Source organism: Leopardus geoffroyi, chromosome C2 (genome assembly GCF_018350155.1).
Source record: "Leopardus geoffroyi isolate Oge1 chromosome C2, O.geoffroyi_Oge1_pat1.0, whole genome shotgun sequence".
Classification (NCBI taxonomy): Eukaryota; Metazoa; Chordata; class Mammalia; order Carnivora; family Felidae; genus Leopardus; species Leopardus geoffroyi.
In genome coordinates, this window is record NC_059333.1 from 13,258,144 (window position 1) to 13,512,555 (window position 254,412).

A 254,412-nucleotide genomic window follows, 5' to 3' on the forward strand; every position below is an offset into this window, starting at 1 on the left:
GGTATGCTGATTGGGTTGTTCACCCACCAAATGTCTCCAGGAGCTGGCTTCCCAAATTCCCAAATCTGGCTCTAACGTTTTGGCCGTCGTTATTCTTATTATTCTGTTTGCTGTCATCTTTGCTCTTGTCAGCCCACTTGTCTTTCCAATTTGCTGTCTCCAGTTTGCTATGAACTAGGAACCAGACTGCTTGGTTAATTAGAAAGGTATTAAGTAGGATGCTAGAGTGCTGGTTGATCATTCTTGGGAGACCCTTGGTTGAATTCCCCTTTAAAGACCTGGCTTTAACCGTTCTCACCATTTCTAATTTTTCTCTCTCCTTGGGGCGGATGGTGAGATGGGGGTGGGAAACTAATTAAATTAATACCAGTAAGTGATGTATGCAAGAAATGAAAGCTAGGTATACTTTCTTCAGAAATGTAAATTTCACAGCATGGCAATAAATTTAACACATGCATGCTTGCAATGCCCTCGAGAGAACTCTGTTCCAAAACCGGAAAGAAGTGGGCCTCTTAAGCCTGTCCCAAACAGGTAATGGGAATGTGACTGGACCCTGTTGCCGTCAGACAAATTTCCCCCAAGATGCAGGTCTGGAAAGGTCAAGCACCTTTGTCCTCCTTCTGAGCAGACCCTAACTGCAGGCTCCTTACAAATTGGCAGCTTGGTCTGCTCAGACACACGCAGAAGTAAATCATCTCACCAACAGAACAGAAATCTGCATGATTATATCTAAAAAAAGGTATTACATTTTTTGGACAGAAAATAAGGAGAAGGCAAAATGACTCTGAGAATTCTAGGTTTCTAGATGTCCTGAAACATTTCCTTCATCACCAAGAATTAGAGTTGACCAAACGAGAGAATCCACTCCTGAGTTTGACCAACAAATACGGTCTCATGTAAAATGCTTTAAAGTTAAAGTAATACGGGGGCACCTGGGTGGCCCGGTCACTGTGTGTCCCATTCTGGCTGAGGTCGTGATCTCGTGATTAGTGAGATCGAGCCCCACATAGAGCTCTGCTGTCAGTGTGGAGCCTGCTTCAGATCTCTGTCCCACCCCCCTCTCTCTCTGCCCCTCCCCTGCTCTCCCTCTCTCTCTCTCAAAAATAAATAAACATTTAAATAAATAAAAAAATAAAGTAGAAGTAATACTTCTTTTTAAACTATTAAGGTCTAAAATGAGAATAAAGAAATTGTATGAGGGCCAGAGAAGCTTTCCTGTGAATACAGCTGGTAAACTTCAGGTCATGGATTTTATGACATTGAGGCTTATTGACTTGTAAACTTTCTGGCTTTCTTCTATGTTCCTGGGTGAATTCCAAATGACTGAGCTCACTGGGTAATAAGTTGTTTGCTCTTAAAAAAAAAATAAATAAATAAAAACCAACATAAATAATTTGCACTTAGAGCGTGTTGCTTTGTTCTGACACATTCTTTTGCCCCGATAAAAGAGAAACACGAGGTTTCACATACAGAATAGGAGATTTCCCTTCTCTGTCTTGCCACTAAGGAAGCCACAGGGAGCCTTTGCTTGCTCTGGTTGAGAAGGTTAATGTCCTGTCACCACTGTCTCACCTGGATGGCTCCAGATGGTGTCCCAGGCTCACTTCCTGAATATGGAAATGTTGGGGCCTCATTCTAACCCAGAGTTCTTCAATAATTTTAGGCTATAAATCTAGCGTAAGAATATGTGTGTACGTGTGTGTCTGCGTGTGTGTGTAATTGAAACCAAAAGTCCACAGCATAATACTTACCCCTTGTATTAATTTGCTAGAGGTGCCATAACCAAGTTCCCCAGACTGGGCAGTTTAAGCAACAGAAATCTATCTTCTCATAGTTCTAGAGGCTACAAGTTCAGATCAAGGTATAAGCAAGTTTGGTTTCTTCTGAAGCCTCACTTCGTGGTGGGTAGAACAGCTCTCTTTTCCTGTGTCCTCACACGGTCTTCCTTCTGTGTACGTCTGTGTCCTCATCCCTCCTTATAGGGACATCAGTCATCCTGGACTAGAGCCCACTCCAATGACGACACATGACCTTAATTACACCTTTCAAGACCCGATCTCCAAATATGAGGGGGCATATAAGTCAGCTCATAACACTCCCTTCATGCATCCAGTGCAGTCTGGTATTTTCTATTCTGTTCTATGTTGTTGTTGTTGTTGTTTATTTACATTCAAGTTAGATAACATATGATGTAGTCTTGGCTTCAGGAAGAGAACCCAGTGATTCATCTCTTACATATGACACCCAGGGCTCATCCCAGCAAGTGGCCTCCTTAATGCCCATCACCCATTTAACCCATCCCTCACCCACCTCCCCTCTAGCAACCTTGTTTGTTCTGTGTATTTAAGAGTCTCTTATGGTTTGCCTCCCTCTCTGTTTTTATCTTATTTTTCCTTCCCTGCCCCTATGTTCATCTGTTGAGTTTCTCAACTTCCACATATGAGTGAAATCATATGATATCTGTCTTTCTCAGACTGACTTGTTTCACTTAGCATAATACCCTCCAGTTCCATCCACATTGCTCTGTGTTTTAAAAATTCATATTGAGATACTCTAAACTTTGATTTCACGTTCTGAGAATGGGACACCACCCTGGTTTGACAAACCACATTTAGTACCTTGTCTTTACCCTTCTATCTGATGATTGGCCAAGATAACCTTGATAAGGTATCAGAAAGCACCTTTGTGCTTTCCTATTGAGATCCTGTTGAGATCCCTGCCTGTCCTCAGGGCTTCCTGGTGAAGCGAAGAGAGCAAAACACTATATAGGACACACCCAGATAGAAATCCCAGCTTTATCACTCACTCACTGTGTGTTTCTGATCTGAGGAGGCCCAGATCAGAGGGGCCAGTCAAGCATTCTGGCTCCTTTCCTTCCTGACTTTATAAGTCCAAGATGTTAAACCCTCAGGTCCTGATCCCAAAATTAAATGTGGGTCATGGTATGTCCTTTGGTCTCTCCAGAAACGATCACACAGTTTATCAGAAGAACTGGGCAGTCCTTTCTCAAGGGAAATTTTATGCCTCACTCACACAAATTCCCCCATAAATCAGACGCTGTTCTCTGAAAGTCGGCTTTACAAGCCAGCCCTCTCCCCCATGTCTCAGAGAACTGTGTTTCATGTTATATAAAGGAGTTCCTATAATTAGTGTTTCTAATTTGAATTATTTTTTAAAAAAGATTGTTAACATCCTTACCTTTTTTTCAAGTTAATTCCTAGTGAATTAATTCTAAGTGAATTTCTCTTATGCATAATTAGATTTTTTTCTTTTGAAAAAAAAAAGCCTTTAAGTATAAAAAAGGCAAGCTGGTTATTAAACATGAATTTCAATGCTCTCCTCCTACATCTCAATGTTCAGTGAAGTTTCTTGGGCCAAAGGCATCAAATGTTACTCTTCTCCAACGCAGGAAGAAAGTCCAAAGCTGATGCTAGTATATTCCCTCAGAGAAATTAAGTACCCAGAAGGAGAAAGAATAGATCTGCTGGTTGGAGACCTGACGGTTAAGAAAAAAAGGAAAATTCAGAGGCAAGTGCCCAGGAAAAGTTAAGTACACAAGAAAACCTAAAAGGATGCCCTCCTTTGGGTAGAAAAAGAACATGAGTCGGGTGGTGCCCTGAGCGCCTAGGACGGCAGGCACTCTTATCAGAACGGACATTGGGGCAGTTTCCACTTTCTGGCTAAGGAAATGAGGTGAAAGGTGCATTTGAGGAAGAAATGGGGCCAGCACCATTTTTAAGAACAGAAAGGCGACTCTCTGTTTTCCTGTGGCGACTGAGATGAAATGCATTTCTCTACCACTTTTTTTTTTTCTTTTTTGGCGGGGGAGAGGGGAGTAGAAGTGACCCAGGGTTGCATTAGTTTCAGGTGTACGTGGTGATTCATTAGGTGTTCACCACAAGCCTGGCTACCGTCTGCCCACAACAGCCCCCCCAACAGCGCTGTTACAACATCATCTCCACCATTCCCTGATCACACGTATGCCTTCCTCTCCGTCTTTCTCACTCACTTCTTTCCGCCTCTGTAATCTCGCTCTGTTCTCCCATCCCACCACCCCATTTCCAAAGTTCTCTTTTTACTTCTCTCTTTTGTTTTTCCTCCTCCCCCTTTAGAGGCATCATCAGGCATGTCCCAACACCATGCCTAAGTCCCTGCCCCCTTCCATACACCTCCAGCCCACAACGTGGAATCTAGGGCATAAAAGGTTATTGCCCTCGATTCTAGACTTTGTGGTGCACATATTACCGTGCTATGCTGTTCTTTGGTCCTTGCCAGCTGAGCACTTATATCCACAATAGACAATAGGTACTGGTCAGCTTTTGCTGGGTAACAAACAATCCCCAAAGCTCAGAGGCTTCCAGCATCAAAGCTTTATTATTTTTTTTTCTCCTGTTATATATGGGCTGCAGGTCAACTGCAGCTTTGCTCCAGGTGACAGGATGACTTCAGTTCTGCTCCCCCTGCAACCCTCCACTCTGGAACCCAGGATGAAGGAACAGCCCCTACGCATCATGCTGTTCTCTGCCAGAAAGCAAGAGCGCAAGTAGCCAAGGCAAACCACAGAGTAGCACTTAAAGCTTCTGCTCTGGGGATGCCTGGGTAGCTCAGCCAGTTAAGCATCCAACTTTGTCTCAGGTCACGATCTCACTGTTCGTGAGTTCAAGCCCCACGTCAGGCTCTCTGCTGAGGGTGCAGAGCCTGCTTTGGATTCTCTGTCTCCCTCTTTCTCTCTCTGTCCCTCTCCTGCTTGTGTTCTCTCTCTCTCTCTCAAAAATAAATAAATAAACATTAAAAAAAATTTAAACTCCTGCTTTGACATGCCCTCAATTATGCTTACTCACATTCCATTGCCCAAAGCAAATGGCATGACTGAGTCTGTCAATATACTCCACCTATAGGAAGGGAATAAATAGTTGTAACCAAAAATAAACCTACAACAAATAAATATGTGGGCATAAGCAGGACATGGGCAACACACAGGAGCAGACGTCCAGTAGCTGATGATTAATGCATCTATCTTTTCAGCAATCTGGGTAATACTTTGTCTTTAAAAAGATGTTATTTTTAGGGGCACCTAGGTGGCTCAGTTGGATAAGCTCTGACTTCAGCTCAGGTCATGATCTCACAGTTTGTGGGTTCAAGCCCCGTGTGGGGCTCTGTGCTGACAGCTCAGAGCTTGGAGCTGCTTTGGATTCTGTCTCCCTGTCTCTCTGCTCCACCCCTGCTCATGCTCTCTCTCTCTCTCTCTCTCTCTCTCAAAAAATAAATAAACATTAAAAAACTTAAAATTGACATTGCTGGGGAAAAGAGGGAGGGACCAACATGGCAGAGAAGTAGGGGGATCCAAACTTCCTGTATCTCTCAAACAAAGAGCAGAAGCCAAAGGACTCTGAACACCAGAGCCTGGGAGGAAAAGAGACTGAATCTACTAGGAAGAAAATGGGGAAGCTGGAAAAAAGTTTAGGTGGGTAACTGCGAACTGGGGGAGATAAAAAAGGCTGCGTGGGCATGGAGCGGAGGGACCTCCCCCTTTGCAGAGAGACAAAGGGAAGAAGAGAAACAGTGGCTGGGAAAGTGCAGGACCCTATCTGGCCAGGAGAGAGACCTCGGACTGAGGCTGAGAGGGATCCCATCTCTAACTGGGGGGCTTTCTTCGGCCTGGGGCCGGCTCCCTGTTTGCGCCCCTGGGGAGGAGGGGAGCTGGGCCTGAGTGCGGTGGTAGGTCAGGGGCTCGGTCCACAGCTGGAGAAAGCGGTTCCCTCCCTGGAGGGCTGCATAGCACAGAACTGCCTGCGTCTGCCACCCTGGGGGCTCACGGGGGCAGCGGCTCTGAGTCCGCAGTAGGAGAAGTCGGTCCTTCCAGAAGTGTGGCGGCACAGACAAAGCCAGCCGGGGCCACACATCGCGCACTTTCCCAGCGTCAGAGCGCACTGAGCGGGACTTTGAGTCCTAGCCAAGTGCGGGGTCAGGGGAGTTGGCCAAGCGAGAAGGACCGACCCGTCTGCGCCCGCCGCACAGTGAGGACGACTCAAACGGAGTCCACCGGGTGGGCTCCACGGAGAAGAGACTGGGGATCACCGTTCCATTCCCCACCCCCACCCCCCACCACGACCAAGGCGGGGCCTCAGGGATCACTCCCGGACCCACAGTAGAGGTGGGTTCAGAATACGCCAAACCACGCCCCCTTGCACTGGGTAACTGCTTACCCACCCGAGGGGCACCGACACTGCGGACACCTCCTCCCGACCAGACCAGCGACGCAGCATTGCCTGGATTAACTGTAGGTCAATTCTGGATGTACAGCTATATTCTCCCCCACCCACCCGCCCATTTCTCCTCCTTACCTCTTCCCTCGCCTAGGCTGGTTACTCAGGTTATTGGTCTGTCCAAACAGACATATTTAATCCGTCGTCTTGACACATGTTCTACACCTCCTTCTTTACGCGCCTTTCTCTCTGGAATAATCAAGCCTAGAGTTTCTCTGTCTGGGTAACTGTATCTTCGTTTCGTTTTCCCCGCCTCCTTCTTTATTTTCCTTTCTCTCTCTCTGGATTAAGCCTTTTAGTCTCTGTGCCTAGTCAATGTTTATTTTTTCTTTTCCCCCCGCTCCTGTCATTTCTCTCTTTGTATGTTGTCTTCCATCAGCACCGCCTCCACCCTCTTCTTTACTCCACCCTCTTCTTTGGGGGTTTTTTGTTTTTAGTCTTTAGGTTTTTGTTTTTGTTTATTTGTTTGTGTGTTTGCATGTTTTTGTCTCCTGTTTGTCTATCTGTTTTCCTTTACAAGGATACTCCAAGGAACAAATCAAAGCACATCCGGTGGAGGGTCCAAAATATCACTACGAGTAGGGTAATAAAATAACCAAAGTCACAACAGAGAGCAAGTAACAATCCCCGAGAAAACACCTCCTGAAGGGCCAGGCCCAGGACAGTATATGACCTTCCTTTGATATAGCAGTGCTCACAGGTGCAGAGCACACAACAAGCTTTTAAAACGTGTAAGGGACAGAAAACTAGCCAAAATGACAAAATGGAAGAATTCTCCTCAAAAGAAATTCCAGGAAGTAGCGACAGCTAATAAATTGATCAAAACCGATTTAAGCAATAGAACAGAACAAGAATTTAGAGTAATAGTCATAAAATTAATTGCTGGGCTTGAAAAAAGCATACAGGACTACCGAGAATTTATTGCTACAGAGATCAAGGGACTAAAAAATAGTCATGGTGAATTAAAAATGCTATCAATGAGGTACAAAATAAAATGGAGGCAGCCACAGGATGGATTGAAGAGGCAGAGGGGAGAATAGGTGAATTAGAAGATAAAATTATGGAAAAAGAGGAAGCTGAAAAAAAGAGAGATAAAAAAATCCAGGAGTATGAGAGGAGAATTTGAGAACTAAGTGATGCAATCAAATGGAACAATATCCATATCATAGGAATTCCAGAAGAAAAAGAAGAGAGAGAGAAAGGGGTTGAACGTGTACTTGAACAAATCATAGCTGAGAATTTCCCTGATCTGGGGGAGGAAACAGGCATTGAAATCCAAGAGGCACAGAGAACTCCCTTCAGATGTAACTTGAATCGATCTGCACAACATATCATAGTGAAACTGGCAAAATACGAGGATAAAGATAGAATTCTGAAAGCAGCTAGGAATAAACGGGTCTTAACATACAAAGGCAGACACATAAGGGTAGTAGCAGACCTACCTACTGAAACTTGGCAGGCCAGAAAGGAAAGGCAGGAAATCTTCGATGTGATGAACAGAGAAAAACATGCAGCCAAGAATCCTTTACCCAGCAAGTCTGTCATTCAGGATAGAAGGAGAGATAAAGGTTTTCCCAAACAAACAAAAACTGAAGGAATTCATCACCACTAAACCAGCCCTACAAGAGATCCTAAGGGGGACTCTGTGAGTGAAATGTTGCAAGGACCACAAAGGACCAGAGACATCTCTACAAGCATGAAACCTACAGACAACACAATGACTCTAAACCCATATCTTTCAATAATAACACTGAATGTAAATGGACTAAATGCTCCAACCAAAAGACATAGGTATCCAAATGGATAAAAGAAACACCAAGACCCATCTATTTGCTGTCTACAAAAGACTCATTTTAGACCTGAGGACACCTTCAGATTGAAAGTGAGGGGATGGAGAACTATCTATCATGCTGGTGAAAGTCAAAAGAAAGCTGGAGTAGCCATACTTATATCAGACAAACTAGACTTTAAATTAAAGACTGTAACAAGAGATGAAGAAGGGCATTATATAATAATTACAGGGTCTATCCATCAGGAAGTGCTAACAATTATAAAATGTCTATACACCAAATTCAGAAACACCCAAATATATAAAACAATTAATCATAAACATAAGCAACCTTATTGATAAGAATGTAGTAATTGCAGGGGACTTTAATATTCCACTTACAACAATCGATACAACATCTAGACAGAGAATAAATAAAGAAACAAGGGCCCTGAATGATACATTGAATCAGATAGACTTGACAGATATATTTAGAACGCTGCATCCCAAAACAACGGAATATACTTTCTTCTCGAGTGCACATGGAACATTCTCCAAGATAGATCATTTACTGGGTCACAAAACAGCCCTTCATAAGTATAAAAGAATTGAGATCATACCATGCACACTTTCAGATCACAATACTATGAAACTTGAAATCAACCACGGAAAAAGTCTGGAAAACCTCCAAAAGCAAGGAGATTAAAGAACATCCTACTAACGAATGAATGGGTCAACCAGGCAATTAGAGAAGAAATTTTCAAATATATGGAAACAAATGAAAATGAAAATACAACAATCCAAACACTTTGGGATGCAGCGAAGGCTGTCCTGAGAGGAAAATACATTGCAATCCAGCCTATCTCAAGAAACAAGAAAAATCCCAAATACAAAATCTAACAGCACACCTAAAGGAACTAAAAGCAGAACAGCAAAGACCCCAAACCCAGCAGAAGAAGAGAAATAATAAAGATCAGAGCAGAAATAAACAATATAGAATCTAAAAAAACTGTAGAGCAGATCAATGAAACCAAGAGTTGGTTTTTTGAAAAAATAAATGAAATTGATAAAACTCTAGCCAGGCTTCTCAAAAAGCAAGGGGGGATGACTCAAATAGATAAAATCATGAGAGAAAATGGAATTATTACAACCAATCCCTCAGAAATACAACCAATTATCAGGGAATGTTATGAAAAATTATATGCCAACAAACTGGACAACCTGGAAGAAATGGACAAATTCCTAAACACCCACACACTTCCAAAAATCAAACAGGAAGAAATAGAAAACTTGAACAGACCCATAACCAGCGAAGAAATTGAATTAGTTATCATCTCCCAACAAATAAGAGTCCAGGACCAGATGGCTTCCCTGGGGAATTCTACCAGACATTTAAAGCACAGATAATACCTATCCTTCTCAAGCTGTTCCAAAAAATAGAAAGGGAAGGAAAACTTCCAGACTCATTCAATGAAGCCAGCATTACTTTGCTTCCCAAACCAGACAGAGACCCAGAAAAAAAAAGAGAACTACAGGCCAATACCCCTGATGAATATGGATGCAAAAATTCTCAACAAGATACTAGCAAATCGAATTCAACAGCATATAAAAAAGAATTATTCACCATGATCAAGTGGGATTCATTCCCGGACTGCAGGGCTGGTTCAATATTCGCAAATCAATCCATGTGATACATCACATTAATAAAGGAAAAGAAACGAACCATATGATCCTGTCAATCGATGCAGAAAAAGCATTTGACAAAATAAAGCATCCTTTCTTAATAAAAAACCTCAAGAAAGTCGGGATAGAAGGAACATACTTAAACATCATAAAAGCCATTTATGAAAAGCCCACAGCTAATATCATCCTCAATGGGGAAAAACTGAGGGCTTTTTCCCTGAGATCAGGAAAACGACAGGGATGTCCACTCTCACTGCTGTTGTTTAACATAGTGTTGGAAGTTCTAGCATCAGCAATCAGACAACAAAAGGAAATCAAAGGCATCCAAATTGGCAAAGATGAAGTCAAGCTTTCACTTTTTGCAGATGACATGATACTCTACATGGAAAACCCGACAGACTCCACCAAAAGTCTACTAGAACTGATACATGAATTCAGCAAAGTGGCAGGATACAAAATTAATGGACAGAAATCAGTTGCATTTTTATACACCAATAATGAAGCAACAGAAAGACAAATAAAGAAACTGATCCCATTCACAATTTCATCAAGAATCATAAAATACCTCGGAATAAACCTAACCGAAGATGTAAAAGATCTGTATGCTGAAAACTATAGAAAGCTTACGAAGGAAATTGAAGAAGATACAAAGAAATGGAAAAACATTCCATGCTCATGGATTGCAAGAATAAATATTATTAAAATGTCAATACTACCAAAAGCTATCTACACATTCAATGCAATCAAAATTGCACCAGCATTCTTCTAGAAGCTAGAACAAGCAATCCTAAAATTTGTATGGAACCACAAAAGACCCCAAATAGCCAAAGTAATATTGAAGAAGAAAACCAGAGTGGGAGGCATCACAATCCCAGACTTTAGCCTCTACCACAAAGCTGTAATCATCAAGACAGTATGGTATTGGCACGAAAACAGATGCATAGACCAATGGAATAGAATAGAGACTCCAGAACTGGACCCACAAATGTATGGCCAACTAACCTTTGACAAAGCAGGGAAGAATATCCCATGGAAAAAAGACAGTCTCTTTAGCAAATGGTGCTGGGAGATCTGGGCAGCAACATGCAGAAGAATGAAACTAGACCACTTTCTTACACCATTCACAAAAATAAACTCAAAATGGATGAAGGACCTGAATGTGAGACAGGAAACCATCAAAACCCTAGAGGAGAAAGCAGGAAAAAACCTCTCAGATCTCAGCCGCAGCAATTTCTTACTTGACATATCTCCAAAGGCAAGGGAATTAAAAGCAAAAATGAACTATTGGGACCTCATGAAGATAAAAAGCTTCTCCACTACAAAGGAAACACTCAACAAAACTAAAAGGCAACCAATGGAATGGGAAAAGATATTTGCAAATGACATATTGGACAAAGGGCTAGTATCCAAAATCTATAAAGAGCTCACCAAACTCCACACCTGAAAAACAAATAATCCAGTGAAGAAATGGGCAGAAAACATGAATAGACACTTCTCTAAAGAAGACACCCAGATGGCCAACAGGCACATGAAAAGATGCTCAACGTCACTCCTCATCAGGGAAATACAAATCAAAACCACACTGAGATACCACCTCATGCCGGTCAGAGTGGCTAAACTGAACAACTCAGGAGACTATAGATGCTGGAGAGGATGTGGAGAAACGGGAACCCTCTTGCACTGTTGGTGGGAATGCAAACTGGTGCAGCCGCTCTGGAAAACGGTGTGGAGGTTCCTCAAACAAATTAAAACTAGATCTACCCTATGACCCAGCAATAGCATTGCTAGGAATTTACCCAAGGGATATAGGAGTACTGATGCATAGGGGCACTGGTACCCCAATGTTCATAGCAGCACTTTCAACAAAGCCTAATGATGGAAAGAGCCTAAATGTCCATCAACTGATGAATGGGTAAGGAAATTGTGGTTTTGGGGCACCTGGGTGGCTTAGTCGATTGAGCGTCCGACTTCGGCTCAGGTCATGATCTCACGGTTTGTGGGTTCAAGCTCCGCATCGGGCTCTGTGCTGACGGCTCAGAGCCTGGAGCCTGCTTCAGATTCTGTGTCTCCTTCTCTCTCTGTCCCTCCCCTGCTCGTGCTCTGTCTCTCTCTGTCTCCCTCACAAAAATAAATAAATATTAAAAATATTAAAGATTGAATTACCCTACAACCCAGCAATAGCACTACTAGGAATTTGTCCGCAGAATACGGGAGTACGGATTCATAGGGGCACACGTACCCCAATGTTTATAGAAGCACTATCAACAATAGCCAAATTATGGAAATATCCCAAATGTCCATCAACTGATGGATAAAGAAGATGTGATACACACAGACACACAATGGAATAGTACTCGGCAACAAAAAAGAATGAAATCTCACCATTTGCAACAACATGGATGGAACTAGAGGGTATTATGCTAAGTGAAATAAGCCAGGCAGAGAAAGACAGATGCCATATGTTTTCACTCATATGTGGATCCTGAGAAACTTAACAGAAGACCATGGGAGAGGGAATGAAAAAAATATATATTGTTACAAACAGAGAGGGAGGCAAACCATAGGAGACTTTTGAATACAGAGAACAAACTGAGGGTGGAAAGGAGTGGGGGGTGTGGGGGGCAAGGAAAATGGGTGATGGGCATTAAAGAGGGCCCTTGTTAGGATGAGCACTGGATGTTTTGTGCAAGTGACGAATCAAGGAAATTTGAAGCCAAGAGCACACAGTATACTCTGTATATTAGCTAACTTGACCATAAATTATATTTTTTAAAAGATGTTATTTTCTGGGTAAAAAAGTTGATTGTGGTTATTATAAAAAGTTTGGAAAATATGGAGGTAAAATAATAAATAAAAGGGAAAAAAACATCCATAATACCACCACTCAGATAATTTTAGTGCATCTCCTTCAGGAATGTTATCTCCTAGTGGGTGTGAGGGGGAGACGGTAGTTAAATTGTGATTATATTTCAAGATTTTGTATCCTGCTTTTCTTCAGTAACATACTGCGTGCCTTTCCTCATGTGAGTAAAATTCCATCACAAATCTCACATTATATAAATGTATAATACTTATTTTTATAATGTAAAAGAACAATTTACATCTTTCTATCACTGGGCTTTGAATCTACCTCTGAGTTTCTATGCTACTGTAAATATTTCTGCAATGAATATCCTTATAAATACATTTTTATGGTGATTATTTTTTAAAGATGATTTCCTAAATATCTGTGATTATTTCCTAAAGATAGAATTTACTGAGTTATAATTGTGGTATAGTAAGCTTTGTATAAAGTGTGCAACTTGGTTAGTGTTGACACATGTATACATGAATGATGCATATACGAACATATACGCCACCATGAGCAGCAATGGATAATGAACATATCCCTCGCCTCCAAATCTTTATATTCCTCCCTGTCACTTCTCCCCACCCTACTCAACCGAGTAGACAGTTTCTTGTCACTACAGATAAATTTGCTTTTCCAGGATTTTATAAAACTTAGAATGCTATAGTATGAACTTTTGGGGCTGGCTCCTATCATTCAGTGATTCACCTGTGTTGCCATTGGGATGAATATGTAGTGGTATCTCAGGGTGGTTTTAGTTTGGATTTCCCTAACGACGAATGATATTGAGCATCTTTTAATGTGTTTATTTGCCATCCCTATATCTTTGGGGGTAAAGTATCTGTTCACATTTTTCGCCCATTCAAACAATTAAGTTATAATTATTGAATTTTGATATTTGATATATAGTCTGTATATAAGACCTTTATTTGATATAAGACTTGAAAATATTGTATCCCTGTCTGTGGCTTGTCTTTTCATTCTCTTCTAGGGGCTTATAAGAGCAAAGGTTTATATATTTTTTAATTAATGTGGTAAGAACACCTAACATGAGACCTACCCTCTCAAAAAAATTTTAAGTGCATAATTCGTTATTGTTGACCGTAAGTACAAGGTGATACAGCAGATCTCTCAAAATTACTCATCTTGCTCGGCTGAAACTTTCTGCCCATTGATTAATAACTCCCAACTTCCCCTTTCCCCCAGCCCCTGGTAACCACCATTCTACTCTTTGATTTTATGAGTTTTACTATTTTAGATACCTCACACATTATTTACCTTTCTGTTTTTTCTGGCTTCTTTCACTTAGTATGATGTCCCCAAGTTTCACCCGGGGTTGTCACATCTTGCAGAATGTCCTTTAAGGCTGAGTAATATCCCATTGTATGTATACATCACATTTTCTCCATTCATTCATCTGTTGGTGAACTTTTCGGTAGTTCCCACATCTTGACTATTGTGAATAGTGCTGCAGAGGACAAAAGAGTGCCAATATCTCTTTAAGATCCTATTTCAATTCTTTTAGGAAAAAACCCAGAAGTGGGATTGTTGGATTATAAAGTACTTCTATTTTTAATTTTTTGAGGAACCTCCATACTGTTTTCCATAATCGTCGCCCTATTTTGCATTGCCTTGGCAGTGTGCAAGGATTCTAATTTCTCCACTTTCCTGACAGCTCTTGTTATCTTTCAGGTTTTGTTTGTTTATTTTTTTTTAACGTTTTATTTATTTTTGAGAGAGGGAGACAGAGTGTAAGCAGGGGGTGGGACAGAGAGAGAGGGAGACACAGAATCCAAAGCAGGCTCCAGGCTCTGAGCTGTCAGCACAGAGCCTGATGCGGGGCTCGAACCCACGAGCTGCGAGATCATGACCTGAGCCGAAGTCAGACGCTTAACTGACTGAGCCACCCAGGCGCCCCTGTTTATTTTTAATATAATGGCCACCCTGTTATACACCAACAGGTATGAGGTGATAGCCCCTGCAGTTTTGATTTATTTTTCCCTAATGATTAATGACATTGAGTTGTTTGGGGTTTTGTTTTTGTTGCTTTTTTTTTTTTTTTTTTTTTTTGACATTGAGTATTTTTTTCATACACCTGTTGGACATTGGTATGTTGTTTTGGAGAATCATCTATTCAAGTCCCCAGCCCATTTTTTTTTTTCAATCAAGTTATTAGTTGTCTTACTGTTGAGTTCTAGGAGCTCCTTAAACATTTGGGAGACCACTTATCAGATACATGGTTTACAAATATTTGCTCCTACTCCATAGTTTGCCTTTCCATTCTGTCGATTGCTCATTTTAATGTACAGAAACTCTTTAGTTTGATGTAGTCTCCCCTATTTTTGTTTTTATTGCCTGTGCTTTTGGTGTCATATCCATAACAATCAATGTCAAGACCTAGGTCCTGAAGGTTCTCCCCTATGTTTTTATCTGAGAGCTTTACAGTTTTGGATCTCACTGTTAATTCTTCAACCCATTTTGAGTTGATTTTTGTGTGTGATGTAAGAGTTCAGTTTCTTACATTTGCTCCTGGATATCCAGTTTTCCCAATACCATTCACTGAAGAGACTAAAAAGTGCTTAATTCTGATGAAGTGCAACTTAACAATTTTTTCTTTTATGGGTCATGCTTTTTGTGGTGTATCTAACAAATTGTCGTCTAACTCAGGGTCACAAAGATTTTTTTTTTTATATTTTATTCCAAAAGTTTTCTAATTTTACTTTCACATTTGGGTCTATGACCTACTTGGGGTTGTTTTTGTACATAGTATGAGGTACTGACGTTAATTTTTTTTTGCATCTGGATGTATAATTATCCCAGCACCACCTGTTGCAGAGACTAGAAAGCTTCACTAAATTGCCTTTGTAGGTTTGTCCCAAATAAGTTGTCTAAGTCTAGAGAGAGCATATATAAATGCTCTATTTATGAACTTTCCAGTCTATTCTCTGTCTATATTTGTCTATCTTTTAGCAAATAACACACTGCATCTTGGTTACTGGCACTTTATAACTAGTTTGAATGCAGGTAGTATTAAGTCCCCCCAACTTTGCATATATTTTTTGAAGCTGTTATTTTGGGCTTTTTGTATTTCCATGTGAATTTTTAGAAATAGTTTAATAAATCTCTACTCCCCAAATAGGCTTCTGGGATTTTGATTGTATTGCATTGAATCTTTAGATTACATTGGAGATCATTAACATTGTAACAATACTGAGTCTCCCAATTCATCAACATGTATATTTCCCATCTATTTAGGTCTTCTTTCATTTATTGCAACAATGTTACAGAGTTTTCAGTGACAGGTCTTTCACATCTGTCTTTTTTTTTAATTTAAAAAAATTTTTTAACTTTATTTTATTTTATTTTTGAGAGAGAGAATGTGAGCAAGTGGAGGAGGGGCAGAGAGAGAGGGATACACAGAATCCGAAGCAGGCTCCAGGCTCCGAGCTGTCAGCACAGAGCCCAATACAGGGCTTGAACTCACAAACCCTGAGATCATGACCTGACCCAACGTCGGACACTTAATTGACTGAGCCACCCAGGCGCCCCTCACATCTTTAGACTTCCAAGTATTTCATATCTGTTATGATTTTGTCAATGGCATACTTCAAAGTTTTCAATTTCTGATTTTCTTATCGCTAATGTACAGAAATACTATTGATTTTGTGTATTCATCTTGTATATTGATTCTGCAACCTTGCTAAACTCACTTATTAGTTCTGATTTCATACAACTCTACACAGAGATGACCATGTCATCTGTAAATAAAGCCAGGTTGACTTCTTTCTCAAAATATAAATGTTTATCTCTTTTTCTTGCTTTATTACACTGTATAGAAACCACAGTACAACCTTGGGTACCGTCGTAAGCATCTTTGTCTCACTCTTGATCTTAGGAGTGCAGCATTCTCTTTCCCGGCAAATATTATACTAGCTGTGGGTTTTCACAGATGTCTTTATCAGGTTGAAGAAAATTCCCTTTTGTTTCTAGTTGCTGGAGTTTTATCAGGAATAGATGTTGAATTTTGTCAAAAGCTTTTTCTGCATTGAGATGATCATATGGTTTTTCTTTTTTTGTTCTGTTAATGTGTATTAGTGCTCACTTTCTTCTGTTTATTGTTATTTTGTTAATACAGATTACATTGATTGACATTCAAATGTTAAATCAAGCTTTCCTTCCTGGGATAAACCTCATTTACTCGTGATGTATTATCCCTTTTACATATTGTTGAATTCAGTTTGCTAAAATTTTGCTCAGCATTTTTGCATGAAGTATAGTGGGGTATAGTTTTCTCATAATGTCTTATGCTGGTTTTGATATCAGGGTAACACTAGCCTTCTGGAATGAAGGCTAGAAGTGTGAGACTGGCCATAGTTTTACCTTAAATGTTTGATAGAATTTCTCAGTGAAACTAACTGAGCTGGAAGTTTTCTCTGTGGAAAAGTTTTAAACTAGATATTAAATTTCCTTAATAGCCCTGGGCTACTTAAGTTATCTACACTATCTTAAGTTTCTTCCTGGGTGACTTTAGTAGCTTGGGTCTTTAACAATTGTGTCCTTTTCGTCTAACTTACCAAATAAATTGGCATAAAGTTGTTCATAATATTATCCGTTTAATATCCTGTAGTGACTAGAATCTTTCTCATTCTTAATATTGGTAGCTCTCTTTTTTAAAATCAACTTTGAATTTTACAATAGTTTTGGGTTTATAGAAACTTGGTGAAGATAGCGCTGAGAATCCCTATCTACCTCCCCTGCTTTCCCCTATTATTAACATCTCATGTTAGTATGGTAAATTTGTCACAATTTGTGAACGAGGGCACCTGGTGGCTCAGTGGGTTAAGCATCTGACTTCAGCTCAGGCCATGATCTCACGGTTCGCGAGTTTGAGCCCCACATCGGGATCTGTACTGGACAGTGCAGAGCCTGCCTGAGATTCATTCCGTCTCCCTCTCTCTCCCCCTCCCCCACTCACACACACATGTGCTCTCTCTCTCTCTCTCTCTCTCAAAATAAATAAACTTTAAAAAATTTATAAACCAACGTTGATACATTATTATTAACTAAACTCCATACTTTACTCAAATTTCCTTTGTTTTTACCTCATATCCAGGATCCCTTCCAGGATCTCACATTCTGGTCAATCACCAAGTCTCCTTGAGCTTCTCTTGCTATGACAGTTCCTCAGATTGTCTTTGTTTTTGATGATTTCGAGAGCTTTGCGGAGTACCGAGTAAGAATTTTTTAGATCATACCTAAATTTGGGTTTGTCTGATGTTAGTCGCATGATTAGAAAGGGATTATGGGTCTGGGGAAGGAAAACCAGAGAGATAAAGTGCCATTCTTACCACATGATATCAGAGGTACACTCTATCAACATGACTTAACCCCTGTTGATGTTGACCTTGATCACCAGCTGAGGTCATATGTGTCAGGATTCTCTGCTGTGGAGTAACCCTTTTCTCCCCAGTTTCCATAGTTTACTCTTTAGAAGGAAGCGGTTCCTTCCAAAGGAATGCCACACTTAGGGAGGGGGCAGTCAGGCTCCACTTCTTTGAGGACATAATATCTACATGAATTATTTGGAATTTTTCTGCCCAGGCGATTCCTCCATTCTTCTTCATGTATTTATTCACTTTTGTATATTAGTATGGACTTGTGGATATTTATTTTATACTTCAGGTGATAATCCAGCACCTTTCAATTATTTTATTGCTCAAATGGTCCCAGTTTTGGCCATTGGAAGGTCTTTCAGCTGTGTCCCTTTGACATAGCCCCTTGAGGGTGGCAGTTTAGCACTTCCTTATTCTCTGACACTGCAAGAATCTGAAGATTCACCTTTACCCAGTCTTCTTTCTGATCAGCCAGTCTAATAATAAAACATCAAGTTCGAAAGGGGAATATTTCCAGAGTTGGTTAATATGGAGGTGAAACAAAACCAAAAACACAGACTCTTTTTCTTTTTACCATCCTTAGTATGCCGGCTTATCCTTTGGAGAGCTCCTCTAATGGTCCGCAAAAGGCTGTCATCGTTCCAGGCATCACCTCTTTACACATCCACACCAGAATCTGAAAAAACAACAACAACAACAAACATGCCCACCTCTTCTAAAAACAAAGGAAACTTCCCCATAAAATCCCTACCAGCTTTCCCCTCTGATCTCAATGGCCAAAACTGTGTCACAGGGCCATTCATAAACCAATCCCTGGGAAGGGAAAACAACTCCCTACCCTAGGTCTGAAGCCACTGCAAGGCCATCCTAATCTGAATAGCGCTGCCACACTTTGGAGGGTAATTAAAAATGGGACGCTGTTCACTTGGAATAAGGGAAGTTGGGGTAACAGCTGTATGCAAAGTAACTAACAGTGCTGTCGTGCAAGGCTATTAGAATTAGATATCTCAGAAATATGTCTCCTCTGATAGAAGAGACATCAGTCCACTGCTGGGATTTAAGCAGAAAGTGTGTGGTGGGTGGGGGTAGGGGGTCATGTAGGTTTTGCTGACGATAACTTGTGAGAGCATGAAAATGCCAGTGATTCAAAAGACTCCCTTGTATCTTTTCTTTCCCTTTCTTCCATTGTCTCTGTCATTTTATTTTTACAACTGCCCTTCCCTCCCCTCCAAATTCTTTTATGACATTTTTGGCTTGAGGCCTTTCCTCTTCTCAAAGGACCATGTAAGTTTCTAAATTACCAGCTTCCCTTCTGGGCATTAAAGAAAATAATAAGCGAAGCATCTGTAAAAGCTTTCATGAGTACAGTGAAAGAGTTTAGGTGTCTGCCCTATCTGGAAAATTTTTGATAACTTGACAAAGGTAGAGTGAGAATCAACAAAGGGGAAATTCCTTCATTCCAAACCAAGTCATGGTGCATGGGGGCTTGATGCGGGCGAAAGGGAAGGGGGAAGTTAGGCGAGTACAGAAGGGAAAAGATAAAAACAGAAAAGAAAAAGTGACCCTGTCTTCAAGATTTACAACACATAAAGTAATGAGAAAACAAAGCCACATTCCCAGTGGTGCCTTCACATCACCCTACACTCCAAATATGTTCTCTCCTTCCTGCCTTCTCCTCACCATGCTTATTATATCAGTTAGCACATGGTCAACTAGAGGTAATGGAAAAAATGTTAACTCCTAGGGATTTACTTTTTTCACATATTAGCAGTCTGGAGGGAAGCCCTTGCTGCCATTTGTTAGCTGCTCAAGTACATTAAGAACCCAGCTCTTTCTATCCTGCCACCTCGTTTACTGGCTTTTTGTCTTTGTGTCTGTTGCCTCATGGTCACAAGATGGCTACCACAGCTCCAGGAATCATGGCTGCATTCAAAGTCAGAATGCAGTAAGGCAGCCAGATAGACAGGGCTGATTTTCTTGCTTTCCATCAGGGCAATCAAAACCATTTTTTAAAAGCCCTCAACAGACTTCCCCGTTGTTTCATTGGCCAAAACTTGGTCACATGGCTGGCCCACCACTAGCTGCAAAGGGGGCAGAAAAGGTGAGTACCTAACAAACAGTATTAGCTTAGCCATGATTGGTTTCAAACCAATCACAAGTCTCTATAGAAACTAGATACACTGTGGTTCCCCCACACTTTGCTTTTCCCAGCATGCCCCACCCCCCAAATCAGAGTTCTGTTAGCAAGAAAGAAGGCAGAGAAATGGCAGGTAACCAGGTCTGCCAAACTCATTCACACATGTGCTTTTTATTCTATTCATCTCATATATAGTGGCCTCAGCAACCCCCTCATTTTACTGAAGGCCAATTCATACTTCAGGATCCCAGGTGACCTTGCCTTTAGGACTCACCCAGGACCTGCAGTCCTACCCTGAAAAGAGACCTCAGCAATGCCTCTGATCCAGTGGAAAACCCCAGGCGCTGGAGTCTGCTTTCCTGGATTTGAATTCTGGCCAAGCCTCTTTCTAGTTACAGCCTTGATTTGACCTAGGCTGTAGGTCAGTTAAGTGCCGGGCGGCTCAGTCAGTTAAGTGCCGACTTTGACTTAGGTCATGATCTACGATCTCGCAGATTGTGAGTTTGAGCCCCGCATCGGGCTCTGTTCTGTTCTGACAGCTCAGAGCCTGGAGCCTGCTTCAGATTCTGTGCTTCCCACTCTCTCCTCCCCTTCCCTGCTCGCTCTCTCTCTCTCTCTCTCAAAAATAAATAAACTAAAAAACAAAATTTTTTTAAAGAATTGATTTGAACTTCTAGGAGTGAGGACCCTTCAATTTCCTCATCTGTCCAAAGAACATGAGTACAGTGACTAGCACAAAGCTGTCTTCAATTTTTAAAAAATTGTTAGTTGGGTGGATGGATGAATGGATGGATGGGTGGATGGATGGATGATTAGATTGATGGAGGGAATGGAGGGATGGAGGGATGGAGGGATGGAGGGATGGAAGGATGGATAGTTGAGTGGGTGGATGGGTGGATGGATGGATGGATGGATCATATCCAGTCCCATAGAGCCACTAAAAAGATTAAATAAGATAGTGTAGATGAAAAGACTGAAGGATTCCTGGCACACAGTAAATGTTCATTAGCCACAAGTAGAAACCGATCATATCATTTCCCTACTTCAAAACCTTCAATAGCTTCAGTTACCCTTAGGGTAAATAGTCAGTCCAGTCTAACTGCTTGCACAGTTTGGCCCTTGGCTTGCTCTCGGGCCCCTCCCTGTCAGCTCCACTCACACTGTCTCTCGCTGGCACCTGCCCGCCTGCTCCTCCCACCTGGAACTGGATGAGCTTGTTCTTCCTTCAGGTCCTAGCCTTAGGAGTCTTTACCTCCTGGGGACCTTCATTTCTGCTCCTCTCACAAGCTATGCCAGATAAGGTTCCCAGAGCAGCAGGAACCTGGGGTAGCCAAGAACAATTTATTCAAGGAGAGTTTTCCAAAAAGCCTCTTCTCAAATCGGCACTCCCAAGGCCCCGGGCTAAACCAACGGGACTCATCTCGTTCTACATCTTGGAAAGTGGTGGGAGGCGGGGACTGCAGATCAGGCTGAGATACAGAGAGGGTTGGGACTACAAAAGACAGGCAGGTTCCTCAAAGAACCTGGCCCAAATAGAACTTGGAAAGATCCCATAATTATGTGGGAACCTACAATTTGCCAAGAGTTATAGTTGCAAGCTCCTGAGATCCCTCATTTTATAATATAGTAGTTTCTTATACTCCATACGTAGCCAAGGCTAAACTATTCATCTCTGCTTCCCTCCAGCCCCTCCTCCCTGACTCTCTATCTCTGCCCAACATGCTGTCATTCATTCTCCCAGGCATCCTTCATCCCTTACTCTTACATCACTGATTTCTGCACGGTGGTCCTCACACCATTCCCATGGCACCCCCTCCCCGACTGGCCCACTGCACATGCTCAGACCCTGTTCTCTCTCCCCTGGAACTTCTCCCCACCCAGGGCCACTCCCTGCTCCCATCCATCTTGCTCACAGAGCCTGGTTACCTTCCTAAACTACCTCTCCCATCCCCTTGCTGTCTCCTCAAGTACATTCAATGGCTCCCCATCGTCTCCCTCGTTAGGTCTCACCTTGTGCTCTGGACTCTTCCCCATGAGTGCCAGGGGACTTTTGGTCCTGTCTCTCATTTGTACTCCTCCTCTTTTGTCTTTATTTATTTTGAAACATGTCATACATTCAAAAGATTGTTCCTGAGGGATGTACAATTATTTTTATAAAGATCATGCCTGTGAAACCACCAGTCACAGTAAGACTCAGCTATGTCGGCTTTGTTAGATGGTCACTGACTTCTGTGCTCCCCATTTACCTGTTTCCCTCCTGCCTCCAAGAATGAATTTTGCCCTGACATTTGCAGGATTATTCCCTTTATTTCTTTTTTTTTTATTACTGAAGTATAACTGACCTACAATACCCTATAATATCCCCACAGTAAGTCTAGTTATCATCTGTCACTGTACAAAGTTATTAGAATATTATTGACTGTATTCCCCTGATTTCTTTATAGTTTTGCCACCTATTCTTAAATGACATGTTGTCTAGTGTTGCCAGATTCTGAATTCTCTACGGATTGTATCATCTATATTTATTGTGCTGTGACTGGATTCTTTTTTTAGGAGCTTTTTTGAGATATAATTCATATACCATGAAATTCACTCATTTGAAGTGTCTGATTCAATGGTTTCAGTATATTTAATGTATTTAAGGTAACCATCATCTCAATCAAATTTTCGGAAATTTCCTTTTCCCAACAAGAGCCCCTGTGCTCACTAGCAACCCCCTCAACCCTAGGCAATCACCAATCTGCTTCCCATCTCTGTAGATTTGCCTACTGTATTCTATTTCCTATAATAGACTCATACTCATTTGGCCTTTTGCACACTCTGTGCTGACACGACATTGGACCACTCCTCTCCCATGATGTGCCTGAACACTGGTCACTCCAGACATGGAGAGCCTTCTTGGCCATTGCTTCCCACCCAGGGCTGGCCACTTCTGCAGGACCCAACTCCGTCCTCTCTCTTCCAGGAAGCCTTTCCTCTTTTCTACTCCACTCCTGTGTGATTCTTCCCTCATCACATTCTCAAAACATGCTGCACGCGAGTTTGTTTCATAGGGTCTAGAGTCTCCCCAGCTGGACTGTCAGTTCTCTGAAGGGTCAAGGCCTTGCCTGGTTTTGTTCCCTGTTGTTCCCCAGAGTCAGCTGGGTCTGGCACAGAGGAGGAGTCCAATGGGTGTGCGCTGAGGCAACAAGAGACGGGTACGTTATTCTGCCTGAGATCATCATTATGTGTGCATAGAACCAGTACTGGAAAGAGGGAAAATCACCAAGTACAATCAGAACACAGTGTTTCCTTACCCTAAAAGGGTGGGTTCAACCCACTGGAGGGGCTGGCTCCTTCTCTGCCACCATATGAAATCTCAGGCAGGCCTCGCGGCTTCTTGCTTCTCTCAGATAATACGTTCACAATATCCAGTCCATATAATGGTCAAATTTCCATTTAACGTTAAAGTCCCTCCCTATCGGTTTGGGCCTCCTTCTGGTGGGCCCTTGGAACCATGTGGTTGGTTTCTTCTCTCTTTCACTCACCTTGCTGGCTGCACCTCTGTCCTTGCCAAAGTTAGAATCAGGGAGGGGGCAGAGGAAGCAGCCTTTGGTCACATGACTCCTGTGTGAAGCCAATTCTTTCTCTGAGCCTCCTTCCTGCCCCCCAAAACTGGGGCTATTTCCCACCTATCATGCCTGTGACTCAGGCAGAAGAGTCCCATCTAGCTGGTCACTTAAAAGCCCTCCTTTGGCCCATGGTCACATAGCAATTCCTCGAGCTTCTTTCTGCTCTGGGCCTTCTCTATGATAATCCCCCAGGGCTCTCTCTCTCACACACACACTCACCTCTGGTCCACAGTGAACATGCATCTTTGGCCTGCAGTCAGTTCAAGTGCAGGCACACAGCCCTTTTCTCTGTGGCCTCAGCCAACCTCTCACTCGTGAGAATCCACATACTCAGACTCTGGTCCCCTGAGTTACCCATTTTCCTGGGAATACCTGACAGCTGTCCAAAGGTGTTTTTGAAGTCACCCTCACAGATCGAGGAAAGAAGGTAGCAGCACCACCTCCCCCTCCATGGAGGGATAAAACTCAGTGCACACTGCCTATTTCTCTTCAAAGGAGTCCTCTAACCTCCAGCCTCTCTCTTGGCCTCTCCAGTGTTTTGTATAGGCTGCAGCTGGTGGTCAGCTGGGGCCTCAAAGCTGGCTTCCCAGTGACCTCCTTTGCAGTCCTGCCTGGGAAACCACATGCCTCGCTTTGCAATGTCATTGCTGTTGTTTCTATTGACTTGGTGCCTCAGCCAAAAAGAGAGACAAGAGTCCCATTTCAACATCCTGCGCTTCTTTTTTCTTTCAGGAGACTGTGTGCTCCTGGAGGCAGGAACTGTGCCATACACACCTTCACTGCCTTCTCCCCTCTTACCTGTGCTTAGTGGTGCCGTGCTCTAGGTATGAGGTGGTATTTTGGAGGAAGACAGAAGTGGCAGTGACCCAGCAGCATGAAGGAGTTCTGAAGAGGAAAAAGCAGGAGAGTTCAGTTCTGGGGCAATGACTCAAAGGAAGACTTTATTATTATTTTTTTGATGTCTTTTAATAGCATTACATCTAACCTTTGTTTTGTTTTTTTTTTTTAATATAATTTATTGTCAAATTGGCTAACATAGAGTGTATACAGTGCGCTCTTGGTTTTGGAGGTAGATTCCCATGGTTCATCACTTACATACAACACCCAGTGCTCATCCCAACTAGTGCCCTCCTCAATGCCCATCACCAATTCCCCCCACCCACACACACACCCCTCCACTCCCTTCCACCCTCAGTTTGTTCTCTGTATTCAAAAGTCTCTTATGGTTTGCCTCCCTCTGTTTGTAACAATATATATTTTTTTCATTCCCTCTGCCATGGTCTTCTGTTAAGTTTCTCAACTTCCACATATGAGTGAAAACATATATCTGTCTTTGTCTCACTGACTTATTTCACTTAGCATAATACCCTCCAGTTATATCCACGTTGTTGCAAATGGCAAGATTTCATTCTTTTTCATTGCCAAGTACTATTCCATTGTATGTATATATACACCACATCTTCTTTATCCATCAGTTGATGGACATTTGGCCTCTTTCCATAATTTGGCTATTGTTGATAGTGCTACTATAAACACTGGGGTACATGTGCCCCTATGAATCAGCACTCCTGTATCCCTTGGGTAAATTCCCAGTAATGCTATTGCTGGGTCATAGGGTAGTTCTCTTTTTAATTTTTTGAGGAACCTCCACTGTTTTCCAGAGCCTCTGCATCAGTTCGCATTCCCACCAACAGTGCAAGAGGGTTTCCATTTCTCCACATCCTTGCCAGCATCTGTTTCTTGAGTTGTTAATTTTAGCCACTTTGACCCGTGTGAGGTGGTATCTCAGTGTGGTTTTAATTTGGATTTCCCTGATGATGAGTGACATTGAGAATCTTTTCACGTGTCTGTTGGCCATCTGGATGTCTTCTTTGGAAAAGTGTCTATTCATGTCTTCTGCCCATTTCTTCACTGGATTATTTGTTTTTTGGGTGGTGAGTTTGGTAAATTCTTTATAGATTTTGGATACTAACCCTTTATTTGATATGTCATTTGCAAAGGTCTTTTCCCATTCCATCAGTTGCCTTTCAGCCTTGTCAATTGTTTCCTTTGTTGTGCAGAAGCTTTTTCTCTTGGTGAGGTCCCAGTAGTTCATTTTTGCTTTTAATTCCCTTGCCTTCGGAGATGTGTCAAGCAAGAAATTGCTGAGGCTGAGGTCAAAGAGGTTCTTGCCTGGTTTCTCCTCTAGGGTTTTGATGGTTTCTGGTCTCGCATTTAGGTCTTTCATTCATTTTGAGTTTATTTTGTGTATGGTGTAAGAAAGTGGTCTAGTTTCTTTTTTTTTTAATGTTTTTTATTTATTTTTGAGACAGGGGGAGACAGCATGAACAGGGGAGGGTCAGAGAGAGGGAGACACAGAATCTGAAGCAGGCTCCAGGCTCTGAGCTGTCAGCACAGAGCCTGATGCAGGGCTCGAACTCACGGACCACAAGATCATGACCTGAGCTGAAGTCGGCTGCTTAACGTTTTTTTTAACGTTTAAAAGTGGTCTAGTTTCATTCTTCTGCATGTTGCTGTCCAGTTCTCCCAGCACCATTTGTTAAAGAGATGGTCTTTTTTCCATTGGATACTCTTTCCTGCTTTGTCAAAGGTTAGTTGGCCATACATTTGTAGGTCCAATTCTGGGTTCTCTGTTCTATTCCATTGATCTATGTGTCTGTTTTTGTGCCAATATCATACTGTCTTGATGATTACAGCTTTGTGGTAGAGGCTAAAGTCTGGGATTGTGATGCCTCCTGGTTTGGTTTTCTTCGTCAATATTACTTTGGGGTCTTCTGTGGTTCCATACAAATTTTAGGATTGCTTGTTCTAGTCAAAGGGAAGACTTTAGAAATTCTATTTTTAAAAGTTGCTGAAACTTGGAAGCTGTTTTTCAGTGAAGTCAGGGACCTCTCTGGTCCAGGTGTTTCTGGCATTGAGTCAAAAACAAGTATATGACATAAGTAATGTGATAAAGCAATAGTCTCGGTAATGCTGAGAATATACAACATAGGCATGATGAGGTTTAATAGGGAGCAAAGGATCACTTTCACTGTACCTGAGTCCCTCCAATGATTTTTCTAGATAACTCTGCTCCCCTAAATCAGATCTGTCACCAACCACTTCTTCAGGACATTAGGAAATATACTAGTCCCTTTGTTTAGACCTGATGAAGGTGTATGCTCAAGCTCTTGTGCACATAGAGAAGCAGAATTTATTAGCAGACTTTCAACCATAGTTAAATTATGGAAAGAGCCTAAATTTCCATCAACTGATGAATGGATAAAGAAATTGTGTTTCATATACACCATGGAATACTACTTGGCAATGAGAAAGAATGAAATATGGCCTTTTGTAGCAACGTAGATGGAACTGGAGAGTATTATGCTGAGTGAAATAAGTCATACAGAGAAAGACAGATACCATATGTTTTCACGCTTATGTGGATCCTGAGAAACTTAACAGAAGACCATGGGGGAGGGGAAGGAGGAAAAATTTTTTAAAAGTTAGAGAGGGAGGGAGCCAAACCATAAGAGACTCTTAAAAACTGAGAATAAACTGAGGGTTGATGGGGGGTGGGAGGGAGGGGAGGGGAGGTGATGGGTATTGAGGAGGGCACCTGTTGGGATGAGCACTGGGTGTTGTATAGAAACCAATTTGACGATAAATTTCATATTAAAAAAAAGAATTTATTAGCAGGATGAAGAGCTCTCGGATAAGAAATTATGATAAAAAGTGTCACACTTCTACCTCAGCAGCGATCCTGGGTGTGACACTGAGGCTGGATCTCATCACCTTGCAGTCAGGGTATCTGTTATATCCTGAACTCACGGGCTTTCATCTGCACCCGTTTGTGTGTCAAGTATTTGTTGACATTAGGTAGGGATTCTGAGTTAAGGGGTACAAACTTCTCCCTTCTAGTAAATTCCTTGACTTAGTTTCAGCCATTAGCCTCCCAATGCCTCCCCAAACTACCAGCTCCTCTCTGTCCCCACCACAGCCCCCAATCAGGTCTTCACCATTACTCAACAAGTGAATTTGTACAAAAGAGCTTTAAAGTAGTTCATCACCTACCAGCCTTTGTTATCCAGCTTACCTTCAGTATGGGTGCCTGTGATGGGCTGAATTGTGCCCCCACCTCCCCAGCCCCCATCCATACTCGTGTGTTAAAGCCCTAACCTCCAGTACCTCAGAATGTAACTATATTTAGAGACGGGGCTTTTTCAAGAGGTTGCAAGCTAAATGAGGTTATCAGGGTAAGCCCTAATCCGATAGGACTTGTGTCCTCACAAAAAGAGGAAATTCGGACACAGACAGGCACACACCATAGAGGGAAGACCATGTGAAGACACAGGGAAAAGATAGCCATCTACAAATTAAGAAGAGAGGCTTCAGAGGAGACTGAACCTTCCAGCACCTTGATCTTGGACTTCCAGTCTCCAGGACTGTAAGAAAATAAATTTCTGTTGTTTCAGCCATCCAGTCCATAGTACTTTGTGATGGCAGCCCCAGCACATTAATGCAATGCCCACTAGCTTCCTACACGTAGGTCTGCACATTCTCCCATTTAAAACTTTGTTCTAGTTCTCAGCCTCCCCATTTCCTTTGAGAGCAGGTTCAAAGTCCTTAGCATGGCATATCTGGATCTTCCTCCAAGTCCAACCTGTCTCTCTAATGTCATCTCCTGCTGACCTATCCTAGCCCATGCCATCATTCGTAATCCCATGGCACAATAGATCATCCCAAATGTCAGAACACACTGTGCCTCGACCACCTTCCTGACTTGGCACATACTGTCACCTCTATCTGGGAATCACCCTCTCTGTACCTCCCTAGTTCTTCGAGAGATGCTTGTAATATATACAATCATTGAATTACTATGTTGTACGCCTGAACATCATGTGTTAAGTACACTTCAATAATAAAGATTTTAAAAAATAAACCTGAGGCAAAGAAATAATAATATGATAGACTGTGTAATAGTTTACCTAGTTGCTTATCATTTATTATCTTATTCCTCTAGAATATAATCACCAAAGGTCAAGTATTTTTGTCTGACTCATTGAGCGCCATGACCTTGGGCAGTAGAATAGGACTTTGTACTTGGTAGACACTTGATAAACTTTTTGATTGAATGAATGAGGTATGGAAGGAAGGAAGGAAGGAAGAGAGGAAGGAAGGAGAAGGGAAGGGAAGGGAAGAGAGAAGAGAAGAGAAGAGGTCGCTCAAATGTCACATAATCCTAATCCGTACACCCCCAAGCAGAGCCGGTCCCTCATCCTCTGTGCACCTTCCAGCACTTTCTCTATTAGTGCACTTAGGTCTTTGGGCTGTGATTGTTTGCATTGAGCTCCTTGAGACTGAGATAGTGTTTTACTCAATACAACTGTAGCACTTAGTAACTAGTGCTCAATAAATATTTGTTGAATGGCTGATGCTATATACTTATAATTTGTCTTCCCCTCCAAATTCACACACTGAAATGCTAATTCCCAGTGTGATGGTATTAGGAGATGGGGCCTTTGGGAGGCAATGAGGGTTAGATGTGCTCATGAGGGTGGGACTATGGTCTGATGGGATTAGGGCCCTTATAGGAAGAGATGACAGGCAGCTCTCTTCCTCCCTCCCTCCCTCCTTCCCCTCCTTTTCCCCTCCCTTCTCCCCTCCCCCTCTCCCACTCCATCTCTCTCTCTCTCTCCCTCCCCCTCCTTCCCTTACCCCACCTTGCCATGTGAGGACACAGCAAAAAGGTACAAACCAGAAGAGATCTGTCACTAGTAACCAAATCAGCCGGCTCCCAGCCTCCAGAACTGTGAGAAAAATAAATTGCTGGTGTGTAAGCCACCTAGTCTATAGTATCTTGTTACAGCAGCCTGAGCAGACCTAAACAGCCGGATGGCTGAATAAGTGAAGGAGACACTTTCTCCAGTTTTAAACAAGGACTCCTCCCCAGACCTGGTCATCATCCCCTTAACGTGGTGTCTGTGTGACACCCAATCACGGGCAGACCCCATCTGTCCTGTTCTTCTGACACCCATGAGCTGTCTTCAAGCCCCAGACCTTTTCCAGGTACACATTATCTGTGCTATATTCTCTTTCCACCCACTTTCTCCTTTCAGGGCTCAATAACTGCCTTCGACCTTCGCTAAAAAGTATGAAATTTATTTTTTCCACCCTGGAAACTCCTTGCTCCTTTCTTTTCCCAGGAGCCCGTTTGAGTAAATCCACCTTTCCCAACCATCTTCCTCGCCCGGGCTCTTTGCCAGTATCACCCGGGTCACACTCCGATGATTCTGTCCTGGGGAAGTGGGGCTTTGGTTGGAGGCTCAGCTCCCTCCTGAGCTGCTTTCCTTCGTGCAAACCCAGGACTCGTCAAATTCTTCTCTGGTTATGTAATCGCAATGCAATTTCCACAGGCTTTCTCCTAAAACATTTATAATGTCGTACCTTCAAGCATACATAACTCAAGGAACTTATATGAGTTTAAACACACATTAAACTGAAATAGAAACATCACCCACCTGAGACGTCGGGCATTCCATTTCGGGGTGAGCCGTTGCTCTCCTCACATGGACACAGAGAAAACCTGTCGTGTCGACAAAGGAAATGCCTGGTGGAGAACGGACGTTTTCTCACCATGTTACTGACATTTCAGTAAGCCTCTCCCAACCCCCCTCCCAGCCTCCACATGAAGGAGTCTGAGAGCTGCAGAAGTTGTAGGGCAACAAGCTGAGTGTTTGCTTACTTCCTCTCATGTTAAGGAGCCTAGAGAGGGATGCTGAAGCGTGCCAGCGCTTATAGTTAAAAAAACAAAAAAAGCGAACTTGGATTTGGAGGGAGCAGGGGAGGAGGAAAGCCTTGGAGACACATATATGCTCTGTAATAGCACTGTTCCCTAGGATAGCCTGTAGCCACATTGCAGCTATTTAAATTTAAATCATTTAAAGTTAAGTAAAGTTTTAAATGTGGTTCCTTTGTCACGTGAATCACATTTGAGGTGCTCAAGGGCCACCTGTAGTGGCTACTGTACTGGACAACGTGGATATAGATGATTTCCATCATTGCAGAAAGTTCTTTTGGGTAGCTCTGGTGTATATTGTAAGTAAAGGGTTTTTTCTTAAGTCTATTCACTTATTTTGAGAGAGAGAGAGCGCACAAGCACGGGGGAAGAGCAGAGAGACAGGAGAGAGAGAATCCCAAGCAGGCTCCTCGCTGTCAGCGCAGAGCCCCATGCAGGGCTTGATCTTGTGAACCGTGAGATCTCGACCTGAGCTGAAATCAAGAGTCAGACCGTTAATCGACTGAGCCACCCAGGCGTCCCTGTAAGTAACGTTTACATGGAATCCCAAAATGTGAAGTTCCTACAGCTGAAATGAGTGTGGGGAAAATATGGAGTGAACTTCAGTGACTGCCAGAAACATGATTTCTTTTTCATCCCTCATAGGTTCTCTGTCAACACGAGTGAAAGCAAAGAATGAAAGGCAGAGAGAAGAAAGGAAGAGCAGTCAGATGGTTATCGGTACGAAGGCGTCTCACTGCAGATCAAGAGAACCCATCGTTTTTAGAGCAAAAGAAAACCAGTGGCCAGAGGTCAGCTTGTCTGAAGTCTGGTCAGGAGGTGGCACGCACTTTCCTTTCCAACAAAAGTGGCTGCAAATGTCTCTGTGTGATCATGCAGACAAGGGTCATGGGTCATTCAGGTATTTGATGTGGCAATTTAAAAGACTTAATATGAAAGAGGAGTATGCTGTCACCTTTAAACAGCTCCTAACCCCTATTCACACAGCACTCCCTTTTCTTAAGGCCATGTCGATGACTGAGTTGTGCAATAACTTACGTGGGCGCCGTTGCTGGGGGGAAAACACACTCACGTGCCAGGGAACTGACGGCACTTGCCTAAGCCCGTCAGAAAGAAAGCCAAAGAGTCTAATCCCAAGGAATCCTTGGCATTCGGATTTCGGGGCTCATGACAGTGAATGGACACTCATGTTCTTGGCTTCACTGCTTCCCAGTCTGTCTCTCTGGGTTTTTAAACCGTTGATCTGCTTAGTAAGAGTTCACCTCTTCCTCCACGGTCACGTAGGAAGTGGCCAGTGTATTCCATCTACCACGTAGATTTTTCAAGACCTCTTAACAGCCATCCTGCGGGAATAGCCTCGACTTCTGGGCTTTACAAAACGTCTGAAGTGAGTCAGCTTTGCTGACTCCTCACTCCGTCCACCCTGTGTGGCTGGCTGGCCGAGGGGTGGGATCCTCCAAATAAATCTGGAAGCTGGAGGGCTCACGTGAAGGATTCGTATCTACTGCTTAGCAACGATGGCCTGGCAAACTGCTCCCAGTAGATGGGCAGATTGGCCCGGTGTCTGAGGCTGGTTATGGTTTGCGGTGAAACCCTCCTGTGATTCCCTCTGCCGTGAACTCCGACCGGGCGAGGGACGATGACAGGACGAGAGCCCAGCCTGGGTTCTGCATCGGTTGACTTCCCCCTCCCACGTCCCCGGCACTGTCACTCACCCTCTCACCAGAACGAGGAACAGGGAGATGTCTCGGCACCCACATCCAGGGGCTGGCAAGCCTGTTCACCAGCTGGGGCCCAGAGCATAACCACCAACTCTCCGGGATCCCTCAAGAAGGCTGTGTGCGTACCTGTGTGTGCACATACACACACGTGGACATACACACGCACACACCACATATACACACAACCTACACACACACATACACATACACATACAACATACACCATTCCCACACATGCGCACAGATACACCCATACACAGGTACACCCACTCACACACATACACACACACACACACACACACATATACACCCACTCGCCCTACACATGTACCACATGCAACATACACACTCTCATACATACATATATGTAGGTACATATATGTACACACATGCTTTTGAGAGCTCAGCCCTCACTAGAGCCCTTTGACCCGGACCCTGAGGCAGTTGGCCTGAGCTCAGGGTGGAGAGGGGGCCGTCCCTCAGTGCTTTCAGCTGCATTGCCACATTAGCAGCTCTCTCATTAAAAGATATGTGACCTCGGGGGCGCCTGGGTGGCTCAGTTAAGCGCCAGACTCTTGATTTCAGCTCAGGTCATGATCTCACGGTTTGTGGGTTCGAGCCCCGCATCCAGCTCTGTGCTGATAGCACAGAGCCTGCAGGGGATTCTCTCTCTCTCTCTCTCTCTCTCCCTCCCTCCCCCTTCCCCTGCTTGCACACTCTCTCTCAAAATAAATAAACATTTTTTAAAAGCTATGATGTCTATTGATATAGCATCTGGCCTGTGATGTCACAGGGATGGTTGATACAAGGTTATGATACATCTAGGAAGGAGATCTGTAAACACGCCAGCAACCAGCGAGGAGGCGGGACGAAGAATGCAAAGCCCCTAATAGGAGGTCGATGGCCTACTTCAGAAACTGGCCCCCCAGGCTGACCACCGGGCCCGGAACCGGTTTGAAGCTCATTCCCATGGGTGGCGTCAGACACCGTAGCCTCTTATTGTTCCCGCGAGACGCCCGGCTCGCCCTGAAACCTGCAGGCATCCGGCTACCTCAAAGGAATGGGGAAGAAATAAGGGATGATGGGACCGCTGAATTGTGGTTTTGTTAAGGTGGTGCTGACCGACTAATAACATCTGGGTTTCGGGACGGGCTGCACACGCTCGAAGCTGCTGCAGACACGAGCTAATTATCCTGAACTCAGAGATAGGTGCACACAGGCCCTGTCAGCAGTTGAGCCTGCAAAACCACTTACTCCGTCTCGCTTCTTGCAGCAACGTGGCAAGCAATCGCTAAGCGCACGCTCTGTCTAAAATACCCGGATTGAAACTACCAGCGCTGGGGATCCCTGAGGCCACCCGTGTATTTGTATTAGCATTCTCTCTCTCCCCGCCAAGCTCTGGGTCGCTGTACATTCTTCTAGATTCCAGCACCACTCCGCTTCTCTTCCTCCTCTGCAATGCCTTCCACACCGTGCTTGCCAGCAAAGCCATCCTTCTCTAGAGTGACCAACTCTCCCAGTTGGCTCCAGACTGTCTCCATTTTGGCGCTGAAACTTCCACATCTGAGGACACCTCCTAATCCTGGGCAGATGGGGACCATTGGTCATCCTGAGGCTCTCGCAGCCCTGCAGGATCAGTAGCATGTGATTCTGCTATTAATTAGACTGTATACTGTCTAGCAATATAACCTACTAACACAGGCGGAGTTTGTCCCAAGATCATAAACGGCCGGAGTCAAGGAGCTTTTATTGATCTCCTTGGTGTGCCTAAGAATTGCAAGTTGACTTCCATTTATTTTAACACCAGGTCTCTGCTTTGACACAGTTCAAAATGAGACCTCTATAAAAGTTTTGTCCTCTGAAGACAGGATGGAGCTTTCGCATGAAATGGTGTCTTGAGTCCTGATCTTCAAGGTTGAAGGTCCAGACCAAGAAGGACCTAGGGGTTTTGCCCTGATCAGCAGGAGAGCCCTCGTGGCCAGCCTTTCTCAGCCAGTTCCTAGAAGTTTTATTTAAATACAGACTCCAAGGGCTCATTCCCAGAACTTTGGATTCAGGACTGCAGTTCCCCTGGTGGTTTTTTATTCCACCGGTCCTTGAAAAACAGAGCAGAAACTCTTTAACCCAGGTGGGACTAGCTGTTGGTTACCAATCAAAAAAGGCCATGTACAGGGGCACCCGGGTAGCTCAGTTGACAGCAACTGACTCTTGACTTTGGCTCAGGTCATGATCTCTTGGTTGTGTGATCGAGGCCCGCATCAGGCTCAATGCTGACAGCATGGAGCCTGCTTGGGATTCTCTCTCTCTGCCCCTTGCACACGTGGGCATGCACTCTGACTCTCTCTCTAAAATAAATTTTAAAAACTTAAGGAAAAAAAAGACCACTTACAGTGCAAATCCATATTAAAAATGGAAAAGATACATACTTGCCTTAACCACTTCAGTTTAACTTAAAATATGTAAAGTAAGGAATCTTCACCTATTTTCTGATAAATGCCCAAAGCCTTTCTTGGGTATGGGTTTGCTGATTGGACAGCTTCATTATTTTTCTTCTATAAGTCACATCCATATATTTCTAATTTTGACTTCTTTAAAATAGAACAAGAATTTAAAAATACTTGTGAAGTGTTCTGAGTGTGGCCTCCTTCCAGATCCTTGCAATGTTTTTTCAAATCTTTTTACAGTTGTCGCAACCATACCAAATTAAGCAAAACTTTTGAGCAACTCACATTTGTTGAGTCTCATGGAAGCAGGCAACTCAGAGACACACTCTGTAAGGTAGGTTATATCCTTTTGTGTAGAACATAAGTTGGGGGGGGGGGGCGCCTGGGCGGCTCAATCTGTTAAGCGTCTGACTCTATTTCAGCTCTGGTCATGATCTCACAGTTTCGTGAGTTCGAGCCCCACATCGGGCTCTGCGCTGACGGTGTTGAGCCCGTTTGAGATTGTCCCTCTCTCTCTGCCCCTCCTCTGCTCACACTCTCTCTTTCTCAAAAAATACAAAAATTTAAAAATAAAGAAAAAAAAGCATACATTACATGAGAAAAAGAAATCTTTGTTGCTTTGTTCACCAGCTGATTCCAAGCATGAAGAACAAAGCCTGGCACATTGTAGGTGTTCGATTTGTTTCTAAAAAGATGGTTCCCATCATATTTAATTAAATTAATTATTTACTGTAATAGTACAACCAGCATAAAAATGTTTAGGTGCTAACACAATGGACTCAGTAAGCACAGCAGATAAATCAGCAGGTGGGTGAGAGAGTGGTCAACTAACTATGAGCATACAACATGCCATGGGCATTGATTAGCGTGCGTTTTGGAGGTGATGGGGAGTGACTATTAAACTGGGGAGTCCATTACGCGAACATTTGTAATGAGACTCTTCGCTCTCCTGGTAAGTAAGGTAAGAAGCCTCGGTCAACTGAGGGCTGAGAGAGTCAAAGGAAGGAGTCATTTTTGGTTGTCAAGAAACTCTTCTCCCTCCAAAAAAATCATACATCTTTCAACCTGTTCTAAATAACTAGGGGCTGCTGTAGTTCCCAACTGGGAGTAGACATCTTACCACCATTTTAAGAGCAAACTATCAACCTGCTTCTTAATGTTCTTTATTCATGCCCTTCTTTGCCATGAAGGCATTTGAATAAAATGACTTGAGACCACATCTAGAATGGTGTCACAGAGTCAGACTGCCTTGTGCAGATCCTGGTGTTATGTCAGCAATGTGAAACTTTGGACAAGTTCTTTACCTTCTCTCTGCCTTAGCGATGACTCCATAGGGTTATTGTAGAAACTCAGTGAGGTAACACGTGAAGCACTTAAAACTCAACACGTTGTTATCATGTTTTATCTGCGCTTCTTTACCAGGACTTAGTGAGTGTCAAAAACAAATAAGCAAACAAACAGAAAAAAAATTGGTTGATTGAAGTTCTGTTCCTACCACAGAAGAATTAGTGTTCAGGGCCCTGATCCATTGCACGTGATTAACTTTTGCTTCTTCAGACCACATTGATTTCTGGGGACAATCAAGACTTATATAAGGCAAGAGGCAAGTAGAAAATAGTGGAGTTTCAGATGGATTTGGAAAGGCTGCTGTAGAGTCAAGGAGTGACATGCGGCTGTCTCATTGTCCAATAGGCTCTCTCTCTCTCTCTCTCTCTGACCCCCACTCACTAGAAATGTGGTATTACATTCATTGAATGAAAACTTACCTTGCCATTAAAACTGATTGCATTAAAAAATTGTATTGATAATGGTAAATGATTTCAATATTAATTTAAGATTTAAAGGCAATCAAAGGCATTCATGTATTAAGGAGAAGCCATTGGCTAATAAAACAGATGATATCCTCGACCTCATGAAATACATGTTCTTGTAGGATGGCATAAGGTAAAGTGTTATATGATTCTTGGCCTGTGGGCTTTGGCTAATGTTTGGATGGCTAGTCATGAACTTGGAAGGAATAAGCTTGGATAATTAGTAAGAAGGAGGTTACTAATCGAGGAGGTATGTGAATGGCCTTCTAGGAAAGTGCCCTAAGTGCATACTCGCCAAAAGACTCTCTCTTGCAGTGGCAAAGGCGCTGAATAAACCAGTGGACAAAATACCTATCCCTGTTGCTATCGGTCAACCTCCTCCCCAGCCACCCCAGTCAGTGACTGTTCAATGAGTTCATGAGCAAAGTGGCCATGGAGGTGGGAAGGGAGCCTATTGATGAACTTAAAGACAAGGCTAGTCTGGCTGCTTCCAGTGCTGAGACCCAACTTAAAACAAGTATGAGCCATCCTTTATCTCCTAATACTGTCTTTCCTGGAGGGACCAGCCTGCCCCCTGAGGACAGATTGACTTATGTGACCCCTTCTATCATGGGGCATCAGCATTTGTCCTCACTGATATAAACATTCTTTCTGGATTTGAACTTGCCTTCTGTTACCTGCCATTCTTTGGTCAGCATTGCCATCCACCGTACGTATTGCTTCTGTCCAAGGAACACACATTACAGAAAAGAAATAAGACAATGGGCTGCTGCATGTGTATTTCACTGATCTTACATTATACATTTTCACTCAGAAATAAATTTGCAAACACACACACACACTCAAACCAAAAAAAAAAAAAAAAAAAAAAAGTGATGTTGGTTGGGATTGATTTCTCCTGACTCTCAGGGGAAAATAGAGCTTCTGCTACAAACTGAAAGCAACCTGAAGGTAGATGAACCCATGGATCCCTGGGCTATCTCCTGAAACCTCTGTGTCTAATGGTAAAAATCAACCAAGGGCTAAAGAAACCCTCTTCAGGCATGACCACCAAGATCTCAGAAGTCTTGAGAATGAAGGTGTGTATCATGTCCTCAGGTGCAGAACCCTGACCAGGTGAGGTGCTAGCTGACTTCATTTTTTTTTTTTTTTAATTTTTTTTTTTCAACGTTTATTTATTTTTGGGACAGAGAGAGACAGAGCATGAACGGGGGAGGGGCAGAGAGAGAGGGAGACACAGAATCGGAAACAGGCTCCAGGCTCCGAGCCATCAGCCCAGAGCCCGACGCGGGGCTCGAACTCACCGACCGCGAGATCGTGACCTGGCTGAAGTCGGACGCCCAACCGACTGCGCCACCCAGGCGCCCTGGTGCTAGCTGACTTCAAAAGAAATCTGGTGCTAGAGGAGGGAAGACAGATCTACCAACTTGACCACATACAGAAATGAGCAGCACTATTTGCTTCCCACTAAAAAATATATGTTGGTATTTTAACTAATTTTCTTCTCCTTTTGTCCCACTATTTGAAATAGGGTGGTGGTGGTTACTGATGCGGCTTTGGGGTCTTGGTGGGTGTTCAGTGATGACAGCCAAGAAAGAATTCTTGAAGGTGTCTTTGGTGCAAAAAAGGTGATTTTATAAAAGCACGGGGACAGGACCCATGGGCAGAAAGAGCTGCACGGGGCTTGTGCCAAGCGACTGCTTATCTATTGTGGAGTTGGGGGAGGTAAAGTCAAGAGAAAGTTTCTTAAAGGGATTTCCATTTACTAAAGAGGATTTACAGATTACTGGAGGCCTAGCTATTTCAAGCTAAGGTTGTTTTTCCCTCTAGCAAAACATTACATTAAGATCGTAGGGAGTTCCTGGGGCCCTGGGTGGCTCAGTCCATCGAGTGTCTGACTTTGACTCAGGTCATGATCTCGCGATTCACGAGTTAGAGCCCCACATCGGGCTCTGTGCTGACAGCTCAGAGCCTGGAACCTTCTTCAGATTCTGTGCCTCTCTCTCTGTGTGGTCCTCCCCAAGTAGTACTCTGTCTCTGTCTCTGTCTCTGTCTCTCTCCCTAAAACAAATTTTTTAAAAATTTTAATAAAATAGTATTTTTAAAAGATAGTAGTGAGTTCCTTGAGATTAGGCTATTGATAAGACATTTGTAAACTGATGGAGACCATCAGTTTAACTGTTTGTTTTCTGTCCTTTCCTTTGTTCTTGGGCAGCCAGAAGTGCCTGAGGAATATCACACATATCCCACCTGGGGGTGAGGGGGGTTGTGCTAGCTTGTGCTTGACCCTCAGTTTGCCTTATGGTCCCTCAGCAGTTACCCTTACAAATTTTCCCAGAGGTTACAAAATATCAAGATCATTATGAAATAGATGAGAAATGGTCAAGACCCAGAGATCCTGAAACTCCAAGCCTTCAAGGAGGGAAAAACATATTTTCATTCAATGGTATGAATGATGGTTGTCATGTTAAAAAAAATTTTTTTTAATGTTTATTTATTTTTGACAGAGAGAGAGAGAGAGAGAGATACAGAGCATGAGTTGGGGAAGGGCAGAGAGAGAGGGAGACACAGAATCTGAAGCAGGCTCCAGGCTCTGAACTGTCAGCACAGAGCCCTAGGCGGGACTCAAACTCACAGAGCGCAAGATCATGACCTGAGCCGAAGTCAGACGCTCAGCTGACTGAGCCGCCCAGGTGCCCCGATGGCTGTTATGTTAAATGCAAAGGGTAAGTACAGGAATAAGAGTATTTGTTGATATTAGGCCGCCAGCGGTGTGCACTAAAGGACAACTGTCCATCTTCCTGTCTGTCCAGCCTCTCATTTCACCCACACTCCGAGTCCCCAGGGATGCAAAGACAACCACCCCTGATAGAGGCCCGGAAATGGCAGACATCTTCCTCCCCAGCCTCCTCGGACCTAGATATCTTTGATCAGACACATCCACCTGGACTTCAAATGAGGAATAAGTGCTGCCATGAAGCCAGAACGGCAGCAAATTCTCCATGAGTGTGTCGCCCGGGGAAAGAAGATTGAGGTGGGGACAGCAGCAGCAGTGGAAATGCCAGGAGAGTGGTGACTGAAGGCCCTGAGGTCTTGGGTCAGCAATGGAGGCCACGCATCCGGGCGGGCTGTGGCATCACACTCCTCCCTGTGTGGTGTCGTTTTAGGCATTTCCCCCTTGCTCTCTGGCTCCAAGCCTGGTTCCTCAGCCCTTCAGAAGTTTCCATGAGATAGACACCTGCCATACTCGCAGCACATTCCTTTCCTGCTTAAATCAAGCAGCCATTTCATCTTGCATGCAACTAAGAATACTGACTGATGCAGCATGAGTGAGACTGGTAATTAAAAACTCATTCTGTAACCTGACCCACGCCTCAGCCCCGACTCCCATGACCTGATGGCCTGGAATTAATCATTCTCCCTTCTTTCTGTCTTCACATTTCACAGCAACCTGTCTCGATCCTGACCCTTGCCTCTGAAACCCACCTTTACCTAATCCTTCTAGGGACTCATCCAACTCCAGGGCACCAGGGCACGTGGAAGAACAGGGCTTTTAGACTCTGACAACTTGGGTAAAAATAGAGATTGTACTCGGTTTGAACAAAGCCTCACAAAGTCTTGCTACCATGCTTCTAAGTTTCCGCCAAATGTCTCCCCTTTCGGGAGGAACCTCGTGTTTTTTTTGCATCTGATGTTTTTGTTCTTGTTTTCATTCTTTTTTCCCCCATTATCTAACGGCCTACAGTTTTTGCCACTGAAAGGTGATTAGCCACCCTCCTACCACCAACGCTGGCACCCAAACACTTCCCATTACAGCTACCGCAGGGCCCTTGACACTGGCACTGTCCTCCCTCGGTGGTTCTACGTTTCCAGGCCCCCAAAAGGTAGCCTCAGTCTTTCTGACTAGTCCACAGTTTATTTGAGGGACACCAGCTAGTACTACCTCAAACACATCTCTCGCTGCACCTGAACAGGAACCCCAGGACCAGCTAGGCAAACTCACTCAGGCCATGTTCCCTACCTTCCTGAAACACCCAACTGCCCCTTGACTGCAGCCAAGGTGGTCAGGCTTAGCCTCTCTGATTCACTCAATTAGGTATTCTGAGGCTCAACCATGAGTCCCAGGGATCTCCTTCCCGTCTCTCCAAGGAGCCTTGGGGTCCTGATGCAAACAGGATTTCTGGTAACCTTCTGGAACCCCAGTGTCAGGAAGGCAGACAGGTGAGCCTAGATTATGCCTCTCCCATGCAGTAAGACCATCAGTATGGTCAGTAGGGAGCCCGCTTGTCCTCTTGGAAGCACCTGGGACTGTTCTGGTTTTTGCACTGACAGCCCAGCATCCCAGGAAAATCTTAGTCTCAGGAAAACCAGGGCCACTGCTGGTCACCCTAGCAATCCTCCAAAGTGAAATAAAGAATGTTCTACAAGCTGAGGTCGACCACAGGTTACGGCAAAATGAATTGACACCCTTAATGTTGGCACGAAGTAGTTTTCTTTCTTTGTATCCACACACGGGGCATCTTTTCAGACTTGCCCAAATGCTAAGGTAATTATGTTCCCTCTTTGTCAGAGCTTGAAAATATTCACAGAAGTCCTGGAGCCTGCTTTCTTCCAGCCGACTGACTACTTAGTGAAGCATTCCTCGCTTAGCTGCTGCAATCTTCCCCCTTTTCATCATTTTAGCTGATCTCTTCTGAACCTCTGCCAATTTATCTGCCTCTTCTTCATACCATGGCACTCGGATTGAATGCCAGGCACATTTATGTAGGCTTTCACCTCCTCGGCTCATTATGTGCCCCAGGCAGCAAATGCAGCAAAACCATGGAAGCATCTTATCCAATGACTTTGGAGAAGTCATTCCACCAGCCAGCTGGCTCTCCATTTCCTCATGATAAAAATGGACAGGTCATCACAAAAGTCCTTTCATCATTGTTATTTATGGAAAGATCAATATTGCTTCAGGATAATGCCTCGCCCAGGGGCTCTCCATGGGGGTGGGGCTGAATCCGAATCACCTGCTGCCCTTTCACAATGTACACCTGCTTTTCCAGCTGGCCACCTGCTGACCCTCCAGGGTATGCAGACACTTGGAGCAAGGGGAAAGAGGAATTTTCTGCTTTATGAAAGCTCTTCTAGTGACTATGATAGGCAGAAAAATGTTCCCCTTCTAATCCCTGGAGCCCGTGAATATGTTAGGTTACAGGGAAAAGAGGAATTGAGGTTGTTTTTAGAATTAAGATTGCTAATCAGCTGACCTTAAGATAAACGATACTGGATTATCAGGTGAATAATACAATGTAACCACAGGGATTCTTAAAAGTGGAAGGGGAGCGGGGGCCTGGGTGGCTCAGTCGGTTAAGCGGCCGACCTCAAATCAGGTCATGATCTCGTGGTTTGTGAGTTCCGGCCCGGCCCCGTGTTGGGCTCTGTGCTGACAGCTCAGAGCCTGAAGCCTGCTTCCGATTCTGTGTCTCCCTCTCTCTCTGCCCCTCCCCTGCCTGCACGCTCTCCTTCTCTCTCTCTCTCTCAAAAAGAAATAAACCTTAAAAAAATGTTTTAAAAAGCGGAAGGGGGTAGCAGAAGAGTAGGTCAGAGTATTTCACGTGAGGACTCCACGGGCAGCCTCGAGAAACTGGAAAAGGCAAGGAACAGAATCTCCCCTGGAGCCTCCAGAAGGAATACAGCCCTGTTGACCCCATGATTTTAACCCAACGAGACCCATTTTGAACCTCTGACCTCCAAAAATGTGATAATTTGCATTGTTTCAAGCCACTAGACGTGTGGAATTTTGCTACACCTGCAACAGGAAACAAATACAGTGACCTCTGGGGCTAATGTGGAACACGTACACTTGCTCTCGCATGCAAACACACTCTGTCACACACATCCTCGCATCCTCGTGTGGCCACACTCCCACACGTATCCCCACTCACCCGCGCTCTCTCCCACGCACACTCGGGGATGCTCCCAGACGCTCACGCACACTGACACACATTGTCACATAGTCACGTACACACAAGCACACTCACTACCCAGATATGCACACTCCCCCCAAACACACACTCAGTGCACTCACACGCGTTCACATACACTAACCCACACTGTCTCACGTGTTCACATACTCACATGCACACTCATCCCCCAAATACACACTCGCATGCTCTCTCACATACACACACTCACTCAGACCTACACACATAGTCACATGCCTTTAAGAACTAATCCACTCAACCGTCCTGGGTTTTAAGGAATAACATCTATGGACTTTTCAGTGTTCCCCAGGGAAAACTTTAACCCACTTCTAACCGTACCAAGAAATGATTCACAACAAAACAGGCTATGGAATGTGAGGGGGGGTTCTGACAACCCCAACTTCAGCCAAGCTCACCCACAGCCTCCCCGGCCGCAGTCCTGGGGTGACGCCACGTGGTCCTGGCCTCTCCGATGGGAGAATGTCTCCTCCCCAGGCCTTGCCAACCTCCCTCCCACTGGACATAGAGAACTCAGACCATGAGAATAACCCAGCCATAAAACCACTCTCCATGTTCGTTTCCTTTGAGTCAGTGCCTCTCTCCTCCCCAAGACACATTAGGGATGCTCTTCCTGATACCAAGACCTGACTTTGTCTTCTTGGCCTAAAACTCCTCTCAGCACTGAGGGTACAGTCTTGTACTCCAGGTGGTGGCACTCGTTCGGGTCAGTGGTGGCTTATCTGATGGGAAAAGTACTGGGCAGGCAGTCAAGAGGCTTAGGGGCAAGACTTGGCTTATCCTGTTATTTTGTGGTCACTTAATTACAAAATATGTCACTCTCCACAAAGTAAGTTAGGCTGCTGGCCTCGAAACCCCACGTGAAATGCTTCCTCACCATTGGTGTGTTTTCATTCATAGGGAATGTTCCGTGTCCCCCAGAAATGTAAAGCTCCTTCAAGGCATGAGTTGAGCCACTATTTATTTTTAAGTCACCTCCACACCTAGTAAAATGTGCCATGCCCTGTGGGCATCCAGTAAATGTGGGTTCGCTGGCCTCAAATGAAGAAAGCATGATTCAGTTCAAAAAACCCTTCAGGTCGTGAACCACCGGGGAAGGGAAATTACTACACAGGCCTGCGTTCGGGTCTTCTGCCTATCACCAGTGACCTTTGGGGAATCTGGGTCTAAATTTATAAAATAACTTCTGGCATGCTATAAGATGATTCTTGGCATCATCTTATCTTCATGCTGTAATTATAGGTTTTTTAAGTTTATTTATTTTGGGAGAGAGAGAGAGAGAGAGAGAGAGAAAGCACGCACACATGCATTGGGGAGGAGCAGAGAGAGGGAGAGAGAGAGAGAGAGAGAGAGAGAGAGAGAGAGAGAATCCGAAGCAGGCGCCACACATCAGCACAGATCCTGACGTGGGGCTCGAACCCACAAACCTTAAGATCATAACCTGAGCCGAAGCTGTATGTTTAACCGACCGAGCCACTTAGGCGCCCCTGTAATTACCTTGATACCTTGACCTTGGACTTCTAGCCTCTAGGACTGTGAGAAAATAAATGTCATTGCTTGAGCTGTCCAGTCCGTGCTACATTTTTATGGCAGCTGTTGCAAACTCATACAGCAAGTATATAGACTCATTTGGTCTATTCTAGATGTTTGTGGAAAGCACATTTATTTTGGAATTACATACTTAATGCACAATTGTTGTAAAAAAATTTTTTTGAAAACAGAAAGGAAAAAACTTGATGAAATTAAAATTTCCCCTTCCTTCACTGCTGATACATATCCTTCCCAAACTTTTTCCTAACAAAAATATATGCATATAAATAAAGTTTTGAATTACATAATACACTTACAGTCTATGATCAGCTTTTTTACTAAATATATGTCAGTTTTGTTCTTCCATTTTAATAAATACAAATTTAATTTAAAAAAATTTTTTTACACTCATTTATTTTTTGAGACACATAGAGAGACAGAGCACAAGTTGGAGAGGGGCAGAGAGAGAAGGAGACACAGAATCCGAAGCAGGCTCCAGGCTCTGAGCTGTCAGCACAGAGCCCGATGCGGGGCTTGAACTCATGAGCTGTGAGATCATGACCTGAGCTGAAGTCGGATGCTTAACCTACTGAGCCACCCAGGTGCCCCAATACAAATTTAATTTGAATGGCTAACTAGTTCTTCATTATGTACACGTATAAAACTTACTTCATTGGTCCTCTGTTGTTGAACAGCTAGACTTGTTTCTGGTTTTTACTTTCATCTGATAAACAAGGCACACTTGTTCATCCATCTTTGCCCATTTACCCAGTAACTTCCTTATGGTAAGTAACTAGGAGATTGCTGTATTGAAAATGAATGCACTTTAAGGGGTACTTGGGTGGCTCAGTGGGTGAAGCATCCAACTCTTTTTAATTTATTTTTTTAATGTTTATTTATTTTTGAGAGAGAGAGACAGAGACAGAGCCTGAGCAGGGGAGGGGCAGAGGGAGAGGGAGACACAGAATCCGAAGCAGGCTCCAGGCTCTGAGCTGTCAGCACAGAGCCCAACGCGGGGCTTGAACTCACAGACTGTGAGATCATGACCTGAGCTGAAGTCGGATGCTCAACCAACTGAGCCACCAAGGTGCCCCAAGCATCTGACTCTTGATTTGGGCTCAGGTCATGATCTCAAGGTCGTGAGATCTGGCCTTGCAGCGGCCCTGTAATGGGCTAGAGCCTGCTTAAGATTCTCTCTCTCCCTCTCTCCAAAAAAAAAAAAAAAAAAAAAATGGAGTTTAAATACCATTTTTAAGGGACTCGTTTTGTTCTCCACCACATCCCTCATACCTCAAACAAGGCGCAACGCAAAATACAGGCCAATTGATACTTGTTGAATTAATCAATATTGCCAGATGAGATAGATGTACTCATGACATGTGATTTCTAAATCTATTTTTAGATGCCATAAGATTAAAAATGATTTGAAGAGGGGTGTCTGGGTAGCTCAGTCGGTTAAGCATCAGACTCTTGATTTCAGCTCAGGTCGCGCTCTCACAGTTTGTGAGTTTGAGCCCCGCATCAGGCTCCGTGTTGACAGCATGGAGCCTGCTTGGATTCTCTCTCTCCCTCTCTCTCTGCCCCTCCCCTGTGCTCTCTCTCTCTCTCTCTCTCTCAAGATAAATAAATAAACTTTTTAAAAAAGTGATTTGAAGACCTAAAATCTCGGTTAGCCTGATAATGGTAAACATGAGGGCCCACTGATGGGTGCACGTGCGTCACCTACCTGGCACCTGAACCAGAGCAATGCCCCTTCCAGGTGACATTGTTCTCAAAAATCTGTGCTTGGGGCAATGTGTGCACTTGCAAAGAGTGGAAGTGGGTCAGACTGAGTCAGTTGCCACTGTTAGATAAAAAACTAAACACTAAACACATACACTCGCACCTACACACCGTACCTCAGCTCAACTTTTTACACACAGACCACGGCATGCTTCTGTCTCGGCCCATTCAGACTACTGTAACAAAATACCATAAACAGGGTGGCTTGTAAACAGCAGAAATTTCTTTCTCACAGTTCTGGAGGCTGGAAGTCCAAGATGAAAACGCAAGCCAATTTGGTGTCTGCTTACTAGACAGCTGTCTTTTTGTTATAGCCTCACATGGCTGAAAGAGGGAGAGAGCTCTCTTTTATAAGGGCACGAACCCCACTCATCCGGGCTCCATGGTTGTGACCTCATCACCTCCCAAAGGCCCCACATCCTCATGTCACCACGTGGGAGTCAGGTCTCAGCGTATGAATTTTGGGAGAATACAAACATTCAGTCTATGGCAGCCCCCAGCGTCGCTCTTCAACAGAGATAAGAAAAGCAATCCTTTGTCTACAGCAGTGGACTCTCTTTATAGCAAATACTTGGATCATCTATTTTACTGTTCTGAAATGAAATCCATCGAAAGCAGGGCCACCCCACATCTATGTAAATACTCATGCTCAAGTACAATAGAAGACATCGGTAGGTATGCAGGCACTTGCCTTCCCTGTAAAACTCTGAGAACAGGACCATTACCACTGCAGGCTGAAACAGGTGGGCTGCACCAGCGACTCAAATCCCATGAGGACTGTTGCCATTAGCAACGTTCTCACAAAACAGAATACAACGTTATGTCAATGCATATGGTTATTACCCAACTGGGTTCATTGTATAAAAACAGGGGCACCCGGGTGACTCAGTTGGTTACGCATCTGACTCTTGGTTTTTGGCTCAGTTCATGATCACATTGTTCTTGAGTTCAAGTCTGCTTCGGGATCCGCATTGACAGCATGAAGCCTGCTTGGGATTCTCTGTTTGCCTCTCTCTCTCTCTCCCTCTCCAGCTCTCTCAAAATAAATAATCATTTTTAGAAGATGCATGAAAACAATAAAATATAGAGCAGAATTCAACTCTAGGATTATGACATCACCATCGACAAATTTTTCACTTCCATGAAATCCAAACAAGACATTCAAAAAGTTAATGCAGGCTGGGGGACAATTCTTCCTTGTGGAAGTAAACTCCACACACTGTAGGATGGCTACCAATCCAGGCCCCGCCCTTCTTGGGACACTTGGAGCGTCCCCATTTATTGTGAGTACGAAAACTGTCCCACAAAGATTTAGAGAAACTGGAACGCTTGGGCACTACAGGTGGGAATGTAGAACAGTGCAGCCGTTATGGAAAGCAGTGAGGCGATTCCTTAAAAAAAGTAAACACAGAATCCCCGTATTTCCGGCAACTCTAATTCTGAGTATATACCCAAAAGAATTGCAAGGAGAGTCTCAAACAGATCCTTGTACAACCTTGTTTATAGCAGCATCATTAATAATAATGAAAAAGCAGAAACCATCCAAGTGTCCACCAACAGATGAAGGGAAAAACAAAATATGGCACATCCATACGACGGAGTATTATTGAGGCTTAACAAAGAAGGAAATTCTCTACATGCTGCAGCATGGGTGAGCTTTAAAGAGATCATGCTAAGGGAAATAAGCCATTCACAAAATGGCGACGACTGCATGATTCCATTTATATGAGCTAGCCAAAGTAGTCAAATTCGTTGAAACGTACAGCAGAACGTGATTACCAAGGGCTGTGAATGTAGACTGGGGAGTTAGCGTTTAACGGACATAGAGGTTCAGTGTGAAATGATGAAACAGTTCTGAGAAAAGTTCAACAATGAGAATGCCACTGAAATATCCACTTAAAAATGGTGAAAGTAGTACATTGTATGTTGTGTATATTTTAACACACACACACACACACACACACACACACACACAAACCTGGAGAGGTTGATAACAGAAAAAAATAAACAACACCAAGAAAATGTGCTTCACAGATTTCCAAAACACTCCAGTGGAACTGCCCGATTAAGTGTCACTGCATAAATATGTTTCTTAAAATAGAAAGCCCCAACCCTGTACTTAGAATGGGGAGTGATGGAAGAAGTGTGAAATAGAACATCTCAGGGATGCCACATTGGTTTTGTCTCAAGTGCCATTGACTGCAGGAAGGACAATTCATCAGCGGCACCTTCCACAGGCGAAAGATAACGGAAGGACGGTCCATGGGCAACACATGTGCAGCCCTAGAAATGTAAACCTTATTCTAGACGCCCTTCGCCTGGGACTGAAGCCTAAAATCAAAATAGCATTTTAGCAGTAAAAAAAAAAAAAAAAAAAAAAAAAAAACCTGCAACTGATATACCAAGCTCTATTTTCCCACATTTCACAGAACGTTTTGGATTTTAGAGCAAAAAGGAAAACATTGGGTTCAAATATTCAAAGACATATGTACTTCCCTGAACAAGAGAAACTCACTGTGACAAAGAAATAGGAAAAAATAGAACTACTTAGGAGATACTTAACGCATGGTTTAAGGAGCAGTCTGGAGGAATTTACACACAGGCAGCTCCCAAATTCAAGAATTAAATACAATTCTTACATTTATTAACTTTGGCCACATTTTCCTTCCATAGTCTGCCCCCTGGTGACATTAAAAGCAGCAACCTCATCTGAGATTGAATTTGCTGAGGGAAAATGAGAGAAGCTTCAGGTTGCTGCCCTGAGATCTTCCGACAATGGAGGAAAAACAACAATGCTGTGGCTGATATTGATGATGATGATGATGGTGGTGGTGGTGGTGGCAGTAATATCTAATACGTATGTAGTATTTCTCTATACCTGGCTCTACTGAAAATGCTTTATATGCATTTATTAATTTCATCCTCAGAATAATTCAAGATATATGATCGCCATTTAAATGTGAGGAAACTGAAGAACAGAGAGGTTATGTCACTTGTCCAAAGTCACACAGCCAAGAGAGAAATCGAGAGGCTGCTGACACCCTGTTCAAAAGTATTGATTAAACAAAGTTTCCCAAATAGGAACAAGAGTTCTATTTAGGGGCGCTTGGGTGGCTCAGTCGGTTGGCTGTCCGACTTCAGCTCAGGTCGTGATCTCGCGGTCCGAGAGTTTGAGCCCCACGTCGGGCTCTGTGCTGACAGCTCGGAGCCTGGAGCCTGCTTCGGATTCTGTGTCTCCCTCTCTCTCTGCCCCTCCCCACCTCATGCTCTGCCTCTGTCTCTCTCAAAAATAAATAAACATTAAAAAAAATTTTTTTGACGAGTTCTGTTTAGAGTTTCATTAAAGTTCTCTCTCAGAGGAAAATATAACCTGGTAAGTGGAGGCTATCGGTCATTCACACATATGAGTCAAACATTACTCAAAATACTTGGGAGTTTTCATCAAAGCTGGGAAGAGAGGGGTGGCATTGGAGAAGAGGTTTGGGGGAAAGGGGTGCTGTAGTTGGGGAGGCTTGTCTCCAGCAGCCAGAAGGTAGAAATGCTTGAGTCAGGAATAGGATGTCTGAAGGTGAGGGGGTTGCAGGCTTGAGGCTCATCTGCCTGTGAATTTTCCAAGACACCGTCAGTGGTATATATGGCTGTGGTTAATTTTTCTCAGACTATCTTGGATTCACTCCTTACATGCTGGTTATAGCACTTCCCAATGACCATGTATTGGTTAAAGTTGTCACTGGGGATCATTACCATGTTCATTTCAGTTGCCTAGTAATTGCGGCAGCCTCCCCAGAAAACCAAATCATGCGTTTAGGAACAGGCTTAGAGGATTTATGTTTTCACGTCCTGAGTTTTAACAAAAGAAAGAGGAGGCAGGGTTGGGAGGAGAGAGGAGCCGATGCAGGGAGACTGACCCTAACTTTACCTATCATGACTTCCTCGACATTTGGCATAGCTTAGATGCTCAATAAATGTTTGCTGATAAATAACTAAAGGGATGAATACATGAACGATCCCAGGGCTATTGCTAAAGAAGGAAGTCTGTTCAACATTGGTGACATCACTGTCAGTTCCCTAAGTAAGTCGTTTGTAGTCATATTTTGCACGGATTTCCCCCCAGATTCTGAAGTCACTGCATCTCTGAGTAGGGTGGAAATACTAAGGGGCTGTGGATGATACCTCCATTACAAACAACATATGCTTTTGCTCTGATACGGTTAATAGAATGATGTCAGTAGGTGGGATTTGTATATAAATGCTTTATTAAGGATGTACTGTTTTGTAGGTAATATCAAGCTAGTGGTGAGTATTTCACAGAGTTGAGGTAGGGTGAGTGAAAAAGAGTGATTGGCTCACTACTTTTGATTGGAGGATCAGGGAGGACTTCCTGGAGAAGACGGCATTTAAGCTGATGCATCAAAAGAGCCAGCCCTGAGAAGATAAGAAGCCCACGTGTGCAGTATCCACAGCACAGAAGGAAGGCAGAGGCATGGGGCGTGGGAAGGAGGAGTCTGCAGCCACAGGAAGGGTGCGACCAGGTGGGGCTTAAAAAGCCAGGGAAGGGTCTTGGCTTTTGTGTTAATTTTAGTGGAGAAGCCTGCAGGGAAAGTAGGGGATTAAGCAAGGGAGAGGCACGATGTGATTTGTTTTAAAGAATACTGGCTGTGTTTGAGGAATCCATTGAAAAGGACAAGACAGGGAGCAGGGAGACCATGAAGGAGGCTCCTGGAAGAAAGAAGCCCCGGCCAACGAGCCTGGTGGCTCCTACTAGACTCGAAGCAGAGAGGGCGGAGGGAGAAGGCTGGAGTCGCAGAAGGAGAGTAGGCAGGACCTTCTCTGGATCAGAGGACTAGGAAAAAGCAGAATCAAGGGCTTGATTTCTGGTCTGAGCAGCTGGGTGAATACTGGTGCCACTTACGAAAGTAAGGAAGACCAGGGATGGAGTGACTGACTTTTGTTTTCTTTTGTTTTGCTGGAAGGGAGGTAGGGAGCAGATCAATTAATTCTGCTTTAGCCCCATTAATTATGAAATGGCTGTTCCACGTTGGGGATGAATTCCAAGAAGGACGTTGGAGTTGCAGACCTGCTGAAATTCTAGAGAGAGGCCAGGCGTGGAGAAAGTGCCAAGCGCCCCATGCAAGGAATGCAGCATCTTAGAGCTCACCGGACACCTTCTGTGTGTCCTAACTCCTCAACCTCCCAGCAATCTGGTGAGGTAGTTATTACTCCTGTTTGACTGATTAATAAGATTATTTTTCATGTGTATCTCGCTTTAGAGTTGCTACAATATTTCTGCACAGGCGGTCTCTGTCCCATTTTGCTCCTTTCAACAACACTAGGGGACAGAAAGTCCTGGGGGATGGTGGCCACGAGCACAGTAATTACATCTGTTGAAACATATACCTGTGGAGGCACACAGCTGACAACATGGTTTGCACACCTGGGCTTATTACACTCTTTCAAACAGTTAAAATTTTTGTGATGTACATAAGAGCCCTCTGCTGTTCAGACTGGGTTTATCCATTAATCGAAAATTTTCAGCTGAGCTGTATAAAAGTACTGAATCAGAGTTCTCTGTGATTTTTGTAAAATACTCTTGGGATAGAAATCCCACTTGATGATGATCAGCAATTTTTAGAATGGCTTAATTTGCCATAACTGACAATAGCTCCTTATTAGAGAAGCCGATAGTTTATTGCTCGAGAAAGCAACATTCGATGAGAGACAAGGTCCTTTTTTGTTTGAGACCGATCTTCAATAACTGGATATTTCAAGAAATTGTTGGGAAACTGTCATATTTACCAGCGTGCCATACCCATTTGCGGGGAGAATAGCATCTGAACAGATCCCGAAGGGATGCAGATTCATAAAAGGGAAGGGAATGAATTGGTCCTCGATGATGAAGATGTGGCAGAAACAAGTGTGAAGAGTGTGCCAGACAGAAAATACCCCGAAACCAGGAGAATCCCAGACTATAGAACTGGGACATGATGCTGGAGGAATGTCTCAGTAGGGTTGGTCGACAGTCTTCAGGATCTGCCAACTTTGGCCTTCAGTGAGGACCCCAAGAGGCTCATTGACCGGCCAGTGACCTACATGAGCAGGTCTGAGATTTAAAGGAGGTTTTGGAAGGTATGTGTAGGGTGGTCAGGGGAAGGAAGGGGTAGAACGGAGAATGGTCATCTAGGCGGATCTTACAACCATCATGAAAGTCACCAGGTCCTAGGGTGGTGGTAAGGGAAAAGAGAAAACAGAATAAAATTGAGGGGAAGGAAGGAAAAAAGATGTCTGGGAGAAGGGAGGAGCCACTGTATAAACTATTACACAGAAGCCTTGGAAAATTAGTTCCATTTAAAAAAAAAAATTTTTTTAATGTTTATTTATTTTTCAGAGAGAGGGGGAGACACAGAATCCAGGCTCTGAGCTGTTAGCACGGAGCCCGACGTGGGGCTCCTACTCTAGAGTTGTGAGATCATGACCTAAGTCAAAGTCAGCCGCCCAACCAACTGAGCCACCTAGGTGCCCCGAAAATAAATTCCATGTTTGTCAATAACAAAACAGTAAAAATTTTGTACTCGTCAGGAGGCCCTCTATACACCCCATCTTCTTAACCCTGGCACTGACTGGCTTATAGCTGCAGGCTCATAGCAGCCCCTCGGCCTAGGACCCAGGATAACCTTAGAAGGGTGCTATCTGAGTAGCAACTGAGAACATTACCACACTCCAGGGGGATATTTGAAAATGCATGAGAGCCTTTTGGACTGGTACAACGACTGAGGGCGGGTACTGACATTTAGGGGCAGGAACCAGGGATACTAATTATCCTGCAATATTCAGGCAAGTCCCACACAGTGCAGAATTGAACCACCTGTGATGTGGTAGGTCCATCATCGAGGGACATCGCTGCAATCTGCCCCCAGGTCCCAGTTGGATAAACAGGCTTTTGCTGTGTTCTTTATGCCATCTCCAACAAGACTGGATGTATCCAGAGACCCCTGAACACAGGCCTTCGAGTGCCCACTTCCTGTAGTAAAGCCTTTGGTATTCTTGTCTAGATGCTCAGATCACTGCCTCCTGTCACCATGTTTTGAGAATGTACCAAGTGCCCAGCACTGTAGTCACAGCTGGTGGCCAAGACAGGCAGAGAAAGAACCCAAGATTTCATCCCTGCCTGCAAGGAATTTTAACACTCCACTGAGGAATACAAGGCTAGCCCACAAGAGAAATCCTTAAACCGGATTGGACTTATGTATATCAACATTTAAATCAGAACTAAGTGGTTCCATATAAACTAGAAGGACTATGGAGTTCCAGAGAAAGGAATAAATGAAGATGGGAAAAAAGGGGGGGAAGAATAGATAAATCATCGATAACTCCCAAAGTGGGTTCCTTGGAGAACTGGTTCATTGAAACAGTAAATATTGTTACTGGGGGGTGGAGAGGAAGGGTTTTGCCATCAAATAAGTTTGGGATTTGCTGGGTTGAGCAGAATTAATTGGGTTTCTTTACTCCAGGACATCTTATATTGTCTAATATCTGATAATCATTGCAATTCTGAGCGTGGCTTTTACTCTAAAAAATTTGCTTGGTTTACTTGACCATGGCACATTTTTTTTTTTTTTTTAACTGCAGATCTCATGGTCCTGGGGTTGTACAGCATACACTTGGGAAAGACCATTGTAATCAGAGTACCAGACAAGGGAAGGCAAGTGCATAAAAGGTGGGGACATGCATGAAATTGCGAGATGAAGACACAGCCAGAGGGGAAGAGAAAGCGAGGTAGGAAATAAGTAATATCAGAGCATTTAGGTTCAAGTAGTGCCTCTGCCATCTACTAACCACATGAACTTGAGCAGGACCTGTCTGTTCACACATAATATGTGGATAAGCTGTGGTTAGGATCAGGTATAGCAATACAGTATAAACCACTTAGGGCAGTCCCTGGCAGAAGGGGATGTTATTGTCAGCTAATACTACAGAGCTGGAGGCCAGATGGTGAAGGGTCTTTAAAGACCCTTCCAACTTAAGTTGGACAGAGCAATGTAGGTGCTTTAGGAAAGGCAGAGTCACATAGAAGTGTTTTATTTGTACAGCTGACCCTTGAACAACACAGGTTTGAACCGCATGGGTCTACTTACACGTAGACTTTTTGTTTCAATAAATACAAAGAAGAACGGTAAATGTGTTTTCCTTATGATTTTCTTAATGACATTTTCTTCTCTCTGTCCTGCTTTATTGGAGGAAAACAGTATATAATACATAGAACACACCAAGTATGTATTAATCAACTGTTTATGTTATTGATGAGTCTTCTGATCACCACAGGCTATTAGTAGTTATGTTTCAGGGAGTCAAAGTTATACCGGATTTTCAACTGTGCAGGGGATAGGGACCCCTAACCCCAGCATTGTTCAAGGGTTGACTGTATGTTTTTCTACTGCTAAATATTTCATACAAAATAAAGAATATATGTATATATACAGGTGTGTGTGTGTGTGTGTGTGTGTGTGTGTGTGTAGTAGATTCACCTAATGGACACATTACCCAGCCTAAGAAATTGAACATCACCAATATAGTACAAACCCTCAGTGACCCCTCCCAGGCTCTCTTCTTCCCTCCCCATCAGAGGGAACTATGGGTCTGATTTGGGCACTTCTGTTTCCCTCATTTATCTTCATAGTTTAACTACATTTGTGGATTTGTATGTTCCCCCAACATATACAATTCCGTTTGTTGCTTTCTGAACATTACATATAAATGCAATCATACTGTGCTTATGTGACACACATTGTTCCGTGACTTTTTTTTTTTTGGTTGAACTTCATGTTCCAGAGGTTCACCCATGGTGATTCACTGGCTCTAGTTCATTCATCTTCACTGATCTCTAGCGCCGTAGTCCCTTCAACACATCCCATAGTTTTCCATCCATTCTCTGGCTAGTGAACATTTGGAGTGATTCCCATTTTTTTTTTTTCTCTAACAAAAATGCTGCCAAAGGCATGTTTTTTGTTGCACCCATGCAAGAGATTCTAAATGGCAGCATAACTCCAGCTTTTCTAGGTCCTCCCAAACTGTTTTCTGAAATGATGAAATTCACTGTCCCCCCAATTACATATTCAAGTTCCTTTCTTCACATCACTTACCCTGGAAACTTTTGAGTGGAAAGTACTGACCAGGAAAAGGCTATATATTAAGGAAGATCTGTTTGCCAGTGACAGAGAAACCTTGTCAGATAAGAGAGCAGAGGACATCAACAGACACATCCCTGCAAAGACATGACTGTGGACCTAACAAGGAACAGGCTTCTTTGGGGGCAGAACTCCCATAGTTTCTCTTTTATATATGGATTGGTATTCACCAATAAGTTCATGACGCTTAAAATGGACCTAGAAATCTGCATGGCTTACAGAAAATCAAATACAGAGTTAAAAACGGAATTCCAACGTATGTCCCTGGCTCTGCTAAAAGAATCCGGCCCAAGGCAAAGTACTGTGCATCTTCAAACCTCCTCCTCCTCAATTATAAATCAGGCATCATTATCTGCACAATGGAATTATTATGTGGCATAATTAATTAATCGTAAAGGGCCCTTGGCACCTATAAAACCAGATGTAAATGTTTAGTAGTGCTCTGAAGCAAGAACAGGCTATTCACACATTTGGGTGGAAGCAGGTTGAACACGATTGGCTCAAATGATACGTCCCAGCTACAGCTTGAATCTCACCAAATTTTCAACTGGTTAGTTTTGTACCAACAGGACTTTTCCAAAAGCATTGATTTCCTTTGCCTCCTGCACCATCAAACAGGACAGTCCTGGAGAGGGAGGCAGGTTTCCTGAGAGGTCACACGCCTCAGTTCAAGCCTGGCCAGCTCACCCACTCAAAGGCCATGGCCTCATCTTCATCATTGGGATGATGCAAGCAGGTGTTCTCACACAGCCTAATAGATGCTTTGGGAGCAGCAGTGAGCCTCTCATTTGTGAACAACAGTGGGGCAAAAATGAGACTGAGGGGTGTGATTGCAGGACCCTCTTGCCCACAAGCATGAGGAGGGATAGACCAAGAGGTTCACTGGAGCAGTGTCTGTATATCCAAAAACACCCAGGACCAATCAAAACATCAGTAGAGGAATAGATAAATAAAATGTGATCTATCCATAGGACAGAATTCCCTACAGCAATAGAAGGACATTAATTGGATTGGGGATGGGGGGTGTCAGTTCTCAAAAATATAAAATGAGTGAAAAAAGTAAATTTCTAAATGAATTTTTAGTATAGTATCATCTATTTTATAAACACATAAGCTAATGTTATATTTTGTTCGTGGAAAATATACATAAAGTTAGATACACTTAAAGAGTGTAATGTATATATTTTAATGGGCCAGAGAATACTCATCAATCTATAGCAGAGATTGTCTTAAAAGAAGGAGAGGATATAGAGACTGAAGAAGGACAAATGGGACTTCCTTTTTTTGTTTTTTGTTTTCCTTTTTTTTCCACAGTGAAGCAAGGCTTTAATCAGTGTTCTTGCAAAAGCCGGTGTCTGATGGGGCCGTTACAGCAGACAATTTATCTCCTAGCATGCAAGTCCCTCCCCTGGTTCCTCATTGGCTGAGCACTACAGAGGTTACAGCCTTACCTGGAGGACACCTATGCCCATGTAAGGCAAAAAAGTACATTCCTCGAGACGACGCACAGACTTCAGATCTTTGGCACATGCTCATTGCAAAGCCACGAAAAATAAACCCGTGAAATGGAGTGTGGAAAAAGAACCAGGAAGTGAAGTGTCTAAGGGTTTGGGACTCCACTGTGTGTGTGTGGGGGGGGGGGGGGGTGGTGGTTCATATATATTTTCAATAAGTTGTAAACCTATTGTTAACTAGACAGCACTGCTTTTATTTGGTATTTCTGAAAATGAATCATCTCACTTCTCACAATCCCTCCTCTTCTTTTCTGAGTTGATTCCATTTTCATTTATAAGTTATTTTGGGCACAAAGCACAGACATTTGTTTCTTAAGAGGAATCTTATGCCCAAGAGGGTTTGCTGTGGTCAGATGCTCCCAACATTGTTCCAAAATACGTGTGTGTTCTCGGGGGGTTTTGTTTGTTTGTTTTTAGTTTTTTTTCCCACCCAGGGATTTCAGATCCTAACTTTTCCCTCTCTGCCTACTAAATCCCATCTTTTCCTATCATATTTCCCCCTTTGAACACATGACTCCTAACTGTCATTAGGAATTGGTACGACGACCGATCTTAACTGCTTCCTGCTGAAAGGGGGCGATGACAGGGGTACAGCTGTGAGAGCAGGTTCAGAGGTCAATCCAGAGGTCCAAAATAATGGAAGGGTATTTGGAACATCTGGGCTAGCAAAATTTTCTTATTTTTCTGGCATATGCAATGGCTTCTACAAGTGACATACAAAAAGAATATTAGACCAATAAGCATTAATATGCCAAATGCAATGCCTCCTAGGGAGGAGGTCACTCCATGGGAAGTAAAGATACATTGTAGACATCCAAAAAGTCCCTGAAGTATCTGGTCACTTAATTTAACTATAGCTTTTCCTCCCTCTTCCGTATTTATTTGGATCTTGTGATAGTGTTGCTTAGAATAATTAAGCATTTGAACTAGTTTTTGGTCCTCAATCCTCAAATCTTCCTTTGGTCATCCCGTTTCCATAGGAACAACTCCACGAGGCGTATTTAATTTTGCCTCAAGGAAAGACTGACCTTCGATATTCAGATTACTATAAGTGTAGGCAATTGTTTATCCGTCCTGGAGCTCGTAGCACTATGGGACTTCCTTTCTATCTGCAATGTTTTGTTTCTTATATCAAAAAAGGGGAGTGACGCAAAAAATTATGGTTAGCCATTATCCATCCTGATGGTAAGAGAAGAGGGCAGGAAAAGGAGAGACGAGAATAAGAGTTGCCTTTATTTGGTTGGCAGGGCTCTGTACTAATCCAGGAAGAGTCCCTCTCATCCTCCCTTGCCTTGTGAAGGGAGATGAATCTGTTCCCTGCACCCTGTATCCAGGTGGGATGCTTTAATGCAGCTCCCACCCCATTTCTGCAGATGCTGACAAGGATTCTCCCATCAGGCTGAAAGCCATGCTCTTCCCCTCTCCTTCTTCGAGGCCATGGACAACAACCTTGAGTCAGAAACACCTGTGATGTCAGCCCAGGGGTGACCTCTCAGGAAAGTGACAGAAGGGTCTTGTAGGCCAATGCATGCCCCTTCCTGGAAACATGTACAACAATAAAGCTGAAGTTTACCAACAGAAAAGAAAACAACAAGCATTGATCATCAGGCCAAGGGTAAATCACAGCCTTTGCATCACACGTGAGGGTCACTGTGGCTGTGTCTAGTCATCCCAGCTCAGAGACCAATCCCTCAGTTCAGCTTGGCCTTGCTCAAGAGCATGGTTTTCTTTCTGCTTCGCCCACCTCTTCACATAGAAAGAGCTCGAGTGTCCACAGCTGTCTACCATTATTAGACTTTGGGGAGCTCACAGGTAGATCCCAGGGAGCCCCCCTCTGTTCTAAGGACTGGGCTCCCTCCACACCTATCCCTCACATCCTCTTCCTGCCTGGTGCTCCTTCCCAGTCCCCAGCTGTATCTCTTCAATGGAGCAGAGTGTATCTCTGGGAATAAGCACCCAGATCTTTGTTTCATCAAGGTCAGTGATATCCATGAGTCTGTTGGTGCTCCCAGGTGACCTGGAGACACCCTCAGCAGAGAAGAAGGAAAATGCACAGAAAACCAATGGTTTCTCTGCTCTGATAGAACCCCCTGCTCCCTGTGCATTAGCTGGGTTGACGCTTCCACACTTTGGGAGGTGGGCTTTGCTAAGACTCCTACTTGACAGGTAAGGGAAGCAGGGCTTTGAGTCTACCCCATGCCTGTAATCACTAAAAAAAAACTTCCATCTCTTTCCTTCCTCCTGCCTGCAAAGACAATCTTTTGGGATAGAGAATTAGGAGAATGTAGGGAGAGGAGAAGAAAAATGAGAGGTGGGCAGGGGAGAGGCAGGGGTGGGCGGGGAGGCCTTTTGGGTGAGGTCTTTTGAGAACAGCGCCTGTGGTGTACGTTTCAAAGTGAATGGGAAAGAGGAAAACGGGATTTCAAGAGCTCCCGTTAGGTGATTACGGATTTCCAGGTGTTCAAGAAATAGATGGAAACAAATGTGAGTTCTCTTGAAACTATGGTGGGGTTGTTTCGATGGCCTTGTCAGAAGACAACAGTGTATTGCAGCTGATCCATAAGGGTGACACCTTTTTTTAAATGTTTCTTCATGTTTGTTTTTGAGAAAGAGACAGAGGGGAGGGGAAGGGCAGAGAGAGAGGGAGACACAGAATCCAAAGCAGGCTCCAGGCTCTGAGCTGTCAGTGCAGAGCCTGATGCGGGGCTCGAATGCACGAACTGCGAGGTCATGACCTGAGCTGAAGTCAGATGCTTAACCAACTGAGCCTTCCAGGTGCCCCGAGGGTTACACCTTTTTAAGCTTTGTCGTAAAAGGTGAGGGCCAGAACCCACCCCGCGGCCTCTTAGCTTTGGCACCTTTCCACTGGTCCCAGGTGCCTGTATCACTATGGGTGAGGCCTCAACCCAGTCCTGGGGCGGTTGGATTGTTGAAGAGTCTGTCAGTTAGTGCACAGCCTCTGATGTGCAGAACCATGCCACCTAGGCCCCTGCAGCACCCACTGGTGACTGGGTGCTCTCTCACAGGCGGCTGGCTTTTGCTACAGCATCTTCTCTGCTGGAAGAAATTCTGCCCCTGGGTCCTGAGCTTCTGTCTCTTCCTACACTGCTCTACGTCCCCTCAAGGCCTCTGCCTGACCAGCCAGGGGCCATGGAATCAGGATAGAGTGGGGACATGTGTCACTGAAACTGTGGGTAAGCCAAAACACACAAGAGAGTAGAACTTAGCAATGTGTGGAAATAGGGAGCCAAGGACCAGGATGACAGAAGGGAAGTCTGAAGAACTAGGAGCAGGTCCCAGATGGATGGTCATGCATCCATCTCTCCATTCATTCACTCGTTCCCTCATGCATTCACTTTTTCTACAATTATGTTAGGCGCTAAACTCTGTGCTAGGGGCGGGGGGGAGGGGCACCCAAGTGGCTCAGTCAGTTACGTGTCTGACTCTCGATTTCGGCTCCTGTCATGATCTCATGGTTCATGACTTTGAGCCCTGCATCAGGCTCTGCGCTGGTGGTTGGGAGCCTGCTTGGGATTCTCCGTCTCTCCCTCTCTCTCTCTCTGATCCTCCCCTGCTTGTTCTCTCTCTCTCAAAATAAATAAACTTAAAAAAAACACAACTATGCACTGGGGGCACTATGGGACAAAGAAAGCCTGGAGTGAGGCTGGCTCCTTCAGTTTGGGTGGTTAGAAAAGGTCTCTGAGAAGGTGATATGGCTGCTTGGATAAAGGGAGAGGGTGTTCCCGGCAGAGGAAACAGCAAGTGCAAAGACTCTGAGGCAGGACTCTGCTAATGGAGGCTAAGAAACTAGTGTTAGGGTCCACAGGGAGTAAGGAAATGAGTGGTAGAAACTGAGAAGAAAGAGCAAAGCTTAGACCACAGAGCCTTTATCAGCCAAAGAAAGGACTTTCAGATTCTTTTGTTTTTAAGCAAGATGGTAATCCATTGAACAGGGGTTTTTTTTTTTGGGGGGGGGTCATTATTTTTTTTTAATGTTTATTTAATTTAGAGAGAGAGAGAGAGGCAGACTGCAAGTGGGGGAGGGGCAGAGAGAGAGGGAGAGATGGAATCAGAAGCCGGCTCCAGGCTCTGAGCTGTCAGCACAGAGCCCGACGCAGGGAAGTGAGATCATGACCTGAGCCCAAGTCAGACGCCCAACCGACTGAGCCACCCAGGCGCCCCCCTCATTGAACAGCTTTAAGCAGGGGAGTGAGACGATCTGATTTTTCTTTTTAAATGTACTGCTAGCCTGCCACACTCAGGTCAGTTCTCTTTACTCTTGAGTCTCAAAGCCAGAAATCTCTGAAAGTAACCCATTTCACCGTCCTCCTCCTAAACTCCAGCTTTTTACTCCTGCTTTCCAGCTGTTTGCCCTGTTTGTCCTGGTGTGTTGACACACACTTTCTGCCCCCAAACCCTGCCATCTCCAGCTTCTACAACTGCTCTGTCTCCTGCCTGTCAATTTTGGGCCCAGGAGACACAGCAAAAGTCACAGAAGGCGCATTTGCATCTCACCTGCATCAATAGAGCAAAAAGGGGGGGTAGATGTAATAAACAAATAATTGGAGTAGGAAGCTGTCAAGCAAAAAAAGAAGGGGAAATTATCCAACCACGACCAAATATAGATTCTACCGCCAGCCATGTTGCTGAGGTGCAGACATTTACAGCAGGCATTTACTTTTGCTTAAGACCCTTTGCAATCCTCTTTAAGCCATATAGCAAAGGGAGCCTTAGGTTAAGAGCCCCACCCATCGCTTTGTCAATGGGCACCTTGAGAAGCAGGGAGGTGAAAAACTCACCCAAGGTCACATGAAAAACTCACCCAAGGTCACACGGCTGCCAAGCATCAGGGCTCAGCTCCAACCCGGGCTCCGAACAACCAACCAAGACTTCTCTCAACAACCCCCTGTTGTCTCTCGGCAAAGATTTATGAAAGGCTGGAAGATAATAAAATAAGCTTGTGCAACCCTACCCCCTAATGCAAATGAAGACATCGATTTGAGGAACAGAAACTCAGTTAAGATTTGCCCACCTACAAACAATGCTGAAGAGAAAAGTTGAATGTTTAAAATAGAAGGAAATACAAGAAGAAACTAGCCTCTCATGTGACTGAGAGCATATTTCGACTCTGAATAAATGACAGGGTGCCTGTGAGAAGTGTTATCCTCTAAACGAGAAAGTTCAAAGTCTGCTGCAAACTTCTCTGATTTACCATAAAATCACCAATATTTGTAGAGTTCAATAGTTTACAGAATGCTATCATCATCATCATCATCATCATCATTCTCCCATTTGCTTCACAATCACCCTGAGAGGAGCTGAAAATCAGTATCTTCATTATCCCCATGCTACAAAAGAGGAGGCTGAGGCTCAGTAAAATTAAATCACTTCCCAAAATCAATCAAAAGAGCCTTGAACCTCAGGCTGCTGAATTCTTTCTATGAGGTATAGTAGAAGGAAGGAAGGAAGGAAGGAAGGAAGGAAAATAGGAGGGAAGGATGGAGGGGGAGGGAGGGAGGGAGGGTGGAAATTAGGAAGCCAAGGATTGGAATTCTGACTTTGCTGCATACTTACCACACCAAGCCTCAGTTGACTCATCTGTAAAATAGGGAGACTAACACCTACATGACAGCTATTGTGTTTAAATGAGAACATGTCAGAAGTATCCAGCTCAGTGCCTGATATGATGTAGGTCCTTGCTGTTGTTAATATATACAACTTCTAATTTTTATTCTTTTTAATAATCTCATTTGGTAGATCTTCCAGCTACTAGCTGGATTACAGACACAGAGGGGAAACTCCTTTCCTGTGGTATCACTCCTTCATTCATTGGCTTGGTTGCTTATTGAGAAAGATGTTGGCCTAGTTGAAGCAGAGATTCATGTATCAAAAGAATCGGTCGAGGGGCGCCTGGGTGGCGCAGTCGGTTAGGCGTCCGACTTCAGCCAGGTCACGATCTCGCGGTCCGTGAGTTCGAGCCCCGCGTCGGGCTCTGGGCTGATGGCTCAGAGCCTGGAGCCTGTTTCCGATTCTGTGTCTCCCTCTCTCTCTGCCCCTCCCCCGTTCATGCTCTGTCTCTCTCTGTCCCAAAAATAAATAAACGTTGGAAAAAAAAAAATTAAAAAAAAAAAAAAAAAAAAAAAAAAAGAATCGGTCGAAGGGATCACCGGAAAGCAAATGTGCAGAAGAAGATGGCCAGAACTCCATTCATTCATACACCATTCATGTTAAAGAAGTGTTCACCAACACTGAGCTTGAGGGAGACCCTGGTATAACTAGGTGGGGGGTAGCCCTGGGCTACAGGGAAGTTAATTATAGAGATGACAAATATCAAAGCAGGTCATTTGCCTCACCAACGTGGCTGTCTTAGTCTGTATAAACTTCTATAACAAAATACAATAGACTGAGTGTCTCATAAACAATAGAAGTTTGTTTTTTACAGTTGTAGAGGCTGGGTGGTCCAAGATCAAGGTGTTGGCCGATTCAGTGTCTGGTGAAAACCCGCTTCCTGGTTCATTGACAGCTGTCTTCTTGCTGTGTCCTCACACGGTGGAAAGGGCGAGGGAGCTCTCTGAGGCCTCTTTAATAAGGGCAGTAATTCCATGATCTAATCTCCACCCAGCAGCCCCATTTCCTAATACCATCACCTTGAGAATTCCGACTTCAACATATGAATTTTAGGGGACACACCATTCAGACTATAGCCATGACTTAGATACATCTGGTCTCCCCTGGCTCTTTGAGGATTCTGAATTAATAAACAAACAGAGGCATCTTCCTGCCCTCTGTTTCCTCCACTTATGGAAAAAATCATCTCCCGTTAAGTAAGCATCCAACTGAAGCAGAGAAAATAATAATCCTTGGTGATTCCCATCTCTGCTGCTCACATTCCATTGCAGAGAACTAATCACATGACTATACCTTGGATGTTGTCCGGAGGGGAGGAGCATGAATTTTCGGTGGTCAGTTGGCCACTTTTGCTGCAGCCAGAAAGAAGGCTGAACGTACTAGTAATCATAATACCTAATGAAAATAACACAGGAAAGTCAAATATAAAGACTTGAAAAGAGATTGAAAAAGGTATGCCAGATACATAGTAACAACATTCATTTCACACAAAGTAAAATCCAAATTGAAAAGCACTAAAAGAAATATTTCATAATTATAAAAGTACAACCTACCAAATATGTCACAAACCTTTATGCACCTAACATCTTAGCCTCAAAATATATAAAACAAACCCTGATAGAAATGCAAGCAGACACCAACAAGGTCTCATAAAGGTGAATTCATTTTTTCCATTAAGATTTTATTTTAATTCCAGTGTAGTTAACATCCAGTGTTATATGAGTTTCAGGTGCACAGATATAGTGAATCAACACTTCCATATATCACCCAGTGCTCACGATGACAAGTGCACTCGTAAATCCCATCACCTATTTCACCCATCCACACACCCACCTCCCCTCTGGTAATCATCAGTTTGTTCTCTATAATTAAGAGTCTGTTTCTTGGTTTGCCTCTCTCTCTCTCTCTCTCTCTCTCTCTCTTTCTCTTGCTCTTTTTTTTACCTTTGCTCATTTGTTTTGTTTCTTAAATTCCACATATGAATGAAATCATAAGGTATTTGTCTTTCTCTGACTGACTTATTTCGTAGTCACTGTGGAAAACAATATGGAGAGAAACTAATATTACACTAGATGTTAACTAACTGGAATTTAAATAAAAACTTGAAACTACAAAAAATAAATAAATGTTTTAATTAAAAATTTTAAAAAACCCCACAGTATGGAGATTCCTCAAAAAGTTACACTACTGGGTAAAATTTACCTAAAGAATATGAAAACACTAATTTGAAAGGATATATACACCCCTATGTTTATAGCAACATTATTTATAATAGCCAAACTGTTGAAGCAGGCCAAGTGTCCATCGATAGATGAATGGATAAAAAAGATGGGTATATATATACAATGGAATGTTATTCCACTGAAATCTTGCCATTTTCAATGACATGGATGGAGCTAGAGAGTATAATGCTAAGTGAAATAAGTCATGATAAGTGTTGACTTTAAATATGTCTCTCAGGAATTGGCTGATCAACTATTACAGAAAGGAATAAGGCTCGAGAAGTCCTGGCTAATAAAATGAACAATTATGACCTAAAAGATATATGGAGAGAAATAACTTTTTCCCCAACAGAGATTATACATTCTTTTCAAACTCTCATAGGACATTCTCCTGGTGTATTAGGTCACAAAGGCACTCACAACAAATCCCCAGAAGGGAAACTCTGGCTCATACTCGTGAACTATAATGGACTAAAATTAGAAATTAATAACAGAAGGGTAACCAACAAAAATCTATTCTCATGAGTATTTACATTACTCATAAGCTATAGGCTTGAAAGAAAATAAAACTGGAAATGGCAAGCTATTTAGAATCACAGTAACAGCACTGCCTATGTATCAAAGCCCATGGGCTATGCTAAGGCAGCATTCAGAAGAAAAACACAGAGCCTTAAATGCTTAGGGGAGAAAAGCAGAAGGCTTGAAAATAAATGAATCAACCAAGCTTTCAATTCAAGAAGCTTGGAACAAATAGGGGGGGAGAGAGAAAGAAAATAAACCTAAAGGAAGTTGAAGAAAAAAATCAAGGAAGATAAAAGTAGAAATTAACAAAAATAGAACACAAAAAAACAATAGAATTTGACGAATTAAACTGGTTCTTTGGTTCTTTGGTTCTGGATCTGTGTCTGCCTCTCTCTCTCTCTCTCTCTCTCTCTGCCCTCCCCCACTTGCATTCTGTCCCTCCCTCTCAAAAATAAATAAACATTTATTCATTATGAGAGACAGAGAGTACAAGCAGGGTAGGGGCAGAGAGAGGGAGACACAGAATTGAAACAGGCTCCAGGCTCTGAGCTGTCAGCACAGAGCCTGACGCAGGGCTTGAACTCACAAGCTGTGAGATCATGACCTGAGCTGAAGTCGGAAGCTTAACCGACTGAGCCACCCAGGCGTCCCAAAAGAAATTTTTAAAAAGAAAGAACTGATAGACAAATCTTTGTCAGGCCTGTCAAAAGAAGAAAAGGGGCAAAATCATAAGTCAAACATTGTAAGAATGTAAAATATAGAATTGTAAAAATTATGAAACTTGGAAGCATTGGCAAGCATTTTGAAAATCACTAGATAAAGTCACTAATTTCCTAGGAAAATATTCATTATAAAGATTCATTCAAGGAAAAGGAGGAAACTTGAATAGAATGGGAGAAATTGAACAGATACTCAAAGATCCACCTCTGAAATAGGCATCAAGTCCAGAGGGCCTTTCAGAAGGTAGAATCTACCAGACTTTTCGGGAAGAACTAATTCTGTATAAACTGTCTCAGAGCCTAGGAAAAAACAGGAAGCCCACCTAAATAACTTTATAGTTTCGATATAATACAGATACCTGATATATATCTCTATCTCTCTATCCAAACACATATATGTATATACCGCATAACAACAAAGATGCAAAATTCTATATCCAGCAGTGTATTAAAGGAGTAACACAAAAGGTCATTCTAGGAATGTAAAGATGTTTCAGTAGTAAGAATCTACTGAAGAGATGAAAGTAGAAAAACAGTATGATTGTATTAACAGATGTTTTATTTATTTATTTATCTATCTATTATTTATTTATTTATTTATTTATTTATTTATTTATTTTGAGAGAGAGACAGTGTGAGCAGGGGAGGAGCAGAGAGAGAGAGAGAAAGAGAGAATATCCCAAGCAGGCTCCACACTGTCAGCTCAGAGTCCTATGTGAGACTCCATCCCATGAACTGTGAGATCATGACCTGAGCCAAAATCAAGAGTCCAACACTCAATGGACTGAGCCACCCAGGTGCTCCGTATTAATGGATGTTTTAAAGGCATTTGCTGAAATTCAACCAGGATAGCAGCCCAGGAAAAGAAACATCTTAAACCTGATAAAGTATGTTAGTAACCTAAGGAAGCACCATTTTATGTGTCAACTATAATAATCTCTCCCATAAAAGTTGGAGATAAGATGAGATTCCTATTCAGCATTGTGCTACAGTTATTAGATAATACATTAAGAGCAGGAAAAGCTAATACTATTCACCTTTTTTCTTTTCTTTGGATTAATGAAAACAATACTGTTTGCACTTTACAGTTTACAAAATTGTTCCACAAGTCCTATCTCCTGTGATCCTCACAGTGACCAGGGTCAAGGTCAAGTATTGAGATCAGTCAATGAGTCAGTCAATGAGATCAGGTCAAGTATTGTCATCCCAACTTTGAGAATGAGAAACCCAAGCATCATAGAATTTTTAGATTTCTCTAAAGACACATATAGCTGGTAAGCAGTGATGGGGAATAGACCCCATGTTTTCTTATTCTTAATCAAGCTTGATTAAGAATAAGTAATCAAACTTTAAAAACAATACAATTGACCCTTGAACAACATGGGTTCAAAGAACAACATGGGTTCAAACCACACAGGTCTACTTATACACAGATTTTTTTTTTTTCCGGTTAATATAGTACAGTACCTGAAAGGTATTTTTCTTAGGATTTTCTCCAGCTTACTTTATTGTAAGGATGCAGTACATAATAGATATAACATACAAAACATGTGTTACTCCCCTGTTTATGTTATTGGTAAGGCTTCTGATCAACAGTAGACTATTAGTAGTTAACTTTGGGGGGAGTCAAAAGTTACAGGTGGATTTTTGACTGTGTGGGGGTCAGTCCCCCTAACATCTACATTGTTCAAGGGTCAACTCTATATCTCATTGCTACCTGTGACTGACCCTGGCTGGGTCACTGTCTCTCTGAGCAGGCTAAGTTAGAGCCCCAGGAGCTAACTGGGGTAAGGATGGGGGGACTTGGCAGAGTGAGTAAGACAGAAGGAAGAAACAGAGCACTGAGGACAAACTTCTTGATGCCATGGCATATGTCCCTGGATGCCATTTGACAGATGGGGCTGGCCGACACTCGGGTTGTCCCTATGAGGCTCCTGGGACACTTCTGAATATCCATCTACATCAACTCATTTAATCCTCATAAAGCCTCTCATGAGGTTGGCACTGTTACTATTACCCTCATTTCACAGATGACGAAACTGAGTAATGCATCCCAGTTTGTAGATTTAATAAGTGGTAGTGCCAGGACTTGAACCCAGGCCGGATGGCTCCAGAGTCTTTGCTTAGAATCACTACCTTACAGTGTCTTGAAGCCAGTTCCCTGGTTCTGGGAGTGAGAGTAGAAACCAACCTTTCACTGGTGTGTTTTAGATATAAAAACAGTATCACTAAAAGAAAAAAGCCTCAATTTGCTCATTCAGTTGTTTTGATGTTGCATGAGACCAGGAGGAGACATGCACACACACACACACACACACACACACACACACACACACACACATACAATCTGCTTAGAAACATTCATTTTTATTATCTGTTTGGCTGCTTCCTAAAATTAGACTTAACCAAAAAAGAAAGGAAGGAATGTTCTTCTTGGCTTATTTCCTTCAGTCTGTAGACCTGTATGCTAAGAGTCCTACTCAATAGAACCATGAAAGAAAATCAGGAAAAAAAAAAAAATGATGCTTGCCCAGTTAAGAACCTAGATAAGAACCAGAAAGAAGTGTTATTTTAAAGAATCACTGACATAATTCTTTTTCGTTGCCCTAAACTTCTTTCATTTGCAGCTATACTCAGAGGCCCTTGTTCTTCTTGGCCCTGCAACCTGTTCTAGACCTTAAGACGCACTCCCAGGGAAGTCTGTTAACACTTGGTTTGGGCCAGCTTTTCCTGAAGCAGAGCCATTCATGAGTGTAGAGTTAGATAGTCTAAAGTTTATGACCCCGTGTACCTGCTGGTTACTCAGATTACTCAAACAGACATACTTTGCACAACGTGTTTTTTCATCGTGGAATACGTGTCCCAACCCAGCAACATCCTATTCTTCCTTTAGGACCTAGTTCACCTCTTCCAAGCCCTCCCTGATGATGTCAGCACTCGTGCTCCAGTAAAACCCATAGAACTCACTTGGAAGAGTAGCGCACATTTTTTTTGGTCTGTTTATTTATTTAGAGAGAGACAGAGAAAGCCCAATGAAGGAGGGACAGAGAGAGAGGGAGACAGAGAATCCCAAGCAGGTTCCATGCTGTCAGTGTGGAAGGGCTCAAACTCACAAACCATAAGATCATGACCTGAGCAGAAATCAAGAGTCGGATGCTTAACCGACTGAGCCACGCAGGCACCCCAGAATAGTAGCTTCTTTAGCACTTCCCATTTTGCAATTTTTTTTTTAAACTTGTCAGACTCTCAAGCCACCTGGGTGGCTCAGTTGGTTGAGCATTGGTCTTTGGCTCAAGTCATGATCTCACAGGTTCGTGAGTTCAAGCCCCTCATCGGGCCTGCTGCTGTTAGCACAGAGCCTGCTTCGGATCTTCTGTCCCCCCTCTCTTTGCCCCTCCCCACTAATGCTCTGTCTCTCTCAAAAATAAATAAACATTTAAAAAAAATTTTTTTAAATTAACTTGTCAGACTCTCACGTGAAATTGCAAACTCCATGAGGGTAGGGACTCTTCTCTTTTCAGGTCTGGATCTCCATTGCCTTTGGATTAAGAAATAAATTAGTATTTCAAGTTTAACAATTTGTCATGGAAATTGAAGATCAATGCTTTCAAGATATTAAAAATACATTATAGTCTTTTTTATAAATAGGCTTTGAAGTTTTAAGCTCCCATAAATATTAAACTTCAGATAGAGGCACTTTGGAAACAATTCATAATGCTTCTAATAGGGACACTATAAATAATGTTTATAAGGAAATAAAACAATGGTCCTTTATCATTAGCAATATATTTGGACACTTCCTTAAGAGTTTGGTATAAAAGCCCATAAACTATCTCAATAAATCACAAGGCAATACAGGAATTGGGACAGCTGTTGTCCTTGAGGTAATAATATTTCTTTACCAAAAAGTAGAGGTTAGAGAAAAATATCCAAGGAAATGGGTTAAGAAGAAAAATCTTTGAATTTATACTTTGCGTAGGGGGAGGGGGAAAAAGAGAGAGTTACGAATGATTCTGATAGATGAATGGCAGAAAGATCAGGTATTAAATCTTACCCAGGCTGGGATGGCAATAACGTCACTTTGCAAAAGAAGTCAATGAAAATGTCACAGATAATAAGTACAAAATCTGTCAATCTGAATAGTAACATACATTAAAGATGGATGAAGTGATGTCAATGCACTACAGAACGATAGGAACTATGTCTAGGGGAGACAGATTCTCAGAGTCGTAGGTTCAGCAGAACACCAAGATAATTTTAAGAAGCTTTAAAGACAAATTGCTGAAAATGATCTGTGAAAAGCAATTCAACTAAAAGAACTAGTGTGGGACAACTCCCCGCAGCCTCTGTCTAATAGATCTTTTTTTTTTTTTCCGATCGATCATTTTAAAACATGAAACATTAGAACATTAAAAATACACAATGATATAGCCGCATGCCAGACACTTAAAAGCGGGTCGTCTATGCAGGAGACGTGTATCATGTGCCCCAAACTATTTTCCCCAGGGAAAAAAATAGGAAGGGATTTCGCCTGATCCATCCCAATTCTTCTTGAAACTCGCATAAGCACAGATTTAGAAGACCAATACCCAAGAGGAAGGGGGTGATAATGCAATCATGAGAGAGTGGAAAGCTACCTGGTATAATGTAGGATCAAACTTGGGAACTGCTTTGCTCCAGGAAGTATCAGTGAGGTAAGGGGTGGGGAGGGCACAAGACCTAGGCCCCCACTCTGGCTTTGATCTGATCTCAGGGGGAGATGACTCACTCCTTTGATCTCAAGGGAGAGCCTCTGATCATAAGACATGTTTAAGGAGGGAAATGAGCCTCCTCAACACAGAAGAGCTGAACCCAGAAGCTTCTTGGCAGGCATGGGCTAGGCAACGGCAGTCTGTACTTGATATAATAACAGATTGATGATGGTAAAAATAACTGTCCCTTATCTGTGATATAGGAAAGGTGGGTGAAGTTTTGTGGGAATTGTTTATGTTTGTAGTGCAAGAGGAACAAAAAGGAAATATTTACTTTTTCCGAATTTAAAATGTGTGAGATGGGGCGCCTGGGTGGTTCAGTCGGTTAAGCGTCCGACTTCAGCTCAGGTCGTGATCTCAGTTCGTGAGTTTGAGCCCTGCATCAGGCTCTGTGCTGACAGCTCGGAGCCTGGAGCCTGCTTCGGATTCTGTGTCTCCCTCTCTCTCTCTGCCCCTTCCCTGCTCTCTCTCTCTCTCAAAAATAAATAAACATTTAAAAAAATTTTTTTTAAATGTGTGAGATGTCCTCTCTCCAAGACTTGAACGTTTCAAGTGTGTTTCTAAAAAATACGTTTCTAAAACAGGGGTCCGCAAATGTTTTAGGTAAAGGGTCAGATAATAAATATTTTAGGCTTTCTGAGCCATGCTGTCTCTGCTGTAAGTACACAACTCTGGCCCTGTAGCTTAAAAGCTGCCATAGGTGATATGCAAATGAATTGGCCTAGTTGTGTTCCAATAAAACTTTGTTTATAAAAACCTGCAGTGGGCCTGTTCCAGATAAGGAAACTAAGGCATGAAGAGGCTAAGTCACTTGCCTAAGGTCACAAAGCTAATCATCATAGAAATAGCATCAGAAGACACGATTAAAATCCTCCTTTCACCAATAACTGGCCAAACTGGTCTGCACACTTCTTGAAGTACCAGTTTTGTCCTCAGAAAGTTTTGATCATAATACTGCCCTCCCTCCCACCTGCACAGAGTTAACTGCATCTCTCAAATATGATGATGCATTTGAAAGTACTTCATTCCTTCTGTTTACCCTCAGAAAATGTTAGTTATTATCCACCCTCAGTCATCTAACAAAAATACAGAGAGAATATCAATTCTGAAGCACTGGACTATAAAGACACACACCAATAGATTTGCTTTCGTTTTCAAATATAAAAATCAGCAACCAAAGTAGGAAATGAAGCATGTATTCTAGAACAAATATTCATGAATGATCAGTGCAACCGTATCAACCCTCCAGGGTCTAGACTGACCTTTTCACCGCCCTGGGCTCTATATTTTCACATATATAAATTAATTTGATACTAACAATTGTTTTGCAGACTAGAAATCTAAGATTCAAAGAATGAAATTCACCTGCCTAAGGTCATATTACAAACCAGTTTCCTGGACCCTTTCCAACGACTCTTAATAATAAAATAGCTTAGAGGGAGAGAAAAGGTATGGCGAAGCTGAAGTAGGTCCCTTATTTGACTTTCATTAGTGTTTTCTGGTTGCTTAATAATGCTTCATTTATTTATATTACTTGGAATTGAATTGTCAATACACTTCAAATTTTTGGTAACTAAAGCCTATCTCTTTCATTATAAAAACTATACATCTGAACCTTTCTTCAATCAATATCTACTTCCTCTCTTATCAATATTCACATTTGTTATATTGCCCTCTCAGTCCAGATTCCAGCCATGCCATCTTGCAGGACAGTAGTGATTATTATAAGAGAACACCAATTCTGGAGCATGCCATTAGGAGATATAAACTCAGAAGTCTCTATATTAAATCAGTTTGGATATTTGCAATCACCAAGAGCAGAAAACCCAACTCAAACTGGCGTAAACAAAAAGGACATGCATTGGCTTTCATAACCCCAAGATCAGGAGCAGTGCAGGCTCCAGGGTTGGTTCGGTTTAGTAGACCCAGTTCAGTTTCTTTTTTTTTTTTTTTTTTCAACGTTTATTTATTTTTGGGACAGAGAGAGACAGAGCATGGATGGGGGAGGGGCAGAGAGAGAGGGAGACACAGAATCGGAAACAGGCTCCAGGCTCTGAGCCATCAGCCCAGAGCCTGACTCGAGGCTCGAACTCACGGACCGCGAGATCGTGACCTGGCTGAAGTCGGACGCTTAACCGACTGCGCCACCCAGGCGCCCCGACCCAGTTCAGTTTCTATCTAATTAGATCAAGATGTGTCAAATGCCTATACATAAACCAAACTTTGAGGTCAGAGGAATGCCCTGTGCTATCTGGCTTAGGTCTGAGTTTCTGAACAAGTCACCAGCAAGGAAGATTACGTTATTAAACTTGGCTTGAGGAAAGCATGGGCTACATTTGGAGCTGGGATTAATCCTCTAAGCCTCATTGTTGTTAAACAATAGAGGGGGGAAATAAATTAGGGAATGCATTTGTCGTTGTTTTTGGCTGAGCAACCTCTGAACCTCCTTCTTATGTTTGGGATAAAAATCTGGGTTTATTTCCCCAGATTATAAATCCTGGTGGAAAGTAGACTCTACTTCCCACAATTGAAACTGAAAAACAGATTTGCGATTCCCCAGTTGTTTTTGCAGCTGGGTGTGGGCAAGTGACCCAGGCTTGGCCAACTTAACGCATCCCCTGACCCAAAGCCACCCTTAGATACACAATCAGGTGCCAGGAGCAAGTAACTGAAAGAAGTAGGGCCAGAATAGAATCAGAATGGGCTGCCTCACAGGGATCTTTCACCATGGCTAACTGACCATAGGCTCTCTCAGACCAAAATCATAAGGAGCTCACTCAGGTCTGATAAAGAGAGGCGCAATCTGAGCACTGCAATAGAGATTCTCAAATCCTAGGCTTGAATTAGTTCACAGACCCAGAGCCTCTTGAACGAAGGAAAGGCCAGAAACTCTTGCTTAAGAGCACTACAGTAAGATCACACATACATCTTGTAAATCTTCGTCCTGATCTTCCACCAAAACAGATACCATCATTAATCGGGATTAATGTGTGCTATGGAAAAGGAAATACGTAGATCTTTGGAGGATTTACAGAATGCCACTTTTGTCCACCAGTCAGAGAGGAGATTTATGGGGAGTAAGGTAGCAAATTGAGTTTTGACTTCAGTTTGTCTTCACTGGGCTTAAAGAGCCCCCAAATCTGTGTTTATTTCCCCAGTTCGTACAAGTATAAGAAGAAGCGATACACAGAACCAACAGCAAATCCCCACGTTGGCTCTCTACCCCATGGAGTACGGGTCATTATAATAGGAATGGCCACATGTAAACGCATGGAGCTCTCTTTATGTAAAACAGCATATCACGCTGATATCACATCCCTAGTAGAATTCCAAACATTAAAAGACCTGAACGATCCGGAGGTGATGACTGCTGTCACATTCCCACTTAACTCTCCAGTTTAGCCAGTGAGGAAAACCAGATCAGCCTTGGAGAATGACAATGGATTATCATAAACTGAGTCAGTTACATCTGCTGTTCTAGCTGGCTTCACGGCACAAACGCAAATATACAAAGACCCTGGCGCTTGGTATGCATCCATGGATTTGCCAAAGGCATGTTCTTTCTGTCCCCACATGAAAACACCAAAAGCAAGTGTTTGTTTGTTTATCTGTTTGTTTGTTTTACTTGGCAAGGACAATAGTATGCCTTTATTGTCTTACCTCAGTATTGTTACCTGTCTGGTGCTATGCCACAGTTTGGTCTGTGGGAACCTCAGTCATCTCCCAGGACATCGAGCTGACAGAATCCAAGGAGCCTTAATAGCAGATACCCAGGATGCCTGGAAAAGAGAACCCCCATCAAAGGGTGGAAAAGAAGTTTCACAAAGCTACGGCAGATTTGAGGCAGTGGAATTGGGGCAGAAATAGGGGAAGGTTTCCAATAACCCAGGGCATGTAGGGCTCGTTCTTTCTCCAAAATTAACAGTAAGCTGCTATACCTTGCAAGTCCTCTCATTAGGAATCAGGTGCAAAGTTTGCGGAGCTCTATGGGACTTTAACTTGTTTTATTTTTTTATTTTTTTTAATTTACATCCAAATTAATTAGCATACAGTGCAACAATGATTTCAGGAGTAGATTCCTTAGTGCCCCTTACCCATTTAGCCCATCCCCCCTCCCACAACCCCTTCCATAACTCTCAGTTTGTTCTCCATATTTATGAGTCTCTTCTGTTTTGTCCCCCTCCCTGTTTTTATATTCTTTTTGTTTCCCTCCCCTTATGTTCATCTGTTTTATCTCTTAAAGTCCTCATATGAGTGAAGTCATATGATTTTTGTCTTTCTCTGACTAATTTCACTTAGCATAATCCCCTCCAGTTCCATCCACGTAGTTGCAAATGGCAAGATTTCATCCTTTTTGATTGCCGAGTAATACTCCATTGTATATATATACCACTTCTTCTTTATCCATTCATCCATCGATGGACATTCGAGCACTTTCCATACTTTGGCTATTGTTGATAGTGCTGCTGTAAACATGGGGGTGCATGTGTCCCTTCGAAACAGCACACCTGTATCCCTTGGATAAATGCCTAGTAGTATAATTGCTGGGTCGTAGGGTAGTTCTATTTTTAGTTTTTTGAGGAACCTCCACACTGTTTTCCAGAGTGGCTGCACCAGCTTGCATTCCCATCTCCGGGACTTTAGACCTGCATGATACATTTGGGTGTGTCGTCTGACTCCATGGGGGACTCAACTCATGCTCGGCTTTAAGAACAAGAAGGTCCAGAGCTGGTCCAGGCTTGTAGGGCAAGCAACTCTACCATTTAACACTTGTGATTCAGCCCATCCAATAAGGTCTGAGTGCCTCTGGCCCCCTGGGATATTAACACAGCTTGTGGCAGGTGCTGAGCAACCAAATAGAAGACTGTACGGTTCCAGGGAAAGTCAAGACCCCTCAGCAAATGGCAAAGCTTTAGAGAACCAGTTCTTGGGTTGCTGGGCTAAGCAACCTGACATGGCGACTGAGAGCCTGGCTGGCTCTGAACTGCCTGAATTTGAATCTCTTCTCTGCTCCTTACTGGCTGTGAGGTTATGGATCATAGCTCATCCTTCCTTTGTCTTGACTCCCCACCTGTAAAACTGGCTTAATACTAGAGACTTAATGGGAGGGTGAAACATGCTAATGCACGAAAAGTGCTTGGCATGGGGTCTGGCACATGTGAGTGCTCAATAAATATTAGTTATTGTACCCAGTGTGTCAAACAAGCAGGAATCGTGCCCCAAACAAGCCTCAGTTCAGTGTTTTTCTGCTAACCCTTCAAACTTTCTCCGGCAGAGGTAGCAGTCTTTTCGTGAGCCTGGATGAAGTTCTAGCAGGTCCCATAGCTTTTGAACTCATCCCTGGGCAATAAATGAGTCACATCAAGTCACAGACAACTTTGATTTAGTCATTAGAGTTTCAAAACACTGAACTTGACAGTGTTAAAACTTCCTTTCCTGACTCCTTGGCTGGGAGCTTGCAGGAGGGGAGAGGGGTGGCCCTCTGCCCCTTCTCTCCCCACGCTCACATTCTCCTCCACTTGCCAGTTGTTGGTGCAACCCCGCCAAGGTGAAGCATGAGTGTGGAAGAGGGAGATGGAAGGGTCGAGGCCAGCTCTAACTTGGCTAGTGACTTCATGCTGAGTCCTGGGGCTGGCAGATGGCACTCTCTCACAGACGCTTTGGTGGGCTCTTGGGTTTGTTTTTGTTTTTTTGTTTTTTTCTGGATCCTTTTCTCCCCCACTCCCTTTGACCACAAAGGACACACTGATTCTCTGTGGTCTCTTGCATTTCTTTCTCTAATCCCTAGACATGCGACCCCGGGCAGCTCCAGCCTCTTCCTACTGAGGTCTCCAGGTGGTCTATCCAATAAAACCCAAAATGAACCATATCCCTGCTCTTTGTCTCCCACTGAATCCTGAGTGGACCTCAGGAAACCCTCAGTCACTTCTCCTACTTATCCTGAATCCCAGTGTCCCAGCATCTGCCATGAAAGTAGGTATTCAGCCCACTGCTCCCCTCTGGGTTTCCTCAGAGTCAGACCCCAGCCTTAGCTGTCTTAGACCTGGTTTTAGTCTTCAGCCCTCTCTCTGTCTCTCACCACAAAGAACCCATTTCAAAACCCTCCTAGTGACACCTGAAGTCTGCCTCATGAGTCATGAGTTAGAATAGAAGTCGGAAAACTTTCTCTGAAGACAGCCAGGTTGTAAATATTTTAGTCTTTGTGGGCTGTTTCTGTCATAACTACTCAACTCTGCTTTGGAGCTTGAAAGCAGCCATAGACAACACATAAACTATTCAGCATGACTGTGTCTCAATAAAACTTTATGAAAATAGGCAGTGACCAGATTTGGCCTGCAGTCCAAAAGTTTGCCGACCCCTGGGTTAGAGGTAGGGTTCCTCCACTGCCTCATTTCATTTTCCAGAGAGCGGAGGGCTGGAAGCCTGAGACCCTCATACCAATTTTTCTCTCTCTGTGTTCTGACCATCTTTATGGTCTCAAAGTGGGGGAGGGTGTTTAAGAGGCGTGAAACACTTCTTCAGACATCTCCCTCGACAATCTTCATATATGGATTTCCCTCATAATCACTTTTGTAACTGATAACAAACTGGCACCTGAATTGAAAATGAGGCGGGTAGAATTTCAACCGTGTTGGGCTCGAGGTAGCTGTGGACCCAGGCGCTGGGGCATCCAGTAGACAGCTGGAATCTATGCCTTAAAAGTCACAAGGATGACCTGAGCATAGTTCTTTTCTCGAAAAGGGCAGAGCCATCTCCCTGCATTCTATCATATGCTGCCTCACTCTCGGAAACAGAGAATGCGGTGCATACCCTCAATTTCTTTGTTAACTGGGATCTGACATTACAAGCAGCTTTGCTGTGACTTGCTATAAAACAGGTGCCACCAATGGCTATGGAGGTTCCTAGAACTAGTTTCCTTTAAACCCAGCGGACCTGACGGCTTTGCTTTTGTGCGCTCTTGCGTCTGCTGTCCTTGGATTTTTCTGTCCCCTCTCTCACTGTCAGTCCTGTCAACAGCCATTTCTTGTTGCTGCCAGCTTGCTTATCTCCAGCAGCCTCCTTCCCTATTTTGCTACTTTTAATGTGCTTGTACTTAAAAATCAAAGACTTGAGGGGTTAGAATTGTTAGATAATCATTCCAGGAGTGAGTGTTGAGTATCCAGTGGGTGGCATGTATGATCTTAATAGACGGACAATGAGACATCTATTTTGCATCTTTACGTACTTGTTTTCATATATTTGTTTAGATGGAACATCAATTATGGCTTTTTACAGACTTATTTATTTGTTCATTCCCTCATTATTCATTTATTTTTTTGCTTGAATTCAGGTACTGAGCCATGTGACTAACATGTTGCCCCCCAAATGACCTTGGTTTTGGAAAGGGATGGGACCCCCTTTTTAATATTCTACTTGATATACGTATTCACGTATGTATAGAATTTTATATAAATATACACATGTGATGTATGTGGGGTTTATTTATTTATTTTTTGAGAAAGAGAGAGAGAGAGAGAGAGAGAGAGAGCATGTGCGTGCACAGGTGGGGGAGGGGCAGAGCGAGAGAGAATCCCAAGCAGGCCCCATGCTCAGTGCAGAGATTGATGCCAGGCTCAATCTCACAACCCTGAGATCATGACCTGAGCCAAAATCAAGAGTCAGAAACTTAACCAACTGAGCCACCCAGGTGCCCCTCATCTATATCTTTTTTTTTTTTTTTAATGTTTGTTTATCTTTGAGAGAGACAGAGTGCAAGCAGGGGAGGGGCAGAGAGAGAGGGAGACACAGAATCTGAAGCAGGCTCCAGGCTCTGAGCTGTTAGCACACAGCCCAACTCAAGGCTCGAACTTGGGAAAGGTGAGATCATGACCTGAGCCGAAGTCAGACACTTAACCAACTGGGCCACCCAGAGGCCCCTATATCTTTTTAAGTTACTTTTTTTCATTTTTGCTTGACTCCCCTCCTGTTTTCACCCACATGAGAGTGTCCCTTTCCTCACTGTGATGTAGCATGTGCTCAAACTGGGTATATATCCTTTTGTATTTTCTGCATGCTTATACAATCATAAATACATGGTCACACCCATAGGATGTCTTTGTATGGCAATCAATCTTGCCCACTCAACAGTCATATTTTTGCTCCCTCCTCCTTCCTCCTTCCTGGCTAGCAAAATTTACTTGTTTGCATGTAGGCAAACAGTTCTTGGTCTGAAGGAAAGACACCCATATTTTAGCCAACAAATCCTGGTTTGGTTTTAAACACAAAATTCCATTCTTCTTTGTGTTTGTTTAGGAATCAGTATGTGGCTCGGTTCTGGTCAATAAGAAGTAAGGAGAACTGTGTGCAAGAAGTTTCTGGAATAGTTTCCTTTCTTTACATAAGGAAATGTAATGTGATTGCTGGATTTCACAACGGGCCCACTTGAGATTCATGAATATTAACTGAGAATCAGATGTCTCAATCAAAACACCAATAGATTCATTTTTTCCTCCAAAATTGACAAGTTTAAGCTAAAATATATATGGAAAGGCAAAGGAACTAAAATAGCCAAGATAATCCTGAAGAACAATAAAATTGGAGGACTTACGTTTCTGGATTTCAAAACTCTAACAATAAAGTTATAGTAATCAAGTAATCAAATGTGGTATTAGTGATTAAAGAAGGGAATAATGACTTCAGAAATACACCTCTACATATGCAGCCATTTCATTTTTGACAAAGGTGCTAATGCAATTCAATAGGGCAAAGAAAGCTTTTCAATAAATGGGGACAGAACAACTTTTTTAAAAAAAATGAAACTTGAACTCTATCTCACATCTATACAAAAATTAATTTGAGATGGACCATACACCCAATACGAGCACTAAAACTATAAAGCTTCCAAAAGGAAACATGAAGGGTATCTTCAGGATTTCAAGGCAGGCAAAGAATTTTTAAACATAATACAAAGAACTATAAAAGAAAAAAATTAACAAATGTTACTCCATAATAATTAAAAGCTAATTAAAAAAAAAAAAAAAGAATACTGCCACGAATAGTGTTTGAGTGCCTGGCTGGCTCAGTGGGTAGAGTATGTTCAAACTATTGATCTTGGGATCATGAGTTCAAGCCCCACATTGGGTGTAGAGTCTACTTAAACAAAAAAATTAATAAATTATTGAAAAGAAAACCTTCTGGAAACTTCTACTTCTAATCATGAGGAAGTAACAAGGTCCAGAACTACCCTTCCACATAAAACAATTATGTTTCCATATTTCTAATAAAACCAACAAAAAAACAGAAAACTAAAAAACACACAGAGAACAAAACAAAAACAATAGCAATACTAATATATTGTGGCCTTATAAAACATATGTAGAAGTAAAATGCACAACAACAATAAACACAAGGATTGGAGAGGACACAGGTCAAAAGAAAACGCTTGTCATACAAATACAAATCATAAGGCCAGAGTAGTTATGTCAATGTCAGGCAAAATAGATTTCAGGGTAAGGACTATTGCCAGATAAAAAAGGAATTTTTCCTTATGTAAAAAGGGTCAATTGATCAAGGAAAAATAATAATCATAAATTTGCACACACCTGATAACAAAGATCTAAAATACATGAAGCAGCTACGGACAGAATTGGAAAGAGAAATAGACAAATCCATAATCACAGCCAAAGATATCAATCTCCTCCTCTTAGTAACTGAGAATAAGTAGACAGAAAATGAAGACATAAATACTTAACACTATCAACCATCCTGACCTAAATGACATGAATAGAACATTCCATCCAACAATAACAGAATAAGCATTATTTTCAAGGGCACATGGAACCATCGTCCAGATAGACCACAGGCTGAGGCATAAAACAAGCCTCAATAAATTCAAAAGGATTGTAATCAAAGTCTGATCTCTGACCACAATGAAATTAAATTATAGACCAGTAACAGAAACGTATTTTTTTTAGTTCCCAAATATTTGGAATTTAAACATTTCTAAATAAACCATGGATAAAAGAAGAAAACATAAAGGGATATAACAAGATATTTTGAAGTGAATGGAAATGAAAGTACAACATGTCAAAATTTTGAGAGGCAAATTTAAAACTTTCAATACTTCCATTCCAAAAGGAAAAAAATGCCTCAAATCAATGATCTCAGCTTCCACTTTAAGAAACTAGAAAAGGAAGAGCAAGTTAAATACAAAGCAAGCAGAAAGAAAAATATAAATAAAAGGAATAGTGAAGATTGATGAGCCAGAGAGCACGCAGACAATAGGATTAATTAATAATATCAAAAGCTGTTTCTCTGAATAGACCAACAAAATACACAAACCTCTAACTACACTGAATGAGAAAATTTTAAAAAGAACATACAAATTACCAACACCAGGAATGAAAGAGGAGATACGACTATAGGCATTAAAAGGGCAATAAGAGACTGTTATAGAAAACTTGTGTGGCGATAAGTTGTCAAACTTAAATACACAAATTTCTCAAAAGATACCAATTATCGGGGCGCCTGGGTGGCGCAGTCGGTTAAGTGTCCGACTTCAGCCAGGTCACGATCTCGCGGTCCGTGAGTTGGAGCCCCACGTCGGGCTCTGGGCTGTTGGCTCAGAGCCTGGAGCCTGTTTCCGATTCTGTGTCTCCCTCTCTCTCTGCCCCTCCCCCGTTCATGCTCTGTCTCTCTCTGTCCCAAAAATAAATAAACGTTGAAAAAAAAAATTTTTTTTCAAAATTGTGCTGGAGAACTAGTCAGTGCAGGCAAGAAAAACACGTAAAAGACACACAAGGTGGTTAAGAAAAGAAATAAACTCTCTTCATTTTCACAAGACATGATCATGAACAAATGACCAATGTGCATATGAAAAAAAAAAAAATGCTCAACATCAGGGCCAGGTGCTAGACTCTGGAGGAGTAGTTCCAGGAGAAAGGAACTTCTATGTTTTTTACCATAGCATCCTAAACAGCTACCACAGTACCCATCCAAAGGGGCAGTCATATTTATTTTGTGACTGAATGAATGAATGAATGTAAGGGCAAATATCAGATTGGGGTGGTTCAGCCCTAGAAGGTAACATTTCACTACAGTCAGGACTGGATTTAATAACTTTCAATTTTGGAAAAAGTATCTTAAATCCCAATCTTAAGTCAGATAGGAAATTGCCCAAAGAAACTGTCTTGCTTTATCAGATTCTTATGATGGCTAATTTTCTGTGTCAACTTGACTGGGCCACGAATGCCCAAGTTAAATATTATATCTGGGTGTGCCTGTGAAGGTGTTTCTGGATGAGATTAGCATTTGAATTGATGGTATCAGTCAGGTGGATTGCCCTCTCCCATGGGGGTAGGCTTCATCCAATCTGCTAAGGGTATGAATAGAGCAGAAGGTACAAAAGGAAGAATTTGCTCCTTTTTTCCTGCCTTAGTGCTGGAACTGGGACATCTTTCATTTCCTCCTGCCCTTGGACTGGAATTTATACCACTGGCTTTCCTGGTTTTCAGGCCTTTGGCCTGACTGCTAGATTTCTTGACTCTCCAGCTTGCAGATGGCAGATCCTATAAACAGATACACGCACACACACACTAATGGTGTATAGATAGATAGATAGATATACATATACATATATATGTAGACAGAGAGGGAATATATATTAAAATATGAAAATTAGAATATATTATGATAAATTATATGTAATTATATACCATTATAGTTATATATATATTTACATATATATAATATATACATATATTATATATATATAAAAATGCTTATTCATTTATTTTGAGAGAGAGGAAGGGCCAGAGAGAGAGAGAAAGGAAAAGAATCCCAAGTGGGCTCCACGCCCATGACTGTGAGATCATGACCTACGCTGAAATCAAGTCTGTTGCTTAACTGACTGAGCCACGCAGGCACCCTTATAGTTATATATTATTAAACATATAACATATTATATTTAACTATATAATAACAATTATAAATTATGTTAAAATTATATTAGATATATTAGAATACATGTATGTTTGTGTGTGTGCGTGTGTGTATTCTAATAATTCTGTGTCTCTGGAGAGAAAAAACCCTGACTAATTAATACATTACACATATGCTCACTCATACGCTTACTATCAGTAGTAAGATTATCAATCCAAAACATTATAGGTTTGCTGCACACTTATCTATATTTCCTTTTTTTTTTTAAGTTTATTTATCTTGGGAGAGAGAGAGAGAAAGAGAAAGAGTGAGAGAGCATGAGCAGGGGAGGGACAGAGAGAGAAGGAGAAAGAGAATCCCAAGTGGGCTCCGTGCCCACGACCATGAGATCATGACCTATGCTGAAATCAAGAGTTCACTGCTTAACTGACTGAGCCACCCAGGCACCCCTATAGTTATATATTATTAAGTATATAACAATTATATTTAATTATATATATGAAACAATTATAAATTGTTAAAATTATATTAGATATATTAGATACACATATGTTTGTGTGTGTGCGTGTGTGTATTCTAATAGTTCTGTTTCTCTGGAGAACCCTGACTAATTAATACATTACTCATATGCTCACTAATCCAAAATATTATAGGTTTGCTGCACACTTACCTATATTTCCTTTTTTTTTTAATTTTTTTCACATTTATTTATTTTTGAGAGAACAAGACAGAGCATGAGTGGAGGAGGGGCAGAGAAATGGAGGGGGGACACAGAATCCGAAGCAGGCTCCAGGCTCTGAGCTGTCAGCACAGAGCCCGAGGCAGGGTTGGAACTCACAGACCGTGAGATCATGACCTGAGCAGAAGTCGGATGCCCAACCAACTGAGCCACCCAGGCACCCTTATTTCCTTCTTTTTTTTTTTTAAGTTTATTTATTTATTTAGAGAGAGAGAAAGTAAGAGAGCGTGAGCAGGGGAGGGAGGGAGAGAGAGAGAGAGAGAGAGAGAGAGAGAGAGAGAGAATCCTAAGCAGGCTCCATGTTGTCAGCGCAGGGAGGGACTCGGAGCATTGATTTCACGAATCTTGAAATCATGACCTGAGCTGAAATTAAGAGTCAGATGCTTAACTGATTGAGCCACTTACTCTTTCTGATTACAAAAGTAATACATGCTTTCGGTATTGAGTCTAAAAAATGATGAAAAACTAAGAAGGAAATGAAAATTCCCTAAAATCCCATTGCCCCCACTACCATTGAGATCTTCCTCCTTCCAGTTCCTGTTTGCCTTGTAATCTGTTCCACTAATTTGGCACCAACAGCCTAACGGGCATGGAGATAGAGGTTGACACGAAAAGGAATCAGGTGGACACCTTGGGGACAGATGGGGACATCCACGTGGAATTTACCAGTGGGCAGTTGGAAATGCAATCGTAAACCAGGAGAGATTTCCGATCCCTATGCGGGGAGGGAGAAGGATACCATAGGTATCAGATGAAATCTCAGGAAGTGGGGGAGGCAAGCCAGAGAAGACAAGCAGACCAAGGAGAAAGGATGAGTCTTGTACAATATAATTAGTATATTGCTCCAGAAAGTATATGGAATAAAGCATTAGAAAGAACTTGTTTTCTATGGAATTCTTACCTGTAAATGCTTTCCTGGGCTCTTCAGGAGTGAGATGCTTCCTGTATTCTCTACACCTGTAGACTGTAGCCAGCATTACTTTCAAGAGAACAAGTTGGCATGTGAAGGACACAGCATTAACCAGAATATTACTTCCTGCATGCCATCTTTTCTTTCCTCTGAATATCGATTTCACCTACTCTTTTAAAACACAAGTTTGTTTGGAATGGCTTTTCAGACTGTCTCTTTTCACACCCACACTATGAACACATGAATCTGCTTAAATCTATGTTCTCTGAGAGAAGGCAAGTTTGCAACTAGATAAAATGTCTTGCTGAGTTTTATCAGTTGTGTGTATTTATCATCCTCCAGCCATCTTTTTCATAGGCTGCATTCCTACTGCTCCAAGGTCTGCTCACAAAGGACAGCCCTCCTGAGTTGTCATTTGCCAAAAATTTCCTATTGGAAGATTTGGCTTGTCTGCCTGGACAGCTAGAGCTAGAAGTCCAGCAGTAGCCGTACAAATGGCTGTCACGTATCCCCAAGCAGACAGAGGTGCTGTCGTCTTCCGAACAGAAAAATGGGAGACAATGCCGCTGAGGTAAGCGCTATCTAGCTGATAACACACGTGCCCCAAATAAGTTGTTTAAAAGACTTCCCGAACACTAGCAACATTAAAATCAAACAACCCTATCCAGAAAAGAACCTCCTAAATCTAAATAATCTATATCAAACACAAGAATCCAAATCTTGTTCCTTATGCATTCCAATCTCGGTAGGATGGCTTACAAAAAATGTTCTCCTGTAGGCCCCTAATGTAATAGCCATTCTATGGCCCAATCGCTACAATGCACTGAATCCCAAAACAACACATTTAAAACTGAATTCACCACCTTCCCCCACGCCTCTCTTTCCCATCCCAGCTCAAGAATTCAGCCTTCCTCAGCCAAATCTATTTCACTGACTCATAGGGGGAGAAAAAAAAAAGATTCCTTGTATGAATTTGGGGGAAAGGGATCCCATTAGGCTTTGTGGGTACTTTTTAAAATTCTGCCACTGTTCAGAGAAAGGGGTAGAGGCAGGGTAGGGGCACCGCATGTCCAAGTAATGCAGACTTTTTTTTTTTTTTTCAGGTAATAGCAATACAAGGTAAGAATTGTTATTGCAAGGTCATGGACGCATATGGTAGGAGATGTTGAGTCTGGTTGGGAGGATAGTGGGAAAGCGTTTCAGCATAGTACCTGGTATAAAGTAAGTGCTTGATAACTGATTAATGATGGAAAGGAGGTGATGTCTGAACATCAGCTGATTGCTAAATGGGCCTACCTATGTGGAGGAGCAGGGATTTTACACGAGAGCAAAAACCAAGCTGTTCACACAGAGTTGTCCAGACAGTGACAAAACTTGGTTGTGCCCTGGCAGTGGGCGAGAAAGAAGGTGTGGGGATCTTGGATCTACTAAAAATTTCATTTTCTAATGCAATGTTGGCAGTCCTATGGATGACAACTCTTATAGAAGCAAAATGGGTTAAAAAAAAATGGTCATGGTGTGCCTGGGTGGCTCACTTGGTTAAGCATCCGACTTCAGCTCAGCTCATGATCTCACTATTCACGAATTGAAGACCCACTTTGGGTGAGCACAAGCCCTGCTTCTCTCTCTCCTTTCTCTCTGGCTCTCATGGGATTCTCTCTCTCTTTCTCCGCTCTTGCTCACTTGTGCCCCCTCTCTCTCTCAAAAAAAAAATTTTTTTTTTTTTAATGGTCATGGCAGTTGAGCAGAGATACAAAGATAGTAACATTGGGGGTGCTCAGGTGGCTCAGTCAGTGCCGCGCCCGACTCTTGATTTCAGCTCAGGTTTTGATCTCACGGTTTGTCAGTTCAAGCCCCGAGTCAGGCTCTTTGCTGACAGCATGGAGCCTGCTTGGGATTCTCTCTCTGCCCTCCCCTGCTCACACTGTCTCCCATAAATACTTAAAAAGAAAGGTAGGAATATGAAGTGGATGATGGGTGGGACTGAAAAGAATATTTGGGATCTATTTTATTTGTTCCTTCAGCAAATAATTATGAGTATGTTTCTCTCATCCTAAAAGACACAGGCATACTCTTTCTTCATCCTGCAGCTTTTCCCTGGGGCCCTCACAACCAGCCTTCACGGCCAAGTTTCTGTGGAATATCTCCTGCCGCCTTCCTCTCTTGGGTGCAGTCAGTTGGGCTCACCCCACTCCTGCCAACGTTCCTGCTGAGATCCTAGATGGTGTCAGGTGCTTTCCAGTCTACACCTTGCTGCCTTCTACCTCCAGCACCAGACAGGACTAGCCTCATCTTCCAACTTGTTACTCCTTCCATACCTGTGTTCCCAGCCAGCTTTCCCTATTCCAGCTCCTCCCACCACTAGCTCTGCTGTGCACTAATGACTCCCAGGTCTCTACTTCCTCTCAGACAGCTCTCCTGACTCCACACATGTTTACCCAACTGCCTCCTAGACATCTTCACTTATCTGTCCCAGGAGCACCTCAACTCCAAGGGCCCCAGAAGGAAATCATCTGGCCCTGGGCATGTTAGTTAACTGAACTGGGCCTCACTTCCTCAACTATAAAACAAGGCATTACTGATAGCCACCTCATACAGAGAAGCTTGTTACGGAGATTAAATGAAATATCATAGAATTGCATTGCATAGATTCTGGCGTATGGTAAAGGATCTACAAGTGTTAACTGTTATGCCACCTTCCCTCAAACACATTCCTTCCTCTCCAGAGTCCCCAAATTGACTCACAAATCCACCACCCGCAACTCTTATCAAGCCAGAACCTTGAGCATCCTCCTGATACCTCCCTGTTCCTCAAACTGTCATTCCATCCCAGCCCATTCATTCCACTTCTTAAACATCTGACCTTGTCTTTCCTTCTCTGCTCCATTGCCTTACGTCCTGGGCTCCTCTGGGACTTAGAGCCATTCTTTCCCTGACCCTACCCTTGCTGTTCTATACTCTTCTTCTGAAAGAGCACATTGCATGACACCACCCTCCTGTTAAAACTTTTCCAGGTCTCCCTTCTGCCTCGGGTACACAATCCAAACTCCTCGGCAGGGCACGGAGGCTCTTCAGGACCTGGTCTCAGTCACTCTCTCTCAGTCCACCCCACTCCCTAAGCTCCAGCTGGTCCTCCTTGGTGATGTCAAAGTATTCATCAGGTTCAGTCAGTCCACAGGGCCTTCTCCAACCGCTGCTGCAGTTTCCAGATGTAGCTTGGGTGCCACTTCCTCTGAGAAGACTTTCTGGACTTCTAGTCAGATGAATAGCTTTCTTTTTTGTTCCCCTGGGTCTCTTCCCTAATACTTATCATGTTTTAGTTCTTATCTGCTCATGTGTATGTCCTCCCCACTAAAGTGAGTTGTCTGCTGGCAGAAAAATTGCCTTTTATTTCCATAACCCCAGAACCTAGCTCAGTGGCCAGCAGACAGTTGGTACTCAAGGTAAGTGAGCCAGAGCAAAGGGTTTCCACCAAAAAGGAAACGTTTGTTTCGGGAATCGGTATCAAGGCTTAGAGAATCCACTCCTGTCGCGGCACAAGCTGAACAAGGGTTCCTTCAGGCCTGCGTGGATATCCAGTGCCTGCACGTCGTTCTCGGGGCTTCACTCTCGCACAGTTAGAGCAGATACAGGGCTGCGCAGGCAGAGGCTGAACGGGCGCCTGCAAATGCACGCTCAGCGGGCTGAGGTTAAATCCTGCGCCCTTTGTTCCAGCCAGCGGAAAGCTAGCGGGTCTGTGTCCGCCCGCCAGCCGCGGCCGGGTGCAGGGCCCGCATGGGTAGAATGGCACGAAAACGCACCCGCGACCACCGCGTCGGGCAGGGGCGCGCGTGTGCGCTGGCCCTCTCGGTGCCAGCTTCCCGACTCTGGGATCCCGCGCTCTCCCGCGCCCTCGCCGGGGCCCAGCTTCAGTGCCAAACAGTCTCCCGGGCCCGCGGCCACCGCCGGCGGGAAAGCGCCCGGCGTCCCGGCGTCACGCGCCAGCAGCCGGGCGCGCGGCGCGCGGGGCGGAGGCGGGGCGGGGGCGGGGCCAGCGCGCCCGAGGCGGGGCGGGGCGGGGCGGGAGCCGGGCACAGGAAGCGCTGGGAGGCCCGAGCCGTCCCAGGGTGCCCCGCGCGGCGTGGACTCGGGCCGCTGCCGCCATCCCGCTGGCGAGAGGGAGAGAGAGGCCCGCCCGCTCGCCGGTCGGGCCAGTGTGGGCCAGTGCGTGAGGGCGCGGGGGGCCGTGTCAGCGAGACGCAGAGCGCAGCCGCCACCACCAAACGGACATGTTGGAGCCCAGCGCCGCCGCCGCCTCCTTTTCCTTATCCTCCGAACGGGACTGAGAGGGGGCCCGCCACCCTCCGCCTCTGCCGCCCGCCCCGCCGCCTCGGCCGCAGCCTCTTCCTGCCCGGTCTCTGGCTCCGCCGCTCGTCGCCCCCCCACCCCCCCCGCCCCTCAGGCCCGGCCGGTTCCCCGGCCCCGCTCCGCCGCGGCGCGAGGTCTATGTGACCGGCGGGCCCGGAGCAGCCGCCGCCGCAGCGCGAACATGGACGCCGTCAACGCCTTCAACCAGGAGGTGAGGAGTGCTCGGGGCGCGGGGGTGCCGGGCCTGCCGCGGGAGCCGGGACTCCGTTTCTCCCGCCGCCGGAGGTTTAAAGCTGTGGTCGGGGTGGGGACGCTTCCTGCCCGGGTTCCGGGGCGGCGGGGCCTGCGCGGAGAGGCCTGCGGCCCGGGAGAGGTCGCGGCGGCCACGGGAACCGACCCCACACCCCTCCCCCATCGCCCACCCCCGGGCAGCGACCTCGGGTTGCCCCCCTCGCCCCCTTCCGGCCTCCCCCAGCCCGCGTCGGCGCTGGTGCCTCCAACTTCGCTCTCTTTCAGGTCCCGGCGCTCTCGCTTTCTGGTCCCAGCCCGTTACTGGCTTCGCAGTGCCGGGCGTCCGCAAGGGGCTAAGAAAGAAGCGCGGGCGGGCGTGTGGGGTTGGGGGCGGGGGAGCGGGAGCATCTGCCGGTCGCCGGGCTGGCGGAGCGGCGGCCTCCGCTCTCCTGTTGCTCAGGCCCCGGCGCGGCGGCGACTGGACTCTGATCCCGGGTCGAGGAGGAGTCGGAGAGGGTGTTCATCCCCCCTTTCTCAAGATTCACACACTTGGGAATTGGGGTCCCCAAATGAAGAGGGGTGGCTCCTGATTTCGAGTGGTGAACACAATCCTTGTAATGGGCTCTTTGGCCCCAACGTGACACCTAAAAAGTTGAATGGGAGAGTACTTGCCCCGCCTTAGTCCGGTAGAAAGCCGGCTTTGGCCTCTAGTCTCCCACCCTCGCAGTCCGGTCGAGGTAGTTAATCCTCGGCTCCCTTCTAGGGGAACATTTACATGTGAAAACCTCCCAAAACCGGGAACAAAGCTGCCTGCCGCCTTAAAGCTCTATAGTTTTATCTCCAGCCGTTCCAGGTGCTGTTTTTGGAGCGTAGAGTCCACACACCCTCTTCATCAAAATCGGTTTGGGGGGAGGGGACTTGACCATTGATAATTTAAAATACAATTACCGAATGGAAACTGTTGTCTTGTGTTGAGTTGGATTATTTTCCTTTTCCAAACACTAAAGAGGAACCCAACATTGAAAAAGTCAGATGGAGTACTGTAGCTCTAGATGTCTTGATATATTAAAAACTTGGTGCATCTCACGATAAGATTTTGTAATTTCACTTGTAACAATTAAGGTACAATAACTTTTCTTCTAGATTTGCAGTGCGGTAATATGCGACCCTCCAGGAACACTGCAGTTAGGACCTTTCATTGCCTTACAGATTATCCTCTAGATGATTTGTCTTCAACTGTTGGGTACAAAAAATGTCTTAACTGTAGTGGCAACTGCTGTTGGACAGTGTGATGATTTTCAAAATAACGAAATAATATTTCCTAATATTTGATGGCTAGAGAATTTGTGATGCTACTCCAAACATTTCAGGTTTGGAAGTTCACTTGGTTTCCTGAAGGCAAAATTCACTGAAATGTTGACTCCATGAGGGCAGAGAGTCTGTATTCTTTCCTCCTCCCCTCACCATAGGAGGCAAATACTTGTTGAATGCATGAGGATTTGTATAAATGGTACAACAGTTTTTTAAAGAGTGTAAATATTTATTTCCTCAGATAAAATCTTATGGACTCTTTTTAGTGAAAAAGGGGATTTTTAGAGTATTCTTAAGTTCGGAAGTACTTAATTGTGAGTTAGGCATTATGGAAGTTGACATTCAGCACATTAATAAGCAAAATATCTTACGTTAGTTCTGGAAAAGTGTGATTAGTTTTTACTTTGAAAAACCAAAATTAGGTATGATACTGCCTTTTCGAAAAAAGGAAATGGTATTTTAACCTTTTTAAAATATACAAAATGAGAATTTTCCTATCTTGGTACATTTTTCAGCTGAATTTTTATTTCCATTCCTAGTCTTCATGAACTGCAAATTACATTATGTTAGGTGTGTGTTGCCAATTCCATCTTTCTTCTGAAGAAATTTCCTTCTGGAGAAATTAGTCTGATTTTAAAATCCATCGTCTTGCGCCTGCCTGTTTGATTTGTAGTGCTTCTCAGTTTTTTTCTCCCCATTCATGAAATGTTATTGGTTAGTTCCCTGTAATTTCAAATCTCCCCAATCTTACCTTAATTTTACAAACTTTCGAGTGCGTGCTCAGCCACAAAAGCTGTGTCCTAAATACTGTGGCACTACCAAGGATCTCTGTCCCCTAGGAGCCTAATGTAATAGAGAACACAAGACTTCGGCAAATAACTTTAATAGGTGATAGAACAGCTTCTTTGGGGCTCTTTAAAAGTACTGTGGGATGGCAAGTGAAGACTTGGGAAGAAAAGGTTGATGTCAGTTTCAGAATTTCAGAAGGTGTAGGAAGTAGTGATTGAGGGACAACAGTGCTCAGGAATAAGTGAACAGTATAGTAGTTTGGTTCCAGAGACTACGGGAAAGTAAAGATGGTTAAGTAATTTGGTGCCTGACAAGTTTCATGTCCTTCTAATGTGTTTGAATTCCATTTTGGGGCTGTGGATAAACTGAAGATTTTAAGTAGTGTGATACAATCAAGAAAACTGCTTGATTTGTAGTGTATGTTATAAAGGCAGATATCTGAGAAAGATTGACATTTTCAGGACTAAGGTCGGATTAAGTAGAGTTTGGCATGGAGAGCAGGAAAAGCATATGGGCCAGAGGAATCCATGGACCTTGCCATCTCGTAGGCTTATAAACACCTTTTGCCCCCAACATTCTAGGTGCTGGGAGAGTGGTGATGCTACTAACGCAAGTCAAGCAATCATCAAAAGCATACTTAGTGGAGGGGGAAATATGTTTGGTTTTTGAACAGGTTGGGTTTGAGATTGAGTGGAAAAGTCATGTGGAAATTTCTGGCAAGCAGTTGGGCATGTAGGACTCAAACTTGGAAGCAACCAATGAATAGAGGGAGACATCTGGAAGTCACTCTCAGATGTGCCCTGGAGGAAATTGAGAGGGGAGAGAAAACAATTAATATTTAATAAGCATCTCTGGCATATCAGGCATTTTATATATACATATCTAACTTAATATTCCCACAGCTTTGCACAGACATCCATTTATAGATGAGGAAACTGATTTTCAAAGAAGTTAAATAATAACTGGCCCAAGGGCATACTGTTAGCTAATGGCAGAGCTGGGATTTGAGTGCACATCTTCTCATCATAATTGCTGCCTACAGATAATATGTATAATACCAGGGGAGAGGTTACAGGTTAAGACTTAAGAAAAAAGCAACTAAAATTTGAGAGTAATGGGATCTGAAGTTTAAGGTTGAATGGTGATATAAGGAAACAAATGTAGTCTTTTAGAATTTTGGTTATGAGGGATTTAAGGACATGAAGGGAAAGAGCAATTAACAGTATAGAAGGCACTGGTGCTGGGCCATTTGTATGCTTATATAGCATATATGAGGTTTTAGCCTTAATAAGTGACATTCAGGCCCTGGTCTCTTAGATGCTAGTAGAAGCTTGAGCATGTTGGGAGAGTGGAAGTGTAGAGAAGCATAGTTTAAAGCAACATGAGGGCTTGCTTAGAACAAAATTGTGGATAAAAGGAAGGGTACAGATCACAGGTAAAAGAGGTCAGTATCTCTGATACAGGAAGGAAGATAAAAGATGAAGTTACTAAAGACACCCACTAAACAGGACTTTTATGGTGAGACACTTTGTAGGGGTTGTAAAAAAGGTAAGTGAAAAAAGTGAGTGGCCAATTATAGCTGGTACTTCATTGTTTTCTGCTATGCGTATATACTCCTTAATGTGAAGAGTTTGGTATGTTGTAAGTTTGTTGAATGAATAAGAGTTATGGATTGGATTTTTTAAATCTATTGATTACATTTTAGCCTTTAACCAATCTTGTCTAATTCCAAAAGAGTAGATCTCTTCACACTTTTTTTTTTTTTTGTCAGCATCTATGATTTTGAGACTTTTAATTAAAAAGTGCAGAGAAGGGGCGCCTGGGTGACGCAGTCGGTTAAGCGTCCGACTTCAGCCAGGTCACGATCTCGCGGTCCGTGAGTTCGAGCCCCGCATCAGGCTCTGGGCTGATGGCTCAGAGCCTGGAGCCTGTTTCCGATTCTGTGTCTCCCTCTCTCTCTGCTCCTCCCCCGTTCATGCTCTGTCTCTCTCTGTCCCAAAAATAAATAAAAACGTTGAAAAAAAAAATGTGCAGAGAAGATATAGCGGTAAGAATGGACAGTTGTAATATTAATATTATAAGTGTTGTGGGGTTTTTTGTTTTTTGTTTTTGAGAGAGAGTGTGTGTGCACATGTGCCTTTGGAGCCAGCCTGGGGAAGGGGCAGAGGGAGAGAGAGATCTTAAGCAGGCTCCATGCTCAGCACGGAGCCCGAGCCCGATGCAGGGCTTAGTCCCACGACCCTGGAATCATGACCTGAGCTGAAATCATGGGTCAGATGCTCAACTGACTGAGCCACCCAGGAGCCCTAATAAGTGGTTTTAGTTTAAATTTTAAAATATTAAAAGTTAAAGCCCTTTCCTCCTCCAAAGGCAATCAAAGTGAATTTAGTATCAATCTCTGGTACATAAGCAATATGTAATATTCTGTGTTTTGATATGCCTGAGTGGTATATTGTACATATTTGTGTTTTTCCTTAAACTTTACTAATATTGTATATTAAGATTTCATTTTAACTGCTGGGGGGGATGCTGTCATTTGAATAAACCATATTTTATTTATCTAGTTCCCCAGTTGATGAACATTCAAGTTGTTTCTCATTGCTGGCAGTGAACTTTTTTAATTTTTTTTTTTTAATGTTTATTTATTTCTGAGACAGAGCATTAATGGGGAGGGGCAGAGAGAGAGGGAGACACAGAATCAGAAGCAGGCTCCAGGCTCTGAGCTGTCAGCACAGAGCCTGACGCGGGGCTCCAACTCACAAACCGTGAGATCATGACCTGAGCCGAAGTCAGACGCTTAACCGACTAAGCCATCCAGGCGCCCCATGACAGTGAACTTTCTTTAACATGTCTTCATATATAAGAGTTTCTCTGGGGCAGCTATTCTCAAACTTTGCATTTTGACTTCTTTTGCTCTTAAAAGGTAAGGACCACAGAGAACTCTTATATTTGTGGATGATATATCATATGTATTTTGGAGGTATTTACCATTTTAGATATTTAATCTGAAAAATGCATTTATTAAATATAACAAATCATTAGATGTAAACAAAAATAACATTTTTAATGAAAAATAACATTTCTGAAACAAAAGTGAGAAGAGTGACATTGTTTTACATTTTTGCAAATCTCATTTAAAGTTTGGTTTTTAAACCTGGGTTCTCATATGTACTTCTTTAGAAGTTCAATCTCTTGCAATTACACACGTCAGGGTAGCCTCTAGAAAACTTTTGCGGTACACTTGAGAAAATGAATGAAAGGGGCAAGAAATGTCTTAGTATTAAAATGAAACCAGTTTTTACCTCATTGACCACTGAAAGGAACTCAGACCCCCAGGGATCCTCAGATTATTTTTAGAGAACTACAGCTCTGAGATACTGAGATTCTGAAGTGGTATGCATATAATGATATGTTGGGAATTCAGGAAGAAAATATGAGAACTTTAACATTCATTTTTATCTTTAAGATCAGACAAATTAAGCTTTATGAATACTTTATGAATTTATGTTGGTACACTTATTCACTGGGCTGTCTAGAACCACCATGTTATCCTGAAGAGTTGAGTTCCACATCTCAGTGGGGAACTTGTCGCTCCTTCCTTTTCCCACTGGAAAGTTTTGTGTATGGAGTATTGTACCTATTAATTATTAGGTGTGTTTGTCTTCCCAGAATTTATGTATGTATGTATGTATGTATTTTTTAATGTTTATTTAAAACATTAGAGAGGGAGACACAGAATCCAAAGCAGGTTCCAGGCTCTGAGCTGTCAACACAGAGTCCGATGTGGGGCTTGTCCCCACGAACCGCGACATCATGACCTGGGCTGAAGTCGGTCGCTTAACTGACTGAGCCACCCAGGCACCCCAGAATTTATTTATTAAAATTTTTTTCTTGATGTTTATTTTTGAGAGAGAGAGACAGAGTGGGAATGGGGGAGGGGCAGAGAGAGAGGGAGACACAGAATTCAAAGCAGGCTCCAGGCTCTGAGCTGTGAGCACAGAGCCTGACGTGGGGTTGGAGCTCAAATCCACAAACCTCGAGACGTGACCTGAGGCAAAGTTGGATGCTTAACCTGCTGAGCCACTCAGGGGCCTCTGTCTTCCAGAATTTAAATCATATGATAAAGATACCTTGTTGTTATCATTTTAACCCGTAATATTAGTCTTTAGTTGTTTTTGATCATTCCTTTCTTCTTGGAGAGTTTTATCTAAAGCAGTGGACAAAGAGTTGACACAAGATTCTTACTGTGTGGAAGAGATACAGAGAACCAGGGCAATAGTTGAAGTAAAACTGGAGGTTTCTCTTCCCTCATTTGACCATGTTATGCTATTACCACACGAGTTTTAGATATTAAAGTTATCATTGTATTCTTCTGCTCTTTCTTGACCCTCATTGAGTTGCTTATCTCCAACAACAGTAAGAATCCGGCCTTATAGTGTGTGGAGGGAAGCTGGCTTTTCGGAGCTTTCTGTTGCAGCATTTATCACTGATGTTCTTGTTGAAAATATCCCCTGCCCTAAAAGTCTAGAATTTTGCTTAGTATTTTGTTTCATTAAAAATGACATGGACACATGATTAAGGAACTGAATCAGAGAGAACTTGGAATGATGGAAAAGTTGACTTATAAGTCTTGTGAAACCAAATTCCTGACAGAAAGTTGACAAAATGGTAGTTGGTATTTGGCAGGGGTGGGGAAATGTTTTTTTTACCAGATACAAATTGTAGGTGGTTCTCTGCCATGGAGCACAAGTGAATATACTTTACTTCAGAATTCCAGGTAACGTTTCTATAGATATCTGCACACGCTGAAATCTCATTTTAAATATACCTTGATAACATGGTAGGAACAAAGTTGTTACATAAACAATGAACCTTTAATATTATTTATAACATTTGTTGAGATAATATGCTGGATTTTTTTTTTTTTAGCCCACCTCGCAAGCATACAACTTTAATGAGCTAAAAACAAGCTATGCTATGTTGTCAGGTATATAGAATAAGCAGCTTACCTATTACCAGTTCAAATTTTTGGTAACATTGGTTGATTAATATTCTATTTTGATGGAACAGGAAAAGGGAGAGTTTGGTAGTAGTTAGGCTTGTGTTAGACTAGGCCTTAAAAATATCTTGAAAGGTTAAACTTGGGAGGGGCGGTGCATGGGTGGCTCAGTAGGTTAAGCGTCTGACTCTTGATCTTGGGTCAGGTCATGATCTCACAGTTCCTGAGATCTCACAGTTCATGAGTTTGAGCCCTACATTGGATCGGGCTCTGCGCTGATGGCATCGAGCCTGGTTAGGATTCTGTCTTTCCTCTCTGCCCCTGGCCCACTGTGTGCAAATGCAGGTGCACGCTCTCTCTCTCTCTCTCTCTCTCAAAATAAACTTAGAAAAAGAAAGCTTAGATTTGAAGAGACATGTTTGCATTTTTGCTAATACTACATGTAATTAAAAGTGCACTGTCAACGACTTTTTTTTTGAGAACTATTAAGATTTCACAAACAATACTATAATTTATTATATCCTGGTCACCTTCATCCTGTTAAATATTTTCATGGTTTATTGATTACATTTCATTGCTTTATAGCTAGAGCTCCTTATTGGTGATTGTGAAGGCATAGAAAAATATAGAAACTTTGATATTCCAGTGAAGCACATTGTGCAGGTTAGTAGTGAAGTCAGCAAGAAATCTACTGTAACGCTGGAGTGAAGTTAGGAATTAGAAGCTAAGGGGCACTTGAGTGGCTCAGTCAGCTCAGTGGCTGACTCTTGGTTTTGGCTCAGGTCATGATCTTATGGTTTGTGAGTTCAAGCCTGCATTGGGCTCTGTGCTGACAGTGTGGAGCCTGCTTGGGATTCTGTCTTCCTCTCTCTGCTGCTTCTGCACTTTCTCTTTCTCTCTCTCTCTCTCAAAATAAATACTCCAAAAAAAAAAAAAAAAGGATTAGATACCATGGTTTTTTGTTTTTGAAAAAGAGCGAGCATGTGTGGGGGAGGAGCAGAGGGAAAGGGGGAGAGAGAATCTTAAGTAGCCTCCATGAGATCATGACCTGTGTCGAAATCAAGAACCCAGATGCTTAACTGACTGAGCCATCCAGGCACCCCCATGCTAAGGTTGTGATGGAGTTGGGCATCAGGGCTGGGGAGATGGCAGGGCTCAGTGAAAAGTAGAGAGCCATACAAGTTCCACTCGGAGTTATCATTTGTTGGATATCATTGTTTGTTATCATTGTTTGGATAATTGGTGAATTTGGTATAAATCCATGTGGGTCAGTAATCCTAGTTGGAAGAAACTATAGAACAATGGCATGCCTTGCTTATTTGCCACCAAAGCACAATTTTTCTTTCTTTCTTTTTAATACAGACCTTTTCTACAACAGAATTACTTCATGCAGAAGTAATCATGAGATTGGCCAAAAAAAGAAACTTGAACTTTATGCCAGTTGCAAATAAATGTTATAGTGGAAAAAAGGAGTTAATATTTTTAAATTGCATCAGCACTTTTTTTGGGAAAAAGTAGAAAAACTTACCTATTTACTGGTCTGTCATAATATTGACTTTCTATTATATTCCAGTTTCCTTTCAAGCCTTATTTCTGCATATTTGCCAATGACTGTCAAGGTGATCTTCACATATTTGTGTTCAGTAAACAGTTATAGCCAGATTCATCAATCACCCATAATTGAATGAAGAACACTTTTTATTGGTTTTAATTACGAAAAGTTGTACATAAAGCAACACACATACACTAGTTAGGGAGTCTTAAACATAAGTCACTTTTGGTACAAATTTAGAAAAAAACCCACTTCACAATACATTCTAGAAATCACAGTAGTACCCATGTCTTTTTTCAGCATTGATTGTAATGACTTTGAAATGTCTCCTCAGTCAAAAAAAATTTTTCACTAAAATATTTCCACCAAAAAATTCAGTATAGATTTCTGTTAGTTAAACATTCTTCAAATTAGGTGTAAATGTCTGCTTCCTTATATTTTGTTGCCTAATAATGATCTCCATGATTTTTGTTCATGGATCTTCAAGCTTTATGTTCCATTATACCTTTGTTCAGGGCCTATCCTGGCTATTAGTAAATATTTATACCAGAAAAAAGGATTTCAAGAAAGAAGAATTGCACTCAGCTATCTTATTTTGAATGTAACTCTTTTTTTTTTTTTTTTTTTTTTTTTTTTTTAATTTTTTTTTTCAACGTTTATTTATTTTGGGGACAGAGAGAGACAGAGCATGAATGGGGGAGGGGCAGCGAGAGAGGGAGACACAGAATCGGAAACAGGCTCCAGGCTCTGAGCCATCAGCCCAGAGCCTGATGCGGGGCTCGAACTCACGGACCGCGAGATGGTGACCTGGCTGAAGTCGGACGCTTAACCGACTGTGCCACCCAGGCGCCCCTGAATGTAACTCTTTAAACACACACTCATATATAGGAACCACAGGATAGGAGAAACAAACTGAGCCTGAGCATAAGCTATACGAAATTTCTTTGTAGTGACTCTCCAAATGTGAATTCACAGTTGTGGTGAATCTGCATGTTTTGGGCACTGACCACATAACTGGAGGGTTTCCTAATGAATTTCCACTAAGAATAGATTGCTTATTAAAAGAAACGTAATAAAAATGTACAGATTTGATGCTTCTATATTGTTAAAACTCAACAGTAACCACAGCAGTAGATTTAAACTTAAGCATCTCAGTCAACAACTTATTTTAGGGGAAGAAATATTCTGTCCCTGATGTTATGTAGAATTGCCAGTGTTTAGTAATGGTAAAATGATTTCAGTCAGTTTTTGTATTTAGAGGCTTTGGAGACAATTCACCCACTATTGGTTGCCCTGTATTGGTTTCTCCCATTGTCCTGCTGTTACCTGAAAGACCAATAGTTGACCACCTCTATATAAAGTCTTCCTCTGCAAAATTTATAATATATCTTTTTTCATTTTATCATGAGTATTCCACTTTATTTCCTCCTTTTGTCAGAGCTGAGTTTTAGCTGAAGTGGAATTCTAAGACCCTGCTGAAAGAAAGTCTATAATGGGAGAATTTACAGCAATATACCTTTTAAGCCTTGAGGAAACATAAAATACTCTCTAAACTTTAATGGCCATGTATCACCTTGTTCACCTTAATTAAGAGATGCTGAATGGTAAATCACTTTGGAAAGGACAGCCAACTTTGGGGTTCATTGGAGATATATTTGAATCTTCATAAAGGCCTTTATTATTGTTTAATGTCAAAAATAGGCGTGGGGTGCCTGGGTGACTCAGTTAAGTGTCTGACTTCAGCTCAGGTCATGAGTTCGAGCTCCGCGTCTGTGCTGATAGCTCAGAGCCTGGAGCCTGCTTCGAATCTGTGTCTCCCTCTCTTTCTGCTCCCCCCCCCCAATTAATAAACATTTAAAAAATTTTTTTAAATAGGCAAACTCATAGAGATAGTAGATTAAAATTCGTTGGTGGTGGGGAGGAATGCATATGGAGTTTTTTGGAGGGGATTAAAGTACTCTAAAACAAAATAGGGCTAATGGTTGCCCAACTCTGGAATATAGTAAAAACCACTGAATTGTATACTTTAAAGGAGTGAGCTTTATAGTATATGAATCATATCTCAGACCTGTTTTAAAAAATAGAAAAATGTTAGTTTTTAACCCATTTTCATTGTTTTGTTGCTTGATCTGATTTTTTCTCAATTGAAAACAATATTTTTTTAGCTGCTGAGTGCCTCTGTAAATTATTTTGTTGATCTTGAATCCTAAGTTTGTTTTATAAGATATGTTTAGTTTTTACATGCTCTTTTAAGAAGTTACCCAGTGGGAACAGTTCACAGGAAGGACAGGAAATGATTCCTGCATTTGCCCATTAACTACCAGCCAGATGTCACCTAATGGGTTAGGAGTTGTATATGGGTATCTTTGCATTCTTTCCATTTTAAAGGTAAGGAAACTGAAGAGATGGTGTGAATTGACCACGGTCACACCGTATAGAATGGCAATTCTGAGATTTGACGGAGTACTGTAAGTACCCATCTGAGCTCAGTCCATAGTCCCACCTGGCTACTCTGAAGGCTTTTGAGCAGCTAATTTTTGTCTACTGGAGTGTTTATGAGGGGAGAGGGCTCGCTAAACAGCTTTTGTACATTTGAAGCATGGTAGTGAGTGTACTATAATGTATACTTTTGGAAGGATTTGTAAAAATTTAAGAATAATGAAGTTTGGTAAGTTTTTAAGTCATCCATAGATGATCCATGTTTAAAATTTAAGATATGCTTTTAGGCATGTATGTTTCTTTTACTAATTTATAATCACTATTTAAATTTTAAATTGGTTTGGGAATTTTTTTAAATGCTAACATTTTTAATTTTAGTCCCATGCTTGTGCATAAACCTAGTCATGATAACTTTGTGGAAATAACTTTATAAATAAAATATATAAAGTATGGGTAATTTTTATTTTTTCTTCTAATCAAATGATTTTATATCCAGGAACCAAGTTTTATTTCTTCTATTGAAGTCTAGGAGGAAATACTTAATTCACAAAAATGTTTTCTGGCCAATTTTGGGAGGGAAGACATAAAGTTCACTAATGAGGCACAATAAAAGTAATTTTGAAATCTGGCATTGGTGCTAGTAAAATAGAGCAGTGCCATGGATAAAATATTTGCCATTTCCCAAAATTTTCACCTGGCTGTTTCTTGGTCAAGTGAAAAGGAAGAAGTGGAGGATTGATTGCAGTTCAGTGAACCAAAATGTAGGTAAGGACTAAAAAAAAAAATGACCTGTTGTCCTAAGCTGAAACTGAATGGGTTAAAAGCCCTGCTAAAGAGAGGCAGCTTTGGTTGTAAAGTGAAAAGTTTGAGTGGCTGGTTGGCTGGCTGGCCAGCCGACCAACTTAAAACTTAAAAGTTTGAGTGAAAAGTGGACCCTTGGAAATTGTAGGAGAGTTAGTCTTAAACGAAGAATAATAAATTAGGGCATATTGTATAGAATAAGTTGTCAGAAATTAACTGCTTATAAAATCTGTTCTGCCAGCAGGAAATATTAACAAATAGGGGTGGGTGATAGAATTAAAAAGTGGGGAATAAAACATATGAAGTTTAAACTGTTTGCTATATGCTGTTTTCTTAATTCACATAGAAATATAAGTAGTTAAATCAAAAGTGGTTTTGTATTTAATGTTAACAGTTTTCATTTGCACTTACATGTGTATTTTGTAGTGCATTTCTCTAAATTCTGGAACTAGGAGAAAAGCTGGAGTGTTTGTAGGAGGATGTAGGATGTAGTAAGATAAAGCAATGTAGGAAAAGTATGAAAATTTTTTTTAACTTGAGAATACTTTGTGCAGCATTGTTGCTTGTAAAAATATCTGGATAGGAATCATGAGAAATCTGAAGAGTGAATTTTATAGAGAAATCAGTGGAACTATTTTGTAGTGTTTAAGTCAAATGAAAGACTGCTCAGTAGGAACAGGGAGACAGTAGTTTCTTTTTCCTTACTCTTTGTTTTAAAAAGCCTTGTAGGGGCGCCTGGGTGGCTCAGTCGGTCGGTTAAGTGTCCGACTTTGGCTCAGGTCATGATCTCACTGGTTCATGAGCTCAAGCCCCGCGTTGGGCTCTTTGCTGACAGCTCAGAGCCTGGAGCCTGCTTTGGATTGTGTCTCCCTCTTGCTGTCTACCCCTCCCCTACTTGCGGTCTGTCTGTCCGTCTCTCTCTCTCTCAAAAATAAATAAAACATTAAAAAAAAAAATAAAGCCTTGTAAGTTTGCTCCATCTTAAGAATATTTCATATTAATGCCAGACTGTCTTGTCTGTATACTTTCCTCTAAGCAAGTGGAAAATTGGTTAATCATTTGGGTTTCAAAGGACTTTTGACTTTATAGAAAGTAAATACAATTTGCTTGGCAGTGAAGTGTATGTCAGTAATTAAAGAGATACTTTCTTTAATGTTTGTTTATTTTTGAGAGAGACAGAGACAGAATGCCAGTGGGTTGGTGCAGAGAGAGACACAATGTGAAGCAGGCTCCAGGCTCCGAGCTGTCAGCACAGAGCCTGACGCGGGGCTCGAACTCATGAGCTGTGAGATCATGACCTGAGCGAAGTCGGACACTCAACCGACTGAGCCACCAAGGCACCCCAAAGGGATACTTTGTTTAATGCACAAAGGTCAACAAAGTCTATATTAAAGACAGTGATTTCTTAAATTTGGGTTTTGTATCCACAAGGTATCCCTTATTATAAAGATTTAAAGGAACAAATTTAAAATTTATTTTTAAATATTTTAATAATTTTGAAAAATTTTATTAAAGATTTACAAGCCATTGACTTGGATATAAGTGTTAATTTCAAAGACAAGGTTTAAGCAATGAATAAGCTGTATCTGATAATGATGGTTCTATTTATTTACTTATATTTATAATCAAAAGTTGAGAAACTTTGTTTCATACAAAGTTTTTCATTTTTAAGTCAATGGGTTTGAGTATTTCAGTTTTAATATTAATACAAGTATATAAGTTTAGGAAATAAAAGAAAATATCCCACTGAATACCATTAATATTTTTTCTAACTTTCAAATCATGGAAGATTTGAGTGCAAATGATTATTGTTTTAGATAAACTTCTAGAAGTGGAATTCTTAGTTTAAAAGATACTGACATTTTTTAGTTCTTGGTACATAGGTTTAAATTTCCTTCTGGAATTAAAGCTCACCAATTAGGTCTCATCAGCAGAGGGCAGTGCCTTCTTTGCTTGATGCTGATCTACCTTTGTGCCAGTTAGATAATTGAAGAATTGTGTCTCTTTGTTTTACTTTGTACTTCTTTGATTATTGGTAAGGTTGAACTTTTTTTCTGTATTTATTAATCAGCTATTGGGGTTTTCTTTGTTAATTGAGTTACTTTCCTGTACATATTTTTCAATTTCACCATCTTGTACGTGTTCTGCTTTCAGGTAGAATGGCATTGTTTAATGTGTGGTGGTTTTGCAACACTCTGTACCTCCCAACTCCTCCCCCATCATGTTGAATTGCCCAGTATTTTTTTTTTTAAGTTTATTTATTTGCTTTTGAGAGAGAGAAAGAGCAGGAGAGGGGGAGAGAGAGAATCCCAAGTGAGCTCCACATTGTCAGCACAGAGCCTGATATGGGGCTCAGACCCACAAACTGTGAGATCATGACCTGAGCCCAAACCAAGAGTCAGATAATTAATCCACTGAGCCACCCAAGTGCCCCTGAATTACCCAGTATTACGAAAGTATTAGTTCCAACAAACATTTGGTAAAGTGTATATAAAGGCATAAAGTGAAATGCCAAGTAAAAAGGAACTGTAAAACTATCCCTTTCCTAATTGTTCCAGCAGTAAGAATTTTTTTTTTTTACAGAGTTATCTTCAGGCTGTAATTAGATAGACAAAGCATCTTTGCAGAAAAGAGGATTTTAAAGTTTTTTTTTTCCTAATTATCTTCTGTTAGGAAATTTGATGTGTACTTCTGTAAAGTATTTATATGTTACTAATAAACATTGAAGTTATATTGGAGTTAACTTGATTTGGTTGAAGCTCATGTGTCTGATACATTGAGTCGAATGAAGAGGAAGAAAGACTAGAATTAAATGCTTTGATATCTGCATCTATCAGGAGGAAGATTTGAATACTAGCCTGTAAGTGTACGTGTTTCCTTTTGGAAGCATTCATATTTTTCTTTAAAGTTTGTAGTTAAGTATTAATAACAGGAGCTTAAGGCAAAATTTGTCATCTTGGAGGTGATAATAGGAAGGAAGGAATACTACATGTATAATCGATATAATTCATTATAAAATAAATGTTAGGAAAGCAAATATTTTAAAGTTTAGGGGAGAAAAGGTAGTGGTAAGTATGCCATTGAATGATTCCTAAAGAAAACATTGAGGGATTTAAGGTTAGAAGAATTACTTAGACTAGAATGATCTTCTGATTCTTTTACTGCTTTGACAGATCTTTTTAAAAAAATAGGAAAAGGCATATTCCAGAAATTGTAGACTCAATGCCAGTAACTTTCATCTGTGATGGTTGTTAGTTTGTTTTATGAACAACTAGAAATTTCTAGTCTAGGAGCCAGAACAGATTCACTAACAATTCAGAGCAGAATACATTAATCTTTTTTCTTTTGTGAAGTGTGTTTTGTGTAGTGAGGACTGTAAACCAAATATTTCAGAAAGATATGTCATGATTTCATTATGAATAAATTAGAAAAATATAGACAGGATGGAGTGTTAAATGAATTTTAGCTGACTGGCAGTGTCCAGGGAATATCAGGGTCATCCCACAAGTAGGTCCTGTTCTTATTTTTAAAAACATTGAGTTGGAGGAAGGCGTATAAAGCACGTTAATGAAATTTACGAGCTGATTGGAGTAGCTACTACATCAAGTGGCAGAAAATTATTTCCAGATGGCCTGAGTAGATTGAAAGGACTGTCCGAAACCAACATAAAGTCAACATGAAGATCTAGTTTTGAGAGAGATTCCATTGGAAACAGTTTGAGGGTTTTGGTTATAGATGTGAGTTAATGAATTAAGCACTGCTGTTTTGGAGATCATAAATAAGCGCCCCCCCCCCCCCCGCCCTTCAGAATCCTGGAACCTGTTAATATGTTACCTTACAAGAGACTTTGAAGATTTGATTAGGTTAAGAATATTAATTAGGATGGGTGAATTATCCTGAATTATCTAGATGAACCCAATGTAATCCCAAGGGTCCTTACACAAAAGAGGGAGGAGAATCAGAAAGAGATGTAACAACAAACACAGAGGTCAGGGAGGATGGAAGAAGATGCCACCGCGTTGTCTTTGAAGATGGAGGAGGAGACCGTAAGCCAAAGGAGTCTACGTAGGCACCCTGTAGAAGCTGGAAAAGCCAAGGAATAGATACTGCCCTAGAGCCTCCAGAAGGAATGTAGCCCTGCTATCACCTCAATTCAGACTAGAGATTCTGACCTCCAAAACTGCAAGATGCATTTGTGTTGCTTTTATGCTACTAAGTTTGTGGTAATGTGTTTTTGCAGAAATAGGAAACTAAGAAAATACACTAGATTCCATTAACACAGTAATATATCTGGACGACGTCCATTTGGTGGTATCATACTTAAAAGAAATTAGCCAGGGGGCGCCTGGGTGGCTCAGTCGGTTAAGCATCCAACTCTTGATTGCAGCTCAGGTCATGATCCCAGGGTCGTGAGACCTCGCTGAACCTGCTTGGGATTCTCTTCTTCCTCTCTCGGCCCCTCCCCTGTGTGCTTGCTCGCTCGCTCGCTCTTGCTTGCCCTCAAAATAAATAGTTAAAAAAAAAAAAAAAAAGCCAGAATAGATCAAGAAATACCACTTAATAGTTGAAGAAGATAGGTGGAAGGGAAGTCGGTTTAGTTACCTTCGAATATTTTATCACGAGAGAGATAAATATTGTACAGAATTGGAACAGGAGAGGGAAGGTATCAGAAGGGAGATTCAGGGTTAGTTCACAGGAGGCTTTTGTAACCACTGGAGCTGATTAGTTATGAGTTATTAAGCCTTATGTCACTAGGCGGGAACTGCAGATGTACTATAAAATTGGTTCTAAATTCAGTGTGAGTACTGGATTAGATACTAAGGTGCTATACAGCTTTAAGAGTCTTTGATACTACGGTACCATCACTACAGAGAAGTTTTCTCTAAATGCAATTGTAGATGCAAAGATTCTCAGACATTGTATAGCTTTATTTAGTGAGCTACTTATGTGTCAGTTACTAGGTTGAGATGTCTGGATGTTATCTCATTTAATCCTAACAGCCTTATAAGATGTAATGTATACTATTAATCCCCCTTTTCATGTTTAAAAATCCTTGAAGCTTAAAGAAGTTAACTAAATTTGTCAAAGTTGATACTGTTAGTGAATAGTAGAGTATCTTGTTACTTTGACTGCCTCAAACTGAATTCTACAGGTGTCACAGGCCAAATATTCTTATTCTTTACCTTCTCCTGAAACTATTCTTTATTGAAATAAGAGTTTTTTTTTTTTTTTTAATTTTTTTTTTTTCAACGTTTATTTATTTTTGGGACAGAGAGAGACAGAGCATGAACGGGGGAGGGGCAGAGAGAGAGGGAGACACAGAATCGGAAACAGGCTCCAGGCTCTGAGCCCTCAGCCCAGAGCCCGACGCGGGGCTCGAACTCACGGACCGCGAGATCGTGACCTGAGCTGAAGTCGGACGCTTAACCGACTGCGCCACCCAGGCGCCCCTAAATAAGAGTTTTTGATGAATGATTCTTAATAATTTGTAGACTACTTTGTCTATCAGGCATGTTGCAAGACTATATTCACATTTATATTTTTTATAGTCATTTAGCTAGTGACAGGGCAAAAAGCCAAACTCAGTCTGTTGTTGGCACGTATTTTTTTCCAACTGATGCCTTCCAAGGGGGTCTTGTACGTTTATCGGCCTACTGCTTCTGCTATTTTATATTAGAGAATTGCATGGTTCCCTCTGGCTGCTTTGACATAGTTGTTTTCATTGACAGATTACATTAATTGTGAATATAGGCTGTAATAGTAGGGAGAGTGCTGCTCCTAGTAATATTTATTGAGCACCTGCCCTGTTGCAGGTGATAACACTAGTCATTCCATGTGGAAGAACTAATTCAGTTCTCACTGAAACCTCTGAAGTAGATAACCACCATGTCGTTTTTACATAGGAGGACGCTGCGCCCTACAGAGGTTACGTAATCTGCCCAGAATTGTGTTACATGGCTGGACCCAGAATCAAAACCAGGTCTTTCTGACTCTTTCCAGAATACCACAACGTCTGATTTTTTTCTTTTTCACTAGTAGTTTGTTGGAGTTATACTGAATTTTATGGTTCTCAGGCTTTTATATACAGCCAATAGATTTTTTTTCTTGAGGCTTGTTGGCTGAGACTGGATGTTGGTCAGAAATAACTAGAGCCCGAATTATCTCTACCCTTGTTTCTACTCTGAATATACTGCATATTCTAAACTTGATTGAAAAATACGAGATTTTTTTTCTAACTTGATGATGCTGTTTTCCTGCAGTTTGTAAGAAATGTGTTCGTGGTTTAAGGAATCTGTTCATTGTTGAAAGGTTACAGCAGTTAGTTTGGGCTGTATTTTCCTCATTTGGAAACAAAATAATTTTTCTCTGAGTCCTTGCCTTTCACATTTTTTGACTGTCACTCCCGTGGTACGACTTGAAATTTTACGTAGAGTCAGGTGTTTGGGCACACACAAAACTAAGAAGTTTTACCAAATAGTACTTACCTTTGCTGTGCACAATGCTATTGTATTTTTTACTCTGTTCCACTAAAAAAGTTGTGTCACATCCATTGTTTATATTTCTATTCTAATGTACTTCAACCCACAGTTTGAAAAACACTACTTTGCATTATCTCCAGGATTCTTTTCTCCTTTCAACCAAATTATATGTGGTGGTAATAATAGGTAACATCTATTTGTATTTACTTTGTGCTAGGTGCTGCATTAAGTGCTTTTTAAATGTGTTGTTTGTGTTAAACTTCTCTAAATGTAGAGGCTATTATTTTCATTTTACAGATGAAGGAACAACTTCTTATAGCAAGTGGTGGAGCCAGGATTTCCCAGACAGTTGATTATTGATCTTATGTTCTGATCATTACTTAAACAGAAATTTATTGTTTTTAAAAATTCATTCAGTAAGTATAATCTGAGTCTTACATCAGCACAAGTTTGTGTGCTTCTGAGAGATTCCTCAGCCAACATTCAGTTAACTCTTTTCTAAGATTATTCAATTTCAGCTTCGCTCTAGATCCAGTTAAGGACAGTACATTGCCTCTTATTGCTTGTCTGGGCACATCCCTTTATCTCTAGGTCACTTTTTTTTTTTGTTACTAAAAAATTTTTGAGTCCAACTCCTCATAACAATTATATTTTTGTCTACTTTCTCATTTGGGTCTCCATGCATGCATGTGTGTATATGTATATATTTTTAGTCATGCAGTGTTTATCATCTTTAATATCTGTGTATTGTTCATTCCACTGGGGTAATGTATTATAGTATTAATTAAATAATTTGCTTATTCTTAGGTAGTTATTGGAAAGAACTTGAGCTTTGGGCAGTGGTAGACCACAGATTGAATTTACCACTTAATTAGCTTTATGACTTCTAGCTATTCTTGAACTTTTGTGCCTCAGTGTTCTCATCTGTAAAATGGAACTACAATATTTAACTATCATAAAGGCTATTGGTGTTTCTATTTAAATACATAGTGCCAGTGTTCATAGTTACAGTAAAGTCTATCAATTTCAGCATAATTTCTGAGTCTCTTTTTCCAGTGAAGGCATTGATCTGGATACTAGGGACCTTTTTGCTTTGCAAAAGTAGAGACTGAAAGGGGTGTCTGGGTGGCTCAGTTGGTTAAGTGTCCAACTTCAGCTCAGGTCATGATCTCACAGTTGTGAGTTCAAGCCTCACATTAGTCTGTTTGCTGTCAACACAGACTTTGCCTCAGATCCTCTGTGCCCCTCTCTTTCTGCCCCTCCCCTCCTTGCGCTCTGTCTCAAAAAAAAAAAAAAAAAAGGTAGACTGATGGATAAATTTGTGCTTTGAAGAAGTCAATAAAATATTGCTAACATTCACTGAGCTTTTAAAAGGTAATTTTTAAACCTCCAGTTTTGAAACTTCTATATCTGCCTGTAGTGTTTTTCTTCATAAATTATATAAATACAGATGTACAGCTTTAAGGTTTAAGAAAGGCATTTGTAAAGGAAAGAGCATCTAAAAAGAAACTTAAATGTTATAGAAGGATTACAGTGCTCACAAATAAGAGATATTTAAGGGTGGTCATCTGTAAAGCACTGAAACAGGGCTCTGCCTCCTCTGTGTACGAGACACTTAGTTTGCTATTTCTGAGCTCTCAGAGATTCATTACATTAGTGAAAAATGATCCAAAACTGCATTTCTGCCTCCTCACCTGCCACTTTACCAGTTCGACTTTGAAATCACTTTCAGAAACATATCTGTTCAGCCACCTCATAGTCAAACTGAACAAGGTTTGGTTTGCACCTCTTAATACCATTTGACCATGCCAAATGCCTTTAATTTTTGGCGTTTGTCCTGGTGTTCATTTTTGCAACCCCTTTCTCTGTACCACACAGGAATTTTTGGTATACCTTAGCTTATATGTTCTTGGTTGTTTTCTTAACTACAAATTTCTCCTCACCCATACTCATGGCTTTGATTCTGTGACTTTCCAGTTTCTAGCCTGGATCTTTTGTGTTCCAGATCCGTATTCCCATGTCTGCCTGAATTTCAGTAGGCATCCGGAATTTAAATTCAATGTGTTTCATCATTACTCCTGAGTCAAAACAATGCATATAGACATAAATGCGTGTTTGATATTTTGTCTGTGTTCCCCATCATAGTTAATGATGTGGTATGTATTTAATCAATAAGCAGCATTTTATTAAGGGTATGAGTATGCTATTGGGAATTGTGAGCTATGAAATCTATAAATTTTAGTTCACACCCATTCCCTGGGCATCATCTGAAACAGATGTAACCCTTTTGAGTATCATCTCAAAACAGGTATAAGAGAATCTGTTAGTTGTTAATGTGAAACTAAATAAATTTATGTACCACTAAACTTAAATCTTCTTGTACATAGTAGTTCACAAATGTTGGTTCCCTCCTCTTCCCAAGTCATCTTTTCTTCCTGAAATGTATTAACATAATACCTTTTTCACTGTCTCTTAGATAATGGATAGCACTTGAGGTTCTCTTGCTGGTCTTTTGCTTGAATGGTTATACTACTTTATGATATAGTCTGTATTTTAATTTTTTTAACAAGTTATAATTTAAATATAGATTATGGAGCATTTTATCAAAAGGTACACTGATCTGTCTTGTGTGCTCTGTTGGCTGAGTTTTTTTCTATGGCAAGTTGCTTACTGCTGAAATAAGTGCTATTCAGTACATTAAATGAATATTAGCTTTGGCTCAGGCTTCATGAAAATATGATTCTCCAAGCTTTTAATTACCAGAGAAGTAGTTTTCACTGTTGTTCTTTCTTAAGATCCATATATAAACTTTTCTGCGTTCCTTTTCTTTGCTTTAAGGTACAGAGAAGGAAATAGAACAACAGTAATAATAAATTGTCTTAATTTTTCATAAGTTTTTTAACTCATAAATGGTCAGAATATATCCTTTATAAATGCATGCTATATATTTCATTTTTAAAATTCTTAGAATTTTACATTCACGTTTTTACAACTTTTTTTAATGTTTTATTTTTGAGAGATGGGTGTGCAAGTGGGGGAGGGGCAGAGAAAGATGGAGATTGAGGATCTGAAGCGGCTCTGGGGTGACAGCCTAGAGCCCAGTGCAGCGCTGAGATCATGACCTGACCCAGAGTCAGACACTTAACAGACTGAACCACCCAGGTGCCCTACATTTTTAGAATTTGCATTTAAGTTGTCATACTTTAAATTATCTTTTTTTTTTTTTAATTTCTCATTAGTTTATATAATCTCAAAGATTACTGTCTCCTTTCTAATTGTTTTCTGTTAGTGAGCATTGTTCTCAAGGATAATTTTTATTACATTGGTAAATAATGAAGAATCATGACCTTATTTAGAGAACCACTTTTTTGAAAACAAAATTCCTTTCTTAATGTCTTTGTATTTCTCCTATTTTCTGTATCTTAATACTGCTTATGGAAAAATTCTTTCTCTGCTTAAACCAGAGTTTTAACTCTTAAGTCTGGTTCTTGTATTGATTGTATCTGTCATTCCATACCTTTTCTAATATTACTGTTACCTGTAGTCCCTTTGTGTCTGTAGTTTTGAAAAGCTGTGAAAATTCTCTGAATTTTTAGGATACCCTACCAGGTAGGACTGTTTACCATATGAAAAGAGACTTTGTCCTTTAGGTTAGCTTCTTAGTGGTCTAGTAAAGGTCTGTGTCTTTAGAGATTCCATATTTGAAATATCAACATTATTTAGATGAAAATGGAAGGAAATATGATTCATATAAATCCCTGAAATTTACTTCAAAATATGTTCTTAGAAGTCCTAAGTGAGTGTTTTGCCCATGATTAAACAAACAAACAAACAAACAAAGCAGAAGAATTTAAGAAGCTAGATATAAGCTTCTTCATGTCAGGGTTTTGTCTTTATAACCCTCTGTGGGCTCTCATTATGTCTTGGTTCGATTTAAACTTTGGGGGGAAGGAGTATATACATGGGTGGTTAAATCTCATGGGGAACACCTGATTGTTGGATTTACTGTCATGGGATTTGTTCAGTATGGTGCCATTTATGGTGCCATTCCTGACTAATCCAAGAAATTGTGAATTCCAGGATTTTAAATGTCTTGCCTGATTTAATGAATCTTTCTCCAAATGAACCTTAGAATTATTTAAAGTTCTCTAAAATCTCAGTAAGGTTTGCATTAAATATTGAGTCAGACTGTAGCTTTCAGTCCAGGAACATGGTATGTTTCTGTTCAAATCATTTTTGAGTTCTTCAGCAAAACTTTGTAATTATTTTAGTTACAGATTTTGTAAATTTCTTAATGTTTTTTTTTCTTCTTTGCTAATGTTTGATATTGTTTCCCCACTGTATTTTCTTAGTGGTGATGCAGGTTATATAGAAAAGTGCTTGGATTTTCTTTACTAGCTAAAATCTTAAACTTAGTTTCAAAAGTTTGTTATTCTTTTAGTTAATAAATTACAGTGTCTTTGTAGAACTGGGAATTGACTTCTAACTTTACCTTTAATTTTTAAATTATTTTCATTTTTTTTTTTTAAGCTCTTTTCACTTATGGATATGAAACCTCCCATCTCTCGAGCCAAGATGATTCTTATCACTAAAGCTGCTATTAAAGCTATTAAGGTAAGAGTAAAAATATTTAATTTGAAAAATTTTTTTGGAAATTTTGAAAATATTGTTAAACATGAGAATTCAACCTGTTAGTTTAGGCCTGAATCAGAGAGCAGTAACTAGCTTTTGCTGAAGGTGTATGATAATAAAGTACAGTGTATTTGCGTTGTAACATATTATTTCAAAACCCGCTTTTTTCCTTTTGTTGTTCTATAGTATCTCCCCTTTATATTGTTTCAAGCTTTGTTGAGGTATAATTGACAAATAAAATCGAATATATTTAAGAATAGAATTGGACAGAACAGAACATGATGGTTTGGGGCTCCTGGGTGGCTCAGTTGGTTCAGCACTTGACTCTTGATTTTGGCTTGGGTCATGATCTCACATTTGTGAGATCTAGCCCTGCGTCAGGCTCTGCGCTGAGTGATTTTTTTGGGATTCTCTCCCTTTCTCTCAAAATTGTTTAACATTAAAAAGAAAAGAGGAACATGATAGTTTGATACATACATTATGAAATGATTAATACAGTCAAGCTAATTAGCACATCAGTTGCCTCACATAGTTGCCTGTGTATGTGTGTGTGTGTGTGTGAGAGAGAGAGAGAGACTGACTCAGAAAGTTGAATTAACTGAAATGGAGAGTAGAATCAAAGGTGTTTCTATTATTTTATTACACTGTTCTTATCCCTCATAAAGTTGCTTGATACACTGCTTTATTAAGGCTTATTGATTAAAAATCTAAGAAAAGGAACTTCTTTTCCAAGGGAGGGGGTGTAGTTTCTGTGTTATTTATTTATTTCATGTTTGTTTATATATTTGGAAAGAGAGTGTGTGAGTAGGGGAGGGGCAGAGAGAGACCCAAATAGGCTCTCCCTTATCAGCACAGAGTCAGACAAGGAGCTTAATCCCACTAACCATGAGATGATGACCTGGGCCTAAATCCAGAGTCGGACGGTCAGCTGACTGAGCCAGCCAGGCACCCTAGTAGTTTCTGTTTTACTTAATTTCTTTCTGATTTATATTCACTTGTTGACTAAGGATTATTTCTCATGGTTCACTACTATTATCTTGAGAATTATTCAGATTTTGCAAATTTTAAGGTTTCAAGTATTTTCTAATTATATTACTGAAAATGTGGAAATATGTAAACTATAGTAATTTTCTTCTAATTCTTTTCAGCTTTATAAGCATGTAGTTCAAATAGTAGAAAAGTTCATCAAAAAGGTAACTATTCATTTCATTATTACCTCATTTTAGTTATCAGTATTTGTAATTTACTTTTTTCATTGTAATCTGGATGCTTGCTTTTAAACCCACTCTACAAAAAAAAGTTGTCACTAGGCTTGAGTTTGTTTTTAAACAAAACAAAAACAAATTTATAGCAGTACTGTTGACTGAGCACTGAGTGTGAGGTAGGTACTCAGCCAGTCTTTTGTACTGTGCTGGATGCTTCCCTGACATTCGTCCCCTGCTGTTTGCCCTGTCTACTTTGTTGACATTTAACTAATCCTGGAGTATTTCAAAATGAAATCACTTTGTAAAGTTTTTCTTTCTAATTTTTTTCTGCTTCTGCCATAATTAAATCATTTTTCAGTTTCACAGTTGTATCTGGTTTTATAACCATGTGATTAGCACACATCTGTCTCACCAGAGGACTGAGAACGGATACTTAAACCTCTGTCTTCTTCCCCAACCTGGAGCTGTGTCGTGTGGTATATACTAATAAATGTGTGTGGCATTGTCTTTGATCCATGGCCTTTGAATACTAGCTAAGAGATGAGAATTAGAGTCCCAGTAGACCAAAAAATGGCCAGTAGAAGTTTTTATAGTAGCACATCAAAGTGTAAATAAGTAAAAGAGAAAAAAATTAAAATCACCTGCATGCCACCACCCCAAATGACTTTGATATTTATATCTGGATCTACTCATTTTTTAATTGTGTACATGTACATTCATAAAAGGGAAAATGGTGACATTGATAACCTGTTTTTCCCCACTAAATTTATCATAAACATCTGTAGAGTATTCCATCACATGATTGTTTCCAAAGTTTATCCAGCTGGTTCTGTGTTGTTAGACGTTTCACTTCAGTGGCTGTCCTTAAAGAGAAAATTAGATGCGTCTTAATTGTTTTCCTTATGGTAAATTTCTAGACGTAGAATGGTTGGATCAAATAAGGCTTTGCTTTTATTGCTAAATCATCTTCCAGAAAGATTGTACCACCAGAAATGTATATAAATATCTCTTTTCTTGTTGATTTGATAAGACAAAAATGGTATCTCCTTTTAGCTTTTGTTTTCGCTGGTACTATGCTTTAGTAGAATTAAAATTGATGCTATTAAAATTACCTTTTTAATAATTTCAAAAGGCAAAAATTATTTTTTAATCAGGATAAGTTGGAGTAGGAGGTATCATAATAAGTGGATTTGTATGGAAGTGGCTTAGGGATTGGTAAAGTAATGTTGATTCCAGGAAATTGTGGGGAGATAGAAGGATCAGAGGGCAATGTAAATTATTGGGGATTTGAAGTATCAAGATAATTGATTGTTCTGTATGGATCTGTGAACTTTGACAAGCTAGCCAATAAGAGCTAAATATTCAGGCACTTTCTAAATAGAAACACTCATTACATGTATAGAATTCTATAAAAGGGAGATAAATGCGTGTCAAATTGTGATTTTGCTTTTCTTGTATTGACTTTACATTTTTACCTTTGTAGTGTAAACCAGAGTACAAGGTTCCAGGATTATATGTAATTGACTCAATTGTGCGACAGTCTCGTCATCAGTTTGGAACTGATAAAGATGTTTTTGGGCCAAGATTCTCTAAAAACATAACTGCCACATTCCAATATTTATATCTTTGTCCATCTGAAGATAAGGTATAGTAAAAATCATTTTTACATTAAAACTTGTATTGTTATTTCTATATTTATTTGAATCTGTTTATATTATGTATTTGAAATGTACTATACTATTAGAATTGTGTGGTGGTCTCTGAACTTGAAACAAAATCCAGTGTTTTCTGTTGTGGTCATCTCATGTTTAATTTATTGTGAAGTTCTTCAGGAATGTTGTACTGTTGAAAAAGGAGCACCATCTTACTTTAAAGAAGACATTGTTGGAAAGATTTACTTGTAGTTGAGTGATAAATTCTACAGTGGAGGAAGGCAGTACTCCTCTCATATTGTTGCTTATTGCAGAAGAAAGGGACCAATAATTGATGGCTTTCTCCTGCCTGTAGAGACGCTAGAGCATAAATGGTATTCATTAGCAATCAGACTACAGTATTTAATTCCTTGTATTTATAGCTGATTTTACTATGTACCGTTGAAAGGTAGAAAAACTTTACAGACATTTATAGAACTCCCAGTAGGTGGGAGAAATACACTGCTAAATCTACTCAGAATAATGAAGAATGAGGACATTTACAGTAAATAGTATATAAATTTGAGTGTTGTAGATATTGTATTTATGTTCTTGGAGGAGTATTCTTACGGGATAAGTATACAGGAGAAAAGATCATATCTTGAGTAGGACATAAGAGTTACTCCCATGAATAATACATCTCTGGCTCTCCATATTTATTGCTCCATAAGATTACTTACCTATCAGTTAAAGATCAGTTTCGTAAATATTTTAACTGTTATAATTATCCTGAAGAAATCCTTCTTCACTTCATTTACTTTCCTCAGATAACTTTTTTTGTCGGTGATGGCATTTTTTTGTAATCATAAATGAAATGAAAATTTCAAATACATTTTTTATTATTATTTGGATTATCCAGGTTATATTTCTTTTCTGATTCTCCCCCCCCCCCCCCCTTTTTTTCCCCCTTCTTTGTTTTTTACTTTATCAGAGTAGTTTTTAACCAGGTTGTAATTCTGAAGATAACTTTTTTTTTCTGTTTGTGAAATAGATTTAGTACAGAAATACTAGCCTTGGGATTTTTTTTTTTTTAGTAAGACGTATAATACATTATTTATGCAAATATTTATTGTATATTCATGTTTTGTTACACATAACAGAGTAAAATAGTTCGCGTGCTGAACCTTTGGCAAAAAAATGGAGTATTCAAAATTGAAATTATTCAGCCTCTTTTGGACATGGCAGCAGGAACTAGTAATGCCGCTCCAGTACCAGAAAATGTTACTAATAATGAAGGTATGGTCAAATATATCTATGAGCTTAGAAAATGTTACAACTTTTTCTGCACGTGAAGTTTGAAGTCTGTTTGTACTGGTGGAATTTTTCCATAAAAAGAAATTGGAAGTTATGGTTTACTTTCCATAATTCTTATTTCTAGTAAAAATATGCTCTTTCAGTATTTGCTGTAGTACCACGATCTGTGTTTTTACTATATATTAAAATGAATGGAATGTTGTTATAGTAAAAAAGCTTAATGGAGTTCAACAAGGAAAATGTGTAGATTAAAGTTTTTGTAGGTCTTAATGACCTTTTCTTTTTTAGGCTCACCTCCACCTCCAGTTAAAGTTTCTTCTGAACCCCCCCAAGCCACTACAAACTCTGTACCATCTGTACCACAGTTGCCTAGCTCTGATGCTTTTGCTGCTGTGGCCCAACTGTTTCAGACAACTCAAGGTCAACAGGTAAACTACCTGTCTGGAGATTAAATTCCTTGCAGTTAGGTACTATTGTCAGTTTTGATTTTCCTTTCCTAACTAGTGAGGACATTCAAGGGAGGAAATATTTCTACTTTTCACCTGGAAAAGCCTTCAGTAGGAAGGTAATGGAATAGGGATAAATAGAGAAGATGTGGGAAAGGTGAAAAATAAGGGAGCCACATACTGAGAAATGGCAATACCTCTTTGAAGAGAACCTCAGAACTGCTGACTGGTTGGTACTGTTGCTCATAATTCTAGCATTTCCAATTAACTTCAAAATTATTTGGATTGGAGGTGAATTTTACATTTTTCTAGAAAACGTTTATTTACCTTGTCTACAGTTCAATGTATTTTCTCTTTTTGACCATCATTTTCTGCCTTTGGGGTGTCAGCATATATTTTTAACCTTAAGTGACCCCAATCCCTGATACTTACAACAGACTTAACAATTACTAAAAGGTGTTTTCTTTTTCCAGTTTACTTTGTGCCTACGCTATTTTGAGTCACCTTTAAGAATTTTTTCTCTTCAGTAAATTAACTTTTGATACTATGATTATACTTTGCTATGTGGTTTATCAGTTTTCCCATTTTTTAAGCTTCAGCAGATCCTTCAGACTTTTCAGCAACCTCCAAAACCACAGTCTCCCGCCATTGACAATGCTGTGATGGCGCAGGTCCAGGCTATCACGGCTCAGTTAAAGACGGCTCCTGCACAGCCACCTGAACAAAAAGCTGCTTTCCCCCCGCCTGAGCAAAAAACTGCATTTGACAAGGTAGGCTTCACTCAATAACCCACCTTAACTGTTTAGACCACTCAATTTGGAATGTGGAAGTTACTTCTCTACTTTCTCTCTAGATTGTTCATTTTGTTGTTTTTTGGTTGGAGGAATTTTCCCCCTCAATATCAAAACATTGATTATTTTTCCTGGTTATAAATGTAATATATACTCATTACAAAAATTTCCAGTAAAAAGGAAATGGAAAAGAAAACAGGAAAGCTTTCACCGTTAACCCCCATACTTGGGAGATAACTACTCTTTTCCGAACTAATTTCCCATGGATATATTTTTCTTTATTGGTCATAATATGTTTGTATGTCACAATAGGTAATATTATAAATGTTATAAATATAAATTATAAATATTATAAAGAAAATATATACAGTTTTTAACTTGCTTGTTTTTATCTTAATCTTCTTTGTTGTTAAGGTTAGTAGATTTAGTTCTACATTTTTACTGAGTGCTTATTAGGGATATTCTATTACATCTGTGTGTCACAGTTTAGCCATTCCTCTATTGATAGACAATTAAGTTACCTTGTGCTTTTTGCTGTTAAAACTTAGTTACAATATGTATAACTTCAGAGTTTTGTTCAGTGTCTTCCAACTTTGTTGGCCATAGGCATGTTTAAGGAGCTGAGCTAGTGAGGGCATAGATGTGCTGAATTTGCACAGCTTAGAGCTTCCCATTGAAATGTTAACTCAAGCAACTCTATCTTAGCTGTTTTATGTCTTGTGTATTTATTGGGTTTATGACTATATAAACTTTGATTTCATCTTACAGGTCTCACTGCAAAAGCAAAAATATTTGAAAACCCTAGAATGAAGTGATAATTTTTAGTTTAGTCATCTCTAAAATTTTTTATTCTTTCCAGATTTTAATTTTAAGATATAATAACTTTATTGCTGGTAGTCCAAATTAAGAATCCATTTTGGGGGTGCCTGGGTGGCTCAGTTGATTAAGTGTCCGACTCAATCTTAGCTCATGTCTTGATCTCAGAATTGTGGGTTCAAGTCCTTCGTTGGGCTCTGCACTGGGCATGAAGCCCACTTAAACAAAAAAGAATGCATTTGGTATATACTGGTTGTCATTATATCTTAGTGATTTATGAAAAACCACTGATTAAAAGAAGTTTGAATAGTGGCACCTGGGTGGCTCAGTCAGTTAAGCGTCCACTTCTTGATTTTGGCTCAGGTCATGATCTCATGGTTCAGGAGTCTGAGCCCCGCATTGGGCTCTTCACTGACAGAGTGTAGCCTGCTTGGGATTCTTTCTTTCTCTCTGCCCTTCCCCTGCTCGTGCACGCTCTCTCTCAAAACAAATAACATACATAAGTAGAAGAGGAATACATGCTAATAGGGAAAAAAATTGCAAACAGGAAGTTCTAAAGTAAAAGGGGAAGCAGTTCTCTGCTTTGAACAGATTTGTGTTTGCTCTTTCAGAGTTTAGGAAAACACTCCCCGCTTGGATTTTTTTTTTTTTTAATATTTTGGTAGTTTTATATTTTTGTTTTCTATGTTTGTCTCTTCATTCCATCTGGAACCTAGTTTAGAATATGGTTCAAGACAGTTAAATCTCGAATTTTTTGGAAATAGCCAATTCTCCCTCACTATTTTTGTCATACACTGAATTCTGAATTCTCATTTGTTTCTGTGTCTATTTGTGGACATTAGGATTCTATTGTGCGCAGCTAATATGTTTATTTCTGTATCATAACAATTTAAATACTTGCAACTTCTATACTATATTCTGTATCTCATTTCCAAGTATCACACACACACATGTACCCCGCTCTGCTTCTTTTTCAGACTTTCTTTGGCATATGTATTAATCTGTATTCTCCAGGGGAAAATACTGCTTACACACACACAGAGGGAAAGGGGAGAAAGAGAGATTGGTTGATTTTTTTTTTTTTTTAATTTTTTTTTTTTTTAACGTTTATTTATTTTTGAGACAGAGAGAGACAGAGCATGAACGGGGGAGGGTCAGAGAGAGGGAGACACGGAATCTGAAACAGGCTCCAGGCTCTGAGCTGTCAGCACAGAGCCCGACGCGGGGCTCGAACTCACGGACCGTGAGATCATGACCTGAGCCGAAGTCGGCCGCTTAACCGACTGAGCCACCCAGGCGCCCCTAGATTGGTTGATTTTTAAGAAATTATTTGACTCAGTTGTGGAGGCTGGCAAATTTGAAATTTGTAGGGCAGAAGGCAGGCTGGAAATTTATTAGGTAAGAGTTAATATTACAGTTTTGAGTCTAAATTCTACAGAGCAAGTTTTCTATGTTGCTGTCTTGGGAATTCCTTGTTCAAGAAACCTAAGTTCTTACTCTTAAGGCCTTCAACTGAGTGGTTGAGGCCCACCCACATTATGGAGGGTATTTCTTTATTCAAATGCTATTAATTGTTAATCACGTTTTTAAAAGACCTTCACAGGAACATCTAGATGAATATTTGACCAAACAACTAGGCACCCTAACCTAGTCAAATTGGTACAGTTAACCATCACAGCATACTTTTTTTTTTTTTTAATTTTTTTTTTTTCAACGTTTATTTACTTTTGGGACAGAGAGAGACAGAGCATGAACGGGGGAGGGGCAGAGAGAGAGGGAGACACAGAATCGGAAGCAGGCTCCAGGCTCTGAGCCATCAGCCCAGAGCCCGACGCGGGGCTCGAACTCACGGACCGCAAGATCGTGACCTGGCTGAAGTCGGACGCTTAACCGACTGCGCCACCCAGGTGCCCCCAGCATACTTTTTCAAGATGAACATGGGGCACCTGGGTGGCTCAGTCAGTTAAGCGTCCGACTTCAGCTCAGGTCATGATCTCACGGTTTGTGAGTTTGAGCCCCGTGTTGGGCTCTGTGCAGACAGCTCAGGGCCTGGAGCCTGCTTTGGATTCTGTGTCTCCTTCTCTCTCTGCCCTTCCCCTGCTTATGATCTGTCTCTCTCTGTCTCAAAAATAAAATATTTTTTTTAAAAAATCTTAAAAAAAAAAAAAGAAATTTAGCATAAATTTTAAAATGTATTAATTTAAGAAGTGCCAAGAGCTTCTTATACTGCATCTCTGTTAACATCATTTTTCATTTAAGTCTTATTCAGTTATTGCTTCATTTATTCTTAAGGTATTTAGTCCTTTTTCATGTTTGTTTCTTTTAAGTGGTCATGTTATTAAACACTTAGTTTTCTAATAGGTTCTCTGAGATTTCTGGGTAGCTACTAAATTTGACTTTTCCTCTTCAACATCTATGCCTGTTTCTTTTTCTTATTGTATTGGGGGCTAGGACTTCCAAAAAAATGTTGAATAATAGTAATGCTAATGGAGTCCTTATTTTTTTGTTGTTAATTTGAATTGTAATTCCTCTAGTGTTTCACCCCAAGTAGTTGGTTGGTCAGTGTTTATTAGTTGCATGAAGTTTAGAAAAAGAAATTCTGTGCTTTTCCTTTGACTAAAAGGTCTGTTTTAAGCTAGTAGAACAGCTTGACTGGGAACAATTTATTTCAGGTGCTTCATGGATCTTCAGTTTCCTAAAAGGCAACAAAAAAAAATGCCTTTTTGGATAGATTTCAGTTTAATTTTTTAATTGCTTCAAATCTTCTTCCAAAGCATTAGGTATAGATCTTAAAACTTTAAAGAACATATCTATATGTGAGGAGTGCTAAGCATCCAGCTCATGGTTTTGGCTCAAGTCATGATCTCATGGTTCGTGAGATCAAGTCCCGAGTTGGGCTCCGTGCTAACAGCGAGGAGCCTGCTTGCGACTTTCTCTCCCTGTCTCTGCTCCTCTCCCTGCTCACTCGAGCATATGTACTCACTCTTTCTCTGAATAAACTTGAAAAGAACATATCTGTGTGTGTGATAAATGGCAAAGACCATGGGTTTTGTTTTTCGTAGACAGTTTAGACCTTAGTTTTAATTTTGATTCCTATTATTGATACTGACTCTGTCTTGGTACTTAGTCCCTTAAATATTCAGTGTGCAGCACTGCAAAATAGTGATGGTAATACCTACACTTTACTATTGCTGTGGGGGTTAAACATACTAATGTGTGTGAAACAGCATAGTGTCCTGGTCATAATTAGATTGCTCAATATAAGAACTTTTAATGACATGGCCTAGAATTACAAAGAAACACAGTGTTGTCCAAGAAGGGGACTTCCCATCCTAATTTAGAAATCTGTTGTGCAATAAAGTAGAACCATTATTTTTAGGCAGAACTGGCATGAAACAACTCAGATTTAAGAATTTGAAGTTGAAAATCCATGACAAGAATGGACACAGCTTGAGGGGAAAGTCTACTTGTTGAATGCCAGAGACTGAGAACTTTGAAGTCAAAAGAACAGTTCCACATCCCAGTTCTTCCATTCGCTGACTGTGCAATCTTAGTAATGATTCTTAATCCCCTATACCTTAGATTCCTTGTCTATAAAAAGAAGAAACTGTACCTAAATTATGTTTACATTGCAGGCTTCTTGTGATGTCATGAAGTATCATGTAGATAGTAAGACACAGTAGATAGTAATAGAATTAGTAGTAGGTGTTTGTGGTGTTACCTTCCTTCCTTTCTGAACGGATGTAATCTTTTTTTTTTTTTTTTTTAATGTTTATTCATTTGTTTTGAAAGAGGAAGAGAGAAACCCAGGCAGGCTCTGCATTGTCAATGCTGAGCCCAATGCTGGCTCAGTCTCATGAATCCTGAGATCATGTCCTGAGCCGAAATCAAGAGTTGTATGCTTAACTGACTAAGCCACCCAGATGTCCTCGTAATCTTATTTTTAAATGCCTCTTCTTCTAGACACGATCTTGTGAAATGCTGGGGTTCTTACCTTTCTTCTTTTTTTAATGTTTCTGGTAATCTGACATGTGCTGTGAAGTTTTAAGGAAGAAGCTAGTGCCTAGGTAGTAAGTTCTCCATGGCCCTGTCTATACCATTCTCTTTTTTCTTTGTCATATTAGTATGTTCTTACGCAAGCAGTACATGGACATTTTTTATAGGCATTTACAGTCATTTGATAAGACAGTCTTGGTACATTTTACAGTTAATTGAAAACGTACACCCATTTTCTTTCTTTCTTTTTTTTTTTTTTTTCTAAGTTTATTTATATTGAGAGAGCACATACAGGTTGGGGAGGGGCAGAGAGAGAGAGGGAGAGAGATAATCCCAAGCAGGCTTTGCACTGACACAGGGCTCAATCTCACGAATGGTGATATCATGACCTGAGCCAAAATCAAGGGGACACTTAACCGACTGAGCCACCCAGGTGCCCCTGTACACCCATTTTCATGTGTGCCAAGTTCCAAAAGTTTTTGGTCTGTCAAAGAGAATATTTTAATAAAATATTTATAGTGCTAAGTTAACTATAAAATAAGCATATAGAAAATAATCCGAAGAAAACACTGCATTTAAGTTGAGGAAGAAAAGCAGAATGAAAAATTGTCTTTTTCAGATGGGATTTGTATGGAAATTATCTGTAAACCAAGGTCCTAAGGGGCCAGTGGGAACGTGAGATTGTACATGACAACACAGTGGCATCATAGATGATAGTAAACATCTGTTGTTTTTATAAAGTCTTCTGTGCGGTGTATCCCAATCTCAATTTTAAAACGGAGTATGGAGGGCGCCTGGCTGGCTCAGCCAGTAGAGCATGCAACTCTTGATCTTAGGGTTGGGAGTTCAAGCCCCATGTTGAGGATAGAGCTGATTTTTAGAAAATAAACAAAAATATTAAAAAATAAAATGGAATATTGGCATCCATATTCCAGAAGCTTCTTGATAGATTTGATTATGATGATGAGCCAGAAGCTGTGGAAGAATCAAAGAAAGAAGATGCTGCTGCCGCTGCAGCCACCGCCGCCGCCGCCGCCACGGCACCTGCTGTGGCTGTTGCACCAGCACCTGCTGCTGCCACACCGGCTGCCACGCCTGCCGCTTCCCCTCCTCAGGCACCCTTGTAAGTGTCTTTTTTTCTGTTCCACAGGGGATTCAGTGGGAAACATGATGCAAGTAGAGTTGGCCCTTGCACAGCGTGGTGTTGAGGTGATGACCCACGCACAGTCAAAAATCCATGGTAGAACTTTGCCTCCCCCAAAACTTATATAGCCTACTGTTGACCGGAAGCCTAACCGGTAACATGAACAGTTGAGTAACGCATATTTTGTATGTTGTATGTATTACGTACTGTGTTCTTCCAATAAAGTAAGCTAAAGAAAAGACAACGTTAAAATCATAAGGAAAATATGTTTACGGTACTGCACTGTCGACAAAAAAATCTGTGAATAAGTGGACTCACACAGTTAAAGGTGATGTTGTTCAAGGGTCAGCTATAACTTTAGAAACAAAATCATTTTTCATATAGTTTTTTAAAGTTATATTTTGGGTTTTCTCTTGGGAGGAGATCCTATCAGATTTACAGTTAAAAATGGCTTTTATGTTGGGAATAATGCTGAGTATATAAATTAATTGGGCAAGTACCTGATTCGGTAAGATGTTGATTATTGATGACTCCTGAGCAACATTCGTAATGTCTCTGTAGTATAAATGTGGCTAAGAATCTTACGTGTTTTTGAACGGATAAAAGATAACTCATCTTTTTTTAGTGGGTTTCCTGGAGATGGCATGCAGCAGCCAGCATATACACAACATCAAAACATGGATCAGTTTCAGCCTCGAATGATGACGATACAGCAGGATCCAGTGCACCATCAGGTACAGCTGAGTTTTAATAAGTGAAGATCTGTTCATTAGAGCATATGGATTGTGTTTCACAGACCACTATTTAGCTGTGTGTTTGGCTTCGTAGTACTGCAGCTGCAGTCAAAGCCGATGAGCATGTAAATGAGTTATTTTTTTAAAACTTTAATTAAAACAAGGATGCTAAATACTACATCCTTATATATTTTAATAGTAAGTATTTTTTGTTAAAATCGTTTAGGGCGAGATTATGGCTCTGTTTCAGGGAGTTAGCCTGCTTAGTTGTACACTTCTCCCTCGTGAGGAACCTTTTTTGGGGTAAATGTTAAGATGCTTTAGAGGGTTTTCAGCTCTCACATTCAGAAGTATAGTGTGAAATCTGCATTCAAGGGAGCATAGCACACTGGAGAATTGGAAGAAGTTAGGTAGAGATTTATTTGTTCATTGGGTTTATTTTAGTAAATCCTCTATTCAGAGTTTCCTAAACTTGACTACGCAGCTAAATTATAGGTGTCGGGATCCAGGCTAAAGCCAATCTAGAGAATCTGTATATTTTTTTTAATTGTATACTACTTTGTAGCCTTATTTAGAAAGGGCTCTAAGAAATTTCTTCAGAGGATATTCATTTTCTTATGTATATTGTGTTTGGTCCATTCTATAATTCGGTAATATGAAAATGATACTATGATTTTGATGACTTATTGATGAATGAGGTTTGAGAAGTTTTTTATAAGCCTATTTAAAATCTGAAGAAAACCTGGTGCACTTATTTCCAAATGTTCCAATTAACAGTTAGTGAAAATTTAAATTAGAAGGAATACTTCTTTGTGACAATTACAATTATACTTTTAATTTTGTTGGTATTGGACCAGCACATGCAGAAATATGTTACGTTGTGGCTTATTCGCATTATTATTATGATATTTTAAGCCCAAAAAGTAGGCATGTTAGTTGAAACATCCCTTGGAGTAAATTTTTAAAAAGTGAACCTGTACACATCATTGCTGTAGCCACTCCCCCTCCCAGAAGGCTTAATTAATTGCCTTTGAGGTTGAAGGGAGATAGTTTGCAATACAGTACCTCTCTGATTTTTAAGTTTAGTCTGTCACTATTGTTCCTCATATAAATGAAATCACGTCTTTAAATCTATAAAGTCAAACCTTTTTATAATTTTTAAATGAGTTATAGGATTTTTGACCTATATACTTGGATATGTAACAATTCTTCAGGTAAATATTATACCTATGGAAATTGTTAATCATTGCATCTCACTACAGTTTTCCCTTGATGAAAATTTATTGAAGATGTTTTAGGTTTTTTTTTTTAAATGTTTATTTATTTTGAGAGTGCACACACAAGTTGGGGAGAGGCAGAGAGAGAGGGAATCACAAGCAGGCTTTGTATTGTCAGCACAGAGCCAGACACGGGGCTTGAAACCATGAACCCACGAACCATGAGATCATGACCTGAGCCGACATCAAGAGTCGAACATGCAACCAATTGAGCCACCAAAGCACCCCGAAGATATTTTAGTTGTATATCAAGTAACTAAGGACTTTCTTAATTATTTTTGGTAGCTGTTATTTAAAATCTACTCATATGCTTTCTTTAAATTCAAAAGGTTCCACTTCCACCTAATGGACAGATGCCAGGTTTTGGCCTTCTTCCTACACCTCCATTTCCTCCCATGGCTCAGTCTGTGATTCCTCCAACTCCACCCGTGCAGCAGCCTTTCCAAGCTTCTTTTCAGGCTCAAAATGAACCACTTACACAGAAGACACATCAGGTAAAACTGTATTCTCAGATTGATGATCTTTTTGGTTGCTTCAGCTTATGTGCAGATTCCTGCCTGTTTGCTTGTTATCTTCATTTTTGAATGTGGAGAAAGACTTTGTTGGGCACATATTAACCCTCTCTGTGCCTAAAGTTTTTCATCTGGAAAGTGGACATAGTAATACCAATTTCCATAGGATTCTGTGAGGATCGAGATAGAATGTAGAATACTTAATCATTGCCTAGTTTACTGCTGTAGTCAATGGTTTATTAAAACAGTATATGACTTATACAAATTTCCAGATGTGTTTGTCTGGAAGTGTTTCTTAGAAGTGTTTCTTCTAATCTTGTAAACCATATAAAATTTTTTCCCTGCTGATGGACAGTCATTATTAAACTAGTAATGTGATGTCAAGTAACCAGAATAAATCTATTTCAGGGCAAGAGAAATTTTGTAAGTTAGCAATTTTTAGATTTTGTCTTCTTGCCTTTACAATTTCCACTTTTCTCATTTAATGATGGGTGGTTGTTTTTGGTTTTGGTTTTTTAAAGGAAATGGAAGTAGAACAACCTTGTATCCAAGAGGTTAAGCGACACATGTCTGATAACAGAAAGTCAAGATCTAGGTCAGCATCCAGGTAATTGATAGAAAATGTTTTTCCAATCCTGTATGTCTTAGGAGACTAATTAAAATCAAACTGGATTATTTTTAATTTTCTATTTTTTTTTTCAACGTTTATTTATTTTTGGGACAGAGAGAGACAGAGCATGAACGGGGGAGGGGCAGAGAGAGAGGGAGACACAGAATCGGAAGCAGGCTCCAGGCTCTGAGCCATCAGCCTAGAGCCCGATGCGGGGCTCGAACTCACGGACCGCGAGATCGCGACCTGGCTGAAGTCGGATGCTTAACCGACTACGCCACCCAGGCGCCCCCAAAACTGGATTATTTTTAGATATGCAGTGTTAATAAAATTACATTTGGTATATTTGTATATCTGTATGTGTAGAATGGGGGCAGAAGCAGTAATAAAAAAAAAAAAAACAACTAAGGTTGGTCATCTCACCCATGCTTTTCCCCTTGAGTTGCTGTAATCGCTGCATACAGCTATACATAGAATGATAAGAATTATGTATTCACAGTTCCTTCACAAGTTTATTAGCTGACAAAAATGGGAAGATAATAAGTAATACTATAATCAGGTAACATTTTTAATTGCTGCAGAAAAGAAGTTAACTGAGAAGATAGATATCAATAGTAGAAGTGTATCCCAATGATGACAGCTTCTAACACTACCAGTATGTAATTCAGTCTAGTACTGAATTATCGAAGATGAGAGATACTTTTATATGCTAGTAACCTTATTTATCTCATTTTAAGTATATGCATGCTTTCTAACTTTCAACATTAAAAATGTTTAAAATGAATTCCCTGCTACTGAATTATTACATATCCAAACATTAAACTATTTAGTTTTATATATATATGTATATTTTTTTTTTTCCAGATTAACCCCTGCTTACCTTTTTTGTTTTTTTTTCTCATGTTCTACTCATTCTCTCTCTCATGAAAATGTTAGGTCACCAAAAAGAAGGCGATCTCGATCTGGCTCTAGATCGCGAAGGTCCCGTCATCGACGTTCTCGTTCTCGGTCCAGAGATCGACGCCGACATTCGCCTAGATCTCGGTCCCAAGAAAGGCGAGATCGAGAAAAAGAAAGAGAACGCCGACAAAAAGGCCTTCCTCAAATCAAACCAGAAACTGCAAGTGGTAAATTAAACTTCTTGCATTATTTTTTTTTGTATCCTGGGTTTAAAATGTTTTCTAAATGATAGCAAAATACTATTTTATCGTATCTTGTTTGTGCTTTGGTGTATACCCTTGAGTTTGCTTTGATATGTTAAGCCAGCTGTAAAGCAGCAAATAGGGAGTGAACCAAACTAATAGTGATGAGGAATAAAATAATAGCATGTTTTTAATGTATGGAATAGAAAGCAGTTAACTAGCTCTCCTATACATAATGGCAAGGTTCTCCTTTTTTTCCAGATTAATAACCTCGTTTATAAAGATACAGTTTTACAGACTATATTATCTCCTGAATTTCATTATGTATTTAGAATATGTTTAATATGGTATGCTAGACACATTTTTTTTTTTTTTAATTTTTTTAATGTTTATTTTTGAGAGAGGGAAAGACAGAGCATGAGCATGGGAGGGGCAGAGGGAGGGAGACACAGAATTCAAAACAGGCTCCAGGCTCCAAGCTATCAGCACAGAACCCGACGTGGGGCCTGAACTCAGAAACTGTGAGACCATGACCTGAGTCAAAGTCGGATGCTCAACCGACTGAGCCACCTGGGCACCCCTAGACATGTTCTTGATACAAGTTTGCAGTTATTATTGAAATTTTAATTTATAATACAAATAGGGCATATGTAAAACTTCTGATTCTATAAGATTTATTACGTAGAACACAGCATAAGAGGAAAAACCATCGTGTACACTCGATGGTCAGAAAGGGACAACTGTAGCAGTGGACAGAAGCACTAGACTGGTTGTTGATCAAGAGAGCTGGGATCGGGTCTTCTCGTGGCCTTGGGCAGGTTATTATGTCTCTGGCCTGTTTTCATAGATGAAATCTTTATATCTGTCCACAAAACAGACAGAATTTTTCAACTCTTATGTTATTCACCATCCTACTCCCATTTCTGGAAGTACTACCACAATTTTCTAGAGTTTTTTTTAGATGTATATAGGATTTGCTACTTAGCCTTATGGTATCCTGTAACTTGTGCATTTTTTCTATAATGATTTTTTTCACTGTAGAAAAGTACAGTGCTGCCCATTACCAAATGTGTATATTTTTATGATTATAATTTTATTTCAAGTTTGTAGCACTACACTCTGGGTGGGACAGCTGGACAAACGGACTACTCAGCAAGATGTTGCAAGTCTCTTAGAAGAGTTTGGTCCAATTGAATCAATTAATGTGAGTGTTTATGTTTAATGTAGTGACAGTGGATGGGTGTGATTAATGCCATTTTATAAAATTAAGGACTTGAGGCCCAAGTTAAAATTTGCCCAGCTTTGTAGTAGATGTGGCTAGAGTATAAGTGTTGAGTCCATGTTTAGCATCCTCTCATTTATTTAATCACATTTCTTGGACAACCAAGTTTAATTTAAAACCTTTCTCTAGAAAAATCTGTGTTAATAAAACTTGGAGAACCATAGGTTTATTAAAAGTCGATAGTTGAGACCAAACTTGAATTTGCCAATTTATAACAAGTTAATCTCAGATTATAGAATCCTGGCTTCGTGGGTAGGTAATGGGCAGGGGAGTTGGGGTTGTTGGAACTAGTTATTTAGTATTTATTTTCTCGTTGCTCTTTGATTTTATTATATTTTATAATATTAAAATGTTTTGGAGCAGATGATACCTCCCAGAGGTTGTGCCTATATTGTTATGGTTCATAGGCAAGATGCTTATCGTGCCCTGCAGAAACTGAGCCGCGGAAATTATAAAGTGAACCAGAAATCCATAAAGGTACATTTTTATCCCTTATAATTCATTTTTTAAAAACTTAACACAGAATATTACTTGGCTTTTTAAAAACTTATTTTGGGCACTAAGGCATTTCCTGTATATCTATTTAAGAGGTTGTATCTCCTCAAAGTTAACATAAAGTTTAAAATCTTTAATTTAACTTAATTTAATTTAAAATGTTAAATGTTTATTCGCAAGATTTTTTTGGATTTTACACATTTTATGTTTAAAGTTTGCCATCTCATTCTTAGAATAAACGAAAATATTCAACAGAGATAAAGATAATAGGTACATTGATATTCTTCCCCTAAGGGGCCAGAGTCAGCATTTCCTCAGTTATGTACCCTTGGATGATTGTGGTGCAAAAGGATTTTGTCTAATCTTAAATAATTTCAAAGTACCCAAGACTTTGGAAAGTGGTCCCCAGTATGTTGGGCTATGCAGGAAACCTCAGCCTTTCCCCAATAAACATTATTTTCCTTTTCTCTTTTATGTCAGTAGATTGGGGAGTGAATGGTTGGAGGAGTGGATAAGGAGGTGATGCCAGTTAAATTTCCACCAGGACAAAGTAGGAGAAAAGGTTAACCAATTAACTAGCATCGAAGGGAGATCCAGGGATAGGTCAGATTGCTCCCTTGTTGCCCAAATCTGAGTGATTAGAAATGTGAGGAACGGTTAATTCTCAAAACTGACGTTTTTTTCCTGTCCTTTCTTTTTGTATTTTAACTAATGGTGATATAGATTGCCTGGGCTTTAAACAAAGGAATAAAGGCAGATTATAAGCAGTATTGGGATGTAGAACTGGGAGTTACTTATATTCCATGGGACAAAGTCAAGCCTGAAGAACTGGAGAGTTTTTGTGAAGGAGGAATGTTGGACAGTGATACACTTAATCCAGGTAAAGCAGTATTTAATTTCTTTTAAAATTCATCTGTTTTCTTGATAATGCATGTGAAAAATGTTTATTCTTTGCTGTAGGGATTTTTGAGATTTTTCAAGTACCCACTATGTGCCATTCTCTCCATTAAAAACTGAGGAAACCATGGTGAATAAGACAGATGTGGTCTTTGCCCTTAATGCAACTTATATTTAGTGGGATAGATTCAGACATAAGTGAAATAATACTGATTGTGGAGTTAATCATTAATTTCAGTATTAAGTAGATCTTAAATAGAATTTTTCGCTGTGAAAAACCTAACAGATCCAAATGAGTCCTAAACTGAACATTACTGGTATTGTTTTCATCCAGTGTTTCATAATAATTTCTTTGAAAGCATTTAAATTTCCAGAGAAGCAATTGAAAGTAAACATGTAGGGCAAGAAGGTAGTTACCTGTGGCATGAATATTAAAAATCCAGATTGACAGTAGGATTACAGTGGGGAAAATAGCAGCATGTGAGGGCATGACCTGGAGACCGATAGATAGCTGGACAAGGAGTGCAGGGTGGTGTGCCAAAATAAAATAAGCGACTAAAGGAGTTTCAAGCAAGCAGAGTTGGTTTGAGAGCCAAAAAGAGGTGGAACGATGTTGAGCCATTCCCATACCTTGACTTCTTTCCCCACAGTGCGTGATGCCTTCACTTAAGGGGAGAGCTAGGTTGGAACTCCTGGGTGGCACAGTCAGTTAAGTGTCCGACTCTTGTCTTCGGCTCAGGTCATGATCTTATGGTTTTTGTGAGTTCCAGCCCCCCGAGTCTGGTTTCTGTGATGACATTGCGGAGCCTGCTTGAGATTTTCTTTCTGCCCCTCCCCTGTTTGCTCTCTGTCTTGCTCTCTCTTTCTGTCTCTCTCAAATAAACTTCTTTTAAAAAGGGCAGGTAGAGCTAGGTTTCCGTTCACGCAATAGGTATTAGGGGCCTACTGTGTGCCAAACATTTTGGCACAGGCTCTGGTCAGGGTGCAGAGAGTCTTGCTCCTCCCTCCGGGGATCTTTAATCCAGACAACACACCATCATGGTTAAGAACATAGACCTTGGAGCCAGATGTGTATATGTTGAGTCCCATGTCTGCCACTTGTTAGTATGTGACCTTGTTTTCCTCAGTTTCCAAATTCTTTTCCTCACTTATAAAATGGGAATGATCATGGGACCTACTTCTAGATGGTTATGAGAATTCATTGGATTAATATATATATAAAATGCTTCAAACTGTGTCTGACACACAATAAGCATTCTTTTGCGTGTTATTGTTCATTCATTTAAATAATATAAGATTAGCATAAGCATTTCTTTAGTAACTCAGACTGCTGATTTTTTTATATAATCATTTAAAAATAATTCTAGATTTAAAGTTCTAAAAATTGTCAATTTTTATTGTTAAATTTCTTTAACTCATAGATTGGAAAGGAATCCCCAAGAAGCATGAAAATGAAGTTGCTCAAAATGGAGGGGCAGAAACCTCACATACAGAACCAGTATCACCTATACCTAAACCTTTACCAGTGCCTGTCCCTCCTATTCCTGTGCCCACACCTATAACAGTGCCACCTCCACAGGTAAGAACATTTGGGGCGTTATTTAAACTTGTAAGTGTCTGAAAGGTAAACTTTTCTAAATCTTTTTATAGATGTATGTCTAGGTCAGTGTTCAAAGACGTGAACACATAAATGTGCATATTAATAGTATTTTGGTATGTCAGACCTACTGTTTATAAACTAACACATTTTTTCATAAACATCAGTAAAATCAATTCATACCGCCTTACATCTGTCTAGGTTATTTAGTGTCTTTATAATGTTTCAGACTTGAGATGCAAACCTGATGGCATTTCTTGTATTCCGCTTCCCCTTGTTTTCTTTTATTGAATCTTTATTCTTTGGTGGGGGTTTACGTTCTGAGAGAACTTGGATATCCACCCAATAAGCAGCTGTTTTGAGAGAAAGAGAGTCTCTTAATCTTCAGTTTGGGCGGTGCTATCATGAAGTTTTTTAATGGATGAGTGAGAGCTATTTAATAAATTGAGTGCTATTTAACACAAAGGTATATTCATAAACCTCTGCTGTGTGGTCAGTGAGTGCATTTATGACGTAGGAGGAGACAGACTGGATTCTGACAGAATGTAGTTTGAATCTCAGCTCAACTGTTTATTCACAGCAATGTGACATTGGGAAGATCACCTACCTAATCTAAGCTTCAGTTTCCTGTCTATAAATGCGCAAGTTCCCTTTCCTGGCTTTGGCTCCGGTGGTCTTCCTAGGTCAGAGTTGTTTTGAGGATTAAATGAGATCGTGAATGTTAAATACTCAGCATGTTTCCTGTTACATAATAAGAGCTCAATAATGAACAACCGTTTGGTAAAAATTTTAAGTCCTTGACCCACAGTGTTATGTGATCTGTTAGGTTTTTCTTGTTTTCAGTACCTTTTTCAGTTTCTCACATTAAATCTGAATCAGATAAATCTGAGCTGTCACAAAAGTGGGTTACCTAGTCTCTTGATTTTCCCAGTGTAAGGAGAAAATTACATGCTCTGATACATACTTAGTGGTGACATTTTATAAATAGATTCCCTACATTGACAAACTCGTTATTTGATCTTTTGGACAGGCCCTTCCAGCACAAGTTCTAAATAAGATTCAATGTATATATCACCACTCACTTAAAGAAACCTGACTAATCTGTTAAAATTTTTCAGACTTTTTTTTTTAATAGCTAACATTTGTAGGGTGTTTATTAAGTGACAGACACTAGCACTTAACATGTATTCCCTCTTTAATCCCTATTACTCTGTGAGGTTGACATTTTTTCATTTTACAGATGAGTAAACTGAGGTCTAGAGATTGTAAATAGCTTACTCAAGGTCACAAAGCTAGTTAAAAATGGGAAGGGGGCAGGCAGTTTCACCCCAGGACCTGTGATTTTAATCACTGTAAATTGCCAGGTAGCTTTTCTTAGAGTTGTAGTTATCAAATTACTAACCTGACCACGGAACATTTTTTAACATATAGGATATTCTGTCAGAACACCAGTAGATGCTTGTGAGATGCAATGTGAATTTGCTGTCATAGAGAACAGAAATTTGATGACTGTCATTTAGAGTAGGTACTAATTACCACCTGTTACTAGATAAATTTACTCACATAATCACAAATTGCGAAATATCTTTTCAACAAGATCTTCATCTCAACTTACTGTATGGATGGGAGGGTGGCTAGATATGTGGCTTCATTATTCTTCCTTTGTCTTTAGGTCCCACCACATCAGCCGGGTCCTCCTGTAGTTGGTGCTCTCCAGCCACCCACTTTCACGCCTCCCTTGGGCATTCCTCCTCCGGGTTTTGGTCCTGGTGTTCCTCCTCCACCTCCTCCTCCACCATTTTTGCGCCCAGGATTTAATCCGATGCATCTGCCACCAGGTACCGTGAGTTGTTCAAGAAGACATTCTTTTTAGAGCCCAAGATTAGGTGGCACAACATAAGTTGACATTATTTTTCTTATTGTAGGTTTTCTTCCTCCTGGACCCCCACCTCCTATAACTCCACCAGTATCCATTCCTCCTCCTCACACTCCACCAATAAGCATCCCAAACTGTAAGCATGTTTTTCTTTTGTGTTCACTAGTCCTCTTGGAGTTGGGAGTAGGAGGGGAGAGTGGACCAGTAACAGGGTCTAGAGTGTGGCAAAAGAATGTTGATTGGGGAGATAATTATTCAGCTTCACATGTTGATGTAATTATATTCCTTAGCTACTATCGCTGGTATAAATGAAGACACTACAAAAGACTTATCTATTGGAAATCCCATTCCAACAGTGGTGTCTGGGGCTAGAGGAAACGCCGAGTCTGGTGACAGTGTGAAAATGTATGGCTCTGCTGTGCCACCTGCTGCACCCACGAATCTGCCCACCCCTCCTGTAACGCAGCCTGTTTCACTTCTTGGTAAGTTGATTTTTTTTATCATTAGTTTTTTTTTTTCCCCACCCAAGTTAGGTTTTTTTAAAGAACAATGCCAATTTCTTTGAGGAAGATCTTCCTCTTAAATATGTGCACTTGGTCTTTACCAAGAGTAGCCCCAGAGACAGCCTCAAAGATGAAATCATGTTCGTCCTGAATAAAAGTGTGGATTTGTACATCTTAATTTGGTATAGGAAAGTGATTAATCTCTGAGAGAAGGAATTGGTGCAAAGTCCATGACTGATACAACCCCAGACATTCGGCTTTATAAAGAGATAGGATTTCTTTGACAACATAGAATTTTTTCCTGTCTGGACCAATTTTTCTAAAACCCTGGGCTGTGGTAGCATTCTCTGTTGGCTAGCAGAGAACTTCTCTTAGGTACATGTAATAAAATGGCTTTATTGTCTGAATGACATTTGTACAGCCTAGGGTAATGCTCTCTCATTGACCCCTCAGTTTTCTCCTGCTAGTTTTATCTGTTGGACTTTTTACCCACAATTTTACTGCCACGATCAAGGGAAGTGTGATTTAGATTATTTACGTCTTTAAGAGGCTTTACCTTTGCTTGAATTATAAATGATTATTTTATATACACTTGTTATATTTTATACACTCGTTATAGTTATTAATCTATTACATTAATAAATTCCTGTATTTTGAAGTGGTTTTGCCAAGTATAATTAACACTTGATTCTCCTAATGGGTAGTTAGATTATACTAAGGTATAATCCTTAGTATTATAACATTCTAGTCCTGTGAGCCCATTGTATTTTTCAGAGGTATATGTATATGTACATATGTGCTTTCATAATCTTAGATTTTTTTTTAGGAGAGAGCACATAGTTGCCTCTGAGATGTAGGACTATGGGACATTAGGACTATAGGACATTAGTTTGTGATGTAGGACTTCTACTTTTCACTTAAACCTTTCAGTGCTGTTGGAAATTTTTACTTTGTGCATATACTATATTTATAATAAAAATCAATTTGTTTTTAAATGGCATGCTGTCTTCTGCCCTCTCTGAGACTGAGCTTAGTCCGATAATAAACTTGATTTTTATTTCCTTTAGTACGCAGACTGGGTAATGGTGAAAGAGGATTAGGGATTAAAATTTGTCACCAGTAATGTAGCAATAGTTATCATAATGATGGAAAATAGTTTGTTTAATGAGGAAGTTGCTTAAGGGGTCTACACTATAATGAAAATCATGTAGTAGAGGAACATTGTTCTAGGATCCAGGAGACCATAACATCTTTGGATATCAGTTTTGTTACGCATTTTGTTTTTTCATATTTGCAGTAAGATGGTTACATAAGAATCACAGAATCTGAATTGGCTAGACTTTTCTGATCGAACCCTTTTCTCCACATCACACCAACACCCGTGATTATAAATTCTCTTTGTAGTGAAAATTCCTAGTCTAGCATCCCATGGATATTAGGCCACCTGAGAGTATCTACAAAATGGCATGCATTTGTGCTTTTTTTTTCTGGTCTTAGTAAACTCACTGAATGAACGATTTCTTCATCCCTAAGAGTTTAATAACCACTACTTTCAAACAAACTTAAAGAATAAGTAGCCTGCTTCTGATTTAACATTTAGGTCTTAACGGCTCTGCCCTTTATTTTACAACCGAAGTGCATAATTTAAACTCTGCATCCAACATGTGAAACAAAATAAAGCACAGATCAAAAGTTGGTGAGCTTGAAAAGCAAACTTAGTAAGCTAAGCACTTAGCATTTATCATTACCTGGCATAACTGCGTGTTTGTGTCTTTCCCTCCTTCCCTCTCCCAGATACATACTAGAATGAAAACTCCATGAGAGAGGGACATTTGTTACTTGAATAAGTAGATAGATAGATGGTTTTCAATGCAGGGCTGTTTATACTTCACTTCTTTGTCTATAACTTTCATAACAAAACTTAGAAATTAAAGGCTGTTCCAAATCTGGAAAGACTAAAATGTGACATAACATAAATTATGTAAATTCTGTTACAATGAGTACTTTCAAGTAAAATGCAGTTGTTTAGTTCCAGTCAAGAAAGAAAGTCTTTTGTGTCCCTTCAACTAGAAATCTTGAAAAGAATATCCCGTAGATTTTGACCTTTTAGAGAAAGGAGACCTTAATGCATGGGCAAATAAAGGAGGATTTATCCAAAAGAGTAATCATAGTTGCATCATTTTGATAAAGGAATGCAATAATCACATGCAGTATTGCAGCACTGAAGGATGGCTGATCAGGGTGGGATGTTGTTGCTGTTAACCAGGTTCACAGAATATTAGAGCTAAGATGGTTTCAAGTTTCCTCTTGGTGCTCTAATGTTTTCTCTTATGATAATAAAAAGAAATGCTATGCTGTACCAGAAACCTTTAAGCCTAGAAGGGGATATGAAACTCCAGTTTCTTCATCTGTTTAAAAAAAAAAAAAAAGGAATAAAAATGACACACCAGGGTGTTGTGGTGATTCACTGGGCCTGTGTATATAAAACAACTGACACACGGAGCCTGCCACAGGGTAGGCTGTTCATGAATGGTGGGTGCTTATTACAGGTAAGGAGTGTTCTAAGTGATACTTAGAATACCTAGAGAAGAATATTTATACTTTGAAATTCTAAAATTATATCACTTTAGCCATGATTCGTTTTAAATTGTTTTGTTTGTTGGCAGAGGAAGCAAGCTTTTTAGGAAAAAAATGTATCTTGACATAGTTGCCTTAGATCTTTTCATGGTAGATTAGACCAGGTCAGAAATTCACACATATTAAAGTTCCATCAGTTGTACTGAGAAAATATATGCTAGTCATAGTGGTATTTCACTGAACTAGCACAATATGATATCTATATTCTTCTTATTAACAGTATTCAGATAATTTTCTTGTAAGGGGAGGTGAACCTATCCTTGAGACTTAACTGAGTTCTTGGATTTAATTATTGAAACATGGTAATAATGATACTTTTAAAGTAGCGGGGACCAAACAAATGTTCAACAGATCTCCCAAAACTTGGTAGTAAGGCTGATTATACTGGGAGGAGGCAATGAGTGCTGCAAGGATGCTTTGGCTTAAGGAGTTTTCCAAGTGATCAGATGTAAGTGTGGGGTGTTGGTCTGGAAGTGAGGACTACCTGTTTCTGGAGTTGGGCCGAGGTAGCCTATGCTACCGTGTTTGTAGAGAGCTAAACCTCCATGTTGTAGGGATTCTGATTATTTTAGTAACTGATAATCTGAAAATATGAAGTTATATGATGCACGGTAATAATTCATTATCACGTCATTTTAAAGAAATCCATTCTTAGTCCCTCACACACCAAGATAGCTAGTTAGAATAGTGATGGTTTCATAAAAGCTGTTGGTAACTGTCTACAGTGGTTGATCATTTAGGAGAGAAGGAATATTAATGATAATAGCAATTCAGTTTATTCTCTTTACTGTATAAGTGTATGTGTTTACTTTTCAAAAACTTTTGTATAACGTGTATCTCTAATATGTATAGCATTTTTATTAAAAAAAAAAGTGCATTGTAAATGTGAAATTTGGGTTATTACTTTGGTGTTCCAGACAATAAAAAAGAAATACACAAAAAAATGTTTGTTTGTGTTACATATCTCTACTCTGTTACCAGTATATCCAGAATATCTTTTCAAGGAAAAATTATGGTAACTTGGACTCATTCCTTTTGTGGAAAATTAAAGCCTTTTCTCTTGTCAGATATATGTATTCATTAATTATTAATATGCAGATTCTTCCTAATTTTGTCACACTGCTATAGATGATGGTGAAATTTGTAAGAATTGGGTAGTTCTAAGATTGCCTCCTACTTACTGGTATTTTTTGTTGCCAAAGATCTAAAGCAGAAGTCACAAATTGGTGGCCTCCAGGCTGAATTGTTAGACAGTGGTGTGATGCCCTTCAGGCTTGATTCTACACATCCCTGCATGAAGTCAGTAGGCATTTGAGTCAGTGTTCCCAAATTTGGACACTTCAAGAAATTATGTGTACAGAATTGGTTTGGAATTATCAAACAGGCATGTTTGCTTTATTGTAATAGTTATGATCCTTACAACTGCCTAGAAGGTGAATAGTTTTACCATCACGTTCTATAATTACTTTAAAATTGATACTTGATTTGTGGTGATTTCACTTAGCTTGGATTTCTCTGCCAGAATTTTGACTTATTTTTTTATAGTTAGTACTTTTTAACAACATTTAAATTAGAACATTAGAGCACCAATCTAGTGTGAATAACATTCAAAGAAAACCTGAAGAAAATCCTTTGGAAAGTGTTTTTTTAATGATAATACCTAACTTTTAATACAACTTCTACATGTTAGTATTTTTTCTTATTGTGAACTTTGCTATAATGTTTGGTTATTTTAAATTATAGTCTAGAGGGGTCTACTAGGTATTTGTTTTGGTGCCCCCCCCCCCAAAATCTGTTGACTTTATTTATCCTATAAGGTGTTCTTTCAAAAAGCTCTAAAATACTCAAATTGGTACTCTAAATATTACACTGGTAATTATTCCACTAGTGTTATATAGTAGAAATGGTTCCCAAATAGTCATCACAGTACCTTCAATATAGTATATAACATTGTTCAGTGGATACAGTGGGTAGTTAATAACTATTAATCCACAACAGATATTGCCTTGGATTTAAATTTATGGGCGAATACCCTATATTTTCTCAGAAGGTGAGGTACTTCCGATGAAACCTACAGGGAAGGTCTTATACAGAAACTTGAAAACTGCTTATCACGTTGTCTCCATGTCCCTCTGTGCTTCCTGGGCTATAGAACTCCAGCCTGGAGTCTCTCTTAAATTTAAATCTCTCCAACATACATCACTTTGGGCTTGAGGAAGGTGGGAGGGGCAGGCACTCTGGGCTCTAGATTGATTTTGGTAGACAAAGATGTGGCTGTGAAGAATTTCAGGTAAGATTTTTTCCAGCTAACATTGAAAGTAACATTCCCTGTCGAAAATCTCATTCAGTGATAGGTTAATTGTTTATTCGAAACTTCTTGACTCAAATAGTGCAACTCTTAACTTAGAGCTGTTCCATTTTGCCAGTTACGGTAACATAGCAATTGGTATACAAATTCTAAAAAGTCACTACAAATGAACTGTAGGGAAGTTGACCAGACAAAACCTATTGTGCATAATTTTGCAAAAAGCCAAGGAGTCATTTTAAAATAATCTCTCTGATTTCTCTTTATCTGAAATTCTGGTTTTTGTGTATTGGATTTCAGCAAAACATAATGTACCCCTCTGCTAAAAATAGATACACCTCTCCCATATATTTGCATTATATATTATTGAAAACTCAAATTTCTGTTAAAGATTTCTCATTAACATCCTAAGCACCAATTTTTTTGGCGTAATCTTAATGTATAATACTATCTAAAATGTGCTTTCTCGTTCTTTGAAAACTAGCTCCTTACTCTTGTTCTCTTCGGCTCCCAACATAGTGCCTACTGCAAGAATTGCCTGGGAGCCTTCTCAAAATAGTTATGCTCCAAATGTTAATAAACAATGAAATCTAGGCAAAGGAAATACATGTATGGGTTGCACTGTTACTGCAATTTTCTGAATGTCTCGGATGAAGAAAAACAATGGTTTTTAAAAATTATGTGCATATATATATACATTATATGCATATATATACACACACACATATATATTGCATGCTTAGGGATCTTAGGGCATTGGTGGGAGAGATAAGAGTGGTTGGTAAATTTTTTTCCTTGTGTGGGATTTCATTTTAGGCTCATGCAAATGCCACAGTGACATTTTATTTGAATCAGATCAAAAAATGTCAAACTTCCAACTAGAAACAGAAAAGGAGGTAGTTAAAGAAAATTGCAGAATTTCTCAAAATAAATTTCAGATCTTTGTAGGTTAACAATGGAAAGCCACCGCCCTGGGGGAGAGACCTGGACCTTCTAGCCTCTGCTCTTGCAGCCTGAGAGATATTTTCTCCTTGAAGAATTTGGTCATCACTTCTGCCACTGCCATTCATACATTCTACGTGTATTTTATTCAGTAGCCACTGTGTGCCAGGTATCCCTCTGGGTACTAGAGATACCTGAATGAACAAGACAAAGCCTGTCTTCCTAGAGCTTATATTCTAGTAGGGACTTAGATAATAAACTAATAACTTCACATGGAGATAATCCTATGATGAAGAGTAAAGCAGAGAACACTTAGGGAATTGGAGGAGTGTCACATGGGATGTTCTATTTTAAATGGTATATGTATGGCCCAGGAGGGCATCTAAGGAGGTAATATGGAGAGAAATGATGGGGGAAAGCCATGGAAATACAGAGAAAAGATAGTTGAGGTAGAAGAACAAAAGGAGGCCTGAATTGGGAGTGAACTTGGCTTGTTTGAGGGACCACAGGGTGCCAGTGTGGCTGGAGCAGGATGAACAAAGAAAAGAGTTGCAGGCTATGAGTTTAGAGAAGGTTGTCAAGGGCCAGGTTGAGAGTGCAGTGGGGAATGTTGTAGTTTCAGTCTTATGTATACTTTTTAAAGGGTAACAGCTCTTACGTAGACACCAGACTCTAGGAGTTGGTTAAGAGTGGATGGGGCGCCTGGGTGGCTCAGTCGGTTGAGCGTCCGACTTCGGCTCAGGTCACGATCTTGCGGTCCGTGAGTTCGAGCCCCGCGTCGGGCTCTGTGCTGACAGCTCAGAGCCCGGAGCCTGTTTCAGATTCTGTGTCTCCCTCTCTCTCTGCCCCTCCCCCGTTCATGCTCTGTCTCTCTCTGTCTCAAAAATAAAAAATTAAAAAATGTTAAAAAAAAAAAAAAAGTGGAAAGAGGACCTAGTTCGGATGCTGTCACAGTAGAAGAGGTGCAGGCTAACTGCTTGCATTGGGGTGGCGCAGTGGAGGAAATGAAGTGGTTGGACGTCGAATTTATTTTAAAGATAGGGCCTTCCTAATTGCCTGACTACTTAAGTGTGGGATATGAGAGAAAGGAGTCAAGATTGAGCTCAGTATTTGATGTGAGCAGTTGATAGGGTGTAATCTCCATTTCTGAGATGGGCAAATGTCAAGGAGGACTGGATCTGCAGAGGGGATATCGAGTTAAAAGGTTGGCTATTTTAACTTTGAAATTCAGGTGCAGGTGATAAGTAAACAACTTGAATACAGTTGAGATATAATTCCAGATATCCACCACAAACGATCAGCAAAGCCACAGGAGCCAGTGATTACTTAAGAAGGGAATGTAAACACAGTGAGAGGGATGAGCCTAGGAAAACTTCAGCAACTTAGCCGTTGAGAATACAATACTGAGAACTAAGACAGACATAGTTCCAGATGCCAGGAACTCTGGCGAAGAGTTTGTATGTGTGAGTCATTTGAGCGTTAACAGCCCTAAGAGGTAAGTACAGTTACCCCCGTTTTCTAGATGGGGAGGCTGAAGCACAAAGCTGAGTAGCCTGCCCAGGTGAACAGATACAAGTGGTGAAGTCAGAATTCCAGCTCGCATTGCTCCGACACCTGTAGTTTTAACCACTGTTCTGTTCAGCAGAGGATACTGGAAGGTGCAGCTAAAGTAGAGGGGCTTTTCTGGCAGCCAAATAAGAGTTCCTAGGAAGGAGGGGGAGGGATCAACTATCAGTCACATAGGTGGCTTAGGGAGAGCACTGGAACTTGCTGCCTGGGTTTAGCAGAATGAAGGCTCTTGGGTAACCTTAGAAATGTGATTGCCTCAGAATAATGGATCCAAAAGCCCGGTTACACAGGGGCAGGAGAGAATGGAAGGTGAGGAAATGGATACAGTGATTTTGGGCATTTCTTTGAGGAGATTTGTTATATAGAGGAACAGCAAAATGAGGTGAAAGTTGGAAAGAGATGGCAAGGTAAGGGAGTTTTTGTTTTTATTTCTAAAAGATGGGTGAAACTACAGCATCTTTATTACTGGAAAATCAGAGGGGAAATTTTTGCTGCAGGAAAGAAGAGGTGTTGGCTAAGCTGATAACCCTTATGTAGGTAAGAGGGCATCGGTTCAGGGTTTGAATAAAGGACTTAATCCTTGGAGCATAGCTGTTCTCAGACAGAAGGAGTCATATGGATACAGGTACAGGTAAATTGGTAGGTGGGGTGGTGGGTAAGTGAATGAAAAAGTCTTTTTTCCAAAATCCTTTTTTTTTTTTTTTTTTTTTTCCATGGTAAACCAGACAGGATAAATAAAATTGCGGTATATCCCTATGATGGAATAGTACTTGGTAATTTAAAAAACGGAAGCACTTGTACACGCTGCAACATGGATGAACCTTGAAAACATACACTAAGTGAAAGAAGCCAGTCACAGCATCACATATTGTATGACTCCATCCATATGAAACGTACAGCATAGGCAGATGTAGAGACACAGAAACCAGGGTATGTGGTTGCCTGGAGGGAGGCGTGGGGTGATCACAGGGATATGGGGGGTGATACAGAACTTGGTTTTTTGAGGTAATGAAAATATCCTAAAGATTGTGATCGTTGCTCAACTCTGAAGACACTATAACCCATTGAATTAGGCACTCTATATGGGTGAATTAAAAACTACGTAAATTTTATCTCCCTGGATTTGTTCTAAAACCCCCTAAGAGTAGACAGGATTGAGGAGAAACATGAGCACGTGAAGTAGATGTCTAGGGAAATGAGAATGTGAGCTGCCTAGGAAAATTAGGATCACTAACCAGAATTAAGGAAGCACTTGTGGTTGAGGTTATAAACTTAAAATGAGGCCAGTCGATGTTTTGGGGGTGGGGTGACCCCCAACCCTGTCTGTGTACAGATTGGGTAGAAGAGTTGCATTCAAAACCATTGAGGTTTTACCAGACAACTGCGGTGAGGGGGAACCGTGGACTCTGAGGCAGGTAAGGAGGAAAGTAAAGACATTGAAGGGTACTGTGGGGGCCTGACTCTCACGGGATCAAAAATGATTCTAGGAAGGAGGTTGGAGAGTTAGGGTGCTTGCAGTTGAGGACACGTTGGTAATGAAAGGTGCAGGACTTCCTAGAGGCAGCGACTTTGGTAGATTGGAGGACAAGATTGTAGAAGAGGTATTTAGATGTCCCGTCCACCTTTTCTCCTCCTCCTCTCTTCCCTCCCCTTTTCACCTAGCAAGTCCTTGCTCTCCTTAAAAGATTCCACTTTATATCCTCTTTTTTTTTTTTTTTTTAAGTTTGTTTATTATTTTGAAAGAAAACATGCAGGAGGGGCAGAGGGAGAGAGAATCCCAAACAGGCTCTGCGCTGCCAACGCAGAGCCCAACATGGGGCTCGAACTCAACCAATCATGAGATCTGAGCTGAAACAAAGAGTTGGGATGCTTAGCCGACTGAGCCACCCAGGTGCCCCTATGTCCTCTTAAAGAGCGTCCAACTATGACTGAGGCAGTTGGTCACACCCACAGTATTTAGTTGAAACCTTTGTGTGTCTCCCTGTCCCCACGCACTGTGGTACTTGGCAGAAAGATCCTATTTGCATCCCTTATTTATGTTCCCCTGAGATTTCAAGGTCCATATTGGACTCCAACCATGATCCCAGTCACCCCCCGCCCCCTCACTGCCCCTTCAGCCTTTTAACACACTTGTTCTTTATTTCACACAATTCTGAACGTCTTTGCTCTAGATAGCGGTCCCCTCCCCTTTAATCTTTACTTTTGTTTTTTAATGGTGAAATGACTGGTTTGGGGCTCATCATTGGAATATCCACAGTTAAGTCTTGGTTATTTTGAGTTAAAGTCCAGTGTATTTCTCATTCGTCCTCAAATTTGAATACAGATATTTGCGGCTATCACCTTTTTCTGCATTAAAATCTTACTGTGTTAGGAATCTCAGAGTCTCTGAGGTGGTGTTTCCCAGGTCTGAATTCCCTTTTTCTTGCCTGTGCTGTGGGTAACACTGTGACTCTTGTGAACTCTAGGTATACATGCCAGTTTCTTCACATTTCCACCAGATCTAAGCCAGGCCCCTCTAACTTTCAGAAATTTGGGGGGGGGGGGGGTGGAGGGAATGAAATTTGTCATCTGTCTCCCAAAATAGCTTCTTTTCTTAAATTCCTGCATTGTATTGATGCTTCCATCCACTTATTCAGAGCAGAGAGCTGTGTTCCTCCTCTCTGTCACCTCTGTTTCTGTTCAGTCTCTCATTTCTGTACCCTAGATTCTGAGAGTGAGAGTCCACCTGCTCTCCAGTGTCTTTCCCTTCCTTTCCTGTACACTGCTTGCTAGAAAGGTCTTTCAAAAATGACCACGGGATCATCCCTGCAAAAAATTTCTTGGTAAGTCCCAGGTTTCTTCTTGTGGCATGTAACACCTCTGAATTGCCCTGGCCTGCCTGCTCAGCCTTAGGAACCTCTTTTTTTCTTTAATTGATAGTAATTTGTATTTACACAAATTCTTTCCTGCTACTTCAGTAACAAACCTCATCTTCTGTATTTGTTTCTCTCTTGGCAAAAGACATTCTGTTGCAGTTCTCTTGACCAGTGATGTCTTTCTGCCCTTTCTTTCAAGACCCTATTCAAACGCTCTAGGACTTGCACTCAGACTCATGCCCACCAGCTTAATCACTTCCACCTCTGTCACCAATACTAGCTCGTGCCATCTCTTCCAGCAGTTTCTTTCTACTTAGGCTATGTCCTGTTTAAAGGAGAGGGCCTTGTTTTATCTCCAGCACATGAAATGGGTTAATAAAGTTCAGATGTTCAATATGTGTCAATTCTTTTTAACTTGCAACTCTAGAAAACTTGGCAGTGACATTGCATGTTATACTTCCAGATAAAATGAATAATTGGTTTGAATGCCCTTTAGACCTGGGTAACTCACTATACAGTCCATTGAGTATGCATAACGTCTGCTTTCCTAATTAAAAATGAAATTCAGCTAGCATGCCTATCTAGGGCTTTATGCCACCTGGTATATTTTTAGTTAAATATAACTTATTAAAGCAATACTTGTCCACTACAGAAAAAAAAAATTGTAATCCACACTTTTATCACTTATGTGGCCTGAAAGCCAACGTTTAGGACTATGGGGTTGGATGTTCTGTCAGGGGAATCTGTAAATGTTGGTTCATGAAGGATTAAAAGGAAATCCACTTATTTACAAATGAGGGAAGGGATTTGAGTGTATAGTATTAGGCAAATACAAATATCCATACATACAGAATCAAATTAGGCAATAATTTTGCTGTATAAAAATACTGCTTTGTAGGTAGTTTAAATATATGACTGTAAATGTTAACCCTATCAAATCGATGTTCGTGACTCTCAGATGCATGTTATGAAGGACTTAAGAGCTGCGTTCCTAGAGACAGGTTTATATTTTATGGAGAATGATTGCCCATTTTGTCTGATTGGCACAAGGGTGAGGTGGCCATACATCCTTTGGCCACTGTCAGATTGGTAGCTGAGGAAGCCAGTCTTCCTGGGTAAATCAAGAAACAGGACCTTTCCATTGTCCTGTAAGAGTCATCGTTTCCTCTTAAAGGTTCATCTGAACTTAATTCTTTAACAACAATAAGATGCTTTGAACCTCTTCCATATTTTTCTAGTGTTACTTAAAAATTTGGCATTGGTCTCTTAACCCTATAAACAAGTACTCAAATCTCTGAAAAAGGCCTAATCCCACCTCAGTGGTCATTTTACTCCTTAAGGACTGGTGGGAAAGTAAAGTTCAATTTGTTTAAGTGCATCTGTGCAGGATTTCTTTGTTTAAAGGGTAGTAATGGGGTACATACATTTTATGTTGTTTTGAGGTATAGTCTGTAAATGTTGGGACGGATTCCTTTTATTTTAACTTTTTTTTTAAAATCTTTGCTTATTTTGAGAGAGCTAGTGAGTGGGGATGGGTTAGAGAGAGAATCCAAGCAGGCTTCACATTGTCAGCACAGAGTCCAACTCGGGGCTTGAACTCACGAACTGTGAGATCGTGACCTGAGACGAAATCAAGAGTTGGATGCTCAACTGAGTGAGCCATCCAGGCACCCCAGTACGGATTCCTTTTAAAAGTGCGAGCAAGGACTTATCTTAGGGGCTTTTGCTGTCCCACTGTATGGTATGCACTCAGTAAATGTTTACTAAACAATAGGAATAAGTTTGCCATTGGATTTATTCAATCTGAAATACGGTATATAGGTGGTGGTTCTGTATATGTTCATTGGGGTTTTCCTAAGGAACGTCTGAAGAGTGTGTGAAGCAACTAGGTCTTTGCTTCATTTATCCACTCCATAATTTCTAGCTTCTTACTGAAGCCATTTGCATTTTTAAAATTAAGACCTGACACGTAGAAGCTTGGTGTATTCACATTTTTCCCAACTGTCAAAGTGCTGGACTTTAACCTATGGTGGGTATTGGGGGACCGACCACAAGAGGTTAATAAGATCCTATCATAAATGAAAAATGCATTCAGTTTTGCGAAGTCAGATATTTAATGTTAGGATATTTATCATCTGTCAAGATAGATGTGAAAATTTCAGCATTTAACTGTGGACAAGGCTCTGAGCTCAGTCTTATGTATTTTATCCCACTTAATCTCCACAAGAGGCAGGTACTGTTTCTGAGGCACACATCCAAGGTCATTCCTAAGTGAGATTGTATTTCACCAGACATAATAGACTTCATTGTAAGCATTTGAAAGAAGGTATTGTGTTTAAGTAAATACCACAGCTGGTGAGTTGTAAACTGGTATACGTAGATTTTCAGGTCCATTCTATTTCGTCCTTAAATCGGACAGAATAGGATTGGACCACATGTGAGGATCCGAAACTGAAGTAGAAACTCTTGTTTAGCTTTAGTATTGCTGATACAGAAAATTTAGGAGCAAGCAGGACTTGTTTAATGTATGCTAAAGCACACATGAAGAAGTGGTTCTGTCCACATAAAATAACCTGCTGTCGGGGGAGGGGGCAAGAAAACTTCCTATTAAAGTATTGGGTATCAGTGTCCCAAAAGCATTTCTCTTACCATCGGTGGTTGAGAGTCATAGCCCCTAACTTGCTCAAAGGCCTTTCTGCATGCAGTACATGGGTAAATAATATATTCTGACAATATCTGGAACATTTTCTATTGTTAGAGTAACTCCTATTCGCCATAGTGCTTGCCTTGTGGTGTTGATATTTGCAAAGAAATAGAGAGGGGGATGATGTCGTTCTGTTACTGAAGTGGTGAACCAAAACCAAATCTGTACTATTTTGCCATATCGTTTTAAAGGATGGGTGGTTTTATTTGTAGGACTTAACACCAAAACCTGAGCCAACCCTCATGAAAACAGGAAATAAAACCAGTGAAGTCCTTGTCACCTTCAACAGCACCGACTTCATTGGTCTCGCCACCTTAGGAGGAATGAATAGAAAGTGAATGGCGGGACTTTTCAGCATAATTCCATCATTTCGGCCTAGCAGGTTTATGCCTTAGGGTGTGCTTTGAAAAAGGACCTGTAAAAATAAACTCCCCACTGGTGTGTTGATCTTTATTTTATAAGCTTTACTGTTCAAGTGATGTTTACCGTTTAATAAGGCATTTTAATGACATGGAATCGGAGACCTCCCTCTTCAGTGGATTTTCTGGGTTAGTGACCCTATTTTTTTCCAGTAAGTTAAGACTTAAAAGTGTAAAATTTCCTAAGAGTGCACCTGAGATGGCCTTCAGTTGGCTCACATAGCATAGTTCAGCTCTTTGTGTCATGAGGACCCGTACATTGTCTTTCTCAAATGTCTTAAGTATTTTGAGTGTTTTAAGTATTTTTACCAACCACTAGTGATGGACATACTCTTTCCAAAAATTGGTATATTGCAGTGTCCTTTTCCATCTTACTTTGACCTCTACCATTATTAGATCCTCATCATCTACACACTAATACATATCTTTATATAGTATGTAATCTATCTTTAAGACTACATGCTATGGGTTGTTGGCCTCACGTTGAGTTTTGCGCAGGTAGACTGGCAGACAACTTTGAAGATTCTGGGTTGAACTTCATTTTGATTCAGGCTCCACAGGAAACAGTTGAAACCAGAATGTCATCTTCTGCATTATTTTATAGACATTTTTATTACTCTCTTTTAGGTACTCAAGGAGTTGCACCTGGTCCTGTAATTGGGCTCCAAGCACCATCCACTGGTCTCCTTGGTGCCCGACCTGGCCTAATCCCACTTCAGCGCCCTCCAGGAATGCCTCCACCTCATTTACAGCGATTTCCTTTGATGCCACCTCGTCCCATGCCACCGCACATGATGCATAGAGGTCCACCGCCAGGCCCCGGGGGCTTTGGAATGCCTCCACCTCATGGAATGAAAGGCCCCTTTCCACCGCATGGCCCCTTTGTTAGGCCTGGGGGAATGCCAGGGCTTGGGGGCCCGGGGCCAGGCCCAGGGGGTCCCGAAGACAGAGACGGGAGGCAGCAACAGCCACAGCCACAGCAGCCGCCACCGCCACAGCCACAGCCACAGCAGCCGCCACCAGCTCAGCAGCCGCCACCGGCTCAGCAGCAACCACAACCGTTTAGAAACGATAACAGGCAGCAGTTCAATTCAGGTAGAGACCAAGAGAGGTTTGGAAGAAGATCTTTTGGAAATAGGGTGGAAAATGACCGGGAACGGTATGGGAACCGTAATGATGATAGAGATAATAGCAATCGTGAAAGGAGAGAGTGGGGAAGAAGGAGCCCTGACCGGGACAGGCACAGAGACTTGGAAGAGAGAAATAGACGCTCTAGTGGGCATCGAGACAGAGAGAGAGATTCTAGAGATAGAGAGTCTCGTAGAGAGAAGGAAGAAAACCGAGGAAAGGAGAAGCCTGAGGTGACAGACAGGGCAGGTGGTAACAAAACCGTTGAACCTCCCGGTAGCCAAGTGGGAGACGTAGACACTGTTTCAGAACTTGATAAGGGGGAGTCTGAGTCTGCAGTTGTAAAATCTTCTGAAGAGTTACCTGCTGAGGCTACCTCATCCGTTGAACCCGAAAAGGATTCTGGCTCAGCAGCAGAGGCTCCTCGTTAGAGACTGGAATTTGTCAAAATGTGACAGTGACGCTTCTGGAGTGTAGAGCTTGAGGTGTACAGATGCTGTATTATATTTGCTCCTGCTATATCACAGCCCCGCAGTAGTTGGTGGGGAATTGTAAGCAATTTGATTGCTTCCCTTCTATTTAAAAATAGCCACAAAATAACAAAAAATACTGAAAATATGAATAAATATTACCCTTTTTGCTGTAACTTTTTAAAAGTTTTGACTTTAAAAAGTTTACAAATCGTAATTAGAAGTGCTCTCTATTTTTTTTTTTTTTAATTTAAGACAAGGTAACGGTGAAAGCTCCTCAAAACAATAGGGATGTTTTTAATAAACTCTATTTTCATAACAAACTTTAATGTGTGCTATTCTTCCTACACTGCATTAAGGTGGAAAAGGATTGTTCACCATCAAAGTTTGAGCTGTTAATACTGTATTGGAGTCTAAATTAGACTTGTTTACTTGATGGAAATAGACATCTTTATGTAGTTACTCTCAAACACTTCATTTGTAATACTTTATTTTTAGCATTTCAATCATAAGGTGTAAAGGTTCATGGTTTTAATGTTAATGGAAAAGCTTGTTAGTTTCGCAGTTCAATCAAGGATTTCTTTTTTGCCATTGGCTTTGTGGTAAATGTTGCCCTAATTAATTTGTAAAGAGAAATTTTGCTGGGGGGAGGAAACTGGATCCCAGAGTACCCGTTTGTACTATAAAATTATCCGATTGCCTGGGTATTACTTATTTAGAAGGTTGAATGTTTTCTTACCATCCCATTAAATTTTTCAAAAGGGTGAAAGAAATCAAGGTTAAATTTGCAACCTAAAAGCTTTTTGTCTTATATGTTTTAAAGACTTAAAAGCAACCTATTGTTTCCTATAATATAGGCTTTGCCTGTTGCCTTTCTTTACCATTTTTTAAACTCCCCTGCTGGGCAGAGGTAGACTGAACTTTTTGTCACATATGAGAACATATAAAGTATTTTCTCTTTTGCTTAAAATTGTTGGGTTTACTAGGAAAAATAGATGTAGGTTATCCAAGAACTATTACATGAAGTCATCCAAAGCCAAATCAAACCTGTGTCTGAAATAGTTCAGAAAAGCAGTTCCATAAAACTGCTTTACTCAGTGCCAAGGAAAAGACCACACAATCCAAGTATTTATGGCCTTGTTGAAGCTTTTTTTCCCCCCTAAATTACATTTTTAAACTGTCCTCGTTTCATTCAGTGTGTTGAGCAGTAAGTTTTTCTTTGCCCTCATCCCCAGGCGAAGCTGCTTTATTACTTTGGTTCTTAAATAGTACTCTGCAGCAAGATCTTTGTTTTGACAGGGAGAATGTATCTAGGACAATGTTCTTGTGTTCCCGACTTTAGAAAATGAGAAAAAAATCCAGGTTCGTATCTGCACTTAAATGATAAAACTTGTCCTTTGTTTGATGTTGGCCCACGGAGAGGTTTTAAAAAGTCCTAACTGAAACTGCTTCTGGAAAGAAACATACATGTGATCATTTAGTGGTCAGATTTCAGGGATTTAAAAAACCCGTGTTTCCAATTGTAAGTATTGGGATCATCCAATTTGCACATGACAAGTCCCCCCCCCCCCACCTACCAAGTGGTAGTGATTACACTGGAGACTTGAAAGGTCACAAGCAGGTCCCTATATTTGAGTCCTATCCCACATATATACTCCAAATTGCACATTAGTGAAATCTGTTCATATTTTTAAATCCTGATTTTAACCACTTATTCTGAGCATATTCTTTATCACCAATTTTAAAACTTTGAAAGCACTACAAATTGTCCTTTTCCAAATTTGCTTTTCCCCTCCCAAGCGATATCCTACATTTGATTAAGTATATCATATATTTATGATCAATCAGAACTGTAGCTTCTTTCTGGTTTCTCTATTAGAAATAATGTTCTGCAACTCTCAATAAACGACTGTGCTCCAGAGTCAAATCTGAAATAGGTTAACATTCATTTAAAAGCAGTTTCTCATAGGTACATAGCAAGTACTTACGATAAGAGAACTAGCCTTAAATTTACTAATTTGATGTATAAATCCTTAGGCATAACCCACATTTAAACATTTCCTTGGTTCCATCTTAAAATGCTATGGCCGATTTCTTTAAATGGCTAATGTGAAAGCAGACTGGCACAGATGGAGTAACTGTTCATGTGTGTATGGAGAGAAATACGTGCCACTGTGGCAGGTAGGTAATTTAATCTTACGGAGTCAAAATGCTAAGGAGCTAATCAGAGAAACCATCTTAATTTCCCTGAAGCTGACAAAAGATATTTGTCCAAGATTTAAATTGAGGTTAGTCTTAGCTAAAAGACCGGCTGCTAAAAATTTAAACATCATTTAAAACACTTTGAAAAGTGACCTCTATGAAACATGTAATACCTGTCAACCTACTACTAAATCTGTTCTGTTCAAACTCTATGTAGGGTATCAAGAGCTAATTTTGAGTTTCAATCTGGATACTTCACTAGGTTCAAAATTCAGTGCCATATGGTATATTTGTTTATTGCGGGCTTGAATGAGAATTGAAGAAATTCAGACAATGAAGTTTAATACCCATGATTATTAAGCCTGGCAAAATACAGAGATCATTGAAACAGACATTTTAACTGAATAGGAGTTTTATAAAATTATACAAATCTTCCAAGTGATCATAAATCAGTTCTCATTACAGGTACTTAAAGCAATTAAAAAGTCACACAAATTACACTTTTAAAGTTACAGCGTTTAATGTTTATCAAGTTAAATTTCTACAACTAGCAAGATAACATAGGAGTTACTAGGACTCAGATCGCATCCTAGGGAATATTTACTTGGCGATCCCAATGACACCACAAGCCAAACGACTCCCAGCGTTTCCCGTTTGCGTACTTTCTTCATTTCCACCTTTGCCCAAGTCATCTCGTTTCTCGTGGACCTTTAAAAAGTTTTAAGAACATTAACATACTTAGTGCTAGCAAGTAATTACCACCTCTTCCCAACAATACCCAAAAGACTTTTAAGAACCACTTAATGTTAGAAAACACCGTGTTAAAATAATTCCTAGCAGGGAAATACGCTAATATTTAATCTAGTAGTAAAAAATAGCAACAACTACTACTCAAAGCTTTCACTTGATGATTCAGATGGAAGTTAACTGTCCATGCTAGGTTTGAGCTGCTATCGCTAAAACCCCAACAACTCTTCTAGGCCACCACATGCCAGTGTTAACCCTCCGTGAGACATGTTCATGGCCTCAATTACACTTATTCTCTTACAATAAACATTGTTTTGGAGAGAAAAGAAAAGGAAAGTGAATTTTAAAAACTCAAAATTGTGCCTAATGAACTAGAAGTCTAAATGATCTTAAAAATATCTCAGGACTATTTAAATAACAGCATTTTCAATTTGGCTCATCTAACACTGATCGATGATTTTTCTGCCTCACAACTACAGCTGAAGAAAAGTCAAGGGTCAGCTGTAAAGAAAGGACTACAGGCAACAGAGAGCCTAGACTACTTGGTGTTTGTGAGAACCAGACGCAGCTCCCAGGCAGTCCCTTCCACGTGTTAGACAAGTGACCATAACCTGCAGATGCGAATAAGGAATACTGAGGCCTGTCTCAGATTTTAGACCTAACAAAATGTTGTTTAACTACGGGGGGAGGGGGGGGGGGTACATTCAATCGTGGCAAGAAAATACGGCCATTTAAAAACCAGACAGGGGCGCCTGGGTGGCGCAGTCGGTTAAGCGTCCGACTTCAGCCAGGTCACGATCTAGCGGTCCGTGAGTTCGAGCCCCGCGTCGGGCTCTGGGCTGATGGCTCAGAGCCTGGAGCCTGTTTCCGATTCTGTGTCTCCCTCTCTCTCTGCCCCTCCCCCGTTCATGCTCTGTCTCTCTCTGTCCCAAAAATAAATAAACGTTGGAAAAAAAAAAATTTAAAAAAAAAAAATAAAAAAAATAAAAACCAGACAAAGACGACTTCTGCTTCCACAACACGGATCTAATATGATCAAACGTAACCTACTTTACTACTGCATCTTAGCAGAACAGTGTTCATAACCAACCTAGATCATTAATTCATCGTCACTGTCATCAATAGGTTAACTGCTTTTCCTAATCTGAACTAAAAGTACAATGTATGTGGATCAGGATCAATAATCATGAAATCGTGAGAAGATATAGGACTGTTAGAAAAAACTGTATGCATACCCTATTATATGAAAACTCACCACCATCGTGCGGCCAATGATGGAATGGTCTCCTGAGAGTGCAATCAGAGAATCTTCCAGAGACACGTTGGCCACACCGTCCTTGCCAGCAGTTACGTTGCCAAGGTCTCCAACATGCCTAACATTGAAAAAGGGTCAGGGATTAGGACTGATTTCCATTTACCTTACCATCAGGCTAGTTTGTGAGCTGAATTAAAAACTGAGTCAGATACATAAGGATGGACAAAGAGGTGGATATAATATGTATCAAATGGGACCCACTTTTTCAGAATGACAAAATTTTGGAACATACAAACTAGGAACAACTTGACATTCTAGACCCATTGCTCTTCAAAGCTTCAAATCTACAAAGTAATACTCTGGGAAGAATCGTGGGATGGGGGCACATCTAGAATTTCAGAGGTAAAGTACCAAAGGGTAAATTCTGAGTTATGCCTGTTAATTCTTGGCATGGCTAAGAAAGCTATGCCCCCGGCCTGTTATAAAAATAAATTACTCCCAGTCCTTAAATTTAGTATTTTCCTGAAAGGCTCTCTCAGGAAACACACATACAAATGGACTCACTGAATTTTCAGTAACAATTTTATCTACAAGGCTACCTATGTTTCACAATGATGGTTTATGTTGCTAGTGGTTGACAGTACTGTTATTCATGACATTTCCTGTATTAGTTCCCTTTGGCACTTGTATTAGTTCTATATTCAATAAATGCTACAAAACCAAATCGTCTTAAGTGTCCCCATTTGTCAATTACCAGCCCAGGGAATAAGCCGCTCCAGCACTTGGGGATACAGGGTTACTTGGGGCGGGGTGGGAGGCATACATACATAGAGGGCCTACCTAGAGGGCAATGAATTCAAGAGCAGAGGTGGGGAAGACTACTCAGTTATGTCAGCGTGCAATCTGCAAGTACTGTACCCGCTCTGACCCAACAAGCCAGTGCCATACTTTTGATAAGAGTTAAGCACTTTGTCACTCACCTCTCTTGATCTTTTGGCCCACCATGTTTTTTGGATAGAGGATTAAAGTGAGGGCCTGCACTGGTACAGCCTATTTGCCAAAAGCAAAAACAAAAAGGTAGCTAAATTATGAATCAGAATTCCAAAATAAATTCTTAAAACAAACTGGTCATTACTAAAACCTCAAACAGAGAAAATACTGACCTACATCATAACTTCTAGGTTCATAAAAACAGGAAGCAACACCTTAAGACAAAATAAAATAGGCAAGCAGTAGGGACAAGTTCTAACTAGTGTGTGTGACAGCGGTAAAGGTAATACCCTTCTCTGGGCTTTGATTTCTTCACTGCCCCGTAAAACAAGAGGGCCAAGACTTGATCTTCATGGTTCTTCTATCATTAAAACCCCAGGATTATGACTGTAGTTTATAAGGTAGCATACCTTAACTACAAAAACTCACCTCCCCAGCAACACACTACCAAGGAGCCCTACTGTGGCCTTTACTTGGTACCCGCAGAATATAAAATGGCACCTTCTGTCTAAGGGCCAAGGCTGTTGCCTCACAGAACTCCAGGAGTTGGCATTCAGAATATATTCTGTAAAAATGGCACTCTTGTGCTTCAGGGAAGGCCTTTCTCACAGAACACAACAATGCAGAAAGTGCTTTTGTGACATGGCTTTCTTCCCTCAGCAGGGGACGGAAAACCTCCATTGTTTACAGCTACTACCCAGCTCCCCCAGGGAGAAGACACACAGGTTACAGGAAGCAGCACAGTAAGTCCATGGCACACACCTCCCAAAGCAGAGCCAGTAAAAAAGTAAAGAGCAACCTGAGGAGTTTTAGTAACTGTTGAAATAGATCAAAGCGTGTCATTAAATCACAATTTTTACAGGAACTAAATTACAGAACAGTAAAAACAAATTCCAGCAAGATGAATCAAGTTTTCACCATAAAAAGTCTCAACACCCAGTTCAGATTACTCAAAAATGGTACAAGAGGATTAAATGCATTTTAACCCATAAACTTTTGTTAACTTGCTTCTAATTAATGGAACTCAATCCAAAGCATCAAGAGTTTACATTCTTTTTTCATATTTGACTTTACTTCTGTCCCACTAAGACCCCTGCGTCGGCAGCATGGAGCTATTCTTACAGGATGATGCAAATAAATGCAGACCCTGTGCTTGAAGCACCCACCCTCAACCCCAGCTCACAAACACCTGCGATCGCTATGGCAGTAAGAAAGTAGCTTTTTTGTTTTCTAAAAAAATACTCGAGACTCTTTTATAATCAAGATATGATCATAAAAAACAAACAAAAACCACATCAACTTCTTCCTCTTCCTTTCCACACTTAAAGAGTCCAAAGCCAGTGCTATGGCTCATTTCCCTAAGGTCGACCTTAGTAATCATATTATCTTGACTTTTTTTTTTTTCATGTTAAGGGGTAGCTCTACTCAGTACATTTATCTTACTATGTGAAACAGGTAGGAGTCACTGGACCAACACAACACCCACCTTGTGTATTATCTCCAAACTGATGGACGTGGAATCCATGCTCGCCTTCAGTCAATCCTGTAATGGTTCCTGATACCACAACAGGCCCATTGCCCTTTAGTCAAAGGAAAGTGCAAGAAGTTTGAGAGAGCAAGTGCTGCTAAACAAAGAAAACAGGTGAATTATCTTTACCAGTCACAGGAAAAGAACATGGGAGTTGAAAGATCTGTGTCCAAATCCCAGGCCCACCCCTTTCTAGCGAGCTATTTAACTGTTCCAGGCCAGGGACCCAACACTAGGGAGATGTGACCTTGTTCTAAGACAGCCCAGGAGCCCTGAAGCCAGCATCACAATTAAATAAAAGACCCCAGTGGCGCCTGGGTGGCTCAGTGGGTTGAGGATGAGTATCTGACTTCCGCTCAGGTCATGATCTTATGGTTCTTGGGTTCAAGCCCCACATCATGCTCGCTGCTGTCAACTAGGACCCTGCTTCGGATCCTCTGTCCCCCTCTCTTCTCTCTCTGTCCCTCCCCTGCTTGTTCTCTCTCAAAAATAAACAAACATTAAAATAAATAAAATAGCCCAGAAAAAGCACCTAATCAGAGTGGCAAGTAGAGTGAGCACTTAAATGGTAGATCATAGACTTTGTAGGGATTGACTCCCTTTCAGTGAATATGTAACGTGAATAAGTTATTTATTTTGTAAATACTTTTGAATATGCTATATCTGCACATGCTGAATAGGTGTATATATCAAACTTTTTAACCCAAATGTCAACACATCATAGCACCTTTTTTTTATTCATGCAGACCCTCTTCCATAAAGCAAACATACAAATTTGCCTCCAAAAAAAAAAAAAAAGGAAAGAAAGAAAAAAAAAAAACCAAAACGAAACGACACTAATCATATACAACTAACCTAGGATCCCTGGTTCTCCACTCTCCCCCTAGGTGGGTATTTATCAGTTTCCACCAGAGATATTTTTTTATTAATAGCCAGAAAATATCCTGTCCCACTGTCCCCGGGGGACTGATTCTGCTCTAACCAAAGGTACTGTCTTCGAAAGTCATTTTAGGCATTCAAACCCAGATAACCTTTCCACTCTGACAGCACAGAGAAAGGGCAATGAAAACACAAAGGTAGAAAAACACATAGGGATCACCACGCAGGCAACAATAATAGGTAACAGTACTATACAGCTACATACAGAAAGAAAGAAAGTTAACTAGTATAGCTACAAAGAGATCTCAGGAACTAAAATAAAACACACACAGAAGTACACATGATGGCGTCTTTGTTTTTAGCTTGGTTTGTTTTTTAATAGTCAGGGCCAACAGTTACAAGAGGTGTTGGCCTTGAACATCTGACTTCCCATTGGATACAAAGCACCGCTCAAAGGAAGTAGTGTGGCAACTGCTGCCCTTCTTTGCTCTGCTTTTTGAGGGCAGATACACTAGAATTTTTCTAAGCATAAGCTTTAATTCTGTAAAAACCAAAACGAGAGTGTTACACCCCCCCCCCCCCCCCCCGCCCAGAATACACGGCGTTACCAAGAGCACAGAGACAAAGGGCAGGGTCTTCCCAGCATCTGTACACGGGTCCTGGGTAAAGGCAGAGCACACGGGAGTAGCTCAGCAGTAAGCTGCCTAGTTACAGCCCTACGGGGGCCGCACTGTTGTCTTAAATGAGTAAAAACAGGTCAGGGAAGCGAAAGGAATATAAACCAACTGGTCCCGCAGAGTGCTGTCCTGAGCTAATGAAGGCTCAAATTTTTCAAAAAGAAGCCAGGAATCTGGACTTCTAGGTGAAAATTTCAGACTTTTAAAAACTGGAAACTAATCCAAAAATATTTTAAGTTTATTTTTATTTAATTTGACAGAGAGACAGCAAGCAAGGGAGGGGCAGACAAAGAGGGAAACAGAATCCCAAGCAGGCTCCGTGCTGTCAGCAAAGAGCCAAATGAGGGGCTCGAACTCACAAACCATGCTTAACTGACTGAGCCACCCAGATGCCCCACTAATCCAAAATTTTAAACGCTCTCTAAACCAAACAAATATGGTTTATTTCCAATTTAACACACCTGCATATCCGTAGAGCTGTAATGCTGAACTACACAAGGATCTTTTATCAGGTACAAACAGCACCACCAAAATGAAGTTTGGAACTTGAAAAAGGGGAGTCATACATGCAGCTCAGGGAAGGTGGGCAGACTGAGTTACGGATGGATTCACAGCTCGGCTTCTGAATGTAAAGCAGAAGCCATTTCTCCATAGCTAGAGGGAAGGGATCCCTCAGAAGCTGCCTAGATTCTCTAGTATTTTGGCAAAATTACACAAGGAGAGAAGAGGAGCAAAACAAAGTCTGGCAAATGAAAGCAGCAAAATTTAGTCAACTGCCAAAAAGCCTTTTCCAGAAAATTTGCAAACCACTCAAAGGATAAAATTAAATTCCCTTGCATAAATTTCATAAACAGGGACACTTACAAAGATTACTTTTCCTGTCCTCTCACATTTCTGTAAGCCCCTTTAAAGATTAAACCTCATTCATATATTGAATATCATGATTATCAAGCAAAGTACGACAATTTTCCATCAGTTCGTAACCTCGCTAAGATTTGGGAGACAAACACCTTCCTTGTAAAACATGTGTTTCATAATACAATTAATGAGTATTTCTGTATACTTTATTCTTTGACCATCTCAGTAGGGGGCTTGTTGGTAGAGCAATTTCAAAACCACTTTACAGAAAATTTGGTTAAATCAATGTCCAGACAAGCAAGTTGAGTGACACTCCAGGTCTCCTGACTTCCAACTCCAAAATCCCATCCGATACCCTCTAAAAGTTCTCAAAGCTTGATGCAAATTAGTACTAGTGTAGAAACTAAACCCGGCAATGCTCAGGGGCACCAGGGTGTCTTAGTGGGTTAAGCTTCGGACTCTCGATCTCAGCTCAGGCCATGATCTCACAATTCGTCAGATCGAGCCCTGCATCAAGCTCGCTGCGATGTCAGTGCCGGGCCTGCTTGGGATTCTCTTTGTCTCTCTCTCTGCCCCCCCCCCCCCCCACTGGTTCTCTCCCTCTGAAAATAAACATTAAAAAAAAAAAAAAAAAAAGCCAACCAGCAATGCTCATATTGCGCCCTGACAGATTTTGATATAATTGATCTGGAATTAGTATCAGTATCACATTTTTTAAAAGCTCCCCAAATGAGTCTACTGTGCACCCAGGGTAAAACATCGCTGGTCTGGAAAACACCCAAGGGAGTAGGTTAGATCTCTGGCTTCTGGAGCTTTGGAGGAGGAAAAGGAGCTTTGCCCAGGGCCATCTTCTTTGACTTTACAGCCAGACCATGACCCAGAGCAAGGGTCAGCAAACTTTTCTGCAAGGGGACAAGGTTTCTGTCCCCTTAAAATCAAAAACAAACGGAGACCAGCCTTGATAATTCCCTGATCAGACAAAACCAAGTTAGTCATACAGGCAAAAGCTTAATTGGCTTATTTGGCAAGACTAACTTGACATGGGTCATTTCTTATTTATGCCTTGTGGAAATGGTAAGCAAAAGTCAAGCTGTTTCCCAAGGTCAGTATGTGGTAGCCACTAACCAATTTCTTAGCATCTAAGAAAACTAAAATCATAACCCATCACTGCGAAACATAAAGTCAATGCCTTCTCACTACAGAAGATGCTTTATGACAATATATACCCCTCAGCCGCGTTCCATGAATTGGTCTGAGTGCTCCCGGTTCACGACCATCTTTTGATGTGTGCACAATAAACTTTCACTAATCAGTACTTCAGGGATTCAATGGTTTTATTTCTTTGTACAGTCGCATGACTCTTGTTTTTTAGGACCCTCTGAACTAACCATATACAAACCACTCTTAGCTCCGGGGCTGTACGAACACCCGCATGGGGATGGGCTGTGCCAACAGGCTGCAAGCTGCAGACCTCTTGAGCGGAAAGGAAACCCCAAAGCGGGGTAACGGATGCGACTATACCGAGGTGGCTCGGCCGCACTCGCCACCACCAACCCCCACCCCCCCGCCCCCGCCGCCCCATTCCCGAACCTCAAGGGCGGCCAGGCCCCGGACTGCGCAACTCCGAATCGGCACGAGCTTCAGGACCCAGAAAACGACCCCGCAAGGAAGGGCCACAGCCTCTGCAAAAAACGTCACGTCTCCGCCCCGGCCTACCGACGCGGCGGCGCCGGCCCAGGCCCTCGAGGCAGCCGGCCTCCGTCCGCGCTCTCCAAGCACCCCCGGGGCCGCCCGAGGCTCCTTCCCTGCACCCCTGCCCAGGCCTAGCCACGCACCGCCGCCCCTGCCCGGCCCGCCCGGTGACTCAGCACTCGGCCGCCGCACCGCCGCGGGGCAGAGGCCTCGGGCGGCGCGAACCCGCAGACTCCGCGCGGCGGGGGCGTGACGAAGGCGGCTCGAGGCCCGGCGGGCCGGCGCTTCGGCGCACAGGTGAGCGGGCGCGGCCTTCCCGCCGGCCTCCGCCCCAGCCCTTGCCTTCTGTACGAAGTGGATGGTGCCCTCCACCGGGCCCTGGCCCTTCAGCACGCACACGGCCTTCATCTCCATGACTCTCGGGGTCCGGTCCGAGCTTCGAGGGCTCCGAGGACACCGGAGGACGCCGCAGAAGACGCCGACGCAAACCGAGGTGGCCCCGCCGCGCGCTCTTAAAGGCCGAAACTCTGGCTCCGCCCACCCTGGCCCGGAACCAATCGTCCCCCGCGCTCAGCCCGCGCCCCACAGGGCTTTGGCACGCGAGTGGCCTGGAACGACCGGGGGCGGGACTAAGGGGCGGCGTGAGGAACCTTGCGTCCCGCGCCGCCGGCTCCCTCCGCCCCGCGGCTCGAAAACGCCCAGAAACATGGAACTGTGGAAAAAATCAGCCATTCCCTTCCAGCCTGTGGATTGCAGTACGCGAACCTGGGGAAATGAGGTATACGTGGCACGCCTTTAATTTCTTAAGTCACTTTGTCTGGAAATGTCATCGGTTATAATGACCTTGTCTCTTCTGTTGCTTGGAAATTGGGATGCGTCAAGCTGGTTGCTTTTTGTGGTTTTCATGTGTGTCTTGTTTCTTGGGTTTCTGAGGGTGTGTAAGGTCGGCGCATCTGAATCTCTGCCCTTGCCTTTTCTTCCCTGCGGTTGTTTTAGTCCTTAGCACACAGAGTTGGTAATCTGGCTAGAGGAACTCTGTGTTCTCTTCACAGTTTTCCTGTTAGACCCAGAAGGCCACAACCGGTGAGAATCCCAAAACGTCAGCTGACTGACTTCTGCACGTCTCTCGTGTTTCGTGCGGCCCTCCTGCCCCAGCGGTCGGGGAGGAGGGCAGAATAGGCACACAATTTATACCTCCAAACGCCGGAATATTGCTTAGTCTTCCAGAAAGATATTTCCAAATTTGTTATGAAATGAGCAAAAACACAAACTACTTGTGTGTGTATGTTATTAAAGGATAAACATATTCACTGTGTGGTCCGAAATGTCTAGAAAGATGGACAGGAGACTCTGGCACCTTTGGGGTGCAAATTTAACTTCTGCTAGGTTCTCGTAGAATTTTTTTTTTTTTTTTACAGTGAATGTGAATTTGTTTGCAACGATACGGCTTTGAGAATCCTATCCACCTTCCTCCGCACACACTTTTGCAGGGAGGCTAGTTTGATAGGCCATGGGAAGGGGGCGGCGCCTGGGTGGCTCAGTCTGTTGAGCATGGGACTCTTGGTTTCGGCTAAGGTCATGATTTTATGGTTCCTGGGTTCAAGCCCCACCTGGGGAGGGCAGAGCCTGCTTGGGATTCTCTCTCTCCTCTCTCTCTGCCCCTTCCCCTGCTCGCTCTCTCTCTCTCTCTCTCTCTCTCTCAAAAAAAGAATAATAAACTTTAAAAAAAAAAATTGGTATTTTAAAATAAACCACCCTGGGGGCATGGAGGAGAGTAGGCATCTTCATCTTCCACCCCGACAGGGCATGCCTGACTGAACACCTACAAAGTTGACTAAACTGTTTTTGGAGGTGGGATGAAGTTACCTTAAAGTGGAAGTGTGCATTAGAGTCACCTAAAGGGCTCGTTAAACTGCAGGTTGCTGTGGTTCTGGAACTTTCATTCCTGACTTGTTCCCAGGTAGCACCGGTGCTGCTGGCCTGGGACCTCGCTTTGAGGACCTGTGGCTTGCAGGAGTTCTTGCCCACGAAAGCAGGAAAATTGAGGCAAAGGGCTGGACCCTACTTGACCCCAAAGAGGAGATGGGGAAAGTGTCCTGAAAAGAAAAGTGGAGACAAGGAGACCCCGATAGGGGCCAAGAAGGGACAGACATACAGGAAAAAGAGCTCTGCTTGCTGGGGATTTGTGTTCTGTTTGCTTTGTGGGATTTTTAAATCCTCCGCATTTCCTGAGAACTCTTCACCATGAGATCCGTATTTCCCTCAGTCGGCAGGATTCAGTGGTGAGGATGACAAAATACCGAGACCTAATCCAAGGCCACAGTGACACCAGGGCAGGGAGTGCTTCAGCCACATCTGTGTTAAACTTTATTTATTTATTTAGATCCTCAGACTCCAAGGCTTCCTCTACCAGAGATGCACAATCCACATTTTTTATCGTCCTCTCGAAAGTGCACATATTTGTAATTTTGCTGCTTATACTTACTAGTATTCTCCAGGCATATGCCAATAGAGAGTTGGATAAATGTGTGCATGCCAGCCAAAGGGCCTTTGCTCAAGGTCTAAGTTTCTTTGGGTTCCAGGAAGTTAGAGACTCAGGTTTCAGTTCATCGGGAGTACTTGGCAAGGATCCAGCCCCCGAACCAGCCAGCCCATGGATGCAAAGAACGGCCTGGGACAGGGGCTTGGTTCTCTCTTGAGCTATTAGATGAAGCCTGGGCATCCCCCTGTTTTGGTCAGTGGAAGGCCTTTGTTGTCCTGCCAGTTTAGAGGACCCCAGAGGTTCATTCCCAGCACTGCCCTCCCTCCTGGGCAAGGGAGTTCCTGGCCCTGGGCCCCATACTTTAGAAGGCCCTGTCTGCCCCTCCTCAAGCCAGCTCTCCTGAGGGGGAAAGAGTCTGTGGAGCCAGGAGGGTGAACCTTACCCCTCCTTCTAGAACAGGGTTAAGGAATTTAAATACAGGCATACCTCATTTTGTTGCACTTCACTTTATCATGCTTGGCAGATGTCGCATTTTTTGATGGATTGAAGGTTTGTGGCAACCCTGATCAAGCGCGTCTGTTGGCACCATTTTTCCAACAGCCTTTGCTCACTTTGCTCACTTTGCTCACTCTCTGTGTCACATTTTTTTTTAATTTTTTTTTTTAACGTTTATTTATTTTTGAGACAGAGAGAGAGAAAGCATGAAAGGGGGAGGGTCAGGGAGAGGGAGACACAGAATCTGAAACAGGCTCCAGGTTCTGAGCTGTCAGCACAGAGCCTGACGCAGGGCTCGAACTCACGGACCGCGAGATTATGACCTGAGCCAAAGTCGGCCGCTTAACCGACTGAGCCACCCAGGCGCCCCTCTGTGTCACATTTTTGGTAATTCTTGCAGTATATCAAGCTTTGTTATTATCATTACGTTATGATCTGTGATCAGTGATTACGACTGGCTGAAAGCCCAGATGATGGTTAGCATTTTTTAGCAATAAGGTATTTTTAAATTAAGGTGTGTACATTTTTTTAGGCTTGATGCTGTTGCACACTTACTGGACTTTCATATAGTGTAAACAAAACTATAAATTAATCTGACTTCCTTTATTGCAATATTCAGGGGTTATTGAATAACTGAATAACTGCAATTCAGTTATTGCAGGGGTCTGGAACTAAGCCCCCAATATCTCCAAGGTGTGCCTGTATGTGATCTTGAGCAGTATTGTGTCCTTCTACAGCAGGATATCTCAGTCTTGGCACTATTAATATTGGGTCAGATAACACTTGTTGTTGTCCTGTACCTTGTAGGATGTTTAGTAGCATCCCCAGCCTCTATCCAGTAGATGCTCTAACACCCCCCTCCGCAAGCTGTGACAAGCAGAATACCACTACAAATTGCCAACTGTTCCCTGAGGGGCAAAATTGCCCCCAGTTGAGAACCACTGTTCAGAACTGTCATTAAATATGTAAGACCTTGGAATTTCTTGGCACACTAGACCTGTTTCCAGGGATTGGACACACTAAAGATGGACTGTGCCACCATGGGTATATATCTGAATTTGACCATAGGCCCCCTCAGTGCTCCTTGAAGCCTGGGGCTGGGGAAGGAAGGAAGGACCAGGGACAGAGGACTGGCTCTCATTCTTTTGCCGCCTTCCTACATAGAACTCAAGAAGCCCAAGAATTCCATATTTGAATCTGCCTTCTGGGTCTTTATGAAGGTATATTTGTTAAGGCAGAGGATAGGGTATATTTTATTCAGCTGTTATCTTGATTTATATCATTTAAATATTTAGTGTATGGTGCCCTTGCCCCAGTCTTGTAAATGTTAGGGCAGGCCTATTTGTTTGAACCTTGTGATTCCGTGATGGCTTTGGACTCAATTCCATAATTTAGCCCCAGAATTCGTGTGTTTCAAACTGGAGTGTGACCAGAGTACTCAGACGGGTAATTTTGAAAAGTTCACTATTGTACCAGGCCAGTCCGATTGAGAATCATTATCTCCAAGAAGTCCAAAGAGTCCTAAAGTAGCTGGGGTTGTCTTGAGCCCCAGAATATGGCTGGAATTTGACAGTCAGAATAGAGCACAGGTAATCCAGAGAGACTTTGATTTTATAGGGAATGATGAAGGGGGATAGATGTCTCCCATATTACTGCAGCCTGTGTAGATGACTAAGCAGCTTGCGATGTGTCATTCTGGCATTCCTGAGAACGAAAATCAGTGTTTTGGGGACCTCTGTAGTTGAGAGGTGAGTGAGAAGGTAGACTAGAAATTCAGTCTTGCATTTCCATTTTCCCCTTCCTCTTCTTCCTTTCCTAGGGCTCATTTTTCTACTTTTCTCTTTTATCTCATCTTTCTCTTTCCCTGAATCATTTTTATTTCTGTGACTGAAAGTAATTTCCCCCTTATATCTTCATCATTCTCAGCAAATATTTAGTTTTCTATTAATCTCCTTCATGTCACACATCACAAAGGGATTATCACCAAGGCCTTTGCTAATGAAAACATATTTTTATATGAATTGTAGGAAAATGTCCGAGCTAGGGATAATCCAAAAGAAGCAAAGTAGAAAGAGAGAGGATTTTTTTAATGCTAAGAAACAAATGCACCAACAACTAGGAAGCCCATGAGAAACCGTTAAAAGTGGTATTAGCTAGTTTTTCTGCAGCTATTAAAATGCAGATGATAGTAAATCCCCCAACCTGAAACCTATTCCCAATAAACCCTGTAAGAAGATTATATCACAGAATCATGAAGTATCGGAGGCATTTTTAAGTGTTGGAAAGTGAATAGCATAAGAATTAATGTAGATTGTTACGTTAGTAAGCAGGAGTGAACAGTCTGCAATTAGAAGTTTGCAAACTGTGATTGCCAGTTAGCTGGATATTTAATAATCTCATCAATAACATATGTCATATGCTTTATTTTCAGCAGTTCCAAGCTGGTCTCTGGCTCAGTCTGGCCCACAGTGTCTTCTTGGATAATTCTGTCTAAATCTTGGCTGTAAATCGAAGCTACCTGGGCCCCACATTAGAACCACCTGGGAGTTTTTTGGGGTTTTTTTAGACACTGGGCTTGTGGGGGGCAACTGGGTGGCTCAGTTGGTTGAACATCTGACCTCAGCTCAGGTCATGATCTCTGGGTAGCTGGGTGGCTGAGTGGGTTCAACATCCAACTCGGTTTCAGCTCAGGTCGTGATATCATGGTTCATGGGTTTGAGCCCTGCACTGGCAGAGCCTGCTTCAGATTCTCCCTCCCTCTCTCTCTGCCCCTCCCCCGCTTATGCTAGCTCACTCTCAAAAATAAATAAACTTGAAAAAAAAAAGACATTCCTTCTGGGGCACCTGGGTGGCTCAGTCGGTTAAGTGTCCACCTTCAGCTCAGGTCATGATCTCACAGTTCATGGGTTCGAGCCCCATGTCGTGCTCTGTGCTGACAGCTCAGAGCCTGGAGCTTGCTTCGGGTTCTGTGTCTCCCTCTCTCACTGCCCCTCCCCTGCTCACTCTCTGTCTCTCTCTGTCAAAAATAAGTAAACATTAAAAAAAAAAATTTTTTTTTTTTTTAAGAAACTAACAATGGTTTTCTTTGAGAATGGGTATTGTTTTATCACATGAGAAAAATAACACCTTTTTTTGGTGAAACAAGCATAACCAGGTTTCTGTTATGTGCAGTCAAAAGCAGTTTCTAACTGATAAAGAGGAGAAGCCACCCAAGGAGTTTTAGCAGGAAGCAGCACGATTATGTTCATATGTGAGGGTGATTCCTAGGATATCTGAGTGTGGGGACTGACCAAGGGTTGGGTGGACTGAAGGCAGAGAGGCCGTTTGGGAGCCATGATAAGGTCCTGGCCTAAGGCCATTACTGGAAAAAAAGGGGAGAGATAATGGAAATGCAACTGCTAGCCTCATTGACTATCAACGGTCAGGATGGGGGGTGGGGGGGGGCAAATGTAGTTTCCGGGTTCAGGCTTGGGGCTATTTACCAAGGAAAGCAAGTGGAAGGATAAAGAGCCTCATTCAGGACAGGATGCATCTGGGGTGCCTGAGGAACCTTGGAAGTGCCAAGCTGGCATTGTCCACCTGGATGTGGGTCTGAACCTCAGGGTCACTTCTAAGTCCAGGCTCTATATCAAATTTAACACACATGCTATTCAGATTTATAAAGAAAATATAGTAATTTGTTCCCTCTAGGCAGATGTAATTGTCTTCATGATCCTCTACCACTTTAGGTGGGTAAGAACTGGGTGAGACTTGGATGTGCCAGTGATGTTATGTCAAGTTCATCTGGTTTAATCAGTTTAGAGCAGTGATTTGCACACCTTAGTATAAGAATTAGCTAGAAGGCTTTTTAATACCCAGGTTGTAGGTCCCCACCCCCGAAAGTTTATTTATTTATTTTTATTTTTTTACTATTTTTCTAAATGTTTATTGTTGAGAGAGAGACAGAGTGTGAGTGGGGGAGGAGCGGAGAGAGAGGGAGACACAGAATCCGAAGCAGGCTCCAGGCCCTGAGCAGTCAGCACAGAGCCCGATGCGGGGTTCGAACTCACAAACCGCGAGATCATGACCCGAGCTGAAGTCGGATGCTTACCGACTGAGCCACCCAGGCGCCCCCCCCACCCCGCCCCGAAATTTTTTTTTTTTTTAATTTTTTTTTTTTCAACGTTTATTTATTTTTGGGACAGAGAGAGACAGAGCATGAATGGGGGAGGGGCAGAGAGAGAGGGAGACACAGAATCGGAAACAGGCTCCAGGCTCTGAGCCATCAGCCCAGAGCCTGACGCGGGGCTCGAACTCCCGGACCGTGAGATCGTGACCTGGCTGAAGTCAGACGCTTAACCGACTGGGCCACCCAGGCGCCCCGCCCCGAATCTTTTTAAAAAGAAATACCTTGATTAAAATATAATTTATATACTATAAAAAAATCACCCATTATAAGTGTACACTTCAGTGATTTCTTTCTTTTTTAAGTAAATTTGCATAGTTGGCAATCATTACCAAAATTCAGTTTTAAAACTTCTCTGTCAGCCCAATAAGTTTCCTCCTGCTGGTTTTTGCTTAATCCCTTCTCCCATCCCAAGCCCTAGGCAACCACTGATCTGCCTTTTTCTCTATAAATTTGCCTTTTCTGGACATTTTTTGTAAATGGAACCATACAACATGTAGTCTTCTGCATCTGACTTCTTTCTTTTTTTTTTTTTTTTTAATTTTTTTTTAATGTTTGTTTACTTTTGAGAGAGAAAGAGAGAAAGCTCAAGCAGGAGAGGGGCAGAGAGAGAGGGAGACACAGATCTGAAGCAGGCTCCATCCAGGCTCTGAGCTTTCAGCGCAGAGCCCAACGCAGGGCTCGAACCTGCTAACCGTGAGATCGTGACCTGAGCCAAAGTCAGATGCTTAACGAACTAAACCACCCAGGCGCCTGACTGTTTTCATTAGTATAATGTTTTAGAGCTTAATCTGTGTTGTAGCATGTATCAGTAGTTCATTCCTTTTTATGTCTAAATGGTATTTTATTATATGTATATACTACAAATTGTTTTTCCACTCACAAGTTGATGGACATTGGATTTGTTGTGGGTTGAATTGTGACCCCTCCAAAATTCATACATTGAAGTCTAACCTCCCTTACATTGGAATGTGATCTTATTTGGAAATAGGGTTTTGTAGATTGCTGATCTAGTGACTCTTTAATCACTATGAAATATCCCTCTAACATCTTATTTAGCTGATGTCCATATAATAGCCACTTCAACTTTCTTATCATTATTATTTTCATGATATATCTTTTTTCATTTTTTTACTTTCAGACTATTTGTGTCTCTGAATCTAAATGTGTCTCTTGCAGAGAGCATGTATTTGGATCTTGCTTTTTTTTTTTTTTTTTTAATCCAATCTGAATATCTCCACTTTTCGATTGGGATGTTTAGGCCATTCACATTTTTAAAATTTTTATTATTTTTTAATGTTTATTTATTTTTGAGAGAGAGAGAGAGATAAAGCATGAGCAGGGGAGGGGCAGAGACAGAGGGAGACACAGAATCCGAAGCAGTCTCCAGACTCTGAGCTGTCAACATAGAGCTCAACACGGGACTCAAACTCATGAAGGGCAAGATCATGACCTGAGCTGAAGTCGGACATCCAACCGACTGAGCCATCCAGGCACCCCTAGGCCATTCACATTTAATATAATTAATAATATGTTTGGAGGGGCGCCTGGGTGGCGCAGTCGGTTAAGCGTCCGACTTCAGCCAGGTCACGATCTCGCGGTCCGTGAGTTCGAGCCCCGCGTCGGGCTCTAGGCTGATGGCTCAGAGCCTGGAGCCTGTTTCCGATTCTGTGTCTCCCTCTCTCTCTGCCCCTCCCCCGTTCATGCTCTGTCTCTCTCTGTCCCAGAAATAAATAAACGTTGAAAAAAAAAATTAAAAAAAAAATAATATGTTTGGATTTACATTTGCTATTTTGCTATTTGTCTTCTATATGTCTTCTTTCTTCTTTGCTTCTCTGTTCCTCTTTTATTGCTTTCTTTTGTGCTAAATATTTTTTGGTATAGCATTGAAATTCCTCTGAACTTTTTTTTACTATTTTAAAATGAATTTTCTTAGTAGTTGCTCTATAGATTACAGCATCTAAACTTACCAAAATCTAGTTGAGATTAACACTAATTTACTTCTGGCAAAATATAGAAATTTTACTGCAGTATAGCTCAGTTCTCTTCCCCTTCTCATGTATTACTGTTGTTGTATGTATTACATTTATATGTGGTATGAACCCAACAATACAGTGCTATGAGTGTTGCTTTACGTAATCCTATATCTTGTAAAGAAATGAAGAGGAGAAATGAGGAAATAATGTTTAAAAAGTCTTTTATATTAACCCACATATTTACCATTTCCAGTGCTTTTTATTTTTCCCTGTGCATCTAATTGCCATCTGATGTCACTTCCTTTCAGTCTGAAAGACTTCCTGTAATACTTCCTGAAAGGCAAGGCTGTCGTCTCTTCCACTGACAGTGTCACTGGGCATGGGCATCATGTCCCCTACACTGGGGCCCCCTGGGCCCCCCTCAACCACAGCAGCATGGCTGCCAGCCGTCACGGCCTGTCCCGCCCGGCAGAGCCTTCACACCCACTGGGCTGGCGGGCATAGAAGCAGTCCCAGGCCAGAATGCCTTGGACATCCTCTGTTCTGACCCACAGGTCAACAGTTTTCAAGCATAAACACTTCTCAGATGGTCGTATGCCTCTGGCCGATTTCCGGAGCACTGAAATTGTCATTCTTGTCAATTTTGTCTCGCTTTATAATTGCATTCTGGGGAGAGGATTTGCTGACCTTTTCACTTGACCATAGCCAGAAGTCACCTTCCTCTCCCTGTGTTTATGATCCGTTAGACCTGGGTGTAGCTAGAGAATTTACATTTAGTGTATTCTCAGGTAATGCTGGTTGTCCCAGAGAGCACACTTTTGAAAACCACTGCTTTATTTATTTATTTATTTTTTACCAATTTGATTTGATTTGATTTTTTTAGTGTTTATTTATTTTGAGAGAGAGAGAGAGAGAGCGCATGCGTGCACACACATAGGCAGGGGGTGGGACGTAGAGAGAGGGAGAGAATCTCAAGCAGGCTCTGCATTGTCAGTGCTGCCCTGCACAGGGCTCCATCTTGTGAACCGTGAGATCATGACCTGAGCCAAAATCAAGGGCCGGATGCTCAACCGACTGAGCCACCCAGGCGCCCCCAGAAAACCACTGTTTTAGATGACCTCAGTGCTTTTTAGATGCTAAAGCAACTTTCTCATGAACTTGTTATGAGCATGCATAAAACTTTATTTAAATTTGCTATAGGGGAGCAAGGCATGGAATAAAGCCAGTTCAGAGATTTCTTTTGGTAAAAACTTTTGATAGAAGTAAGGAGATGAGAGGCATCTGGGTGGCTCAGTTGGTTCAGCGTCAGACTCTTGATTTTGGCTCAGGTCATGATCTCACAGTTGTGAGATTGAGCCTAATATCAGAACCCCTCCGCCCCCCACAACCTTTGCACTGGGCGATGAACCCGCTTAAGGTTCTCTCTTTCCCCCCTCTGCCCTCTGTTCGTGTGCATGCTCTGTCTCTCAATAAAATGAAAAAAGTAAGCTAATATTGTTAACGTTAGGTTCAAAGAGGACTGTCAGGTGAACGATTGTCTATTCAGTACCGGCCTGATGGTTAGCGCTTCAGGTGATTCATAACAGGACAGTGCAGGTAAATCTAACTGCCCACAGAGGCTCCTAATCTCATCAGAGTCTATGAGAAAATTGCTTAATTATTTTCTCATAAATGCTAGTCACTTTCCAGAGGAGGTTATTAATTATCCCAAACCCCACACTTCTCCATCTGGAGAAACCTGCCTTCCTCAGACTGCGGACAGTCTCCTGTCTCACTGGTAGATGCTGAGTTTCCCCCCTTTCCTGACAGTGCACTTCAGGATAGACTCTGGGCACCAGTGGAGGAGGGCACCTTCTATCCATGTGATGTCATCAGGGTCCTTGTTGGTTTCTGCTGCGGAGCAGCTGGCCCAGTATGGTTCTGGACTGGGTGACAGCTGTGGTGTCACTGGTCCCACCTGTGGTTCCAACCATTTGCCTCATCACCAGGTCCCTACTTCTTTGCCCTGCCCCCAGTCTTCTGCTGGCCTACCGGTTGATTTGGCCTCTTTGTATTCCGACACTGGGGCCCGCAGAAACCTCAGGTGCCGTAGGGACCAGGCATAGGCCATGTGAAGCTCTTCAGACCTCCCTCTCCTGACATTTCCCTCCATACCCGGCTGCACCTGCCTGGTGCCAAGTTGAAATGTCTCCTCACATGGACCTTCTCCAAGACCTTTGATCTTCTTCCGCCCGCTATTGTATGCATGCCACTAACCCTCTTAAAGTTCTCAAGATCTTCCCTGTCTCTCTCTGTGTTTCTGCCTCAGCCCTCAGAACTAGGGAGAGAGGAAGTACTTGTTGCCTCTGCAGCTCTCTTTTTCCCTCGCTTCCCACAATATTGAGGAAAAAGTGTTTCACTTTCTCCACCTCAGAGGACCTCAGACTTTCTGTGTGTCAGAACCCTCTGGAGAGCTTGTTAAAGAACAGATGAGTCAGCCCCACCCCTCAGCGTTTCTGATTCAGCAGGTCCAAGATGGGGCCTGAGAATGTGCATTTCTAATGGGCCGCCAGGACCTGCTGCTGTTGCTGGTCTGCTAGCCACACTTTATTTGGTTATTCTAATTTTGCATGTTAAATACAATTAAAGGAACTAAATATCGTCAGACTCCCATGAGTCTTGATTCAGACAAAACACACACTGAGTACCTAAGGTCTGTAGAATATGTTTGGTTTTACCAAACTATTACCAAAAATGATAGTAATTTTTTTAAAGATTTTATTATTTTTTAAGAAAACTTTTTTTTTTTTTTAATTTTTTTTTTCAACGTTTTATTTTTATTTTTGGGACACAGAGAGATAGAGCATGAACGGGGGAGGGGCAGAGAGAGAGGGAGACACAGAATCGGAAACAGGCTCCAGGCTCTGAGCCATCAGCCCAGAGCCCGACACGGGGCTCGAACTCACGGACCGCGAGATCGTGACCTGGCTGAAGTCGGACGCTTAACCGACTGCGCCACCCAGGCGCCCCAAGAAAACTTTTTAATGTTTATTTATTCTTGATAGATAGAGGATGAGCAGGGGAGAGCCAGAGAGAGAGGGAGACCCAGAATCTGAAGCAGACTCCAGGCTCTGAGCTGTCAGCCCAGAGCCCGACGCGGGGCTCAAACCCACAAACTGTGAGATCATGACCTGAGCCAAAGACGCTTAACTGACTGAGCCACCCAGACGCCCCTAAGATTTTATTTTTAAGTAACCTCTATACATGGGGCTCAAACCCACAACCCCCAGACCAAGACTCACATGCTCCACCGACTGAGCCAGCCAGGTGCCCCCCTTCAAAATAACAGTTACCTTCCTTCATATGCCACTTGATCAGGGCTCTTTTCCCCTTTACAGTTTTCTCATAACATGTGCTTTCTGTTAACCTCTCAGTGCCTTATAGTACAGGGCTTCGAGTCACATTAATTCTTGGGGTGCCTGGGTGGCTCAGTCAGTTAAGCATCCAACTTCGACTTAGGTCATGATCTCATGATTTGTGAGTTCAAGCCCCACATCGGACTCTGTGCTGACAGCTCAGAGTCTGGAACCTGCTTCATATTCTCTTTCTCTCTCTCTCTCTCTCTCTCTGTCTCTCTCTCTCTCTGCCACTCCCCTGCTCACACTCTGTCTCTCTTTCTCAAAAATAAATAAACGTCAAAAAAATTTAAAAAAGAAAAGTAAGGAGGTCAGCTCCACTTCTGGGCATAAACCCAAAAGAATTGAAAGCAGCTCATGAACAGGTAGTTATTTGTATACCCATGTTTCTTTAGCAGCCTTATTTGAAATAACCACAAGGTGGAAGCAACCCAAGTGTCCCTGGACAAATGGGTAAACAAAATGTGGTACAGAGATGCAGTGGAATATTACTCAACCTTAAACAGGAAGGAGGGAAATCCTTACACTTGCTACAACAGGAATGAACCATGAGGTTACCTTCCATTATGCTGAATGATAGAAGCCAGACACAAAAGGACAAACACTGTGTGATTCCATTTGTATGAGGGACCCAGAGGAGGCCACAGACAACAGAAAGTAGAATGGTGGGTGCCAGGGGCTGGGGGAGGGGAGAATGGGGGGCTTGTTGTTCAATGGAGATAGAGTTTCAGTTTCGCAAGACAAAAAAAGATCTGGAGGTAGATGGTGGTGATGGTTGCACAAATATGAATGTACTTGGTACCACTGAACTGTGTACTTAAAAATGGTTGTGAGGGGCGCCTGGGTGGCTCAGTCGGTTAAGCGTCTGACTTCGGCTCAGGTCATGATCTCGTGGTCCGTGAGTTCGAGCCCCGCGTCGGGCTCTGTGCTGACCACTCACAGCCTGGAGCCTGTTTTGGATTCTGTGTCTCCCTCTCTCTCTGACCCTGCCCATTCATGCTCTGTCTCTCTCTGTCTCAAAAATAAATAAACGTTGTAAAAGGGTTATGGTAGTAAATTTTTTGTTATGTGTATTTTATCGCAATTAAAAACAAGTAAGCGAAGGAACAGGGAAGAGTGAAGAGGGGTCACTTTTGCCTTGTTTCACACCAGGGAATTTCACACATGAGGGCCTGCCCAGGATCGTGGCCCCTGTGAGTGATGTGCACTCACTCCTTTCTTCCTGGGCCCCACCTCCAACCCACTGGCCACAAGAAGTCTTCCTGGAAATCAGAAATGGCTCCTTTTCTAGAAGAGCACTGCTTAAAGATGATGCTTAAAAATTGGTCATTCACTGGGTTCTTGTGTTGTGAGGACTGTTTTATTTTTGTTGTTGAAGGGAAGCGCAGGAACACGTGTTCGTTTTAGAGCCATCGGTGATAGCCACTGACCCCTTGCACTGCCCACTTCCCAACTTAAAGCTCTTTAGTTTGCAGTGAAAGTAGCAAGAAGGCAAACGTTAAGCCAGGCACTCGTCGCCCCCCCACCCCCTGCTGCCACCAGCTCTCCACCTCCAAGAAGGAAGGTTTACTCATTCCTGTAATTTACCTTTCATGTTTGCATTTCACCGTGTCCTCCCACGTTAGAATGTGAGCTGTCATGAGTGCAGAGACTTGTTTGTTTTACTGGCCAGTGTGTTCCAAATGCCTGGATCAATCAATAAGCATTTGAGAATGAATGACTTCTATCTCTACTCCCGATAGCTGATGGGGTATGAGAACTCAAGGCCTCATGTGGGGACTGGGGACTTGTCCTCACCCCCGCCCCCTTTGTCCAGCAAGCCAAAGCCCTCGGGTCCAAAGATCTCAGATAGGACTGAGGAGAAGGAGAGCTGGCCAGGAGGCCCCACTTAGGCATTAAGTCCAAAACTTCACCTAGCAGCCCTGGGAGAGGGAGCCAGAAACAGGGTTGGGAGGGAAGGGAAGGACTTTTACCTGTATAGCCTTCTGGGCCATTTGACTTTGCCATGTTCATGTACTGTGTTAATTTTTCCAAAAATATTATAGTTTTTTTTTAAATGCTTAACTATTAAAAATACTACGAAGCAAATTTTTAGGATATAAGATTCACCTTTGGTTGGAGCACCAGGGTGGCTCAGTCAGTTAATCAGACTCTTGATTTCCACTCAGGTCAGGATCTCATGGTTCATGAGTTTGAGCCCCACTATGCTAACAGTGTGGAGCCTGCTTGGGATCCTCTCTCTCCCTCTCTGCCCCTCCTCTGCTCACCCTCTGTCTCTCATTCTCACTCTCAAAATAAATAAATAGGCATTAAAAAAAAATTCACCTTTGGTTGGGACTTAAAAACAAGCCAGCCAGCCCAAAATTGAGTTGCTTATGTTAAGCCCCACATCACCAAACCGAGAATTAATTGAACTACAGTTTTGGCTCTCCCAGAAATGGAATCTTAAACCAGTCAGTCAGGAATCAGCAATAGTTAGGTGTCCTGCCTGAAGAGACTCCCTCCCGTCCCCAAAGAAAAGTAACCTTTCAGTAACCAACCCACTTTTTTGCCCAGTATAATTCCCTTATTCCTGTTCCCTTCTGCCTATAAAAGTCTTTCATTTTCAGCTAGGAGCTCCTTGGGGCTCCTATCTGTTAGATTGGGTGCTGTCTGATTGTGGTCGATTTTTGTTCCAAGTCTTAAAATGTTTAATATGCTTCAGTTTACTTTCAACAAGACTGAGGTAAGTTTTTCAGTTTTCAGAGAGTCTTTTCCTTTAGAATTAGAAATAACTGAAAGCCAGCTCACAGGAGTGCCCTTCTTCAACCTTGACCTTGCCTGTCTTACTCATCATGAAACCACTAGTGCCAGCATAGCACTGGCACAGAGCGAACTCTTAATAAATATTTGATGGATCAATCAATTGGTATCAAAAGAAGATGCAGGCTGCTTATGTTCCTCAAGTCCGCATTTCGCTAAGGAAAGGATATTTGTGTCCAGTGTGATACTGTGCTGAAATGTATACGTGATCTTTTTCCATGTCTGGCACAGAGCTCCTTTAAAAAGCCCTTGCAATTCCATAAGTGATAAGAGCATTAGCGAGGTGACTTTTGAAAGCACCTAAGGATGGAAACCGGTTGCCTTGAGAACCAACCATGTGCCTCAAGGATCAGAACTTAAATTTGCCTCCCCTGCCCTACACTAGGGGCGGGGGGAAGGGCTGGAGGTTGGATCTCACCAGTGGCCAGTGGTTTAATCAGTCAGGCCTATCCAGCGAGATCTCCACAAGATCCCAAAAGGACTGGTGTACAGAGCTTGTGGATGGGTCAACATGTTTTAGGGAGAGTGGCACCCCGGGAGAGGGCATGGGAGCTCTCCACCCTTTCCCCACGCTTTGCTCTATGCATCTCTTCTAGCTGGCTGTTCCTGAGTCATATCCTCTTTTGATAATAAACCAGTAATCTAGCAAGCGACATGTTCCTCTTCAGTTTTGTGAGCCGCTCTAACAAATTAATCAAGCCCAAGGAGGGGGCCATTAGAACCTCGGATCTACAGCTGGCTGGTCAGAAGCACAGGTGATAAATTGGGCTTATGATCAGCTTCTGAGGTTGAGGGGTGGTGAGACCATTCTTGCAGGACTGAGACCTCAACCTGTGGAATCTGATGCTTTCTCTGGGTAGATGGTGGCAGAATTGAGTTGAACTGTAGGACACCTAGCTGGTGTCCGGATACTTGTTGAACGATGTGGGGAGCCCCTCCCCCAACACACGCACATTAGGATTGGTACTAGAATCATTTTACACAGCAATCAGCAGAGTATATAATATTTATTGTTCATTAGTTGAGATGACGGATGAGAACCTTAGATTTTAAGTTGGGCCAAGATGCCCAGACTCTTAAAACTGGAGAAAGATGGAAGGTATCTGAGCAGTCAGGGAAGCCCAAAATGCTGGTTGATTTCCCTTAGAGCGTCTAGAATGGCCCACATGAAGGAAAGTCATATTTCGATCATGTCACGTTCATATTGAAGGAGCTGACCATGAAATGATCATTGGGACAGATTCTGTCTCTGGAGTCAATCCACCAACTGCAGATTTGGAGAACTGTAGCAGACCCCTGTCCGGGAATAACAACTGATGCTCCAAACCAAGAATATAAGTGATATGTGACAAGACCCTGACATTCTTTTTTTTTTTTTTTTTTGATATTTATTTATTTTTGAAAGAGAGAAAGTGTGTGTGTGCATGAGCAGGGGAGGGGCAGATTGAGGGAGACAGAGAATCCAAAGCAGGCTCTGCACTGACAGCAGAAAGCCCGCTGTGGGGCTTGAACTCACAAACCATGAGATCACGACCTGAGCTGAAATCAAGAGTTGGCTGCTCAAATGACTGAGCCACTCAGGTGCCCCAAGAACCTGACGTTCTTAAGAGAGGTGTAGGGACCTCCCCTCATAACTTGCTAAGAGGTGGCCGGACCAGTTTTTGACCTGGAACCATCGCCTCCTATGGGCTCTATTGGAAGAAGGGAGTGATCTGTCAGCCAGATCAGAGTGAACATTTCTTTGAAGAGCATGTTGGCTTGTGGGCGGGAGGGTGATTTTCCACTGCCACCCCCCAAACTCCAGGCAAGTAATGCCTAGAGTGCAGGGGTTGCCTGCCTGCAGAGGAGAAAGACCCAATACCAGGCCAAGCTGGAGAAGGTTCAGGGAGTGGCTGGGGTGGGGGTGGGGGGGCAGGAGTTGTGGGATGAAGAGGAGTTGGGGAATGGAGGAGGACTTTGCTTTTTCACTTTTACTCGCTGTTCTGCTTAATTTTGTTTTTAAAGATTTCATTAAGTAATCTCTACACCCGGCATGGGGCTGGGACTTACAACCCATGAGATCAGGAATTGCATGTTCCACCAACTGAGCCAGCCAGGCACCCCCTGGTTAATTTTTAATTGTTCAAAAGCTGGGTATATTTATTGGTTGTTTGGCAGCACATATACTAAAATCGGGACTATACGAAGAAGATTAATATAACCCCTACACAAGGATGACATAAAAATTTGTGAAGCAGATTTGATCATTATGAGTAATGTATAGAATCATTGAGTCATTATATTGTATACCTGAAATTAATACAACACTTCATATTAACTATACTTGAATAAAAAATAAAAAGACTGAGTATAGAGACAGCCCATGTTCCTGGATAGGAAAATATTATAAAGATATCAATTCTCAAATTATTTTATATTTTTAATGCAATTCTAATGAGAATTCCAATGGGTTTCTTTTTTGGCAGAGGGCTTACAAAGGATTTGAAAACTTGTTGGGAAGAATAAATTGGTGAGAATGATTTAGCAAATTAAAAAAAAAAAAGCTGTTTATACTTATATTTAATTTGTTTAAAAGCCACTTTGGCCCCTGTCTTAGGAGAGTGACTCTCAGGGATGTTAAATGCTTCCCCAGTTCTTCTTTTTTTTTTTTTTTTTTTGGCTTTTTAAGTTTCCGTTTTAATTCCAGTTAGTTAAGGGGCACCTGGCTGGGTCCAACAGTAAAGCATATGACTCTTGATCTCAGGGTCATGATTTCAAGTCCCACATTGGGCATAGAGCTTACTTAAAAGATATAACAATAATAATACTTTCAGTTAAAGTACAATATTGTATTTCAGGTATGCAGTATAACAAATGCTTCCCCAGTTCTCACGCGCCTAAAATCACCTAGAGATCTGGTTAATACTGCAAGCTCTGAATCAGCAGGTCTAGGGTGGAGCCTGAAATTGTGCATTTCCACCAACCTGCCAAGTATCCTTCTACTGCTGGCACACGGACCACACTTTGAGTAGCAAGGGTTAAGCAACTTGCCCAAGGCTACCCAAGCAGGACTGGAATTCTGATCTACTGTGTCCCAAAACAAGATGGGCTTACTTTTGCCTTTTTTTCAGTTTATGTTGACAATCCCTAGAAATCCGAACCTTACACATGGTCACAAGCCACCTGCATTGCCTGTTTTGCTGGCTGTTTCCATGTTGGTGTGGGGAAATGATGTGTTTTAAAACAATTACAAATGGTTCTGTTAAATCGCAGCCTTCAGTAGAATTATGTTTCCCCATAAGCAGTTATATAACCAGTTATGTAACAGCAGCGTGAGATAGTGCCCTTTGGCCTTTGCCAGGAGTTTGCTGGAAGAGAGCCCACCAGATTGTAAAGACATTCCTTACTCCTTTCTTAGACCCTGACCCTAACCCTGTCCCTGGGGCTGCCAAAGGGAACCCTACATTTCCCTCTGAGCAGTCCTCCTGGGCCACCCCAAGGGCTGGGCACTGCCCTTTGTGGTCCCTTGTGCCGGGCCATCACATCTAGCCCTCCTGACCTCCCTGAGTGGGAGAGTTCATTATACCCCTTTTACAAAGGAGGAAACTGAGGCTCCAACTCATTAAGTTTCTGCCTAAAGTCACACACTCAGAATTCAAAGATTTATCCGTCTGATGCCAGCGTCCCTGCTCATTACCACTTCACTATGCTGAAAATAATGCAGGTCCCCACTGGGGCAAATCTGGTAGGAAGACCCTGGAGACTTTTTGGTGGGTTTCAGTAGAGCAGCCCACAGCCCTGTTCTTTAACCTGCCTCTCCCCCTCTTGGAGAGAACTGTAGCTTTCTTAATTTCCCTATTAACTTCTCTTTCATTCATTCCACAAGGTGTAGAAGCCATGTTTCAGTCAGTTCAGTTCACCCTAGTTGATTCCACACCTTCCGGGGCAAGTCAGGGCTGGTTCATCAAGTCAAGGTTTTTTCCCTTTTCTTTCCCCACAGAAGCTCTTAACATTGCTGGCCCATTCTTGTCTTTCAAGTCTTTATTTCAATGTCATCTTTTTTTTTTTTAATTTTTATTTATTTTTTAAATTTTTTATTTATTTTAAATAAAAATAATTATTTTTATTTTAAATAAAAAATTTTATTTATTTTTAAAATTTTTTATTTATTGTAAGTAATCTCTATAACCAATGTGGGCCTCGAACTTATGACCCTGAGATCGAGAGTTGCGTGTTCTTCTGACTGAGCCAGACGGGTGCCCCTCAGTGTCACCTTCTTAGACCATTCCTGATCATGGGAAAACCACCCACCCATTCTCTACCAAACACTATTTTACTCACCTGTAAGTAATGGTCACCTGCTGGTATTTTTCTGGTTTGTTTTTATCATTTTTGTCTCCCCATCATCACTCCCATCGATGCTTGGCATTAATAGATGCTCAGTTAATACTTGTTAATCAGTAAGTAAAGTATCCCTGGGAGGAAGGTTCTGGTTCCTTTGCGGGAATGAGACAGGGAAGAGGAAGGGGGCAGGGAGGAGCAAGTCTCGAGTAAGAAGTCTTATTTCAATCTTATGCCCAAATAAGCACCCACCAACGCTTTGGTAACCCAGGTGTTGGGTTTGGGTCTTTCCAGGCTTCTGTGTTATGAAGAAATAAAACAGCTGCCTGTGGCTGTGGGGTCCTTTCCAGGGAAGGCTGGAAGACAATGGAAATCCTGAAAAGAGCAGCTGGGATGGGCTCAGGGAGCCGGAGCAAAGGTCTCCCGTCCTCCTTCAGATAACACAGTAGAGGAAGCTCTGAGGGAAAGTGAACGAGACTTCTCTGCTCACTCCCAACTCCCTGTCGCCCCATCCTCTCCTCCTCTCTGTTGTGACCCCTGGCCTCATCTCTGTTGAACTTCGTCCTATTTGGGGGTGGAATATTTTTCCAAATGTCCACAGCATTCCCACGGCTAAGATTTAAAAAGCGAATAAAGAGGCGAACTCAACACCTTTTGCACAAATTGCAAGCCAGTTTTCACCGTAACAGTACCTCAGCAGGAAATGTGATTTGATAGAAGGCTGAGGTTTGTTAATCTTTTGGATTCCTTGTTTTTGTTTCTTTGTTTTTTGTTTGTTTTTTTTAAATTTGCTTCCTAAACTGAAAATGGGCACCACCTAGGGGTCCCGGATGCACTCAGAATGATACTGAGGCCGGCCGGGCCTGACCCAATAGACAGGGGGCTCAAACTAGCACTTTTCTTCCACCCTTGGTGAGCAGAGAAAAGTATCAGATGCAAATTCTCCCTCACCAGTATCGATTGTACTTTTTCTTGCCAAAGGCCATCATTCAGTTCACTCCTGAGTTCCCCTGTACCATCCTCCCTTCTGTTATGCTTGGATTCCATTCCCCAGTCCTGGTGCTCAGCCAGGGGGATTACTCCATCACAGATGCGTGGGTGCAGAGGCCGAGCCCTCTGTGACGGTGAGCAGGGACCCCCACTTATCATAATGGATTACAAGGAAAGGGCGCTGTGCAGTAAAGAATTAACCTTGCCCAAAGAGAGATCTCGTCTTTGCCCTCAGCCAGGAGGTGATCTCTAAACACTGAGAATGTCCTCCCTGATAAGAGTGATTTTGTTTACTTGGATCCTTGGGCCGTGCCAGATGGTCTAACAATGTGATTTGTGTGGGGGTGTTGGTCATGCAGTATCAGCTCAATCCTTGGATACACTGGAGACTGAGGTCAGCCATGTGGGCAACTGACCATGTCCTCACGATCAGAGCCCAATTAAAATTAACTCTACACCATGGCTTGAGTAAACTTTCCTGGTTGGTAGTAGTCCATGCATATTGCCACACATTGTTTCCAAGAGTTGACACTGTCCATGACCTCACTGGGAGAGGACAGCTGGAGGCTTTGTGTGTGGAACTCTCCTGGACCCTCTGTGTCTCTTCCCTTGGCTGATTTTAATCTGTATCCTTTCGCTTAATAAATCATAGCAGCGAGTATACTAGGTTTCAGCAAGTTCTGAGAGTCCTTCTAGTGAATTCTTGAACTTAGGGTGGTTGTGGGAATCCTTGGACTTGCCAGTGGTGTCAGAAGTGAGGGTAGTCTTGGGGACTGTACCCTAACTTTACAGGCACTCAGTAGGGACCCAAACGTGTGATCCCTAGTCCTAAATTCTCCACTTACAGGCTGGACAAGCCACTTCATCTCCTTGAACCTCCTTTTTGTCACCACTCAATGCGGAGGGTGTTGTCTGTGTGCCTCCCAGAGGAGGCTGCTGTGGATATTGAGATGGAAGAGACATGACTGGGAAGCTGTCCAGTTCCGTGCCAATGTACCACTGGCACAAATGTGTTGAGTGTCCTCGCTTGTCTAGGCAGATTTGATAATGATGATGATGACAGTGAGGATCCCACTCCTACAGTCTGACTGACCTTTTCTGTCTGGACAGGGAAGAAAGGGGGGTTGGGGTTGAAGAGCAAGTACCTGGAGTCTAAGTGGAAGCCATTTCTCTGAAATAAGGTCTTAGGAGCCACTTACCTGGTAGGAGAATGAAAGCCCTGTGCATGTCACAAGACACGAATTTAAGCTACAGTGCACCTGTCATCAGGACAAAACCTCAAAATCTTGACAAACTACTCTGTGGCGAGGCTGTGAGGAAGTAGGCTTTCACACACGGTGGTGGGAATACAAAATGGTACATCCCCTGATGAAGGGAATTGAGCGGTATCTCACAAAAGTACACAGTATTTACCTTTGACCTAGAAATAGCACTTCTGGTATTATCCTGAATTACACTTCTCTCTCTGTCCCTCTCCCCCTCTCTGTCCCTCCCTCCTTCTCTCTCTCTCTCTCTCTCTCTCTCTCTCTCTCTCTCTCGATATCACTATAGATAAGCTCTATCTATACAGCACTGATGGGTAAATAGGATCTTGCCAAGTTCAGGGAGACTTCATTTTTTTTTTTTTTTACAAGAAATAGGTTGGTAGGTGGGTAGATAGATTGATATTCTTTATACCTTTTATCTAGATTCAACCGATTGTTAACTTTTTATTTATTTATTTTAAGGGTTTTTTTTAATGTTTATTTATTTTTGAGAGAGAGATTGATAGAGTGTGAGCAGGGGAGGGGCAGAGAGAGAGAGAGAGACAGAATCTGAAGCAGGCTTCAGGCTCCGAGCTGTCAGCGCAGAGCCTGACGCGGGGCTCGAACTCACGGACCGTGAGATCATGACCTGAGCTGAAGTCAGACACTCAACTGACTGAGCCACCCAGGTGCCCCAACATTTTTATTTTTATGTCACAATTGTTCATGAACACTCTCTCCATATATGTATGTATATGTGTCTGGATATACATGTATATATATGTATATTTATGTGTCTGTCTAATAAAAGAGACATTTTTGCTGAATCACTAAGACTACTAATATGTACCCTTTACACCTAAGTAATTCAGAATATACTAACAACAAAAACATTCTCTTATATAATCTCAGAAAAATCATCTAATTCAAGAAATTAGTATTAATACAATACTGTTTTTTTTGTTTGGTTTTGTTTGTTTTATTTTATTTTATTTTATTTTTTTTTTTCAACGTTTATTTATTTTTGGGACAGAGAGAGACAGAGCATGAATGGGGGAGGGGCAGAGAGAGAGGGAGACACAGAATCGGAAACAGGCTCCAGGCTCTGAGCCATCAGCCCAGAGCCTGACGCGGGGCTCGAACTCACGGACCGTGAGATCGTGACCTGGCTGAAGTCAGACGCTTAACCGACTGCGCCACCCAGGCGCCCCTGTTTGTTTTATTTTAGAGAGAGAGAGAGAGAGCACTCAAGGTGGGAAGGGGGCAGAGGGAGAGAGAGAGAGAATCACAAGACAGCATGGAGCCTGTTGTGGGCTCAATCCCATGACCCTGGGATCATAACCTGAGTTGAAATCAAGAGTTGGATGCTTAACTGACTGAGCCACCCAAACCTTTTCCACCCAAACATGGAAAATATATTAAACAATAGTATTGTAGGGGCATCTAGGTGGCTCAGTCAGTTAAGCATCTGACTCATTGCGGCTCAGGTCATGATTTCAGTTTGTGGGTTCGAGCCCTGAATCGGCCTCCATGCTGACAGCATGGAGTCTGCTTCAGATTCTATCTCTCTCACTGTCTCTGCCCCTCCCGTGTTCACACACTCTCTCTCTCAAAAGAAATAAATAAACTTTTAAAAAATTTTTAGATAAATAAATATATATATATATTTTTTTTTTCCATGTTCATATTTTGCCAGTTGTCCCAATAATATCGTTTATAAACCTTTGTTTTCAAGCTTGGCTCCAGTCCTGGATTAATCAAGACATTTAATTGTCAAATCTCTTGAATCTCCTATAATCTGGAAGCATTCCTCTGCCTTACTTTGTCATGACATGTACGTTTTTTAGAGGACAAGTGCCTAGTTGTATAGAGGGCCCCTTAATTGGGGCTTATCTGATTGCATCTTTGAGATTATTCTGGTTACACATTTTGGGTCTGGAGTATTGTGATCTCAGTGTGTCCTATTATTATTGTTTGAATGTTGGACACTTGCTCTGTGGTCAACATTATAATATCTGGGATAGTTCTCCACTATAAAGGTGTTTTTTCCTCTCTATAGTTAATGCCTCACCTGTGGGGAGCCACTTAGAGCCTTAGTTAATATCGTGCTCCAGTCCATCTCACCCAAAAGAATCAATGAACTCAGACCTTGCAAAGAAAATGGATTCTCCCTGAACTTGACAAGATCCTAAAAATTTACCCATCAGTGCTCTATCTATTTTCAGGGGAAACAGGGCACCCTCAAGCTCAGGAGCCTTTAACTGGTGTCCCAGGAGTCTTTAACTGGTGTCCCAAGGGGTCCTTGGATAGAACTCAGGAGGCCTTACACTTGGCTGGGAAAGCAGTTAGGTTGATATTTCCACCAACCTCGAAGTAAAATTCATTAGGCTTTTAAATTATGAAGAGACAGCAAACCATAGCAGTGCCAGTGTCTATGTCACCCATGGAAATTCCAGATGTTTTTGTATCACATTACAACTGATATGGAATATTATTTACGCCATCATTCCTTTGAAATCCTAAGTTATTAGACTCATCACTAGATCTTGTCATTCTATGTATTAATAAAGAAGCACATGTATTACATATCAAATTTTAAATACATTTTGATGCTAGGATTTCAACAGTGTTTCCTTTGTCAGCCTGTGCACTTGACTTTCTGCACTTGTCTTAATGCATTAATGCATTCAGGCTGTCATAACAAAGTACTAGAGGCTGGGTATTTATAAACAACAGACATTAATTTCTCACAGTCCTGGAGGCTGCAAGACAGATCAGGAGGCCGGCCTGGTAGTGTTCTAGTGAGCTGCAGACTGCTGCTTCCGGCTGCGTCCCCATATGTGGAAGGGGCAGGGAGCTCTGTGGGGTCTGTTTTAGAAGAGCACTAATCCCACTCGTGGGGCTCCACTTTCCCGACTGAGCACCGCCCCAGAGACCTCACGTCCTAATTATCACCACACTGGGCGTTAGGGATTCAACATGTGAATTTGTGAGGGACCAAACACTCAGACCACAGCAGCACCTAGGGACATTATCCTGAGCAGGAGCCCATGGCACAAAAAAGGTTAATGACCCCTGCCTCTGTCCTCTCTTCTCTCTAGCTGGTCCTCCTTACCTCTCCAGAATCACCTTTTGAAAACACCAACTTTCCTGGTTTTCCTCTGTGGCCCTCGAGCATTTGCTGCTTTGGGCACCAGAGTCAAAGGAACTGCTTGGAGGTTTGCCACGATCTGGTCTCGGGTTTTTCATCTGCTGCTCCCACTAATCTGGCCTCACCCAGACACCCCTTTGTGCCGTTGCTCATGACATGGCCTGCCGTGTGTCTTCTCTTCTGCTTCAAAAAGAAAACCTGCTGCCCTTCCAGACTTGGTCTTTCTTGAGATGATCCCTGTACCCCAGCCCAAATCAGTCCTTCCCTTTCTGTTCGTTCAGTGCTTCATTTATTTGCCTTCATAACCCTGATCAGCACCCGCAGGTTTTTGAACTTTACCTGTCTCTCTACTGTCTTTCCTACAGGATGGGAAGCCCCTTAGGGACATCCTTCATCCTGGCAGCTGCTAACCCTATGCTGGAGCACTACACATGGTTGTAAGTTAGGTTTGTGCGGTTGAACAGATACAGATCCCCACTTTGCAGTAAGAATAGGCAGGCCCAGGTGAGAAGCCCCAGGCTTTTGGAGAACCCAAGATTCCTGGGCCCTGAGCTGGAGTTCCCAATCCACTATAGAGCGCTGGGTGTCTGGCCAGTTTCACCACGTTATGACCTAGAATTTCTCTTAACAACCAGAACTTGTGTTGTCTTACTGCATCGAGGAAATAATCTTTCTGAGACAGGTTTAATGGAAAGATAAATATGTCAGCAAGAATTAGACCCACCATTTTCTGTTTGGATGTAACATTTATATGTGAAATGATTCCTAAAGCTCCTGAATTTCTTCTTCCCAAGAGCTCCACTGGCTCTTTCTAATTTTAACATATAAAAAATTCTAAATATTCAGAAAAGTACAGAGAATGATTTAGTGAACCCATCACCTACATTGAACAATTACCATTTTGCCACTTTTTGCTTCATGCTTTGTCTTATATAATTTATTGAAGCATTTTATTTATTTTTAAAAAATGTTTGGTTATTTATTTTGAGAGAGAGACAAAGGGTGAGCAGGGGAGAGGCAGAGAGAGAGAGAGAGAGAGAGAGAGAGAGAGAGAATCCCAAGCAGGCTTTGTGCTGTGAGCACAGAGCTGGACGCAGGGCTCAGTCCCACAAACCATGAGATCCTGACCTGAGCTGAAATCAAGAGCCGGATACTTAACCAACTGAGCCACCCAGGCGCCCCTCCTGAAGCATGTTAAAGTCAGTTACAAACATCACAGCAGCTCAACCTTAAGGGACAGTGTCTTCCAGAATAATTCCTTCGTCGCCATAAGAAAATTAATTCCTTAGCATCTTCTTCCACTTAGCCCACATTCAAATTTCTCCAGTTGTCCTTAAAAAAACTTTAGTACAGTTGGTTTGTTAGAATTAGCATAGAACAACTCCCAGTTTTTTGTTTGTTTCATATCCTTGTCTTATTGAGAAAACCAAATCAGTTACTCTGCCATTCTGAATCTGGCTGGTTTCTTCCTCATGTGGTCATTTAACTTGTCCTCTACACTTCCTGTCACCTGGCATTTAAATCTAGAATCCTGCTTAGACTTAACAAAAATATTAAATATTTTTAGTAAGAATATTTAAAAGTGATGTTGTGGGCTTCACCAGGTTGCTTAGAATATCTGGCTGCCCTATTACTAATGATGCTAGGATCTGGTGAGTTCTGGCAGCATGATCGCTTGTGTAGAATTGTGTTTCTCAGAGCGCCTGGGTGCCTCTTAGTTCGTGAGTTCAAGCCCTGCATCGGGCTCTGCTCTCAGCACAGAGCCTGCTTCAGATCCTCTGTCCTACCCCCTCTCTCTCTGCCCTTCACCCACTCTTTCTCATTCACTCTCAAAAATAAATAACATTAAAAAAAATTGCATTTCCCCCTGTCAACCAGCAAGTAATCTCTGGCATGACACTTGGTACCCTGTTTGCCATCAGTCTGTCACCTAAAGGGTGTGTCATCTGCTGATGGATATTGCTTGAGTCAGTTTTTTCATTAGAGTTTGCACAATGGGGATTTTATATCATGACTTTTGTACATTTATTAACCGGTTTCCAGGGCGCCTGGGTGGCTCAGTCAGTTGAGCGTCCGACTTTGGCTCAGGTCATGATCTCGCGGTCTGTGGGTTTGAGCCCCGCGTCGGGCTCTGCGCTGACAGCTCGGAGCCTGGAGCCTGCTTCGGATGCTGTGTCTCCCTCTCTCTCTGCCCCTCCCCCGCTCGTGCTCTGTCTCTCTCTGTCTGTCAAAAGTAAACATTAAAAAATTTTTTTTTTGGGGCGCCTGGGTGGCGCAGTCGGTTAAGCGTCCGACTTCAGCCAGGTCACGATCTCGCGGTCCGTGAGTTCGAGCCCCGCGTCGGGCTCTGGGCTGATGGCTCAGAGCCTGGAGCCTGTTTCTGATTCTGTGTCTCCCTCTTTCTCTGCCCCTCCCCCGTTCATGCTCTGTCTCTCTCTGTCCCAAAAATAAATAAACGTTGAAAAAAAATTAAAAAAAAAAAAAAAAATTTTTTTTTTAATTAACCGGTTTCCTTCTGTAAAAAGCAGAGACTTTTCTCATCCCTCAGGCCCATTTGGTCATCCTGAAATACAGTTTCTGTAGGAAAGGTAAAATAAATGTCCACATATTTCTCTTTAATGATCCATTTTCCAAGTAAGGAGTTATAGCGCTGGCTACCATCAGTGGTGGCAAATGCATTGTTTTAGGGGAAGGAACTTTCTCTTTTGGTTGAATATTACAATGAGTTTATGATTTGGGGGTTTTTTGATGGGGGAGAGTTTTTAGGTCTCATTCTAGAGTCTCAATAAAAATAAGTTTGTTTCTTTTGTTTTGTTTTTTACCTTGTTGCCTGATACTGATCGGTTTTTTCTGTTTTACCCATATGGTGATATGAGACAATTTCATTGCTTGCAACTGGTCAGCAGTACATTTTATGCTTTCCATTTACTACACTTTAATTATAAATCCCCTTGGGCTGAGCACCTAATGTTGCTACCAATACTTCTTATGATAGTTAACTTTATGTGTCAGCTTGAGTAGGCCATGCCGGCCGGGGGGGGGGGGGGGGCGGTGCAGACATGTTGTCAAACTTCATTCTGACCATCTGTAAGGCTGTTCTTTTCTTGTGAGAATAACATTTGAATGTGTAAACTGAGTAAAGCAAATTGTCCTCCCGGTATAGGTGGGACTCATGCAATCAACTGAAGACGTAAATAGAATAAAAAGATTGAATAAGAGGGAACGTCTCCTGCCTGACCCTTCGAATCAGAACATCCGTCTCTTCCTATCCTCTGACTGGAACTTCGATGAGTTCTCCTGGTTCTCCAGCTTGCCAGCTGCAGATTTTGGGACTTCTCAGCCTCCATAATCAGGTGAGCTGATTCTGTATTTTATACAGGTATACACATATGCACACACACAGGCGTATGTGCATCTTGTTGGTTCTGTTTCTCCGAAGAACCCTGACTATGCGCTTTGCTACCAGATGTACCTTCTCATGCGTGCTTCTTTGTGTCCCTGAGTAAACATGGACTCGCTGCCCGCTGGGCAGGCACACACTTAATGTCTCTGTGTTCTGAGACACTTCCCTCCAGACTGAATGAACTCGGTCATACAACTGCAGCTGTGTGAGAGTGTGTGATTCCTCCCATTTTCTTTGACACTTGATTTTTATTTTTTCAAGTTTGTAACATTTTCTTTCTGCCCAGCAGCCCCACTGGCTTCCTTCAGCAGTAAGTCCACACATATCACAGGGTCCTCCCGTGTCCCATGTCCTGCCTTCCCGCCGGCCAGCTCTTTGCCCCATCTCTTACTCAAGAACCACGCTCTCCGGCTTCTAGCCAAGTGGGCCTCGTGCTGTTCTTCTGCTACACCATCGCCGTCCCACCTCAAACCCTTCCCTTGGCTGCTTGCTCTGCCTGGACGCCCTATCACTTCTCCTCGAAGATGTCTGTGATACTGTGATGTCCAATAAATACATATTTGGTCTTTGTCCCCATCTATAGCCCAGAGCTCCAAAAACCCTTGGAATTTGCGAAGTGACGATAGCGATAAAGTGTCTTGATACTCATAACAAACCCCTCTCAGCCGCACATGCGTTTATATCAACCAGGTAACTTTTGGAAAGCGTCTAAGGATCAGGGCCAGTTACCAGGGAAATAGAGGTTGAATAGAGGTTGAAAATGTCAGCCCTGACCCCTGACCTTTGAGGAAGGGAGAGAGAATACAGGTTGAATCGGTTACCATTGGCCAGTGATTTCATCAATCCTGCCTATGTAACGAAACCTCCGTAAAAAGCCAAAAGGACGGGGTTCGGAGAACTTCCGGGTTGGTGAATAAGGGGAGGTGCTAGGAGAGTGGAGTTCTCAGGTCATGGAAGCTCCACACCCTTTCCCACGTACCTTGCCCTACACATCTCTTCCATCTGATGGTTCCTGAGTTGTACCCTCTTATAAGAAACCGATAATTGGTGAGTAAAATGTTCCTCTGAGCTAGTTCTGTGAGCCTCTGTAGCAAGTTAATTCAACCCAAGGGGGGGTCGTGGGATGCTCCAATTTATGGCAGGTCACCAGAAGCACAGGTAACAACTTGGACTTGTAATCGGCATCCGAAGGGGCAGGGGTGGGGGAGAGTATAGTGGGACTGAGCCCTTAACCTGTGGGACGTGACACAGTCTGCAGGTAGATGGTGTTAAGAGTGAGCTAACTGCCTGTGGTGTTGGAGAAAACACATAGTGGAATTTCATTCCCTTATCTTTGCCTCTGGAAGTGAGCGTAAGTTTACCTGATTTCTGTTCACTCATATTTACCTTCTGCTCTGGGTTTTTTATATAACCACTGCTTCAATCAGTTGTAGTCATTATTCTTATTTATTTATTTATTTATTTAATTTATTTTTTGCCCTTACAGTGTATGTATTAGATTAAGAGAACATCTTTCCTGGCTATAATCATTTCTAAGTATTCTCTTCCTTTTAATTGCAGTAAAATATACATAACATAAATTTACCATTTTGAAGTGTACACTTCAGTGGCATTAAATCCATTCACATTGTTATGTAACCATCACTGCCATCCGTCTCCAGAACTTTCTCATCATTCTAAACCAAAACTGTATACCCATTACACAAGAACTCCCCATTCCCCTCCCCCAGTCCCTGGGGTACCCACCCTTCTACTTTCTGCCTCTGTGAATCTGGCTTCTCTGGGCATCTCCTGTAAGTGGAATCATACGGTATTTGTCTTTTTATGACTGGCTGATTTCACTTAGCGTAAGGTCCATCCATGTTGTAGCACGTGTCAGAACTTCCTTCCTCTTAAAGATGGAATAATAGGGGCCCCTGGGTGGCTCAGTTGGTTAAGCGGCCGACTTCGGCTCAGGTTATGATCTCGCGTTCCGTGAGTTCGAGCCCCGCGTCGGGCTCTGTGCTGACAGCTCAGAGCCTGGAGCCTGTTTCAGATTCTGTGTCTCCCTCTCTCTGACTCTCCCCCGTTCATGCTCTGTCTCTCTCTGTCTCAAAAATAAACATTAAAAAAATTTAAAAAAAAGACTGAATAATATTCATGTGTATACGTATATACCACACTTTGTTTATCCATTCACCATCAGTGCATTATTGGTTTTGATGCTCCCTTAGACCCATGGCAATTCCTTCAGGTTGGTTCTGAGTTTTCATGACAGGACACCACTGCTCTTTGATCTTGCTTTCTGTGGTAGAAATGTCCCCCCTCTCCTACATTCCCTGTTTGGTCTTTCTCAAAGAATCCTGGGTTCCTCTTCATTGGGAATGGCATTTAGCCATCAAAATGTGGGTCTGTGTACTACATGTGTCTTAATTTTCCTACTAGAATCTATTCCTTGAAGAGAGCGGCCACATCTCACTCACCTTTGTTTTATGACAGTACCTTGCCCATAACAGGTACGAAATCAATTTTTACTCCTTTAGATTCAAAAAATACCTTCACATTTGATCATAGATTGAATACCTCATGACTATAAATGTTTACAATTACCAAATTCAGGGGCTGGCACATGAATTCAACTACCCAGACAATTACAAATGTGGTCTACTTTTATATATTTATTTTAATAGCCCCATGTTAGGTGTAGAGACTACTTTAAAAAATAAAGTCTTGGGGCGCATGGGTGGCTCAGTCGGTTGAGCATCCGACTTTGGCTCAGGTCATGATCTCACAGCTCATGAGTTCGAGCCCCACGTTGGGCTCTCTGCTGACAGCTCAGAGCCTGGAGCCTGCTTCGGAATCTGTGTCTCCCTCTCTCTCTCTGTCCCTAACCCACTCGCATTCTGTCTCTGCTTCTCTCAAAAATAAATAAACATTAAAAAAATTTTTTTTAAATAAAAAAAAATAATAAAGTCTTTAGGGGAGGCTGGGTGGTGCAGTCAGTTGGGCATCCGACTCTTGATTTCGGCTCAGGTTGTAATCTCATGGTCATGAATTCGAGCTCAGCACAGAGCCCGCTTGAGATTCTCTCTCGCTCTCTGCCCGTTCCCTACTTGCTCTCTTTTTAAAAATAAAAAAATTTGGGGCACTGGGTGGCTCAGTTGGTTGAGCGGCCGACTTCGGCTCAGGTCATGATCTCGCAGTCTGTGGGTTCGAGCCCTGTGTCAGGCTCTGTGCTGACAGCTCAGAGCCTGGAGCCTGCTTCAGATTCTGTGTCTCCCTCTCTCTCTGACCCTCCCCCATTCGTGCTCTGTCTCTCTCTGTCTCAAAAATAAATAAATGTTTAAAAAAAATAAAAATTAAAATAAAAAATTAAAAAATTAAAATCTTAAACAATTGCCAAATTGAAATCGTGGACTGAAAAAAATATTTTTATAATGATACTCAGTTTTTAATGTCTGCAGATGTATCTAGGCACTAATATGACTAAAGAATAAAAGTGAAAGAATTGTATCAATTATAAACCACAGGAATGGATATCATGCATGATTAGTTTTGTCATTTTGTCACCATATAACTGATGTTTGAAATAAAATCATGTTCCTGTATTGTTCATTGTTGTGAACAAATCACCCCACGTATAGTGTCTTTACATAGCAATAATCATTTATTTTCTCTGATCATTTCTATGGCTGTAGATTTCAGAAGTGGTATGGTTCAGTAGTGCTAGCTTAAGGCTACTCCTGAGGTTGTAGTTAGACATTGGCTGGGCTGCTATTATCTGAAGGCTCAACTGGGGCTGAAGGATGTGCCCGGGTCATGGCTCCCTCACTTGCCTGCAGGTTGGTGGGAGGCTTCAGTTACTCCCTGCATGAGCCTTTCCATGGGGCTGCTTGAGCATCCTCATAGGATGTCAACTGCTTCCCTCAGTGTGAGTGATCCAGGAGAGCCACCATGTCTGTTATGACCCAGCCTTGGAAGCTACACACCACCACTTTTCACAGCATCCTACTGGTCCCACAGGCCAACCCAGGTTCAGGCTAGGAGGGTGGACACCTGTGCAAGGGTGTGGACACCAGGAGGCAGGGGTCAATAGTGAACATCTTAGAGGCTGGCTACCAGTTTCATGTTCATATTATATAAACCTTACCAGACTTAAATTACATTTCTGATGATAACTTCAGAACTGCTTAAAAAATAAAATAAAATTTAGCTTAATTCAAAGATATTTGAGAAGAAACATAACAGGAGATTTTATCAGAAATTTCCATTCTCAGGGCTCCTGGATGGCTCAGTCAGTTAAGCGTCTGACTTCAGCTCAGGCTCAGGTCATGATCTCACAGTTTGAGAGTTTGAGCCCTGCATCAGGCTCTCTGTTGTCAGCACAGCACCCACTTCAGATCCTCTGCCCCCCTCTCTCTCTGCCCCTCCCTGGCTCACGCACATGTACACACGCTCTCTTTAAAAAATAGACATTAAATTTTTTTTTCCATTCTCTTTTGTTGTGCACAAAACTACATTTGAAATTTTCATTAGACTCAGGATTCAGGAAAGCTAACAGAAGTGAAGCTGCCTCTTCCCAATGAACATATGTATCATATCATATGTGTATTTTATGTCTCATTTGAGATATACATCCCATAAAGACTGACTGGCTGTTAAGAATCACAGCTAAACTAAAAAAATAAATAAATAAATAAAAGAATCACGGCTAAACTCAATTTGAAAAGTCTTTCTGCCAGTGTTATGAAAAGAGATGTTAAGGATATTATTTTTTACTATAAGCGTAATTATTTTTTCACCTCTATAAACACTTTTATATACTAAAAGTAGATTATATTTGGGGCACCTGGGTGGCTCAGTCGGCTAAGCATCAGACTTCGACTCAGGTCATGATCTAGCAGTTTGTGTGTTTGAGCCCCATGTCAGGCTCTGTGCTGACAGCTCAGAGCCTAGAGCCTACTTTGGATTCTGTGTCTCCCTCTCTTTCTGACTCTTCCCGGCTCACACTCTGTCTCTCTCAAAAATAAACATTAAAATAAATAATAAAAGTAGACCACATTTGTAATTGTTTGGGTAGTTAAATGAAATTATAGAGCTTCTATTCCCTAGAAGATCTTGAGTCTTTGGAAGCACTTAGACCAATGGTTGCAGAGTCCAGTCTGCAGTTTGTAGGACAGATTCCATGGATCTACATTTGCTTGCATTTTTTTATGCCAAGATCAGAGTAGTCTCTTACACATTTCTACCCAAACTCAAATAATTGATGACCCCCCACTGGGGACAGTTATGAAGAGGCCTCGTACTGCAAGATCAGGCCACTTTAAAGCACCCCCCTAGGGGCGCCTGGGTGGCTCAGTCAGTTAAGCATCCAACTTTGGCTTAGGTCATGATTTCACAGTTCATGAGTTTGAGCCCTGCTTCAGGCTCTGTGCTGACCGCTTGGAACCTGGAGCTTGCTTCAGATTCTGTGTCTCCTGTTCTCTCTGCCCCTCCCCCACTCACGCTCTGTCTTCCCCTCCCCCAAATAAATAAACATTTAAAAAAATTATAAGTAAATAAAGTGCCCCCTAGTCTCGGGGAATTTGTTTAGTCAAATCTGACAGTAGCCTCAGCCATCACTCTTAATGTAGGATCACTTCCAACATACATTTATGTATAACTTACATGAACTTAATTATATATGCATATTGGGGGCAGGGGCAAAGATAGAAAGAATGAAAGAATATAAATTTACATCATGAAGGAGATTTTTGCCTACTATTCCCATCAATAAGTCTATGCCCTGGAGTAGAAGGGAGATTGGAGATTTGAATCAAATATTTCTTCACATGCTCTCAGTTTCTGGGTAACTCTCATTGTGTGAGCATTTCACACTGTGTGTATGATTCTACTATTTTAAGTACATATTTTTTTTAAAAAGTTACTAAGGTATAATTGGCATATAACATTATATTTGTTTCAGGTATACGACATAATGATTCCATACTTGTATATATTGTGAAATGATCACTACATTTCTACTTCACATCTCTCACCAAATGTGGTTATAATTTTTTTTCTTTTCTTTCTTATGATGAAGACTTTAAAGCTCTACTCTCTTAGCAACTTTCAAATACGAAACACAGTATTATTAACTACAGTCACCATGTGGCACCTTACATCTCCAGGACATATTTATTTTATAGCTGGAAGATTGTACCTTTTGTCCTTCTTCACCCATTCCTCCCCTGACCCACCTGTCCCCCCCCAGCATCCACAATCTGTTCTCTGTATCTATAAGCTTGGTTTTTTGTTTGTTTTGTTTTTTAGATTCCACATATATATGGATTTTTTAAAGTTTTATTTATTTAAGTAATCTCTACACATAGAGCTCGAACTCATGACCCCGAGATCAAGAGTTGCATGCTTTTCTGACTGAGCCAGCCAAGTAACCCTACACATAAATGGGTTACATGGTGAGATTATATGGTTATTTGTCCTCTGTCTGATTTATTTCTCTTAGCTTAATGCCCTCAAGGTCCATCCATGTTGTCACAGATAGCAAGATTTCATTGTATACCACATCCTGTTTATCCAGTCATCCATCAATGGACACTTAGGTTGTTTCCACGTCTTGACTATTGTAAATAATGCTGCAGCGAATGAACGTGGGAATGCATATATTTTTTCAAATTAATGTGTTTATTTTCTTAGAATAAATACCCAGAAGTGGAATCACATGATATATTAGTTTTATTTTTAAATTTTTAAAAAATATTTATTTATTTTTGGGAGAGTGCAAGTGGAGGAGGGGCAGAGAAAGGGGGACAGAGGATCCGAAGCAGGCTCTGTGCTGACAAGCTGACAGCAGTGAGCCCCATGTGGGGATCAAGCCCACAAACCACGAGATCATGACCTGAGCCAAAGTTGGATGCTCAACCAACTGAACCACCTAAGTGCCCCTATTTTTTAATTTTTTTAAAGTAAGCTCTACATCCAATGTGGGGCTTGAACTCACAACCCCAAGATCAAGAGCTGCATGCTCTACTGACTGAGCCCAGCACCCCTCTATTTTTGATTTTTTGAGGAACTGCCATACTGTTTTCCACCATAGCTGCACCAGCTTGCATTCCTAACAACAGTATACAAGGGTACCCTTTTCTCTACATCCTCACCAACAATTGTTATTTCTTGTCTTTTTGATATTAGCCATCCTGACAGGTGCAAGGTGATATCTCATTGTGATTTTGATTTGCATTTCCCTGACGATGAATGATGTTGAACATCTTTTCATGTGTCTGTTGGCCATCTGGATGTCTTCTTGGGGAAAATGTCTATTCAGATCCTCCACCCGTTTTTAAATCAGATGGTTTGATTTATTGCTATTGAGTTGTGTGAGTTCTTTATATATTTTAGTTATTAAGCCCTTGTCAGACAAATGATTTGAAAATATTTTCTCCCATTCAATAGGTTGCCTTTTCACTTCGTTGATTATTTCCTTTGCTGTGCAGAAGCTTTTTAGTTTGATGTAGTTTAGGTACTGTATACAGGCCCTGTATACCCAAGTGGTTATTTCAACTGATGCTCAATTGAAAATAAACATAAAAACAACAATCTGTTCATCTCTGGTGTCGGGGAAGAGGACTATTATTTTTAAGTGAATAAATTTTTATTTAAGGAATTTTACATGTGATTTCTTCCACTGCCAATCACCCTAGTTCCTGCAAAGTCATGATCATAATCTTCAAAATAGTCCCTTTAAAAAGAACTTTTGTTTAATCCACAGTTGCCACTATCAGTCCAGAGTTCTTTCGGTTAGGCTTTTTTTTTTTTTTTAAGTCTATTTATTTATTTTGAGAGAGAGAGAGAGAGAGAGTGCGAGCAGTGAAAGGCAAAGAGAGAGGGAGAGAGAGAATCCCAAGCAGGCTCTTTGCTGTCAGCACAGAGCCCAATGCGGGGCTTGATTCCATGAACCATGAGTTTGTGACCTGAGCCGACATCAAGAGTCTGACACTTAATCATCTGAGCCACCAGGCACCCCTCTGTTGGGCCTCTTTGATCTCCACTTGAATATAGACATTCTTCCAAAATTCCCCACCTGTAATCTTTGGAATTCAGTTTTTTTACTTTAAGGCCCTAGAAGTCAAACTGTAGGAAGTATACCAATTGCTATTTTGGCAAATGATCTAAAATTCTTATTCCTTAATTGTTTCTAATATTGGAAAGTCTTGTTACTTTCCCTCTGCTCCATGAGCCTAGCAGAAAATGTTATAGGTCTCCTGGTCACCACTGCAGTAAACTTGCTGTGATGGAAGGATCACCTATGTGTCAGTGTAGCCACAGAGGACTGTTTTGGACAGCCCATGTGTCACTCATCAAATATTGTGTAAAGATGGTCCCTATTGAAAACTTAAGATTCATGAGGTAATTTTGGCAATACTAAATTCCAGCCTTTTATGTAGCCCTGAAAGTTGCTGAGAAAGTGGAGTCGGCTCTTTTTATCCTACTGTGTCAGTCAGTGTTCTCCAGAGAAGCAGAACCAATAGTTTGTATGTATGTATATACACTGATTGATTGGCAGGGCCACCGGGGTGGTTCAGTCAGTTGAGTGTCTGGCTCTTGGTTTCAGCTCAGGTCATGATCTCAGGGTCATTGGATCAAGGCCCACATTGGGCTCCACACTGAGCATGGAGACTGCTTGGGATTCTCTGTCTTTCCCTCTGTCCCTCTTCCCCATTTGCACTCTCCCTCTAAAATACAAATAAATAACTAAAAATAAATTGATTGGTTTTAAGAGATTGATTTTAAAGAACTGGCTCATATGATTATGTGGGCTGGCAAGTCTGAAATATGTAGGGCAGGCTGGAGACCCATGGAAGAGTTGCAGTCTTGAGTCCACAGTCAGCCTGGAAGCAGAATTCCTCTCTCTTCTGTGGACCTCAGTCTTTTCTGTTAAGGTCTTCAACTGATTGGATAAGGCCCACCCACCTTGTGCAGGGTAACTGACTTTACTCAAAGTCTAAAAATACCTTCACAGCAACATCAAGACCGGTGCTTGATCAAACAACTGGTACCGCAGCCTAGCCAAGTTGGCCCATAAAATTGACCATCACCATGCCTACAGTGGGAATCCACTGAATCAATTAACGCCCAGTTAATCCCTTCATTGACGTATTCCCTTTTCTTTGTCACCAAAAGCGACAATTTCTCTTTGACATACCAAACCGAAATCGAAATGATGGAGGAAAAATACCAACTACTTTCCCTTAGAGTCTTCAAGACATAGTCCTTGGAACTCTCCACGGACAGTAATGATAGCTTTAGAAGTGAGATCAGAAGAGGAGTTTGAAGACCAGGTTCCCAAGGAGAATCTCAACAGAACCAAAGAACATGCTGTCTGCTGACACTTCCTTTTGGAAACTGCAGTCAAGGATGCAGAGGCAGAAAACCCCAGGGAAAGAGCTTCTGCCAGGCTGGGGGAACTTCCTGAGGAGGGGTCCTGGGTGCCATCTTGCATGGAGCCATCCAGCTGGAGGGGCTGCTAAGAAGCCTCATAATCAATTTTATTAAACAGATTTTATGTTTTTAAGAACCAAAAATATAGGGGTAAACCTGTGGTCTATTTGTGAATTATTAAGTAGAGCTCAGCAGAATGTGGAGCAGAATGGGCATTAAATAAATGTGATGTGTTTAATTAATGTATTTAATATATTAATGATTTATGTAAATATATTTTATTAAATTTGTTGATCTCATGGTGGAATCAGCCTGGCCAAATTTTTTCTAATCTAGAAGATTGCACACCAAGCAAGGAACTCTCACCAACAAATAAAAGGTTGATTCCATTCACTACGTTGTCTTTTTGTTTTATTGATGGTTTCTTTTGCTCTGCAGAAGCTTTTTTTTTTTTTTCAACGTTTATTTATTTTTGGGACAGAGAGAGACAGAGCATGAACAGGGGAGGGGCAGAGAGAGAGGGAGACACAGAATCGGAAACAGGGTCCAGGCTCTGAGCCATCAGCCCAGAGCCCGACGCGGGGCTCGAACTCACGGACCGCAAGATCGTGACCTGGCTGAAGTCGGACGCTTAACCAACTGCGCTACCCAGGCGCCCCACTGCAGAAGCTTTTTATTTGGGTGTGGTCCCAATAGTTTTATTTTGCTTGTGTTTCCCTTGCCAAAGGAGACATATCTAGAAAAATGTTTTTACAACCAATACCATCAACAAAACAAAAAGACAGCTTACTAAATGAGAGAAGATACTTGCAGAGGACATGCTCAATAAAGGTTAATATCCAAAACATATAAAGAACTTATACAACTCAACACCAAAAACCCACAAATGATCCAATTAAAAAATGAGCACAGGACACAAATAGACATTTTGCCAAAGGAGACATACAGACGGCCAAAAGACACATGAAAAAAAATGCTCAACATCACTCATCATCAGGGAAATACAAACCAAAACCACAATGAGATATCACCTCACTCCTGTCAGAATGGCTAGTCTCAAAAACATAAGAGACAAGTATTGGCAAAGATGTGGAGAAGAAGGAACACTTGTGCACTGTTGGTAGGAATACAGGCTGGTGCAGCCATTGTGGAGAACAGTATAGCAGCTCGTCAGAAAATTAAAAATATAATTGCCATATGATTCAGTAATTCCACTACCAGGTATTTACCTAAAGAAAATGAAAACACTGACAGCCAAGATACAGAAGCAACCCAGGAGACCATCAGTAGATGAATCGATAAAGAAGGTGTGGTATAAAAAATGAAGTCTTGCCATTTGCAACAATATGAATAGATATAAAGGCTATAATGCTAAGTGAAATAAGTCAGTAGGAGAAAGACAAATATGATTTCACTCATGTGGAATTTAAGAAACAAATGAAGAAAAAAGAAACAAAAATACAGACACTTAACTGTAGAGAACAAACTGGAGGTTGCCAGGGGGAGGTAGGTGGGGGAATGGATGAAATAAGTGAAGTAGATTCGGAACATACTTATTGAGGGGTGCCTGGGTGGCTCAGTCGGTTGAGTGTCTGACTTCGGCTCAGGTCATGATCTCGTAATTCACGAGTTTGAGCCCTGCATCAGGCTCCGTGCTGACAGCTCAGAGCCTGGAGCCTGCCTCGAGTTCTTTTTCTCCCTCTCTCCCCCTCCCCACTCACACTCTGTCTCTCTTTCTCTCTCAAAACTAAACATTTACAAAAAATTAAATATTTTAAAGTTTTTTTAATTTAAAAAAGAATATACTTATTGAGATGAGAACTACTGAGTAATGTATAGAATTGTTGAATCACCGTATTGCACATCTTAAACTAATGCACTGTGTGTTCATTAAACTTGAGTAAAAAAATTTTTTTTAATTTTGGGGTGCTTGGCTAACTCAGTAGGAAGAACATGCAATTCTTTTTTTTTTTTTTAATCAGAAAAGGTTTGTTTCTTTTAGGGACAAACAATTAAACCACACCCGAGGCCTAAATATACAGACACAAACCAAAGTAGCCATTTAGGATTGCTTGTTCTAGCTTCAAGAAGAATGCTGGTGCAATTTTGATTGGGATTGCATTGAATGTGTAGATAGCTTTGGGTAGTATTGACATTTTAACAATATTTATTCTTCCAATCCATGAGCATGGAATCTTTTGCCATTTCTTTATATCTTCTCCAATTTCCTTCATAAGCTTTCTATAGTTTTCAGCATACAGATCTTTTACATCTTTGGTTAGGTTTATTACGAGGTATTTTATGCTTTTTGGTGCAATTGTGAATGGGATCAGTTTCTTTATTTGCCTTTCTGTTGCTTCATTATTAGTGTATAAGAATGCAACTGATTTCTGTACATTGATTTTGTATCCTGCGACTTTGCTGAATTCATGTATCAGTTCTAGCAGACTTTTGGTGGAGTCTATTGGATTTTCCATGTATAATATCATGTCATCTGCAAAAAGTGAAAGCTTAACTTCATCTTTGCTAATTTTGATGCCTTTGATTTCCTTGTGTTGTCTGATTGCTGATGCTAGAACTTCCAACACTATGTTAAACAACAGCAGTGAGAATGGACATCCCTGTCATGTTCCTGATCCCAGGGAGAAAGCTCTCAGTTTTTCCCCACTGAGGATGATATTAGCTGTGGGCTTTTCATAAATGGCTTTTATGATGTTTAAGAATGTTCCTTCTATCCCGACTTTCTCGAGGGTTTTTATTAAGAAAGGATGCTTTATTTTGTCAAATGCTTTTTCTGCATCGATTGACAGGATCATATGGTTCGTTTCTTTTCTTTTATTAATGTGATGTATCACATTGGTTGATTTGCGAATGTTGAACCAGCCCTGCAGCCCAGGAATGAATCCCACTCGATCACGGTGAATAATTCTTTTTATATGCTGTTGAATTTGATTTGCTAGTATTTTATTGAGAATTTTTGCATCCATATTCATCAGGGATATTGGCCTGTAGTTCTCTTTTTTTCTGGGTCTCTGTCTGGTTTGGGAAGCAAAGTAATGCTGGCTTCATAGAATGAGTCTGGAAGTTTTCCTTCCCTTTCTATTTTTTGGAACAGCTTGAGAAGGATAGGTATTATCTGTGCTTTAAATGTCTGGTAGAATTCCCCAGGGAAGCCATCTGGCCCTGGACTCTTATTTGTTGGGAGATTTTTGATAACTGATTCAATTTCTTCACTGGTAATGGGTCTGTTCAAGTTTTCTATTTCTTCTTGTTTGACTTTTGGAAGTGTGTGGATGTTTAGGAATTTGTCCATTTCTTCCAGGTTGTCCAGTTTGTTGGCATATAATTTTTCATAGTATTCCCTGATAATTGTTTGTATCTCTGAGGGATTGGTTGTAATAATTCCATTTTCATTCATAATTTTATCTATTTGGGTCCTCTCCCTTTTCTTTTTGAGAAGCCTGGCTAGAGTTTTATCAATTTTGTTTATTTTTTCAAAAAACCAACTCTTGGTTTCATTGATATGCTCTACAGTTTTTTTAGATTCTATATTTATTTCTGCTCTGATCTTTATTATTTCTCTTCTTCTGCTGGGTTTGGGGTGTCTTTGCTGTTCTGCTTCTATTTCCTTTAGGTGTGCTGTTAGGTTTTGTATTTGGGATTTTTCTTGTTTCTTGAGATAGGCCTGGATTGCAATGTATTTTCCTCTCAGGACTGCCTTCGCTGCATCCCAAAGCGTTTGGATTGTTGTATTTTAATTTTCATTTGTTTCCATGTATTTTTTAATTTCTTCTCTAATTGCCTGGTTGACCCATTCATTCTTTAGTAGGGTGTCCTTTAACCTCCATGCTTTTGGAGCTTTTCCAGACTTTTTCCTGTGGTTGATTTCAAGTTTCATAGCATTGTGGTCTGAAAGTGTGCATGGTATGATCTCAATTCTTTTATACTTATGAAGGGCTGTTTTGTGACCCAGTATGTGATCTATCTTAGAGAATGTTCCATGTGCACTAGACCACAAAAGACCCCGAATAGCCAAAGTAATATTGAAGAAGACCAAAGCAGGAGGCATCACAATCCCAGACTTTAGCCTCTACCACAAAGTGTAATCACCAAGACAGCATGGTATTGGCACAAAAACAAACACATAGACCAATGGAATAGAATAGAAACCCCAGAACTAGACGCACAAATGTATGGCCAACTCATCTTTGACAAAGCAGGAAAGAACATCCCATGGAAAAAAGACAGTCTCTTTAACAAATGGTGCTGGGAGAACTGGACAACAACATGCAGAAGAATGAAACTAGACCACTTTCTTACCACTATACACAAAAATAAACTCAAAATGGATGAAGGACCTGAATGTGAGACAGGAAACCATCAAAAGCCTAGAGGAGAAAGCAGGAAAAAACCTCTCTGACTTCAGCCGCAGCAATTTCTTACTTGACACATCTCCAAAGGCAAGGGAATTAAAAGCAAAAATGAACTATTGGGACCTCATGAAGATAAAAAGCTTCTGCACTGCAAGGGAAACACTCAACGAAACTAAAAGGCAACCAATGGAATGGGAAAAGATATTTGCAAATGACATATCGGACAAAGGGCTAGTACCCAAAATCTATAAAGAACTCACCAAACTCCACACCCGAAAATCAAATAATCCAGTGAAGAAATGGGCAGAAAACATGAATAGACACTTCTCTAAAGAAGACACCCAGATGGCCAACAGGCACATGAAAAGATGCTCAACGTTGCTCCTCATCAGGGAAATACAAATCAAAACCACACTGAGATACCACCTCATGCCGGTCAGAGTGGCTAAACAGAACAACTCGGGAGACTATAGATGCTGGAGAGGATGTGGAGAAACGGGAACCCTCTTGCACTGTTGGTGGGAATGCAAACTGGTGCAGCCGCTCTGGAAAACGGTGTGGAGGTTCCTCAAAAAATTAAAACTAGGGGCGCCTGGGTGGTGCAGTCGGTTAAGCGTCCGACTTCAGCCAGGTCACGATCTCGCGGTCCGTGAGTTCGAGCCCCGCGTCAGGCTCTGGGCTGATGGCTCAGAGCCTGGGGCCTGTTTCCGATTCTGTGTCTCCCTCTCTCTCTGCCCCTCCCCCGTTCATGCTCTGTCTCTCTCTCTGTCCCAAAAATAAATAAAACGTTGAAAAAAAAAAAAAATTAAAACTAGATCTACCCTATGACCCAGCAATAACACTGCTAGGAATTTATCCAAGGGATACAGGAGTGCTGATGCATAGGGGCACTTTTACCCCAATGTTTATAGCAGCCCTTTCAACAATAGCCAAATTATGGAAAGAGCCTAAATGTCCATCAAGTGATGAATGGATAAAGAAATTGTGGTTTATATACACAATGGAATACTACTTGGCAATGAGAATGAAATATGGCCTTTTGTAGCAACATGGATGGAACTGGAGAGTGTTATGTTAAGTGAAATAAGTCATACAGAGAAAGACAGATACCATATGTTTTCACTTTTATGTGGATCCTGAGAAACTTAACAGAAGGCCATGGGGGCGGGGAAGGAAAAAAAAAAGAGAGGGAGGGAGGCAAACCATAAGAGACTCTTAAAAACTGAGAATAAACTGAGGGTTGGTGGGGGGTGGGAGGGAGGGGAAAGTGGGTGATGGGCATTGAGGAGGGCACCTGTTGGGATGAGCACTGGGCGTTGTATGGAAACCAATTTGACAATAAATTTCATATTAAAAAAAACCAAAGTAGCCATTTAAAGCATTAGCCACTGAGGTACAATACATACGTTGGAGAAAAATGCTTCACCATCTGACCATATATCAAACTTTGCTCCATCAACAGCTGAGCTCTGCTAGTTGAGGGTAAGAACATTATCCGCAGAACCAAAGGAGAACCACCCTGTTCCACAAGTACTGACGCATTTTAGACCGCATTGTGGGGACAGGTTTCCCAGTGAAGGGAAGAGGGGGGAAAAAAGGCTGTGTCCCTCCCCTAGGGCATGAGGCTGCCTTGCAGAGCGCCACAGGACAACGGACCTCCGTTGCTCACACTCAGACCTTGGCGGCCTCCTGCAGCGATGCATCCTCTGAACCGGTGCCACGGTTTACCGGAAAAGGCATTTGTCCATCGAGAACTGGCCATCCACATTGGTAAACAGCATCAAGTGGAAATTCACTCTGCCATCTCCCTGACATTGGCCTTCCTGTGTCACAGCACCGTGGGCTGCCTGAATGGCCTCATTCTTTTCAAAGCATTTTGCTCTGCCTTCAGGGGACAGCTTCTCTGTTTCAGAAAGAATCTGTCCTCACACTCCAGTTTGTCTTGGTTACTGGCCACCGCCTGTGTAAGTCCAGTGGTACCTCGCAAGTTCCCGATGGTCCGCTTCATGAAGTGCCCCTTAGGACTGACTTCTCTTCCCTTCTGGTCTCCAGTCTGTTTTCTTCCTCAAGGTCTCCTGCTGGGCCGTGAGGGGAAACAGCAGCAGCAGAAGCAGCAGTGCTCAAGCAGGCGCTGGTCCCAAGCCCAGAGCCGCCTCCAGCCCCAGCACGTCCTCGAAGCGCCCCTGGCCGGTGACCCCCAGCCAGGCCAGCACTTTGTCCAGCATCTCGAGGTTAATCTCCAGCAGTTTGAGCTGCATCTTCATGGACCGGAGGCTGCGCCAGTATCCAGAGAAGAAAAACAGCCGAGAACATGCAACTCTTGATATTGGGATTGTGAGTTTGAGCCCCAACTTGGGTGGAGAGATTATACGTAAACAAACAAACTTAAAAAAAATTTTTAAAGATGCATAAGCTTCAAAAAAAAGTAATTTGCATGAAAAAAACGTTGATTCCACCTTTCCCCAAGGTTGGAGGAATTGATCTCATGTTGATGTATTTCTCCACACTGAGCAGCCTCCAGTAAGTCCACCTTTCTGATGTGACAGCAGGTGGAGAGAAGAATGAATGTGCGGTGTAGCACGTGTAGAGCCGGGCCCCTCTCAAATCCACAGGGTTCCATTTTCTCTCCTTGATCTCACTGACATCAACATTACACCATGTCAGTGACGAATAAAAGAGAAATCATACCACAATCCTGTGACCCCTTCCTGCCCTTGCCCATGGGCAGAGCTTTCTTAAACTGAAGGTACACTCAAACAGAACTCTGGAAAGAATTTAACAAAGCATACGTTTACAGAGCGGCACACAAGGATAATGGATACAAAGAAGGAGAGTGAAGACCCTTGCGACCAATAACCGTGATGGAGGCAGAGAGAGGGTAAGCAGAGGCAAGGGGAGTAAACAATCTTGCTGAGCTTCGTGGAGCCCGAGAGAAGGAGCCAGGCGCCAGTGCATGGAGCACAGATGTGGGGGAAGAAACACCCGAGCTCTCTGATCTCTCCTTTGTACCTCTCACTGGCCACACCCACAGGAAGTCAAAGTGGAGGCAACCCAGAGGGTCATCCACAGGGGCCAGCCCCGGAGGGCACGTAACAGGGCTGAGAAGGGTGGACCGTGGGTGTGGACGACAAACGAAGAATAACCCACATGGCATCCTATTGTGCCTCACTCTCGGTGGAAGCTCTTACAACTAGTGTGCAAGGAAGCAGCCCCCATGACAAATTCCGAGAGGAGTGGGTTGCCACCTGCCCTTGTTAAGCTAGAAACGCCAGAACCTAAGAAGGTGTTCATTTCTCAATGGCGGTGTCCTTAAAGGGGCGGGGGTGGGAGAAGGGTTGTGCCCTGGGCCCTGCGTCCCTGGGAAGTGTGGTGGTGCTTCTTCGGCCTGGCGCCACACCACAATCACCACACAGGCTTGAACAGGGGAGGCTCTCGGAGGCGGGGAAGGGAGGCAAGCCAGTGGGGACAGGGAGATGGTTAACCAAGCAAGGACCTCAGCCTCTTGAAGTGTGCACTGGTGCGGCGGACAGCTCCAAAACTCCTCACGGAGGGGCGGCTGGCTGCCTCAGTAGGGAGAACGCGGAATTCTTGATCTCAGGGTTGTGAGTTCAAGCCCCACGTTGGATGTAGAGATTACTTAAAAATAAAAATAAAATGTTAAAAAAAAAAAATCTGGGGCACCTGGGTGGCTCAGTTAAGTGTCCAACTCCTGATTTTGGCTCAGGTCATACTCTCACGGTTCATGAGTTTGAGCCCCGCATCAAGCGCTATGCTGACGGCCCAGAGCCTGCTCTCCCTCTCTCTGCCCCTCCCACTCTCTCTCTCTCTCACAAAATAAATAAATAAATTTTAAAAATAAATGAACATTGGGGCACCTGGGTGGCTCAGTCGGTTGAGCGTCCGACTTTGGCTCAGGTCATGATCTCATGGTCCGTGGGTTCGAGCCCCGCGTCAGGCTCCGTGCTGACAGCTCAGAGCCTGGAGCCTGCTTCCGATTCTGTGTCTCCCTCTCTCTCTGCCCCTTCTCTGCTCATGCTCTGTCTCTCTCTGTCTCAAAAATAAATAAAAACATTTAAAAATAAATAAATGAAGATTAAAATAACCTCCCCATGGAAAATAATGAGCGTTGGCAAGGATGTGGAAAAACTAGAACGCTTGTGCATTGCTGCTGGGCATGTGAAATGGTATGGCCATTGTCGAGCAGTTTAACTTGTAGAATTACCATATGATCCAGCAGTCCCACTGCTGGGACTGTAGCCAAAAGAACTGAAGGCAGGGACATTTATAGCAGCATTATTCGCAGTAGCTAAAGGAGGAAACAACCCAAATGTCCGTCGACAGACCATGGAGGCGCAGAGGATGATATATCTATACAATAGAATATTATGCAGCCTTAAAACAAATGAAATTCTGAGGGGCCCTGGGTGGCTCAGTCGGTGAAGCATCCGACTTTGGCTCAGGTCATGGTCTCACGGTTCATGAGTTCGAGCCTTGTGTCAGGCTCTGTGCCAACGGCTCAGAGCCTGGAGCCTGCTTTGGAGTCTGTGTGTGTGTCTCTCTCTGTCCCTCCCCTGCTCATGCTCTCTCTCTCTCTCTCTCTCTCTCTCAAAAATAAATAAACATTTAAAAAAACTCAAAAAAGTGAAATTCTGATATATGTTACAGCTGTGGGGAGAGAGAGATTAGCACAGACCTAGGGCTCTGCCTTTATTAGGGTCAGAGGGTGGGGTGTCTCCTGGCTAATTTGAAGCATCAGAACTGAAATTAGGGCATGGGAGAGCGGGAGCAGGGTCACTCGAGTGGTCAGGTATCTAGGCTGTCTAGAGTTTCCATAAAAGGAACTTCGTGGGTAGGGGAGTCCTACCTCTTTATCTGGTCATTTTATTGGTAGCTGTGTCATATCGCTGGCAATATGTTTATTCACAAGGAATGTCTTTTATTTTTAATGTTTATTTATTTTTGAGAGAGAGAAAGAGAGAGAGAGACAGAGTGCAAGCGGGGGAGGCTCAGAGAGAGAGGGAGACACAGAATCGGAAGGCTCGAACTCACAAACCATGAGATCATGCCCTGAGCTGAAGTCAGACACTTAGCCAGCTGAGCCACCCAGGAGCCCTAGGAATGTCTTTTTTTTTTTTTTTTTTAATTACTTTTAAAAGTTTCTTTATTTTGAGAGAGAGAAAGAGAGAATGCACGTGGGGGAGGGATAGAGAGAGAGAATCCCAAGCAGATCTGCATTATCAGTGCAGAGCCTGATGCAGGGCTCAAACTCACAAACCACGAGATCATGACCTGAGCTGAAGTCAGATGCTCAACCGCCTGAGCCACCCAGGCGCCTCAAAAGGAATGTCTTTTTAAATGAAAGCCTCCCCACGCTGACAGCGTGGAGCCTGCTTGAGATTCATTCTCTCTCTCTGCCCCTCCACCCACTCGAGCGTGCATGCTCTCTCAAAATAAAAAACAGATTCACTTAGTTAAAAAAACAAAAACAGAATGCCTCAGCATCAAAAGCTTAGTGTCAGATATTTACACTACATGCTACATTATGAATGAGCCTTGAATACATTATGCTAAATGAAATAAGCCAGTCACAAAAAGACAAATACTGTATGATTCCACTTACATGAGGGACCCAGAATGGGTTCTCCAGGCCCTCTAACTGGCCTGCTGAGCTCTCACCTCCCGCAGGCCCTTCTGCCTTGGGTCAGGAGCACTCCATGGGAGACCCCATGCTCCTTGTATTTTCCCTGAGTGAAAATGAAATTCCTACATGGAATACAGGAACTCTTCCTTATTTACCTTTGCTTCCGTGCCCTCCATGAAAACTGGTAGGAGCCGTGGTAGGTGCTGTTGATGCCCAGCCTGATTCCCTTGATTAGAGCAGTGGTGCTCCTAATGTCAGCTCCTGCTCACAGCTACCCCTTCTCCGGAGAATCGCACTCTGGGGGGCAGGAGCACAGGGCCCAGGGGGTTATCACGCTCCTCCGGCCCATCCCCAGCAGCCCACAGCTGGTGACTGCCCGGCTCCCTGCTCTAATTGGAACCAGGTCTGTGGTGCGATTCATGGCCCAGAGCTCCCTGTGGGACCAGTCTCCTGCTGCAAGCACACCTTTGCTTAGTTAACCATGTCCCTACCCCACCCTGCTTCCCTCACTCCCCTTCTCCTGAGAGCCACCCCTCAGGAAATCCCTAGAACAAGACTCCCCGAGGCCCTGTTGTAGGAAACCTGACCTAACACAGTAGCGATCACGTACTTGCTTTGCACTGGACACTGTTCTGAGCGCTTTACCTATATTAATTCACTCAAAACACATACGTTAATAATGAACAAGACCTATGACTGATGTATCTTTCTAACCCCTAGAACTCAGTGCATTCCTGCTGTCTGATAGATAATGTGCAGCCTTCCATCACGCTGGCGCATCCATTCTCCATTCTGCCTTCCGGTAGGATTCTTGCTCTTTCTCTACTCCTTCACTCTCACTTCCAGGGGCTTGAGTCGAGCTGACCCTTTCCTCGGGTTCAGGGTGGGCACATGACCCAGACCTACCCAATCAGGGCCTTCCATTCCCATGGTCACAGCCATTGGCTCAGGGATGGTCACATGATCTAAGCCAGGCCAATAAAACCCAATTCCTGCACTTTCACTAAACTTGTTGGGTCGGAAGTTTTCTTTGCACTGGGATTGCTAAATTGGGAGGGTGGGAGCCTGGGACCACCCACAGCCATCTTGCCACCTTAAGGGAAAGATTCTCCCTAAGTGAAACCAGAGGAAACTAAAACCAGAACAGCTGGAGAGATGGGATTTCCAAAGTTTCCAGCTAAGAATGTGAATCCAGCCACCCCAGCCTTCTAAGTCTTTGGCCAATAAATTCTCTTTTCTGTTTAATCCGGTATGAGTCAGATTTTGGTTACTCACACTGAAATTATCCCAGTACAGATTGGTTTCTTACCAGGGTGCCAGTGAACATTTATGGGAATACTATTACTAACAGGGCCACCTTGTTCATGTTACATGCGTTACGTCATGGATTTTCAAAACCACTTTGCTAAAACCAATTGGTAACACTGGTGATTCAACATTTTTATTCACATACTAGAAGAACTTTGAAAAACTGTTCCCCGTGTTGTTGTTTTTTTTCCTTTTTCCCTGCCATATGCCTTTAAATTCTTTTTTTTTTTTTTTTTAATTTTTTTTTTTCAACGTTAATTTATTTTTGGGACAGAGAGAGACAGAGCATGAACGGGGGAGGGGCAGAGAGAGAGGGAGACACAGAATCGGAAACAGGCTCCAGGCTCTGAGCCATCAGCCCAGAGCCCGACACGGGGCTCGAACTCAGGGACCGCGAGATCGTGACCTGGCTGAAGTCGGACGCTTAACCGACTGCGCCACCCAGGCGCCCCTTTAAATTCTTTTTTAATGTTTGTTTATTTTTGAGAGAGAGAGAGCACGAGTGGGGGAGATACAAAGAGAGAGAGAGAGAGACGAAGACATGGAATCTGAAGCAGGCTTCAGGCTCCTAGCTGTCAGCACAGAGCTGGGCTCTGGGCTCAGACCCAGGAACCTGGAGATCATGACCTAAGCCCAAGTCAAGAGTAGCTCTCCACGGATTAAGCCACCCAGGTTCCCGTCCCATATGCTTTTTAAAGTTTTAACACTTCACTTAATTTTTGTTTGCTTTAACATTTTAAAAACCACTTTTCATGTTAAGTGCAAAGGATGTAATTTCTCCTGTATTGGAGATACTGACATTTTCAGGTAAAACTCTTAGATCATTTTTTCAGGTGTAAAGTCTCAAGTTGTAGAAATTTGCAGGACAACACTGTGCTTACAGTTAACAATTCTGTACTGTACACATAAGAATTTATTAGGAGAGTAGATCTCATGTTAAGTGTTTTTTACCGCAAAACAAACTTCTGGGATCACCTGCAAATGTGTTTGATGGAACCTGAGTACCCCAGAGATTTAACACCCATCATTATCCATTTACAAAACACTGAACAAACTCATTTTAACAGCCAGAAATTTGCATCATTTCCCCCTTCAACTGATATTTTTATGCCATATCGCCTACAGAATTCTTCCTAATACAATACATGTTTGAAGACTTTTTTTTTTTTTTTTTTTTTTTTTTTAAATTTTTTTTTTTTTCAACGTTTATTTATTTTTGGGACAGAGAGAGACAGAGCATGAACGGGGGAGGGGCAGAGAGAGAGGGAGACACAGAATCGGAAACAGGCTCCAGGCTCTGAGCCATCAGCCCAGAGCCCGACGCGGGGCTCGAACTCACGGACCGCGAGATCGTGACCTGGCTGAAGTCGGACGCTTAACCGACTGCGCCACCCAGGCGCCCCTGAAGACTTTTTATTGATCATCCATCATTTCTGCCCAACTAAATTATATAAATTGAAATATTTTCAGTTTCCTATGATTATAGGTTATAAGGTTTGAGTTTTCTTTATTTGGATTAATTTACAATTACAGTGATCAGCAGTATATAATTGATTAAAACAAAAATGCTGACAGTTATTAAACATAGAAAGTTGTGTTATTAGAAATATGTATCTTCGGGGCACCTGGGTGGCTCAGTCAGAACAGCATGTAATTCTTTTTTTTTTTTTTTTTTTTTTTTTTCAACGTTTATTTATTTTTGGGACAGAGAGAGACAGAGCATGAACGGGGGAGGGGCAGAGAGAGAGGGAGACACAGAATCGGAAACAGGCTCCAGGCTCTGAGCCATCAGCCCAGAGCCCCACTTGGGGCTCAAACTCACGGACCGCGAGATCGTGACCTGGCTGAAGTCGGACGCCTAACGGACTGCGCCACCCAGGCGCCCCGAACAGCATGTAATTCTTGATTGCAGGGTCGGGAGTTTGAGGCCTACGTTGGGTGTAGAGATTACTTAAATAAAAATAAAACTTAAAAAGAAAAGAAAAGAAATACATATCTTCATGAGATGGATGATTTTTGGTGACACTGAGTCTATCTTGTTGGTGATAAAAATTACTGCTAGAATGAATAGGGCTTTGGCATGAGTTCTGTCCCCATTCTTCGTGTAGAAAGACGTACACATCAGCATACAAAAAAATTGATTCATGTGCCAACTTGGATGGATCTCAAGGGCATTATGAAGACTAAGAAAAAGTCAATCTGGAAAAGTCAGATACTGTATAACTCCATTTATGTAACATTCTTGAAATGACAGAATTCTATTTGGGATTTTTCTTGTTTCTTGAGATAAGCCTGGATTGCAATGTATTTTCCTCTCAGGACTGCCTTCGCTGCATCCCAAAGCATTTGGATTGTTGTATTTTCATTTTCATTTGTTTCCATATATTTTTTAATTTCTTCTCTAACTGCCTGGTTGACCCATTCATTCTTTAGTAGGGTGTTCTTTAACCTCCATGCTTTTGGAGCTTTTCCAGACTTTTTCCTGTGGTTGATTTCAAGCTTCATAGCATTGTGGTCTGAACGTATGCATGATATGATTTCAATTCTTGTATACTTATGAAGGGCTGTTTTGTGACCCAGTATGTGATCTATCTTGGAGAATGTTCCATGTGCACTCGAGAAGAAAGTATCTTCTGTTGCTTTGGGATGCAGAGTTCTAAATATATCTGTCAAGTCCATCGAAATGACAGAATTCTAGAGATGGAGAACAAACTAGTGGTTGCCAGGGGTTAACGATGGTACGGGAAGGGTGGATGATGTGACAGTCAAGGGACAGCATAAGGAAGATCTTCAAGGTGAGGTACCAGACCTTGATTGTGGTGGTGGTGATGTGAATCTACACATGTGTTAAAAAGGCATAGAACTACACACACACACGTTGCCCCCGCGTCTGTTTCCTGTCTTGATATTGTCCTATAGCTACAGAAGATTAATCACTGGGTGAAACTGGGCGGAGGGTACATCAGTCTCTCTGTATTGCCTTTGCAACTGCCTGTGAATCTAAAATCATTTAATAACAAGTATAAAAAGGGGGCGCCTGGATGGCTCAGTTGTTTGGGCATCCGACTTCAGCTCAAGTCATGATCTCACAGTCTGTGAGTTTGAGCCCCGCGTCGGGCTGTGTGCTGACAGCTCGGAGCCTGGAGCCTGCTTTGGATTCTGTGTCTCCCTCTCCCTTTTCCCCTGACCCCCTCTGTCTCTCTCTCTCTGTCAAAAACAAAATAAACATAAAAAAATTTTTTTAGGGGCGCCTGGGTGGCGCAGTCGGTTAAGCGTCCGACTTCAGCCAGGTCACGATCTCGCGGTCCGTGAGTTTGAGCCCCGCGTCGGGCTCTGGGCTGATGGCTCGGAGCCTGGAGCCTCTCCCTCTCTCTCTGCCCCTCCCCCGTTCATGCTCTGTCTCTCTCTGTCCCAAAAATAAATAAACGTTGAAAAAAAAATTTTTTTTTAATTTTTTTTAAATAATAAGTATAAAAAGGATGCATCCTCTGAGAGACCAGCTTCACATAGATCAGTAAGTGGTCTGGAAGTTTTATCACACCAATATCGCTCTAATTCTTTTAATTCCTTCAGCATAATATGTCAGAAATCATTAAGTGATCTTTCATTAAATTAATTTTAATGATCTAGTAACGAGCCGTTCAATTTTGTCCTCCTCTAATTTTGCTTAAGACAATGCATGGGAAATGACCTGATTTATCAGGACTGGCTGTCCTGTCATTAGTCATTCATATTCTCACTGCAGGCACAGAGATTTCCATTTGTCCCTTTGTTTGATGCTTCCCCCCCCCTCCCCTGCCCCCACAACAGCGCACTTTTAGTTAGACTAAGGGTGGATTCAGGGAAGAGCCCTAGGAAGGGGGAGGGAGACTGAAACCCAGCTCGACAGTTCATCCACACTAGTTGTCAGGCAGATCCATAAGGGACAGAGGGCAAGTGCAAGTTGAGGATCTGGAAACTTGCCCCCCTTGCAAAGTTACCAAGATACTCCCCATCACCTGCAGGCGGACATAGCCAGACTCCATTCAACGACTCTGTTAGTAGCTCTATTTTTACAGCAGAGGAAAGGAAGCTAAGAAAGGTTAAGTAACCCACCCAAGACCCCCAGCAGATGGCTGAGCTGTGATCGGGGACTCAGATGCCTAACTCCAAAATCCACTGTCTTTCAGCCACACTGTCCTGTCCCTGGTTATCAAATCCAGCTTCAGTCCCCACAGAATTGTCGCCTGGTGACCACCAGGTGGCACCACCACCTCACAGTTATCCTCATGACCGCACTGATGGCCGACTCCTTGATTTGGGGAACAGAGTTTGCAGCCTTGGGCTTCTCTCCCACTGTTACATTCTCCTCTCAAAGATGGGTAGCCTTCATCTCTAGCTCTCATTGATTGGATTTCCTTGAATTTCACTTCTTTGATGCCAAAGGTGTACGCTGGCAGTTTGGCCATGATTAATTAGGTGAAGAATATATATATCGTTATAACAACTCACGTACTGAGTGCTTACTGTGTCCCGAGCACTTTGCTCGGATCGCCTCATGTAATCCTTACAAAAGACAAGGTGGCAAATTCTGTTTTGTTAACAGTCTTTCGGGCCTGGGGCACCTAGATTGTTTTATTGTTTTACTCTTCAATAACTAACCAACATGTTTTTGGAGATGTTAATAAAATATTACTTCAGCTATTCTCATGGCAGACATATTTAAAAACTTTTATTGGATAGAGTGGTCTATTCTGGGTAACTATAATAAAATGATGAAAATCTAATGGTTCATAAATATTATATATATTTGCTTTATAACCAGTATGTGTACATATATTTATACTTATTATAGAAACATACGTGTGTGTGTGTGTGTGTGTGTGCGCATGTGTGTGTAAAGAACATTGGGCAAGGTGAGTGGGTACCAATTCTCACCCACTCACCTGGTACCACACCAGCTCCAGGCTTTAAGGAAATATGTACATGGCTCCTTCTCAGATGAAATACTCTTACTAAATTTCACTATATGAAAAAAGATTTCCAAGCCCAAGTTCAGTACCTCACTTAGAATCATCAGATTGACCTGGTATTACCTAGCTAATTCCTTTACCCTGCACATGAAGGTATCATGATCCAGGGAAATGGTGATTTCCTTTAGACACACAGTAGTGCCAGTGGCAAAACCCGGATTCCCTGACTTTACAACAGAGTTCGTTCCACATGGATAGCTCTGACCTTGTGTGTTTGCATTTTTTACTTTTTTTTTTTTTTTAAGTAGGCTCCATGCCCAACGTGGGCCTTTCACTCATGACCATGAAATCAAGAATCGCATGCTGTACTAAATGAGCCAGCCAGGTGCCCCTCTGACCTTGTGTGTTTAAAAAAATTCCGAATAAAGGGCTTCTCATTGATCTCTTCTTAAATGTCATCTTCTCGCTTTGGGTTTTGTGACTATTTAGATTTCTTTTTAAATATTATATCTGCCATCTAACTAACGATATATCAAATTTTGTGCTGTTTATAAATTTCATTATGTTTTCTATGTCCTCTTCTGTGACTTTAAGAAAAATGTCGAGTGACCAAGTTTGAGAATACAACTTACATACAAAATCCATTTACATACAGATTCCATTTAGGGTCACACTGGTTCATTAAACCCAGAACTGACTAATTTGTGGGCTCCAGCACAAAATGAAAATGCAGGGGCACTTGGCTGGCTCAGTCAGTAGAGCATGCGACTCTCGATTTCAAGGTTGTGAGTTTGAGCCCAACGTTGGATGTAGAGATGACCTTCAAAATAAATAAACAAAATGAAAATGCAGGGCCTCATTTTCAAAAATTATTCAGAATTTCAAGATAAAGATAAGGGAGCATTAAATAAGTGTGGGCCCTTCTCGGTGTGCACCCTTGTGTGATCACACAGGTCACACACCCATGAAACCAGCCCAGATTTAACTTCTCTGATTTCAGTCATCCAACTTGCTACAAATTGGCTTCTCTGAAGTAAGTCCAGTGGGATCACCTCCAGCTGTGAGTAACAGCTATCCCAACAAGGATATCCCAACAACAGTTATCCCAACAAGCAAGAAAGATTTTACTTTTTCCATGTCACAAGAGATGTCGAGGCAGATAACCCAGGACTTCTGCCCTCTTCCACTTTCTTTAGAACCCAATTTCTCCTCTTGGCACAGGATAGCTGCCGAACCTCAGACCATCATATCCACTTTCCAGGCAGGATAAATGAGACATGACAAAGCACAAAGAGCAAAAACCCTCTCTTAAGTATTTGCCTTTTCAATTCACAAGAGAAAACCTTCCCAGAGATTTCTGCCCATATCCCATTGGCCAAAACTGTCACATGGCCACACCTAGCTGCAAGAGAGGCTTGGAATTTGAGTGTCCCACTTTCTAGCCTCTGGGGTTTTGTTTTGTTTTTAAAGTTTATTTATTGTGAGAGAGAGAGGGCAGGGACTGGCAGAGAGAGAAGGAGAGAGAGGATCCCAAGCAGGCTCCATCCCTGTCAGCGCAGAGCTCGATGTGGGGCTCAAACTCACGAACTGTGAGATCATGACCTGAGCCAAAACCAAGAGTCCAACGCTTAACTGACTGAGCCACCCAGATGCCCCTAGACTGTTGATTAAAGCTGTCACAAACCTGCCTAGATCCAAAAGAGGAGCCATAGACCCAGTAGGGTAGTAGAGCCAGCATAATTCTCAAAAAATTGTGTGAGTCAGTTGTTAAACACAGCCATGTTAGACATCGATCATGGTGGGAATATTTACACCATAGGGGCCCCCGACTGGCTTAATCAGTAGAGCATGTGACTCTTGATCTCTGGGTTGTAAGTTTGAACCCCATGTTGGGTGTAGAGATTACTTAGAAATAAAGTCTTTTTTTTTTTTTTTAATGTTTATTTCTTTTTGAGAGAGTGTGATCAGGGGAGGGGCAGAGAGAGAGAGGAGCACAGAGGATCTGAAGCAGGCTCTGTGCTGACAGCGGTGAGCCTGATGTGGGCTTGAGCTCACAAACCGTGAGATCGTGACCCTAGCCGAAGTGGGACGCCCAACAGACTGAGCCACCCAGGTGCCCCAGAAATCAAATCTTTCACAAAAAATTTTACACCACAGAAACTGGCAAATACCACGAATCAGGGCTTCTTTCCTCAGAGAGGAGGCTGTTAAACATGATGCTTCATAGACCTCACCACTCTATACAAAGGGCATCAAAACGTTTGCAGCCATGCTTTACATCATCCACAGCAAACCAACCTCATATCCTCCACATAAACTTCCTTTGGGCCAGCTAACATTTCTCTTTGGCCCACAGAGATAACCTGAGAGATCTTTCCAGATGTTTTCTACAATCCATGACCCACTAGCCTAGTAACTCTATGCAAAACCAAATTCAGATGCTTTTGGCTCAACTTGATCTAAATAAACCCATGCTGGCGCCCAGCATCACCACTTTCTTTTCCAAGCCCTCAAACTGTCAGTTTTGTAACTTATCCTAGAATTTTTTTTTTCAAGGGTTCTTTTGGTTTGCAATTTCTGGAAGCTTCCATGTGTTTGTTGAAAATTAGAACAAACTATTTTTTTAAAGCTTTTAATTGTGTAATGCCACACACTACATAAAGGCGCATAAAGTATAAATATGTACTAATTGATAAATAACTATGCGTCAGACATCCCTGGAACGATTCACCGTAAGTAAGCTGAGTGTTGGAAGAATCCCAGAAGCCCATGATGTGTCCTGCCCAAAGAGGAATTCCCTCCTTCCTTGCGGGGAACCACTTTCCTGACTTTCTGGCTTTCACTCCACCACTTCTGTACACATTTCTGGCAAGTTTCTGCACATTTTTAAGTCACATAGTTGATCCACTGAACATTCAATGAATGGACCCAGACCGTCTGTGTAATTGGGACACACTTTTGCCCAATGCTGACCTTCTAGTGCTTCTTCCTTTCTCTGTAGTTTCTCCAAGATTAACGAGACCGATTTCACAATTGTAGTTAAAAAATCTCTTAGACAATTTGAGGCCAAAACCTCCTACATCTTTGATGTGCTGTCGTGAGATTTCATCAGTATTCGTCAAGATGTTAGCCTCTCGGGAAATAGGAGATTGAAATTTAAATATGGTTTTTGCTGAGCCGGGTCTAAAGTTTCTTAATCATCTATCAAGTCTATTTTGAGGAAAGAAAAAAACTAATAGTTAACAAATATTAGAATATGTATAAAGTATTATAAATAAGCAATGGATAAGATGTTATGCATAGTTACAGATACTGTACAAGGTAGTTTAGATCTGCATTCTAGCACCTGTGTAGCCCTCCAGTTCCCACCCTGTGTTTATGTGCTTCTCAGTTGGGGCTGCTTTGACAAGACTCTCCTAGACCGAACTTCAGGTTCATCTGGGGCTTCTTCTGGACATTGATCTTGACCCCCACCCCCTCCCAGTTTTAGTAAGAGTCCTGCTATGTTACTTTAAAGAGACTCCCCCATCCTTGCTATCTGGTCACTCTTGCTCTCTGATTACGTTTCCCACCCACAACCTTTGAGGTACAGGTCCTTGGATGGCCTTTAGTAGGAATCCTGTCGGGGCCGATTTAACAAGAATCCCCCTATCTTCCTAAGTTCCCACCCACTGGCCCCCTCACGCTGCTCCTCGACTAAAACTCCCCACCTGTCGGGGTTGAGCCGGCTGTGTCTTCCCTATTGCAATAGTCTTGTCACCGACAGCAATCATCCTGAATAAAGTCTTCATGCCATTTTAACCAGAATCAGAATAATTTTTTCTTGACACCTTTTTTTTTTTTTTTTTGAGAGAGAGAGAGAGAGAGAGAGAGAGAGTGTGTGTGTGTGTGTGTGTGAGCAGGGGAAGGGCAGAGAGAGCGAGACACAGAATCTGAAGCAGGCTCCAGGCTCTGAGCTGTCAGCACAGAGCCCAACACGGGGCTCAAACCCACAAACCGTGAGATCATCACCTGAGCCAAAGTCGGAGGCTTAACCGACTGAGCCACCCCAGGCGCCCCGTTCTTGACAGCTTCTTAAATCCGGTTATCATACCTGGTGTTTGCTAATCTCTGTTCTTTTCTTTCCATACGCCAAGCCCTGAAATCCCAATTTTTGTTCTTCAGGTGCCTCAAGCCCCACTGTTTAAATTTGGTCTTTTGTTTTGTTTTGTTTTATTCTAATGTTTCTCAGCTCATTTTAGCCAGTCTCATACCTGGAAACCTGCGAGGGCCCAGAAGGAGAGGGAGAGGAACCAGCCTCCCACCCCAGGCAGCCATCTGTCCACTGTGTCCCTGCTCACAGCCTCATTAGGCACGCATGGGCACACGCACACATGCACGCCCCCCGCCCCGCCATGCCCATCTGCATGGCACTTGAGGTATGTCAGCTACCCCAGCACTCTCAAAGTACCCCCGAGACTGAGTCTCTACTTTGTCCCAAAGGATTTGGAGAACCTACAGTCATAATCACTTTTGAATTCTGTTCAACTGCACAGACCTTGACACGTGCAGGTACGTGAAGAATGAATGTGACTACAACACACGTAGATAGTTCACCAAGCGGTAAAAGAAGGAAAAACGAATTTCTCTCCCTTCCAAACAAGCTTGTGAAATGCTCCACAGTTCACAGCCTGGTAGGGACAGGGGATCCTTCTGCACTGAAACACAGGTCCCAGGGTGAGGAAGGTCTCTAAGATGTGTGCCTGTGACCTGGGGGCCTGCGGGGGGCCTGGTTGAGCCTGATTGATGGTGGAGGGGAGAGCTTAAATCAGTGTGCAGAAGCTGGCTTCCTCCCCATGCCTCCCACCCACCCCCAGCCCGGTTGTCCCTGTACAGTAAAACCTTGGATTGCGAGTAACTTGATCTATTAGTGTTCCACAAGAGGAGCAAACATTTCTAATAAATTTTGACTTGATAAACGATATCTTGCAAATAAGCCATACAGGATGCCGAATGTCACATGATCACAACTGAGCCAATGGTTCTTGAAATTCACTTTGATACACAAGTGCTTTGGATGACAAGCCTGTTTCCTCAGTGAATTATGCTCTCAAGCCAAGGTTTTACTGTATTCTCCATTGTGTTCCTTTTCTAGGGCAGCTGTAACAAAATGCCACAGACAGGGAGCTTAAACAACATTTATCATCTCATAGTCTGGAGGACAAAGTCCAAGATCAAGATGTCGGCAGGACTGGTTTCTTCGGAGGCCTCTCTCCTTGGCTTACAGATGGCCGCGTCCTCTCTGCGTCCTCCCATGGTCTTTCCCCCAGGTGTCTCTGTGCCTTTCTAGGCCCTGATCTCCTCTTATTAATAAGGACACCAGTCATGTTGGATTAGAGGCCATCCATATAGCTTCATTTTACCTTAATCACCTCTTTAAATGCCCCAGCCCAACTACTGTCACATTCTGAGGTACTGGGCGTTAGTACTCCAACATATGAATGTTGGAGGGGAGGACACACATCAGCTTCTAACATCTGTCTCGGTAGGTGTTGTCACCATTCAAGACCATGAGACAACAAACACAAGACTCAAAGTTAACCATGTTGTGGACAGTTTGGAGTGGAGTAGGAGTTTGGAAAAGCTGGGTCCTTGAAGACATCAGTGCCCATCTCCCTCCAGACTACTTGTTAAGTGAACAATGAGTGTACCTATGGTTTAGGTCCATTATGCAACGAACTCTCCTGCTTCAGTAGCTCCCCATCCCCTTGGTTATGGAACTGGAACTCCTTAGCAGATCCTTTAGGACTTTCTTTCTGCTCAGTGTCTGGTCTCACCTTCTGTCTCCAGCTTCACCTCCTCCATGCATCCCTTGGGCAGAGTCAATCCTTTTGCTGAGGGCAATTAATCAAGAGAGCTGCAGGGAGAGCAAAAGGCTGAATGTTCATTTCAGGGGCTCGGAGAGGCAGAGGTATGTGTGAAAGGCACAGAGGAGCCACAGCCCTAGAGTAGGAGGAAACTCTGCTAGCAGACAAGCTCATTGGATGGACACAAGCTTTGGCGAAAGAGTAGGAGGTCTTTGAAGAGACACAGGAAGAATGACAGATCACAAGGTTAAGGAGAGATTACTCTTCCTCCCACAAAACAGGAACCACGGCAAATTGGAAGGCGTGTGTATTCCCTTCCTGGGGCTACCATAACAAACTACCACCAGCTGGCTGGCTCAAAACACCAAAAATGCCTTCTCTTGCAGTTCTGGAGGCCAGAAGTCCAAAATCAATGTGCCAGTTGACAGAGTTGCTTCATTCCTGGAGGCTCAAGAAAGATTCTAGTCCATGCCTCTATTTTAGCTTCCGGTGGTTGCCAGAAATCCCTGACATTTCCTGGCTTGTGGTCACGTAATTCCAGTCTGTGCCTCCACTCTCATATGCTCTCTTCCCACCACGTGTCTCTGTCTCTGTGTCTCTTCTTCTCATAAGTACATCAGTCACATTAAGGATCAACCCCACTCTAGTATGACTTCATGTTACTTTACATGTCTCTCTCTCTCTCTTTTCTTTTTAAGTAATCTCCACCCCCATGTGGGGCTCAAACTCACAACTCTGAGGTCAAGAGACACATGTTCTACCCACTGAGCCAGCCAGGCACCCCATACATCTTTTTTTTAATGTTTATTTATTATTTTTGAGAGAGGGAGAGAGAGTGTGAGATGCTGGGGAGGGGCAGAGAGAGATGGGGACAGAGGATCCAAAGCAGGCTCTGTGCTGACAGCATCGAGCCCAGTGTGGGGTTTGAACTCACGAACCATGAGATCACGAGTTGAGCTGAGATCAAGAGTCAGACGCTTAACTAACTGAGCCACCCAGGTGCCCCAAATACATCTTGATTTCATACACAAACAAGGTCACACTCACTGGTACCAGTGCCGTAACCTGTGCGGGTTCCTTCTGAGAGCCACGAGAGAAAGATCGGGTCCGGGTCCCTCTCCCTGGCTTGTAGGTGGCTGTCTCCTCTGTGTCGTTTCACACGTCTTCCCTCCATGTGTGCTAGGATTCAGCATGCCCTTTTGTGGGACACGATTGAATGCTGGACAGTTCTTTGGAGTGTTCCTTCCTGCTAAGGGAATGTCCTGAATGGTTGCTCTTGACTGCCTGAGGGCTCTCTGATTGGAGGCGCGGTGGGTGGGGGGAGCAGGGGGGGGATTTTTCATGACACTTTTTTTTTTAATGTTTATTTTATTTTTGAGAGACAGACACAGAGTGTGAGAAGGGGAGGGGCAGAGAGGGAGGGAGACAGAATCTGATGCAGGCTCCAGGCTCCGAGCTGTCGGCACAGAGTCTGACTCGGGGCTCCAACTCATGAACCTTGAGATCATGACCTGAGCTGAAATCGGCAGCTTAACCAACTGAGCCACCCAGGCGCCCCAGTGACATTTTAAACAATAGTCTTAAAGATTGGTTGTTTCTTTCTCTGCTATACGGTGAGCTATCTTCTTGTGTCTTAGTCATTTCATTTTTTTTATGCTGCACAGCTCCTGACATCATTCCGAATAGGGTTTCAGTAGAGGTCCATGGAGCTTACTGGGGTTTTTCTGTGTAGTCCCGGCAGCCGGCCTGGTGCCTGGCATTTATAGTAGAGGATGTGGTACATGCTGGGAATTGGGAGGCTAGACTTTCAGTTGGACAGATGGAGTTCAAGTCCCAGCTTTGTCTTATTTTGGCTCTGTGGCCCTGGATTAACCCTCTAAGCTCACCGTAGAGTGGGCTCCATAAGAGCACCCCAGGTGGTTGTTATAAGGATAAAAGGATGTAATGCAGATGTAATGTTCAGGGCAGTGCCTGGCTCGTGACACATCGTGACACATGTTTAACAAGTGCACACATGCAAATGTATTCACTTGAACTGTGTGGAATCACAATGTCCCCACTCCCGAAATGCATTTACCTTTCAACATTTCAGTGTGGACCATAGAACTTGGGGGCAGTGCCTGCATTTTCCTTTGGCGAGTCCAGTGCTCACATACTTGCCCAGCCTTAGCGAGCACTAGATAACCCTCCACCACTGCCCAGCCCCCTCCCCGTGGCGTGGCCGGCAGCAGGAAAGGCAGAGGAAATGCCTGGGCCTCGCTCATCTGAATGCAGCAATCATCTGATGCAACAGTTCATTTCCTTGGTTACGAACTTCGCTTTGGTTTGTTTGATCTTGGACTCCAGGTCTGGGTTAGTGCGTGTGTTTCACAACTCGACTTGGGGAGAAAAAATATCAGAGGAAGAGCTACTTGGCCAGAGATACACCTTGTTTGAGACACACCATCAAGGGAGTAGGTGGGGTCTTGTCTGCCTAACAGCCCCAAGAGAGGGTGGAGAACGTTTGCTCCTAGCGTCCTTGGCAGATCGTCCTTGGCAGATCGGTGCACAGAGAAATGATGTGATGCTGGGGCAGGATTCCACCTGCTGAGGCAAACTGAGGGGCTAGGGAGGGAGCAGGGAAAGTTATTTCCATTCTCAACCTGGACGCCCCCACTTTGCAGGATCTGATGGACCTGGGTTGACAGAGAGCCTGCAGAATAATTTTAGGGTCAGCCCCGGGTCAAAGTGGATTTGGGGTCCCAAAAGACAAGAGAATGAAGCCAGGGCAGAGGGGCTTGATTTCACATAAAGCTGGCTTGAGACCAGCGAAACAGACCTAAAAAGACCCTCACCTGCCACCTCTGGGTGGAAGACAGTGGTTGGAGCTTGCAGAGGAGGGTCTTTGCTCCTCTGAGTTGACTCTGAGATTTCCTCGGAGTGTGGGGCCAGGGTGGGTGGGGCAAAGGAGATCGATGGGGCAAATACAGCTACTAGATTACAATCCTTTCATTTTCAATAATGAAGATGAGAGTTACCATTTGTGAGATTTGCTGTATGTCAGGCCCCAGATTAGGTGATTTCCATGTTATCTCTGATCCTTATAACTCTGAAGGTGGACCGCCTGGGTCCATTTATCCACGACCGCATAAGAAACCAACCCCAAAACAGCAACACGAAACTAGTCATTTTATTAACTCAGAGACTCTCTGGGGTGGGATTTGGGAAGAGCATCCAGGTGACTGCTTATCTCTGTTCCGTGATGACTGGGGCCTTAGCTGCTGTGTTCCAGCACCAGTTCTCCCACTCCAACTACCACCAATCATATCCTTTATAATAAATCAGCAAAACAAGTAAAGTTTTTTTTCCCCCGGCTTCTGTGAGTTGATCTAGAAAATTGCCAAACCGGAGGTGGGGGTGAGGGCAGTATGGGAACCTCACATCTGTAGTGAGCCGGGCAGAAGTATGAGTAGTCTGGACTTCCCGTTTACAGCTGGCATCCGAAGTGGGACTGAGCCCTTTCACTGTGGGTAGATGACGTCAGCCCTTTAGCTGCATGCATAGTATCAGCAAGGGATTGAATTGTTGGACACCCAGGTGGCAGAGAATTGGTTGTCGGTGTAGAAAAAAAAACTCCACACGGTCTCCCATAAGCTTCTACGTGCCAACTCTGAGTTCTAAGCCCAATCTACTTTGATTCAAGGCTCTCCTCTGTCCACAACATTGCATCTCGATACCAAAATCTCCAAAGCTTTGGGTTCCCTTTGCGTATCACCTTCTCTTGCCATCTGACCGTCATCTGACCTTATCACGATCCCTTTGATTCTCTTTTATCATCCGTGAAGCCATTTGTTCTCAGATTTCATTTCTGCCTGGAAACAAGGGACAGACATGTCCCTGTGCACAATGCATTCCCTTCGGGGTCCCAGGCCACAGGCATAGATGAGGGAGCTCTGGGGACAAGACACAGAGCTGACACTGACACCCCCCCCCCTTCATTTTCTCACAGGAGACAGGTGCAGACAGGGAGCTCACTATTGGGATAACACTGCTGTCTGCTTTAAAACACATGAGAAGTGAATCCTTTGCCACGTCGGGTACTTAAATATTTTTCCTTATAATCAACAAGCAGCCAGCTTTGCCACTGGATGAGGCACTGTGGTTTGAGTTCACAGCTTAAAACACTTGGCTGTGGTGGACCCACCAGGTCAGTAGTTACATTTTCTTGTATAAATGCAATTTGCAACCATCCCCATATTGGTGGTTTTGTCGTTCACACATCTTACATATTTCCCTCTTGAAGACCTGAGGATCTTTTATCATATACAATATGCCTCTAACTTCCTTGCTTCCACCAAATTTCAGCCTAACATCCCTGTCCCCTCCTGACTGAGTCATCCCTTTGTCCTATATCACTTGAAATCTCTACGTCCTCTTTTATTGATTTGAACCTGGTTATTCACATCTTCCGAGGCTAAAAGCCTCCTCAGTAGGCTGCTAATGTGTAAGAAATTATCAGAAATGTGCTGTCTCAGCTGCAGTGAACCAACTCAGGAGACCCAATGCCATCCACAGCACTGATGGGTGTATTTCAGAAACCTGCCATTAGCTTTTAAGCTTCAACATCTTCCCCAGGGCAACCTGGCAGTGCAAATGGGAAAATACAGTCAATTGTTCCAAAGGGGTTTCTATTAAGATTTCCCAATATCCCATTTCTCTTGTGCAGTAGAGAGCGGACGGGTTGGGAGACACGCTACCTGGGGTTAGGAGCCTAGCTTCTCTACTTACTGGCTGTATGACCTTGGGCACAGAGTTTAACCCCTCTGTGCCATAATGTTACCTACCTTGGAGGATAGTTGTGGGGGAGGGGGTTTGCAGGACATAAGACAGGTAAAGAACTTAGCACATAGAGCCTTTAAAAAATGTTAGCTATTATTTTTCCCATTTAATGGTAGAAGTGAGCTAGTTTCCTGTTGGAAGAGAAAAGAGGTAGAGAAGCAAAGAGGAAGGGAGGGGCTGGAGTAAGGGGACAACTGGGGAGGCCATGGGGCTGGGATGACCGTCTGGAGGATTTGCCCATAGATCTCAAGCAGCACTATCCCAGAGACATTCAGTGCAATCCACAAGTGTGAGCCACGAATGCTAGCTGCATATGGAATTTTAACTTTTCAAGTAGCCACACTAAAAAAGAGAGAGGGGTCGTCAATTTTAGTAATGCATGCTACATGCAATTTATTCAACCTGGTATTATAACCAAATTTATAACGAGATACATTATTTATTTTTAAAAAAAAATGTTTGTTTGTTTGTTTGTCTAGAGAAAGCGTGAGCAGGAGAGGAGCAGAGAGAGAGAGAGGGAGACAGAATCTGAAGCAGGCTCCATGCTGTCAGCACAGAGCCCAACACGGGGCACGATCTCACCAACCATGAGATCACGAACCGAGCTGAAACCAAGAGTTGGTTGCTTAACTGACTGAGTCACCTAGGCACCCTGAGATACATATTTTAAATGTTTATTTATTTTTGAGAGAGAGAGAGAGAGCGCGTGAGCAGAGGAGGGGCAGAGAGAGGAGACAGGATCCCAAGCAGGTTTCGCCTGCTGTCAGAGCAGAACTGGACACAGAGCTTGATCCCGTGAACTGCTAGATCATGACCTGAGCTGAAATCAAGAGTCGGATGTTTAACCGACTGACCCGCCCAGGCGCCCCTATAATGAGATGTTTTAGATAACTCAGTATTTCACGAAATATACCGACCAATGCACAGAATCAATCTAAAAATATTAATGTGATCTTTTCATCTGCTTTTTTCATACTGAGTCTTTGAAACCCAGTTTGCATTTTGTGCTTATAGCACTTTTTTTTTCTCTATGGTGGTATGATAGTTTATTTGCATATTTTAAGCTGCTTCAGTTATTTTGCCATTATGAATAGTGAACATATGGACATCCTTGCACATAAATCGGTCTGTTAATTTCCTCAGAAGTGAAATTTCCATGTCAAAGAGTAGAACATTTTTAGACTCTTTTAGACTCTTGATCTATTTTGCAAGTTGCTTTCTAGGGATTTTTCCCTGTTTACATTCCCATCAGCTGTGTATGACTTCCATCAAAAACAAAAGTTTGTTAGCTTGAATCATAATAAACAGTGTTTTAAACTTCCCTTCATTTAACTTTTTAAACTTTTAATGGCAGTTTTAATTTGCTTTCCTTTGATTACTTGCAGGAGAGAACACTTTAATGTTTATTAGCCATCTGTATTTCCTCTGGGACTTGTTCATTCTACTACTGGGGCATTAGAACACCATCAATTTTTTGTGTACTTTATATGTGATCTTTATTGATCTTTATTTCCCATTTTTATGTGGTTTTAAATTGTATTTATACCTATAATTTTATAAAAGCTGAAGCTTTTTACAAACTAGCAACTGGTGGACATTTAAGTCCTAGAGATCTAATGCACAACATAGGGATTATAAACAGTATTATATTATAAACTTCAAAGTGGCTAAGAGACTAGATCTTAATTGTTCCCACCACAGAAAGGAAATTATAATTATGTGATGTGATAGAGGTGTTAGCTGATCCTATGGTGGTAACCATATTGCAATATGTATAATGAATGTGTCAAACCAGTAGGGTGTTAACTACATTTCAATAAAAATGTTTTTTGTTTGTTTGTTTTAAAAGAGAATGTTTCTAAAAGTACCTACCTTGGGGCACCTGGGTGACTCAGTCAGTTAAGCCTCCGACTTCGGCTCAGGTCATGGTCTCGTGGTTCATGGGTGCGAGCCCCACGTTGGGCTCTGTGCTGACAGCTCAGAGCCTGGAGCCTGCTTCAGATTCTGTGTCTCCCTCTCTCTCTGCCCTCCCCTGCTCGTCCTCTCTCTCTCTCTTTCTCTCAAAAGTGAATAAACATTAAAACAATTTTTTTTAAATGAATAAACATTAAAATTAAAATAAAAGTACCTACCTAGCCTGAAGGTCATTTCTTTTTGATTTTTAAATTAGTATTTGTCAAAAAATATTTCAATAAAAATGTGGGGTTTTTTTTGTCTTTCTTTCTCTCTTTTTTTGTTTAAGAGAGGATATTTCTAAAAGTACCTACCCAGCATGAAGGTACTGGGTTTCTTTTCCTTTTTAAAATTAATATTTGTCAAAAAAAAAAAAAAAAGCTAAATCTTTTAATTTTTTGTAGTCAAATCTGTCCTTCTCTTTGCGATTTCTTCTGTTGCTCATGCTCAAAAGTCACCTGGTTTCCTGTAGATGCTTCTGCTTTTAACTCTTAATCCTTCAGGAGTTTATTTTGATAAGTGAGATCCAAGACTGACACCTATTCCGCTACCCACCCACGATGGCCTTACCCTTATGGCACATCTTCATTCAGGCCAGCCACCTTGCAAGTGCTCCATGGCCACATGTGGCCAGTGGCTGCCATATTGGATAGTACAAGGCTAAAGATCAAGACATTCATTCTCATTTCTCTGAGTATTTGCCATGGATTTGCAAGCACCACATAGAGAGAATATTTTTAGCAGCTGTTAACAAATTGCAGCTCTAGGCAGCAACCATCCGGCTGGCTGCTGCCGCTGTTTTCGTATCCGGTATTTGTCCCCTGTCATGACGTCGCCTGATTTCTTTTAAGGTGTTGGAGCATTTCTTTTAGCTTCCCACTTGAGGGCTGATATTTAAGGGCCTGTTTTGGTTCCATCCTTCGCTTTGAATTCATGTAACCCATGGCAACAGTAAGGTTCCTGAAGCCGACTGCTGTGTTCGGTTCCTACAGCACTGAATTAAGAGTCTGAAAAAAGCCGTCGGCAGCAGCAAGGAAGAGGGCCGCAGGGCCGCAGGGAGACGTTGCTTTGGCAAACTCGGTGGCATTGGTAGCCACACACCCTCCAAAGGGGCACGTGAGTCCTCCTCAGAGCCTTCATTAGTGGGGTGAAGTCCTGAGAGCAGAGTTTCACTGAGGCCAGGATCTGAGGGTTGAATCCACATGAGACGCTTGGCTGCAAATGGAGAAGCAGTGTTTCCACAGCCACAGCCTGCGTCACCCACCTGGGTCAGTCTCTCAAAAACCGAGTTCTTGGGGTACCTGGCTGGCTCTGTTGGGAGAGCATGCAACTCTTGATCTCCGGGGTCGTGCATTCGAGTCTTTCCCTCTCTTTCTCTCTCTCAAAACAAACAAACAAACAAACAAACAAACAAGTTAATTAGTTAATTAACTACAAAAAAAAAGATTTTTGTATTCTTTTTTTTTTTTTTTTTTTAAGATTTTTGTATTCTTAAGTAATCTCTAACTCCCTTTGTGGGGCTCAGACTTACAACCCTAAGATCAAGAGTTGCACGGTCTCCCAACTGAGACAGCCAGCCGCCTTCCCACCCTGCCTTTCTTAAACCATTCATCCTCCAAGCCAGCCCATTTAATTCTGGACAGTTTCCTTGTTAGCAAATGCTCTGTTACAGCAAGGAAAAATCTGATTTCTGTGTTTTCCACCTAGTGGTTTCCTAGTCTTGAAAAGTGACTCATCCCTCTCCTTTAACAATTTTTTTTAATGTTTATTTATTTTTGAGAGATACAGACAGAGCATGAGCAGGCAAGGGGCAGAGAGAGAGGGAGACACAGAATCCGAAGCAGGCGCCAGGCTCCGAGCTGTCAGCACAGAGACCGACGTGGGGCTTGAACCCAAGAAACACGAGATCATGACCTGAGCTGAAGTCAGACGCCCAACCGACCAAACCACCCAGACGCCCCTCCTTTAACAATTTTTAAAACTACGTATTTGTTCACAACAGTGAAATCAGCATCTCCCTGTTCTGGCCAGTCCCACCCCAGAGTATCTCTTTCTAGACTTTTAACTCTTTCTTCTGGTAGATACCTAGTACTGCTCTTTCTTTTTACTTTTTATTTATTTTTTTTAATGTTTATTCATCTTTGAGAGACAGAGAGAGACAGAACATGAGCGGGGAAGGGGCAGAGAGAGGGAGACACAGAACCTGAAGCAGGCTCCAGGCTCTGAGCTGTCAGCACAGAGCCCAACGCGGGGCTCAAACTCATGAACTGCAAGATTATGACCTGAGGCGAAGTCAGATGCTCAACGGACTGAGCCACCCAGGCACCCCTGATACTGTTATTTCTTTGTTTATGTTTGTATTTACAATTTTATTATGAAAAATGTCAAGCGTATGAGCATTATAACAAACTACATGTACCCATCACCCATGACCCATCAGTCACGACCAGCTCACAGCCAATCTTGTTTTATCTAGACTCCCATACTCTAACCCTCCCCTTTCTCCCACTGCTGGGCCCAGGACATTTATAAGTGTTTCAGATACAGCTACTTCTTTACTTTGCACTTTGGACATTGTCTCTTGGGTCTGCGTTAGTCCATTAGGGATGCTGTAATAGAATACCACAGACTGGGTGGCTTATAAACAACAGAAATTTGGGGCACCTGGGTGCCTCAGTCATTTGAGTGTCTGACTTCAGCTCAGGCCACGATCTCGTGGTTTTGAGTTCAAGCCCCACATCTGGCTCTCTGCTGTCAGTGCGGGGCCTGCTTCGGATCCTCTGTGCCCCCCCTCTCTCTGTCCCTCCCTGATTGCGTTCTCTCAAAAATAAATATGTGTTTAAGACAACAAAAAAATTAACAGAAATGTATCTCTCACAGATCTGGAAGCTGGAAAATCAAGATCATGTCACTGGCAAGTTCAGTGAGAACTTGGTTAGCTCACTTGAAGCCTATGAGACAAAAGGGAGAGGGGGGCTCCCTGGGTCTCTTTTATAGGGCATTTATCACATTCATAAGGACAGAGTCTTTCAGAGGCCTCCCCTAATACTAGCACATTGGAGCTTAGTATATTGATATGTGAGTTTGAGGGGGACATAAATATTTGGTCTTGAGCACGGTCCTAATGTACAAGAAGAAGATCATTTAGCATCTTGAAAGCATTTACTGCTCTTTTCTTTTCTTCTCATTCCAATAGTTACATGATGATTTGGGGTTAAACTGATGTTTCAGAGTTTACTTACTGTGATTATACAAAATGTCAGTTATCAGAAAGCCAAGTGGTCTACCATGGCTGTGTTTCCTTTTTTGTACAAGATTTTGCTCTTCCAGAAGATTGTAAGAATTTCTTTTTCCTAACAGTCCCTAGTACGCATCCTCCCCTTGTCACCTGGTTCATTATGTGGCACTAGGAGAAACAGAACCAATAAGAACAACAGGATATATATATGGAGAGAGACAGAGACAGAGAGATTTTTGAGAGAGATTTGGAGAGAGAGAGAGCTCACGTACAAAACTCAGGATGCAATTCCAGAAGCTAGAAGACAACAAGGCAGTGTCTTCAAAATTCTGAAGGCAAATTCTTTTTTTTTTTTTAAGTATATTTATTTATTTTGAGAGACAGAGTGAGCGGGGGAGGGGAGGAGAGAAAGGGAGAGAGAGAGAATCCCAAGCAGGCTCTATGCTGGCAGTATGGAGCTCGACGTGGGGCTCAAACCCATGAACCATGAGATCATGACCTGAGCTAAACTCAAGAGTCAGATGCGCTCAATCAACCAAGCCACCCAGGTACCTTGAAGTCAAATTATTTTCAACCCAACATTCTATACATGATCAACCTAATTCTCAAATTTCTTATGCATATGATTTGTCTCTGTCTCAAAATCTGTCTCTCTCTGTCTCTCTGGTTCCCTCTCTCTCTCTCTCTGCCTTCAGGAACTTCCTTTGTCTGCAGACTTTGAAAATGCCATAATGACATGTCTTGTAGAGGTTTTCGTCTTCTTGCAGGGTGTGCAGTAGGCTCTTGTACCAGGATATTCAGTTCTCAATTCCTGAACCATCCTTGGAATACTCAAGTTCATGAGCATTTTCTTGAATTTTTCTGTGGTAATTTCTATTTTCTCACTTCTTGCTACAATTTGTATGATTTGGATGATGACACCTCATGTATTTATCCTCTATAAGTTTTTTGTTGTTGTTTGTTTGTTTGTTTGTTTATCAGATCACTTCTGTTTACTTGCTTTGTAATTTTTTTCCCCTGGGATATTTCCACAATTTTATCTCTCGATGCATTGGTTGGGTTTTTATTTCAGCTATAAAATATTTTTAATAGAATATTGTGGGTTTTTTTAAGTTTATTTATTTTGAAAGAAAGAGAGAGAGGCAGAGAGAGAGGGAGAGAGACTCCCAAGCAGGGTCTGCACAATCAACCCAGAGCCCAACACAGGGCTCAATCCCACAAACCATGAGATCATGACCTGAGCCAAAATCAAGAGTTGGATGCTTCACCAACTGAGCCATCCAGGCTCCCCACTAGTATATTGTTTTTATTTTAGGGACCCAATATTATCTTCTTACTTCTCTGAAAAAAAAGTGATTATGGATTTAAAATTTTTTATTATTCTGTTCTCTGGTTTGTCTCTGTTGCCTTCCAAACTTCAAAACACATCTGTTTGGTTTTGGTCTTTGCTTTCATATTGGACAACAACTAATTGTGGTCATGGGACAGTGCTGGCCAGTGAGCCACAAAGGAAAGCAGCTAAGAACTGCTAGGGAAGCATTTCCTCTCTTGGTAAGAGGGCAGTGTGACCTGTCCACTTCTTCTCATCTTCTTGCTTTGAGTTTAGATGAGATGCCTGAAGCCAGAGAAGCCATAAGGTGGTAGTTCTCAAAACTGTGAGGACCCCTGGGGATCCTCAAGAACTTTCAGGGGGGGTCATCACAACTATTTTTTTTTTTAATAAAAATTTGTTGAGTTTATTTATTCGTTTTGAGAGAGAGAAAGCACAGGTGGGGAAGGCAGAGACAGAGAGGGTGAGAGAGAATCCCAAGCAGGCTCCGTGCGGAGCTCGACGTGGGGCTCAAACCCATGAGCGGCAAGTTCATGACCTGAACTGAAGTCGGACACTCGACGGACTGAGCCACCCAGGTGGCCCAAAACTAGTTTAGCAATAATAGTAAGACTGTGTACAGTCACAGCTCGCCCCCCTGGAGTCTGTCTTTCCCTCGTGGCCTCGTCTGCTTTGTTTCCTATCACTCACGTCACGCTAACGACACGAATGTCTCTAACAACACGACCAGAGGATGATGCAGAGTCTTCTCCTCTGGCTTTGGTGAACTTCATTCAGCAAAGCCCACCCCACGCTGGCTTCAGTTGGGTGGGTGCGGGGAATCACCCTGTTGATGGGTTTGGTACAGATGGACGTTGTAGTAAACTGAACATTCTAGGCCTTTTGCGTGAGATCAGCTATTTTTTGTACACTTGGTATTCCGAACCTGTGGGCCAGACTTTACTTTATCCTGATGAAATTTCAAATGTTAGATTTCATCCATTATTCCAGCCTGTCAAGATATTTTCCAATCTTAATTCAATCGCCTGGGATGGCGTTGATCCCTCTGAGCTCCTGATAAGCCGCCATCGCAGCCCACAAGCACTAACAGTACCAGACCGAAATGGACGTGCTCTGTGGCTGGCAGGCTGGTGCCCACAACCACTGCTCTGTTCAGATAAAGACAGAACGGATGGCGGAAGGGGGCCTAATCAAGGATTTGGTATTTAAAGGATAAAGTCTCTGATCCTTTTTTCTTGTACTTCTGGCTTTCAGTTCAAGGACTCCATTTCTGGACCTTTTCCCCAAAGTGTGTGGACCAGAGATGGGAGTTCTATTTTTTTTTTTTTTTAATGTTTATTTATTCTTGAGAGAGAGAGAGAGAGAGACAGAGTGTGAGCAGGCTCCAGGCTCTGAGATGTCAGCACAGAGCCCGATGCGGGGCTCGAACTCCCGAACCGGGAGATCATGACCTGAGCCGAAGTCAGACGTTTAACCGACTGAGCCACTCAGGCACCCCCCCCCCCCCCCCCCCAGAGATGGGAGTTCTAAAGGAAAGTTTCCGATGCAAGTTTCTGAGAGGGCCCAGATATATTAAACATAGAAGTAGTGGCTTTCAGGACACCTGGATGGCTCAGTTGGTTAGGCGTCTGCCTCTTGATTTCTGCTCAGGTCATGACCTCCCAGTTCATGGGTTCGAGCCCCGCATTGGGCTCTGTGCTGACAGCCCAGAGCCTGCTTGGGATTCTCTCTCTCCCTCTCCCTCTGCTCCTCCCCAGCTTGTGCGCACACATTCCCTCACGTGCTCTTTCTCTCTCAAAAATAAATAAATGTTAAAGAAGAGAGAGGTAGTGGCTTTCTGGTCACTCTTTTTGACTTCCTTTTCTACCCCTAGAGTCACAAGAAACATGACCAGGTTGGTAGGCTTTTCTTTTCTTTTTTTGTTTTTAATTGTTTTTTAATGTTTATTCTTTGAGAGAGTGAGAGACAGTGTGAGTGGGGGAGGGACAGAGAGAGAGGGACACACAGAATCCAAAGCAGGCTCCAGGCTCTGAGCTGTCAACACACAGCACGACGAGGGGCTCGAACCCACAGACTGTGAGAACATGACCTGAGCCGAAGTCGGACACTCAACCGACTGGGCCGCCCAGGCGCCCCGGGATGGTAGGCTTTTTGAGCTGCATTAGGCAGTGTATCAGAAATCAGCCACCTTAATTGTCCAAGTGGAGAAACTGAGGGGGCAGTGAAATCGAGTTCCTGGCCAGGTTCGCCCTGTCGCAGGGCGACGGAGCCAGGACAGGAACCCCCCATCCCTTTGCTCCACACTGAGCCATCTCAGTCAGGTGACCATGATCATGTTACTGCTGCCACTTCCTAGAGAATTCATGTGCATCCAGAATCTGGGAGGAAACATTAGTCTCTTATGAAAATATGCAAGAATAGGGCACCTGGGTGACTCAGTCGGGTAAGCCTCCAACTTCGGCTCAGGTCATGATCTCATGGTTTGTGGGTTCAGGCCCCGCGTCGGGCTCTGTGCTGACAGCTCAGAGCCTGGAGCCTGTTTCGGATTCTGTGTCTCCCTCTCTCTCTGCCCCTCCCCTGCTTGTGCTCTCTCTCGCTCTCAAAAATAAATACATAAACTTAAAACATATTTAAAAATACGCAAGGATAGATTATAACATAGAATGCAAAAATCACTTGGATTTTCAAGATGCAACAGGGATTCCAAGAAACGTGCATTTGCTAGTTGCTTGGGCCTGAGATGCCAAATCTCCCCAACAACACAAAAATAGATTCTTTTACCTCATGAAACAGTCTTGAAGCAGAGAAGACTTCAAATAGACATAATGAATGTAACAGCACGGTTTATAGAGACGTGTCAAAGGGAAGTACATGGGGGGCATAGCATTGTTTCCTTCATACTATATTTATTATGATTATGATTATGATTATGATTATGATTATGATTATGATTATGATTATTAGCTCTATAGAGAGTGTGATCAGTGCACAGAACATAAAAAAAAAAAAATGCTTTCTTCCAGGTAAGAAGCTTTGTAAGGTGACCAGTATGCCACTGAGTCCTGTCTGCGATACACAGCTTCATTCATTTTACTTAATGAGGACGTCATCGGTCAGTTCTTGCAAAATTCCAAAGAGGCAGAAAGGCTGCTTGATTGAGACTCATTTCCCCTGGCTGTGGACTGACTTTATTATCCATAATTAATGGTGAGTAACTCGGTAGATGGTATCCCTTTGTAAGCATGAATTTCTAACCAAAGAACATCTTTCAGCTCCGATCATTGTTCAATTGAATGTTGCCATGGGACTACAGCTATTTATTCCTGCACAGTGTTTTTCCAGAGAACTGTGATGTGGCTCTGGTGACAGAGTGTATGTTTCATAGCTATGCAATCCTTTCCTTTTTTCTTCTCTCTCTCTTATTTAGCAAAGAGAAACAAAAGACCCTCACCATATGTGTAACATTTCCCATGAATACGTTAGAGTGTCAGAAGGGAGACCGATGCCGGAAGATCCTGGCAGGGTAGAGGCCCCTCCTGACCGTTTCATTTCTGTTTTCATCTGGTGATGTGCTAGAAAGTAGATTTGACATGAAGAACCGAAGATCATCCAGAAATTGCTGAACACCCCGATCGTGTGCATCAGTGGTTCCAAACAGATACATCCTGGAATAATAAGCCCATGGGTTTTAGAGTAAATATGTTCCCTTTCTCCTCCTCAGTCAGGACCCTGGTGCCCGTCTATTTCACGATACAGATGTGCATAGGGAACAGCTGTTGGGTTTGCCTGCCTTTTATTCATCCCATCTTTTTCAGCTAAAACACTTCAGTTTTCTTTTGGGGATCCACCCCTCTCCGGGGGTGACAGTCAAAGTGTATAACAACTGGAATGACATGGGTATTACCACACCCACACAATCGGAATGGATGCTGACTGTGACACCTGCTGAACCCAGATACGCTCATTAGATACTGTTTTGATGAGTCCTGACATCAAGATGCCCTGACCTTCCTTCTCTAAGGGCCAAGCATGGACCGAGCTAAGCCAAACAGACCCTCTGCCCTGAGAATTTGCATGCTGACAGGCAACACACACAAGGGCTGAAAACATGTGGCACAGGTGGGTCCCAAACGTGTTGCCTGGAAATGCCAGCTTCTCGTGTACCCTGCTTCCTGTCCTTTCCAAGACCTCATTGTTCAGCTTTTCCTTTGTTCTATAAACTATATCCATTCAATAAATTTTATTTATTGAGTTACTTATGTACTTCTTATTTATTGCTTATATTGCACCCAGAATTCATTTCTGTTGCTTACCACCAAGGCACTCTAAGACAGTTATTCAGAAAGTAAGATATTAAAGCAAATTTTCTGCAGTGGGAATCCTGTTTCCCTGGGTCATTTTGTTATAAAATTGTAACAACGATCCTGTGGAAGGAAAAAAGCCTTCAAGAGAATAAGTAGGAAGCAGGATAAAAATATAATTAAGAAAAGCAGGATTGTCACGGGGGTGCGGGCAGGGGGAGCATGGGAGGCCTTAGTTTACTCCCTGGTGTGGCACAGGGCTTGACCAGGTGCAGCAGTACTAAACTTTCCGTGAGTTGCTATTTCTACTTGTTTTGCTTGTTTGGTTTGTTTTTTGGTTTTTTTTTTTTGTTTGTAATTTCTTTAAAGTGGCTTTCTACTTCTAGGAGCACCTGACTGGCTCGGTCAGTGGAGCGTGCAACTCTCGATTTCAGGGTTTTGAGTTTGAGCCCCACGTTGGATGTAGAGATTACTTTTAAAAATTAAATTATTTTTAAAATCTTCAAAAAATAATAATAGTAAGGGCACCTGGGTGGCTCAGTCGGTAAGCAGCCGACTCTTGATTTCTGCTCAGGTCACGATCTCGTGGTTCGTGGGTTCAAGCCTTGCATCACGCTTTGAGCTAACAGGGCAGAGCCTGTTTGGGATTCTCTTTCCCTTGCTCTCTGCCCCTCCCCCACTTGTCTGCATGTGAATGTGCTCGCTCTGTCTCAAAATAAATAAGTAAACTTAAAAAAAAATAAAGTAGCTTTCCTTTTCTTTTTAAGTTTTTTTCATATATTTTGAGAGAAGGAGAGAGAGAGAGAGAGAGAGAGAGAGAGAGCAGGGTAGGGGCAGAGAGAGAGGGAGAGAAAATCATAAGCAGGCTCCACACTGTCAGCACAGAGCCAGATGGGGGGCTTGAACCCATGACCACGAGATCATAACCTGAGTCAAAATCAAAAGTCGAACGTTTAACCGACTGAGCCACCCAGGCGCCCCAGTAAAGTATGTTTCTCAGCTCTTAGTCACTAGATTAAATCTTCCAAGAACATGTTTCTTGCCCTCTGAGGCACATACGATCACCTGGAGGATCTCATAAGAATGCAGTCTGATTCTCCATTTCCAGCAAGCTCCCAGCGATGCCAGGACTGCTGGGCCAAGGACCACACTTGGAGCATCAAGGATCCAGGTTACAAGAGTCCTTTCCAGCCCAGGTTTCCCAGATTCCCCACTTAGGGGTTGCAGACCACCTCCCTTTGTGTGTGCAGATAACACTTGCCATACCACCCCTAGCCAGCAGGTGTCACCAACGCACTCTAAGAGTCCCCGCTGGACTGATTTCCTTGCGGACCCGTTGATAGGTTCTGAAAGGACGCGAGCCAAGTAACTTTCACAATCTCCAAAGTAAGCCTGTTCCATAGCATCTAGTTATAGTTTGAACCCGCAAGCAAAACGACCAATGAGGGGGATTCTCGGTAAGTGTTTTTGTAACCATTTTTATTTCTGATGTTCAAATCATCTGTTTGGGCCTCACTGTGGAAATCTGGCTCTTGGCCCTTGTAAGGGGGAAGTTAGAGGTGCTTTAGCAAGGCTTGCAGCGGCTTGAGTTTTAGAGGGCTCTCTCATGCATTATCTTATTGCTAGAAGAACCTTCATAATTCACAGATTGGAAAAATAAAGGCACAGAGGGGAGAATGTAGTGACTTGTCCAGCACAACAAAGATAGTGAGGGACAGAAATGAGATTCAAACTTGAAGTTCTGAATCCCTCCATCTTTTTTTTTAATGTTTATTTTTATTTTTGAGAGAGAGGAAGAGACAGAGGGTGAGTGGGGGAGGGGCAGAGAGAGAGGGAGACACAGAATCCGAAGCAGGCTCCAGACTCTGAGCTTTCAGCACAGAGCCCGAAGTGGGGCTCAAACTCACAAACCACGAGACCATGACCTGAGCTGAAGTTGGAAGCTTAACTGACTGAGCCACCCAGACGCCCCCTTAATCCCTCCCTCTTTACCCTACTGTGGATGGACAAGCAAAAAGACTACCAGGGTTCTCTTCTGTATTAAACCTTGTGTGTTTTTTTTTTTTTTTCAGCAAGATTGAAAGGTAGCTAATGTTTATCAGGAATCAGAACCCATAGTTCTGGACATAAATTCTCCCCAAATACAATGATGCACTTTGAATACTATTATCTGAGATTGCAAGGTTTCTATAAACATTGTATTCATTCACTATAACCAAGAGTCCCTGGCCCACATATTGTCACAGAGCTCCTTTTGAAAAGTTTGAGGGGAGGTTGGACATTAGCAAAGAGGTAACATTTTGACTAAATTCAAATTACGCCTGAGGGGAGAGGAGAGGAGTTGATGTCTCTCATCCTGGAGGTTGCAGCCACAGTAAACTGTGAGGGCTCCTCCCGACCCTTCCCCATCACACCCCCCCCCCCCCCCCCACCATGTGGCACAGAGTCCTTGCTGTCACTGGTCTGGCTAAGTGGAGCAGATTCTAGAGCACCAAATCTCAGGATAGGAAGCACCCCTATGGGTGATTGCTAAAGCCCTCCACCCCCAGCTCCAGGAACCTCAAGATCATAATTGAGCATTTTGCAAAAATGGTTTCTGTGGGACGTTAATATGGAGAATTAGGGAAAAAATGTTTCCATGGTCAAGCAAATTTGAGCAACACTTATTTCTTTCTTTCTTTCTTTTAATGTTTTATTTATTTTTGAGAGAGAGAGAGAGAGACAGAGAGCAAGTGGGGGAAGGGCAGAGAGAGAGGGAGACACAGAATCTGAAGCAGGCTCCAGGCTCTGAGCTGTCAGCACAGAGCCCAATGCCAGGCTCCAACTCATGAACCATATGAGCTCATGACCTGAGCTGAAGTCAGATGTTTAACCAACTGAGCCATTCAGGCACCCCAGGCAACACTTATTTAAATGGAGTTACATGCAGGGCTTTTTCATCAGGGCTTCTGGGAATGGGGCGTGTGCCCTGCTCCCCAGTTAGGAGGTTAAAGGAAGCTTTAGTTTCTGCAACATCTGAGGCTTACAAAACACTCCTTGGAAATCCTGGTTCTGTTCATCTTCCTCTGCAGGACAGGCCATGGGGGCAACCTGCAGAGTCTCATGGGGGCCTCCCATTGGGTTTAATGCTCTGCTGTCGCTGTCCTGAGATGCTTAATCAGTGTGGAACAAGGGCTCTGTATTTTAGTTTTGCATTCAGCCCCACAAATGTGTAGCTGGTCCTGCCTGTGGATACCTTCCTTGGAGGAGACCCTGGAGGCCCAGGAGGAGCTGGGTCTTGGCCTAAATGTTGTGGATGCTTTCCCTATTTTTTTTTTTTTTTCTTTCTGAAATTTTCTTTCTTCCTCTTTCCTCCCGTGCTGGCTCTCTTCTCCTTTACTTCTGCTGCTTCCCTTCTCTTTGCACCCCCAGTCTTCTCCTCCCTTCCTTTTACCCTTTCTCTTCTACCCGGGACCGAGGATCCTTTCTTCAGCCTAGCTTTATCAATCACTGGAATAATGTTTGGTTTCCTTAGTTCCCCGTGCACTTTTAATGATGGGAAGTGCTCTATATGTTAGCACATGTTTGTGGTCCGAAGGGCAGTCCGTTACACTGAATCTGTGCTCTGTCGACACAAGGCTGGCGTGCCAGCCCTGCTCTGGCCACGGCTGCATTCTCTAGTTTGCACCTGGCATTCAGGGAGGCAAGCACAGAGCGGAGTAGAAAGCAGGAAGGAAACACAGGGCAGTGATCATTAAAGCAGCACTAATCACCTCTTTTGTCTAAACTTACACAGTCAATGGTGGGCCCCTGGGTGGCTCAGTCCATAAGCATCTGACTTGGGCTCAGGTCATGATCTCACATCAGGTGAGCTCCTGTCCCACTTTGGGTAAATCACGAGCCTCGTTTTTCTCTTTCTCTCCCTTGCCCTCTCTCTCTCTCTCACTGCCCCTCGTTCACTTGCACCCTCTCTAAAAAATAGATAAATAGATAAACAAACAAACAAACAAACTTACACAGTGTAACCTCAGCTCAAACCACTGTAAGGAAGAAGACATATTGTTTTCTTCTAACTGAGCAATATTGCTTACACTGAACAAGAGAGCAATCAAAGGGTGTGAATGGCTTCAGGTATAGCTGAATTCGGGAGTCCAAATGATACCATCTAGACTCCTTTCTTGCCCCCTCTTTATCTGTGATCCCTGCTTTCCTTGAGGGCACATTCACTGTCTAGATCTCTCCACGTGGAGGCCAGGATCATCCCCAAGAGCTCAGCTCACGCTTTCTTTATGGCTTGTGGTCTATAGCAAGTGTCATTCCCCCAGGGGTTCCATAGCACAACTGAAGGGGAGATTTGGATTGGCCTAGCAGGCTATGATCGTATCTGATGAGCCCACCCCTCAGTCAATTACAGTGACCTAGAGATTGGAACGTGCTGGTGGGGGTCATGTGCCCAGCCATGTGGTGGTGCTGGTAGTTCTGGTGGTTCTGGAAGGAAGACCAAGCTCTCGTCAGATCACACAGAATGGGTTCTCTTTAAGAAAGAGGGTTCCTAGTGCTAGGAGAAGGAGAGGAATTCTTGTCAAGCAGACAAAGATTGACAACTCTACGTAACTACCCCCTCTCGGTTTTGTCCCTGGACTCCTCCCTTCCTCCCTTGCTTTGCTCACCTCTGCTTCAGGGTCTTTGGCTATATCACCTCCTTTCCTCCACCCTCCCAAATCCCATCAGACCTTCAAGGCTGAACCCACAGTGAATGCTCAGAAAGTATTTTTGCGGGGGCTGATGGAACACCGAAGTGGTTTCATGAAGGAGGCAGATCTTTTGTTGAATCAAAATGAGTTGGTTCTACTCAAGCTACTTACTTTCATCACTCTTATGTGAGACTGTCTTCTGGTCAAGGTTTTTTAGTTAAAAGGATCAGATTGCGGTGCCGCGGTGGCTCCATCAGTCAAGTGTCTAACTCTTGATTTAGGCTCAGGTCGTGATCTGAGATCGAGCCCTGCGTGGGCTCCATGCTGGATGTGGAGCCTGCTTGGGATTCTCTCCCTTCCTCTCCCTCTTCCCCTCCCCCACCTGCCCCCCTCCTCTAAAAAAAAAAAAGGATCAGACAGACAAACGAGTTAGTATAAATGAAAGGGGGGAGACTAGAAGGAGCTGAGGACATCTCATAGAAGCAAAGAACAACTGAGCCTCAGGGGAATCTGGAAGCCATCAGGCGATAGGATGAGACTTAGTCTTTCTAGTGCTTTGGAAAGAGACATGGTCTCTAGCCCTTGTATCTGTCCATCTGCATGGCTCTCCCGCTTCCTCAGCAAGCTGCCATTGTCTGATGACTCATCACTCTGCTCTGTGGGGAAGATGACCGCCCCAGCCCGGTATCATCATCGTTTAGAATACATTCTCTGGTCTCTTTGTTCGGGTTTCGAAGAGACAGAGAATACATTTGGTCACTGACCATCAAACGTATTGGCTCTCCTTGGGCATGCCCCATCTGTCCAATAATCTGTTCATTAGGGTTATATAGCATATATATGGTTGCCTCAGCCATCGGTGGCAGCAAGGCTCCAAGGAGGAGCTGTGGGCTGGGCAAGCACCCCCAAACATGCCTCTCATGGAAACATGAACAACAGCTGTTCCACAGGTTAAATCAACTAAAGGGAAGAGAAGTTAAATGACTCATGCAAGGCATCCCAGGCAGGGAGAGGTAAAGGGTGGCCTGAGACCCAGCTGTCTGACCCAGGAGCTGCTTTTTCACCCCTTCTAAGGAAGAGGGATGCCCAGAACCCTAAGCATGGATTCATGACTTCACAGTTTTGTGAGTTCAAGCCCTGTGTGGGGGGCTCCACACAAGCCGTGTGGAGCCTTCCTGGAATTCTCTCTCCCTCTCTCTCTGTCCCTCCCCAACTCATGCTGTTTCTGTCTCTCTCAAAATAAATAAACTTTTAAAAATAAAAAATAATGAATTCTGGAATAGTGCACTGTCCAACGGTTACATTAAAATGAGTGGAAGAAAAGTCCTTAACTTGCTACTTAGATAAACATTAAGCACTCAGATGCTAGTATATTTCAGAGAAACTAGGAAGTATGTACTAACTAGGATCTGGGTTGAAAAGATGCACTTAATAGAATAAAATTCAAGCAGACAGCTCTATTGAGGGATTATTAATACGGGCAAGGCATTTTCTAAATTGTAAGGAAATCTTTTATTTCTGGTCATATTAAATGCATTTTGCCCTCCAGAGCTCTTCATCAATTAGGAATGTTCTTAGATGCTCGTAATAGAAAATCTAACTAAAACCAGTTTAGATAATACATTCTGTCTCGGTGAAAAGACTGGGAGTAGGCATTTCCAGGGATGGCTCAGGTGGTCAACCATATCCCCCCGCACCCAGACTGTATTTTTCATTTCACCTGATTTTTCATTCCAGTCACGGTTCTCTTATGGTTTCAAGATGGCTCTGGAAGAAAGAGAAAGAGCACCAGAAAGTCCCCCTCTTGCAGTTGTCCCTTTTGATCAGGAAACACGTTCTCTTTTTCAGAAGAACCCCGGCAGATTTCCCAAAGTGTCAGTAAAGAGACCAGGACACTTGGCCAATGTAGCTGCTAGGGAAGCTGGAAGTGTCACTGTCCAGCAAAATGGAATGAGATCGATATTCTTGATACGCTGACTTCAATCATGATCTATCCCCTGGGGATATGCCAGAGTTGGACATATTCCCCCTGAGCAAAATCTGTGTTCCATTAACAAAGGACACCAAGAGTATCTTTTGCCTCCTCATAGTGAAGACAAGTACAGCTGAAGGCGTTGCGTCAGTGTTAGGCTGTGTGCCTGAATCAAAATGATATTTTGGAATAAGACACATTTCAGCACAAATTACCAGCGAATACATCAAAACTCCTACTTGAAAAAATTGTTTTTTATGTTTATTTTTGAGAGAGAGAGACGGAGAGTGAGCAGGGGAGGGGCAGACAGACACACACAGAATCCAAAGCAGGCTCCAAGCTCTGAGCCGTCAGCATAGAGCACGACATGGGGCTTGAACTCACTAACCATGAGATCATGACCTGAGCCAAAGTCGGATCCTTAACTGACTGAGCCACCCAGAGGCCCCTCAAAACTCCCACTTACCACTTAAGTAGCTTGGGTTTGCAGATACAGTGCTCTTTAGTGAAGGAGTAATTAAAAAAAATTTTTTTTAATGATTATTTATTTTTAAGAGGGAGACAGTATAAGTAGGGGAGGGGCAGAGAGAGAGGGAGACACAGAATCGGAAGTAGGCTCCAGGTTCTGAGCTGTCAGCGCAGAGCCCAACACGGGGCTTGAACCCATGAACCGTGAGATCATGACCTGAGCTGAAGTGGGACGCTTAACCAGCTGAGCCACCCAGGCGCCCCAGGAGTAATTTTTTTTAACGTGACAGTTCTTTTATTTTTTATTTATTTTTGCTTGTTTGTTTTGAGAGAGAAAGAGAGAGCAATGGGGGGAGAATCAGAGAGAGGGAGAGAGAGAATCTCAAGCAGGCCCTGTGCTGTCAGCACGGAGCCCGTCGCAGAGCTCTATCTCACGAACCGTGAGGTCATGACCAGAGCCAAAATCAAGAGTCGAATGTTTAACCCACTGAACTACCCAGGCGCCCCTTAAATGACACTTCTTATGCCTGGTTTATATTAAGGACCTCCATCCATTACAAATGTGTCATTACTTGTGTTAATGTGTCGCGATGTCAACGCCATTGGTTCCTTTAAGAATGAGTGTTACCCATATCCACCAACACCAATTACGTGGTGATTCTCATGGATGGGGGACATCACATTGGGCTGGCTTTCTTCTCATTTTACAATTCATATTCACTACTGGAATAAAAATAAAATAAATTTGTATTCAGGACCTATCAAAGTATGTGTAATTGAGAGATTCACTTCTTTTGGTTTTAATAAAAGGTTATCTGATTTGTTGACATTAAAAGCAAAAGAGAGTTGGGGCACCTGGGTGGCTCAGTCAGTTGAGCTTCTGACTTCAGCTCGGGTCATGATCTCACGGTTCGTGGGTTCGAGCCCTGTGTTAGTCTCAATGTTGTCAAGGGCACCTCACAGAGCCCACTTCAGATCCTCTGTCCCTTTTTCTCTCTGCTCCTCCCCTGTTCTCTGTCAAAAATAAACAAACATTAAAAGAGAGAGAGAGAGAGAGAGTTAACTTAGAAGCCTTGTTCAAGTAATTGAACATTATTCAAAATCTAGCAATTGCCCAAACCTTCCAGGTTTGGGAGGCCTGCTCCCAGGGACCGGAGGCCTGGTGGGGGTCTCTGTACATTGCTGGGCTTGTGACATGTCCAGTGACTGGCCTTGAAGGGAGTGCGGTCAGATCTTCTGGTTTGTTTGTTCGTTTGTTTAAGAAAAAACAGAAATCTGCAACCTGGGGGAAATCCCACTTTTATGAATATTGGCAATGAAGCCACAAAACTTTAAAACACTGAAGGCCACTAGAAATCAGATATACAGGCCTGATTGGGCGGGAGGGCTGTCCCCTTCAACTTTGATGTAAGCCCCTCATTAGAGAGAGAAGATCTTGGAAGCCCAGGGTAGAAAGGCAGCAAGTCCAGAAGCACAGATATTTCCTGGGACCCACTCCAGGCCAGGTAGGTGGTCCCCTTCACTGAGAGGTAAGTGGCTTGCTTGCCCAAGTTGAGCAGAAGGTCATATGGATTCTGACTTCCCCTTCAGGACTAGAGAATTTTTCCTCCCAGCTGCTGGGAAGGTTGTCGACTGACAGCTTTCAGTCATCAGCCTTCTTTGGACACTGGTCCCACTCAGAAGAAACTGTCCCACCCAAAGGCCCAGCTCTTTCTCGGGGCAGCCAGTGTCCAATGAGCCCTCATGTCCTGATAGACCAGCTCAGCTCTGAGCTCACCACAGGGTTACCTGAGGTCTTCCCAAAGATGGTATTGCAGAGAGGTTTTCCCTCTTCCCCATCCAGCCCTTCCCTCCCCAGCTGCTCCTGATCCCAAGGGCACTTCCTGCAGGCTCATTTCCAACTCAGCTCCTGTCTCCCCTGGAACATGATCTGTGACACTTGACTCCTCTGTCTCCTTTCCGTGTCCCAAGTCAGTGTATTTTAATGAGCCAGGCCAACCTAAGATAGTAGCAGTCTTTGATGGAGACATTGTCCTTGCCAAATTAAGGATTTTCAAGAGATGTAATGTGAAAAGATCCCCCCTTCACATACACTTATTAAAAATACACACCTTGGGGGCGTCTGGGTGGCTCAGTTGGTAGAGCATGCAATTCTCGATCTCAGGGTTGTGAATTCAAGCCCCACATTGGGCATAGAGCTTGCTTAAAACAGATACACACAGGACAAAAAAATGTGTGTTAGAACTGCAGAGGTAGGGGAGCCTGGGTGGCACAGTCGGTTAAGCATCCGACTTCAGCCAGGTCACGATCTCGCGGTCCGTGAGTTCGAGCCCCGCGTCGGGCTCTGGGCTGATGGCTCAGAGCCTGGAGCCTGTTTCCGATTCTGTGTCTCCCTCTCTCTCTGCCCCTCCCCCGTTCATGCTCTGTCTGTCTCTGTCCCAAAAATAAATAAACGTTGAAAAAAAAATTAAAAAAAAAAAAAAAAAAAAAAAAAGAACTGCAGAGGGACTTTCTGCAATGCCTGTTCAACACATGAACTGCTTCTTCCGTCAACTATCAAACCTGAGCGAGCTTGCAGCCTCTGGGACAAGTATCTGATGAAACAATATTCCACCAGCCCATCGTAAGACTGGAGGCCAAGACGCAAACCAACATGTGTCTACTTGGGTTGGATGTTGGGATCCCCGTGAGCCCGGTTCCTAGAATCAACTCAAGTTGATATGAAAACTTTTTTTTTTAAGTTTATTTATTTATATTGAGAGAAAGAGAGCACAAGCAAGTGAGGGGCAGAGAGAAGGAGAGACAGATTCCCAAGCAGGCTCCACACCATCAACACTGAGCCGAATGTGGGGCTTGAATTCATGAACCGTGAGATCAAGACCTGAGCTGAAATCAAGAGTCAGAGGCCTAACTGAATGAGCCACCCAGGCACCCTGATATGAGCTATTTAAATAAACCAGGTTCAGGAAGAAAAAGCAGTAGTTGGAGATGCTGGAAATTTTGTTTTCCCTCATGATTGTCAAAATAAAAGTTACTCAGTTGAGCCTTTCTCTTCTAAATCTATGCAACCCCACACTGAGGGGTTTATTTTATAGCACATATTTGGAAGGTCCATTCATTTTTATGAACAGTGGTAATAATACTGAAGTAGATATAATAGGGGAGAAGATCCAAACAGATAAGAATAAAAAGGAAAATGATTATCTCCCTCTGTTACATTTGCAGATTCCAGCGAGAAAGATGTCAACTGAGATCAAAATGACAGATGGCACACATACTCCCAGGTGCGGCTAGACATAAATATTGTTTCCTCTTCAGTCCCACTCACTCCTTCTTCTTTGAAATATCACTACCAAATAGTCCACTCAAAACTCGGGGGGAAAAATTAAAGAGTAGTGCAAATTCTGAATGTACTTAATGTTGTAATGGATTATCATTTCAGGACCAGAATTTTCTGGTCTTGGCCTACAAGTATTTTCATGATCAGAACAAGAAGAGGGAACATTTGTCATTTTTCTACTTAATGACTTCAAAAGTATCTGCCCTTTTCAGAATCTCCTACTACAAACCCAACAAATCCAGTACACAGCCAACTCTCTTCCCCAGGTCTCCATCATCTCCAAAGTCATAATGGAAATTGTAAGGAGTTTCTTTTTTAAAAAAACATTTATTTATTTATTTATTTATTTATTTATTTATTTATGTATTTATGTATTTATGTATTTATGTATGCATTTATTTAGCGGAAAACAAACTGAGGGTTGATGGGAGGGGGAGGGGAGAAATGGGTGATGGGCACTGAGGAGGGCACTTGTTGGGATGAGCACTGGGTGTTGTATGTAAGCAATGAATCACAGGAATCTACCCCCGAAGCCAAGAGCACACTGTATACACTGTATGTTAGTTAACTTGAAAATACCTTTTTAAAAAAAAAAAAGTTTATTTATTTATTTTGAGAGAGAGAGAGAGAGAGAGAGAGAGAGAGACAGCATGAGTGGGGAAGGGGAAAAGACAGGGAGAGAGAGAGAATCCAAAGCAGGCTCTGCACAGAGCCCAATATGGGGCTCGAACTCACAAACCGAGAACCAAAATTGAGAGTCAGATGCTTAACTGAGCCACCTGGGCTCCCCAGAAATTGTAAGGAGTTTTAAAGATGGGTTTTTCAAATAAGAGGTATTGGTGAATGTGAAGTTAAGTATGGTAGAGAGTAAATAAATTTAACTTGTCCATGGCTGAAAACAACTAGCCATCGACAAATTTATTAAATTGTGTCTTGAATAAGGGATCCGTTTTTCTAAGCCAACAATTAGGGACTGGTAGGTTTCATGGAAAGGATGATACTCAAGCATCTCTTTGTAACAAGCCCTTTGGGGAAAAAGAGGGAAGTACATTTATTTAGCAAAGGCAGGAAGGAAATGGCATATACCATTTCGATTATGTTACGTACATGTAGATTGCTTGACTCCAGTTAAGATCTAAGAAGATAGAATTCTGTAACTGGCTTAGAATTCTGAGTGGAAACATCCTGGAACCATGGTATTTGATAAATTCTCCTTCCAGAAAGGTTTACAGCCCCAGAAAGTTGTTAATCCAGATGTCTTGTCTGTTACTCACTGAAGCTGAGTTTGAAGAGTAATAGGGAAGGAGCATTTCGTCACATATGTAATTATCACTTCACTGTGTTCTATACCTGAAACTAATATGTCAGCTATACTTCAATAAAACAAAAAGGGTAATGGTTGGGGCGGGGGGGGGGGGGAGTGTAATAACTGTAAATATACAGATCTAGATAAAATGAACAATGTCCACATGATTCCTGAAATACCCTATATTTTCATCACTTGCCATACCTTTCATCACTTGGGGACAGTCGAAGAGTAGCGACCTCCCAAGATGCTCTTGCTCTGGTCCCTAGAATGTGGGACTACCATAGATTGTGGCACAAGGAGGAATTAAGATTGCAGATGGAATTAAGGGGGCTAATTAACAGACTCTGACATGAGATTATCCTGGATTATCCAGGTGGGCAGAGCATAATCCCCCAAATCCTGGAAAGTGGAATGGGGAGGGGAGGGGCAGAGCAGAAGCAGAGTCAGAGCCCTGCAGCATGAGAGTCTCCACTGGTGGTTGCTGGATTTGAAGAGGGGAGGGCTCTGCGGGGCACGAGGAGTGCGGGCGCCCCTGCAAGGGAGCAAAGGGAAGAAAACGGATCGTCCCCAAGAGCCTCCGGAAAGGAAGACAGCCCTGCCAGTGCCTGGATTTTAGCCTAGTGAGACCCAGTTGGGACTTCTGACCTCCAGGAGTAAATTTGTGTCATTTCACCAAATTTGAGATCATTTGTTACAGCCGCAGTAGGGCAGTAAGGTAACAGGTCAGTCAAGTACAAACAAAATTCACTTGAGAGACAACCTCTCGTTAAAGTGTTATTTATCAGGGGCGCCTGGGTGGCTCAGTGGGTTAAACACCTGACTCTCGGTTTCCAGTCGAGCCCCGCATCGGGCTCTGCGCTCAGCGATGCTGAGCTCGTGGAGCCTGCTTGACATTCTCTCTCCCCCTCTCTCTGCCCCTCCCCAACTTGCTCTCTCTCCCTCTCAAAAACTAAATAAACTTAAAAAAATAAATACAATGCCTTGCAATAATATCCAAGGTCTTGATTTCCAACCGGGAATTATGTTAGAGTGGTGAATGGGGGAAAAATAGTTGTGAACATTTTGTATTCCTGACAATTGGCCAGAGAAATAATATAAGAATCATAACTAAATACATGGGGACAAGTGCCGGGGAGGCTGCATCGTGCATTTGTTTTCAGTTCCTGGTTTTCACGTTTGGGAGCCTGTGTTTTGCGTTCGGCCAATCAAAGGAAATAATCGCAGTAACAGGGACGGGACTCGAAGGCCCTGGAATGTTGCTTCTTACATACCACACGTTTTGAAACATAAAAGCAACAATTGTTTTAGAGGAAAAAACTTAAATTAACTTAAATCCTAAGAATAGGATTAATGAAGCTATTGAGAGGCACCTATAGAGGGCTGAGTCCCGACCTGAAATAATGCGGACTAACTATGGGGAGCGCCCTGAGAAAGGGCCCCCCTCCCCAGCAGAGGCCGGCTCCCCCTGGGGCCCTGGGCACAGAACTCCTGCACCCTCTGCCCAGCTCCTCTCTCTCTGACACTAGAGCCCAGTGACCGCGATTCTCCTTCCCTCTCAGGCTCCCAAAGAAACACTTAGGAATCTCAATAATGTGTTTTTTCTCTCCTTTTCAAAAAGGAGGGAGGAAATGCTTCCGAGGGGAAAGGACACATTTTCAGTGGCCCTTTGCTACCTAACCAAAGAATTCAATCCAATTCAACAAACAACTACTCGACTAAGAAAACAGAGCCGAACACGCTGGGAATAGGGTTTCTACGCTGACTCCAGACGCTCCCAGTTGTGTGTGGGGTGGTGGTACTTGTTAGGGGCTGAATTGGGCCTCCCCTCCGAATTGCTTTGTTGGACTCCTAGCCCCCAGCACCTCAGAAGGGGGCAGTATTTGGAGATGGGGCCTTAACGAGTTAATGGTGTTAAAATGGGATCCTTAGCAGGGGCTCTGATCGATATGACTGTTGTTCTTGTGAGAAGAGGAGGTTGGGACAGAGAGGAAGGTACCCGGACGCTTGCACACAGAGGAAAGACCGCGTGAGGACACAGGGAGAAGGTGAGGACACAGGGAGAAGGTGAGGACACAGGGAGAAGGTGGCCGTTTACAAGCCAAGCAGACAGGCCTCAGAAGAACCCGGCCCTACTCACACCTTGATGGTGGAATTCAGCGAGAGAATAAATTTCCCCAGTCTGTGGTACTTGGTCACGCAGCACCAGTGGACTAATACAGTCCTTAAAAAGTCAAATTGTTGGGGGGGCGCCTGGGTGTCTCAGTTGGTTAAGCGTCCGACTTCCGCTCGGGTCATGATTTTGCGGTTCATGAGTTCGAGCCCTGCACTGGGCTCTGTGCTGACAGCTCGGAGCCTGGAACCTGCTTTGGATCCTGTGTCTCCCTCTCTCTCTGTCCTTCCCCCACTCATGCTCTGTTTCTCTCTCACTCTCTCTCACAAATAAACATAAAAAAAAAAAATCTTGGGGCACCTGGGTGGCTCAGTCGGTTGAGCATCCGACTTCAGCTCAGGTCATGATCTCACAGTCTGTGAGTTCCAGCCCTGCGTTGGGCTCTGTGCTGACAGCTCAGAGCCTGGAGCCTGCTTCAGATTCTGTGTCTCCCTCTCGCTCTGCCCCTCCCCTGCTCATGCTCTGTCTCTCTCTGTCTCAAAAATAAAAACATTACAAAAATTAAAAAAAAAAATCTTTAGGGGCGCCTGGGTGGCTCAGGTGTTCAGCGTCCAACTTTGGCTCAGGTAGTGATCTCATGGTTGCTGAGTTCGAGCCCCACGCTGGGCTTTGTACCGACAGCACAGAGCCTGCTTCAGATTCTCTGTCTACCTCTCTCTCTGCTGCTCCCGCTCCCCCATCTCAAAAACCAATAAACATTAAAAATAATAATAATAATAAAATCTTAAAAAAAAAGAAGTCAAACTGTTGAGGCAACTGGGTGGCTCAGTCAATTGAGCATCCGATTCCTGATTTTAGCTCAGGTTGTGATCTCCTGGTTCATGGTTTGAGCCCCGTCTCCGGCTCCGTGCTGACAGCACGGAGCCTGCTTGGGATTCTCTCTCCCTTTCTCTCTCTGCCCCTCCCCCACTCCCTCTCTCTCTGAAAATAAATAAATAACCCTCAAACAAGTCAAACGGTTATACCCCCTCGAAGACCCCACTGATCTGACTTCACAGCAGCCGGCACCAAAACTCTGGGGTTCCCGTGCGGAAGCCTGAAGCTGCTTCCTGCCAGACACCCTGCACCTCCCTTCCAGGCCCGGATGACAGCGTTTCTGTTCCTGCTTTCCCTGCTCGCCTCTCCCCCGCTGCGCACTCTGGAACTCTGGAAGCCCGGAGAAGCCAGGGCTCTGCTGTCTTTGCATTTCCTCTTGCCTGGAGCCCTGGCACTTCATGGTGCACAGAGGGCAGTTTTAAATGCTTGCGAAACTGGGGCGTGTCCCTAATCAGTGCACATCCCTTACCTTCCTCCCCCCCCCAAAGTGGTCAAGACACCTGTCCTGGACCCACTAAAGGGACCCACAGACCCTCTGGGAAGGTAGGACACTGGGTCCCGACAAGAAGCCAGGCCTTCCAGCGGAGATTCCTGCGAACGCCCTCGTCCACGTTTTGTTCCTCCAGGATTGATTGGTCTCCTGCCTCAAATACAATGTGGCAAGTGTCATGCACACGGGCTGTGTGTCAGCTCTGAAAATGGAGTGGCAGATTCTGTCGGGAGGTGGGGGAAGCAAGGGCTAGGAAAACAATCAGAGGCCTCCCTCTGGGAGGATCTCTCATTAGTGCTCTGACCTGGGGCAAGTTACTCAATCTCTTTATCTTTTAAATGGAGGTTATAGGACGCATTTTGAAAAGTTGATGTGAATATGAAATGAAAAGTCAAATCAGAAACTGCGTAATGTAAAGCCTCACACACGGCAGGTGGTCAGTAGCCATAAGGAAGAAGAGGGTCCCTCAGAGGAGATAATGGTCCAGCCTGACCTTGAGCAGAGAGCAAGATCATACCGGACAGAGAGAACTGGGACACAAGGAGGTATTCCAGGCAGATGGCTGAGGAGAGAAGAGGTTGGCTGGGGAGCCCTGGGTCATTTCAGGTAGATGGGGAGAAGGACAAGCTTGGAAGCAGTTGGGGGAAGTCAGAAAGGCAGGATGGGGACACCTGGGTGGTTCAGTCGGTGAAGCATCCGACTTCGGCTCAGGTCATGATCTCACAGTTCATGGGCTCAAGCCCCGCGCCAGGCTCTGTGCTGACAGCTCAGAGCCTGGAGCCTGCTTTGGATTCTGTGTGTGTGTCTCTCTATGCCCCTTCCCTGCTCACGCTCGGTCTTTCTCTCTCTCTCTCTCTCCCGAAAATTAATATTTAAAAACATTTTTAATGAAAAAAACAAAACAAAAACAAAAACACAGGATGGGTCTTCTGTGCCAGGTCAAATAAATGTTCTTTGTCTTACATTTGGCAGAGAGACTTTTCCAAAGAGTGACCAGGATGGAAAGCGGAGGTGGAGGGACCAGTGAAAAGGTTATTGCCATTATCAGAGATGGGGGTGTGAGCTGGTCAGGGGCAGTAGCAGTGCCCTGCAGAGAGGAGAGTTCTAGAGCCCTTTCAAAGGTTGGATTTACCCATGGATACAGCTTGGGCATTCGTTGATGAGAAGCAAGTCCACACTATCTCCCATTTTTCTAGCCTGGGCACTGTCCCTCTAGGTGGCAAGGTTATGGGAGTGGGGTGGGAGGCCACGCCTGGCCATCTCAGTCAGTGGAGCAGGCCACTCTTGATCTCAGAGTTGTGAGTTTGACCTCCATGTTGGGTGTTAGAGATTACCTAACATAAAGGTTTTTTTTTTAAAGTTTATTTATTTCTTTTGAGAGAGAGAGAGAGAGAGAGAGAGAGAGAATCCCAAGCAGGCTCTGTGCTGTGAGCACAGAGCCCAATGTGGGGCTCGATCTCACAAACCTCAAGATCACGACCTGAGCTGAAATCAAGAGTCAGACGCTTAACCGACTGGGCCACCCAGGTGCCCCTAAAATCTTTTTAAAGTTTATTTATCTATCTTGAATGAAAGAATGGGGTGGGGGAGAGGGAGAGAATGGTCGCACAGGAGCAGGGGAGGAACAGAGGGAGAGAGAGAGAGAGAGAGAGAGAGAGAGAGAGAGAGAGAGAGGGGAGAGAGAGGGAGAGAGACAATCCCAAGCAGGCTCCATGATGTCATCGCAGAGCCCAACACAGGTGTATCCCATCAACCAAGAGATCATGACCTGAGTCAAGACCAAGAGTCAGTCCCTTAACTGACTGAGCCACCCAGAAGCCCCCCAAAATAAAATCTTAATTACAAAAAAGAGGTTTTGGGGGGCAGCTGGGTGGCTCTGTCAGTTAAGTGTCCAGCTTTTGATTTAGACTCAGGTCGTGATCTCAGGGCTCCCAGGACGGAGCCCTGTGTGGGCTCTGCACTGACAGTGCTTGCACATTCTTTCTCTCAAAATAAATAAGTAAACATTTATTTATTTTTTTAAAGAACATTTATTAATTTATTTTTGAGAGAGAGAGAGAGAGGGAGAGAGAGAGAATCCTAAGCAGGCTCTGCACCATCAGTGCAGAACCCAATGTGGGACTTGAACTCAGGAACCATGAGATCATGACCTGAGCCAAAATCAAGACCCTGACGCTTAACTGCCTGAACCACCCAGGTGCCCCAAATAAATAAACCTTTAAAAAAGGGGGGTTATCGGGATTTGTTTGTTGTTGTTTGGGGAAGGTGTTGGAGCAGATAGAGATTATGGACATGTTAAGTTCATGAAGGTTTTGGGGTGTCTTCGGAGAGATGTGCAGTGAGCTTGTCCAAAATGAGTCCAGGGGCTCCTGGCTGGCTCAGTCAGAAGAGCGTGTGACTCTTAATTTCAGGGCTGTAAGTTCAAGCCCCACATGGGGTGTAGAGATTACTTAAAAATAAAATCTTAAAAAAAAAAGGAAAATGAAATGAATCTGGCTTTCTGTAGATGAGTCAGGAATCTGTCGTCTGTCGTGTCTCTAAATGTGCACAAAGTGCTGTTCTAAGTTCTTTACTATTTCAAATCATTGCATCTTCACAAGGTCTCATGAGATGTGCGGGACTCTGGGCCTCGCTTTACCGATGAGGGCTGTGATGGACTGAATTGAGCCGCCCTCCTCCAATTCATAGGTTGAAGCCCTAAGCCCCCAGTGTGACTGCATTTGGAGACAGGGCATTTAGGGGGTACTTAGGGTTGAATGAGGTCACAGGGTGGGGGCCCAATCCAATAGGGTTAGTGTCCTTATGAGAAGAGGAAGACATACCAGGGTTCTCTCTCTGAGCACAGAGGATAACACCAGGTGAGATCACTGCAAGAAGGCAACTGTTTGCAAGCCAGGAAGAGAGCTATTGCCAGAAACCAACCTGATGGCACCTTGATCTTGAACTTCTAGTCTCCAGAACTGTAAGAAAATTAATTGCTTTAATTTATTCTAAATTACAATAAATGTTTAGGGGCACTTGGGTGGTTCAGTCAGTTAAGTGCACGACTTTAGCTCAGGTCATGATCTCGAGGGTCGGGTCGTAGATCTGAGCCCCGAGTCAGGCTCTGTGCTGACAGCTCGGAGCCTGGAACCTGCTTTGGATTCTGTGTCTCCCTCTCGCTCACTGCCCCTCCCCCGTTTGCATTCTCTCTCTTTCTCTCTCTCTCTCTCAAAAATAAACATAAAATTAAAAAAAAATTTTTTTTTCTTAATGTTTTTTATTTATTTTTGAGACAGAGAGAGAGCATGAGCAGAGAAGGGGCAGAGAGATAGGGAGACAGAATCGGAAGCAGGCTTCAGACTCTGAGCCATCAGCACAGAGCCCGATGCGGGGCTCGAACTCACAGACTGTGAGATCATGACCTGAGCCGAAGTTGGACGCTCAACCGACTGAGCCACCCAGGCACCCCAACATAAAATTAAAAAAAAAATATATATATATATGTTTAAGCGACCCAGTGTATAGTACCCTGTTACAGCAGGCCTGAGATAATACAAGGGCAATTAAGCACAGAGATGTTAACTAAACTTCCTCAAGGTCACACAGCTGGTAAGGAACAGAGACATGATTTGACTTAGGGCACAGTCTTTGTTTTTCTCCCCCCCCCGCTAGCCTCTCTGTCTTTAGCTACGGCTTCTCTAGAGAACGTGTGTGTGCATGTGTGTCTGTGTGCGTGCATAGTGAGAAAATGGGCTGTCACTTTATTCCAAGAAGAGAGGTTTATGGCTGTGGCTCCACTGCACCACTTTGCTTCCTGGTAAAGCTTCTTCTGGGTCCACTGGTTGTTTTGCTGAGGCAGCGTGGCTACCTTCCAACCATTTCCATACCATTGTGTGAGACTGGGGGTTGGATAACACTTGTGTGGAAGTGAAACTAAATGGATGGTGTGGGGCAGGTGGACAGCAAGCGTGTGTTCTGGCATGTTCCGGCCAGGTGCTGGCGGGGATGGGGGGGTGGGG

The 254,412-nt window shown here is 42.4% G+C and overlaps 2 protein-coding genes, 2 long non-coding RNA genes, 2 other non-coding genes and 1 pseudogene across 11 annotated transcripts; 3 read left to right on the forward strand and 4 right to left on the reverse strand.

Annotated features, from left to right (window-relative positions):
- Positions 1–12,650: 12,650 nt before the first annotated feature.
- Positions 12,651–87,851, reverse strand: LOC123575909. 2 transcript variants are annotated; one of them, XR_006701080.1, is made up of 6 exons: positions 87,669–87,851; positions 73,961–74,079; positions 30,207–30,271; positions 24,505–24,591; positions 18,533–18,634; positions 12,651–14,033 (listed from the first exon to the last, which is right to left on the reverse strand). It is a non-coding gene; the product is annotated as an uncharacterized LOC123575909 (long non-coding RNA). The 2 variants fall into 2 exon arrangements; XR_006701079.1 differs by lacking the exons at positions 73,961–74,079; positions 87,669–87,851 and having other exon boundaries at positions 30,207–30,394.
- Positions 87,852–87,931: 80 nt separating this feature from the next.
- On the forward strand, positions 87,932–149,068 carry SCAF4 (SR-related CTD associated factor 4). 4 transcript variants are annotated; one of them, XM_045436882.1, is made up of 20 exons: positions 87,932–88,426; positions 111,347–111,430; positions 112,597–112,641; positions 114,137–114,298; positions 115,445–115,580; positions 115,887–116,026; positions 116,638–116,814; positions 122,583–122,770; positions 123,417–123,525; positions 125,132–125,296; positions 125,836–125,921; positions 126,861–127,051; positions 128,170–128,270; positions 128,712–128,825; positions 129,567–129,723; positions 131,162–131,319; positions 133,010–133,175; positions 133,263–133,349; positions 133,504–133,695; positions 147,775–149,068. In XM_045436882.1, exons 1-20 carry the CDS (start codon positions 88,397–88,399, stop codon positions 148,704–148,706), a joined length of 3,420 nt encoding a protein of 1,139 aa, XP_045292838.1. In that variant the 5' UTR covers positions 87,932–88,396; the 3' UTR covers positions 148,707–149,068. The 4 variants fall into 4 exon arrangements, with proteins under 4 accessions (XP_045292838.1, XP_045292840.1, XP_045292839.1 ...); XM_045436884.1 differs by having other exon boundaries at positions 133,570–133,695; XM_045436883.1 differs by having other exon boundaries at positions 116,644–116,814.
- Positions 149,069–151,281: 2,213 nt separating this feature from the next.
- Positions 151,282–160,082, reverse strand: SOD1 (superoxide dismutase 1). Its single transcript, XM_045436886.1, has 5 exons — positions 159,916–160,082; positions 155,426–155,519; positions 153,930–153,999; positions 152,950–153,067; positions 151,282–151,655 (listed from the first exon to the last, which is right to left on the reverse strand). The coding sequence occupies exons 1-5, from the start codon at positions 159,985–159,987 to the stop codon at positions 151,548–151,550; spliced, it is 462 nt and encodes a 153-aa protein (XP_045292842.1). The 5' UTR covers positions 159,988–160,082; the 3' UTR covers positions 151,282–151,547.
- A 6,014-nt stretch (positions 160,083–166,096) lies between these two features.
- Positions 166,097–235,127, forward strand: LOC123575915. 2 transcript variants are annotated; one of them, XR_006701083.1, is made up of 4 exons: positions 166,097–166,107; positions 174,806–174,811; positions 187,757–187,946; positions 233,896–235,127. It is a non-coding gene; the product is annotated as an uncharacterized LOC123575915 (long non-coding RNA). The 2 variants fall into 2 exon arrangements; XR_006701084.1 differs by lacking the exons at positions 166,097–166,107; positions 174,806–174,811; positions 187,757–187,946 and adding an exon at positions 222,496–223,719.
- Positions 177,034–177,136, forward strand: LOC123576258. Its single transcript, XR_006701275.1, has one exon. It is a non-coding gene; the product is annotated as a U6 spliceosomal RNA (small nuclear RNA).
- LOC123576299 lies at positions 196,221–196,328 on the reverse strand. The gene has a single exon (XR_006701306.1). It is a non-coding gene; the product is annotated as a small nucleolar RNA SNORA1 (small nucleolar RNA).
- LOC123575913 lies at positions 203,096–204,149 on the reverse strand (annotated as a pseudogene).
- Positions 235,128–254,412: the final 19,285 nt, after the last annotated feature.

What these genes read in the sequence shown, in the direction of transcription:
- SOD1 (XM_045436886.1), bottom strand. Translation starts at nt 159,987, where the DNA reads ATGGAGATGAAGGCCGTGTGCGTGCTGAAGGGCCAGGGCCCGGTGGAG. An exon ending in GGGCCAAAAGATCAAGAGAG is followed by an intron (nt 153,068 to 153,929) that starts GTGAGTGACAAA and finishes TTTCAATGTTAG; the next exon opens with GCATGTTGGAGACCTTGGCA. An exon ending in TCATTGGCCGCACGATGGTG is followed by an intron (nt 151,656 to 152,949) that starts GTGAGTTTTCAT and finishes AACTTTTTAAAG; the next exon opens with GTCCACGAGAAACGAGATGA.
- SCAF4 (XM_045436882.1), top strand. Translation starts at nt 88,397, where the DNA reads ATGGACGCCGTCAACGCCTTCAACCAGGAG. An exon ending in AAATGTTACTAATAATGAAG is followed by an intron (nt 115,581 to 115,886) that starts GTATGGTCAAAT and finishes TTTCTTTTTTAG; the next exon opens with GCTCACCTCCACCTCCAGTT. An exon ending in GTCCAATTGAATCAATTAAT is followed by an intron (nt 128,271 to 128,711) that starts GTGAGTGTTTAT and finishes GTTTTGGAGCAG; the next exon opens with ATGATACCTCCCAGAGGTTG.